Here is a 288358-nt window from a genome sequence, read left to right on the forward strand (position 1 = left end):
TCCAGATAACACTTCTACATTTTCATACCACCTTCAGGCCAATATACCTTTTCCTCTAAGGAATTTTTCTGTATTTCAAATGACGTACCTGAGATAACTTTGGGAGGCTTTAATGGTCCCTACCAAGGTCATGGCATTTTTTAATAGAGATGGTCTACTTTTCTTAATTTTATGTAAAGCGTTATCTTTAAGCAGCTTCAGGACAGCCTCCAGTCCCCAGTGCCCTCTGCCAGCTAGATTGTCTCCTATAAATACGTGTAGAAGTTCTAACAGGTTCCCAGAGATGAATGAATCTCTCCTTCCCTTATTTATATTCTTTAACAATCTACCTTATTGAAATTATTTATAAATTTCTGCTCTGGTAAAGACATTTTTTATTCATTTGTCTATCTCCCCAAATGCCTTTTATACCTATAATGTGTACATTTTTCTGCATTTAAGGAGCAGGAGTGAAGTGTAAGCATTATAGGGAAGATTCTGGGCTTCATTGGAAAACTACATTGTCTAGAACACAGCCTTCCATTGTTATCTTCCTCTGATTCCATGGGAGCTACAATTCTGTAGGCTGCAAATAATTGATAGCAATGTAAAACATTTTTGTCTATAGATGCGCAAATTCTATCCATTGGAGATCCAACAGACTTCTGCCCCTTCCCCACTGTGGAAGAGTCCAGGTTTGCCTCACTTCACATTCATTTCAACATCCCTGATACATACATGTCTTCTGTTGTTTAACACATCTCTAATTTCCTTATTGAGTTGATAAAATCTCTGACCCATGTTCATACTCATACCTATATGAAGTCATGATTTTACCTGTTTTTCAAAGTTATATTTTAACAAGGTTGGATTACATTAAATTGCTCAGAGCATCAAGGTGCAAGGAAATTCTTGATAGGCATGGCTTCAGGGGAAATAGAGTGTAATAGTTAAGAATATCAGATTTGCAGTAGACTCTGAGTTCAAGTTCTACCCAGATCTAGTTTTTTCTTCCCTAAGATCTATGACCTTGAGCATGCTACTTATCCTCTCTGTGCCTCAGTGGAGACAATAGTACTTGTTTTATAGAGTTGTTATAAGGACTTCATGAGCTCGTCAAACAATGTGTGGCATCTGGTAAGATCCCAATAAATACCAGCTTTTATTATTATTAATTAACTAGAGGCCCGGTGCACAAAAATTTGTGCACTCGGGGGGAAGGGGGCGTCCCTTAGCCTGGCCTGTGCCCTCTTGCAGTCTGGGACCCCTCGGGAGATAACGACCTGCTGGCTTAGGCCTGCTCCCGGGTGGCAGAAGGCAGGTCCAATCCCTAGGTGCAGCCCCTGGTTGGGCTCAGAGCAGGGCCGATTGAGGAGTTGGGGCGCTGCCCCCTGTCATGCATAGAGCAGGGCAGATTGGGAGGTTGCGATGCCACCCTCAGTCACGCTCAGGGTAGGGCCGATTGGGGGGTTGGGGCACCGCCCCCTGTCACACTCAAGGCAGGGTTGATGGGGAGGTTGCGGCGCCACCACCTGTCACACACAGAGCAGGGCCAATCCAGGGGTTGGGGCACTGCCCCCTGTCACTCACAGAACAGGGCCCATCAGGGGGTTGGGGAGCTCCCCCCGTCACTCACAGAGTAGGGCCGATAGGGGAGTTTGGGCACCGCCCCCTGTCACACACAGAGCAGGGCCGATCAGGGGGTTGGGGTGACGCCACTGTCACACTCAGGGCAGGGCCGATGGGGAGGTTATGGCTCTACCCCATCACACACAGAGAAGGGCCCATGGCGGCGAGGGAGCGGGGGGTTGGGGTGCTGCCCTCTATCACCCACAGAGCAGGACCGATCAGGGGGTTGGGGCGCCACCACTCTCACACTCAGGGCAGGGCCGATCAGGGTGTTGGGGTGCCGCACGCTGTCACACACAGAGCCGCAGGGCGATCAGGGGGTTGGGGAGCTCCCCCCTATCAGGCACAGAGCAGGGCTGATCAGGAGGTTGTGGCCCCGCCCCCTATCACACACAGAGCCTCAGGGCGATCAGGGGTTTGGGCAATGCCCCCTGTCACACTGATCCCGGTGCCGGGAGGCCTCTCGGCTCTGCGGATCCCGGTGCTGGGAGGCCTCACGGCTCCGCTGATCCCGGTGCTGGGAGGCATATTACCCTTTTACTATATAGGATAGAGGCCTGGTGCATGGGTGGGGCTGGCTGGTTTGCCCTGAAGGGTGTCCTGGATCAGGGTGGGGGTCCCCACTGGGGTGCCTGGCCAGCCTGGGTGAGGGGATGATGGCTGTTTGCAGCTGGTCACAACCCTTCAGGGTGGGGGTCCCCACTGGAGTGCCTGGCCAGTCTGGGTGAGGGGCTGAGGGCTGAAGCTCCCAACTGCTCCTTTTTTTCTTTTTCTTTTTTTATTCTGGGCCAGCTTTAGCTCTGGCTCCAGCTCTGAGGCCTCTGCTGCTGAAAGCAGGTGTCTGGTTTGTTTGGGTTCTATAATCGAAACAATGTATAACTCTAGCTCTGAGATCCCGGCTCACTGAAAGCAGGTTTCTGGGGTTTTGTTTAGCTTCTGTATTTGTTACAATGTTTCAAACTGCAGGCTCGGAACGTTGGTTTCCTCCGTCACTGAAGCAAGCAAGCCTCATGTTAGTTTCAAGCTGCCTGGCTGTCGGCCGCCATCTTGGCTGGCAGTTAATTTGCATATCGCACTGATTAGCCAATGGGAAGGGTAGCGGTCGTACGCTAATTACCATGTTTCTCTTTTATTAGATAGGATAAGGAAATATGTACATAAATTCTGTGTCCCATTAAATCTTAGCAGGTTAGAGACAGAAAGCAAACTTTTCCCAATCACATGTCTCAAGGATTCACAGCCACAGTTCCATTTATAGAAGGACAAGTGGAGATGACAGAAAGAGGTAGAACCAAGTTCACTTGAGGTATTATTCTGCAGTCTTGTTCTACTTTGCAAATAAAGCATTTAAATGTTAGCCCTGGGATTTTCAAACCAAGGCCTCTAATTGGCAGACAAGGGTCCTTCCTGTTTCTCTGTCACTGTTAGACACCACCCCCCATGCCCACTTTCCCAGGATTTCTTACAAATCTCCCCTCTGACTCAAAATAGAAAATGGGCTAAGGCACAGCTATCGGGGTCATTTCTATCAGAGGGGACCCATTTTCGAGGTATCAATTTAGAATCCCATTCTAGCCAATTCCTGCTGGAGTGTTTTCTGAGACATTTTGGGGCCCTTTATGACCTTACGTTATTCCATCTCTCTTTGTGGCCAGATGATAGCAAAGCTCCTTTCGGGGTATCTGCGATTGACTGTCTGGAAGATAACAATAAAAAAGAGGATAAAAAGGACAGAAATGTTAGCAGTAGAAAAAGGCAGTGTCAGACTGACCCAGGAAGCCGGGTTGAGAGAAGCAATCTTTGCACACACATGGCGATTTGTGAACTCTTCAGGAGAAGAGTTACATCTCAGGGAAGCAGTCACGGTGCTTGGGGTGTTTTGTTGCTGTTTTACTGTCATATTATTTTGTTTTGAGGGAAAGGGTTTTTTTTTTGCTTTGTTTTGTCTATATCAGAACAAAATTTTAAAAAGATCTTCATACATAATTTAGCTTTGAATTGGTTTTCTACCAATTTCTTTTTTTCTTAAACATATTTTTATTGATTTCAGAGAGGAAGGAAGAGAGAGATAGAAACATCAATGATAAGAGAGAATCATTGTTTGGCTGCCTTCTGCACGGCCCCATTGGGGATCAAGCCCACAACCCAAGCATGTGCCCCTGACCAGAATCGAACCCGGGACCCTTCAGTCCACAGGCTGACGCTCTAACCACTAAGCCAGATCAGCTAGGGCATCTACCAATTTCTTTGAATTCACTTTGAATCTGGTTTTCTCCATAGCTAAACCATATTTGCCCATAGTATCAAGTTTCTTAATTATGAATTCGTGGAACCTTTTAGACGTCAAGATGGGTAAATATTTAAAGCATATATGTCTTTTTTTAAATTGACTTTCAATTAATTAATTAATTTTTATCCTCACCCCAGGGGATATATTTATTGATTTTATTTTTTATTTCATTTATTTATTTTTTAAAATCTTTATTGTTGAAAGTATTACATATGTCCCCTTTCTCTCCCATTGACCCCTTACAGCCCACCCCCCACCCCCACCCCAGGCCTCCACCGCCCTATTGTCTGTGACCATGGGTTATGCATCTATGACACATAATCAATTCTTCTGGGAACCTTACTTTTGTTAGTTACTTAAAAGGATCAAGAGGAACCCAAATTTAAGACTCATTGCTCTGGAGGATTTTAAAAAGTGGAATAAGTTTATCGTTTCTTCCACTCATCAGGCAATAGGAACATGCAAGTGAAGCAGAGCTTTGACTCAGCCTTTGTTCCATCTTTGCTCCACAGCCAGCTCGTGACGTGAATGAATGTGTCATTCAGGGAGGAAGAGAGTGATTGCAAGACAACACAGAGTGTGTGACCATTGCAATTTCACAGAATAACACAAGACCACTTTTCAAAATTCTTGCCTCTTTAGTAAGCCATTAAAAAAAAAGAGAGAGAGAGAAGGCGGGAGAAATGGGTTCATCTTTTCTTTGGAGAAGTAAGCCTTCAAGGTCAACTGGTTAAGAGATGTAGACCAAGTTCATTCAAGTGTTAGATAATATTCTGATTATTTAGAATGTTTGGAGGGATTTGTTCTCTGATGAGGCTGGAAAGTCACCACTTTAAGGCTGTCAATGACTCATCACAAAGGTCAAGAGGGAAAATCTATTCTCCCCAGTACAGCATAAATGGTTGGATTCATTCTCCCAGCTTTCAAACCTGCTTTTGAGATGTAAAATGCATAAAGCAGAGTGGGGCGGGGGAGGAGTGTCCATTTATTGTCCAGTTTGACTCCTCTGTGACAGCACCATATTTAAACTTTTTTTAAATCATGTATTTAGCAAACCTCGAAAAAGATGAGTGCTTTTGACCAATGAATTTCATACTTAAGAATTGTTTACCTCAAACACTTCTATAAAATTGCTAAGGGTAGGCCATGGCCGTTGAGAGTTCAAAGAAGTTCTCCAAACTATTATAATATGCAGCCAGAACTGAGAATCGCTGGTTAGTCAGAAAAATCTGGACTTTAAACACCATTTTCCTATAAATCACTTTAGTCTCAAAGCCTATTTCCTTATCTGTAAGGTGGGAGCATGCAGCAAATGTTATATTAGGCTTCAATAAATATGGAAAAAGAAAGAAAGGGCACAGTTGAAATTATATGTAAATCTTTTTCCATTGTACAACAGACACTCTGCCCCACAAAGAGTTATAAAAGTGACAAATGTCTAATCACCATATTCAAATGCACTGACTTTAAAATAACTGTTTTTTTAAAGATGATTAATTCTGACCAAGCAGTTTCCCTCTTTGAGTGAATAATAATAATTAATTTACAGTAAGTAGGCAATTCACATTCTCCTCACACTCAGAGATTTCCTGGCTCCAACCAATGCGGAGGATCAAGCCATCTTGGCTGGCTGCCTATTCATCCGGCAGATTCTTCTTCTTTACAAACAGACCCGGCCACAGCAAGACCAATTCATGCCCAGCTGCGACAATTGTCCTTATCACCATACATCTTCTGGGGATGTTCCTCAATTTCTGCCACATGTCCTGTGTCTCCTTTTGTAGTGGTTCAAGAAATCCTTTTTAAAAAATTTATTTTTACATATATTTTTATTGATTTCAGAGAGGAAGGGAGAGAGCAATAGAAACATCAATAATGAGAGAGAATCATTGATCGGCTGCCTCCTGCATGCCCAACACTGGGGATCGAGCCCACAACCTGGGCATGTGCCCTGACCAGCAATCAAACTGTGACCTCCTGGTTCATAGATCAAGCCACACCAAGCTGGGCTAAGAAACCATTTGTTTAAGTGCTTTTTCTGTGCCACTCCATTTGTACTATATTTTACATATATTATTGTACTCTACCCTCATAATAGTTTTATGAATCAAGTGTACTATCGCCATTTTACAGATGAGGCAATGGGCTTAGAGAGGTTTCAAACTTGCCTATGGGCACAAAGCTGATATTTAGCATCTGGATTTGAATTCCAGTCTGTCTGGCTCTTAACCATTACACTAAATTCCTTCTTGACCCACCCAACTTCTGTCCTTTGTTCTTGCTCAAATCAGAGAATAACTAAAGTATCCATCTCAGAAAATCTAAACCTAGGATTTCTCTTACTATAAGAGCTAACATTGATTGAGAGCTTAGCAGGCACCGGATAGATATATTATGTGCCTTCTTCTTTCCTTTGAACTACCTCTTCTAGATTCTCCACATACATATTTTTATTTAACTAATGAAATGTGTTACATGTAGAAAATGATGTATATGTACTTACAAACATATATAATGCCTACTTGATTTCTCACAATCTTTGTTTTTCCCCTGTGCTCATAGGAAACTATTTACAGTTCTAGGAACCAGCGAAACCATCTCTTGCCTGTGGTCTTTTGTATATCATCTCCTTTACACTGTGCTCCTTCAACACCACTTTGCTTCTCGGTTTCTCTTACCCTTCAAAGATGGCTTTATGAGGCCCATGCCTGAGCTGATCCTATTTGATAGGGTATATATTTAGGACATATTTTCATTTGCTATTAATTTGTTTGTCTTCTCCATAAAGTTGGGAATACATATACCATGATGACTGAGTCATCAGCTATGCACAGCAAAGTGCTTACATACGGAAGACCCATGGGAATTTTTTTAATAGGGGAATTAACTGCTATTTCTGTAACCCACACTAAACCACCTAGGGCCTAGGCCCCTCATCTCATATTTGCAATCCCTACCTTGCCAACGTCTGAGAAGTGGAACTAAAAGCTGTTTGGTACAAAATGACAGGAACATGTAGAACTATTTGACTTAGTCAATGACTTTCTCTTTTTCTTTTTCAAGTATGAACTTTTCCTGGCCATCCTCAACCCTTACCTTTCACAGACATAGAAGCATTCGCTAAAATATCACTTTGCTTCAGATTTAGAAACAGGAATAGGGAGCAGTTGGATTTGTTAATTTGCTTACCAGAATCCAGAGTTTTAGTCCTTCTTGACATATGGCACAAAATTTCAGCTCGTTGTAATTAATGTTAAAATTTAAAGCAGAGTGTTTTGGTTTAAAAAACTATGAAGTCAAAATAGGATGATATGCCATAGGAACTATGTGCAGAATCTTTCTCTTGACCGCAAAACTGTAATTTTTTTGTTTCCCTAAAGAATCAAAGCTTACTCTTCATAGAAAGAAAAAAAAAAGCCTAGAACCAGTTTAACCCTTAGAGTGCTGGGGAGCACCATTGTGCTCCTCCTGTCTTTCGCCAAAAGTGCCGGGATCGCGATCGCACTCCTCCTGCAGTGTCACTATTAGATGTTAGTAGTTCACTCTTTATTGACAGATGGCGCCTAAGTGCAGATTCCTTGTGATGCCGAATGTTTGTAGTTCTGAAATTGACCACTGGCATTTATCTGCCTAATTTTTTACAGGTACTACGATTTTATGAAGTTTACTCAGATTTTGTAGCCCTAAAGCTTCGAAATGGCGTCCAGTTCTAAGTCTGCTTTCATTCGTGATGATGATATTGCTAAATATGCCAATTCTTGCTGTGAAGATGACGATTTTGTGGAAGATATTGGAGAAGGGTGTCCCTCTATTTTAACATTATATGTTTTGTTCAAATTATTTTTCTACTAGTATTTTATAATACAATCAGCAAACAATATATGTCAAAGATGAAAACAAATGTAGTAAAGGTTTCCTTAAGTTTTTGAATATGTAACTTCATGTACTTGCGATTCATAATTTTTTTTCTAAACTGCTGTAAAATCAGCAAAAATGCCTTGGCAATTTTAGCATAGTTCCTCGGATATTGGTTAGCACTCAAAGGGTTAAGCATTCTAGTGTGTTAGAAAAACCCCCAAATTATGTGACTTGCAATCAGTTGTTCAAGCCATCTTGTTCAAACCTGCTTTGTTCCCATTGCCTTCAGGTTACTAGCTTCTGCTTAGTCTTGCATATATTAAACTGATAAGAACAGATACTACACTTGATCTTAGCCAAAAGGCCGAGAAGTGAAGTCTTGCATATAGATATGGTAATCATTAGGGAAATTCTGCTTGCAGCTTGAGAAGATAAGGGAAGTGTGTATTGTTTACCAAAAATTGGCATGAACCTCATAACCAGACTCACATCAACTAGCACAATCTTCCTTGGACCCCTGCTGGTGCTCAGATGTTTGTAGTTGTCAATCACCTCTTGCTCCTCCCATTTTGCCTTCCCTTGGCATAAAAGAAGCCTGAATTCTATACTTCCATAGGATGGATTTGAGGTACCTCTAGGGCTCCTATATTATTGGTTGACACCTTCTTTTTTTAAAAAATTATTTATTGCTTAAAGTATTACAAAGAGTATATGTCTCCTTTTTTCCCCCCACCCTTGACAATCCCCTGGCCTCCCCTACCTTCCAGTGTCTTATGTCCATTGGTTATGCTTATATGCATGCATACAAGTCCTTCGGTTGATCTCTTACCTTCCCCCACACCTGCCCCCCAACCCTCCCGGCCTTCCCGCTGTAGTTTGACAGTCTGTTCGAGGCAGCTCTGCCTCTGTGTATATTTTTGTTCATAAGTTTATAATGGTCCTTATTATCCATAAATGAGTGAGATCATGTGGTATTTTTCCTTCATTGCCTGGCTTATTTCAGTTAGCATAATGCTCTCCAGTTCCATCCATGCTGTTGCAAATGGTAAGAATTCCTTCTTTTTTACAGCAGCATAGTATTCCATCGTGTAGATGTACCACAGTTTTCTAATCCATTCATCTACTGATGGGCACTTAGGCTGTTTCCAGATCTTAGTTATGGTGAATTGTGCTGCTATGAGCATAGGGGTGCATATATCCTCTCTGATTTGGTGTTTCTGTTTTCTTGGGATATATTCGTAGAAGTGAGATCACAGGGTCAAATGGAAGTTCCATTTTTAGTTTTTTGAGGAAACTCCATTCTGTCTTCCATAGTGGCTGCACCAGTCTGCATTCCCACCAGCAGTGCACAAGTGTTCCTTTTTCTCCACATCCTCTCCAGCACTTGTCGTTTGTGGATTTATTGATGATAGCCATTCTGACAGGTGTGAGATGGTACCTCATTTATGTTTTGATTTGCATCTCTCGGATGATTAGTGACTTTGAGCACGTTTTCATATGTCTCTTGGCTTTCTGAATGTCCTCTTTTGAAAGGTGTCTATTTAGGTCCTTTGCCCATTTTTTGAATTGATTATCTTCCTTTTGTTAAGTTGTATGAGTTCCCTATAAATTTTGGAGATTAAACCTTTATCGGTGATAACATTGGCAAATATGTTCTCCCATGCAGTGGGCTTTCTTGTTGTTTTGTTGATGGTTTCTTTTGCTGTGCAGAAGCTTTTTTTTTTGCTGTAGTCCCATTTGTTTATTTTCTCTTTAGTTTCCAGCCCTAGGAGCTGTATCAGTGAAGAAATTGGTTCTGCATATGTCTGAGATTTTGTTGCCTTTGGATTCTTCTAGTATTTTTATGGTTTCCCGTCGTACATTTAAGTCCTTTATCCATTTTGAGTTTATTTTTGTGTATGGTGTAAGTTGGTGGTCTAGTTTCATTTTTTTTGCATGTATCTGTCCAATTTTCCCAACACCATTTATTGAAGAGACTATCTTGACTACATTGTATGTTCTTGCCTCCTTTGTCAAATATTAATTGAGTATATTGGTTGGGGCGGTTGACACCTTCTTGATCAATAAAGTTTTCCTTACTCCAAAACCTGACATTTTTAGTTTTGTTTGAGCTTTTGAAGCACCAGGCACACAGACTTTAGACTAGTAACATTGCTATTTAAAGCAGGGATTTCTGAGAGTTGTAAGAATTTGCTCTTTGAAGGATCCATCAGTAACAGTCTGCATTCAGGTGTGTAAACTTCATTTGAGAAGACGGGTGGGTTATGGTGCTGAAAGAACAGTTCCTACAGAAGCTCCTTTACCTACACCAGGAGAGACCTGGAAATCCTCTCTAAGTCAAGAAACATCAGCGACGCATCACAGAAAAAGAGTTTCAATAGAGATGGTCTCAGAGACACCAGAGAACGCTATTTCTGAGAATATGCCCTGGCTGAGAACCACTTGCTGCCGAAATACTTGACAGGGGCATCTTAACAGGCAGATTTCTTAAATATGTCCAGACTCTTGATATCTATTGTCCAACTGCCCCCTGAAAATGCTGCACTTCCATTTTTAATTTTTTGAGGAAGATCCATTCTGTTTTCCATAGTGACTGCACCAGTCTGCATTCCCATCAACAGTGTACTTGGGTTTCCATTTGTTTATTTGTTGATAGTAGCCATTCTGGCAGGTGAGGTGATAGTAGCCATTCTGGCAGGTGTGATTTTAATTTGCACCTCTCTGATGATTAGTGACTTTGAGCTTTTTTTTCATATATCTCTTGGCCATCTATATGTTCTCTTTGAAGAAGTGTCTATTTAGGTCCTTTGCACATTTTTAAATTGGATGAAGTTGTATGAGTTCTTTATATACTTTGGAAGTTAACCCCTTACAGATGTATCATTGGAAAATATGTTTTCTCATACAGTGAACTCTCTTTTCATTTTGTTGATGGGTTTTTGCGTGTGTGTTTTTTCTCTGCAGAAGCTTTTTATTTTGATGTAATCCCATTTGTTTATATTTTCCTTTGTTTCATTTGCCCTAGGACTGTGGTCGGCAAACTGCAGCCCGTGAGCCACATGCGGCTCTTTGGCCCTTTGAGTGTGGCTCTTCCTAAGCCTTAGAGGAGTACCCTAATTAAGTTAATAACAATGTACCTACCTATATAGTTTAAGTTTAAAAAATTTGGCTCTCAAAAGAAATTTCAATCGTTGTACTGTTGATATTTGGTTCTGTTGACTAATGAGTTTGCCGACCACTGCCCTAGGAGATGTGCTGCAAACATATTTCTACAAGATATGTCTGAGATTTTGCTGACTATGGTGTCTTCTAGGATTTTTATGGTTTTATGACTTACATTTAAGTCTTTTATCCATTTTGAGTTAATTCTTATGTATGGTGTAAGTTGGTGGTCTCGGAATATATCCTAAAAATTCTGCAACACCAGTCAGAAGGAATATATGCACGCTTATGTTCATAGCAGCACAATTTACAATAGCTAAGATCTGGAAACAGCCCAAGTGCCCCTCAGCAGATGAGTGGACAAAAAATATGTGGTACACTTATATAATGAAATACTATGAAGCTGTAAAAAAGAAGTATCTCTTACTCTTTGAGGAAGCATGGAGGAAACTGGAGAGTATTATGCTAAGTGAAATAAACCAGTCAGAGAAAGACAAGTATCACATTATCTCACTCATATGTGGAATCTAATGAACAAAATAAACGGATGAACAAAATAGATCCAGAGACACTGGAGCATGTAACAGACTAATCAATTTTGGGGGGTGGGGGTGAGAAGAGATTAACCAAAGAATTTATATGCGTATATGCATAACCAATGGACAGACAATAGTGTGGTAAAAGCCTGGAGGGCGGGTGGAAGCAGGGTGTCAGGGGTCAATGGGGGAATAAAAGGAGATATCTGCAGTACTTTTGTTGTAATGTACCCCGTGAATTACACAAGGACACCTCAAGAAGTCGAATTAAGGAGTCACATTTATTTCAAATCCGGGACTACGAGGGGGGATTTTGCTCTCCAAATCTCGTAGTGATAAGATGGCTGCAACACCAGATTTATATAGGCAAAAATCACAAAGGTATTGATTATATCTTGGGGTTTGGAATGAGTAACCTGGTTTGCAATAAAGCGGTTTGTTACAGAAGCTAAATTGAGCCGATTAGTTACCTACAAAGATTAATTATAGTTTTAGGTCTTGGGACCACTGAGTTGACAGAAACACATTATCTGGAGCCATCGGGTCTTGGGACCACTGAGTCAACGGAAACACATTATCTGGAGCCACTGGGGCAATTTAGAGTATTTGTGCTGTCCTGGCCTCCAGGTACAGAGGAATGTGTTGTCTAAAACCAGTATGACCACAACCAATGGGGTATTCAAATTACAATCGATAGGGTAGTCAATCGAATGGGATGATTTATATAATTCAGAAAATCAAAATAACTTTTCTATTATTTTAGCAAGCAAATAATGACAGAAGCCAAGTCAGCAGGGTTAAAATATTAAACAGCAATTCCCACCAAGCATGGTTGCCACCATGCTTCATTTTCAACAATAAAGATAAGTTTTTTTTAAAATGCTGCACTTTATAAAACATCCCCAGAAGTGACAGGAACCTATCTTTCTATACATTCACCACCCTGTGCACACTATGGATCAAGGATTGGCAAAGTTTTGCTATAAAGGACCAGATAGCCAATATTTTCAGTTTTTTGGAATTTGCAGTCTCCGTTGCAATTACTCAGCTCTGCTGTTGGCATATGAACACAGCCATAGGCAATACTTGAGCAAATGAGTGGGACTCTCATCCAATAAAACTTTCTTCTGGACATGGAAAATTGAGTCCTATAATTTTCACATCATGAAATATTTTCTGATTTTTTTCAACATTTATAAACATAAAAAAATTCTAGCTTGAGTGCCACAGAAAAATAGGCTGGTCACTAAGCCTGATGCCCCTGAGTCAGTCATAGTGTAATCACAGAAATCACTTGTGTACGAGCGCGTGACTTGCACAGCATGTATACAAGGTAAAACTCCTGTATGTTCCCCTGGCCCACTTTGCAACATCATTCCCTTTTAAAAAGATATAGGAAGATGCCCTTTGGTTCAGTGGATAGAGCATCGGCCTGTGGACTAAAAGGTCCCAGGTTCCATTCTGGTTGGGGGTGGGGCACATGCCCGGGTTGTGGGCTCGATCCTCGGTGGGGGGTGTGCAGGAGGCAGCCAATCAGTGATTCTCTCTCATCATTGATGTTTCTATCTCTCTCTCTCTCCCTCTCCCTTCCTCTCTGAAATCAATAAAAATATGCACGTTAAAAAAAAGATATAGGAAGAGAAGAAACTTTTATTTCCTCAATGGAAAATGCCCTGCAAGGGTATCTTTTGCAGAGCAGCCGGGAGAAGCCATGTACACAGATCAAGCCCTCAGGTCTCCAACTCTGGACCACTGCTGAGCCTCATTATGAGACCTTCTGAGGCCCCGTTAAGGAAGGTTGCATAGCTGGGAGAATCATCTGTCTGTGGCCATAGGAGGCAAGAGCCTGCCACTGTCCTGGCTCACAATTCTTGGCTTCTCTGGCTTCGATATTTGGGAGGTCTTGCCCAACTAAAAACTCATCAAGATGTGGCCTAAGAATGTCTCCCTCAATTTTATATAAATTCCCATATTATATACATTTCTAAAACTGTTATCATTTGATCCTTACAGCCATCTTGCTTGGTCCTTATAGCAACTTTGCAAAATAGATAAGTCTGTTAAGTTTATTGTCCATGGCGCAACTTGTCAGATGCAGAGGGCTGGAGTGGCCTGCCGGGGAGCCCCTGCTACTAACTGATGCTTCCTGAACTAGAATCTTGATCCCCTGTGTACTCTTCCCCCTGCTCCACAAGGACTCTCAAAAAGTCACACTTAAGAAAAAGAGCATTTTTTAAAAAATTCAATATAGATTTTATTCTATATTACCAGGCACTGTCTCATTGTTTTGTGAATTTGTGCTGACAACCTAAACATTATGTAACAAAATTTTAGTGATAAAATATAATTTGAATCATATGATCATATCTACATACCCATCTACATAGATATTTTGGTCCTTAGTAAATCCTTAAGCTCTAAGTGGTGAGAGTTGTTCAGTCATATAAGAAATGGCAAGGCTGGACCACTTTTCAACAACTTTCCCTTGGAATAAAAACATCCTCACCTATTAAAGATTCTGGCCTATGTCCCTCTGGGACAAACGAAATTCGAATATGCCCCTAATAGTCCCACTACTTTGGTTGCATACACCACCTCCCAGTTAGTCAAACAAATATTAATCTATGTGCTGCTCTGAAATGATTTTGCAGGAGTAATTAAGGCCCTTCATCAATTGATTTTTAGGAGAGTAGCACGGTGGGCCTTACCCAATCAGATGGGACTTGGCAAGACCACAAAGACTAAAAGCAACAGAGATCCTCCTGCTGATCTTGAAGTGGCACATGGCCATGTGATAAACTGCTGATGAAGGGGGTCGCATAGCAAGGACACGAAGGTGGCCTCTGGGGGCTGATGCCGCCCCTGGCTAACAGGCAGCACGAAAACAGCTGGCAGCTTTGCTACTGGAAATAACAGCTCTGCCACCAACCAATGAGCTTGGAAAAAGACCCCAAGACTGAGGTAAGATCTCAGCCTTGTTTGATGCGAGACCTGAACAAAGGACCCAGCTAACCTGTACCCAAATTCCTGCTTTGTGGAAACTGAGATAATGCATTTGTGTTAAGCTGCTGCTAGATTTGTAGGAATTTGTTGTGAAAGAACAGAAAAGTAATCCACTCTCAGAGAGAGAATGAAAACCGTTCTTCATGTGCCTGCATGTATTATTTGATCTTGTATTTCTCAGCCCACCCCACCCTCCGTGTGACAGAAGCTTGTTCATCTCCTCAGTCACAGCTCTAAGCTTTCTGCTCTGCTGTTGAATCGCTGGTTTTCTAACAACTATTTTCCACCTGCCACCCTTGACGAAAAGAAAGCACTTTTCATGGTGAAAATTTGCCTCCTGATTCTAAACCTTTCTCCAAACACTCCTTGCCTGTCCATACCTTGAGATTTAACCTACTCAGCAAGGGATGGGCAGTCTATCTACTAATAGCTGGAGGTGTTCTCACTGTCAAGAGAATCTGTATCTATGAAAGCATCGAAGTCTTAAGGAATAGAACAGAGGTCCTAAACATGATCTCAGACAGCAATATGAAGACAGGAGAAGTTTGGGCTGAGGGCAGATGCAGAAGCGATTGATACATCTGAGATCAAACCCGGGCACGCATGGTTGTAGGTAAAGTTAGTATTACAAAGCAGGTGTGACCCAGGGTACGCTTATTTTCCTAATCAAAAAGCTTCTCCTCTGCCATTCATGCTCCCCCCTATGCAAGCCCTGTCCAGTCTTCCTGGCCTCGTCCATTACTGCCCTGCTCGCCTTGTGCTCTCCAGCAAGCGGGATTGCTCACTGCTCTCCCCTGGTCCTCATGCTGCCAGGAATGACCTCACCCAACTTCCCCTTTAAGACGTGTGGTTTGCTTTTTCAGAAGCCTGCACTGATCTGTACTTTTCTTTTCCTTAGTGACCCTATTACAGGCCGGGCAGCATTATATTTGAATAATTTGTCTTATCTCCTGTATTATAAACTCTCACAAAACCTTGGATATTCTCTGACATAAAATAAGTACTCAGTAAACATGTAATGACTTACATTGATTAAACAGGCTTTTCCTTTTGTTACCTCAGCAGCGTTGCCCTCTCCCTCCGCCCAGGGAGAGTGTACTAGTACTTGGCTCAGGGAGATTGTCTCTCCTGTGTTTGAACTATTTTAGGATAAGAAACAAAACTGGTCTTTGAATACAGAAAAGACAAGAATGAATAGGATAATCCAAAATTTCATTTTAAAAAAAAAACTAGAACAAATTTCAAAGTGGTTTCTTAGACATTATTCAGTGTCTTCAAAGATAAAAAAAGAAAATCGAGCACATTTGATTTTCATATCATCAGATATACTAGAATTTTGGAAAGAATACTTTAAGATCTACAGAAATGTTATATTTCTTATAAAATTGGGACTGCCTTCCCTATGGGAAGTTTTTATGTACATCTTGTCTTGTATGAATTAAGGATTTCTCAGGATCCAGATGTAAAAAGCACTAGTAATAATCCAAATAGTGAAATTAATCATCATTATATTTTAAGATTACATTTTAATCACAGATTATTGAATTTTTAAATAAGTAATTATGGCTTGCCAGCCACTGTCAAAAATTATATCCATAACAATGAATAATCCAGCTAACAATATTATACCCTTATTGTGTTTTGTTACATGGGTAATTCCCAAGTTCTACATGCACCAGACTTACCACAATGCTATAGATGTATGGTAAATCTTATCCAGGTTTAACTCACTCAAATTTTTTAGTTTGATAATTAATTTTTAGTTAAAATTCAACCATAAAATAAATTATTATATTAAAAATAAAATACCAGATAATTAATCTATAATTTTTGCCTGGTATATAACCTTAGATCTTCTTTTGAAAACCTTCCTAATTTACGTATTTAATAAATTATGATTTTGAGAATGTTAGAGTAGTTCATATTGATATTCTCTAGTTATTCCTAGAACTGATCAATTTTATTGCCAAAGACTGTAATATGTCATTTTTAGATATAAATTTTATAGCCAAAAATTCCTTTCTGATGCAACTAATGATTTTGTAGTATATTATTTGAGCATATACTAATATTTATATATATGAACATATATATATTTTTATTGATTTTTAGAGAGAGAGAGAAAGTGAGAGGGAGAGATAGAGAGAGAAACATCAACGTGAGAGAGAAACATCTATTAGCTGTCTCCTGCACCCACCCCAACTGGGAATCAAACCTGCAACCTGAGTATGTGCCCTGAACTGGGAATTGAATTGGTGACCTTCATCACACAGGACAACACGTAACTGAGCCACTCCACCCAGGGCAGCGCATATACTAATACTGACTATTTTTTAAAACCTATACATATAAAAGCCTAAGTGACCGGAACAACCGGTCGCGATGATGTGCACTGACCACCAGGGGGTCAGACGCTCAATGTAGGAGCTGCCCCCTGGTGGTCAGTGCGCTCCCACAGCTAACCTCCCCTGGCCAGCCAACCTCCTGCAGTCCCTCCCCCTGGCTGGCCAACCTCCCCTGGTCCCTCCCCCCAGGCCTGCAGGCCCCAATCAGCCCACCACCTGCCTACTGTGGTGGCGCACAGTGGCAAGGGAAGGAGGAGGGGATTGGGTGGGGAACTGCGCAGTGGTGGAGTGCCAACGATGGTGTCGTCGGCATCCAGCATCCGTTCCTTCTGCGTCCAGCCCAACGACTGTCGCCTTCTCTCCAACCAGGACCTGATCAGCCTGGCCCTGATCAGCCCTGATCGCAGGCCAGGCTTAGGGATCCCACCTGTGCATAAATTTCGTGCACTGGGCCTCTAGTAAGAAATAAACACTTTAGCAAGTTAACATTGTACTTCTAATGTTATAATTCCTAATGACAACCAACATGAAAAATTATTCAACAAGTTGTTAGATATTATATAGTCAACACTGAGAAAATTGTAATATGGATCTGCTTTAAAATACCAATCTTTAAAAACATTCATCTGTATCAAAATATTTTAGTGTATTTTTATATGTTCTCTTTTATTGTCTAAAGTTTTACATATGTCTCCTTTTCCCCCAATTGACATTCCCTCCCCATAATAAGTTTTACATACACATATGACTGTACCTTTGATCTAGGATACCTCTAGGAAACATCTGAGAGTTTCAGGATTGGATGCAGGTGATCTGACTTGGTTTCCCAAAATATGTCTTCATTTTGGCCATGCCTAAGACTGATTAGTAATCATTGGTGATATACTGCATACAGTTCTATCTACCACTGAACAACAAAAATCCTGGGTAGCATTAATTCAAAATGTAGTTTTTTTTGTTTACCTATTGGGTCAGAGAAATTGGGGTGAGGATCTGAAGATAATAAAAAAACATTTCTAGAGAACAGTTACAACATGGTGTGCAACATCTCGCTTTTATTTTTTCCAACACCACAGCTTTTTATCCCCATTTTGTTGATGAGGAACAGAAAGAGAGCTCATGCAATCCCTCTGAATTCACTCAGCCAGGGGGGCACCCACAGTTGTAGTCCAGATTTTCTTACTTCAAACCCCATGTCTTTCTCAAACTTATCACACTCCACATAAATACTCTGATATTTCTTAGTAAGAAATGTAAATCGGGCCCTGGCTGGTGTGGCTCAATTGGTTGGAGCATCATTCCATACACCAAAAGGTGTCCGGTCAGGACAATTCCGGTCAGCACACATACCCAGGTTGTGGATTCCATCCCCAGGATCCACAATCGGGGCACCTGCAGAGGCAACTGATAGATATTTCCCTCTCACACCTCCCTCCCTCTCTCTCTCTCCCACTCCCTGCCCCCTCTCTTCCTCTCTCCTCCCTCCTTTCCTCTTTATAAAATAAAAAAGAAAGAAAGAAATGGAAATTAGGGCTATGTGATTAAACTAATTGTCTGTCTACTCTATACATATATATTTTCCTGTTTCCAATATAAATCACTGTAAGAGCTTAAAACATTGAATGGATCCTGTTCCTATCCATTTGTCTTAATTATGCAAGATCTGAAGGAATAAGGCATGACAGGGAGCTGCCTAAACAAGGAGTTATTTATTAACAGAAAAAGGAAATCAGACAAAAACACTGGGATAAGAAGGCATTACCAATGCATTTATGTTTTCTGAATCTATGCATAACTATAAAATTCTCAATGAAAGTATTATTCACCATGTTTCCATTCCCCCCGCTCCCGTATCTCTTATTATCTGCAGACTTTCATGCTCTTGCCTGTTAGCTATTGATGTTGGAGCCAGGATGTGCCCTAGTCTGGTGGAGCCAGCAAATTTCTGTCTGGAATGAAAGGAGTTTCTCTTTTCAGAGTGGCATTTTGTTTGACTACCTTTCTTTGGGCATTACTTAACTTATGCTGAAGGGAATACTAAAATAAAAGTTACCTTTTTAAATGTTCAGTGTAAGTTTTATGTCCAGGTTCATTGAGCCACTTCAGGTATAATAACAACAAAAGTATCTCCCATACCAGCAAAATGATTGGGTTTTGAACTTTTTTTCTGACAGAAATGGTATCATTTGAGGCAGAAACCCAGAGTTCTGAAGACACACACTTTCTCTGAGAGTTCGAGTGGAACATTTTCTGCCCTGATACATACGTCATCATGTTAGTGCTGCAGGCCTTAGCTTTCTAGGAGAGAGGGGCTTCTATATGTCAAACATATGATGGCTATTTTTAAAAGCAAATCAAAACGAGGCTAGTAATTTATATGGTAAGAGAAAAGCATTCAAAAATCCCAACTAAAGGACCAGGTTTCAACAGATAGCAGGTCGCCAGGAGACTGTGAGAGATTAATATAGACTATTGGTTCTTTTTCAGAGGGAGGAAGAGAGGGCAGAACAGGTAAGGGGCACTTTAACTTTATTATATTTTATTGCCTAAAACATGAATAAAATGTGATGAAAAGTTAGCATTTATAAACTTGAGAGAGAGAGAGTACATGGGAGTTTGTTAAATAACCCTCTGCTTTTCTGTCATTTTGCAATTTCCATTGAAAAGGAAGGAAGGGAGGGAGAAATAAACACAGGATTCATTACAGGGCTGTTATTTTTACTTTGGATGGCAAAGAGTAAGAGAATTGTTTTTTTTAAATAATCAAAATGAGACATAAAAATAACAAATAAGCACTTTTTTTTTTGAAATTTTGGGAACATACTCTGAGCCATTGTGGCTGGGAAAGAGGTTGGGCAGGTTATAGTTTTCTTTGGTTTGTTTGTTCATTTGCTTTTTATTTTTTTTATTTTTCATGTAACCTGTAACTTGACTGTCTATCTCTTACTCAGGGATTTTCATGTAGGAGATTAAATTGCACCTGTGCACCTGCACCTTAGAGCACTGGCAGTGAATTATCTGCTTTATCATATTGGTCAGCAATTACTTAGCATTTGTCTCCTTCTCACTTAAGGCAAAAGGAAATTCTGTGATTGACATTGGCCTTGGAACATTTGAGAACAGTAACATCAAAGAGAGATGCTCGGTGGATGAAACTGGGAAGGAAACCCCAACAACTCCCGACTCGGAAGGCGATTATGTCGAGTCTTATTAAGCAGTCCTTTGGTGGGAAGGATTTGCCTCAAGGACATTTCTAAGCCCTCATTCTGCACCCTCATCATCATGATCATTTTCCCTGTCAGCTGTCCACTGCTGGGGTCCTTTGCATGAGGTGACAACTTGACTCTGATGAGGGGTCTAATGTCCTCTTATTTTTATTTTTCACTTTAGAAAATAGATCTTATTAATGGAGGGGAGCTAACATCTTGGCTCACTCATTCTCCACCAGAGATTTTTGACATGCCCCTTTAAACATTCTGGACAGCCCTTTAAAAAAATAACATGCTTTTTTAAAATTATAAAAGTAACTCACACTTATTATAAAGATTTTGGAAAATATAGAAATGCATGGAAGAAGAAACAAAAAGTTACTAATAATCCTACAACTCATCTTTTATTAATTTTTTATATATGTTCTTATTTTTTTTCTCCCTACATGTATATATTTATGAAATAGCAGGGATTTTTTCTGCATGCACAATTGGGGTTATTAAAAATATTTTATAATCTGATTTTAACATTGTGCATAGATTTGAAAAATGACCTATTTCCAGGTTTCTAATGAACACTTTGTTTACCAATACTGAGCTGTAACTCAGTAGTAGCCTGTCAAGAGAATTCTTAGGGTGTGGTGGAGGTATATTGAAAATAGCAGATATTTTTAAACATATATTCCAAACATTATTATAGCGTCAATTTGCTCCATAAACCCTGCAAAGCTGAAGTCATAGGACAAGTTCATTATTACAAACTCTGTTTTATTGTAATGATATGTCTGAAATAGTCTGAGGAAATGAAGGACTGATATTTATTAAGCACCTACTAAGTATCAGGCAGAAAGCTGAATCTTTTGCAAAGATTGCCTTATATATACCATAAGTAGGGTAAAAAAATGAAGTCTCTAATTTCTGTTCCTATACAATAGGAAAGAGATAATTCTGCAGTTCAAGGAAGAAAAAGACAGAGGGTGGGTTTTGATCAGAAATATGTTTCCATTCACTGTTGAGTCAAGGTAAACTGCATAACTCCTCCATTTTCTCCTTATTGTGAGCATGGAGCACAGACTTAGTATTAAAATTTTGTCTCCTATTGGGTAGAATTTTGCTTCATAAGAATGCGGTGCAATTCATTTTGAATGAAAGGTATTCCATGGGCAGCTATCTCGGGATTGCTGGATTGCTTTGTGCATGCCACTGCTGCCTAACACTGTCTGCCTTCTGCTGATCTATAGGTAATAGAGACGCCTCCAGAATACATTTCCTTAAAGTTATAATTGGATCTGCTAGGGGCTCACATCACAAGTCATCTCAATGCAAAGTGGCAAGTCATTTACTGCAGAGTTACAGGAAATGCAAATTTGAGCTGGTATGTGAAAAGTGGGAAGCTCTATTTTGTTGCCCATGTAATAGAAATAGCTTGCTGTTTGTACACTGTTTTGAATAGCCCCTTCTCTGGGAAGTCTGACTTAAGGTGGCATAGACACAATGCTATTCTCATGTTTGTAACTATCATGAGAAATGCATCCTCTATCTTACTAGGGAGAGACATGACAGACTTCCTGGGCTAATGGTTGGTGATTTCTTTTTTGTCTTAAATATGATGTATTTTTATTGATTTTATAAAGAGAGAGAGAAAGGGAGAGGGAGAAAGAGAGAGAAACATCAATGAGAGAGAAACATCGATTGGCTACCCCCTGCACATTCCCTATTGGGGCTTGACTCCTCAACCCAGGCATATGCCCTGACTGGGATTGAACTGGCAACTTCTCAGTGCACGGGTGCATGGGACAACACTCAACCAACTGAGCCACACCAGCCAGGGCTATTTCTTTTTTGTCTTAATTAAAGTTAACTTTTTCCCAAGAACAGGTGAGCCACTTAGAATTATTTCCTATGTTAACACCATACGTCTGGTCTTCCATTTATTATCTCTTTGGATCCTTACAACAGAATTTTATTGTGGGGTGGTTTTTAAGAGCACAGGCTCTGGAACTAGCCAGTAGAGTGTTTGAATTCCAGCTTGAAGTGCTAGCTGTGATACTTCGGGCAAGGAGCTTAACTTTTCTAGGCCTCGTATTCTCCGTTGGTAAAATGAGAATAACAATCACCCTAAATGTATGGGGTTGATATGAAAATTAAGGCAATGGACGTGAAGTTCTTAGCACAATGCCTTACTAAAGGAATGAAGTCCATAATAATCCTATTAGGTGGCTGAGGCAAATATGGAGCAGAAAGATAGCAAGAGGTTAAGTAAGACACCTGGCCTGAAGCCCCATAATTACAGAACTGAAGTCAGATCAGCCTTTTCCATTTCAGTCTTCTTTTTTAATTAAACGCAGATGTGTATACAGAGCTGTGGACTCTAAATCTGTTTCATTAACAAATGTAATTAATGAGCATGTACAATGCAGCATATTGGTGAGGCAATGTAGCTGTAACAAAGGGGCTGATCTCCCCCCACCCCCGTGCCCATATGTACGAGCTAAGCACCCACATTCAGAATGGGCCCCTCTTAAAGGAAACAGACTCTGCACATATCTCGCATCCCATTATGATTCTGTCATAAATTGGGCATTTACTCAGATCCTCAACTTCCTCGCTAGTAAAAGAAGAATTTATAGTACCTGACTTGCAGTGTTATTAAGAATAATCAAGATACTGCATGGTGAGTCAACAGCACTGAGCCTGCCGCAGAATAGATTCCTAATAGATGTTCGCTAATATCCTTATTGTCCTTGCTGACGGTGTTGGTGGCAGTGGTGCTTATAGAGTCAGGGGGCGAAGAGTTTGTATTTCCTGACCAGCCGATCTAAAATTTGGCTATCTTATTTTCTTCATAGCTCTTGTGACTATCTGTCCTGATTATTCTTATTTATTGTCTGTTTCCCTCCACTAGAATTATGTTCCAAAGAAGACACATAGCAAGTGTACCCCTAAAAGTCTGTAAATGAATTGAGTGGAGAAGAGGTAGACAGCAATGGGAAAGAAGATGGAAATAACCTACATGAGCAAGCAAGAGGGAATGCCCTGCATTACTGATTTCTCACATGAAATTCTGGGTTCATAATCAATCAGCATCTCTCAAAAAGGAGCAGCTAGCTGCCCAGAGGAAGTCAGCTTAAGAACTCCTGAATAATTTTGATAGAGCACAGGTAAGCAAATGCCTTTCTCCTCACTAGGAATAAGTATAACTTATGTCAACATCCCTGTCTTTGACATGAGTTCAGGTCCACTTCTATCTCCCAAACCTTCAAGGCTGTCATAGGCTTGTCACCGAGATCCCATTTTCCAGTATCCCAATTACCCTCCCAAACTGAAGTCCAGAGTTTCAGGTCATCAGATTCAGTGCAGATGCCTTCCAAGATTGTGGCCATGTACACAAAGAAGCCTGCCATATGCTTATGAGCATTACATGAGTCAACATATGGGAAACAATTACAATAGTGATGGGCACATAGCAACAGCTCCATAAATGCTCCTTGTTGTTGCTATCATCATCATCATCATCATCATCATCATCATCATCATCATCATCGTTATCCATGTATTAAAAAAGGATTTATAGACCACCTATTATGTGCCTGTAGATGTTCTAGGCTCAAGATATTCAGAGGTAAACTAGACAGATCAGATCTCTGCCTGAATGGAGCTTATCATGTAGTTGGGGTGAGGGATGTTCAGAAAAGAAAGTTTAGTGCATTGAGCAGAATGGTGAATGCCCCACGCAGATGGCTGGCTGGGGACTACCCTTTTGGTGAGGACAGGTCCCCACCCACCTTGTTTCACACAGTCATTCCAGTATCTTGTGAAGAGCATAGGAAGCACTTAATTCATGTTGGATGAATACGTGAATGAGTGAGTAAATTTCGGAGGGGTCCAGTTTAACGTGGGCACCACAGGTTTTGGGTTTCGGCTGTGTGTGCAGACACCACCCAAACTCCTCCGTTTATGGACCCTGTTTATGTGGCAAAGTCTGGGTTAGAATATAGGTAGGCGGACAAAGGGAGGAGGAGGAGGAGGCTGTGAGAGCGTGCATACTAGTACTATTATATGCAAATAAAATCCTCATGTACCTGAGGTAACATGGAAGGCAAAATCTTTGGTTGTGCATTTTTTGAGGTAAATCTGAGTTTATGTGTGAGCCCAAATGTAGGCTTCTGACTGAGCTTGAGTCAGCTTGTGAGGTATTAGACTGCGGTTTTATGAGGACAGGGAATTAAGAGTATTTTGCTGGGGAAAATATGCCAATCACTGTTATAATTGTTTCACATATATTGACTCATTATGCATGCCTGTGATCTGTAATGTAATTGTCTGAGGGGCTAATTCAGGGTGGATAAAAACAAAAGCTGGGGTGCTATATATGCAGAAAGTGTAGATTTGTCTGTGAATCCATGATAGGCTTTTGTGATTGTTAATGAATTAAGAGGTCTCTCTCCCCCACCCCTCTTGCCCCCCTCCCCTCCCCCCAATTCAGGAGCTCTTTATTTGAGGGTGCAATTGTAAGACAGTCCTAAAATCAGGATGAGACCAGTCTGGAATTATAGGACACCAAAGTCTGGGACTGAGTCTGATAAAACTCAGTTGTGTGGGTGTAAATCAGGATTTGGCTTTGACCCCTGAGCCAACTAGGTTCAAGTGCACTAGCCAGATAGAAAGACTGGTGTTTGCGGGGCAAGCTCGGAGTTGGGGTGGGCGAGGGAGCCTGTGCGTGTGCCTGTGTGAGCGAGGCAAGTTCTTGAGTGTGAATCTGGGGCTCGCTGGATGAGCGGGGAGTGCGCGCGCGCTCGTGTGTGTGTGTGTGTGGGTGTGTGTGTGTGTGTGTGTGTGTGCACGCGCGCCGCAAGTTGGGATTGCTACTTCCCATGGGCGGCAAGGACGCGGAGGACAAGGACGCGAGGCCACATTAAGGTCGGAGCGGTGACCCGAGCGGAGCGCGCCGGCGGGCTGGCGGGGGACTGAAGCCGCGGGCGCAGCACTGCCGCCTCTGGCGCGAAGGCTCAGGCGCCTCCTCCCGCCCCATCCCTGAGGCTCGGCGCACGCGGCCGGGGGCTGCCCTTTCCGCCCCGGGGAAGAGAAGCCGCTGGGCTCCTGTGGCGCTGGAACCATGGCCTCCGGCCGGAGAGGCTGGGACAGCTCCCATGAAGACGATCTGCCCGTGTACCTGGCCAGGCCGGGCACCACGGACCAGGTCCCGCGGCAGAAGTACGGCGGCATGTTCTGCAACGTGGAGGGCGCCTTCGAGAGCAAGACGCTGGATTTCGATGCCCTGAGCGTGGGGCAGCGGGGAGCGAAGACCCCCCGGAGCAGCCAGGGCAGCGGCCGCGGCGCGGGGAGCCGACCCGGGCTCGAAGGCGACTCCCCGCGCAGGAGCCAAGGCCGGGAGGAGAGCCGGGAGCCCACGCCCGCGCCGCCCGCGCCCACCGGGGTGGAGATCCGCAGCGCCACCGGCAAGGAAGTTTTGCAGAACCTCGGCCCCAAGGACCAGGTAAGGGGCCTGGGTCTCCCTTCCGTCCGCCCTCCTTCCCGGAGCAGCCAGGGGCGCCATGGCCCCGGGCGCAACTTTCTTTTGCTCACTTTGCACAGGAATCGGGGACTGGGAGGAGGACAAGGGCATCCTCCGCTGAGCCTGCCGTGACCTCCTCGCCCGGACCTGGATTAGCGCATGACCCCAATTTCAGCATCTAAATGCGCGCGGGTCCCCCTGCCTCCCAGCCGCACCCCAGGGCCATTGGTTCTGAGTGGGTGTGTCAGCCCGGCCAGTCCGGGAAGGCTTAGTGATTTCTCTCGTCTGACTAACCAGACACAATTGTCTGGGCTCCCACTCTGGCCCTTCAGTCTCAGCTCAGGTCATCAGGGCAGAGGGCAGACTGGTGCTGGGAAAATGGGGTCATCGCCATAGCGCCCGGATGAAAATACAGGATGGGCCCTCTCCCCTCTCACTCTTCGAACATCGGTTCTCTTCCTGAAACTTTTAGGTGTAGAGCCACCAGACTAAACAATCGAATCTCCACGCCTCGCTCATGTCCTAGAATGGACATTTCACATCTGTGTTTGTGAAGTGTGTATTTGTATAGAGAGCTTGGCACAAGCCTGGGTACCACAGGGATCCAGCTGTCCCTGGAAGAATATCATTGTATTTTTTAAAAATAGGCGAGTGTGTTAAGGATGCACATTAGACTAGCACGAGCTGCAAGTTTTCCCGGCTCCTCTTCCACGCGCCAAAGCCAATTTCTTCTGTCTGTAATTTTGAGAAACTTAGGTCCCGCTGAACTGACTGGAGGCATGGCATTGACATCCAGCTTGCCCTGATTGATTTATTTCATAGGCAAATCAGAACTGTAGTTCAGAACATTTAGGGCCTGAGCAGGGCTGGAGTATTCAAAGTCCAAACTGATGCTTTTCCGTTGAGGGACAATAGGAATCAGATACGTCACCCTTGTCCAGAATCTAGACTCTAGATAATGGCTGCAAAATCCAGCCGCATATATTATTCTGCACTAATACTGTTGTGAATAATAACCTGAAATGGAAATGTCTGCCTCAGAGCAATTACAGTGAATGCTGACCCAAGTTTTAGATGTTTTTCCATGAAAAGGCAGAGAGCCGGGGAAAGGCCAGCACATCTCTCTCCACTGTTTGATTTTTGGAAGTTTAAGAAAAACAAACAAAACTTTAACTATTGATACCAGCAGGGAAAAGCAAGCCCTGTTGGAAAGGGCCATTGGGGAAATAAGGTCAGTGTCCCTTGGATCACTGTTTGTGATTTTCACCTCATCCTTAGAATATGGGATTTCTCTAGGCCCTACTCAAATACTCTTTTAGGGAAAACTTCAGATCTTCTGGAAGGGTGTCAGCTGATTGGTCAACTGAAGGATGGCCCAATAGGATGGTCATTGCTTGTCTTCAAGTCTGAGTTAGTGAGCGTTGAAATGATCCCTTCCTGACTCTTAGGGGTGGGAGAAAGGCTGGAAAAGGTCAGTGACAATTGTTGTGAGTCAGTGCTGTTCCCTCTGCTGGAACACCCCTGATGTAAGTCAGAGAATATGCCTGGTTTGCAAGATGTAAGAATGGCAACTAGAGAAAGGAAAAATGTTCCTCCTTTAAAACCAGCAATTCTCTCGTTTTCCTTCCTTTTGTCAACCCTATACTTTGGGCTCCTAATTGAAAAATAATAATACAATCCAAGTTTCAGCAGGATTTCTAGTGCCACATGGTTATTTGTAAGTTCGGGCTTGCTGTCAGCTTCACCCAGCACATGTTATTACCTCTAATTTGGTTGAATCACAGTGTTAGAGAAGATGGCATAGGTTATCTACTTCTATACTTGACGGTCACTTCCTTGAAGAAAGGGGTTATGTGTTTGGATTTACCTTGGCGACTAAAATACCTGGTATACTGGAGGTGCTCCATAAATGTTTGATACATTCAACCTCCTTCATTAAGCCATATATTTGCTACCTAAAAGCCAGATGATCATCTGGTCTCAGTTTAAACACTGCCATTTTCAGGGTGCTCTCTCCCTCATGAAGCAACTTTTGGATAACTTTATTTAAGAAACTTGAGCCCAAATCTGCCTACTTGTAGTTTCTACAAACGACTCATAGTTCTGACTTTTGGAAAGAGAAGAATAAATATGGTTCCTTATTCTGAAATATTTTAATGATTTTAAGCATCTGGGCTCATGTATCTGTCAGAAAAGGCTGGGTAATGCAACAGTAACAAGCGATCCCCAACTCTCCATGCCTTAACTAAACAATAGCAGTTTATTTCTTGCTCCTGCTACGGGGCCAGCACGGGTTATCAGAGCAGCTCTGCTCATCATTGCCCCTCAGAGACCTAGACTGACGGAGGCTCCATGCCCACACAATCATGGTGGGAAGAGCATGTGGCAAATTGTTCACAGACTTTTAAACTCCCACTCTGAGGTCACAAACATGGCTTCTGCTCAGATTTCATTGGCCAGAGCAAATCATTACTGCACTGGCTGGCCAGCGGCAGGGTTAGATAGAGAAACAACTGGAGGATGCACCGAGGGAAAACGTGCTCTACCCCCCAACCAGCAGCTCCAGCACGTCCTCCTCCTTATGCTGAGCATCTGTCATTTTTGAGGACTTGCCTTTTTTTTTACTCTTTGCTGGCCATTGTGTGTGTGCAAAATGTTTTTATGGTGTTGTGGTGGGAAAGGCTAGAGCAGTGGTCGGCAAACTGCGGCTCGCGAGCCACATGCGGCTCTTTGACCCCTTGAGTGTGGCTCTTCCACAAAATACCGACTTCTGAGCATGGGGCACAAAGTTTCAATCGCACTGTGTGCGCGCGCCCACACGTGGCATTTTGTGGAAGAGCCACACTCAAGGGGCCAAAGAGCCACATGTGGCTCGCGAGCCGCAGTTTGCCAACCGCTGGCCTAGAGAAACAAAGGGAACTCTCTGCACTCCTATGTAGATGAGTTTATTTCTGTATTTGACACCTAATAAAGTCCATATTCTCTTTAAAAAATATTCAATGGTCCTGGCTGCTGTGCGTGCTCCTGACACATTACTAGAATGCAGGGCAAGGACAGACCTTCCCGCCACACCCGTGGAAACCTCCCTCCATCCTGCCACCAGCCCATAATCAGGGCACTTGGAGATCAGTTGCTCACCCTTGAAACGGTTGCTGCCAAGCCCTTATTCTTCCAAGCTGATTGCAAAGTTGTCAAAATAGATTTTTTTTAAAAGTCTCCATGAACTCAAAATTGGCTTTGTCTCTCTCAAGCATACCTACCTAGTCATTACTCCCACCAAAGGAAAATGAGTTTAATGAATGAATAAATTATGAAGGAATTAAATAATAAAAGTGTTTGGCAGAATAAAAGTATAAAAATGTTTCTGAGTTATACTCCGAATGCCAAGTTCCAGGTTTGGGATATGACTGGGTTTATGTTGTGGTTCTGGACCTACCAGTAAACACCTTATTAAATCTTATAGTTAGAGTTTTCTCATGATAGACATTCATGTTGCCAAAATCCTCCGTGGGTGGCTCACACAACTTTTTGTTTATAATTTTTTAAAACATTTTTATTGATTTCAGAAAGGAAGGGAGAGGGAGAGAGAGATAGAAACATCAATGATTAGAGAGAATCATCGATTGGCTGCCTCCTGCACGCCCCCTACTGGGGATTAATCCCACAACCCGGGCATGTGCCCTTGACCAGATTCGAACCTGGGACCTTTCAGTCCGTAGGCTCACGCTCTATCCACTGAGCCAAACTGGCCAGGGCTGTTTATAATTTTTTTTAAAATTGGATTTATTGAGGTATAATTTACATACGTAAAATGTTACCCTTTAAAGCATACAGTTTTCTGAGTTTTAACAAATGATTTTGTGTGTGTGTGTATGTGTGTGTTTATATATTTTAATCTTCTGGGAATATATCCTAAGAATACCCAAACATGAATTTGAAAGAATATTTGCATCCCTATGTTTATTGCAGAGTTATTTACAATCGCAAGATCTGGAAACTTTTTGTTTACTTTTTTTGACAATAAGTGCAGAAAAAGCAATTCCATGTGAAAAGTACATATTTTCTACCACTTCTCAGGATGGTTTCCAGAATTGTTCTTGCAGTGAAGGAATTACTAAAGGGAATGTAATTATGATACATGGTTGGCCAAGAGCAAATGATACTGCAAAGGCTCTGTCATCCAATGAAAACAGAGTAATGACATTATGATTACATGTGTGTATTGATAACTCCCTTTCAGGAGTCGTGGGTCATTTCTAGTTCCCTGCTTCCCACAGGGGCCACTTTGGGGCAAGATGTTTCTTTTCTGAAGTCAGCAGGGGTTTAGGATGTTGGAGGAGAGAATTTACACAAATGAGATGTGGCTCTTAACTTTTGACTGTTTGTCATGTGCCTTCTGGTCCTGGGCAATACGTTTTCAAAAGGACCCCGCGACACTGAGTTCTCTTCCTTCCCCTACACAAGGAAAGACAGATGCACATAGAAGTGTAGGTTTATAGAGGCCTGGCTAGTCCTCAGAATCCAAATCCTGGATGTAAATTATTTTTACAAGGCTGCTCTGACTCATGGGAGTGTGCACTTAGGGAAAGAGGCGCTTGCTTACCTGAATCTAGAAGTATGTTTACTTCCCCTGACTCGGAAGTGTTTGAAACCTTTCAGAACTTTGGTTTAGTTTGACAGTAGGCATTTGAGGTTCATAAAAAGCATGTCTTCCTAGTAATGCTGGGATTGGCAGGGTTCCCTCAAAGTAATGGTCCCTGGAGACAGGGTTTTGCTGACAGCTCTTGTAAGTAAAGTTTAAGACGGCCAGGGGCTGTCTGTGATGCTTTCCTGTCAGCGATCCTCTAGCTGATTTTCCTTGTGATTTATGTCCACTGGGCATTATCCCTCTAGTAGTGTTTCAGGGAGAGAGAGGATACAGCTGATGAGGAACAGGAGCTCTGGCTGTGGAGAATGCCATCTTGGCTGGGAAGCTCAGCCCTTCGGTTTGGGGAGGAGGCAGAAGGCCCATATAGGTGTGTAAGCCTTGTTTAAAATTAAGTCTCTAGGAAAATGTGATGTTAAAATTTATCTGTACTCTTAGATGAACTCATAGGCATTCAAAAAACAGCTCTACTCCACCAAGAGACAATTAGATGCGTCAGAAACAAACAAACAAACAAACCACACAAAACTTAACTGGATAAAGCATTAGCAGTCTCAGCTTGGAGATCCTAGCTTTAACCAGCTGTACTTCTTGGGCAAGTTAGCTCTCTTCTCTCTAAGCTTCAGTTCCCTCCTTTCTAAAACAAAAGGGCTGGGCCAGTTGGTCACTGTGGCAATGGTCTAGACATTTTTTTTTATTTTTCTCCTCTATGCAAATTACATATACCTATCCTATATAATAAAAGCCTAATATGCAAATCGACCGAACAGCAGAATGACCAGTCACTATGATGCTCACTCACCACCAGGGGGAAGACACTCAACACAGGAACTTCCCCCAGCCCACAGGCCCTAGGCCAGCCAAGGCGGGTGCCAGCAGGAGCCCCCAATCGCCCCGCCAGTTGCCCCGCAAATGAAGGGAACTGGCGGCGGCGGCGGGGGTTGGGGCTGGCAAGCGGGCAAAGCCAGGCCAGCCAAGGTGGATGCCAGGAGGGGCCCCCCGACTGCCCCGCCGGCTGCCCCACAGATGGGCCCTGATCGCTGCCCAGGCCTAGGGACCCTACCTGTGCACGAATTTCGTGCACCGGACCTCTAGTACATCTATATAAATTACATACACAAATAATCTGTTGATATCTTTTGACCATTAGACAGTACAAATAAAAAAGTACAAAGTAAAAAGGAAAAGATAGCATAATAAGTACAAATAGAAATCCTGATTTTTTTCCTGGTACCCCAGTAGCTCGTCTTGCCTACCCAATAAAATAGTGCTTGTAAGTCCGCAACCTTTAAGACAAAAGCCATAATAGTCAGTGGTTCTAATATCATAGTCATTAATAGCCCTTTTATATTGCCTTTTTTCACTCAGCAATACACATGTAAGTTTCCTCCATGTCTTTTCATAGCTTGAGAGCTCATTTCTTTTTAACACTGAATGTACTACAGTTTATGTATCCTCTCACCTACTGAAGGACATTTTGCTTGCTTCCAAGTTCTGACAATTAGGACTAAAGATAGTGTGAACATCCACATACAGCTTTCTGTGTGGACATAAATTTTCAGTTCATTTGAGTAAATGCCAAGGAGTGTGATTACTGGATCATATGGTAAGAGTATGTTTAGTTTTGTAAGAAATCTCAAAACTGACTTCCAAAGTGGCTGCATCATTTTACATCCCTACCAGCAATGCATGAGAGTTCCTGTTGCTCCCCATTGCCACCAGCATTTGGTATCCTCAGTGTTTGGGATTTTGGTTGTTCTAATAGATGTGTAGTGGTATCTCGTTGTTGTTCTAATTTGTAATTCCCTAACGACATCCAAGGTGAAGCATTTTTTTGTATGCTTACTTGACATCTGTAGATCTTCTTTGATCAGATGTCTATTCAGGTCTTTTGACCCTTTTAAAATTGGGTTGTTCCCGTATTTCTTTCATGCATTGTGCTTTTGGTGCTGTATCTAAAATGTCATTGCCATACCCAAGTTTATCTAGCTTTTCTCCTGTGTTATCTTCTAGGAGTTTTGTAGTTTTGCATTTAAGTCTGTGATATATTTTGAGATCATTTTTGTTAGGGGTATACAACCTGTGTCTAGATTGTTCTGGATGTTCAGTTGTTTCAGTACCATTTGTTGAAAAGGACTATCTTGGCTACATTGTATTTCCTGTACTTCTTTATCAAAGTTCAGTTTACTATATTTATATGGGTCTATTTCTAGGCTCTATATTATTTTCCGTTAATCTATTTGTCTGTTCTTTTGCCAATACCACATTGTCTTAATTATTGTTGTAGCATTATAGTAAGTCTTGAAGTTGGGTAAGTGTCAGTTTCTTTGAGTTTATAAGTATGATGTTAGCTGCAGGTTTTTTATAGATGTTCTTTATCAGGTTGAGGAAGTTCCCATCTATTTTTTGTTTGCTGAGGATTTTTATCATGAATGGGTGCTGCATTTTGTCAAATGCTTTTTCTGCATCTATTGATATGATCCTGTGATTTTTCTTCTTTCGTCTGTTGATGTGATGGATTACACTAATTTTATAATATTGAACCAGTCTTGCGTACTTTAGGTAAATCCCACTTGGTTGTGGTATTTAATTTTTGTTATACATTGCTGGATTTGATTGCTAATATTTTGTTGATAATTTTTGAATCTATGTTCATGAGAGATATTGGTCTCTACTTTTCTTTGTAATATATGTCTGGTTTTGGTATTAAGATAATGCTGGCTTCATAGAATGTGTTAAGTAGTATTCCCTTCGTTTCTATCTTCTGGAAGTGATTGTAGGGAATTTGTATAATTTCTTCCTTAAATATTTGGTAGAGTTCACCAGTGAACCCATCTGGGCCTGGTGCTGTCTGTTTTGGAAGATTATTAATTATTGATTAAATTTACTTAATAAATTATAGGTATATTCTGATAGTCTATTTCTTCTTGTGTGAGTTTCGGCAGGTTGCATCTTTTAAGGATTTAGTCCATTTCTTCTAGGTTATCAAATTTGTGGGCATAGAGTTGTTCATAATATTGTTCTATAATCCTTTTAATATCCATGGGAACTATAGTGATGTTGCCTCTTTCGTTTCTGATATAAATAATTTGTGTTTTCTCTCTTTTTTCCCCCCTTAGTTATCCTCGCTGGAAGCTTATTAATTATTGATCTTTTCAAAGAGCCAGCTTATGGTTTTGTTAATTTTCTTTGTTGATTTCTTATTTTCAATTTTATTGATTTATGTTCTAATTTTTATTCTCTCTTTTATTCTGCTTACTTTGGGTTTAATTTATATTTGTTTTCTAGTTTCTTAAGATGGAAGCTTACACTATTGATTTTAGGTCTTTCTTTTTTCCTAATATATGTATTCCATGTTATAAATTTCCCTCTAAGTACTGTTTTAATTGCATCCCAGGAATTTTTATATGTTGTATTTTCACTTTTATTTAGCTCAAAGTATTTTATAATTTATTTTGCTGTTATTCATATGATTTATACATCACTATACACATGTACATATGTACATATATAAGTGAATACATTGTTGCTAATATTATTTTGAATAAAGTGTTTTGTTAGATCAATTAAGGATAAGAAAAATATTTTATCTTCAATTATTCTTTCTTCAGTGCTCTTCCTTTCTTTGTATAGATCCAAGTTTCTGACCTATAACATTTTTCTTCTCTATGAAGAACATTTAACATTTCTTCTGAGGCAGATCTGCTGCCAACAATTCCCTCATTTGTGGCTTATCTAAGAAATTCTTTATTTCTTCTTCAGGTTTTAAGGATATTTCACAAGGTTAGAATTCTAGGTTGGTGTTTTTTTCTCTCTCACCACATTAATATTTAACCCTATTGTCTTCTTGTTGGTATGATTTCTGAGGATATTTGGATGTAATTTTGATGTTTGCTTCTCTATTGGTAAGGTGTCTTTCCCCCCTACCCCCCCCCCCCGCCCCCCATAGGTTCTTTTAATTTTTTTTTATTTTCAATTTTCTGAAATTTGAATATAATATGTATAAGCATCTTTTTCTTTCTTTCTTTCTTTTTTCTTTTGCCTTTTCTCGGAGCTTCTTCCATCTGTGGTTTGGTGTCTGTCATTAATTTTGGGGAAATTTTCAGTCATTATTGCTTTGAATAATGCTTCTGGGTTTTTTTCTTTCTTCTCCTCTGGTAATACCATTATGTGTATGTCCCACCTTTTGTAGTTGTCTCACAGTTCCTGGATATTCTGTTCTGTTTTGTTTAGTTAAACTTTCCCCTTTTTGCTTAGCTTTAGAAGATTCTATTGTTCCATCCTCCAATTCAGAGATTCTTCCCTCAGCTGGGTCTATTTTACTAAAGAGCCCATCAAAGGCATTCTTCTTCTATTATATTGTTTTTCATTTCTAGCATTTTCTTTTTAAGATTTCCATCTCTCTGTCTACATTATGTTTGTTATTGCATGTTGTCTCTTTTTCCCATGGAAGCATATTAACCATAGTTTTTCTAAATTACTGGTCTGATAATCCCAACATCCCTGCCATGTCAGGCTCTGGTTCTGATGTTTGTTCACGCTCTTCACACTGTGTTTTTTGCCTTTTAGTGTGCCTTGCATTTTTTTGTTGTTGTTGAAATGTGGACACAATGTACTAGGTACGATGAACTCCAATAAATAGACCTTTAGTAATGTAGTGGTAAGACGAGGGATGGGAAGCATTCTGCAGCCCTATGCTTAGGACTTTTGACGAGCTCATGGCCCTTGACTGTAGATTTCCCGATGCTTCTCAGCCCCCCTCCAGAGGCAGGAGGAGATCTTTCTCTGAGAGTCACCGTGAGGACAAGCAGAGCTCTTGGCGGTAATGATCATAAAACTGTGAGAGCCCTCTGATAACTGAGTCCCTCTGGAGCTTTTGACTCTCAGAGTTGTCCACACTGAGTTTCCAGCAGTTTTTCCACTACAGTTCAGGTTTTCCTACCCCAGATGGTTTCCATGAAAGTGTTTGCTTATGGGGTTCTGCTCAGGAAAATTGTGATTTTCTGTATCCACTTGTCTCTCTAATTTTTGGTGCAGCAGTTTTCCCTGTGAATTCACCTTTCTGCTGGACCCACTAGTAAGAAGAGCTATTGATTTGTTAGTTTGCTTAGATTTTTACTTGTTCAGATGGAGTGGCAACTTCTAAGCTCATTAATGCCAGACTGGAAACCCTAAATGACCTTTTTAAACTTGTGTTATTATGGCATTTTTACAGAGAATCAGTGCTTTTCTAAAGCCTAATTTACAATGGCTTTATAGTACTCCACTGTGAGGTATCACTTATTTAATTACTAATTCCTTTTAATTGGTTACTTATGGGTGTGTTTTTTCAGTTTTAATTTCACTTTTGCTATTGTGAGTAAGGAGGTGATTGACCTCCTTCTAGCTAAATGTTTGTACATATTCATTTCATTACCATTGACAATGAATAATTCCTAGACATGACTGCATGTGGTGTGGTCCTTTCCATCCTGCACGAACACAAGCATGGGATGGTTGCTTCCTACAGGAAACTTCACAAGCAGGACACCAGGGCATTTAAAGGCAGGGAAGCCTTTTGTATAAACTCTATAAGAACGAGGGATGCATCCTGGGCCACATTGCTTAACTGTGGATGAAATTAAGGGGCCACAAGAGCCAGGTGACACAAAGTAAAAGACATAGGAAGAAGAAGATTTTAAATCTTAGCTGCAGATAGAAAATTAAAGTTATGAAAAGGAGACCTACTAAAAGAACAAAATTTACTGTAACAAAGTAGTTCACATTATAAGCCCTTACAATTTTATGGGCTTGGGAGCACACATATGAGGTTGAAGGAGTATTCTAATGAAAAGTTTCATTTGTGGAGTACTTATTTATTCAAAGCACTCCTGTCTCCAATTCTCACCATAACGCCACAAAATAAGTATATATCTACATAGTCTGGAAGAAAAACTGAATCTCGGAGAGGTTGACTTCCTATAATCATACAACTGGAAAAAGTCAGGATTTAAGCTCTGGGACTTGTCTGATTGCTTCTGCTACACCACGTTGCTATGGTGGCAGCTAAGCATCGATTGGTACCGAATGAGGTCCGGCACCTAACACTGATGTGGCTAAGAGGATTATTCAAAATAAAGTATCTACTCATGGGACTTTCTGGAGAGTGAGAGGATGGGGTTCACAGAATCAACATAGGAAAGCAGAATTTGGTTAAGTCCAAAAGGTGAACACAGCAGCTAAAGCAGAAAACATCAGAAGCTAGGAGGCCCTAGAAAGCCGCCAGGACACAGAGAAAGGGAGGGAAGAAATAGGAGGGACTAGGACAGCCGTGGGCAAACTACGGCCCTCGGGCTGAATCTGGCCCGTTTGAAATGAATAAAACAAACAAAAAAAAGACCGTACCCTTTTATGTTATGATGTTTACTTTGAATTTATATTAGTTCACACAAACACTCCATCCATGCTTTTGTTCCGGCCCTCCGGTCCAGTTTAAGAACCCATTGTGGTCCTCGAGTCAAAAATTTTGCCCACCCCTGGACTAGGACAATTGTCATGATAAGCACCAAGAGCTAATGATAATTTTTGTTGGGTGCTATGATTTGCTGGGGGGTCAGCCTGATTTAAAGGCGCCTACCAAGGGCAGATAGTATTCAAAGGATGGTGGCAGAGATTGGGTTCAATTCTCAGTTTACAAGACCCTGGAGCTCACACACAGCGCATTTTGGACAGTCTATCAAAGGCGGAACCAATTGTTTTATTTCAAGCAGATAAACTGTGTCCAAAGAGAAAAGATGCAATGCTTACTTTGAGTTGGAAGTGGGCTGGGGAGAGACTGTTGTCTTGTAATATTCCTACATCCTGTCAATTAGAAATAAATAAAACTAACGAAATGGAAAGCTGTGTGATAAATGGATATTGAGTGAGAAGGAAAAAAAATACACTTGATGAATGATGACACCTCACACAATTAGTAGGGAGGGACTACATTTCCAGGGACACAGTTTTTTCCTATACACCACCAGGGGAGAGACGGGAAGCCAGCCAGTGGTACACTTAGGGAACTTTTCAGTGAGATTACCGGGTGGGGAGCAGGGAGTTTGAAATGGGGAGAGGGATTTGAAATGAAGGCAGTATCTGGCAATGCATGCTGACAGCTAAGAAACTGTGCACAAGTAGAGTCTGTATACTTTTCTTATAAAGATCCAAATAGTGAATATTTTAGGCTTTATGTGCTATAAGCTGTGTGTCCCAACTAGTAAACTCTGTATAGCAGGAGCATGAATAGACAATATGTAAATGAACGGGTGGCTATGTGCCAATTAAACTTTATTTACAAATCAGGTGGAGGGCTGGATTTGGCCCAAGGGCAGTTGTTTGCGGACCCTGGTCTTGAATACAAGAAAAGGGGCACGTGTGTGTGTGTGTGTGTGTGTGTGTGTGTGTGTGTGTGTCAGAGTGGCAGAGTGAGTCCTAGCAACTTTTCTAGATGAAAAGATTCAGACATTTGAAGTAGATATAGTAACTATCCAAAACAATCTAAAAGATTCAACAAGGAGCACTGGTTCCCCTTTTCAGGATGTCTGAGATTAGAGGAAGAAATTAAAAATAAAAACATATCTGATATTGCGGAGAACAATGCAAGGTATTTGAGAATGGCAATCTATGAAGTGTAGGCAAGGCTTTGTGAAGAACAAAGACAGGAGAGAGGGGGAGGTTGAAGAGGATAACCTGGAAATAACAGCGGGAGAGAAATAAACAAAGGAAGTCCCAGTGATGAGGAAGAAGGAGGCCAAACTTAAAACAAGGCTTTGCGGGAGTGCTAGGAAGAGGGGAGGTGCGCAGGCAGCAAACAGCTTGGAGCTTCAAGAAGAGGCAAGAGAGGCAAAGGTGGGAAAGAGACTTTTCGGAGTGCTGGCAGAATGTGACAGGATTAAATGAACAGGGAGGATTACTCTTAAGACATGTCAATAGATTACAAATGTAGAGCTTTGGGAGCTGAGATAAAAGTCCAATAAAAGTGTGATTAGGCGTTCGCAGGGAAAGGGTGGATGCAGTTGGGCATGTGTCTGTTACCTTCTGGAAGATGTGTGCTCACTGCAGGAAATCTGATTTAGGAGTCAGCCATTCAGCTGGGGCATGAGGCATGCAGTGAGAATCATTGGCTACACATTCACTCTCTCATTAATTTTTTATTTTATTTTTTAAACTAGAGGCCTGGTGCATGAATTCATGCATGGGTGGGGTCCCTTGGGGTGGCCTGCGGAGACTGGGCCCCAGCTCATGCCCCAGCCTTGCAGCCCCAGCTTGTGCCCCCAGCCTCATAGCCCCATAGCACCACAGCCCCGCCTGGCACCCCACCTTGGCCTGGTGCCGCTTCCTCACCTGCTCCACCATCCCACCACGATCCCGCTCTCGTTGGGGCGCATCAGGGCCTGCAGCGCCTCCACTGCCGCCTGCTGCCAGCACTGTGTCACCGACGCCTGCCATGTTCTGTGCCATCCCCTGGTGGTCAGTGCACATAATAGCGAGCGGTCGAACTCCCGGTCTCCCGGTTGAACTCCTGGTCAAATGGCCACCTGAGGGAACAATTTGCATATTGGACTTTTATTATATAGGATTCTTTTTTTAATATTTATTTTTTTAAATTGAATTTATTGGGGTGACATTGGTTAATAAAATTATATAGATTTCAGGTGTACAGTTCTATAATACATCATCTGTATATTGTATTTTGTGTTCACCACCCTGAGTCAAGTCTCCTTCCATCACCATTTATCCCCCCTGTACCCTCTGCTTCCTCCCCCAACCTCCATTTCCCTGTAGTAATCACCATACTGTTGTCTGCATCTATGAGTTGTGTGGGTTATTTTTGCTTAATCCCTTCACCTTTTTCATCCCTCTCCCCAACTCCCTTCCCCTCTGACAGCTCAGTCTGTCCTCTGTATCTATGAGTGTGTTTCTATTTTGTTTGTCAGTTTATTTTGTTCATTAGATTCTACATATAAGTGAAATTATATGGTGCTTGTCTTTCTTTGGCTAGTTTATTTCACTTAGCATAATATTCTCCAGGCCCATCCATGCCTTCTCAAAGGGTAAGATTTCCTTCTCTTTTACAGCCAACTAGTAACCCATGGTGTAAATGGACCTCAGCGTTTTTTATCCACTCATCTACTGATGGGCACTTGGGCTGCTTCCAAATCTTGGTATTTGTAAATAAAGCTTCAATGAATATATAGAGGTGCATATGTTCTTTCTAATTAGTGTTTTGGGTTTCTTTGGATATATTCAATTTTCCTTCCATCCATTCATGGGTCCAATAGATATTTACGGAGAGTCCCCCATGAGCTTCTTCAGGGTCCCAGCACTCAGAGAGCATCAGGTACTTGAAGAAATCATGTTAAAGAGGTGATGGCAGCTTCAAAATGAATGCTCAGGAGAAGGGCACTGGGCCTCCATCAGGCCAGAGGAGGGAGACGGCAGGACGTGGATAGTCACGGAAAGATTTCTCCAGCACAAGGCAGATGCATCCAACGACACTGTGGAATCTCAGAGCTAGAAGCAATTTCAACGCTATTTTCTCACCTTCACTTTATAAATGGGAAAACGGAGACCTTCAGAGGGCAATAAGGGTGAAAAATGGAAATTGTTGAGTGCTTATTATATGGTAGGCACTCTTTTATTTCTTGTTGTTATTCTTTTACTATGCTAAAATATGTATAACAAAAAACTTATAAATTTCAAGTTCAATTCAGTGGCATTAAATACATTTACAGTGCTATGCTGTTATCACTATCTTGTTCCAGAACTTTTCCATTTCCCAAAAGGAAACTGTAACCATGAAGCAGTCACTCTCCATTCCCCACTCCCTCCTGCCCTGAGTAACTGCTAATCTGCTTTCTGTCCCCATTGATTTGCCTATTTTTGGACATTCCATATCAGTGGGATCATATAATATGTGACATTTTGGGGGGAGTCTGGCTTATGTCAGTTAGCGTAATGTTCCAAGGTTCATCCATGCTGTGGCATGTATCAGTCCTTCATTCCTTTTTTGTGGCTGTATAATATCCCATTGTATAGATACACCACACTTAGTTTATCCAGTCACCAGATGGTGGACATTTGGGTTGTTTGTATTTGTTGGCTGCTGTGAATAGTGCTGTGCCAGACACTCTTTAAAGCACTTTACATTTATTAAGTTAATCTGTTCACACACACACACACACACACACACACACACACACACACAAAACATTGGAGGGAGGAATTATAATGACATCTATGTTACAACGAGAAAAGAGAAGGTTAGATAGCAAGTTTCACAGTTAGTAGACGGGGTTGAGAGGTTGGAACTAAGACCCCAATTTTTTATTTTCCAGCCCAGGGCTCCTTTCACTCTCCCCAGTAGCTCTGCTCCGTAAGGGCACTCGCCGCTCGCTCCTGACTGCCCTTCCTCAGTGTCCACCCAGCCACATGTGCTCAGTATATTTGGGTAAACTAGTTGACTTACTAGTAAACCCTTTTGCTGAGTAATATATAGGGGGGAACAAAAGGAAGGACTAGAAATCATAAAAAGTCACTCTATGTATTATAATAGTTAATTTATAAAACAACTGATCCAGTAACAGGGATTATAAATAATTTATGGTGTATTCATATAAAATATTATAGAGACATTAAAAGTGATATTGGCTCGGTTGATTGGGCATCATCCCATAAAATCAAAAGGTCACAGGTTCAATTCCCCATCAGGGCACATACTTTGGTTGTGGGTTCAATCTCCAGTCCGGTCAGGTATGGGAGGCAATGGGCAATGGGCCAATGTTTCTCACATTGATATTTCTCTCTCTCTCTCTCTCCCCCTCTTCCTCTCCCTCTAAAAATCAATAAACATATCCTCTGGTGAGGATTTTTAAAAAGGCTACCGTAGGAGAGTAGTGGCATGAGAATGTGTTCTTGGGTTATTCAGTCTCTCTGCCCTCTGAAGGAAGGCGTGATCGACTCCTTGGGTAGCAACGCGGAGGCTTAGAGAAGGTAAATAACCTTCAGGAGCCCAAGCCAGGATTCTGTCTACCTCCCAAACCCATGCTTTCAGCCACAATAAAAAAATTCAATCGAAATTGAGCAAAATCTTCGCAGTGGCATATTTCTGAGCAGTGAGATAATGGGGAACTTGTGTTTTCTTTTATTCCTTCAGCACCATTTCAACATTTTCCACAAGGCCTTGCATTTGCTTTTGAAATTGAAGAAAGGCATTACATTTGCTGTTACAACAAAAGAGAATCCTGCTCAAGTTAACTTCAAAACATAGTTGATTAAAAAAAGAGATGAAATTCTCATGGAGGAAAACGGGTCACAGCAAAAGTCAGGAACAGTGCTGGAGAGAAGCCCTCAGTGGAGGTCCATCCAGTTCCGCGGGCACTTTCGTTGCCGTCTCAACATTTGGGAACGATTAATGGATGCTGACCACTCCTTCTCCCGAAATAAGCATTTCTATTTCCCAATTCCTTACAAAGTTCTTGTGATGATTTGAGAAAATAGTTGACAAACCATGCCAAATTGTATGCAGTTGTAGCCTGGTCTGTGTGACGTGGTAGAAATTTGAAGCATTCAGTTGGTTAAGATATACCCCTCGATTCTCTAACCTCCACCTAAAAATTTACCTTGCTCTTTTAAATTAAATTAAATTATTTTACCTTGTTTTGTTTTATATATTGTCAAGGTATAAGAAGTGACATATAACATCATATTCATTTCAGGTGTACAACCTAATCCTTCAGTATTTACATGCATATTGCAAAATGATCACCACAATAAGTGTAGTAAACATTTGTCACCATACATAGTTACAGATTTTTTTTTCTTGTGATGAGAACTTTTACAATCTATAATCTTAGCAACTTTCAAATACATAATACGGTATTATTAACTACAGTCTCCATGCTGTACAGTACACCCCCGGGATTTATTTAATGACTGGAAATTTGTATGCTTTGACCCCCATCACCCATTTCACCCCTTTCCCCCTCCCTCTGGCAACCCCCAACCTGCTTTCTGTATAGATGAGCTTGTTTGTTCATTTTGTAATCCCGCCGATGAGTGAGATTCTCATGTCTGAATATTGCCCGGGAGCCCTTGCTTGAGGCCTGTCCTGTAGTCTCCACAGAGGATCTGAGAAATAACCCGTCTTCCTATTGTTAACATAAGAACAATAGTACTTTGTGATTGTTTTTACTGTTGATAGGAACAACATTAAGAAAACAAGTCATTGTCTCTAAGGACTTAGGTTGTTGATATTTAATTCCAAATTTCCCCTTTCAAGTCCTGTCTGTCTCCGCCTTCAATCAGCAAGGATGCGGCTCCACAGTGGCTGTAATATTGTCATGATTTCCATAGAAACCTCTGCAAAGCTGCAAACAGAGGATTACACCCTCCCTGCAGGCTGAGGCAGGAAGGCCAGATGGGCTATGAAGGGGAAAGGCCCTCAATGAGACATAAATTACTTGGTGCTGGGGGTGGGGGTGGGGGGTAGACAGTAGGAGAGGGGGAGGGGAGGAGACTACTTTAGGAGGAGAATTGGGGAAATTCCCAAATGCAGTGGCCAGCAGTGCAGGCTCCTTTCCAAGGCCAGAGTCTGGGCCTGGTTACTTGCTTAGACCCTGATGCTAATGAGGCTGGAGACAAAGATTTCTTCTTATGTGAGTTGCTGCCCACAGACAGACAAAGTCCGAGTGGGCTCCTGTGTGTATGAAGACAGAGACAGAAAGTTAACACGTAACACCATCTCTGTGTGCCAGGCTGGACACATGGATACAGTGCCCGCCCACCCCTGCCCCCATCCACAGTTTCAATTTCCACAGTTTCAGTTCAGGTTAACTGTGGTCTGAAAGTATTAAATGGAAAATTTCAGAAATCAACCACTGATACATTTAAAGTGTGTGCTATTCAGAGTAGAGTGATGACGGGAGAATCCCTTTGTCCAGTGTGTCCACACTGTGTCCACTACCCACTCATAGTCACGTGGTAGCAGTGTGGGATATCAGATCAGTTATTAGAGAGTGAGAGACCACATACACATAACCTTTATTACAGTTACTACAGCATATTGTTTCATTTATTATTAGTTACTGTTTTTAATCTCTTACTGTGCCCAATTTATAAATTAAACTTTATCACAGGTAAGTATGGATAGGAAAAAACATAGTATACATAGGGTTCTGTCCTATCTGCAGTTTCAGGCATCCACTGGGGGGCTTGGAATATTGCCCCACAGATACTGGGGCACTACTGTCTCTTGGGACCTTCATAGGATCCCGGAGATAAGAGTCTTCTCATTTTCTAGCTGAGGTAACTGGGCTCCTCTCACTCTCTCTGTCTCTCAGGTCTCAGCTTCATCCTGAGTGTTTCCAGGGACCTTTCCCTGCGTCTCAAAGCCGAGTGAGGTCATCTCTCTTCTTCCGAATGACCTCTGATTGACATTTAATCATTCTGTAGTACAGATTCTTGTTCACCTCTTTTCCACTAGCCTGGGAGCCTTTTGGGCGCATCTGTTAGTGCCTAACACAGGGATTGACATATAGTGGGTGTTCAATATATATTTTTGAATGAATAAATGAATAAATAAGGAAGTTTTAGTAACTTATTCAAAATTCTGTCTTTTTTCACAGTGTATCCCTGGATATTGGGACAGTCCCTGGCATATAATAGACCCTCAATGGATACTGGAATGAAATAGTGAATGAATGAGCATCAGTTAGCTCATCACCCACGGTACAAGGGAGTCATACCAAGCTTTCCTGACTTCCGGCGCTGTATTGCATTAGCTGGTAGGAAAGATCATTGTCATGTCTAGCCATCAATTCAAAGTGCGTAGCTTCCTGATAGGGGCTTGGTGCTGTCTGCTCTGCGAAGTCCATCTCATTATATAACAGCTCTTGTACTTATCTGAGGCCACCCCCAGCCTGGTGGAAAGAACATTTGTCTGACAGCCAGGAGAACAAAAGTGAGGCCTGGTTCTTTTACTTGTATAAATTGGGCCAAATCCCTTCATCTTGGCTTCTTCACCTTGAATACAAAGATTCCGTTGAGATAAGCCTGAGATTTTCTAGGAGCAAACTTTCTTTTTTTAAAAAAAATCCAAAGCAATCTTATGCATAACCCCAGTAAGAGTGACAGAGGCCTTCCCCACCCTTTCCGTCTTGGGCCCCACCCCCACCCCCACCCATGCTAGCCTCGGAGGAAGCTCAGTGGCCCACAAGGTCCCTGGGAAACACATTTTGGAACCCTCTAGAACAGAGGATATTTAGGCCCCTTTGGTTCGAAAGTTCAAGAATTCTAGAAATATGGACACTGAGCCCCTCAAGCTGTGCAGCCAGTCCTGGGCTAATGGTATGCGCCCCTTATCCTGACAAACAGGCATCTTGATGGAGAGGAATGGGCATGGGGTTTGGGCCCATGATTTCTGGTTTAGGAACCCAGAACCACCGCTTCCCCAAAGGGCATAACCATTGAGCGAGTCATTTCACTTCTCTGAGCCAGTTCCCTCATCTATAAACCGGGGCAAGTATTCTTTAGTGACTGGGTTTTATGAGGCTCATAATAACTATCATTTGCCAAGTCATTTTGTTGGGAGAGGCAGTCCACCCTGGCCTTTGAGTATTTCTGCATGTTCTTGCTGGTTATCCCCAACATGCAAGGCCCTGGCTCCTTTGTACCTGGATCGCTTCTCATGGTTATGTTTTCGGTGAGCAAGCTTGACAGATGAGGTAACATTTTCCCCAGACACAGGGTTGTCTTACTTCAGAGCACTATAAAAATAGTGAATCCCCCAAGCACAGGGTTCTCCTATAACAACTCACGATGTGCAGGCATCCATGCCGGGCGGGCCCTTTGCGTCATGCCCGTGAGACGTGGGAAACATGAGCAATGTATGAAAACCAACATGAAACTCTGGCTAATGCTTTTGTCATGAGAAATGAAGTCATTTGTCTCTGACCCAGGAGTCTCCTGTGTTCTGTCAGCATCCATGAAACAGTAACAAGCTAACTGGTTAGGTTGTAAGTAAGATAAAATCTCAGAGCCCACACAGTTTTTGACATGTTATATGTATTGAATTACATGAGGTAAATGAGCACCATAGCTATATCAGGTAGATACGGTATTTCTAGTAACCAGATCTCATGGATGACAAAACTTAGTTTCATCAAGGCTCAGTAACGTGCCAGAGATCACACAGCTATTTATGGCAGACCCAAGATTTAACTAATGTCTATCTTACGCCAAAGGTTATACCCTTCACTATAATATATTTCCTTTCCGAATCATAGGAACTAATGGCTATGAATCATATGAAGTAATGGCTATGAATATCCACATATGTTATTATTAATGACAATATAATTATGATGTGAGCCTTAAGAAATTGGTTAATCTTAAACCCATGTGTATCAATTATCTACTGTGGCCCTAGCTCCCTGCCCCACCCCCAGCAAATAAAGCTGCCTGTTTAAGTGTCTGTGGAAAGACTAGGTTTAGTCATTGCCATGCTGTTTACTCGCTGTGTGACATTGGACACGATATTTAACACCTTTGTATCAGTTCATATTCAGTCATAAAAAAAAACACCTTCCGAGGTACTTCAGATAGAGGGATTAATACAGAGGATCGAGAATACACTGAAAGAGCAAGAAGGAGCATAGCGGTAAATCTAGAGAGAGTGACGAGAGGAAGCAGCAGCCATCCAAGGCTGGATGAACAAAGGCCGAGGGCTGCTAGAATGGAGGTGCCCGGAGGGAGGGCTGCCCTGCAGTGTTGGCGCTCAGATTTCTGAAGAGAGATCTCTCCCTGGCTGCTCCTGATGCTCTTGTGAAGATGTGGCAAAACTGGGAGTGGAAGTGCCCAAAGAGGCTGCAGTCTGGAGGCGATAGGAGTGATGCTGCAGGGACAGGGAAGCAGGAAGGAAGTTCTGCTGCCCTATATCTGGCTCTCTCTTCTGCTTTTTCTGCCTTCTCTCTGCAGAACTTATTAGGAAACTAGGCAGTTAAGGGCCCTGGCTCATGTAGTTAGCACAGTTCCAGCCGAATAGAGGTTAGAGAGGCTAGAATATAGTAGGCAAGTAACAAGCACAATTGCTATCCCTGGGCCCCATGTCTGTAATGTGAGGATAATGTCTATCGCATTATATTCTTTCGGAGGATTAAAGGAAATAACCAATCAGTTGCTTGAGACTGATTGCAAGTGCCCAATAAATGTAAGCTCTCATTATTCGTATTATGCTAAGCTTGCTTTCTCTCTAATCTGCTGCCTTTGCCTGTTTTCCAGTGGGACATGGGTGTTAATGCTTGCTTCAGGGATTAGCAGGCCATCTGGGAAGCTGGTTTTGCTGAACCCCATGTGGAGAAAGGGCTTCAGAACCCTGCCCTGGCCCTTTTGCATCAAGAATGGAGCCCTCTCCCCAGAGATGTTTCATTAGCCGGCTGTCAGAATGACGCTGATAGATGAAATGCCTGTCTTAGATGGGGTCTGTGGTTGCTCTGATGCGGATTCTCAGTTTATTTCATTTGTCATCCTGCTTCCTCTCTTTCCCCAAAGAAAGACCCCTCGACCCCCCCCCCCCCCCAAGCCTTTCACTTTTCTCTCTTTTCATGCTCCCTTCAGACAAGATAAAATGTCCTTCACTGAGTCAGCAAGATTTGTCCTACCTAACAGCTGTTCCGGGGCCTGGAGCTTCATGCTGCTGCGCCCTCTCAGAACACACAGCCAACATGAGTTTCAGCAACATCGCCTGGTAATTAAGGATTTAGATTGTGGAGTAGAAACAGCCAGGGTTCAAGTCCCTGATCAATGTTTTATATGCCCTCAGGCAGTAGCCCATTTGAGCTTCAGCTTTCTCAGTTGTGAAATGAGCATGGTAATGGTATGCATGTTGTTGGAAAAATAAAAGAAGATAATTCACGTAAAGCCCTAAATCCAGCATGCTTCACATTTCATAAACACTCAATTTGCAATAACTGTTATTACTGCCTGTCGGCACTATCCTTTCCCTCTTATGAACTCCTGAAATACTCCGAGTTGAATTTATTTATTCCACAAATGTTTATTGGTTACTCATTAGGTGCCAGCTACTGTGCAAATAATTGACCAACCAGAAATGAGCAAAAATGCAAACCTGACCTGGTGAAAATAGAATAGAGTTTCTGCCTTTAAGGCGCTAACAGTTTGAGAAGTGGGGGAGAAGGAGGTTGGCCAGGTTCACAAACACACAGTACAGTGTGATAGGTGCTGCAGTAGGGTTACAAAGGGCCACAGGGCTAAGAGCCAGATAGGGAGCTGAATCCGGACTTGGGGGTAGGGATGGTGTCCCATGGCCTCAATGCACAGTTGAATTAGGCTGGCAAAATAGGCATGCATGGTATGGTGATGAAAATATATGTTGGTGTGTGTGCATGCATATGTGTGGTGGGATGATTGGGTTTGTGGTGGTGTTGGTGGGGGAGGGGGTGGGGGGGCAGTTTCCAGGCAGAGGATCTATAAAAGAGAAAGCGTGGCATGCTTAAGAACATGAACTCCTGTAGATAATGAGGGCATTAGTTGGGCAAAAGTTAAAGCCAGAGAGATCAGCCAGGGCCAAATTGCGGAGAGGGCTTATAGAGTGTGTGCAGGATCACAGACCCTGGGAGCCTTTTTCGTTCTATTGGCTGTCACTTTCTTTTGAAAGGGGCCATCTGCTTCTCAGACCACAGTTCTTATCGTATTATGGTACCTGTCTAACCAATAATCAATTGTCTTCCTTTTCAGTTAAGACAACCCTAATTTTTTTTTTGAGGGTGACAGTATGCCCAGCTTGAAAAACTCCATTTTCTAGACTCTCTTACAGATACAGTTAAGCATGGCTGAATGATCATCCTAACGGACACTGATGTGTACAAACTGGAGGTTCAATGAAAATAAGAAGGCAGAGTGTGTGTTATGATCCCTGGGCCCTCCTCTAACAGACCAATAAATACTAACGGAATGTTAGAAGCTTTGAGAGAAGTGTGTCTCATGAAGTCGATAACCCAGGATAAATTCTTTATTGAAAAGCATTTTTATAAGAGAAATAATTAGAAAGAGAGAGAAAAAATGGTAGGACACAAGAGACATGAATTCTGGTCCTAGCTCTAAAAAGTCTAGTTGTGATTCTGCATGAGCCATTAACTATGAAATAATAAAATTCCCTGGGAAAATGGAAACAAAGCCTCAAATGCAGTGTTATTATGAAGATCAATTGGAACATGATGAAAATAATAGCACGGGCTATTGTTCATTGAGAGATTCCAGGCACTGTTTTAAACAATTTACATATGTCATTTCACTTAAAACACCAAGCATTATGATAATCTATGAGTGCTACCATTTTATAAGTAAGTGAAATGAGAGAGAGAGAGATTGAATAACTTGCCCAAAGTCAGGAAGTTTCTAGTAGGAGGCCTCAGGGTTAGAATCTCTTTCAACTGACTCCAGAGTGAGACTCATCATGTGGTAGCGATTTTGAAAAATTGTATATTACAGACATAGGGAAGATTATTATCATGTCCACATGTGACTTGCATGGATTACTGAGAATTAGAATAAATAAAATAGCCCAGCCAGTGTGGTTCAGCGGTTGAGCATTGACCTATGAACCAGGAGGTCATGGTTCGACTGCCGGTCAGAGCACATGTCAGGTTGCAGGCTGGATACCCAGTGTGGGGCAGGCAGGAGGCAGCCGATCAGTGATTCTCTTTCATCATTGATGTTTCTATCTCTCTTTCCCTTCCTCTCAGAAATCAATACAAAAACATATATTTTAAAAATAATAATAAAATATATTAAACATTATCCCTGTATTGGAAAGTTTTCAAAATCTTAATCAAAATTCCTCTGCAGATAATCTTTCTTTCTCTCTGCTTACCTTTAACATCTTTTTGTTGTCTATGAGTTCTGCAATTTTAGTAAAGATTTGGGTATTTTTATTTTTCCTTCTCTGAACTCAACATACTTTTTGAATCTGAGGAGCCACATCTTTTAATAATTCTGGAAATGTCTTAAGCCCTTATCACTGTGTATATTGTCTCTTTCCGTCCCCTCCCTTTTCCTATCTGCAATCCCTGTTAACTTAATGGTGAACCATCTCACTAATGCCCTGGTCTCTTTCCTCTCCATTGTGTTTTCCATTTCTTTTCTTTTCTTTTTTGCCACAATTAGAGTTATTTAATCATCTTTACATTCCAGCTTACAAATTCTCTCTTCAGATGTATTTAATCTGCTGTTTGTCCATGAAGTGTTTAATTACATTGTCTATTTCTTTGTAATTTCCGGGACACATATGCCCTTCACCTTTTAAAAAAAATCTACATTTTTCTGTTTGGATGGTGTATCATTCTGTTCTTGTACTTAAATCTTATTTGTACTATGAATTTTGTCATTGTAAACATACTGATTTTATTTATCTGATTCTTTTATTATATGAAGTTTGGGAGGGGACTTAGTTTACTTATTATGTCTGCTAAATCTTGCTGATGATAAATTATTTCCTTATGTGTTTTGCAACTTCTAACTAACTAGCTCATCTTAGTGCTGTTTTTTTTGAAAGAATCTAATGAGCCTGAGTGTCTGAGCAGTGGTTCTCAACCTTCTGGCCCTTTAAATACAATTCCTCATGTTGTGACCCAACCATAAAATTATTTTCGTTGCTACTTCATAACTGTAATGTTGCTACTGTTATGAATCGTAATGTAAGTATCTGATATGCAGGATGGTCTTAGGCGACTCCTGTGAAAGGGTCGTTTGACCGCCAAAGGGGTCGCGACCACAGGTTGAGAACCGCTGGTCTAGAGTGTCTTGTGAGTGGTTTTGCTTTTGCCTGATACCTCAAGGTATCTTTGTGGTGACCATTTTTAATGTTAATACCTCAATTTAGGAATTCTTCGTGGTTTAAAATAAAATCCAAGCCTGTGCGAGGGTCCTCCCATTATTACAAATTCTGAAGAGACCCACCTTTCAGTGCCCCATCAAGAGCATGGCACAAGGCCAACAAGTTCCATGTCTTTACCCTTTATTAAAAAGATGTTCCTACTTGCTTTTCTTCCAGAAGGACAAACATTTATATAGGGAAGGGGGTGTCTCTGTTCCAACCCCACTGCTTTCTTGTCCTCTCTGAAGCTTTAAAACCCAAACCCCTGGTTACCAAGATGGACAGATTTCCCTAAGGCAGCCCAAGTGTCAGCTCTCCTGCTTATGTCTATGTTCAGCCCTCCCCCCCTCCCCGCCCCTCTGTTGCCTCTAATTGTGTGTTTATATATTTTGTGTTGGAAAAGCTAAGTTATCTAACCTACCATATTGCCTTACTCATCATTATGGATGTTAATTATTTTATAGTTAAAAATTGTCCTCTGAGAGGACCCTGGATAACTAAAAGTTCATGCTAATATAAATAAAATCAGTTTGTGTCTCCATTGACTAGGTGATTGAAGGACTAATTGACATTAGGGTTTAATTTCCCATGCTAAAATTAGAGATTAATTCATATCCTTTCTTTAATTTTGAATTTTGAAATGGGGCTCATGACCATTTGTAGTTCTATGAATTAACTAGCTCTACAACTTGCTTGCTATGTGAGCTTGATCAAGTAACTTAAAAACATTGTGGCTCAGTTTTCTCACTCAATAAAGGGCCATAGTAATGGTATCAATCATGCCAGGTTATTATGAGAATTAAATAATGCATGTAAAACAGAGAAAAGTTCTGGGGCAGATAGAACTTAATAATTTTACTCTTGTTTTTATTATTATTGCTTCTAGGGGCCCAGTGCACGAATTCGTGCACCTTGAAAGGAACTGTGGGCTGCAAGGCTGTGATGGACACAGGGGCAGGTCTTGGCCCTCCGGCCCCTCCCACCACAGCCCCCAGTCTCCTCTCTGCTGGTAGCCCTGCTCCTGCCGCTGCCACTCCCATGCGCTGATGGCCCTGGCCCTGCTTGTACCCTCCTGATGGTGCGGAGCTATTGGGGCCGATGCTGTCAGCTGGTGCAAGTGGCAGCTGCTGCCCCGATCACCCCTCAGGAGTAGGTGGAGGTGGAGAGTCCTCAGGGGCGATCGGGGCCGGCAGCCGCTGCTCACACTTGCTGACAGTGCTGAGTAATTGGGACTGGCACCGGGCACGAGCAGCAGGTGTGAGCGGCAGCTCTGGTGCTGGCTGCGGGTGCAAGTGGGGCTGGCGCCGTCAGTGGGTGCAAGCAGCAGCTGCTGCCCCGATCGTCCCTCAGGAGCAGGGGGAGGTGGAGAAGCCCTGAGGGGCGATCAGGGACTGCAGCTGCCACTTGCACCCACTGATGGTGCCGAGCAATCAGGGCCATCACCGGGTGCCAGCAGCAGGTGCAAGCGCCTGGTGGGACCGCAACGCATGGGAGCAAAGAATTTTCAGTAACCAGCAGAGGCTTGACCCAATGACAGCAACCGGCGCTCCGCCATGGTCTGGCGCCCTCGTTCACCTCTTCACCATCCCACTGCGGCTGATGCCCGCATGTTCTGTGCTCTGCCACCTGCTGCTGATGCCCACCATGTTCTGTGCATGCCCCCTGGTGGTCAGCACACGTCATAGCAACCGACTGTTTGGTTGTTCTGCCGTTTGGTCTTTTTGCGTATTAGGGTTCATATATATATAATCTATAAAAGCAATATAATAATCATACATTTATTTCTAAGGATGTGTTTATTGGTGTTACTTTGAGTTCATGTTCTTAATCCAAATAAATTAACTTCAGCATAGCTGGAGTGTCTCAGTTGGTTGAATGTCATCTCTTGAACTGAAAGGTTACTGGTTCGATTCCCAGTCAGGGCACATACCTGAGTTGTGGGTTTGATCCCTGGTCAGGGCACTACAAAAGGACAATTGATGTTTCTTTCTCATATCAATGTTGCTCTCTCTCTCTCTTTCTCCCCCACCTCCCCTTCCTCTCTATAAGCATGTCCTTGGGTGAGGATTAAATTAAACAATTAACTTCATATTTTTTTCACTGTAATTACCCCTCTAAAACTTTTAAGAGTGTTTTCAAGAGTTTGAGTCATCTTCCTCATTATGATAACATGTTAAGACAGTCCATTAAATGGGATTACTCCTGTAATTTCTAATTACTTCAATCTTTCCACCTTTTATAAGGCATCTTTATTTATTCTTTAATTTATCTTATGTTTATTAGCATCTTTGAAGCTTTGCTTTTATCTGTCCTTTTGAGGTGTTCTTTCCATTCCCTTGAATAATTTTCCATTTTGAGTAATTTGTTTTGTAATTTCATCTTTCTGTCAAGTCTTTAGCAATGATGATCATGTTGTGTCAATCTTAAAAAAATCATAATGCCAGCTTTCATGTCTGGGCATCCTCTTTAAAACTCCTCTTGGCTTTCCTTTAGAAATGCCATTACTTTAACTTTTTATTTTGAAATGATTATAGACTCACAGGAATTTTCAAAAATGGTACATAGAGTTCTTTGAACATTTTACTCAGCTTTTACCAATGATCACATCTTATGTAGCAGTAGCACAATGTCAAAACCAGGAAGCTATCACTGGTATAATAATGTTACCTAGATGGCAGGCTCTTATTCATATTTCACCAATTTTTACATTCTGTGTGTGTGTGTGTGTGTGTGTGTGTGTGTGGTTCTATGCAATTTCACCCCACACATATTCACATAAGCACCATTACAACCAAAATACAGAATTGTTTCATCACTAAAGGAAGTCCTTCATGCTACCTAAAGTTTTGTCATTTTGAGGACATTATATAAATGGGATCATACAGTATATCACTCTGTGAAATTATTTTTGTTCTTTAAGCATAATACCCTTAAGATCCATCCTTTCCTCCTACTTTTTCATCTATCAATAGTTTGACCCTTTTTATTGCTGAGTAGTATTGTATTATGTGGGTGTACCAGACTCTACTGACCCATTCACCTACTGGAGAACATTTGGCTTGTTTTCACTTTGGGGCTATTACCAATAGAAATGCTATGAACATTCTTGTCCATGTTTTTGTAGGAATGTAAGTTTTATTTCTTTGGGATAAATGCCCAAGAGTGTAACTGTGAGGTCAAATGGTGTATGTTTAGTCTTGTAGGAAACTGCCAAATTGTTTCCTGGAGTGGCTCTACCATTCCAACCAACAATGTATGAAAGCAGTGACATTTTTGATACAATTTCTTCTTTAAGAAACCTATCAAAATTCAGAGTTTAAAAAATAAAGGACTTTTAGGGTGATAAAAATATTCTACACCTAGATCGTGGTGATCTTTGTGAAACTCTGTGAATATACTAAGAAACAATGAATTGGAATTTTATGGTATATGATTTATATCTCAATAAAGATGGTAACAATAAATAAAAGGATATGACAACTAGGGATCTAATTGTATTACAAAAATCTTATTTCTTCACTAACTTTCTAATTTATTAAGAATTTACATGTGGCAGGCATTACATAAAATGCTTTATATACATTAATTCTTGACCCATCTGTAACCATTTGCAACTTCCTCATCCTTTTCTGTAAATGGGAATAGTAAAATGACCTTCCTTTGTGAGGACTGAATGGAATAATTCATATAAAGCATTTAGAATGATGCCTGCCTAGTATCATTATCCTTATTAAATTCATGAAAAGACATTTTCCTCTTAGCAGTTGAAAACTGCCTGGTAATAGTGTTATGAGAAAGGGAGCCACATGTATTAATAAAAGATGACAGATTTTGTCCTTGTATTTAAGGGAGGACAAGGGAAGCAGCTGGCAGTGATCACCTGCTATGCAGCAGACACTGTATTTATTAGCCCCCATTTTGCTCATTTAATCTAAAAAATTTTCCACAGTGGCTATAGTATCATTTCCATTACATAGAATAAGAAACAAACTCAAAAAGGTTGAGAAAATTTCCCAGTTTCCTAAAGCAAGCATTTGATAGAGCCCCGATAGAAAACCAGGTCTGTGTCCCTGTGCTTTTCTACTTTCACGGATGAAAGGAATTGATACAAATTAGACTTTTCTTCAAACACTGCAATTAACTAGGGCAGTCATTTGCAAATGGTATGGGACAAGAATTTTTAAGACATGCAATACCTGGCTCTTTTGTCAAGGGCGCTGATCTCTTTAAGAAATTTTTTCTAATCCTCACCCGAGGATATGTTCATTGATTTTATTAGAGAGAGGAAGGGAGAGAGAGAAAGAGAAACATCAATGTGAGAAACATTGATCGGCTGCTTCCTGTACGTGGCCCCACTGGGGACTGAACCTGAAACCCAGGTATATGCCTTGACTAGGAATCGAACATGCAACCTTTTGGTGTACAGGACAATGTTCCATACAACTGATCCACCTGGCCAGGGTGGACACTCATCTCTTTTGCTTAGATTGTCAAATAAAACAATGACAACAGCCAACACAACAATAGCTGTCTGGTGTGAATGAATCAAAATTATACCTATTTTTTGTCAAATCAGCAAAAATAGATATATTTTGGTGTGCCGAAGAACTTACAAATTAGTTTACATGTGCCATGAGATGAAAAAGGTTGCAAATTGTTCACTTCGGTTATCAAGATAACTTTCAGTTTTTCTCTCTTCTTTATTCAGAAACTAAAATTCAGCATTTCTAAGTTTGTTGTATGTAAATGTTTTGACTATATTTTTAAAAGAAATTGAGAGATACCTATGGTAGCTCTGAGTGAGGTTTTAATCAACCTGAATTTCCAACTGTTTAGAGCTTGAGCTGCAAAAGGCAAAAATCTCTGGTGAGAAGCCCATTGGCAGAAATGCTCAATAAGTGAACAGACATCTTCCAGAGATTAGAAGAAGCCGGAGCACCCCATGCTGAACTCGATTTAAAACCAAACAAAAACTAATTCTAAGCTAAGAAGAAAAGAAAATTGTTTGCAATAACATGTCATCAAAACGGTTTCTCAAGTCTGTTCATCCATGGATTAGTCTTTGTGTTTTTTCTCCTTCAAACCCTTTTCTCTTTAGAAACTGCCAAGTGTTGTAATGGAAGCAAAGAAGGGACTCTAATGTCAGCCAAATTATTGTGAAAAACAAGGAAAAGTTTTCTCTGTGTGAGCCTCACAGATTATGCACCCTATTGCTCCAGTTTATGGAGGAACTTGGCAGGTTTTCACTGGAAAGAAACACAAAGATCTGGAGTTCCACTTGGAAACGTAGGTCCTCCTGATTTCTGGACCCGCACAGAGACAGAATCAGAGCGAGCACCCTCACGTTGACGCGGGACAGGAGAAATTTGGAAAGGAACCCACTGATTTATTCTGATGTGTTGGCATGTTATAACTTATTTCATTTTACTTTATTTTATTATGATCAGGAGAAACAAGGTCTGCTTCCCATATGACTAAAACCAAACAAACCGAACAGTCTTGGGCTGGGTTAGGACAGTGATGGCGAACCCATGACACGTGTGTCAGAGGTGACACATGAACTCATTTTTTTGGTTGAATTTTCTTTGTTAAATGGCATTTAAATATATAAAATAAATATCAAAAATATAAGTCTTTGTTTTCCTATGGTTGCAAATATCAAAAAATTTCTATATGTGACACGGCACCAGAGTTAAGTTAGGGTTTTGCAAAATGCTGACACGCCGAGCTCAAAAGGTTCGCCATCACTGGGTTAGGAGGTTCTCTGAATCGTGAGAAATGACCCTCAAAACTGGCTGAAAAACCCAACAAGAGTGACCAACGGCAGGCTGCAAGTCCCAGGAAGATGCGGCAGCAAGCAGCTTCAGGCACATTTCATTTTGCTTTGTTATTAATGGCTTGGAAAGAGGCTATAAACCTATTATGGTAATTGCATCTGCAGATGAGGGTAAATGGCATGGTGCTATAGACACTAGTGAGCAAGAGACATAGTGCAGAGCAACCTTAGATTAGAAATATGGACAGGAAATGAACAAATGAGGTCAGCCTGGAAAAGTAGAAACGTGCATCTGGAGAAATACATAATTCGAAAAACAGAGAGGTACTTACAGGGAGGGTCATACTTGGAAACAATGATGGTAATTAGACCTTTGAGCAGATATCAGTCCTGGATATGTTTGTAACATGATGGAAAAAATAATACTAAGACCTGGTGTTCAAATAGCCTTTCTGGATGCATTTTTTTCCCCCAAATGGGGGCATTTCCATGATCTCATTTGATCATCAGCCCAATGGAGAATAAATAATTTGCTTCCAAATTGGAAGGAAATTCCATATTCTCCATTGAAGATCTGAGGAGAAGTTAAATGAATTGCTTATGGTCAAATAATATGTAATAAAACAGACATGGCTAAAACGTGGGACCCTTGACTCTATTCTTTTTCTCTCTTTAAAAAAATATATTTTTATTGATTTCAGAAAGGAAGAGAAAGAGATAGAAACATCAATAATGAGAGAATCATTTGGTCAGCTACCACCTGCAAGCCCCCTACTGGGGATGGAGCCAGCAACCAGGCATGTGCCTTGACTGGGAATCGAACCAGTGATCTCCTCATTCATAGGTCAATGCTCAACCACTGAGGCACAGCGATGGGCTCTTTTTCTCTTTTCACAACACCACCTTTGTGTCTGATTCAGCATTTACTTGTCTCTTTCCGATATTGCACAGAATTTTATTTTATTTGAGGCTTTGTATTACTGTAGGTTTGAACAGGGCATGAACCTGCCTCGCCCCCCACACCTCTATATATTTAGGATGAAGCGAGGCAGTATGTCATGGATGGTGGGTGGTCTCTGGAGTAGGAGTCAGAACCTACACTAATCATGTCACTGACTATGGGGTTAGGGGTTGGCAAACCATGTCTTCTGTAATCTCGCATGCTTCCACTATAGGATCAAGTGGGTTGATCACAATGGTCTCATGGACTTGATTTCTTTGAAGATCTAAAATACTAATGAAGCTAGAGCAAAAAGACAATCAGAGACAGAAACCGAGGGTCGCCTTTGCAAAATTTATCTCACCTACTCTCTCCTGAACTTGTTAGAGAATTTCGATCTTAAACTTGACAATTTTTCTTTCCCTTGTTCATGATGTATGGCTTTCTGTGAACCCTCCTCTGCCCGTTTGTGTGGACAGCAGATAAGAATCAGGGCACCAGTCGTCTTTTCGTCTTTTGGGGTTCTGCCAAGATCATAATGGCTCCTTTTCCTCTATTTCCACGTGGGTGGGCTCCTTGCAGTCAGGTTTATGTTGTGATTACTCCACCCCTCCTCCATAGGTGATTAGATTGTAGGTTTATAACTGACTCGAGCAGAGCCAATCAGATTCTTTCCAATTGAGAACTGGAACCAAGAGACTTATTTTATTCTCTTATTTCCTTAATGCACAGAAATATGGGCCAGTCAAATGTTTAGAGAAAAAATGTAGCTAGTGTAAATACAGTCGAGTGAATGACCATGAGGCCTCAGGAGGTAAAAGAGACTGGCTGACAGGTCCTAATTCCAGCCTGGCTGGGTACTTACACTTGCATCTTTTAAATAAATACAGTCCCTCTTTTTTAAAAATTGTTTTACTGATATTGTTATCTTTAACTTTTTAACAAGGCATTTTCACTAATAGTCTACCTACATGATATCCTGTTAACATGCAAATGAGTCCATCCAGAACTTTCTGCGACCCCAGCCAACCCTCCAGGATTCTGCTCTCCAGGAGGGTTTACATTTGGTTTGAGTTTGTTTATGAGTGTACGGATGTGTGCATGCACATCTGTAGAGTATATGTATGTTGGCATGAGTTCATCCAAGGCATTCAATACACATCTCATGCCTGCCTTCGCCAGTACTCAATACTCTGCTGGCACTGGGCATACAGTGAGGAATACACACAGCACCGCCCTCAAGGACCCTGAGGACAATGCCCAACAAAAGGATAGTTACAGCATCCTCGGTAAGGGCAGTGCTGGAAGTTGGCAGCGACTTGAGGAAGCACCAGGGGGCAGTGAGTAGGTGTCAGGGAAAGCTTTCTGGAAGAGATCATGCCTGGAGTTTCCCAAGTCCATAGGGCAACCGTCGTCGGAGGCGGAAAGTGTGACATAGGCAAGCAGTTGGATGCGAGAGAGGAACTAGTCGTTCCTAGGGTGACTGGACCAGAAAGTACAATCAGGAGTGAAGAGAAATGAAGCCACAGAGATGAGCAGAGGCCCTGTATGGGGAGTTTTGTATCATATTAAGAATCTGAGAGTTTAAGCTTAGAGTACTGGGAAGTGATTGGAGACTCACAGACAAGCAATGGAGGCAGTAATAATTAAGTTATGACCTAAGGACCAGTTTCCATTCCCTGGCTCCTTTGGGAATTTGCTTAGAGAAACTGTGACCACTAGACCCTCAGGCATATGTATCTGCCATTCCTACTTCTCTGAAAAGATAGGGAGCCAGGAGGCCCTATGGCCTTGGAGCATTTGCTACAGCTCAGTACAGGAAACCAGAGGAAATAACACAAAGGACATACAGCCAAAGTCCCTTCCTGGAGACGGATGGGAAACCTGGAAAATATAAACTGGGGTTGCAGCTTTGTACTTGGGGTTGGCTTGCTATTCTGAGCTTCCATCCAAGAGTGAAGCTCACATCCCTCATCTGGAGTGAGCTGTTGTGCTGTACAGGCAGCGATCTGAATCCAAGCACACGTGTTTCCGTTCAGCCCAAGGGTGAAACTGACTGCACTTAGCCTTAGATCCAGCAGCTCCAGTGCGTGTTCTCAAGCAGGCTTTTAACAGGAGGCCTGGTGGTTCCCGGATTCAGTCTTGTGATTTAGGGCCCATTGGGAGTGAAGTGGGGTGGGCTGGGGTGGAGGTAGCTCCTTGGAGAGCTCATTGCTCTCTCAGTTCTGAACAGGCACTGGACCTTGGAAAAGAACAACCCAAACCTCTGAGACATAGAGTCCCTATTTTTCATTTTTATTGATTGATTTTAGAGATAAACAGGAAGGAGGGGGAAAGAGGGGGGTGGGGGAGAAAGAGGAAGAGAGAGAGAGAGAGAGAGAGAGAGAGAGAGAGAGAGAGAGAGAGAGAGAGAGATCAAATTGTTATTCCACTTATTGGTTGATTCTTGTATGTGCCCTGACAGGGGATTGAACCTCAACCGTGGCCTATCAGGATAACACTCTAACCAACTGAGTCAGAGCCAGAGTCCCTATTCTTTATGGCCTAAATAACTAAAGAGTCTCAGATGGTCTGATGTCAGAACTCAAATGATGATAACCAGGCAGGTGGCATAAATACATGGAAGCACGTATACTAATATATACAGGCTTCTGTGGAAAGGAAGAGAAAGCAGCAGGCATTGTGACTAGGAGAATGCATTCTGTTCAAAACTCAGCCAGTATTCAGTTCCAGCTGATGGACACCGATGTGTACCTATGAGCCTAGAATTGCAAAGTTTCTCATTTTTAAAGAAATCCAAATTTGAGTGCAAAATTTATGCATTTTAAGATATTGGCTAAATAAAAACGTTGCATTAGGTAGATGTTCATTTAATAGCAGCCTCACGGTTACAGGTAGGGTTTCCTGGGAAGCAGATTCTGAGAGGGAGAGTAGAATGCAGGAAGTTTATTAGGGAGTGTCCCTAGAATCAACAATTGTGAAAGGGGAGGGGAGGAAAGGGGAGGTTTGGGCCCAGGGTGAAGTCTATCTGTGATGTGGTCTTTAACAAAGACATAAGCTGACCTACAGTCCTGAAGTTGGGATCACCCTTATAGTTGTTGCTCTTTTGTGGCGAGGAGGCCAGGCCTTTAAATGCTCTGGTTAACCAATGACTGGATCAGGCTGCCCTTGCAGGGGTGGGTATCTTAGACAAGGGCAGCTTCTAGGAAGGGCTGACCACTGAGTGTTGGAATGAATCCTTCAGTCCTGAACCGGGAGCTGGGTGGAGCTTCACTGTGTCTCCTGCAGGCCCCTCCTTGCGCTGCTGCTACTGCTCAATTTCACTTCTTTGTGTAAGTGCTCGGTGCAACAACTCCAGGATCAGCAGGTACCTCTTCTGTTGGGGGTCTGAGGACCTCTTTTCTCATAGCTGGTCTTAAGGCCACAATAATACTCATCATGGCCTTTTACTATTCTAGATTCTCTGCCGGGGTCCAACCCCAGCAGGTCCAGGGGTCCCCAAAGGTGTGGACGGAGTCGGCGAAGAAGGAATGACACGGAGACAGCGTTCAGTTGATCAGCACCCTAGCCAGGATCTCTAGCCAAGTTCTGGTCAGGATCTCCAGAGAGGTTCTGGTTAGGATCTCCAGCTATGTTCTGTGTCCATGTTCTCTTGCTAGGTTCTCCAGGTTCTCCAGCCAGGTTCTGTAGCCATGTTCCCTCGCTAGGTTCTCCAGCCAGGTTCAGTCACCAGGTTCTAGTCAGGTTCTCTTGCCAATTTCTGTAGTCAGGTTCAGTCCAGGATCTTTTGCCATGTTCTCTCCAGGGAAGTTCTTCTGTCTGTAGGTTCTGTGTAGGTCCTGTCTTCTTAGTTCTGTGTTCTAAGCTCTGTATTCTAAGTTCTGACTCTTGCTGTCTTATTACATCTGTATTTATACCAGTTGATTCAATCCTATCAATCTCTATTACAAAGGTTAGGGCGTTTCTTATCTCCATTCCAGGGAGTAAAGATTATGTAGCTTAAGCATGATTGTTCATAGTTAAAGTGATTAATTACCCACCTGGCACTTAGTTAAGAGGTTTTATTCCCTCCCTAACTTCAGGGGAAAATCCCTACCTGGGGAAACACCCTTTCTCAGAGACCTTGGTTAAAACACATAGTGCCAAGAAGGTGAGCAAACATATTAAGAACAGTATGCCATATATGCCAGGTCCCTTGAAACAGCAAGCATGGACCGGCTCCCGGCAATTCTCCTCATCCTTAACTACCTCCTTTACTGGGCCAGGTGATTTACTTGGTGTTGAAACACAGACCCTCATCTCTGAGGGCTCTGAGCCCCTGGTCACCATGCCCTTCTCAGGGCACAGCTGATGTTCTTGTCCAAGACTGGGCAAGGTAGTACCTAAAAGAACCCCTGTGTCTCTCAAGGGTGCATTCATCTCCCCATCCTCATGTATACCAGCAACCTTGCCTCCTCCTGATCAGGGACTTACATAGATGCCAACTTACCCTCTAGTCTTTTGAGTCCCTGGGCACAAAGAGCTCAGAGTGCCCTGTAGCAGCTGTAAGTTAGAGTTTAGTTGGACTCTTACTATGCTCCCTGGTGGAAGTATTTCCCTTTGGGGGAAAAGACTAAACAGCCCAGAGCTGCAGGGATGTGAAGCACATATTTCCCATTGTGTCCCTGGGAGTAAAGGCAAAAGAGGGTCACTTTTGCTTCTTTTCCCCTTGGTTCTTGGATCCATGTATCCTTTCTTTCTGGACACAGCACCATATACTAGTAGAGGGCGTTGATTTAAAATGTCCAGTGCAACTTGGAGGATGGTGCTTTATCCTTGCGAAGAATCATCTCTGAATTGGTGCTTCAGTTGTGCCTTCAGTAGGCCATTCTTCCATTCTCAGGATGGCAGCTTCAGGGTTATGTGGCAGTTGATATAACTGGTGGATCCCACAATCATGAGGCCATTCTTGCATCTCATTTGCTTTTAAACAGGACTCTTGATCTGATGTGATGTTATGTGGGATCCCATTTTAGTGCATTAAACACTTCTTAACCCCTTAAATAGTAGTGTTGCCTGAGGTCCTAGCAGCAGAAAATTACATACCTAGCATGTGTTCATTTCTGTAAAAATGAATCACTGTGCCTCCTCGTGTGAAAAGGGTCCAAATGTAGTCAACTTTTCACCAAGTGGTCCTGTGTATCTTTGAGGGATGGTGCCATGTTGGTGAGGTAGTATTGCTCTCTGCTGCTGGCAGGATGGATGATTGACAGCACCAATAGCTGGATCAGCATTGGTGAGTGATGTTGGTTCCCTGCATAGCCTCCTCTCTGTCACTGTGTCTACTCCATCCGTGAGCCCATTGTGCCAATATTGGGGTGGTTAATGATGGATCCTGGCTGATGTCAACTGAATGAGTCATTTTGTCTTCCTCATTCTGTGTATCTGCTGTGATGGATGCTCTCTGGGGAGGGCATTGATATGTAATTTCTATAACTTTAGTCTTCATGCCCACTTCCATAGGTCCATCATATGCTTCTACCCATAACCTCACTTTCCTTGATCTTTCCATCTTTCCCCTTTCTGCCTAGGAATCCTTCAACACTGATAGTATGTGAAAATGATCACTAGATGGATCTGTGAACCCAAAGAACCAAATGTAAGCCAGATTTAGACCAGGGGTCCATTTATACCTGGCCTCAACATGCCTCCTCTCTAACAGAAAAGCTATGATGATGCTTCTAGTCTCTGTGTATCAGTGCCAACTGGGAAGTTGTATCCATTGGTCCTTAGGTGTTTAGTTATTCCCTTTCCCAGTTGATAGTGGCATTAGTATATGGCCCTTGAGGAGAGAGGAGAAGACTCATTATCATATACACTAGACATGGTATTGCAGGCTCCTTCCTCTTGATGACCCAACTTCTCCTCCAGTTAACATTTTTTTAAGCCTGAAAACTAGGTCACATCCAGAAATTGGGCAAGGGAAATTAGTCATTCCATTAGTGGAGTGACTAATCTTAGCTCCCTGATCATGAATCCTTGATTCACTTTGATTTCTATCTATTGTGGTTTCTTATTGCTGCTGAAACAGATTACCATACACCTATGGGCTTAAAACAATACCGAGTTATTCTCTTTCAGTTCTGGAAGTGAGAAGTCTAAAATGGGTCCTATAGGGCTAAAATCAAGGGATCAGGAGGGCTGCAATCCTTCCGGAAGCTCTGTTTCTTGCCTTTTTCAGATTCTAGAGGTGGACTACTTTCCCTGGCTCATGGCCACATCATTTTGACCTTTGCTTCCAACATCACATCTCCCTTTCTTTCTCTGACCCATTGCCTCCCTCTTATAAGGACCTTTGTGATTACACTGGGCTCAACTGGATAATCCTGCCTGTGGCTTTAAAATGAGTTGCCATGAAAGCTAATGGAGAAGACCAGGGGCTGTCAGAATCATTCTGTACTAAAGAAGTGAATGAGAAGCTCCGTCCGGGGAGAAGGAGGTGTGCACACTAGCTCTCACTGGTGGAAGTGTGATTTGTGGATAAGCCCATGAGAATACTACTCTGTGGCTATAATCTTTTTTTTTCTCTTTTATGGCTTATGTATAACAAGGGTAGGCTTATTTGTCAGGTTATTTCTGTATATTTAATATGTAAACATCTAATAATAGCAGGTGAATCACCACTTTGATTTTCATTCTGTGACACTGGAATTACACAACTAAGATTTCCTTTGAATTGTAGGTGAAATTAATAGACCCAAATACTTAACGGGCAGTTCTGAGATTAACTGTCTATTTATTCACACTAAAATTGCCTACATATTTCACAAAGGTCTGCTATGTGGTTTTGCCCCTTCAAAACTCTTCTATATTTGTTTTGGGACTATTTTTTTCTCCACCCTTAAAATTAGAACTAGGGGAAATTAATATAGGAAAACATAAATTTGTTTTTTAAAAGTAGAAAATATTTTTAAGAGTAAAAACTGTGTACATGGCTAAGCACTCATTTTAGATATTGTAGAGATTAAAAGGAAGACAGAATATTCTTGACGTTTCCCTCTATTCAATTAAATACCTCCCACCCTGCATTAAAGGTAGAAATAGCTGCCCTCTAATTAACTTACTTTGTACTAAGAGCTTTACATGAATAATTATATTTAATCTTCAAATGTTCACTGTCCTTTACTCGTCTATACATCTGTGCCCTCTCTTGTCTTCTGACCGGCATAGATCCCAGGCCTCGTCCTCAATTCCCTTGAGTTTCTCTCTGCCTTGTCAGCACTCACCTAGGAAAGCCCTTGTTAAATTGCACACCCTCCCTACCCCGTGCCTGCATACTCTGCGCACATACAGCTGTACACGGCAGAAGGAATATCAACAAACATGCTTATGAGTCTTTCTTCAAATTCATGGCCACTAACTGAAGGAACTCCTTAGTGCTGCCAGATAACCACACATTTCCTATTTCCCTAGTCCCTTTACTCTCCTGGAAAAGTAATTCATACCAACTCTTCTCCCTTCTAACTTCTATCACCTTCCCCCCAGACTGTCTTAGCTGATGACAGAGAAAAAAGACACAATCACAAGAGAACTTTCATAAACTCCCTCTGTGAAATTTACCTAGCCACCTGTCTCTGTGCCACTCTGCTCTTCCCTTCAGTTATTGGGAAGAAACATCCCTGCTCCTTGCTAAGCGGCAAGCCCTCCTTCTGAACACTAGGTGTCACCTGTGTTGTCCCTTCAAGATGATAGAGCATTTATTGCATTTCTTTCCTGCTCCTCTCCTTACTGAATGAGGCCCACTGGCACACACCGTGATATACTTCCCTCATATTAGATTCCACTTTCTCTGCTAGTTACCCTCCATTTCCCTGTCCCTGTTTGCAATACAATTCCTTGAAAGAGTTGCCTGTCTTAGATGTCTCTAATTTCCACCCCCACAACTTCATTGAGACCGCTCTGACACAGGTACGCACATAGTAGGTGCTCAGTAAATACCCCTGAATAATTTCATACATGCCCACAAAAAAACAAACAAACAAAAAACCACTGTGATATGGGCATTTAGAGACTCATTTTATAGGTGCTCTGTTTAAGGTGCTCAGTGACCTCGACAGTGTTCTCATGTACCGATTAATTCTCAGTTCTCCTCCTCCTCAATCTTTCAGGGGCCATTAGGGAAGTGAACACATTCTCTTCTTTGAAATAATTTTGTTTCTTGGCCTTCAGAGCACAATACTTGCATGCTGTCCCCTCTGTCTCATTGACCACTCTCTCTGCTTCTTTTCCTGGTTTCTCATTTCCATTAGGGATGCTACTTACCTCAGATTTCTTCTCTAGCTGCACTCCCTTCCTTGGTCATCTCCTCCAGCATTGATACTTTAAGTAAAACCTAATGGCTGTCAACTCCCAAACTCGTATTTCTCTCCTAGCTCTTCCCTTAGGTTCTAACCTCAGATATGCACCTGCCTGCTCAGCCTGCTCAACATTCCACTTGGATGTTTAATAGGAATGTCCACAAACATATGCCTGACCTTTCTTCCCAATCCCATTCCTCCTACACTTGTTCCTATCTCACCTTCATCTTTTGAATTGCTCAGGGCAACAAATTTAGTGTAATCTTTGATTCTTCTCTCTCTCATACCCCAGTCAAATACTCAGCAACTACTGTTGGCATTACTTTGAAATAGATCCAACATCTAATCATTTCTCACTGCTTCCACTGTTACCATTTGGTCTAAGCTACCATCCTATCACCTTGCCTTCTGTGACCCCTGTATGTAAATTTCCAGCCCATCCTCAAAACTCTGGAATGACTTTCACCTTGCCATCCCTGCTTTATTTATCCTTAATACACTTGCTCCTAAAATGGAAGCTTAAAGAGGGCTTTTGTCTGTTGTGTCCAAATACTTGTATACCTAATGCCTAGGTGCCCATAGTAGGTACTCAATAAATATTAGTTGAATGGATTAGTAAATCATCACAAAACACTGTAAAGGTAGGTAATGAGATGCTCATTTTAGAGAGGATGAAACCAAGGCTCAAAAAGCTGAGGAAATCTGCTGAAGGTCATGGAAATAGGAAGTGTATGAATTGCAATATGGAACAAGGTTCTTCTGCTCCTAAACCCAGATTCTTAGACAGTGCACCATTTTGGGTTTAAGTCCATAGTTTTCCCTCTGAACTCATAAGAAAGAAATTTTTTAAAGAAATTCTTTAGGGGGGGAGGTTGGGGGTTAATGGGGGGGATGTGGACACATTTGTAATACCTTAACTAATAATAAAAAAAAAAAGAAAAAAAAAAAAAAAAAAAATTCTTTAAATGACCCACAGCCTTTTTTTTTTTTAACCTCCTCATACACTTTGATGGCAGTTCCCTTCAAAGCTGCAGCTTTATAATTTCTCTATATAAAAGCCTAGGTGACCCTTACGACAGAATGACCGGAACGTCCGGTTGACCAGTCGCTATGACGCACACTGACCACCAGGGGACAGATGCTCAATGCAGGAGCTGCCCCCAGGTGGTCAGTGAGCTCCCAGAGCCAACCTCCTGCAGCCCCTCCCCCCAGCCAGTCAGCCCTCCTGACTGGCCGGCCAACCTCCTTGGGTTCCCTCCTCCTCCCCTATCGCCTGCCCTCCCCCCCCCACCACCACCACCATAGGCCTCCATCACCGGCCAAGCCGAGGGACCCACCCGTGCATGAATTCGTGCACCAGGTCTCGAGTTAGTGCATAAATACCTAACCTATTCTACTGAGCCATTCTGTGACACATGTGTTGCCTTGGAATTTGTGACTGTATCATATTAGCAAAGTGATTCCTCACCATCTTGAATTTATCTGCTCTGAAATATAGAATCAGGAAACACTAAGAAGCCCAAGAGATGCAAAAGTATTCTTAAATCTAGATTCTAACCACATGCCCTTTAATTACAGGAACGTTCTTACTCCATCTACTTTTTCTTCAGATAGAATTTAAATCATTCTTGCATTCACTCACCTAATTATTGAGCAATTTCTTTGGGCAAGGCCCTATTTCATACACTGAGGACATAGCAGTGAATAGAACAGACACATTCCCTGCTCTTAAGGAGCTCACATTCTAGTGATGGGAAAGAGGATAATACTCAATAATAAATTAATATGTCATGTGGGGTAAAGTACCACCAACATAAATAGAATACAGAAGAGGTCTAACAAAGGACCCTCTGTTGATAAGGAATAAAGTCAACTACCAGTATGTGAGATCTGGGACATTATTATTATTCTTATTCGCCCCTGGAACACTGGTACCTAGAAAAATAATAGCATATCGTAAGCACAAGGTAAATATCATGTGAAATTGTGAGAATGAATGAATGATGCTGAAGAAGAGAGCCCAGTTTGGGTACTGCAGGAGTCCAGGTAACAGCAGATGGTGGCTAGACACAGACAGCAGGTTTGTCGATGGAAAGAAGAGGTTGCATCCTGGTTGTATTCAGAAGACAGGAGCAACAGCATTTCTTGACAGATTGGATAGGCAATGCAAATTGGATTGGGTTGGACTGGATTGAATTGGCCTGAGTTACTAGAAAAACTTAGCCTTGATTGAAATGTGGAAGTCTATGGGTGCGGTAGTTTTGATGGCCAAAATTAAGTTTCTTTGGGACCATAAATTAAGTCCCTCTGTGTCTCCCTCCCTCTCTCATAGTTTCCTGAGATGCCTAAAGCCAAGTACTGCTGTGTATCCAAGGAAAACCATTCAGAGTCATTCTACTGTGGAAAACATCCATGCTGCTTGCACTCCTCACCCTCTTGGCCAGACACAGAGGCATCTTGTGTTGATCGCTGCCTTTCTTCTTACCCCTTGAATAAGAAAGGCAAAGCCAAAGAGGGGTTTTCCTTCAAACTCATCTCAGACACTTGATTTTGATTTTAAAAGAGAGAGAGATGATTGAAGGGGATGAAAGAGGGATAAAATGGTGTTTGTTTTACATTTCTGATGAGGAGAACAGCTTGGATCGATTAGCTGGTGATTATGCATTCCTGTGCCTGGCTTGTCACAGCACTCTCATCGGGAGAAACACATCACAGGTCCTATTCTGCATGGCCTTTTGCAGGCAAACCTGACCTCAAAGAGTTTAACCAAGTCTTGTAACTTGAAACAACACACACACACACACACACACACACACACACACACACATACACCCACACACACGACCAAGTAACCAAAAAATATGGTATCAATTTCATTAGTACAGTGTTCTGGTTCATAATGACCATAACAGAGGAGATAATTAGGATGCAAGACAGGCAAAGAAACCCAGGAATTAAAAAAAAAAAAAAAGGTAGTAATATTTCTTTAGGACTATAAATGTCCCCTATATATTTTTGCTTTTTTAAAAGAAGAACTTGCAAAATCCCCTCAAAAGACTTGGTGGCAGTAAACTATGGAAAAGATTCAGAGAGACCTCTGCAGGGTTTCACAGTGTGTAGTTTAATTCTTTTACTCTGTTCTAAATATAATCCTGCTTATTTGCATGTCAATCCCCAGAATGCTTTGTAATTTCACAACTCTTGGCTAGTGGTCTCAGCACTTAAGCTTTAAGAACAAAGCAAAATGTTTAGGGCGTGCCTTTGGTTTCCGTCTCTCACCTCCTCCCCCCTGTGCTTTGCTGAAGAGTTCTGGGAGGTGACCTTTGCCTGGCATTCATTGTCCTGGGCAGAGTATCACAGTGGAGTGGACTTTTCCTGTGAAGCCTGCATTCAGTCTAGTTACGCATGATTACACTGGAAGCTTGGATTAACTCAAGAAGGGAGTGTTTCTCCCTTTCGCCTTAGTCTCCCCTTTGATTATGTCAGGTTCATGTCAGGTTTCTGGAAAGCCCCAGCTGAAGTATTCTGTCCTCTTTCTGTAGATTTTTTTTTTTTTATATATAGCATCTCCATTGCAAAGTAAGCCTTCAACTTAATGAAAAGATATCCTGAAGTGTGGTCAGTGTTCTGCCTAACAGAAACGCGAATTCAAGATTCCTCACGCAGACCTAGTCATGCTTCGTGAGATGTAAAGAATTTCTATTTAGTAGGGCGTTAGGATCCACAGTTGAGGAGTGGGGATGTAGGAGACTTATCTTGAGAGGGATTTCTAATTTTTGCACAGCAAGCCGTAGCTGTTTCTAAATGCTATGATTGATATTTTTTTTTTTCAGGGGAGCTGGAAGCTCCCTAGTCAAGCACCACTCACCTCCCACCCACAGTGGCTTCTCCAAATTTGCCTCCCTTGGCAGTTAACTCTAAGCAGGTAGTAAAGGAGCAATATATTCCAGCGCTGAAGGGCATGCTTTTGCTTCTGCTAACGGTGACTTTCGACTATCAGCCCTGCTGCCTAAAGTAAACTCAGGAATGTGAACAGGTTGACTCACAAAATCCCTGGCTGCCCAGCAGTAACGTGCCTTCCCTTAAAGGTGTCATCTACTTTTTACTCAACAGAGCAACATCAATACTCTTTCTTCGATACTAAGAATCAGGTAGCGGCATTCCTTTAAAACATATTATTTTGATAATATTTTTAAATTCAGAAAAACAGTTGGTATTAGCTGACACGGTACCTACCCCTCGCAGCCCTCTGTGAGTGGGTTGCTTAACATTTTCTGATTCCTATTCTCTTGGTCTCAGGATAACAGTGGCCCCGACAGGCTGCACCAAGTCTGGCCAGTCCTGGGCTTTTTAAGGGTTTGTACCGGCTGTTTACACACCCAGCGACCAGCAGAGGCGGCGCCCAGCGCTTGGCTGTAACAAAGGCGGCGGCCACCCCCTCCAGCCCGCGAGGTGGATGGAGGGGGAGGGCAGGTTCTGGCAGGGACACCAGAGCTGTCACCTTTCAGAAATGAGGGTGGCGACGGGGAGAAATCCGACGGCGAGCTGGTGGGAGGCGCTGGCGCTTTCCCGAGCTGGGCCCTCGAGGCTAGGAGGGCGACAGCAGAGCTCCCTTCCTACCCCGGGACTGCAGCATCCCGGCCCGGAAAAGTCCCTCGCGCCCCCTGGTGGCCGTGGAGCGGCCTGGCTCCGCCGCACAAGCAAGTCACCAAAAAAAAAAAAAAAAAAGGAAGAAAAAGAAAAAGTGGGTGAGGCAGATGCAAAGAGGAAAATCAATAGGGATAAGAGAGAAGAGGGAGGAGTCGCGGATCAGCCATTCCCATTCTTGTCTTACGGGGTCCCAGCTGGCACCGCAAAAGAAAAAGAAAAAAAACGCCCGGGCGTGAACGCGAGTGGAGGAGGTTGTGTGCGGGGGGGCCGAGGGTGAAAGGGGGACCAGGGAGATTTACTTTTGTCTCTGGCAGCCGCCGCGGGAGCCCGGGAGGGGGGCGGAGGCGAGGGGAGGCGGCGGCGCGGCCAGCGCACCACTCGCGCCACCTGGTCTCGGGGCGCTGTGCGCGGAGGAAGGCGCGGGCGAGCCGGAGCCGAAGCAGGAGGGAGGGACGCCGCTGCTCAGCCACCGCCGCCACCATGTCCTACCAAGGCAAGAAGAACATCCCGAGGATCACGGTGAGTCCGGGCGCCGCCGCCTCCCTCCCTCTCTCGCCGGGTCCGCTGCGCTGCGGGCGGGGCGGCTGGGATCCCCGGTCCGGTCCCCGGGGAGGGACGGAGACCCGGGTCTGGGGGTGGAGAGCGGCGGTCAGTCCAGCCGGCGCGGCGGGCGCCACCCAGACGGAGCGACCCTGGGGCTTGGGGAAAACAAAACAAAGAGGAAACCCAAACACTGGCGCGGAGAATTTAGGACTATGTAGCCTCCTTTCCCACCGCCCGTAGTTCCCCAAGAACGCTGGGCTCACGGCTCTCCCCGGATCCCCGTTTCTCCCGGGGTGTCGGTGTGCGCCGCCCCAGGCCAGGGGTGCTTTTTGTCTAAGGTTGCTTTTGGCGGGGCGGGGTGTGGGGAGATGACACCTTTCCCCAGGGCACTGGGCGGCCCGACCGCGCCCCTCTCCCCGCTCCAGCCCCGTGGCGCTGCCCGCCGTGCCGCTAGGGTGATGGGGTGCCTGGACCGTCCGTCCGCATGCTGTCCCCTTCTTGCCTGCATTCACCCGATTCATATTTCAGTGCGTCATATTCGGGACCGGACAGCTAACGTGGCTGTAATGGGCATGACAACTGTTGTTGGTCTTTTTTGTTTTTTTTCCCCTCGATGCATTTTACATTTTTCGTGCCATTTCTCCTCCCCAGCCCACAAAAAGGCTGAGTTTTTAGAGCAAATTTTAGTTTGCAATCGCAGGCGCACGCTGTGTGCATGCGGTGTCCGACTGCCATTGTGTGCGAGACAGAGCCACCCTGGGCCTGCGGGTGTCAGATGCGCTGGGCGAGCCCTAGGCGGGGTGGAGAGGGGAGGTGCCATGATCAGGTACAGAAGCACACTTATACCAGGGACCAGCAAGATGCTTTCACGGCAGAATACCGCACCCTGGGCTGGGATGCCTCCCTGAAATGATGCCCCCCCGACCCCCAATGGAAGGGACATACCACAAGCTAGGATGGGCATTAAAAAAAATAAAATAAAAGCAAAACAAAAAAAGAAACCCCACTGACATTCGGTAGTTTAGCGTGGAGCAGGGCAGTTGTGCTTTGTCTATAGTGAATGAGGTGTGTGTGTAGTGCGTGTGGTGTGTAGTAAGGGAATGGGTGGCTACTCCATCTTTGCAGGGCAAACAAAGGAAGTGATCAGCTGGCCCCTGGGAGGCTCTGCAGCTGCCCGAGGGCAGAGCTGTACCTGCTGCTGCACTTAATTGGCCTCAATTCATTAGGTTTTGCTGTGGGCATGGGTCTGTTTGCACTTGTTCTCTTAGGCTTGGAACATCCTGTGCGTTTGTGATTGCCATGCAGGACCTTCCCCTCTGTCTGCAGCAGGAGGCTGTTCTTGCCTTGCGTGCACTTGGCTAGGTGCTTTATTTCTGTTGCAGCATCCTACATTTTTCATGCCCTTGGGCTTCATGCCACGCAAGTGTGCCCCACCCCTACCTGCTGTTTACCTGGTCCCAGGGAAGAAACACCCCCCCCAGGGGAAGCGTTGGGATGGGTAGGGATCCTTTTGTCAGGTAGAGGGGATGGGTTGAAACCCATCCTTCTTTACCACTCATTACCTGATACCATGAACTTCACATTATCGAAGAAACATTGTAGATCATTTACAATGCACAGTATTTTCTCAGTGCCAGTTGCTTTTGCAAAGAGCTGTGGAGGGTATAGTAAAAAAGAAAAGGCTGATTAGGACAAAAGCTCACTGTTTATACTTATTTCCCTAACTCAGAAGAGGTGCACCCAGCGATATGCAGGAGGTATGGTGCATATATGCCACTTGCTTTACATCCAGTATGCATTTGCCAGTTCTCCTGTTTGGGATAAGCAGAGAACAGATTTTTTTCCCCCCAGTCTGAAGATTGCAATGGTTCTTATGGACTTAGCCTGTGATATGGCATTGAGGGCCACGCCCATTCTTCTAGGCATCATTTAAGCCACCCTTAAGGAAAGATGCAGAAATTTAGCCCTGATAACTTACCTGCCTTAGAAGCCACCGTGGGTGTGGCTGTGTCCTAATCTCAGGGCCAGGTTTGCAAGGGGTTCCCTTTTGTTCCTGTTTGGATGCTCTTCCCTGGGGTGCATCCTTCATTTTCAGTGCGGCTTCCATCCTTTCTCTCTGCGCGTGGGGCGTGGTGCTGCATAGCAGCCTCTGCTTGAAGCTGGGGCTGTGTCTCCAGCAGCTGTGACAGGAATGTACAATGGCTATGGATTTCTTCAACCCAGGCTGCCTGATATTCATTGTTGAAAGGGGAGAGGGGCAAGAGGGATAAGGCAGGAGTGAGGGGGATGCTGGTCTTTGGGAGCAAGAAATCCATTTGTAGATTTTTTTTTTATGCTTTGTGTTGTATGTCCATGAACAAGGATTCTATTTTAGAATAAAATAGTTTTCTAATTTTGCATGTCCAGAGATAATTATGGTTATCCACATATACAAGGGTTGAGATATTTATCTCCACAGTTAACATAAAAGCATGGATATTATATATATATATATATATATATATATATATATATATGAAATATGATCGAAGACTTAAATATAACATATATCTCCTACTGTCAATTCTAGTACTTTTTAATGGTAAGATTGTGGGATTTGAATTAAGTTTATTATCCTCTCCATATTCTTCCTGTGAAGGCTGCCCCACCCAGTAGCTGAAATGTCACTTTAATCTGAGGATAGGTGGGGACAATCTTTCTTGGCCCTGCACCCTCTATCTTCCCAGGCACCACCCGCTGCCACAGTCTGGGGGGCCTCAGTAAGGTTTTGTTGGTTGTCTTTCCTCCCACCTATTTGTGCTGCCCTCCTGAGATTTAAGCCTTCTCCCTACCCTGTGTTTATGGGTTTCCTGGAGGGGGTGGGGGTTTCTCCGTGAGTATCTCAGGCCTCAGCTGTCATGGTGCCTTCCTAGGTCATCTGTCTACGTGCATGACCTGAACAGCCTTCCTCAATACTAGACCTTGTTTCTAGAGGTCAGACCCTGGCATTTTGGAGCAGGGCCCTTGCATTGGCATTCACCTCTGTCTCCACTAACTAGCACAGGGCCTAATACATGGACACCCATTGATGATCTGGTAAATCAAGGAATGAATTAAAACGTGTTCCTAATGAGAATAGCTCACGCCCATTGAGTGTTTATTACATGCATTGTCTCACTTCATCCCTGAATCGACACTGAGAGGTATTACAGTTATCCTGATTGTGCAGATTTAAACAAACTACCTGAAAATCCAAAGCATTTGGCCTAGGTCAGAGCTGCAGCATTAGAGGCAGGACGCACACCTACACACCTAGCTGAAATCAAAGTACATGTCTCTGCTTCGGCCATCACTCTTGCTTGGGGTTGGGGGGGCAGATGGTTTAGAAGAAAGACTCAGACAGTCTCTACTCCTGGTAGGACTTGTGAAGCATAGTTTCCTGCCATTGTCAACCAATTGTGTAACATGGTCCCTCTTTCTTTTTATAGTCACTAAATATAAATGCCAATTTTAGGGATGGTAGCTACCATATCAATGCTGCAGGCAGAATATTTGGATAATCACAGTCATTGTTCTCCTCTGATATAAGCTACAACTTGAAGCTGGCCACAGGAGTGGGTAGGGAGCTAATGCATAGGTTCCAGTGCTTTCCATGTATTCTCTTAGCAGAGTTTCCACACAAAAAACCATTTCACGGTTAAAGAAGTTGAAACATAGATAACTAGGTGAAGTCCCTTATCCAGTGTTTCACAGTGAGACTTTGGGGCAAAGCTGGAAATGAAATCCATGTCCTGTCTGACTGTGCAACCTCAGCTGCCCTGGTACAGCCATAGCCTCCCATAGGCACCTGAAAGGTGTAGCTAGAACTCCTGAATTCCCTCTGGGAGACCAATCCCAGAGAGCTGGCTTTTTGCGAATACTAATTGGATTTCTGTAAATACATTCTGGCAGATAATTAATGCATTTCCCCTGCCTTGGAGGTTGGGCCATTCGTGTGTGATGTTTGGGAATTGCCGGATCACATCCTCAGTTGGAACAAGACCTGGAGAGTTCTGTCTAGGGCACCTAGTCTGAGCGCTGGGGGTGTTGTGAGCGCTATGGGGGCCATGAGAATTGTTTTGGAGGGGAAGTGAGGGGGGATGCTTAGGGACTTGGGGGAATACCCAGGTCTCTGTAACAGTGGAGCAGGGGAAAGTACAGCCCTGCCCCTGGATCTATGTCTTCCTCTCCCTCCCACTTCGGATTGGGAGCAGATATAAGGAGATGGAGGACTAGCATTTGGGAGACCGAAGGAAGAGAGGTCATCCAAAGTCAGCTCTGTCATGTCAGGCATCTTGGAAGGCCAATTGCAGCGTAAAAGACAGAGGAAAACGATCAAAGATGTAGGAATGGAAAGCATCTTAGGTATCTGATCATGGAAATCTCAGCCCAGGCCCTGCCTGGGGTGCTCATTGTACTTTATATTTTGAGCAGGTATGGGAGCAGGTCTGATTCTCAGCCAGGTTATTTCTCTTTCTCGAATAGCAGCAAAACACCTCAGGTGAATAAAGAGCTATTAGTAACTGAGGGAGCCAGCTGGGCACTTGGGGGAATTCTAAGGAAATAGGTTTCCTGAGAATATTCAAGTCTCTGTGGTAGGACTGTCAGTTTATAAATAAAAATCCATCTTGCTTATCTCACTGGGCTGTTGAAAGGCTCAAATGAGGAGTGCCCATGAAAGTGGTCTGTGAGCCCCGGATGTAGTCAGGAGAGTAAACACTGATTTATTTATACAATCTCAACCACTCTGGAATGTGGAAATGAATAAAGGAAGACTTGACAACGTCTAGAGTAGAAAGAGACTACTTAGGAAACTTTTAAAAAACACAACTTTCAAGAACAGACAAAAATGAGCACAATGTTATATAAAAACCATGATTTTTTTCCTGTTCTGGGTTGTGTTACAATGTTCCTCAGAATTATGCTTGGCATTCATTTGTGACGATCTAAGAGAGGTCATTAGACCGCCTTTGGACTTGGAGACAGAGACTCTCCCTCAACCCAAATAAAGGGCACTTTCTTAGTGGAACTGGATTGTTTTCCGTCCCAATTAGCTTCTAGCCTGGAGCGACACAGGTTACAAATCCCCTTTCTAGCAATTTCTTCACAACTTCCTGTCCAGTGGCTTTTTCTCTGCCCTTTCTCCTCAGTTGGAAAAAAAATAAAATTGAGTTTGAAAAAGAACAAAAATCTCTTCAGATCCTAACAGGCTCTCTGTTCTTTATGTATTGACATCTTTCATAGAACTATTTATGTCTGCTTATTGCATTTGAAAAAATGACAATATGTTTACAGTCGTAGGACTGTCTCCCTGGGATGGAATTGTGCACATCTTTGATTAAATCAGCGCTTCTAATCATAAGGGGGCTGGAGGTTTGAATATGTCATCACCTCTGGGGACAGACGTTAACAGGAGGCCTGGACTGCTCCCTGGCTACTCCCTCCTCAAATCAGTGCTCCTCTCTGCCTTTTCTCCCATTTTCTGTAGGCTAGTGCGAAACAAATGGGAAAGACTCCGGACAGCCCAGGCAAACAGGCTCCTCTATCTTCCAACTCTTCTACTGTGAAACCCTTCTCTCATCAGACTCAATATGTGTCTATCTCAGAATGTGAAATAGACCAAAAAATAGTTTAGTGGGATAGGAAGATTCTCCACCTGACCTCTTCTGTTGGCCCTGGTCTAGATTGTGGGGAACTCGGTGGTTAGAAAGACGGGACAAAGCATAGTGGAGTTATTATTAAATACCGACTGTTTATTCAGTGCCTTAGACACACTACATGGGTTATCTCACTTAACTCATGACAACTCCTGTAGCTACAATTATTCACCATCATTTTGTGGTCTGGGTAGAGGCTCAGAGAGATTGAGTAACCTGACTCAAGGCACACAGCTGGAAAAGCAAGATCTTGGGATGGATCCCTCCAGAGGTGAGTTAGTTTCACAGGCAAGAAAGCAGTAACTCCGTACCCACAGGTGACTATCCCCGCCTCCCGTCACCTCCAGCTGTCCACACCTGTTGGCTCACAAATGTCGGGCAGCGCTCATAGGATAGAAGGAGTGGGGATGGCCCGGCCAGGCCTATCACATCACCATTGGAACAACAACTGAGTGCACGGCTTCCTGACAGTGGTCCATGCGTTGCTCTGCCAGCTGTCTGAGTTCGCTTCTGGCTGTTGCCCAGGAGCATGCATGAGTGGAAAAGGATGGAAAAACAGATGCTGTTTTTCTCCCTTGCCTAAGTGAAGATCTGGGCCCAAGGCCCCTTTTCACTCCATGTCCTGTCCTCTTCCTGGACATAGATAGAGCCAGGCTCCCTGTTCCCATCCAGCCTGGCAGAGCGACAGACCCTGGACACACCCAGATCGGGAAGCTCCGCTCTCTGGTGGCCCAGGAACCTAACCGGGACATCTGGAATTCAAAGACACATTTCTTATGGCTTCATCAATCTCTTTTTCTTTCCTATGGAAGCACTGAACAGTGAGATTTGAAGGATAAAGTGAGATTTTATCTTTTAACAGAGGAGTTCCTTTGGCTAGTAGAGCAAAGGAGTCCTCTTGTTTTGGGATGCAGGGGAAGGAAGAGAACCCCGGATGGAGTGTCAGCACCTTGTGGTTCAGCCTGTCCTTGCCTCTCATTGGCCTGTGAATTTGGGCCAACTTTTATTATCCTTCTCAGATTCTGTACCAGTCAAGCGAGGGCACTGAACTAGATGATCCCTTAAGTCCCTGGCAGTGCAAATGACTCCATGAGCTTTTATTTTGTCTTCTATTTTCTCATGAGATCATGGCCAGCCCCTCTCCACTTAGTTCCAGATTCACAGAGAGGAGTTCTAAGCCCTCCCCACCAGGGAAGGGAGAGCAGTGAGAAAATGGATGAGAGAACAGTTGTTGGCTTAAACTCAGCAAGACCAGCCAACATCTGTGTTGGATATAAGGGTCTTTGGTTGCTTTTTTACCCTTAAAATCCCAGCCCTTTTCTCATTCAGACAGAGGACTTGGTTAACAGACTCTGTGCAGGAGAGAAATAGAATAATGATGATTGGTAGGTTCTTTCCTTAGCAGAGTGTTAGAATTAATTCAAATGAGTGTTATAAAGTGATACCATGATCTACTTGCTGGCACATATAGTCTCTCTTGTGGATAAGGCTACCATTGATAAGGGCACAAAGCCAACAATTGCCCCAAATCTAGATTGGTCAAACAAACAAGCATAACCAACAGAAAACAACTTCCGGTCTGTATATACTCACCAAGCTCTGTTCAGTTGCCCTGGCCAATATTTTAAATGTGATGGCTGACATCCAATAGAAAGAGCCCTCCCCAAGGCCAAGTAATGCCATGGATGCTCCATGATGGATGGTTTCTGTTTTGTTACCACTGCATCTCCGGTATTTAGTTTTTGGCACATATTAAGCCTTCTGTACATATTTGTTGAATGAATGGATACATTTAACACTTACTTTGAGGGAATAATTTCAAGGGAGAAAATGATCAGCATGTGCATGCGTTTGCGCTTGTACACCATCCTCCCTGTCACTGAAAACTTTAGAATAAGATCACTGGCCAAGAGAAGCGTGACATTCCTTTAGTAGAAAACGCAGAGCTCACTGTAGCCGGGGACCTGACAGGCAAATGTGCCAGGGAGGCCATCCGTCAGTGGTACTTCATTTTTCTGGCCTCTATCCGTTCTTCTCCTTCTCCCAAATTCTGCATCGGGTCTCATTCTCAGCCTGTTTCAGGGGCCTGCCTGGGTACTTCTTGCTTGCATCCTTTCTCTTACTGCAAATGATTTAAAATAATTAATAGGGACCTTTAGGTCTTTGTCCAAATGGATAAAATTGTCACCGTGACTTTTTGAAACAGGATCTGACACAGATTTTAACTTAAGCTGCTTCTGCCTTGGCGCAGAAAGCACAGTCATTAGAGTGATCAGCTGCGATTCCATAGGCCAGTCTGCATGTGCACAGCCCACTCTGCCATTCACAAAGCTCGGTCAAGGAGCGGCCCATAGTTCTTTTGTGTTTTCCTGTCAGGGCTGGCCATTTCAATGGAATGCTTGTTTGCTTGTGTGTTTGTTTTCTTAAAGATTTTTAGTCCCTCACCTTACCACATCTATCAGCTTTCTCTGGGCTTCTATTTGGAGCTTTTCCTGTTACTGGCTTTTATTCTAACATCCATTCTTTGTTTTGAGGGGAGGGGACAGTGGAATACATTTTAGCAAGCTCATCTCTGTTTGTAAAATTGTACAGTTCATGGACTCAACAATCTATGTTCACTAATAATTACTGGACCCTTTTAAAAGGAGTATCTATGATGGATGGCAAAATGAAGACTTAAAGTATATTCATGGAACCTAAACCGTTTGATCAGAAAGCATTTGAAGTACTATATGTATTAGAGTGTATCATCTATAATAATAATAATAATAATAATAATAATAATAATAAAAGGGTAGTATGCTAATTAGACCAGACATCTTCTGGACATCATTCTGGACGTCCTTCCTGATGAAGCCTGGCCAGAGGGAAGGCAGCCCGGGTCCCGGAGGGAAGTCGGTGCCAGCCGCTGGGGGAAGGAGGGACTACTCTTACACAAATTTTCTTGTATCGGGCCTCTAGTATATAATGTAATCAGCTGTCATAACAATATTTTGCTATATTTTGATTGAATGAATAGTTATTGAACGTCAGCTCTGGGCCTAGCCATGTAATGCTTTTCACAGGAGCATCTAATCTAGAATGTAACAATAAGAATCAGCATTTGTTGTATCCTGTAGTAAGTGCTTCCCATCCATTATCTCATGCACAACTCAGTTTGGTCGATGGATTTCCAAATAGGCTTCCCATTTTATCGATGAGAAAACGTAGAACATCAGGAAGTTTGCCTAAGATCACACAAGCCTTAACTGGTGGAACCAAAATTCCAACTGATTCAGAGCCCACATTTTTAACTCCACTATATGGTGCTACCTTACATTCTAACTTCTCTTATCTTCTCCCACCTCCGGGGTCAGGAGATGTTGGTTCAAACAGGACTTCTCCTACTGCAAGTCCAGGGTTAAGTCCTTGTCTGTCCCTATTTTCCCTGAGGCATGAGTGAGGAGTTCTGGCTATGGGAGTCACAAAGAACAGCCAGGGGGTGCCCTCCTCTGCATGGGGTTCCACACAGGAGCACTGGCTGGTGCTGGAAGCTCTTCAGCCTTCCCATGAGGAACAGCCTTGCTTCTGGGCAGCTCCACACTGTTGCATTACCCAATCAACTTGCCAGGGATGTGCCCCCACTCTCAGCACTGAAAGCTCTTTTGCTTGAATTGGCAAAATGACCAATGAGGGATTCTTCTTAACATGGATTTGAATGCCACTTTCACATCCCACACCCCATGCTGCACTCCTCAGCTTATTTTTTAAAAATATATTCTTATTGACTTCAGAGAGGAAAAGAGGGAGGGAGAGAGACATAGAAATATCAATGATGAGAGAGAGAGAGAATCATTGATAGGCTGCCTCCTTCACAGCCCTTACTGGGGATCGAGCCCGCAACCTGGTCAGGTGCCCTGACTGGGAATCGAACTGTGACTTCCTGGTTAATAGGTCGATGCTCAACCACTGAGCCACGCCAGTTGGGCCTCCCCAGCTTCTTGGTAAATCCTAAGCAAGATTCCATGGAGGTTTAGACTTAACCTGGCTCTGTGAAATTCATCCTCAGAGCCTCTTTAGAGATTATTTTAATTCAGCTTTCCCTTTCAGATGAGGAAACCAAGACCCAAATAGGGCTGAATGAATTAGGGCTTTTTCTGGTATCTGGTTTACTGTGGGGCACTGAGATTTTACAATTGAGTAGAAAAAAACTTTTTTCAATTACAAAAAAAAGTATGAGTAGTTATAGAAATATGTACAAAAAAACCCACAAGAAAACAAAATGAGGACAATAAAAATAAGCTAACATGAAATGAATCAGAGCTAGACATTGTAAACTTTATGAACATACCCATCTAGGATTTTTTTCTTATGACTATACATGCCATTTATTAAAATGGTACCGTATATTATTCATGTTGTTTTACATCCTGCTTTTCATTCCACAATATGTTATGACATTTTTCTGTGTTTTAAATGGTCTCCCTTAACATAATTTTAAATACCTACATATTATCCCTGTGTTTGGGTTTCTGGTTAAATTAATCCCATTTTGTTTAGGTGTTTTTTTTGGTTTTGTTTTTTGGTGGTGGTTTCCAAGGTCTTGGCATTAACAACAACAATGAAATGCTGGATTCATTTTCAGATGCTGTTCTTTAGTTGAAGTTAAATTCAAAGCTACCCTGGGATGAGAGGTTGAATAACTTGCCCAAAGTTGCTCAGCTCATGGGTATCAGACTATAGATCTGAATCCCAGTATCTTTAGACTTAGTCTTATCCTCTTGTTATCGCTCGATTGCTTCAGCAGTTGTGCCATTTTCCAAGGAAATCTGTGTTCCCTCTCAAATGAGCATATTTGTTTCCTCGCCACCACCCATGCTTGCCTCCCCGTCCTGTTGAGGCTGATGATGTTGTAGAAGTACGCAGTGTCTTAGGACCTGAAGCTACACAGCTGGAAGGAAAACGTGCCCAGTCCTTTCCCCCGTCTCCCTAATGGCTTAACCTATACGCTGGGAAGCTGGTTTTAATTTGACATTTACTGTGTGTGTGTTTGTTTTTAACCCCACCCCTTAATTCTTTCAAGGTGACCTTTGTTTGAAATCATACACCCTTGCCCCTCAAAGCCAATCCGTGCCCCAAAGCCTGATGAGATTACTTTGTTTGGGGATATTGATAAACTCAGAGTGGGGTTTCTGGCTTATCCAACTAAATTGCTTTAAATTATGGCCTTGGAGTAAGGGCTTTAAACAACTTAGAAGGTTTGAAAGCCATTGAATAGAATCCTCTGCTTCCAGAGGCCTCATCCTGAGTTTATTCCACAAAGAAGGTATGTTTTCGTTTTGTTTAGTTTTATTTCAATTACTTCATTGCCTGCTCTTTCTCAGACCCCTTTTTGCTGGGAAAAATGGTGGGAAACGCTTAGCCTTGCTCGGTTAAGGGCAGGAAGAGAAATAAGGAATCCGTTATTCTAAACCCTCTCATTTTAATGATTAAGAAAATATGGGCCAAAGAGGGAAAATAATTTGCCAAAGGTCACACAGCAAAATAGTTCTATTAAAAAAAAAGGGGGGGGGGGAATGAAACAAAAAAACAACAACAAAGCTTAGGATTCATTTCTCTTGCTTTGATTCAGTGCTTTTCTTACACTCTTTTTGATGGGGATGGGGAATGTGAGAGGCTGCTGTGTGAGGGGCTGTTGTGATCTGAATTTGTCCCCTCAAGATTCATGTGTTGAAGTCTTAATCCCTAGTATCTCAGAATGCGACTGCGTTGGAGATAGGGTCTTCAAAGAGGTAATTAAGTTAAATGAGGTCATCGGGGTGGGCCCTGATCCAGTAGGACTGGTGTCCTTATGAGGAGAGGTTAGCACACAGGCACACACAGGACAAGACCCTGTGAAGACGGAAAGGAGAAGAGGGCCCTTTATAAGCCAAGGAGAGAGGCCTCAGAAGAAACCAGCTGCCCACACATACCTGGATCTTGGTCTTCTAGCCTCCAGAATTGCGAGAAAATAAATCTCTGGTGTTTACATTTAAGGCACTCAGCCTCTGATACTTTGTATGGCAGCCTTGGCAAACAGGGGGGAAGTTAAGAACAAAGACAGATAAAAACTCAAAACTTCAGCCCAGACAGGTGGCTCAGTTGGTTGGAGCATCATCCCATACATCAAAGGGTTTGATCCCAGGTTAGGGCGAATATGGAGGCAACCAACCTGCCTTCCTCTCTATAAAATCCTTGGGTGAGAATAAACAAAAACAGCCTGGCCCGTGTTGCTCAGTGATTGAGCATCGACCTATGAACCAGGAGGTCATGGTTCGATTCCCAGTTGGGGCACATGCCCAGGTTGCAGACTCGATCCCCAGTAAGGGGCATGCAGGAGGCAGCCAATCAGTGATTCTCTCTCATCATTGATGTTTCTATCTCTGTCTCCCTCTCCCTTTTTCTCTGAAAATAATAAAAATTATTAAGAAACACAAAACTAACATCAAAGGTGGGAAGTTCTCAATGAACAGGAAAGGGAAACCCAGATAATTAATACTTATAAGGAATTATGCCATACCAGAGCCCATGCTAACTGATTTTCAGGCATGATTTTATATATGGCGTCTCATTCCATCCATATAACATGCCTGGGTTATAGTTATCAGACTCACTTTACAGATGCAGAAACTGAGGCTCAGAAAGTTAGATGGTTATTAACTAACTGGTGGAATTAGCTCCAAATTCACCCCATTGACTGACTTTAAAATCTTCACTTAGAACACTCTGCTCCTTCCCAATGAGGAAGCTAATCCAAGCTGTTTAGTAAACATCGATATTAAGTTTTTTAAAGTTAATAATTTTTTCTTATTGTTAACTTTAAAAAATGACCTGTAATCCACTTACTTGATTGGACAGGAAATTTCGGGTCCCTGCTTTTAGAATGAAAACAGGGATTGGGGAAACTTAAAAAGATAACCAAAGTATTTGAGTTTCACAACCAAGTCTTCCCAGTGGCTTACACCTTTGCATGTTAAAACAGACAGCTACACATAATAAAGAATTAATGTTGATAGTGATGGACCCTAGCCCCCGAAGACATCTAACCCAGCAAAGGAATATCTATTACCAGCATTGGGTCATATTTGCTAAAGCAGGAAACCAGATCCATACATCTGTAATATGAGCAGATGTGGAAACTGTCTATGCCAGAATTTTACAGTGACATCTTTTAGAAGTATTTTTAAGAATAAGACCTGAGAAATATGCACTTTACCAAAGAAACAAATTCCAATGAACTTGAGCTGCTGGTAAACCCAGTTATGATAGGAGAAATATGGGCTGCTTTAAATATTGAATGTAGATGGCTCTCTCACAACTGTGTCCTCCTTGGTTCAAAGTTGTGTGGCCTGTCAATGCTTAAATGTATAGGTTTAAACACACTTGGACTTTATTAGTAAGAAGACACAATCAAGTTAAGAGTTCATTGGGCTTTGTTTTCAGCATATCCTGGGGTTAAGCCCCAGTTAAGCCGGTCTTAGACTAGCTGTGCAGTTTTGTTGCCTCTACCTTTAGATTAGAATATTAATTCAACCAGTTCCCACCATTTTCATCACCCTAGCTTAAGCCTTTGTCATCTGATTGCAAGGCCCCCTAATTAAATCACCCCATGTGATCCTTTAAAAATATAAATCAGATCCAATCACACCTCTGCTAATATATCTATTGCGCTTGGAATGGCTCTCAGGGTTCCACGTGGGCTGGCTCTGACTCCATCTCTCCGGACTTCAGTCCTGCCAGTGCCCCTCAGTGACTTGGCAGCAGCTATCCTCCCCTCTCACTGCCCCTTGGACCTGTATGTCCATCTCCAGCTCAGAGCTTCTGTACTGGCCGCTCCCGCTAACTGGGGAGCAGTTCATTACTTGACTTCTTCAGATCATTCAGAGCTCTGTCCAGCGGACAGCTTCTCAGACATGCCTTTGAAACCTCATTAGAGGCAGACCCAGATTCTCTTCCAAGCCTCCATCATCCCCTTACCCTCTTTCTGAATTTCACTTGAGACTGTTGAAATTACACTCATTTCCTAGCTTATGTGTTCTTTGCCCTTTCAACCATACAGTACAATGGCAGGGAATTTCTTTTGCTCATTGTTGTATTCCTAGTCCTGTGAATAGGAGGCATTTACAATCATTAAAGGAAGGAATGAATGGATAAAGAAAGAAAGAAAGAAAGAAAGGAATGAAAGGCACACTACTCCTTTATTGTAAACTAACATGGTTTCTTTGGGTTAAGTGGTTTGGGGAGGATGCTGTCAAGGAAACAGTATTATCAGAAGCTACGATACTGCTCCCTGGTGATAGGGACCATGTCTGTGTTGTTCTTCACTCTATCGCCGAGGCCTAGCTCAGGCTAACCTTGAATGAATGGAGTGATGAATGAAAGATGAAAAGAGGGACAAAAGTGATAAAACACATGAACACCGCTGTGTCTGAGATGACTTGGAGGGACTTGCACGAGTTGTGACTTGTTTGCTGTTTTTTAGACAGTTTAATACATGCCACATCTTGCTTTGATATGCACAGGACAACGGCAGCTGTACACTTCAGTAATCACAACACTTTTTGGAACAGTTCTGAGCAGAGACACAAAAAGAGCACACATTTTGGAACTTCTGCAAAAGAAGGTTATTCTGCTGGTGTTAGAATCATACAGTGTTAAATGGTGATTACTGGAAAGAGCATAGCTTCGTGGCTTTGCAGGTAGGGATGAAGGCTGCAGGCCTCCGGGTGCAGGGCACATAGTCCTGTAATGTCAGTGTGATATTTGCAAATAAAAGCAGTCTTGAGTACATTCCAGGAGGTGCCTGTTGTGTACAGTCTTCGATCTTTGCTGAAGGTGAAGAAACATCTCCCTATAGGAGTAACTGCTGACTCTGATCATTTCTAAGTGGAGCCTCAATTGTATTTATCTTAAGGGTTCATATCCTTCAAAGCTGGCCTGACCTCTTGAAGTCCTTGTTCTCAGAGCATCTGTAGTTTTCTCTGTCACTATAACTTGGAGAAGTTTGGGGCACAAGAGTAAAATAACCACCTATCTATCTAGCAAATGAAAGTGGAGCTGTGGGTATGCAGGTTTCTAGGCAGATAGATGGCTGTGACCAAGAGAATCAGTCATCACCATCATCTGCTTCTTGTGTCAAGAAAGAGCCAGAAAGCCCTGGCCGGTGTTGCTAAGTGGTTAGAGCATCGGCCTGCGCACGGAAGGGTCACGGGTTCAATTCCAGGTCAAGGGCACGTACTTGGGTTTTGGGTTTGCTTCCTGGCCCCAGTAGGGGTGTGTGCAGGAGACAACCAATTAATGTGTCTCCCTCACATCGAGGTCCCTTTTCTCTCCCCTCCTCTTCCCTTCCCTCCACTCCCCTCTCTTCCCCTCCATTACCCTCCCCTCCCTTCTCATCCCCTCCCCCCTCTCTCAATGGAAAAAATATCCTCAGGTGAGGATTAACAGCAACAGAAAGAGCCAGAAAAAAGAGTCATCTCCTTCACTCCCTCTTCTCCCCAAACTCCATCTTAGGAAGTGTGCTAGGCTCTTAGCAGAAGGTAGTTAAAGCATATGTAAAAACTAAAAAAAAAAAGGCAAAGCCAAGTTACTTTGGGGGGATGGAGAAGAGAGAGTAGGGTAGACATCCAGGTGAATCTTAGAAGATTTGGGTCCAATTTTTTTTTTTTTTTTTGCATGTGAAAATTTATTACTATGTTTTTGCCACCAGAACTTAGGATCTTGGCCTTTCCTCCTCGCCTTTGTCTAAGGCCAAAAAGAGAGACAGCGGCTACTTTGACAGCCTTAAAGCAGACTCCAGGAATGCCACCAACAGCATGACCTTTGTGACCAAATTTAGCAACCAGAACTTCATCATTTGCCTCAATAAAACTCGAACAACCGTCACTGGGTACAAAGGCTGTGATTTTTGGGGGGAGGTGATTCGTGATCAGCCGGATGCTGACACACTTCCTGATGGCAGAATTTGGCTGTTTGTCTTCAACCCCCTACTTTTTCCCTTTGCATGGGAGGCGCCTCAAAAAGCATTGGCCTTCAGGGCTGTGCCCAAATGGGCCTTTCTGTACTGTTTATCATGCCACTTCAGACCTCGTCAGTGGCTCTGGAGCTTCCTGGCAGCACAGAGACCAAGTCACTTGCCCATCCGGCCGGTGTCACGGGCCTGAAAAAAAGAAATGTGCAACTATTGAACACTTACTATGCACCAGAACCTAGGCTTAATACTCACCTCAGGCCTCTGAGGCAGATCAAAGTTTTCTCATTTTGCAGCCAAAGCCCACTGTTGTCACCATTGCATCAGGCTGCTCTGTCACTTGGGATCGTTAGCTGCAAAGTGAGTGCTGAGGCCTGGATAGACCGACCCCTTCTCCTGTACAGACCCAGTCTCTGTGATGTCCGGACTCCAGAGCAGAGCAAACTGGGGAACATCTCTGGCCTTTGAAACAGTACCTTCCTCCCACATTGTGCTCTTTCCACCGCAGCGTGGTGTGAGTTGCAACATTGCAGCTGTATGTTCTCTTAAATGCACCCACCACGGGACAGTTTTAGGAAGTTGCATAAGCCAGTGGTTTGTGTGCCCATAACCACAATCCCCAGGCAGCCCCCGCCAATTTTAAAAGTATAAGGTCAGACTTGGAGAAGAATCCCCATGGCCACCACAACTAGATGGGGAGTAATTGCCTGTCATTTGAAGGTGCCGCTCACACATTCCAAGCCTGGAGCCCGCATTTCTCCTCTGGGAATTGCATTTTGGCTGGCTTTCAGATTTAGTGAAAGAGTTCCTTGTTTCTGAGAAGCAGTCGGGTGGGAATTCACTAGACTTCCCTGTCATTCTAAAGGCTCAGTCAAAGCCAGCTGCCAGTCAGAAGTGATCAAAGCGGAGAAACGCTTCTAAAAGAGGGAAGTGGGTACCATGCATTGGCCAGCAGCCCAGAAAGGCTAAGTGCCTTGCTCGGGGTCGCAGAGTTATGACCAGAATCCAGGGCTCTTGACTTCCATTCCAGAGTCCTTTCTTCTACCCTTCGCTGCCTTTCAGTTGATGTAGTCATTTTCAGTGTGACATTAACTCAGATCCGTCCATGAACACCTGACCATCCTTCCAAATCACAGGCCCCCATTCTAGCTATCTGCTGCATGGCTGTTGGGTTGGCCAGCACGTCTAAAGTAGTATTCATAGTCTTGTGCCGCCACTTTGTTACTCTCCCTTCTGTTCTCCATTTTTATTATTGGGTCCTTCCTACTGTCCTGACTTGAAACTTCAATTTTTTTAATGTGTGTGAAGTTTTTTGTGTGTGTGTTGTTGTTTTTTTTTTTCAGAGGGAAGAAGGACAAAGGAGAGAGAGAGAAACATCAGTGATGAGAGAGAATCATTGGCCGGCTGCCTCCTGCATGTCACCTACTGGGGATCTAGCCCACAACCCAGGTGTGTACCCTGATGGGAATCGATCCCGTGACCTCCTGGTTCATAGGTTGACCAGCCAGGCCCAGTCGATTTTGACACATCACTTTCCATTCCCTTTCAGTTGCTAAGTGGATCACTGCTTTTTCTGCAGTATGCCATGCATTTTCTGACCCATAGTCTTGCTGTCACAGTAGACCATAGCAATCAACTTAGTCTATTTTCTTTTTATGATTTTCTTTATTAAACCTCTTTGAAAAGTAATAAAATGTCATACACATTGTGCAACTGGTGAAATTATATAAATTAATAAATAGAGGAGAAAGGCGGGGAAATTAAGTTCCGAGTACCCCCTCCCTCTGCTTTCCTTCTCCTTACCATACCCAGTGTTAATAACTTGGTGGACATCCTTCAAGACCTTTCTCTTGCTCACACAAAAACATAAACATATTTACCTAGAGTATTTTTTTGTTTGCTTTTGCAAGAACAGAATCCTATTTTGCACTTATTTTAGATCTCCAGTTCAAGATGCCCGTTTAACCTGTTTTTACAAAATAGCTGCGTAATAATCCATAGTGTGGCTGTGTTGCAGTTTATGAAATCATGTTCCATGGCTGGATGCTCAGAGCCTGGGCTGGATAGTTCCTGCTTGCCTCTGGATATTCTCTGCACCTTTCTCTGCCCTGCCCCATGCCCTGGACCTGCCTTTGCCCTTGGGTGCCTGGGGGGATTCAGGTCACGTAGTACCACTGGGAGATGGAGAAAGGTTACTTCCCTGAGTCGCTCCTGCTGGGTCACTGGAGCGGCTGCATGCCTCCACTGAAGGGCACAGACCGCTCCGCACAACTGCCCTCTTCACTGCCCATAACCAGGCCTGCCCGCACCTCCTTCAGGCCTGGGATGGTGATGACTCCCTACTGTTGGTCCTGGGATGCTGCACATCCCTAAGCTCTGTCCACACTTTGTTAAATGATCCCTTTGCTAACCTCTCTTTTGTATTCCATATGTTTGAATTCCTTATGTTTCCTGGCAACCTAAGTGATAAAGGCTCTTTTTTTTCTGCCACTTGCTATTACTTTCTAACTAGTTCCTTTCTTAATCTCCATCTTGGCCATTCTGGTAGCTTAATTTTTCCTTTCACTCATATTATCAAAATCCTTCCGGAGCTCCCCAGGATTCACAAAAAAGGGCAAACTCCCAGCCAGCCATCTCTTGCATCACCTACCCCTCATTCCAGGATCTTAAGCATTAGGGACCCTGCACAACTCCACAGTCCCCTCCCCACCCCACTCCTCACCCCACTCCCCACTTCTAGACATGCATTTCTCGCATTGGTACAGTTGGTCTCCCAGTGACTGGTTATGTGATGTTGGGCCATGAGCTGAACTCCCTGACCTTCCGTGTCTTCATCAATTCAATGCGGGTAATAGCAACACAGAATTTATAGCATTTGATTGAGGGTTAATGGAACAAAATGTACACGCTTCTGAGAGTTTCTGTCACATAAGTTTTCAGTAAGTGCTAGTTAGGAATTATTGTTCCCCCACTCTGCATGTCCTGATCAGTCATTTTCCCAAGACTCAGACCTTCTTTTACATCTACCCAACCAAGGGTCTTTCTCTCAATAGACTTTGCTTTTTAGGGCAGTTTTAGGTTTATAGGAACATTGAGTAGAAGGTACAGAGAGCTCCCATATACTCTTCTCCACTCCCCCACCCCAGAGTTTCCTGTTATTAACATATTATATTGGCGTGGTACATGTGTTTTGATTGATGAACCAATATTGATGCATTATTAACAGCAGCCCATAGTTTTATATTAAAGGTCACTCTCTTTGTTGTACAGTCCTGTGGGTTTTGACAAATCCATGCTGTCATGCATCCTCCGTTGAAGTGTCTTAGGGAATAGTTTCACTGCCCTGAAAATCCTCAGTGCTCCAGCTGTTCCCCTCACCACCCTCCCACCTCTCTCCTCACCTCCCCAAACCACTGATCATTTTACTGTGCCTATCGTCTCACCCTTTCTCTTCTGATTTCACATTATTACTTCTGTTCATGGCTTCCTTTTCCTACTGTTTCATCTTTGCTTCTCCATAAACCTAACGTGCAGCTTCACAGCCAGTAGTCACACCAGTGTGTGTTTCAAGGATGAATGATTAAACCTGGTTATCCCTGGGATCAAGGGTTGAAATTTCAGGCCCTCCTGCCTGACGTCGCAGGCATTTGGCTTTGGCACAGGCTCTGGGACTCATGGACTTAGGATCCTGTTGGAACGAAGCTGGAGCCCAGTTTTCTCATCTGCAGAGAGAGGTCTCACCCATCGCACGTGGATTGGAGGCCTAACAAGGAGCAGCGCAAGACAAAACAAGAGAGAAATGAAACACAAAAGTATCAGATAAACCCAGACCAAAGATGGCCATGGATTCGTTCTCCAAAGCACTGACTTTTCTTTAGTCTGTGTTCTACTTTGCACTCAGGTCCTGAGCCACACGTTTCTCAGGCAGTTTATTAGTAATGACTCACTTCTATTTGTACTGCAATTTGGATTTGCCTTTAATTGTGCATCCATACAATAAGAGCAATAAAATAGAAATGGTAGCATGGTGGTAGGGTTATTATATTAATACTTAAAATGCTTGTCAGCCTGCGGACTCAAGGGTCCCAGGTTCCATTCCGGTCAAGGGCATGTATCTTGGTTGCGGGCACATCCCTGGTAGGGAGTGTGCAGGAGGCAGCTGATCGATGTTTCTCTCATCGATGTTTCTAACTCTGTGTCCCTCTTCCTTCCTCTCTGTAAAAAATCAATAAAATATATTTTAAAAAAATAAATAAATAAAATGCTTACCACTTATGGCCCAACCCTGCAGCGTGACATTTAATTCTCACAGTAACTCCTTGAGGTCGGCGTAATGATCTGTACCTTATAAATGCATAAACGGGCCTTTTTGGAGAACTACACCTTCACTCAGCAGAGGAAACTGAGGCCCAGAGACAGATCAACTCACTTGCCTAAAAAAAATCACACAAATAAGTAGGTGGCAGAGACGCCAATGTAGCTCTAGCTTCCACTCTCCCGAAGAGCTCTGCAAAATGGTTTTCATCCTAAGCAGTATCCTTTCTATTCCCCCCCCCCAAAAGCTCAGCTAAAAATGTGCCACATTTCTTATTTGACTCGCATCTGATACATACATACTCTTTTCTGATAAGGCATGTTTGTTCCCACATTCGACCTTCCCCACCCTGCCTTTCCCTCTTCACCCCAACCTTATGATCCAGGGGTCCTTAATGATCCCCATAATCTCCTCCCTCTGCTGCACTGCCTGGGGCCTGGCAGGTCCCTGTGATTCTGCTTTGGGCCCTGCTTTTGCTTCTGACAGGCCCAGGTCCATGTCCAACCGGTGACCTTTCGGTGCGCAGAACAACCCTCAACCTACTGAGCCACTCTGGCCTTGCGGTAACCTTCCTTTTTAACAACGGTAGCAGATCTGAGCTCAGCCTTTAGAACCTTTCTGGAGGCAGCAAAATGTAGCCAAAACTTAGCAATGTTTTTATTCCTACTTTTAACGTCTATTTTTGGTAAGTGATACTGGCTTAGAATTTATGGGAGGTAGAGAGTGTTTCCTGTAATAACACATTTATTTGAGCATGATACTAAGTCAATAATAACAGCACAGTTTGTACCAGGATATGTCAAATATCATGAAAACAGTGTATAAGTGACCAAGGTTTGGACTTCCCAGGTCCAGGAGACCTTCCTGCTTGAGACTGGAATGGCTTGTGGCTCCTCCTGTGCAGGGCTGGTTGCCCCTCCCCTCCCCATCCTCTCGTTCCTGGCCTGGTTACCCACTTGTGCTTATCCGTGTCTGGAAACCTGCTGAAGATGGAGAGACTGTTATCAGGGGGCTGGGATGAAGGAGCCGTCACGGCCATCCCCCCCCCCCCCCCCCCCCGGACTCTGACCGAGGGCTGGCCACATCACTTGCCTGGCCCTTTGAGAGATGCATCTTTAGAACGATTCACGTGACGTTCTGGGGAGGGGAGAATGCCCGTAGCTGACTTTGATGTTCTGGTCGAGAAGACTGAACAACCTCCTGTCCTGGTTAATATTGCCCCCGGCTACTGCTTCCTCTGCTGGCTGCTTCGCCTACCCTGAAATCTGTCCCTGCAGGACCCAGCCAAGCGTGATCCTGTGCACACAGTGCTTCTCCCTTGGTATGCATTTGGCTTGGTGGGCTGTGCTTTGAAGGGGGTGCCCCAGGTTAACCTCCATCTAGCACACCTTTGATGGTCATAGTGTGTTGGGACGATGAGAGGAAGGAGGAATGTTTTTGAGATTCCTCTGGAGCAGTTCAGAAGTTTGGAAGAGCCAACCTTGCCAAACGATGCCAGTTTCAATGAAGACTCAGAGCCAGGGCACTGCATTGCTCTTCAAGACGTGTGTTTTCTCCCGATGTTTTCTGTCTGTCTCAATGGCACGTTTGTCATTGGGGGTCCTAGAAACAGACCCATGCCTGGGGCGGGGAGTGTGGGTTTGGGGGCAGGTTGAAGACCTTTCCACCCACTCTCCATTCCTCCCAGAAGAGAGCAAGCAGATTGTTATCTCCTCATGGAGGCTTATTTCCAAAGGAGGAATGACCTGGAGGGGCATGGGAACTTGCCCTTGATGGAGGAGGGGGGTGAAGAGGGGTGACCTTGGCTGCTGGTGGCAGGAGCTGAGAACCGTTGCTGAGGGCTGGCTAGGGACTGGCATCTCTTTGTGGCAAGGTCTGTAGATTTCGATGAACAAAATGTAGTTCAGTTCTGCGTGAGCATTTGTGAGAGGGGGGGTTTATAGTGGCCAGTTGTAACGATAAGGAATAATAATAATGGTGGTAGCTCACATGTCTGAAGCATTTGTAGCATGCCAAGCAGAGTTCAGCCCTTCACATGTAGCATCCCCATAATCCTAGCCAGCACTCTGAGAGAGAGTATCATTGCCCCGTTTCCCAGGCGATGCCACTGAAACCCAGAGAGGTGGAGTCACTTGTCCAAACACAGGTAGTGTTAGTGTTAGAATTTAAACTCACGTCTGTGTGTCTCGTCCAAGGTGCGTATTTAACAGCAGAGCCAGGATGAGAAGCTTGGTCTCCTACGAGCCCACGGGTGCCTTGTTCTGAACACCATTTTGAGTCAACTGGACTGTCTCAGAGAGCCTTTTCTCTTTCTTCTTTGAGATACAGTAAGCGCCATGTCAGTCCGTGGTAACTGAACTGGAAAGGAAGACAAAACAGGCTTGGCACTTCACATATTAATGGATGCTGCTTCAGGGAAGAAAAACAAAATTTCATCCATGTAGTTTGTCCATCCTGCTGTATTCTTAGGAGCAGAAGTGTTTTTAGAGAGTCAAATCTAATTACCCAGAAGGGAATGTGTTTTACATAGCCACCGGCGCCTTGCCCTGGAATTCTAAAGGATCTCGAGTCCCACTTAAGGATGGGAGTCAGGTTCTGTGATTTGAGCAGAGGTAACACCATATGTGATTTTGGAAGACTCATCTCTATTCTGTACCCTCTTATTCTCTTCTGAGGATTCTAGGTTTTACTCTGAGCTGCTGGAATGTCCACCACACATACAACTGAGGTGCTTTAAGTACTGTTATCAGGCTGGCTTTATTGATGCGAAAAATCCATGGGGGTGGGGGGGGGGGGGCTTTGGGAGGCATATTCTCATGACCTCAGGTAGACGGAGGTGATAATTCAAGTTCTTGAAGTTGAAGACTAGATGAGGAAAATGAAAACGGGAACCAACATCTCCAATAGGCTTGAGTTCAAGGTTCTGTTCTTTCATTCTCTATTCTCATTGGAACCCCAGCCTTTCCTGTTACAACTGTTTCCTCCTGCCTTCCCTCCTCTCCACTCTCCCTCCATTCCTGCCTCCTTCGTTCTCTCTCTCTCTCCCCCCTCCCTCATTCTCACAAACTCCTAATTGTTAAAAAATATATTTTTATTGATTTCAGAGAGGAAGGGAGAGAAAGAGCAAGATAGAAACATCAATGATGAGAGGCAATCATTGATCAGCTGCCTCCTGCACACCCCCTACTGGGGATCAAGCTTGCAACTGGGGCATATGCCCTTGACTGTAATCGAACCCAGGACCCTTCAGTCTGCAGGTTGTCGCTCTATCCATTGAGCCAAACTGGCTGGGGTGCAAATTCCTAATTTTTTGTATTGGTTTGTCTTAGTTATCTGTATATACTAGTGAAGGAAAGAAGATTTGATTTCATCACTTTCTCAGACTTCAGGGACCTGTGCTACCCTGGATTGTGAATCAGGTCCCTTTATGAACTGCATTGACACATAAGGGGCAGGTTTACTGCCCTGACTCTTTGTAAGTGGCAAAGAGTTACTGGGAAAGTTACTGGATTCCTAAGGTTACCTCCCGCAGAGCACTGGTCAGCAGTTTCAGCACTGGACAGTCAGAGTCAGTATTAAACAGAGAAGAGAGCCCTGTCAGGAAGAGCCACTTGGCATACGGGTTAAGACACTTGGTACAGTGGCTTCCGACGGAAACGGGTGTAGCGCCGTGAGGTAGAGACCTGGATTTTCTTCCAACTGGAACTAATCGACTCTGTCACTCAGAGGAAGCCACTCACCTCTCTTTGATAAATGGGAAGTCACCCCTTTTCAACATACTCCTTAAGGCTTTAAAATATTAGGGTACTGTAAGTAATATGGATGGAATCAATGTAACTAATATTTAGAGGTGTTTACTTGTGTGCTAGATAGTTTATATATGTGTACACACACACACACACACACACACACACACACACACACCCTTTATTCCTGGCAGCCACCCTATGTGACAAGCTAGCTATTATATCCACTTTTAGCTAATAAAAAAACACCTGAGGTTCTGAGAGGTTAAGTCCCAACTCAAGATCACACACCTAGTTAAATGGGCTGCCCAGTTCTCCCAGCAGCGGGAGAACCCAGCTGGTCTCACACTTACTAGCTGGTATGCCTGGCACTCCTATGGGCTCTCAGAGCTCGCCACACTCAGCCCTGGGTGACTGTGCAGGGTCTAAGGCAGAGGGAGTCCTGGGCTGGTTGCTTCGGGCTCTGAAGAGCTTCATTATTCCAGATACCCTCCAGATTATCCCAGTGTGCTCTAGCAATACCCTCATCCTTTATATCCCTCATTCCAGGAGAAACATTGGTAGGCTCCTAACGAGACCATTTTACCTCCTTGGGCATCAGCTCATGGATGCTAGACAACTTCAGCTGCCGGGAACAGAAAGCCCACAAAGCCACAATCACCCATCCTTTCTAACGGCATCCTTCTAATCCTAGAAGTCAGATGTGTTCGTCTTGTTGGTTTTTGACCCCAGCATGTGTTAGTTACTCTCTAAAGCTGATCCTGGAATTCACGAACGAGCATGTTCTGTAACAAGTGGGGTTTGTTTTTATGTGGCTTGGGAGTGGTCAGCAGGTATGTCATCCTTCAATGACAAGCCCAAGGCTGGCTTTTCAGACTTTTCTGTGTCTAGTAACAGTTTGCCTGGGCTGCCCTTTGTCGTGGATCCCATCCCACATGCATGGAAAGAGTTAACGTGAATAAAGCAGTTTTATTAACCACTTTCATAAAAGTTAGGGGGACAAGCTGAGGATCCTAGGGCAGCATCCCTGGGAGTTCTGTGAATTGAGGTTTTGGTGGCTCTGTTTAGATTCCTGATTATTGAGCCAGAGGAGGTTTATTTAATTATCATGTGAAGGGTTTCCAATGGTGTTCACTCCACTTAGATCAGCTCTTACTAATCCCCCAGTGTACATGGGGCCTGAGATAGCTTCTGCCCCTGGCTGACATTTGATAGGTGTTGAAGGAAGTGATGAGCAGGCCAGTGGCTCAGGGATGGATGTCCCCAGGCAGGAGGATGGTCATATTTCATAGCTGGTCTCCGTTCAGGCAGTAACTGGCTCCTTTCCAAAACCCAGCTTACCTCACCTCTTTGTAGAAAGATAAAAGAATATCAGAAAAGCACTGAGCTACAAGAGGGGACTCTTACTAGTATAGTTACCAAGATTGTTATTATTACAAAGCTCCTACTGGAGGTGCTCCTGTCGCCCTCATAAGCACGCAGAACCGTGCCTGGGGCAGTGGTTTCTGCTACTGGTGTGTGACTGGGTCCTGGGCTGGCTGATGACACCAGAGCTGTGTATGGCGCTTATAAAGTATAGATGTGACCAGAGCAGGGCATGGGAATCTGTGTTCTCTAGTGTAGGAAGCACAGTCCTAGGACTGACTGCCTCATATAAATTTTCAGTTGCTGTTAAACCAGTAGATTAGAATTGCCTTCCAGGTTTTTTTCTTAAAAGTCCAATTTTTTGGCCCCTTCACATAATTTTCTGACTCAGATGGCCTTTCCATCATACCGATATAATACAACTTCCTGTTTCCCACCCTTCACTCATTCATTTGGCCATGACCTCACAGCTGTCAAGAATGGGCTGCAGGAACTAAGGTAAAATGATCAAAAGACACATGGTTCCAAGAGTAAGAGAGTCTTTGTCTGGTCAGGAGACAGTTGAACAATAAGCCAGCTATTATGGAGCAATATAATTGTGTGAACTAAATTGCAATGGCAGCAGGTGGAATTTGCTGGAAAGTCAGGTAACGTGTCCTAAGGGAGAAACCCTTTGACTATAGGCTGAACAAAGGAGAGGACGGTTGTTGGGTGCCAGGTAAACAAATGAGAAAGCAGAACATCTTTGCAAAGGCTCAGCCTGATATGAGATAAGAACTTCATGCTTCATCAAGTTTTGCTGTTGTATAAAATATGAAGCAATACATGATGTAAAGCAGGGTAGACATACTGACCACGCCCAGATCACGAGGGGCTTGTAGATCATGGGTGCTGGGAGTTTGTATTTGACCTTATTCCTGCATCTCCTCGCCACATATATAGGTTCTTTCTAAGCGCCTCATTGATCAGTATCTATTTAAAATCCTCTCCCCTGACAATATGGCATGATGAAATTTCTTATTCTCATGCAATACCTTGGAAGCAGGAGAAACTAAGTGGTAATTTGCTTTATTGCTCATGGATCCCTCATTTCAATTCTCATTTTCTGGCCCTGTCCACTTTAATTTTTGAAGCCAGAGGTCAGCTCGTATGTAGGGCTTCCTTCCCCATAAAACCTATGTTCTCAGACTGAGGAATCTCAGAGGGAAGGAGGCTTCGAGAAGAGATTAATCAAAGAACATATGCATATGTACGTTACCTATGGATACAAACAATAGGGTGGTGAAGGCCTGGGGCGGGCAGGAACCAGGTGGAAGGAGGTAATGGGGGGAAAGGGGACATAGGTAACACTCTCAACAATAAAGATTTAAAAACCAAAATAAAACCTACGTTCTCTTTGAAAGCCAATGTCTGCCTCACCAACTTCATTTCATGCCACTTTCCTCTTTGATCCCCAAGCTCCCCCCACACTGATCTTTTTCAGGTTTTCAAAGAAACCAAACGTACCCCTACCTCAGGGCTCTGCACACGCTGTTCCCTCTGCCTGTAATTCTCCATCTCCACCCCATCTAAATTGATCTTCCCAAAAAGGCCTTTTCCAGCCTCTAGTTAAATAGACAAGCTCCACTCCCCTAGATTTTGGGGGCATTTAATACATTTTTACATTTTATTTGTTTTATTGACTTTCTTTATTGCCAATTGCCCCATAAGTTCCATAAATGCTGTGACCTGCGTGACTCATTCACAAGGGAACCATCCCCACCTATTGAATAATACATATTAAATAATGATTTGCTGAATGAGTGGGTGGATGAAGTCCTTAAGTTTAAACCTTAACAAAACCCAACCTACTATTCTTTTTCATGCTCTGGCGCACTCAACCTAAGATTTCTCTTCTCCCCTATGAACCTAAGGAAGCTTCATCCATCCCTCATGCTGCAGTCTAAGCTCCATTCATTTAATGACATTTTCAATCTCTAAAGCTGACACTGATTTGTGTATCTCCTGACTTACATGTAAAACACATATTTGTATTTTGTGAATAATCTTGGAATCTACATGCGTTGTTTCCAGTTGGATCACTCGCCAAACTTCATTTAAGTTGTAATTTGTAAAGACTTTTCTCATCAAGAAAAGCAATTTTTAATAATAAAAGCAATAAAGAAATATATTTCAGATGTGAGAGAGATACTGAATATAATGAAGCAAATATGAATCCTGCATAATTGTTTTCACCTTGAGTTAAGTACTGTAGATGTTTTGTCTTCTTTTCCATCAAGTAGTTTTCTTACACATTCCACATCTTCGTGTGCATGTGTGCATACCTGTGTAAGTATCCTGAATTTTAAATGTAACATGACTACCATGTCATTGTAAAGACTTTTAAAGGCTGTTTCATGGTATGCTGGATCCTACGTGATTTTGAGAATCACGTGGAGCATCAGCAAAAATACCAAACTGGGTGGTAGGCACCGAAGTATATGTATTACCACTTTAAATATTGAATGCTCAATGAAGCAGAAACATAATAAAAAGAGTGTCTTCCCTCAAGTAGCTATGCTTCTGATTTGTTATGGTAGGTTGCAGAAGCAAGAGGTGAAACTCCAGAATAATTTGTATTAGAAGCAAAGGCGAAAGACTGGGTCCCCAGGAAATACCCCTATTCAAAGGCTGAGTGCATTGAGCGCATAGATGCCATCAGTGTGTTCTCACTGGACTTCCAAAGCAAGGAGTTGGGCAAAGCTTGGCAGACCACTCTTCTCTGAAGTCTTGACTGCGAGAATGACTGCTGTTCTCTTTTTCTTCTAGAGTGACCGTCTTCTTATCAAGGGAGGCAGAATCGTCAACGATGATCAGTCCTTTTATGCTGATATTTACATGGAAGATGGCCTAATCAAGTATGTATTTGGAACCCTTCTCTTTATCTCTTTGGTTTCATGTCTTCTTCTCCTTAAAAATGAATCTTTATTTTCACCCCTCAGTCTGGATGCACATGATTCTTCAAAAGTGGGAGCTAGCCCTCGTTCACTTGGATCACATGAATAAAGTGAAAAACCTGAGTTTGATCAACCCACTGAGGTGGAGGGCACTTTGGGCCAGCTGCGTTGATGGGCATCCTATGTGTCTTGGAGAAGTGGAAGATGTGACCACTGTCCTTAAGGATACTGAAAAGTGTGCGCAACTTATAGCACCCTAAAATAGGTCCCCAAGGAGCTCAGCTGAGGATAAGTCTTTTAGAAGTGTCCAGAGGAAGGTTTTGGGGTGGAAAGGCCATTTAAACTGAACTTTGACTTAGGTAAGAGCACAGATAGGACATATATTCCAGGCAAATTTCCAAATAGATACTTTAGGAATGTGTAATTACTTAGCAAAATGGTTTGCTATTGGAATCCTGAAAGCAGCACAGCCAGGTAACCTTTAAGTGCAGGTTCCTTACCTAATGACCTTTAAGGGAAAGGTTTGATAGACACATAGCCTTTCATCACAGAAGGCACGGTACATCCCCACAGGGATACGATATTGTGTAAAACTAGTGCATTCAACTCATCCTACTAGCCATTCCTGACCTTGTTCAGCTTTATACTTAAGTTGTTCAACTTTACTGGCTAGTTTAATATTCTGGTTATGGGAGACCTCTTCCTTATCTTTGAAAACTTGGCTTAGATATACTAGTAAATTTTTGCGGGTGGACATTCCTTATCAGCCCCCCAATCTGAGCTAGCTTCCCCTTCAGTATAAAACACCGTGTGTTTTTATCAATCATAGAAATCCTCCTGTTAGGCCCCCTTGAGAGCAAGGACCATATCTTGTTCATTTTCATATTCCCTGCACTGAACCTAGTATTTAGTACATTGAGCTCTTTTATAAGAGATACCTTCTATTGAGTATGTAGTATGTCAGGCACTGTTAAATGTTTTTACACCTTACCTCATCTGATCTGCCAGAAATCTTATGAAGTAAGTACTTTTATTGCCCTCTTCTCAGATGAGAAAAAAGAACATAGAAAGTAAATAATTTGCTAAAGATCAACATATAAATCAGATACATTGAATGAATGAATGAACAATGCAAGATTTGGTATTTAGTTGCCTTGCCAATTTCCATAAATAATTTTTCATAGTAGAAGTAGGAAAAAATGGAAATAATAGGCAAGCTAACAAATATAAAACAATTTTGTCAAAATATCAGTCCAATTGATTTTATATTTTTTATTGCTAAATATTATTTTATATAGTCGGCTCTCTTTGGAGGTAGCAAATTCCCTCACTTAGAGATTCAGAAATAGAAAAAAATTATTACTTAATGCTTCTTTCTTATTTCAGAGTTTACGCTAGGCATCAGTAATTGATCCCAGAACTTTTCACAGTTGAGTCTTAAATGCAAGTTCAATCCATCTTCACACACTTATTCAGGCATCTACTACCAGAGTTGAATGTGCAAAATGAATTCCTTTTGGCATCTTTATTAGATTGGACTAGGGACCACTTAACAAGGAATTTAACCAACAGATGTGTGGGTTGGTAGTGGAGACAAGGTTGGATAAACATGATCTCCATCCAATCCTGACATTTTGTGTGTCTCTAACAACATTCTTAACAGAGTATAAAAACAGAAATACAGGGGGTCCTCAAAGATGGTTTGACTTATGATTTTTTTCATATTATAATGGTTTGAAAGTGATACTCCTTCAGTAGAAATCATAATTCAAGCTTTGAATTTTGATCTTTTCCTGGGCTAGTGAAAGGGCGTACAATACTCTCTTACAATGCTAGGCAGCTACAGCGAGGTGATTTTGCCCAACTTTAGGCTAATCCAAATGTTCTCAGCTGACTAAGCTATAATGTTTGGTTAAGTTAGGTATACTACGTGCATTTTCAACTTACGATATTTTCAGTGTATGAGTGGTTTATTGGGACATATAATCCCACTGTAAGTCTAGGAGCATCTATTATTTCCTCCAACTTTTCCACATAGTTGTTTGCCTGTGAATTTTTATGGAGTGCTTGCTATGTGCAAGGCAGTTGTCTTAGTCACTGGACACATGCTATGTTAGATGCCTTTGGGATCCAAGTCATCTCTTCCCCTGGGAACCTTACATAATTTCAGGGGAACTGAATAATGTGTGTGCTTGTGTGTGTGTGTGTGCACGCGCGTGTGTGCACACAAATGACAGATTTAACATTACCAGATAATATCAACATCAAATATTAAATTAGTAGAATGATGAGATTCAGAGGGAGAGGACTGGTTAATAAATGGGAGTAGGATGGTTATTAATCATAGTAGCTGATATCTATTGAATTCTTATGTACCTAACATTGTCCTTTAAGCTTAACACAATAACATCTAATCTCCACAACAACCCTATGGAGTAGGCATTTTTATGACATTCTACAGTTGAAAAAATTGAGACCTGGTGAGGTTGAGTAACTTGGCCAAGGTCATAACGCTAGTAACTGGCAAAGCCAAGATTGTGCCTCTAGCTACCCCAATTCCAGAGCTGATCTACACTTAATTACTAGACCTGGCTGTCAGTAGAAACTTGACCAAGGAGGGGAGATGGAAGCCCAGCCTTCAGGAATTAATATAACCTTGGTTAGTTCAGTGGAGGAAAAGAGGAAGGCACATCTGTTTGGGGCTTGGTATTATACTAATTGTCATAGTGGTGCAAGCACACGTGCATCCACACAGAGAGACCAGACAGCTCTTCATGCCCTGGGCTCTCATTTTCCCTCAGAGGAAAACCAGCAAGATAAGAAAAATGGGAACATGGCTGGCCAGTATCTGGACTAGAATAGGGTTCCAATCAGAGCTGCATTTTTTCCACAGTGTGTTTTGAATTGTGGTGGCTCTGGAATGGCCCCATGGTGATGTGGTGAAGTTGAACTCTTAGAGATGTCAGAAATACTTGACTTCAGTTGCAGAACTAAGATTTTGGCAGGCCAGTAGTGGACTTCTGGTGCCCCAAGGGAGTTTCCTTCTCGGCTGGCTATGAACAAAGGGGGAACATTCATGATACTGGCAGTGGGGCTCCTGGATCCCCCAAAGTAGGAGGCATTTAATGACAATGTAGGAGTTTATAAATCAGGGTCCTACCTGCAAACTACATTGGACGGGTTGAACTGGCCATTTAAGTCAAGGGTGTGAAGTCACAAATAGTTCGAGCAACATGAGATGGTGTGTGAGGTGACATTGTTCCAGGACTAGTTGTGTTTGTTCCTTGCCTGGTGGAAGGTGCCTTGGCCTACTCACCAGCTTCTTCCCCACCCAAGTCCCCCTCTCCCTGAGAGGCTCTGAAGCTTCCTGGGGGAAGGTGTTTGGTTGAGGTTGGCATAATCATCTTCCTTGGCTGGAAGCTTCCATTGAGGTGCTGACCCTGCCAAAGCAGCTGAGAATAGATGCCTACAGCTTTGACTTCCTCCCTTGCCTTTGTGTGTGATTGATGGGTACATCATCAAGGAAAGGTGGGCTGGGGAGCGAAGACTGGGGTGCCAAAGGACCTCTTTTGTTAGGAGCCCAGGTGAAGTAGCTAAATTCACATTTCTGTTTTTTAAATGATTCATCGTCCCATGCAATTTCTCCTAAAAAAAATATTTATTTCACACCCTATGTGCTAGACACTCTCAAACCCCTGGGGTTATAGTACTAAACCAGGACACATGTTTTCCCCAAAAAGCACATTGGATTGTGTTGTGTCTGTAAAAATGATTTTCTGTATGTATGTCTATTTTTATTTGTTTCTAGGCCGCTAAACTTGTGAATCTACTTTGATAAATGTGTTCCTATGTTTAAAACTTATAATATTACTAGGAGCCCAGCGCGCGATTCGAAATCGCTTGGTGCCGCCCACCCTCAAGTCGCCGGTCCAGCCCTGCCTTCCTCTCCGGCCTTTGAAGCAGCCACGGCCGCTGCTGATCAGGCCCTCCCCCAGTTAATTAGCATATTTCTCTATTATATAGAGAGATGTCTGTCTTTGAAACCACTCTTATAAATTGCCAGCTGTTTCACTGTCTTGCCAGGCAAATTGGAGACAATCTGATTGTCCCTGGAGGAGTGAAGACCATCGAGGCCAATGGGAAGATGGTGATCCCCGGAGGCATCGATGTCCACACTCACTTCCAGATGCCCTACAAGGGGATGACCACCGTGGATGACTTCTTCCAAGGGACCAAGGCTGCCTTAGCTGGCGGCACCACCATGATTAGTAAGTTCCCCCAAATCACCCACTCCTGGTCCCCAGTGTTAGGAGTGTGTTAACCACCGTGCTCTCCGATGATAACTTGTACACGTCCCTTAAGACAGTTGGTAGACTTTCTGCCTGATGGGTCCTGAAAGGCAGGTTGGAGTGAGGACACTGGCAGCTCACCACAGCTGCATGAAGGAGATGCATGAGGTTCATGACAATGAGCTCAGCCATCCCTCCTGTCTTCCTTAGCATTAGGGGCGGGCGTGCAGGTGATGGAGAATCAGAAGTGACCACCTCTGGGCCCATCACTGGGAAAAGCGGACTGAAAAAGTTGTGGATAGTGGGGCAAAAAGTTATTTCAGAACTTCCCCTTTGGGTCTCAGGCAGGAGGGGCAGAGAGCATAGCAGAGAGTTTGGTGTTATCTGGTCTGAGCTATTTGTTGACCAGTTCATATTTTTAAGATTGGGCAAGCTATGTCTGTGGTTTCCTTTTTTCTTTCTTTCTTTCTTTCTTTTCTGGTAACTATTCCAATTCCAAGGAAACCTAGGGAGTTGCATGCCATTGGATTACTGAACAGAAAGTGGTCCAGGGCAGTCCTTCTTGTCCCAAGCAAATCCCAGTGACCTGGGTCCCCTCCCAGGCCCCATTCCAAACTTGGTCATCAAGGGTGCTGTTTATTTTAACACCTTATACATCCACCCACGAGCACAGAACAGCCTAAGCCGTAGAATCATTCACTTTCGACAGGAGCCCTAGCAGGCTTCAGCTTCAACTTCAGCTTCAGCTTCAGCTAGCTGGGTGTGGAAGCCCAGGACAATTGCATCGAGGCCATAAAAGGTGCAATTCCAGCCAAAGTGGGGAAGCCAGCTGACTTCTCAGCAGCCGCCTGCCCACGGAGGCCCTGGTGTGTGTCCAGACATCAGTAATGTAGCTGCACGCATTTGCTTTCCGATAAGTGCACTTAGGCTGCTTGCGATAGAGGGCTGAGGAAATGAGGGATCTTGGCTTGGCTTTCTGCCATCTGGGCAAGGAGTTGAGCGTGTCAGCATTCTGCAGATGTGTGTTTTGCTCAGTCTTCTGCATGAGGGAAGGAGCAGGAGGAAAGTCAGAGTTCCAGGTGGCAAGGGAGAAAAGTATACAAAGAACCAAACAAGTGTACATGTCCTTCGTAGACAAAGAACCCCGATATGAAAAAGAAAATAAGGAAAGAAAACCCATAAATCCCACATCGCTATTTCAGTTTGGCTATATATTTTTTTTCCTATTTAACAAAAATAGGATCATAATAGACACACTGTGTTTTCGCCTCCCATTTTCACAAAATGAAATGGCATGGATGTCTTTCCCTTCATTTATTTTTATTCTACCACAACATGTAGAACGGATGCCAAACCCTCTGTTTTATGAAGGTATCACAATTTATGTATTTACCCAGACTTCCCTATTGTTAGATATTCTGATTGTTTCCAGTTTTTTCACTTATGTAAATATGTAATAATTTAGACTGACAGACATCTTTAGAACCCAGATTGTGCATGCAGCATTGTTTATTCCCGTGGGAATAATTCTTAGGCACAGAAATAACCCTGAGTTAAGGTATGAAAAAATTGCCAAGGTTTTTGACATCTATTTTATAATTGTTTAAAGGCAAGTTGTGCTGATTCTCACTTTTCCTCTACTGCCCAGGCGAACTCTGAGGGTGTCACTTTTGCCTTATCCTCACCAACTGTGAATGTTATTATTTTAAAAAATATCGTTTAGGTTGTAGGTACTGCATGAGTAGATTTGGGCCTCAGGGAAACTGGATTCTTGATGAAGAATTTGCATAGAAATGAGATCTGTGGGCCTAGCGTCAGGCTCCTTCAGCAGACAGTGGCTCTCCTCTGACAGTAAGCGTGAGGCTGTCACTCTTCTGGGCCCTGATATAACTCTAAAACCCTTCCTCCACCTTAGGAGGGAGTTGGACTTTTATCTGTTCTAATGACTCCCTACAGTACTGCTATTAATGGCACATAGTAGGCACACATTGATAGTTAACGTTAGTTGAGCGCTTACTATGTGCCAGGCATCAGGCAGAGCACTTTGGTGCATTTTCCCTCTTCATCTTATAACAAACTTAGAAGGAAGGCACGATGACATCCTGTCTCCCACCGTACTTGGGATCCATTTCAAGGATGAGATAAATGAGGTCTAGAGAAGCTAATAATTTGTACAAGGTCCTGTAGTTATGTGACAGTTGAGTCATCAGGAACACTTTCCAAGGTTAATTCCGTGCTCAGGAAATGGAAATCCTGCAGCCATGGCTCAGCAAGCAGGAGCAGGCCTGTGCAAAGGGGAACAGAGGCTGTGTCAGTGAGTCACCCATCTGGGGTCTCTGTCCTTCAGTCGACCACGTGGTGCCCGAACCCGAGTCCAGCCTGACGGAGGCCTATGAGAAGTGGCGGGAGTGGGCCGATGGGAAGAGCTGCTGTGACTATGCCTTGCACGTGGACATCACCCACTGGAACGACAGTGTGAAGCAGGAAGTGCAGAGCCTCATCAAAGACAAAGGTGAGCCCGAGCGCGCCTTCCTCCCTTCCCCCTCGCCCCTCCTCCACACAACATCCACTCATTTGAGTCCCTTCTCCTAGCTTGGAGCCTGGAACCTCAAGCATGCGTGCTGGAAGAAAGGGGCACCACTGCGTTCCAGGCGCTTATTTAGTCCATCATTCTTACTCCTTGCAGGGTCTCCACGAGATGGGAATTATTATCCTCACTTGGCAGATGGAGAACCTGAGGCTAGAATGAGTAGCAAGCAGTAGATCTCCCCACAGTCTAGGCTCTTCACCTTCATGCAATGCTGCCCATTTGACAGGGGAAGAAACTGCGGCCAGGAGAGGTTAACTTCATATAAAGGTCACACACCTACTGGATATGAGATGAGGAATTTTTAAGCTTCATTATTTTTATTCCAAAGGTCAAACTCATTACTAGTATATATCAACAGGATCCTCAGATAAGCTAAGATATTTCTGGGAGCAAAGATGTGTTTGTACTCAGGCTAGGAGCTTAGGGCATGAAACATGTCCTCGTGTGTATGGGGGTGGTGGTGAGGTAGGGGGTGAGGGGGGTCCTCTCAGTGAGTATATGGTTTAGGTTCCCATGGTCTTCTTAGACTCCTCTATTCTCCACTTCTTCCTACATTTTGATGGCCAGATATTTCACACACATGCACCACCCCCCATTCAGACACGCGATGTGCTCTGCATCTAAGGCTGCCTGGGGGACGTAGGGAAGTATAAGGAATGGCCTCTGCTGAGCCACCGAGGCAGAAGGGAGCAGGCCAGTGAAGAGCATCAGAATAGATGCCACGAGCTGGAGGGCTGGCCGGACGCACAGTCTTGATGCAAAGGCCAGGAGCGCGATGGAAGAGAGTGTGCTCTGGGATGGAGGGGCGAGGATGCCCTGTCAGAAGACGAGCTTTCCTTTCCATTCCCCTCCTCACCCCGCAAGCTCTGCTCCTGTCCTTCCTGGTTCAGAATGTGAGATGAACCCTCTCCCTTTTTCCTTGTGTCTCCTTTCACACTGGACTTCAGAACGGCTTTAACACCCATTTCCTTCCAAAGGGCCCGGTCATTCCACAGATGACACAGAGGCTGTGGGCAGGGTGGTGTTGGGAAAAGCTGCCCTCAGTTGAACCACTCTGGGTAGGGAAGGTCTCAAATTGCAGCCACTTTTGGCCTGGAACCCTGTGGGCTGAGGCGGCCCTGATGGTTGGAGATCAAAATTATCCTCCTTTTTTCAAAATGACTCTCTGCTCCCCAGTCCCACCTATTTCTGTACATCACTATATTAGTAGTTTATTTGAGGTGAAAAACTAAATGGATCATTTCTCAATATCCTTACGACTTAGATATTTAAGCTCAAGGTGACACTTGACTTCCGCCTGTAGCTCTGTTGGTTCTCCAAGGACACCGTGTTCTCAGATTCAACCCTGCAGTGGTCACGTGCAGGGCAGGCACTCCTTAAGATCTGTTCATGGAGACCAAGTATGTGTCAGGGTTAGTGAGTGCTAAGAGCTCGGCATGCATCTCGTTAATGTTTCCCACACTTATAAAGCAGGGTATTGTTATTTTTCCATTTTACAGATGAGGAAACTGAGGCTCAAGAAGTTAGATATTCCAAGTGCACTGAACTAGTATGTGGTGCAACCTCCAGAGTGTGAATACAACCAGTGTGCTACCAGCCCTTGCAGCCTTGGCTTCATCTGGAAGGTCATCCAGATGGTCATTCTGCTGTTCAATCTAATTAGCATATTAGCTCTTTATTACATAGGATACTGCCTCAAGCAAAAACAAAGCTTATTGACCCGTGAGCTGGGAAGTGCTGGTTGCAGGCAAGAAAGAGATGCAGAAGAAGAGACAGTTCTCTATGACATTACGTAGGAATCGTTGCTTTTCCAGGGCGAGGAGGGAATAGAAAAATGTTCTTGGAGAATGGGAAGCATCACTTTGCATTGGACCGGAGCCTGTAATGTACTCGGGCCCCATGGGCCATAGAAGTGGGAATAAAGGATGGAGAGTGGTTGTGATAATGCTGTCTTCTTCCTGTTCCCCTCCCCTCCCTCTCTTACAGGGGTTAACTCCTTCATGGTTTACATGGCCTACAAGGATTTGTACCAGGTGTCCAACACAGAGGTAATGATCCATTGCTGTGTGGCTTGGGGTATCTGGATGGGTTTCCTGTTGTTGCTGATGACCTTGACTCCTTCAACATGAGTCAGTGTGGGCGCTGTGGGAGACAGCTGGGCCAGAGTGCTTCTCGCAGTCCACGCTCCCTTTTAAATCAGGTAACGGGCAGGGTGCCGCTGGCAAGGCAGACAGGGAGCTAGAAGTTCCAGCTTTCTCAAGAGGACTAGAGGAAGGGCCTGCCTCAGTCTACATCTACCAAGCAAACGCAAACTCCTTACGAGCTTGGAAGAGGCAAGATGCTCAGCCTTGTAGCATAAGGAGGGCCGTCTGCTGTTTGGGGAAATTGTCCCAGCTTGTCTCTGACTTTCCTTAAGAAATTTGTGAGATGTGCTTTAGACAAATCTAAAGTTTTAATTCCCACCTTCCCTGATTAGAAGGTGAAGGGAAGTCTGTTTTGAGAGGTTGAGAGATAGGGGTTTCAGCTCTCGAGTTAGCTTCTGGCCGGGCTGTGGTGGTCTTTGGGAGCACGGGTTGAGAAGGATTCTGAAGCTCAATGGGAAATAATTCCCTAAAAATGTGTGCTGAGGGGGAGTAGAGTGGCTGGTAGCATTGTTATGTGTCCACCCTGTCTGCTTAGGCAATACAGTAGGTTCTGTATATAGACAGTTTTCTGGAATTTCTTCGGACTCGCGCCCCTCTTGGCCCGGGCGTGTTTTAGTCTGTATTTCTGCTCTAGGCACTTACTTCCTCTGGTTTATCCCCTCTGGCTCTCGTAATTGGGCCTGTGTGAGGTTGCCGAAAGCACCGGTGGCCTGTGAAGGTGACAGAGACTCATTTTCCATTTCAGCTCTACGAGATCTTCACCTGCCTGGGAGAGCTGGGAGCCATTGCTCAGGTCCATGCTGAGAATGGGGACATCATTGCCCAGGTAACGGCGTGCAGCTCCCTGGAGGGCACTTTCGGCATGGGCTTCGCTCTGCATCCCCTCTGTTTCCTCTTTGCTTCCCCGTTGCTTGAGCTCTCACTGTGTGGAAGGCACCATCATCAGTGCTCCATTAAAATCCTGCCCTAAAGGACCTCATGTCCGGGAGGAGGAAAAAAGGAAATGTGGACAAGTGAGGGAGCAGGTGTCAGCTGTTGGAAACCAAAGAGAGATCTGGCCGCTCTGGAGAATCCAGAAAGGCTTCCTGTAAGAGGAGGTTTCAAATCGGGTCATTTGCTGGGAGAGTATTGCTGCTTCTCTTTTGAAAATGAGTCCAAGCTACGTGGCATTCTGTGTCCTAAAGAAAAACCCTAAGGCAGCACTTCTCAGAAGCCAGAAATCCGATCCAGGGCTGCGGTACTCCTGGCCATAGATAATAAAGAATTTAAGTCTTGTGGGGCCTACGCGTCCCATTGGTTTCCTAGAAATCATGCTGAAAAACCTGCGGAGTGATGAAAGTGAGGGTCCCAAGGCCCAAATGGATCATTGGTGAGGAAGCAGAAAGCACTTCTCTCCCCAACTCCACGGCTGCTTAATGGGCTAGATGCACAGATGTGCCTTCGCCACGGCTTTGTTTATCCCAAGATTGGCCTCTGCTGGATGGAGGCTGCCAGGAAAGCGTGTGAGCTCGCTTAGTCCTTGCGATACGGTTAATAGCAAGAAGCCATTATTCATTCTTTCAGAGAGTATTTCCTGAGCGCTCTGTGCCAGGCATCAGGCTACACCGAGGTGAGCCAAAACAGATGTCCTCCACGGCTCGGAAGCGCTTGGGCTCTGCCTTCATTTCAGAAGTTGTCCAGGACTTGGTGAATGTGATGGGCAGGGGTGTGGGAGCAATGCTGCGGCCCAGTCTAGCTTAGATCTGTCGGCTCCCAATAGCCGGAACCACTTGGTGAGCACTTCCTACCGGGTGCCAGGCTCCTGTAAGTGGTCTCCTACGTTCTCATTGAATCTTCACCCAACCCTTTAAAGTTGACTGCCATCCTCCCCATTTTGTGGATGAGAACATTGAGGCCCAGAAGGATTACGTCACTGGCCCAAAGATCACCGCAAATAACTGGGAGGACAGAATCTCAGTCCCTTAGGGGATGAGCCTCAGTGGGCATCTCACCCAGAGATGGTACATCGGGCCCCTTGCCCCACCGGTCCAGCTGTAGGGCTCCAGCGGTTGGAGTGTTGTCTCCCTAGCGGAGGAGGTGAGCTAAGTGTGCACTTTTCTCTTTCTTAGGACCAAGAGGTTAATTAGTCAGGCCCCTGACAGCCTTCTCCTACGTCCTCCACACACTCAGAGCTAATGAAATCATTCTCCAAGGAAGGTCCAAATGCCTTGCTCCCAGGGGAGGTATCTGGTGGTATTAGAGCCATCACTCCTCCCCCTTCTCCAAGTTTTCAGTGCAGCAGCCAGAGGTCCCAGCCCTCCCTCCAGATACCCTAGAAAACAAACTCCTGGCTTCTTCATTCAGGAGCCTGAGCAGGCAAAGTCACTCCGACTCAAAGCCCCTTTTCCCACTTCCTCTGTGGCTCCGTGGCAAGAAAGTGTCTCTGCTCCGCCCCCCTTCCTCCCGCCCCCTACCTTGGGAAGATCTGTTCTGAGTTAAGAAGAGAATAAGGGCATTCTTCCATTTGGATGAGTTTCTCGTGCGTGTTTATGAAATTCAGCTTGAGCTGAAAGATTTGATCACATTATCTAAATGAAGCAGCTGCTGTCCTCAGTCTCTGGCTGCACTTCATGCCAAAGTGACTAAGGAAGAAGAAATCATTCCCTACGGGTCCCAACCAGGGATATTTTCCAAAGGACAGTCTGAGAGTGCAGCATCCTTAGCCACTCATCCAACAAATATTTATTGGGCACCTATTATGGTAAAGCACTGGAGAGGGAAGATGAAAAAGACAGGGTCTCTTTCCTCCTGGAGCAAACCAAACTGCCCTGACCCACACTGTGTGCTTACCCCAGTGATCAGCGCCTCAAGGTGCCCCTGCTCCCCACCCATGCCAGGCGGCACCAGTGGCTTTTCACATGCCATTCTTTTTTTTATTAATTGATTTTTTAAAGAAAGAGAGAAGAAGAAACATTGATTTATTGTTTCACTTATTTATGCATTGATTTATATGTACTTGTATGTTGATTCTGGTATGTGCTCTGACCGGGGATCAAACCTGCAACCTTGGTGTACTGGGACGACGCTCTAACCACTGAGTACCCATCCAGGGCCTTTTACATGCCATTCTTTATATATATATTTCAGAGAGGGAGGGAGAGAGAGATAGAAACATCAATGATGAGACAGAATCATTGATGGGCTACTTTCTGCATACCCCCTACTAGGGATCCAGCCCACCACCTTGGCATGTACCCTGACCAGGAATCGAATTGTGCCTCCTGGTTCCTGGGTTGATGCTCCATTACTGAGCCATACCGGCGAGGCTTACATGCCATTCTTAATCTTCCAGCTGTAGGGGCAACCTGGCTTTTGGCACAGGACTTTCCAGCATTTCTAAGATTTCTAGGATTCTCCCAGGTCTCTAGACTGAGATTCAGGAGGTCAGGAGTAGTGTTCAGACAAGCGTGTTTGAAAGAGTTCCCCTGGTGACCTTCACCTGGGCGTTGTCCCAGAACTCTTAAACAAGATAACAGCGAGAGTGTCCTAACAGATAGAAGATGCTTTCATTGGAGACCTTAACCCTTGTGTGAGTTCACAAGGCAATTAAGTGGAAACTCACCAGAATTTGGAAGAAGTTTTGTTCAGTCCAAGTTTGGGGTTTTTTTTGTTTTGTTTTTTTTAAAAATATATTTTATTGATTTTTTACAGAGAGGAAGGGAGAGAGATAGAGAGTTAGAAACATCGATGGGAGAGAAACATTGATCAGCCGCCCCCTGCACATCTCCCACTGGGGATGTGCCCACAACCCAGGTACATGCCCTTGACCGGAATCGAACCTGGGACCTTTCAGTCCGCAGGCCGACGCTCTATCCACTGAGCCAAACCGGTTTCGGCTGTTCAGTCCAAGTTTTGATCAAGTCAATAGTAAGAATGAAAGGGAGGTACATTGCTGGAACAATCAGCCTCTGACCTTTTTTCAAATACCGGAAAGCTGGGCACAGTGGCCATTTTACTTGTCATGGTTGCTTGTAGTAGCATCTTCCTTTCTACTCTAATTTTAAAAATTATTATTAGAAACAAACAAACATCAACAACAAAATAGTTCTTTTCCAGGTAGAAGGAATTCCTTCTTCCCAACACCTCATGGTTTCAGTTCACTCTCTTCACATCTCTCACCACACCAGTGCACAGGCTCATAGGAAGTGGCCTTCATACTTGGAGAGTGAATGCCAGCAAAAACTGCAGAGATGGTGGCTTAGGATTTGTGCCAGTGCCAGTTAGCCATGCGTGTGCTCACTGTCCAGCCACCTGCTTCTTCCAGAGAGCTGGCCAGAAGTCCAAGGAATTTAGCCATTAGCCACCACGGGTAGGCAGTTCTGCCTCATCCAAGACCTAATTAATTAGAGTTTGACCAATAGATAAACTCAGGTAATGGTGGTTAGAGGCAGTAGTTTGGTTAAATTCTAATCCATTCATTTAAGTCATAAAAGTAAAGCATTAAAGAGCCTGATGGGCTTACTAAAATGCAGGTTCCTAGAATTTAACCTCAGGTATTCAGATCTGGTAGACCGGAATAGGGCCAGACTTCCGCATCTCCACAAACAACCCAGTTGTTTCCGATGTGGGTGGTGGGTTGACTAGACTCTGGGTAATGGCAGGACCACACTGTAAGTCTTTTCAAGTCAGGGGCCTCATTACCTTCATTCAAGTAAGTACCTAACCTAGAGCCTAGCATAAAGCAGATACTCAATACTTTTGTTGAACGAATAGGTTTTAAATGCATGAATAAATTAAAAAACGAGTTAAGGCAGTGTGCTGAAAGAAATGAAGTGTAAGTGATTGTGTGAGTTTTGAAGCACAATGTAGAAAAAAATGGTACTTTTTAACAGACTATCTTTCTTTTAATAAAAGCAGGCTACTCAAATGTTTTTTTCTCCTTTTAATTCAGACTCTATCCTATTTTGCAATTCCTCTAGAGAGTTGATGAATTTGTTCAACATACATATTTTATTCTTTCCCCCCTTGATCACGTCTTCAGCATAACTTCTCCAAATCTCAGTTGAGCTCATCTAAAAACTGCCCTCTATGTCTTAGGAAATAGAGTTAGGAGTTAGTTTATAGCATCTTATGAGCTTTAAAGTTTTAGTGTAAGTATTGATGCATTACAAGCAATTGCAGTAGTACCATTTTTTTGGTTGGTCTGAATGATTTTGAAATAAATCTTGACTAAGTGATGCCATAAGTTTTAAAAAATAAAAACTCTCCTCTATTTTTTTCTCATTCTAGGAGCAAGCCCGGATGTTGGAAATGGGGATAACTGGCCCAGAAGGCCATGTGCTGAGCAGACCAGAGGAGGTAAGTTGCAGGGGGGTAGGGGAGGAAGGAGGGAGGAAGAGAGAGAAGCAATAGCAGGAGGGGCTTTCTTCTTTTGCCAGCATCTTCCCAGAGATGCCCGTCATCACAGTGCCAATCCCAGCAGCCTCCTGGATGGCCTGTCAGTCATTTTACATTGGCAGTGCTAGTGCTCAGCCTGCCTCCCCTAGGCACAGGCACACACAGTGTCTGAGCAAACATGGTGAGAGGCAGGGAGGCTCTATCAGTACCAGACAGAAGATTGGAACATTGCTTCCAAAGACCACTTCGACTGAGCCAACTCAAGGGCCCCTGAGAAAATGAGAAAGGAATGCTTGCTTCTGACCCCTAATCTCTAAAGATAACACCAGTTGGAGGTATTCCGCAGTTATTCAGTAGGAGTGGAAAATTTCTAAATCCTTTCTTAATCAATGTGACTTCCAGAGACATTTCTACTTATTCCCACGTCCCACATTACAGTTTGAGACCTGCACAATATTGGCCTTATGGATAGGAGGCAGAGTAGGTTTTAACAGGTAATACATCTGTCGATTTGTGTAAGGGGTGGATTACGTCTAGGTGTGGAAGTTTTCCGCATGTAAAATGAATGCTGATTAGCGACTGTGCTTAGCAGCTGAAGAGCAGATGAAAGGTAAGTGGGGGCTGATTCCATGCCTCTGGGATGTCAGCAAACCCAGCTGCCGGCATAGGGCACAGCTGGAAATTGGCTGCCCACATGGCTGAGAGCATATTGGCTTTGAAGGACTACCCTGGGTCTGGCACCTGGAGCAAATTCAAGGTCCTCCATGTCAGTGAAGTGAACCATGTTCCTGATCTGTCATTCAAGCCCCGCACTCTAAATAGGTAGAAGAAGGAGTCAGAACCAGAAATGATTGCATGCCCGTTGCCCATCTCCTCCAGAATCTTTTAAAAAATTAAATCCTAACATACATAGAGAAGAGTGTTCCTGTCATAACAGTGCAAGGAATGTTCGCAAACTGAATACACTTATGTAAGTAGCACCCCTTTGGAGAAACAGAACATCATCAGCACCCCAGAAACTCCTTTGTCTAATGATACTTTTGTTACCAGTTGAAATAATTTATAATTTTGTCTGTTGGGAGTGTAAATTGGTCCCTCAAAACAGAGCTATCAACAATTCCTCTTCTGGGTATTTATCTGAAGAAAAGGAAAACACTAATTCAAAAAGATATCTGCACCCCATGTTTATTGGAGTATTATTTACAATAGCCAAGATATGAAAAGAACCTCAGTGCTCATCGATGGATGAATGGATGAATAAAATGTGATACACACACACACACAGAGGAATATTTAGCTATAAAAAGAATGAAATTCTGCCATTTTTAATAACATGGATGGGCCTTGAGGGAATTATGCTACATGAAATTAGTTAGATAAAAAAGGATAAATACCATAGGATCTCACTTAGTGTGTAATCTAAGAAACAAAACAACAATCACTCCCCCAACACCCACCCCCCAAATAAACAACAACAAGTTCATAGATACAAAGAACAGATTGGCAGTTGCCAGAGGCAAGGGGTAGGGAAATTGAATGAAGATGGTTAAAAGATACAGCCTTCCAGATATAAAATACATAAATCATGGGGATGTACTGTACAGCATAGTGTGTAGTTAATAATACTGTATTGCATATTTGAAAATTGCTAAGAAAGTACATCTGGACAGTTCTCATCACAAAAAAATGTAACTGTGTGTGACGGATGTTAACAAGACTTACAGTGATCATTTCGCAATAGGTACAAATATGGAATTACCATGTGGTACACCTGCAACTAACATAGTATTCTATGTCAATTAAACCTCAATTTAAAAAACCGTGATGAGGTTACAGTCACAGCATCCCTGTGAAAGACTGTGTCCTCAGTGCCAGGCCCCCTGGGGAACAGTTGCTTTTGCCCAGGACTGTGCTGACTGCATTGTCACAGTTGTCCTTGCTGCTGCTCTGGGTGGTCGGGGTGATTGTGCACAAGGAAGCTGAAGAGCAGAGCCCTCAAGGCCCATCGTGTCTGAAGGGCCTGGAAGTTTGCACAGTGCAGGTGGGCCAGGGTGAGTGGCGCTGTTTGTGCCACTTTTCTTAAATGCTGGTCACTGTTGAGATGTGCTGGCGAGATGGATCCTTCAGCAGCAGCCAGGGGATTTCTGAGCAAAGTCTATTTTTGTCCCTTGGTTTGTTTGTTCAACCCCCCCACACCCCGTTCCTCCCTGTTCCCGTCTCCTTTTTAGTAGAAAGCCTCTCAGAGGCAGATCTCGACAACCCTGGAAGTCCTTTTGAGTGAAGCTGGAGAGTGATGTAACCTTCCAAAGATAGTCATGTTGTCAAGGTGCTGAAAAACCTGCAGTGCTGGGAGGGAGTGAGATCAAAGGGGCCCGGGCAGAGGTCACAGAGGTCACAGGGCGGCTGGAGATGTCAGCAGAGGTGTGAAGAGGGAGGACTGGGCATGGGAGGAGCCAGCCCCTCTTAGGTTCAGAGCATACCCAGGTACCAGCTGAGTGAGCTGCTCAGAGAGCTGAGCCCCAGGCTCAGAGATGCTGCTCTGGGAGCTTCAGGAAGGTGGCCGAGTTTCCCTGGGGTTGGTGGCCTCCAGGGTCTCATCCACGTGGAACCAAGTGCAGCTTGGGGGATGCCAGCTGGACCAGCTGAGTTCTTAAGAGTCTGCTGAGCCACGCTCACCACAGGCAGAAACTGGTTTGCAGCGGGCATCTGCAAGCTATTTTTGGTCTGTTTGAAAGGGTTGGGCTGCATAGGCTAACCAGAATGTCATAGCCATCCAAAATGTTGCCGATTGAATGGAAAACGCCAGTGTCTCTGCTTTGGGCTGAATTGGACTAACTTGGGTGGTAACTTTGGGTATAGCACAGGCTCTCGCACACCAGTCGGAAGCTGCCATCAGCATGAACACCAACAGCCACTCTTCAAGGAACACTGGCCTCGTCCCAGGAGTGGGCTAGTCGCCTTGCATGGGTGAACTCTTTTAGTGCTTGAAACAGCCCTATGTGTCAGGTCCTATTATCCCCACTTTATGGACCAGGAAACTGAGGCTTTAGGAGGTTGTTTGAGGTACCTGAGGTCACCCCACTTCTAAGTGACAAAACCAGAACTCAGATCCAGGCCGTTTGAGGAAGCCTGCGCCCTCAGACCCTGCTTTGTTAGCAAAATAAGGGGAACGCACTCTTTCTTACTTAATAAATGCAACTGGGCTGGTTAGCATCTTTGCAAACATGCATTCCACATTGGGGTGGGATGGAGGAGATTGATAACAAAAGAAGCCTTTGTGTGGAGAAGCCTGGGAATTATCAGTACAGGGCGTGCCTGCTGGAATTAACCCCTTACTGACCACCGGCTGGTGCAGGCGAGGATTGGAAGACACATGGCGCCTCATCGCCTGGACTGGTTATTTCATTCCATTGGTTTTGGGATGTGTTTTGCTGGAGAATCTGTCCTGGGAAGATTGGGGAGCAAAGGCTTCCATCACATGTAGCCTTTGTGATCATCACAGGGAGGGGAGAGAATAGGCTAAGGAAAAACCAGCTGCGTTGAGGCAGTGTTTGCTCTGTGCCAGGCCCCGCGCTGTCCTCTCCTGATCTCCACGCCACAGGTGAGGGGCCGAGGCCCTGGGAAGCTCCGTGAAGCACACAGCCAGGAAGAGCTCTATGAGATTTAGACCCAGGGCGTGCAGCGCTAGGCTTTTCGCCTCTGCCGTGTTCTCAGTATGTGGAGGTGGGAGTGGTGGCTTTGAGAGGCTCCCATTCCTGTTGACTTCAGGGGCCTTTTCTCTTTTTTTCAGCTGGAAGCTGAGGCTGTGTTCCGTGCCATCACTATCGCCAGCCAAACCAACTGCCCTCTCTATGTCACGAAGGTCATGAGCAAGAGTGCGGCCGACCTCATCTCCCAAGCCAGGAAAAAAGGTGACTCGTGCTCCCAAAGGTCTCGGGGCCCTGACACTGCACGTCTCCTTTCCTCCCTGGGTATCCTGTGTAAATGGTGCCTGTTTTGCTCATGGCCTCGCTCTCTGGGAAGCCCTCATCCCTGGCAGCGCGTTTATCTTCTCTACGTTCCCGTGGAAAACAGGACCCCAGGATTAATCCCAACGGGCAGAGGAGTAAACAGGCTCAGGAAGGGTTAGTGGTTTCCCCCAGATGACACAGCTTGAATCGGTTCTTTGGAGACTTGCTTCATTTTCCTCCCTTTCATCTTTTATTGTCAGTTCACATTACCTGAGCTTTATAAATGGACATATTAATCAAGATTATATTGGGTGCGGAAGTCAAAGACCCGGCTCAAACTGACTTACGGAAACAGAAGTAAATTATTGGTTGAAGGTGTTTCAGGCGTGGCCACAGCAAGGGGGTTAAACAATGGGATTAGGGTTCTGTCACTCTCCTATCTTGGGTCTGCTGGCCTTTCGGTGGCCTTATTTTCAGTATGAATAGTGACAAGAATAAACGCCTGTTGTCTTCCAACAGCTCACGCCCAAGTCCTCAGGACTGTGATGGCCTCATCCCTGATCCAGTATCTGCTCTGGATGGTGTCATTGATTGGCAGGGCTGAGGGCAGGGTCCTACCCCTGATCCCCACAGGGCAACACAAGTTATTGTCGAAAAGGGATTGAATGGGTGGCATGACCTTCGTGACCCAGGGCTCCGTCCCCACTGCCGTTGGCCGCTTTCCTCCATTGCTGTTAACTTGGACATCATTCGCTCACCTTGTGCTAAGCTAAAGTTTACTCTCATTTCAAAGCTTTCTTTTCTGCTTTCCATTCTTGTCCTTAATGGGAGACTGATGGGCTCACTTGGGAACAGTGGTTGAGGAACTGGAGGTGTGGGGCCCTGTGTTTGGCTGGGAGCAAGGATTTACTAGGCCCAGCTGGATGATTGTGACCACGGTGTGTCGTGGCTGCTCTGGAAGCGCAGAGACCCACAGCGAGTGACTCATCTACCAAACTCAGAACCGGTCTGTGAAAGTCCAGCTGTGAGTGGCCAGGGTGGTCACTGAAAATAGTCCAGCTGCTGACGGCTGTGTTCGGCTGCGTGGCCTCTGGCAAAGGGAAGGGAATCGTCCTAATTGTCTATGGTCTTTCTCGCTGGCAGATTCCGGGCACCTCCTGCCTTGGGCTGCTCCCAGTAAGCCGGCTGTTTCCTCTCTCAGCTTCTTGGTGTCTCCACATGACATGGTGTGGTTGCTACACTGGGGATGAGTCATCGGTGGAGAACCAGGAAAGCAGACCATGTTCCTTATCCATTCTTGGAGAAAGGCAGAAAAAGAAAGAAAAGAGCACTGGGGACACCCCCCACACCTCTTCCCATAACTCACTACCATAGCCATCCTTGTACCGGTACCTTCTGCCGATGGCTATGTCCTGCCTGGCACCCCTTCTCAGGATGACCTGGGGGGCCCAGGACAGAGTGTGTCAGTGATATCCTGGGTCTTAATTTAAACCGCATGTGGAAAAATTCCTCACCCTTGGCCTTTTGGGTCAAGATTCACCGGCAAGGACAAGGACAGTGTGTCTCTAGGGTGGAAGGGTTACATCATTTCAGTGACAAAAAAATGGCTGCTGAGATTGAAGCCAGTAAGCCTCGCATGAACTGTCATTCCCTGGGAGAGAGTCAAGGGCATTCAGACAGGAAGACGGAGGGTAGCAGTGTCCCCTCCTCCCTGCTGAGCAGGTTACTCTATAAGCTGCCGTGTGTTTCATCGCCAAGTGCTCGTTAGCAGCTCAGCATTGCTGCTCAGAATTAATATTAGGGATCTACAGTTTGTGAAGGCCAACTGTATATCTTGCACTGAGATAAATACAGGCATATCTCGGAGAGATGTTGCGGATTTGGTTCCCAACCACCGCAATAAAGTAAATACCGCAATAAAGCAGATTAAACATGAATTTTCGGTTTCCCAGTGTACATATAAAAGTTATGTTTACACTACACTGTAGCCTATTAAGTGTGCAATAGCATTATGTCTAAAAAGCAATGTACATGCCCTAATTTAAAATACTTTATTGCTAAAAATTGCTAACCATTCTCTGAGACTTCAGGTCATAATCGTTTTTGCTAGTGGAGGCTCTTGCCTTCATTTTGTAAAAAACACAGTATTTGCACAAAGTACAATAAAACGAGGTATGCTTGCACTTTAAATTTATTGTGATGTAAAATTCTCAGAGAACTCTGAGAAATAGGCATTATTACGCCCAGTTTCAGAAAAGGGAATTGAAGCTCGCCTTGTCCAGCTCTCTCCCAGCTTGGAGAGCTAGCATTCAAGCCCAGGTATAATGCCAGTCTTTGCTGTCCTACTCTTCCATCTATAAATAGCCCAAAGGGAGGGTTCTTCCACTTTTAAAGTTGTCATTTCTCTTATTGGTGCTTGAGTGCTTGCCTTGGCTTTCATGTCTTCATTTCTTTGTGGCCCTGTATGCTTTAGTTTGGCAAATATTTTTGGAGAGCCCTTGAAATTCTCATTAGTCATGTGCGGATCCTTTTTTACTGTCATCCCAAAGAGCTGGGGTGTCATATACAGAGGTTGGCAAAAGTAGGTTTACAGTTTCTCCTATGGAAAAAGACATGCAGGTTATGATGACCATAGTAGCTTTATTAACTTAAAAGCATGTCACTCATGACTGTAAACCTACTTTTGCCCACTCCTGTATGAATCCTTGCCATCGCTTCCTCCTTTTGCCCAAGGCAGACATCACTAATCGATCCTGAGTCTTTTCTAGTGAAGCCAGAGGCATTAGAATTCTTCCTTATGCAGAATTTCAGTCAAACAAAATCAATTGATAACAGTTGGAGCAAGGCAAACACCTATTTCTAATCCTGGCCATTGAACCTTGCTAAACTTCAACATTGTGGGGAACTTGAATGTAGAAGATGAAGAACTGAAGCTGAAGAAGCCCAGGGCAATGCAGGCCATCTCTACCCCAGGATCCTGGCTCAGAGAATCTTGGTACCAACCCACCTTCTGTATTTGCCTTCTGCATTTGCCTTCTGTATCACTATTCCTTCTTTAAGAAGTCGGACAGAAGCTTAGATCAGTGTATTTCCCAATATCCTTCTTCTCCTTGATTTGTATTTAAGTCCCTAATTCCAGACATAGGGACCATGAAGCGAGCCTCGTCTTTGATGTGCCCAGGTTATTGGGTATCCTTGAGCAAATCATTCCTTGCCTTGGGTTAGGGAGTAATAGACATGATGGGAAATATCATGAGAGCCTCTAAGCCATGGAGTGGGTTTTACTTTGTGGAACCAATGCATGTCCTTGGAGCAGCAGGATCTAGCATTTCCCAATGACATGGGCACATTTGATGCTTTGGAGCCCTACAGTGGGAAGGAGGAGGAGGTATAAAGAAATTAGATTTATTGGGCATATCCTTTGTGGCAGACATTTTGTACTTGCCAGATCCTTTTATTTTCACAAGCCTGGTAAGTAGATATTATTTTGTTTCATCAATTCCAAGATGGACCTATTCTACATTTTAATATTTCTTTATATATATTTTTATTGATCTCAGAGAGGAAGGGAGAGAGAGATAGAAATATCAATGATGAGAGAGAATCATTGATTGGCTGCCTCCTGCATGCCCCACACAGGGGATTGAGCCCCCAACCTGGGCATGTGCCCTGACTGGGAGTCGGACCATGACCTCCTGGTTCATAGATTGTTGCTCAACCACTGAACCACGCCAGCCGGGCTACATTTTAATATTTCTGAAATGAGGGTGAATGTAATAATCAATGTCTATATATTTTTCTTTTGCTTTCCATTTTAATTTGCCTCAAAATTTGACAATTAATACTGTATCTTGCAAGCAGTGGCTTCTTGTAATCTGAGGAATGCTCCCCCGCCGGCCCCCCCACCCCCCCGACTTAGCAGCTAGAAAAGCAGAGGCTTAGAAAAGGTGGGAATGTGGACTTGAACCCAGGCCTGTCTGATTCCAGAGCCACAGCCTTGAGTAGGCAAGGAGGCTGATTATCTAAGACGTGCCCAGGGTAGCCGTGCCTTATGCAAACTCTTTGCCCGTTTTCTACCCCTTGTAGGAAACGTGGTGTTTGGAGAGCCCATCACTGCCAGCCTTGGCACAGATGGAACCCATTACTGGAGCAAGAACTGGGCCAAGGCAGCTGCATTTGTGACATCCCCACCTCTGAGTCCTGACCCGACCACTCCTGACTACATCAACTCCTTGCTGGCCAGGTTGGTGCAGAATGACAAGCAGCTGGCATTGCGTGGAAACGTCCTAGGGCTGGTGAGATGAGGACAAGGCAGCCCATCCATCAGCTGGACTTGGGTCTGCAGTGAGGAACGACGCTGAGAATTCCCCTGCAATCTGGAGGGCAGACAACAGGCTCTTCCCCGTTGTGTTTTTAAAAATACTACAGTAATTACATTTATAATGGTAACAGCAGTTAATGTGTGTTGTGTGCCAAGCACTAGGGTGAGACCACACACATGATCTCATTGTCCCTTAGAACTTGATAAGTGAGGGACTTTCATAACCATTTTACAGATGAAGCAGCTGAGGGTCAGAGGGACTAAATTATTTGCCAAAATTTGAACAGCTGGTCATGATGACCAAAATTATAGGGGCCTTGCTGGCTGCTTCTCTCTGCAGATCAGTCCCATCACTCATTTGGGTCCCCTTTGTTTTGTTACACAAGGGATGATCGAATCCTACCCCCTCCTTTTCCAGATGGGGTAACCAAGTCCCAGAGCGGGGAAGACATTCACACAAGTCCACATAGTTGGCAAGAGGTAGAGGGAGGATTCCAAACTCGGGTCATGGCACTCCAAACGCTGACACTAGACACTGGGGCCTGGGCCCCTGAGGTGCCTCTGGCCACCTGTCCATTCACATGGAGCTTTTCTCCTTTGCCAGTGGGGACCTGCAGCTCTCAGGCAGTGCCCACTGCACCTTCAGCACCGCCCAGAAAGCGATCGGGAAGGACAACTTCACGGCCATTCCTGAAGGCACCAATGGGGTGGAGGAGCGGATGTCTGTCATCTGGGACAAGGCGGTGGTAAGGATCAGGTCATGGGAGGGTAGCCAGAGTGTGCATCGGTGTCTTCTGGCAAAAGGGCCTGGTTTTATTTTCCTTGTTAACATTATCTACGCTGCCAGAAGAATAGCCATGCAAATGAGAGTGCTCTTAAAGTTTTCAGCAAAATTACTGGTTAATATTTTAAATTGATCATGTCCCTCTGTTCTACTTTAAAAACTCTAGAGACACTCATTACAGAGCCCAATAGGATGTGTATGATCTAATGCCTCCTTTATCTATACAGTGTAATCCGCCAAGTTTCCCTTTTCTTTTTGGCTACCAGGAAACTAGATTTTAAGCTAAACTCTTTTTTTTTCTTACCTGGGCCTTTTGTTTTGACAAGAGAGAAAGGATAAATATTTTTGTCTCTTCTCTTATATACTTAGATTTTGTTTTTTTACATTGTTATGTATTTGTGAGTGTATTTATCTTGGCACTATCTAGAATTGTTTAAAAATTATATATATATAAATACACACACACACACACACACACACACACACACATATATACATTAGCAACATAGTACATTCTTTTTTTTTTAAATATATTTTATTGATTTTTTACAGAGAGGAAGGGAGAGAGATAGAGAGTTAGAAACATCGATGAGAGAGAGAAACATCGATCAGCTGCCTCCTGCACATCTCCTACTGGGGATGTGCCCGCAACCCAGGTACATGCCCTTGACCGGAATCGAACCTGGGACCTTTCAGTCCGCAGGCCGACGCTCTATCCACTGAGCCAAACCGGTTTCGGCAACATAGTACATTCTTGATAAAGAACACTGGGAATCCACTGAAAAAAACACATTCACGAAAGAAAGCAAAAATTACTCATCAGTTCCACTCCCCAGGAATAACCACTGTTATCATTTGGGCGAGGTTCTTCCATAGTTATCCTATGTGTGTGCAAATACAAGCACATATTTAAAAATGGGCTCATCACCACTTTGTTTTTAGTGTGAACTCTCTATAATCCCGTTGGAATTAGAAGGGCTAAAAGTAAGTAAATGTGTGCACATAACAGAGAAAAAGAAAAGCCTACTTCAGGAGCAGTGACTTCCCTCTTAAGCCTTGTGTTTAATCGTTTTGCCTGGGCGACCATGACAGCCCAGCTGGTTCTGAAAGCTTGCTGGGTGTGGTTCTGTGCTCACAACCTCAAAGGCTCCTGTTTGTATTTGGGGGCCTTTGTGGTCACCCTGCTCTGAGCTTAGAAGCCCTGCATGGACAATAAAAAAAAATTATATTTCCATAGGCCACAGGGAAAATGGATGAAAACCAGTTTGTGGCTGTGACGAGCACAAATGCTGCAAAGATCTTCAACCTGTACCCCCGCAAGGGAAGAATATCTGTGGGTTCCGACAGCGACCTGGTGATCTGGGATCCAGATGCTGTAAAGATCGTCTCTGCCAAGAACCACCAGTCGGTGAGGCTGGAGCCAGAGGCGTGGACCGGGGCGGGGAACGCGTTTAGGGAACTTGGTCGGGAGAGAGGTGTGTATGTGGTGTGCCAGGGTAGTTAGGCTAGGATGTGTTCCAATAACAAACCAACCTGAATTCTCAGTGACTTCCAACCTCTACAGTTTAGTTCTCACTCCTGCCTTCCAAAGTTAGTCAGCAGAAGGGCTCTGCCTACTATAGTCACTGCGGGACGGAGGCCGATAGAGATGTCATCTCTACATGTGTCTCCGAAAGCTTTCCCAACATGTCACTTCCTGTCATGCTGCATTGGCCACAGCCCTCCAGGAGGGCAGGAAATGCAATGGTGCCTTGTGCCTAGAAGGAAAAAGAATGGGGGAGGGGGGAGGTGTGACCAGCACTGATGACGTCATCGGGAAGAGTTTCAGGTGGAAGGTAACTCCCAGTACGTTGCAGACAGGGGCTTAATACTTGTTAATAAAATAAAAATAGCTCATATTTTTTTAAGCACCTATGTTTCAGGCACTGTGCTTGTCATCCATTCAATCTCCCCAGCAGTCTTCCAGGGGCAGGCACTATCATTATCCTCATTTTGTAGATAAGGAAATGGAGGTGCAGAGGGATTAAATAATTTAGACCTCAAGGAAATGAAGCTAGGCTTCAAACCCAGACAACCTGACTCTGAACTGATGCCCGTAACCATTTGCAATGACGCCTTGCACTGGCTGAATAAATGAAGGAGGTGGGGAGAAATCCCGTTTGTTGGTGGCAATGGCCTTTGCTCAGACATTGTGTCACATCACATTATTTCATTTCAAGCTAGCAGGGGCCTAAGGGTCATGTGACCCACCTACCCACCCACCACTTCAAGGCCGCCAAGTACAGCATCGCTGATACTTATCCGGCTTCTCCTTGGGCACTGACAGTGACAAAATTTACTTCTATCATGGGGACCTTAATAAGGACTGGGTGCTTCTCTTTGCTAGGAGTTCCAGCCTATACTTGGGGAGCTTCTATCTCCAGGGCCTCTACCCACTGAGACCTTGTAGATGCATTTGTAGGCATTTCCTGGCTTACCTGGCCAGTCAGTTCTAGCCACGCTGAAGGCAGGATCGCAAGCACATGAGAACCACATTGACTTTCTCCCCTTTCCACGCCCATACCCATGGCTGTGTCCCCCGCCCTGTCCCTAGGCCGCGGAGTATAACATCTTTGAAGGCATGGAGCTACGCGGGGCTCCCCTGGTGGTCATCTGCCAGGGCAAGATCATGCTGGAGGATGGCAGCCTGCACGTGACCCAGGGGGCCGGCCGCTTCACCCCCTGCAGCCCCTTCTCCGACTATGTGTACAAGCGCATTAAAGCCCGGAGGAAGGTGAGGAGGCCGGAGCCCCGGGTGGGAGGGCTGGGAGGGGCTGTGTCCTGTTCAGGCACAGGGACTGTAACCCTGGATCGGGAGGGGTCGCTGCGCTCCAGACCCACCAAAGAGATGCACAGCGCTTGTCTCTTCCGGGGACACGCGCTCCGATTTAGTGCACACAGGAAGGGTCTTCAAATGTTTTGGTCAAAAAGAGGTTTTTTCAAATGATTTCTCCCCATTTTATAGTGCTTTTCTTTAAAATAATTTAAAATTGTAATAATTCAAAATAATATATATATTTAACTCTTTAAGGCTTACGAGAACCAGGAGTCCACACCCTCCCGGTCCCATTCTGTCCAGGCAGGGCTGGTCCACGGGGGCACATGTTTATAATTCTTCTAGCGCAGGGGTGGGCAAACTTTTTGACTTGAGGGCCACAATGGGTTCTTAAACTGGACCAGAGGGCCGGAACAAAAGCATGGATGGAGTGTTTGTGTGAACTAATATAAATTCAAAGTAAACATCATTACATAAAAGGGTACGGTCTTTTTGTTTGTTTGTTTTATTCATTTCAAACGGGCCGGATCCGGCCCGCGGGCCGTAGTTTGCCCATGGCTGTTCTAGCTGGTTCTGTGCATCAAATAAAATCTTATATTTCTGATTTAATAGCTAGATGGACAGACATATACACATGTATATCTATCCATCTACCTACCTACCTACCTACGCGTTACAAGCAGAGCATCCCTGGTGGATCTAGGGGTAAGGCTGAGAACTCTGTCTTTTCAGCTCCCCATCCTACCCCCTACAGTCTCAGGTCACTTTTAGGTAAGTGAGGGCTCCACACAGCAGGGCTAGACTAGCCCTGGGAGCCTGGAGTTTGAACTACCCTTCCCACCTGCTCTGCTCTGGCCGTACAGGTGGTTCTTCCATCTCATGTTTCCGCATTGGTTTCCTCTGCTGGGAACGCTGCCCTCCACAACACACCTCTGCACCCCCAGCCTCCTCCCTCCCTTAACTCCAGCCCCATACAAGCTTCTTGGATCCTTAAGATCAAAGGTCACCCTTAGAGAACCCTTCACCTACCTCCATCAGCATTCTATCACACACCCCCCCCCCTTTATTTTATACTCTTCCTCTCCTTCAAATAACATTTTTTTTTCCTGGTTCTCACTGCACACACTTAATGCACTGATATATTTGTGCTACCTAGAACCGACCCTTAGCTTTTAAAGGAATAGAAGGTGATGTGCTTTCTCTGCCGCAGATGGCAGACCTACACGCTGTCCCGAGGGGCATGTATGATGGCCCAGTGTTTGACCTGACCACCACGCCCAAGGGGGGTACCCCCGCAGGCTCCACCCGGGGCTCCCCAACTCGGCCGACCCCACCTGTGAGGAACCTCCATCAGTCGGGATTTAGTCTGTCGGGTGAGTCGGAAAAGCTGATGGTGACCCTTAATGAGAAAGGGAGGAGAGAAGGGGGAAGGGGACTCAGTGCTCCAAGCTAACGGTGGTCCTTGGAGCGAACCCAGACCGCCTTTTAGGGGACAGGTTACTGGGCAAGAAGGATGGTTTGTGCTGAATCAATAAATAAGTCCTGCTGAGAAAGCTAGATGAGGCTCAGTCAGGCTCAAGGTCAGGCTTAAATGACACCAGTTCTGCTCAGAGCTCCCATCTGGTGGGGGAGGATGGGGGGTGAATTTATAGCGATTTTCTGCATTAGACTGAGAGCTGTGCAATGTGCCCAGGTGAAAAGAGAGCTCAGATTCTTTTTATGCTCAAATTGCAATAGCTTCTTCCAGCCCAGGATTTTTATTCTGCCCTTCCTCTTACTAGTAATCAAGCTAACAGCAGCCGCTGCTGATTGGACATTTACCCTGGGGCAGCCATATCACGAATCTTACCTATTCTTTAAGAACTGCCTGATATAAATACGAAATAATGATTCAGTTCCTCCACAACCAGTAGTCTTAAATTGCGAAAAAATAAATGTAGGTTAGGGTCTCTATGATGAACAATTTAAATGTGAGGGAAGCAGGGCGGAGATGTGTAAAGAGAAAACTGGCAGCAGGAAGGGGGTAAGGAGGGGAGCAGCAGGATATGGGGAGGAACAGCGATGAGGGGGACCTAGGTCGAGGAGGAAGACAAAAGAAAAGGGCTGAAAGGTTGTCGGGGTCCAACCCCAGCAGGTCCAGGGGTCCCCAAAGGTGTGGATGGAGTCGGTGAAGAAGTTCTGCTTAGGATCTCCAGCCAGGTTCTGTGTCCATTTCTCTTGCTAGGTTCTCCAGCCAGGTTCTGTCCAGGTTCTCCAGCTAGGTTCAGTCACCAGGTTCTAGTCAGGTTCTCTTGCCAAATTCTGTAGTCAGGTTCAGTCCAGGATCTTTTGCCATGTTCTCTCCAGCGAAGTTCTTCTGTCTCTAGAGAACGTTCTGTGTAGGTTCTGTGCCTAGGTTCTGTCTCTCTTGGTTCCGTATTCTAAGTTCTGTGTTCTAAGTTCTGTGTCTTGCTGTCTTGTTGCATCTGTATTTATACCAGTTGATTCAATCCTATCAATCTCTATTACAAAGGTTAGGGCGTTTCTTATCTTCATTCCAGGGAGTAAAGATTATGTAGCTTAAGCATGATTGTTCGTAGTTAAAGTGATTAATTACCTGCCTGGCACTTAGTTAAGAGGTTTTATTCCCTCCCTAACTTCAGGGGAAAATCCCTACCTGGGGAAACAACCTTTCTCAGAGAGGAGACCTTGGTTAAAACGCATAGTGCCAAGAAGGTGAGCAAGCATATTAAGAACAGTTTGCCATATATGCCAGGTCCCTTGAAACAGCAAGCATGGACCGGCTCCCGGCAAAAGGTCTCAGGTGACATGGCCAGAGGCCACAGCACGCTCTCTGCTGAAGTCTTTGCCCGTGTTCTGCCCTTTTCTGTTGCTCCCTGGCTCCCCTCAGCCCTAAGCTTCTCCGGCTCCTTCTGAACGGACAGAGGGACTCACTGGTGTTTCCTGGTGTGCTGTGGCTGCAGGGGCCTGGCCGTCACCACTGCCAGTTGTGACCGGCGTGGTCGGCAAACCGCAGCTCTCGAGCCACATGTGGCTCTTTGGCCCCTTCAGTGTGGCTCTTCCACAAAATACCACGTGGGGCGCGCACGTACAGTGCGATTGAAACTTCGTGGCCCATGCGCAGAAGTTGGTATTTTGTGGAAGAGCCACACTCAAGGGGCCAAAGAGCCGCATGTGGCTCTTGAGCCACGGTTTGCTGAGCCGCAGTTTGCCGACCACTGCCCTAGCCCCTCACAGCCTCAGTCACCTCCTCTTTCAATGGGATAATAACAGTCCATTTCTGGAAAGATAGTGGGGAGAGTTGAGTAAGACAAACGGAGAAACATTTAAACCGTTGCTTGAAACGTGAATGGAGCAGCTATTTCTCATAACACTCCCGTCGTTGCTTTTATTATCATTGTTATGATGTGGAGGGTTGGATGAAGTCGAGATATAAACCTGGCTTTCCCTGACAGAGGGTGAGTTTCAGGAGGGTGGGTGTGAAAAATCTGGAAGACCTCCCAAACGAGAATGGAAGTTTCTTGGGCGAGGAAGCCAGAAGGCACATAATAGCTTAAACTCTTAAAATTAATCCAGTTTCTCTCTTGTCCACACCCCACCCCCTTCCGATTTTTCTCCCTGGGAATGCAGGCACCCAAGTGGATGAAGGGGTCCGCTCCGCCAGCAAGCGCATCGTGGCGCCCCCTGGAGGCCGTTCTAACATCACATCCCTGAGTTAAACACCCCCTCCCCAGAGGGGCAGAAGCAAGAAGAGATTGATTTGAAGCCAACGTGGTACACCGATATTTAAGGAGGAGAGCGAATCCAAACAGTTACGACCTAAAGAATCAATAAGCCTCAAGCCTTATGTTTCTCCAATGTTACGCTCGCTTGCCTAGCTTTACGAATATTGCTTTGTTTATGCCTAGCCTTGATTTGGTTGACCCCCCTCCCCCATTTACATGCATGCAATCAGACAGGCCACTAAGGTAAGGAGTCTGCTATCTAGTGTTGAGAGCGTGTGTAGTGCTGCATCTTAAAACAAGGGGACAGACAAAGCTGGATGTCAGGAGACTGAACAGAAGGGACACAGTTATTTGGGGTGAGTGGGTGGTGGGAGCCTGAGCAAGGCTGGGAGCTCAGAGGGCTGGGGTGGGGTGAGCACGGGGAGGGGGGTGGGTGGGTGAATATAAGGGGTCTTGTGTATTGTGTTAATGAAGTACATTTATTTCCTTGGAAGATGGCCCCTGGGGGTCCGGGGGCAGCAGAGAAGGCAGGTGGGGTCTTCAGGTTCCGGACTTTATCACGTCCTCTCTTAGTAGATTTCATGTCTTTGAGCATTTTATTAAAACACCAAAACCCAGCCATGGCTTCCTCTTGGTCGTGCCAGTGCTTGGCAGGGCCTCTTTCTCAGAGCTGCTTTCAAATGCTTCTCTTTTCCTGGCTGGGAAGGAGGAGAGGAGGGAGAAGGGACACTTCTCGGGTCTTGGTGCTGTTCAGAGGCAACACCTGGGAGCGGCCTCGCTTACATAGCACCTCCCTGTAAACAGGGGGCAGAGGTCACCTTCTCGCTGGTCTTTTCAAACTGAGGAGGGCAGCCTGCCCTGCCATCTTGTGTGAGGGCTGCTCCTGCCAGTGGTGAGTGTTTGATTCTCTTGGTCTCTCGAGATCCCCGCACAGCCATGAGCAAATCGGATTTCTGCTGTTGCTGAAAGCTGATTTTCTTAGGGGTTCCTTAACTTCCATCTGAGCTTGTGTGGGAGTCAGGCAGGGCTTTGGGAAAGCCAGCCTGGAGCAGCAAAAGCATGTCCTGTGACCGTGGTTCTGGTGCTCAGTCCCAGGCCGTCCGTCTCCCCGGCCATCAGCACAGCCTTGGGGGGAGCTTTCGTTTGGTACCACGTCTCCCCAGGTGGGAGGCGGTGACAAGTGGCCCACAAATACAGGAAGCTAACAGGGAGCGCTGGCACCTTCCTTGTCTGCCGGAGCTGAACGTCCTTTACCATCCAAACTCAACTTCAGAACAAGTTCTCTGAACTGGATGAGGTTGTAGAACTAAGGGGGCCCTGTGCAGGAAAAAAATGTATTTCACCTGCGATCTGACTTCTGTGCTGGGATCCAGCTGGTAGAACTCGTAACCCTGTGTACTAGGTACTTTGAAGAGAGGCCGCAAACACCTTCCAGGCGTTTGGGAGAAACCTAACTGCAGGTTTTAAGGGGAAGGCCAGAGGGAGAGAATACGTGGCTAGGGAGGCATGTGGAAATAGCCAAGGAAGAGGATTCCCCCTATCTAAGCTAATTTCTCGTCCAATTATGAAAAAGAGGATTTCCTCTTAAAAGAAGGAACCTTGCTACCTTTAAAGCTTTTTCATGGTGCCTTTATTTTAAGGAAACGTAAGTGAAGGGGAGGGTGCGGCTCGTGGTTTATAACTCAAAGATGTGGGAGCCTGTTTCAAACTGGGAGCGGCAGTTTTGCAGACCGGCAGCTAGCTTGTTATATCAAAAGCATATTCTATATACCTCATTGGCTGGGCTGGGATTTAGGATATGTTGCAGTACCAGCCACAACCACCAGATGGAGGAAAAGACACGTTAATAACCAGTGGGAACATCCACTTCTGTACCATCGGCTGCTGTTACCAGCCCCCGAGTCCAGCTCATCCTTCCTGACCTCTCTATGCCATGAAAACCAATATTTCACGGCCCAGGTGGCTGCACTTGGGACTTCTGAATGAAACATTCAACCAGGACTTAACATTCTCCACGAGCTTCCCCTGCTGGGGGAGCAGCCCGTTCATGCCTCAATGCTGGGCAACACGATCTGAGAAAAGCCCCCCTTTCTTCGTGCCTGTTAGTGACTTCCCAAGCACAGAAATTCCTGGGAATTCCAAGAACACTCCCACTGTCGACTTTGATTTCTGGTTCCTTGTTACTTAAGTTAAATTCTATATTCCAATCTGTCCTGTTCCTTAAGACACATCAAAGAGCCCCATACACACGGGTTTAGGAAGAGATCCCCACAGTGAGTCAGGCCCTCTCAGAAGTCACTGGCACCTCCAACTGCGGGAGGGCTTGCTGGGTCTTCTGTCTTCCTCCCAGGCGTTCTTTTGCTGTCTCCTGTCTTGGCCTGGGCCCTCTCTAAGGATACCCCGCCTGCTCCCCTCCCCCCAACCCCCCCACGTTGTCCCTAAACCCAGATGGCCATCAGCTAGGGTTCTGTGTGGGAGAGCGACGATCTTGGGTGCTTGAAAGGTATTTGAGGAACTGTTAATTCCGTCACCCCAGCAGAGATACTTCTAAGTTTTCTGAAATTGGCAGGGCTGTAGCCATCTCGAAAATGGGTTTTCTTCCAAGTCCCCTCATCCTTTGGCCTTTATCTTTGTACCGACACCCAGAGAGTCACCGTCTGCTCTGAAGGCCTCCATCCTAAGCCTGGACTTTTATTCACCCTGAGTAGCCCTTCCCAACAGGGTGACGTGTTACCCAAGCACCCCAGGCCTTCTCTCCCGGAAAAGTCCAGCTGGAGCCCCAGACATACACCGGGCTGTCCCGGCAGCCAGCATCCGTGGTCGGTCCCCTCTTTGGAAAGTCGTGTGCGGGTGTTCAGTTCTGTGTCTGGTGACCGTGGACGGACAGTGACCTCCCTGTGACCTGTGGTAGCTGTGAGGCGGCTCTGGAATGTGAAGAGCTGTTTGGTTTGAACCGTGAAGAAAACTGTGTTTTGAGTTTAGCTGAGATTAAGAAGAAGAAAAAAATTTCATCAAGTGACTGTTCATGTAAACCTGGTTATTAAAATAACTATAAAACCACAATGTCGTTCTGTCTTTTCTGTGTGTGACATGACATTGACCCAAATTGTTAAAATCAGTAAAACTGAAATGGTTGGTAAGGGGGGCAGATCTGATGAAAACAGAGTTACCCAGAGAAAATGTGGGGAGTTCCTATCTTTTCAGTTGAGGTTGAGCTTTTATTTGGCTAAAGAGTTTGATCACTATTGTTAAAACTTGGGGGAATTACTATATATATATATATATATAATCAAATTTGGTATTAGTGTAAATGCCTTTTATTTCTTTGTTCTTTTTTTAAAAAATATTTTATTGATTTTTTTACAGAGAGGAAGGGAGAGAGATAGAGAGTCAGAAACATCGATGAGAGAGAAACATCGATCAGCTGCCTCCTGCACATCTCCTACTGGGGATGTGCCTGCAATTCAGGTACATGCCCTTGACCGGAATCGAACCTGGGACCTTTCAATCCGCAGGCCAACGCTCTATCCACTGAGCCAAACCGGTTTCAGCTCTTTGTTTGTTCTTTGTTGTGTCATTCCCTTAAAGCATTGCTTCTTCATAAAGGCCTGCAATTTGAGAAAATGCAAACTAAGCATGTTGCAAAGTATATTCTTTAGCAAGCTGGTCCCAAGGAATCTCATGAGTGTTAGGATTATTAACTATGTTCACTCCTTTGAGAGACTTATGTGTATGTCATCAAATTCAAAGCTCTTAGAAATCTTGTCTTTCAAAATCTGTCCAATTCGAGGCTCTCAAACTTTTTTTTAAATCTATTTATCCTCTTCTAAAATTCCACCAAACCCTTTTGGGGAAACACTTCTGGACCTAATTACAATTTACATAGGACATTTTTTCATTGTAAATGTTAGATTCGTGTATGCAAAGAATTTTTTTTTTTTGAAAAGTGTATAAATGAAAACATGGGTAGATTTGGGTAGACTTAAGCAAAGCTGGATCTAGCATGTTGTTTCTTTTCTTTTAAGAACATATGGGTTGCTTCACCAATTTGCATGTCATCCTGGCACGGGGGCCATGCTAAACTCTGTGTGGTTCTAATTTGAGTATATGTGGTGCCCAAACGAGCACAAGTATTTTGTTTGTTTTGTTTTTGTCTCTTCGTCCTTCTTGCCTTCTTAGGAAAGCAAGTGGGAGCGAACTTGGCCATCAGCATTTCTAGGTTTTCTTGTTACCTGCCTAGTAATTTCAGGGGAAGGATAGAGATTCCCGGGATAGTTGGTCTGGCCAAAGAGACTGACTCTAATTGGTCTGGCTCAAGTCATGTGTTTTCACCAGGAAACTAGTCACTGTGGCCGGGAGACTGGCAATGATGGGTCACACTTGGTCACATGGCCGGTCCTGAGCCACCTGAACCACGTGGACTCTCACGAACTCAAGGAATATTAATGTGATATCAGAAGACAAGGGGATGGCTGCTGGGCAGGCAAAAGCAGCAGATGGTCCCATCACTAGTCTAAAGCCTGAAGGGCATGGATGCTCTCCTCAGCAAAGTGTCTGTGACTAGGATGGGACCGGGTGGAGGGAGGGGGGGAGAGAAGGAGATCTGGGTGCTAATTTCTGGTGAATTGCTTTTCTGTATGAGGAGCCCCTCTTGGTTTGATAGACCAATGCTGTCAGTACAGGAGCATAGAAGCTCAGAAACCATACTAAAAGCTACTCTGAACACAGAGAGTTATTTCAGCTTGAGGTTCAAGGTCTGATGATTAATAAGCTTTGACCCAGCCCTTGCCAGTTGGAGCATCATACCATGCACGGAAAGGTAACCAGTTCAATTCTGGTCAGGGCACATACCTAGGCTGTGGGTTTGATCCCCAGTGGGGGCATGTACAGGATGCAACTGATCAACGTTTCTCTCATCTCTATCTCTCCTCCTATCTCCCCTCCTCTCTCTCTCTCTCTCTCTCTCTCTCTCTCTCTCTCTCTCTCTCTCTCTCTTCTCTCCCCTTCCTCTCTCTAAAATCAGAAAAACAAACCTTTGAATGAGGATTAAAATAAATAATAATAAGCTTTAGGCCATAGTCCCATTTTCTGGCTCAAACTCAGGATTGGGGACACACCGCTCCCTCTCCTGACCAGGCGGCAGCTGAGCTCTGTTTAGGACTAGCATGGGTTAAAGGGCACGGTCAGTGCTCACAGTGGACTCAAATTACAGGGCTCCAAAAGGGATGGAGCAATTTTTTAAAAAATGTCCTTGCAATTCGCACATTGACTAACTTACACACGCCTGCGGGCTGGAGGAATCCTAGGCGGAGTCACATTGACCAGGTGGGGAATGAGAACACTGAATAGGACTTACAGGACCCCTCTGGTTTCAAAGAACTGTCGGGAATCAGCTCTGGGACCCTCAAGCCATCACAAAGGGAATACTAACCATGGACAGGAAGTGGGGGATGAAAGGCCAAAGCAACCTGCAAAAACGACGTCCCTGAAGGCTGGCACCCTTCAGAACGGAAGAGGCCCAGATCCTGCTCTGCGCTCCAATGGCAGCTGAGAACAGGACAGAGGATTGAATGTGGCCTGGGCAGCAGGGCACTCAGCGCGCAGGATTTCAGAGCCCACATGGCTTACAGGAGCCTCTCTACTTCAGGACAACCCCAGGGAACCAGCTGGCCTGGCTGCTAAGATGTGGCTCTGAGAGGTAGTGAAGGTCCCTCTATTGTCTCCTAAGGCAGACGTTGCTTCTAGCTGCAGGAGTTCAGAGTGGCTACTCCCTTCCCGTCCCAGAGTCCGGGTCTTGAGACACCCACCCGTTGCTTTGGTGGACGGAATGGAGTAGGAAAAAGATATTGAGGGGAAGGCAGATAGCGTGCTGGCGAAGGGTGCTCAGGCTATTATTCATGGGTTATGGTCCTGGTGAAAGGCAACATCTGGAATTCTGGCTTGTGTTCCCTAAGGTGTGAATGCAGGAGCGGCCAAGTCTTTAGGTTTCATATATGGGGATTAAATTGTGTTACATCCGGTAGTTTATAGAATCTCATCTCTGTCACCAGTTTGCCTGGGAAAGGACTTTCCTCGTAGCAGGAAATGGAAGTAAGAACAGGTGATGTTGGACACCACAACCCTTCCTCTAGAGAAAACCATCACCACACACACACAGACACGCACACACACAGAGACACACACAGACACACACACAGACACGCACACACAGACACACACAGACAGGCATACACAGACACACACACAGACACAGAGACACACAGACACACAGAGACAGACACGCACACAGACACACACACAGACACACACAGACACACACAGACAGGCATACACAGACACACACACAGACACAGAGACACACACAGACACACACAGACAGACACGCACACAGACACACACACAGACAGACACAGACACAGACACACACAGACAGAGACACACACAGACACACACACAGACAGACATACACAGAGACACACACAGACACAGAGACACACACACAGAGACACACACAGACAGACATACACAGACACACACAGACACAGAGACACACACACAGACACACACACAGACAGACACGCACACAGACACACACACAGACAGACATACACAGACACACACAGACACAGAGACACACACACAGACACACACAGAGACACACATAGACACACACACAGACACACAGACAGACATACACAGACACACACACAGACACACACACACACACAGACATACACAGACACACACAGACACAGAGATACACAGACACACAGACACACACACAGACATACACAGACACACAGACACACACACACAGACACACACACACACACACACACAGACACACACAGACACAGACAGACAGACACAGACACAGAGACACACAGAGACACACAGACACACACACAGAGACACAGACACACACACAGACATACACAGACACACACACAGACACACACACACACATACACACACAGACACACACAGACACAGAGACAGACACAGACAGACACACAGAGACATACACAGACACACACAGGCACACAGACACACACACACACACACACACACACACACACCTGACAAAGAAGGGCCAGTGGCTGGCTGTACACAGAAGACATGTCAATCACCAGGCACAGTTACGTTATGGAGGCTACAGCTGAACAGAACCGTGTGCTTCCCATCCAAGGACCGCCTGTTCACAACAGCAGACAACTGACGTGTGGAGGTTCCACAGCCGTATTTACCATCAGACACAGACACGCGGAGCTTGTCAGAAGCCGTGATCACAGGCAGGAGGAGTGGGAAACAGGATTCTGTGTAGACACTATGCAAGGATAACTGGGTGCTGAAACAAACCCGCTGTGCTTCTCATGCCTTTTCATTCAGCTTCGGAAGAATTGAAGCTTTAGCGTTACTGCGTCAGCCCGAAGCAGCAACACTGGCCCCGCCAGCTGTAGTACCGTTCTTTCTCGGTAGTTATTTATCAGTCCATTCAATCTAGACAACCTACGATGGTCTAATGCAGTGGTTCTCAACCTTCCTAAGGCCGCGACCCTTTAATACAGTCCCTCATGTTGTGGTGACCCCCAACCATAAAATTATTTTCGTTGCTACTTCGTAACTGTAATTTTGCTACTGTTATGAATCGTAATGTAAATATCTGATATGCAGGATGTATTTAGGCGACCCCTGTGAAAGGGTCGTTCGACCCCCAAAGGGGTCGCGACCCACAGGTTGAGAACCGCTGGTCTAACGTCTAGTCACTTCCGGTTAAAATTTTCCTATCAGAAGAAGCCTAACCACTAATTAATTATCCAAATGAATTTAACCATGCTCTGTGCTGCTCGACATTTATTCCTTCCCTAGCGTTGCTCTCAGCCCAAGCTAGTGCTGCCATGGAGGTGTGTTAGCCATTAGCAGAGTATTCACTGCCAGTTAGGGCTGTGGCCTGGGACACAGAGCTCAATGCCCCGCCCATCCACTAGAGGTCACTGTGCATGCACCGGGATGGTGGCCAGCTGCAGTGCTAGAGTGTTATAAGCAGGAGGTTCTGGTCTTCAAATCCTGCTCAGACTCGATGCTCCACACAGATAAGGGAGGAAGCTGTTAGGAGGAAAGGATTCCAGGAATATGAGACAGAAAAATGCAATAGTGACTGTTTTCTAAAATTCTTAGCCCTGAGCCCTGGTTGCTACAAATCCAAATGAGACATGTTCCACAATGTAGGATAGTTAACTTTCAGTAACTTTTTTATAATGGCAAAAAGCAAAAGATCTGATTTTAATAAGTAGCAATCTGGTAAGGACTTAGGCATCCTTTAATTTTTAGAAAACCGGTTTGTCCTAATATAAAACAATGGAAGGTATTTATAATTAGTCGTTATCTACACTGATGGATGCAAAGGTCTTTCTTTTCTAGCTGGAAACACATTGCGGGGCTATAACCTGATTAAAACTGGAAATCCATGCCACCTCTCTGAGGTGGTGTTCTCTGCACAGCGGATCCTTGGTTCCTGAACGCCCATCAAGGTGCTTTAGGCACAGGCTTGGCGATTGCATTGGGTTCCTATCCCATTTTCCATTGTGCAGACGTGAAATGGTACAAATGATGAGCTCTCATCCCAGTGGAGATCCTACCAACCCCATTGCCCTTTGCTATGTGTTTCCCAAAGCCTCCCCTTTGGGTTGATGCATACAGGGTCATAGCAAGAGGAGGAAGCAGTGACTGGGAGGTAAGTCCAAGCCCATCAGGGCTTGAATCAGGACAAATGAAAAGATGGAAGTTGGTAAACGTGCGGGTGGCCCCTGACCTCCTGGAGCAGAATCTGTTCATCTTGTCAACCCATCCCTCTCCTTGTGAAATTGAGTCAGGGCAAGCACTTAGAATTTATAGTGTTTGGAGGAAAACAAAATAGCATAGGCACGGTGTGGAGAATGTAGAGAAAAGGAATCCAACACACAGAACAAAGGAGCTGGTTTTAATTCTTAACAAAAGGATGGTCGCTGTTAAAGAAGGTAGGCACTGTTCCACAGCTCCGCCAGAAATGCTGGGCCTATCAGCGTAGTGAGAAGACTACTATACACGCTGAGTTAAAATTCAGCACTGGCTTCTACCCATGCCGAGAAGCCCTAGTGCAAACCCCTCCTGGAAAAGTCTGGTGTAGCAGGTGGCCGCAGCTGTGACTTCTGCCGATGTCCACATGTCTGGTTTCTCAAATGGACCCGTCTGGTCTCCCCTATTGCCAGCTTAACACCACCTTGGTGAGGCCCACACTCTCCATAAAGAAGGACAAGGGTGGCAGAGAGGTTAAAACAGTCCCCTGTCAAGACTATTCACTTCTGGACTCCCTAGGCAGTGGCCTCTGTAGGTGGCCCAAAATAGTTCCTCTGCAGAGATCTTCAGGAGAGTGGAGATACATTACATGCACATCTCATGTAGGTGAATTAACTTGGCGATTTACAAATACATAAAGAAAATATAAAGGAAAACAGTGAGACATCAATCAGACTTTAAGTAATTAGGTGATCCTACTTGCCATTCTTCAGTGAGCACAAGGCATTCCCTTAGTTCCATGACCCCTAACCTCACAGACATGTACACATCCACGGTGCTTAGTGTAATTCTACTCTATAAATGCATGTGTAATTTGCTCAATGTTTTGATTCATCTGATATCAGCCAAAAATAAAGGTAAACAGCAAAATCAAAACGAACCAAAAACGGGGACTTGTTTCATTGTTGACCCGCAGCTCACTGTCCTTAGCTTCACAAAGACAAGATACCCACATTATGGGTAATTTCAGGGAATTTTCAAGGGTAAATTTTACTGTTCAAATTCACTGCACATTCTAACTGAGCTGTAACTCCCAAGTAAGACACGCCACTGTACTGCAAGGTGGACATGCTATCAATGTGACAAGTCTTTCCTGATCCCCTCCAGATGTAGGAGATGGTCCTCTTAAGATTATCCATCTGATAATCTTAAGAGGACCAAGAGCTCTCAAGGATTGTGATTACTGGAAGAAGACAAGTGGTGTGCTAATAAAATATCTAACAGTGGCTTGCTGGGTGGGTGGGTGGGGAAAATGCCTTGATTTGTAGCATTGGCCAATTTCTTTAAAAAATATATATATTTTATTGATCCTTCTACAGAGAAGAAGGGAGAGGGATAGAGAGTCAGAAACATTGACGACAGAGAAACATCGATCAGCTGCCTCCTGCACACCCCCTACTGGGTATGTGCCCGCAACCAAGGTACATGCCCTTGGCCGGAATCGAACCTGGGACCCTTGAGTCTGCAGGCCAACACTCTCTCCACTGAGCCAAACCGGTTAGGACAACATTGGCCAATTTCCATGGTGTAAATGCCTCATCATCACCAATTTCAACTCCCCAACTTCATGTCACTGTACAGGGTGTTGGGACAGATGTGCACAGCAGGCTCTTGCTAGCTGGGATAAGCTGATGTGGTGTGTGACTTTGGCATAGCACTGGGAGGCCCAGGTAAGTCTGTTTCACTTTAATTCAGTCCCACTCATTTCTTCCTGATTGGATTCCTTATTCCTATTCAATCAGGCTGGGGGATTGCGACCTCTTTATGAAGTTTCCTAGCTCTGAAGAGCCTCACTCAGTCAGCCCCCAAACACCTCACTCAATCACCCACCTATGTTCATTTGCCCATCTGTCACAGTGTAACTAGGAGTGGAAAAATAAATCTACATCCAAATAGTCCTTTAGAAATAAGAATAAAAGCTGTGTAGGACAACAGTGGTTTCAATAAAAAGGCAGGGGAGAGCTCATCTAGTAGAGCCCTCTCATTTTAGAAGAATAAACTGAAGCAGAGGAAGTGGTTAAGTGACTTGCTCATGGTCACATGGTTTGTTAGTGGTGTAACCAGTTCCCAGGAGCCCAGGGAGCTCTTCATTGTCTCGTGCTGCCTCCCTCAAAAGTAGGCATTCACGTTTTCTAAGGTGTGTGAGGTGTGCGGAGGGAACTACGTCGGCTCATCCTGCTGTGGAAGTCAGAACTTGCTGGCCCGAGTGGCAGGAAATGTCCCAAGAAGAAGATGTTGACGACTCACAGGTTGTTATTCTGGCTGTTCTCTTCTTGTGGGTCTTTGGTCTGTTCGAAGGCTAGATTTGCTTGCCTTTTATTAAAGTCCCTTTTTACTCTTAAAAGGGGGAAAAAAGAAAGAGGGTTTATTCACTGAAAATAAAGAGAGTTAAGCCTTTGAAATAATACCATTAAGCCCAACAATTTATAAAGGGAAACCTTAAAAACATCATAGATTTGAAATATTTAAGTCCCGATTTCTCTGCTCTTCCCATCAACAGAAACTTGAAGCTCATTTACCTACTACAATATTTGAAAGTTCTTACAAAAAAATAAAAAAGTTCCATAAATTCCCAAATGTTCTATTATCATTTTTTGTAATTAGAAAGAATAAAAAAATGTTAAAAATATATTAAGGTTTTGCAAGTAAAGTCTGGCTTGAAGCACTATCATTTGCTGGGCTACTGTTCTTACAGGAGCTACTGACTTACTTTTCCCTGTTGAAAATGATGAATTCCTTTTGCACAGATTCAAGGTGCTCTTGCAGAAGGCACATCTTCCAGGTGAACATTGAAAAAAGAGTAGAGATATAGTTAGTAGATCAATGAGGGTCCTCAAGCAGCCAACACCTATTGAGTGTCTGTTCACTGAATGGCCCAATCAAAGAATGCATCCTTAAAACAGATGCTATCTCAAAGTTTGTAGCAGGAGTGAGACCCCAACCAGAAAAATAGGGCAGCGAATAGGGAAGAAACAACGAGAGGATAAAATACATCAACACACTGCTCCCCACAATGAGCCAGCAGGGAAGACTTGGGTTATGGTTCATGACCTTGATGTCTTTCAGCCAAGCAGCCCTAGAAGAAACCATGGCTGGAAGGAGGGTGGGGACAAGGGCTTATTGAGCTAGTTACCTGCTCACCTCTAGTCTCCTGGCCTTCATGTGAAAGGTTTGGAGGTTCTACTTGAATTTAATGAACAGCCTCGAAACATCACTTCACACTGAATTCCTATCAAATGTTCCCCTCAGTGACTGTGCTGAGGTTCATGAACTAGACCTCAGGGGCAGCAAACAGAGCTGTCGATCTTTGTGGCTTCTCACAGACGTGCAAACCATTTGCTTTGCTGTTTCACTGTCTAGTTTTCAACACCAAACAATGACTTGGCCATCATCATGAGAAAACTGAACCTCAAAAAAATGATACTCATTGGGCCCAGGACAGTGTCAGCCCCAGATCCAATATTTTAAAAGTCTGCAACAAAGTACTTCCAAATTACTTCTGATGAAAAATATTATTCTCCAAGAAAGAAATGCCATTCATTCATATTTTTAAAAATCTAGGAATTAGAAAATGCTATATATTCAAGTACAATTTTAACACTAAAATATTGCATAAATATATAAACAAAATATTACATACTATTTTAAAATATATTTACATAAAATTTTGTTTATTTTATATATGTATATGTTTATATATTTATATACATATATATGTATGTACTTACACATTAAGTACATATATAAAAATATGTGTATATGTAAACAAAACACATTTATATAAACATATATCCTATATAATAAAGAGGTAATATGCAAATTGACTGCCACACCCTCACACAAGATGGCCACTCCCATGTGAGCACAAGATGGCCAGCAGGGGAGGGCAGTTGGTAGTGACCAGGCCTGCAGGGGGCTGGCAGGGAAGGGCAGTTGGGGGGGGGGACCAGGCCTGCAGGGGAGGATAGTTGGGGGCAACCAGGCTGGCAGGGGAGCAGTTAGGTGTCAATCAGGCCAGCAGGGGAGCAGTTAGGGGGTGATCAGGCTGGCAGGCAGAAGCAGTTAGGGGCAATCAAGCAGGCAGGCAGGTGAGCGGTTGGGAGCCAGCAGTCCTGGATTGTGAGAGGAATGTCTGACTGCTGGCAGTTGGACATCCCCCGAGGGGTCCCAGATTGGAGAGGGTGCAGGCTGGGCTGAGGGACACCCCTCCAACTCCCAGTGCACGAATTTTGTGCACCAGGCCTCTAGTGTATCATAAAGATGATATCTTGTATTTGCTACATTTGAGGCCTCTATCCAGCTTGAGTCAAACTATATAGGGACATAGAGAGGGGTAATTCTGGAGAAGCCAGTTAGCGATGAAGTGAAGAACAGATCATTAGGAGGAAAATGGTCAAAATGCAGAGCAATAAGCAAGATGGGTGGTGGCACAGCTAAGCGTTCTTTGCAGGGCCCTAGAAAACACTTAAGGCTGGGGATCTGGCAAGAGGCCAGCCTGTGAACAAACAGGATGTGGACTTCAGTTGGCCTTTAAGGGTCTAGTGGTTCCTGAGGACTAGAGAAATGAAAGACATTGAGTATTCTAATTTGTTTGCAGAGCTAACAAGACTATATAATCTTTGAGAATAGAAATGTCATTGAATGCAGGAATGATACTCATAACTACCTCTGGTATTTAACATAGGACCTGGCAGGTAATAGGTTCTCAATAAAAGTTGCCTAAATAAATGGATGGAGGGATAGATGACCATTAGTTGAGTGGGTAAGTGGGTGGATGGAAGGATGGGTGAATGACTAGATGAATGGCTAATCATTAGAGGCAAATTGAATGTTTATTTCTTCACCACTGTTATAAAGCATAGAACCACGTGTATAAAATCCTACTGAGTCCCTATAACAGTGATGGAGAACCTTTTGAGCTCGGCATGTCAGCATTTTGAAAAACCCTAACTTAACTCTGGTGCCGTGTCACATATAGAAATTTTTTGATATTTGCAAGCATAGTAAAACAAAGATTTATATTTTTGATATTTATTTTATATATTTAAATGACATTTAGCAAAGAAAAATCAACCAAAAAAATGAGTTCACGTGTCACCTCTGACATGCGTGTCATAGGTTCGCCATCACTGCCCTATAAGTTGTTGTATTGAGATCTGAGCTCTAACTCTGACAGAATAATATGTTTAAAAAATCAACTCAGCCTAAAATCCAAAAGTAGTACTTGACCATATAAGAATTCCGTCATTTCTGCTCTCTATTCTGCTCGCTCTGGTAGCATGAAATTTTGCTTATAGCAAAGAACAGATACCACCTCTAGGGTCGGCCGCTCCCAACAGGAGTGAGACCCCAAACAGCCACGTGTATACAGACATACTAGTACCTCAGAGATATTGTGGGTTCAGTTTCAGATCACCACAATGAAGTGAGTATTGCAACAAAGCAAGTCGTAATTTTTTTGCTGGTGGAGAGTCTTGCATTCAATTTGTAAAAAACACAACATCAAAGCAAGGGCAAATAAAATGAGGCATGCCTGTGCTTTCAAACCTAGTCACCTGGCCTGGGCTTGGCCCACTAGAGTCTCTCCCAGAAAATCGACAATGTTGAATTGAGAGCTGGGAGAAGGTACTAACTGAATCAAGTTCATGACTGAGCTAGAACATCCACAGGTAAATGTTGCTGCTAGGATGCCCAGGGCTGCCTAGCTGTTCAGCTGCTCCGTGTATTCACCAGGCAGCAAAAGCCAGGCGCTGAGCTGACCTCCCAGCAGAAGCTCTCAGAGGAACTGCAGCCATCCTGAAGGTTCCCACGGGTTGGGCAGGGACCTGCTCACCTGAGAGGAATCACATTTCCTCATCTCCTTCTCCTTCTTTGCCAGACGCTTCTTTTTCTTATGAAGAGGTTTGGACTCCAAAATCATTTCTTCAAGTTCAAAGGTGGGGTCGCAATTCAGCCTGCCTTTCTGCAAGGAACACAGGTTGGCTCACTCCCTAGATCCCTGTATCATTCCAAACTACACCTGAGCGAATGTGGGGACAGACACAGGGGCCTAAAGGAGCATTCCAAGGGTAAAGAGCTAGGATTCCCACGCTAATTTTGGACAATGTTTTGCCAGCATTGTTTTTCAAATTTGTTAGTTTTATATTTTGTTTATTTTTCTAAACTACCAATGAGGCCCCCCTTCCACCCCCCCGGTGGGTTGACTTGAGAGGAAATCAATGATAATTATTTTCCTAAAGTTTGACCTTTTGGGTTCTGCGTCTCAAATTTATGCTCTAACGATCATGTAGACCAGTGGTTCTCAACCTTGGCTGCACATTAGAATCACCTGGGAATCTTTTTAAAATCCTGATTTCTGGGCCTCACCCTCCAGAAATTCTGTTTCTTTGTTATGGGGTGACGCCACAACATTAGTAACAAAGAAACAGAGTTTCCGGAGGATGAGGCCCAGAAATCAGGATTTTAAAAAGATTCCCAGGTGATTCTAATGTGCAGCCGAGGTTGAGACCACTGATGCAGACCATTAGAATCACTTGAGTTGTTTGCTCAGCTTCCCAGTTCCCCAACTGCACGCGAGAAAATTGCACGTTTCACAAGCTCCCCACGTGATTCTGATCCACAATAAAGTCAGAGCTGTGTGTGGAGGGCCTCTTGGTGCAGAACTGATGGTTACTTGTCGGGGTGCGGGTTGTGGAAGCAGCAGGAGGATCCCGTGTCACCTGACAGCCTGGTACCAGCCACCCCTACTGGACTCGGCAAAGCGGCCAGGTAAGCCCTTGACCCCACCCTCTGGCCTCTCCATAAGGTCGTGATTCTCCACCCCCAGAATTCCAGCACAGGCCGTCTCACTGAGCACTCTGACCTGGATTCCGGCTCTTACCAGCGGTCTGCAGTCGGCCACAGATGTCCCCTGGCCAGGGACTCATCCAGTGGGAAAGATTTCCCTTTGGCTCTTAGTCATTACGGATATAGGAGGGATGAATGGTAAAAAGAAATGCCTCACCCCAACCCTGCCAGGTTTCAACACTTTGACTCACAGAACCCCAGGCACACAAATTCCTACATCTTTGGAATCAGAGAAAGCATCATTTTTTCAATTGGCAGATTCCTGGAAAGGACAACAGCAGGTCTTTGAGGTTTTGTTTCCATATAACGTTGAGGAGACGTGTAGGAACTTAAGCCTTGTTTATATCAGCCAGCCAATGGTAAAACTGTTTTCATTCTATGCCACTTCTCTTAAAGTCACAGAGCCTATTTATGACGTTAAGTGAGGACTGTGTATTAGGAGGATTAGATCTTCTTTGGAAAAAAAAAAAGCATGCCACAACAAGTGGTTAGAGCTGGAACTCCAGACACAGATAGAGCTGGATTGGAATTCCCACTCGGCTACTTGGTAGCCACGGGACACTTCGGTGGCCAAGTTACCTGGGTGTGCCTCAGTGTTCTCATCTGTAAAGTGGGAATGTGGGCTGTCTCACAGCACTGCTGTGGTTATCTAACCAGACCAGGCGCGTCTCTGGCACACAGGGCGACATGCACTGCATGTGCGTTATTATGGGATTGTTAGGATTGACTCACGTTAGGAATGAAACCTGGAATGAGCCTCTTCTGTAAAACCGCATCCCAGTTCACATCACTCATATATGGGAAGTTCTGAAGGTCAGACAAGTGAGAAAACCGTTGGTCTGGATTAGGTTCAAGTAGCTGCCAAAGGAACAGAAACATTAAGATCACGAGGAAGGTCAAAATGGGGCCAAAAAACCCCACACAAATTCCCTCTAAATGTTTTCAAGTGTAGGATTGAAGGAAATAAGGCATCATCCCCCTTCCCCGACCCCATAAACAAATAATACAGATAAGGCCCAGTTAGAATGAATTGTAGGTTGTTATTGGGTTTTTTTTGCAAGGTGGAGTGTAAAAACAGCTTCAACTGTGGAGTCAAATGTGTCTTTGATGGTTGATTCCCCTATTTTATTAACTATGGGCAAGTTTATCCTCTAAATCTCAGTTTACCCATCTATTAAAAGGGGATAGTAACCTATTTCATAAGGTTGAAGCTAGGATGAAATGAGGCCATGTATATACAGTGCTTAAGAGAAGGTCTGTTCTCATTAGTGTAGTTTACCTTATACCTCTCATTAGTGGAGGAATGTGCGCACATTTTCACAAATGAAACTCATTTCCCACTAAAAATTTTAGCTGTTTTTACAACTAACCAAAATATATTGGGGGTGACACAGAGAAGATGTAACTAAGGTAACTGTTATAGTTCTGGGTTTTATAAACTGGGGTTAAAGATTTTTCCCCCCTTAACCACTCCAGAGCCAACAACGCCACATCAACCCTGTGGTTCTAATGGAAAGTGGCAATTCCACCTGAGAATTGTTCTGGAGGGGATAACCTGGGATCGCCAGGGGAGAAATCTGGGGTGAAGAGGCTGTCTTGAAACTGGAGAAAATTTGCTTATGGGAAATGACTTCCCTGTTCATCTTTACCATAACCAATGGCAATGTCCCTATTCCAAAACAAATGGACTGACCCCAAAGGCAAGAGACACAGGTTTGACTCTTAGGCCCTTTTCCTTGACCTGCCATCACCTGTGCAATTTTCTTTCCTGAATGAAGCCCACCCATCCTCTTGGGGTCCATATTCTTCACACACTATCATTGGACACATACTATTGAGCTCCTGCTACAAATGAGATGAACCCACTGGCCATGTGCTGAGAGGCAGTAGCAATATCAAATTGCTACAAATATTTCTGAATGTTTCTTTCAATTTCTGTACTTGTCATGAACCTGAAGAAACAATTCATGGACTTGAACTAATCAGTGAATCACACTGAATGGTCCTGGTCTAAGGGAGGGAGCTGGAAGAGTTGGGGAGGGGACAGTGGGACTCTAGCATGTGCAAAGGGCCTGTGGTGAGAGACGGATATGTGAGAGTGAGATGGGGGCGGGGAAACAGAAGAGAAAAAGACTAAAGCGGTTTATGTGTAATGGGGGCAAAAGTCCAAAATAAGGCTTGAGAGGTAGTTAGAACTTTTACATCATACAAATTATTTTGATCTTCATTCTAAGAACAATGGGAAGACAACAAAATGTGCTTTGAACAGATCATTATGGGACAGAATGGAGAACAGAATGGAGTGTGTAGAAGTGCACAGGGCAAACCAATGATAAGACTTGACGGCCGTAGGGTTGGGAAGACAGTCATGGAGATGAAGGGAAACGACAGATTCAAAGAATACTTAAAAGGTCAAATTATAGAACTTGGTGATGGATTGGATATGGGGGTGATGAATGATTTCCGGTTTCTGGCTTGCAGAAGTGATTGGATGGAGAGGCCAGTCACTGAGTTGGGAAGCTTGGAGAAAGTCCAGGAAATACAGAGAGACCGAGACCCCATTTCGGGCACGCTGAGTGTGGGGTGGCTTTGGCACATACAGGAGGACATGTGCATTGCCTCATGAAGCCATGCGTCTGAAAGCTGTTGGCTGCAACGCCCACGCTGGAAATGCATGCTGTGTACTAACTCTAACCAGAGCGCCTGCTGCTGTTTTAGTGTTTCTTTTTGTCATGCAATCCTCCTCCTTCTTACCTTTCTAAGAAGTGACACCATTTCCGGTGACCAGGCAGAAGGGTAAGGCACAATAGCCGTCTCAAACATGTGTGCAATTTCCTTGCTGGACGTACTGGAGCGAATATGATACGGTCTCTTAAGGGAGAGAGGAAGGAAACGTCTTCATGTGTACAGGGTAAAAGTGTGAAAAATCACACTTTCAACCAGGAAAATCTCAGTATCATTTTCTTATCCCCTCTAGCTGTTGCCCTGTTGGCATATACACATATGGTCCATCCTGTGTTGCGGTTTTGAAATCTCAGAATTTTTAAAAGTTGGTAATCATTCTGGGTCAAACAAAACATTTCTGTGGGCTAAATCCACCTCTGAGATACTAATTTGGGATAGTTTTATAAGGTAACTTAGAGAGGAATTTTTATAAAACACTGTACATCTTTCATAAAACTCAGTAAGTTGAAATTTTAAACTCTTGTTATTTAGTTTGATTCTAGAGATCCAGAGTTTACCGTACACCTCTCTTCAATTGTTTGAATCATAATGAATACGTTCAGAATAGAAAGTTATCCAGAAGACTTCAACCCTGTCCCAAAAGTCATGCGTCCCTGGTTCTATGAAGTGGGGTGGCAGGTTTTATGATGAGGCAAAAATACTTTTACTCCTGAGAAAACCAGGTTCTTCTATAGTTTTAACTTCGGTGGGGTAAAAAAAAAAAAAAAAGTGGTTTTATTACAGTTTTCATAAATGTCCACACGAGGGCAGCCTTTACCTATAGTAATTCTATTTCATAAAGGAATCCATGCTGGCATTTTCTCTTTTATGTGAACCGGGAGCTACTAAACCCCAGGGGTTTATACTATACTCACATTTTCCCCAGGGGTCCTAGCACCCTAGTAGGTGCTTATTACATGCCTGTTGAATGCTCAAAATTTCCATGTTGGTCTATCCATTAGCAGGACAGCTAAAATGGATATGCACATGTATCAAGGGTCTGCCCTTTCGAGATACTTAGTAAGTACTTGTGGACTGATGAACCAAATTGGAAGAAATGGAGGAGTTTATTTTTCCCTGTTGTAGCTCAGTATTAAAAGGTAATATAATAAGTGTTTGAGCTCTGAAGGCAAAAGAAAGTGAGGACTAAATGGAGCCACTCAATTTGGATTTCAATTCTTTCATCTGTAAAAGGAACCACCTCATGAGATTGTTGGGGAAATTGAATGGCATAATGCATGTAAAGTTCTCAATAGAGTGGCTAGTATATATTAGACACGATATAGGAGAAATATTTTGTGATTACTGACGTGGGGTCAAAAGGTGGATATAATGTGAACAGTGACTCATCCTACAGATGGAGAAAGGCTTAACGCACACGGCATGCCGATGTCCATTCTCAGGGAACCACGAAGTGCTAGGAGTTGACCTCCCAAAAAGATGACTGGCCCACCGTTATTTTTATAGGCAAGGTCTAAACACACCTGTCCCATGTTTTCTTCCCTCAAGATGCAATAAAGGACCAATGCTAATTTTGGTCTCAATAACCATATAATGGAAATAACCCATGCAACCCAATATCAGAAGATGAATACTAGGCACCTTATCACTATTATCAATGTTTACTGACTGCTGACTAGGTGAAGGGCACTGTGGGTCTCTACTGGGATTTATTCTGTGTATACCATTAAGAGTCAGGGCATGTTTGGCATGGTAGGGTCCAGGGTTACATATGTGTGCAGCATCAATATTTTTTCTAATTTCCTTCTTTGACTCATTGCTGCTTCTCAACCTACTGTTTCTTAGCCATCTAAAATTACAAATGATTTGATAAGTGAATAATTAACTGATGAATGCCCCAAGCAACTGGCTTAAGAGTGTTTTCATTTATTGGAAGGCCGTACAACTGATTTTTAATAGTTTTTAAAAAAATCCTCATGGCCTATCAACTTGTTAAAAATAATCAAACTGCCTTTCTCTTCTATGACATTTTTCTAGTTCTAAATTTAAAAATCCATGTTAATTCATTAACTACTAGAATTATATATTTCCTCATTTACCAAATATTTATTGAATGCCTAGTATATTCCAGCACCTCTATTGGGCATTGTGGATGAAGAATAACAATGAGACAGATATAATTTCTATGTTGGTGGAGCTTAACATCTCCCTAGCGAAACCACAAATAGTTATACAGACTGTACACACATGCTTCAGTAAATGTAATTCATGCTATAAAGAAAAATTACAGTGTACATGATAAGATGCATCAAACAATTCTAAGGCAGCATATTAAGAGTGAGAATATAAAGAATGGACGAAAGTGGAAAAGGTAAAAATGTAAATGGGAGAAAGTGATGTTTTATGATTATATAATATTTCCAGAGTACACAGCAAGAATTGTAACTAGGAATGTACACTTAGTGCAAAACTCCGTACGTCCCTATGAAGCTAATGCTTAGGGAAAATACAAAACTGGGAAAGCTATGGGCTTTGCCTTGGCAATGACAGCTGGGAGACAATGCAGGTCAGTAGCTGTGGGACCCGTTCATCAAAGCTGTGATCAAGCTCAGAAACCATGGGGATGTTTTCAAGTACATTTGTAAATGTGGAGACATGATTGTTTGGCACACTCTCTCTGTGGGTGAGTCGTGTTGATAGTCATTATTAAATGCGGTGTTTCATTGCTTCTGATTAGCTCTATTTGGAAACATAATTCCATGCAGCCTGCTTGGTGATCCTTCCCGGGAATGTATGAATTGATCTGTGGAGACTCGTTCCCCCAGCCATTCACTACACACATAGGTACTGAGTTAGAGTTACCACTAAAGTATGTAGGATGCATGCTTCATCTTTAATGAATTTACCATCTCATAATATAGAAGAGAGACAAACATCAACATAGACATACCTGGAAAAATTTATAAGGGCAACATATTTACAAAATGGATTTAATCCTAAAAAATAAAGTGGATTTATATGTTTCGATGTAGAAAGTGCTACATTTTATCTTAAGTGGAAAAAAGTCTCAACAGAAAGACAAATCATATTTTACTTTTGTTAAAACAACAACAATCATGTATCTATGTGTATGTGAAAACAGATTAACCTTATAAAAACAGAAAAGGTTTGGAATTGAGTACGGTGACTGTTAATTCTGAAAGGTGGGACTGGAAGGTCAAAGGAGGGTTGAATTTTTAATTGGGAATATTCTTTGCCTTAGTGGATATGGTTGATTTTACCTTTACTTTTCTGCTTCTCTATATTTTCCAATAATTTTAAATTCAGGTTATAAGAGAAGTGAAGTGCATAAATATTTGGGAGAGACACAGATCACTTCAGCTGGAGACCAGAGAATGCTTCTCTGGAGAAGGGGCCGAGAATGGGTAGGATTTGAATAAGAAAGACCTGGAGGAAGGCCTTCCCCACAGAGACATGTGGGACAGTCTAATGACATGGCTTTCTCAGAAACAACCAATATACATTGAATACAAAGATGCTGAATGGTCCTGCAATTAAGACACATCCTTCACTTTATTCAAATTCAATTTAGCAATTCCCAGTACTGTGAGAGTGATTCTTTAAGAAGGCCAGGGTTTACCTTGGCAAATATCTTTATAGGCAAAGGAACATGAGGTGAAGGAAGGAAGGAAGGAAGGAAGGAAGGAAGGAAGGAAGGAAGGAAGGAAGGAAGGAAGGAAAGGAAGGAAAGGAAGGAAGGAGGGAGGGAGGGAGGGAGGAAAGGAAGGAAGGAAGAAAGGAAGGAATAAAAAAGCCCAAGATGCCTCAGAGAGGAGGACATCCAAAGAGGCCAAAGTGAATTTATCAAGAGCTGGGGTCTTTCAAGTTGAAGCAAAATCTGAAAAGTTAACCTGGTTCCATGGGGCAGAGAATGCCAAGCCAGGAGAAGACATCTGAAGGTTGTTTGTGTTTGTTGGGTGGGGTAAGTCCTGTGAAGGGTGTGTGTGGGTGTATGTGTGTGTGAGTGTGTGTGTGAGTGTGAATGTGTGTGTGAGTGTGTGCATGTGTGTGTGTGAGTGTGAATGTGTGTGACTATGTGAAGCTTTGGAAGCAGCAGCGTTTTTTCTCGTTGAAGGTCACACCTGTGCTTAGAAAAAATAAACTGCACCCCTGCGTTCACTGCAGCATATTCACAAAAGCCAAGATATGGAAACTACCTAAGTGTCTATCAACAGAAGAATGGATGCAGGTGTGTATAGACATACAGGGTTGGGCAAAAGTAGGTTTACAGTTGTTCTTATGGAAAATAATACAATAATAAAATACAAGAATACACTGTACATTGTATAACATTGAAATATGCTTAGAGAGTAGAACTTAAACGTCTCTTTCTCATATATATGTGTGTATATATATATATACAGCAACCTAATAATAACTTTTCTTCACCTTTCTAAAGCAGAAAAAAGAACCTGACAATACTGATACATCAGATAGATAACAGGGAACTACCATTGAGGTAAAAAATAACATATGGGAGGAAGAAAAAAATATTTTCTTAGAAAAATTCTTCATAGGCCTTTTCTTAGTTTAAGAAATATTTCTTTTAGAAGGAAGCTACTGTAATTTGCCACTGAACCCAGAACCTAGGAACTGAATGACAGACAGGAATCCAACAAGACAGGGCATGAATCGTGTTGAATTAATAATTCACACTCACCTTGGGGAAGTGTGTCTGCATTAGACTTTTGTACCGTGACTGCAAAATGCTTTTCTTTAAACAAAACAAACATATTTGTACAAGACATTTAGTGGGTCATATGGATTTCTCCTCCCTGGGAGTTTATAATCTCAACATTGTTCATTGATTTCTTTATTTTCATGTTTTTATTTATTAAACAGATGGGGTGACATTGGTCTATGTTACAAGATCTGTATATTGCACCGTGTGCCCACCACCCATGCTTTGAGGTGAACCCCCATGCTCGGTCCCCATAGACGGGAGAATGAATGAATACAGAAACCCCAAGGGTTGCTGACAGCTTCACATGGCATAGCCATTTTCACCTCTCAAACAAACTGCTGGGTTTTTATCGCACACAAAAATCCATCTTTTCCATCTAAAAATGGAAATAGCTGGAAGAGGGCAAAGAAATGCAGTTCTACTGTACCCGGCCTCTCAGAAGCTCGTAGGCTGTCACTCCCAGGGACCACCAGTCCACAGCAAAGGAATAGCCGGCTTCTCTCCTCGAGCTGAACATCTCGGGTGCTGAAAACACAGGAAAGTTAGGTCTGTTCTACTCCCCGAGACACTCACAAATCCACTTTCCCAACGGGGCCCCCCAAAGGTGAGACACCAGGGTAGAAGGGAGATGAGCTTGTACAGATGTCTCTCATCCATGGCTTGATTGCTCACAGCAGGCAGCATTTCTAATTTTCTGGTCTCTCTCAGGAGCCTCATTCATCAACCAACACAACAGGGAGCCTCAGGCCTTCGTGGACACATTCTTCTCTTATTTAGAACATGCAAGTAAGAAAAATTAGATCCCATCAGGCCTCAAATGTGTGGCTGCCCCTGAAACCAAGAAGGCGGAGATGACGTGTGTTGTCTTGACTTGGCAGGTTTGGACTAAAGGGCTGCAATGTGTTGGCTCTCCATCTCCGTCATCTTGAAGAGGCAAGGGCAGCATTTGCACCTTGCTCTTGGGGGTGAAGGAGGGAGGGAAGAGGGAGTGGACAGTCTGAGAGATATAATGTTTTATATAAAATGTGAGCCACTTACACTTTGTAACATCGCTCTGTGAATGGACTGCAGTGCAAGGCAGAGCTACAGTTTATTCTAAGGCCCCAGTGCCCATTCTCTAAGCACTTTGACACAAGGTGAACCTTCTACATTCTACATACTGTTCCAAGAATAGCTCTAACTCCTAAGGGGTGGAGTAGAGAGAATGGAACACAAAGCAAAGGAAGGTATCTCATCTGCTTGCTCACCACTACATTCCTAGTGCCCAGTATTGAGCCTGGCATTTAAAGTCACTCAAGACACATTGAATGAGTGAATGCTGCTGGATCAATTAATCAAGCAATGGTTGCAATTATTAGCCCTGGAGTTGTGCTGAGTTCAAAACTTGCCTTCATTGCTTATTGTCTGTTGGCTGAGCTTGAGAATCCTCACCAGCCAAGTCAGAATAAGAGGGCAATCTTTCTGGAGGTGAGAAATTAAACGATGTAGTGCATGCCCAAATCTCAGCTCAGTGTTTGGCACCTAGAAAGTGCTCACAAAATTAAGTGCTCTTCTTGCCCTGGCCGGGTGGCTCAATTGCTTGGAGCATCATCTCATACACCAAAAGGCTGTGGGTTTGATTACCAGTCAGGGCACACACCTAGGTTGTGGGTTTGATCCCAAGTTAGGCTCATAAGGGAAGCGACAGATTGATGTTTCTCTCTCATATCCATGTTTCTCTCTTCTCTCTCTCTCTCCCCCTCCCTCCAAAAACCTCCCCTCTCATCCCTTCCCTCTCTCTAAAATCAATAAACATATCCTACAGTGAGGATTTTTAAAAAAATTAGGCACTCTTTTAGAGAGGCAAACATTTTATAATACTGGGAATTTTACCTAACCAAGAGCTACACACACTGGACCCTTCTCTGTAGTGAGCTGCTGAGTCTGGACAAAAAATATTGTTGGGTTGTGGGCCTGACTTGCCCTGCCCAGTGCCCGCAGTTCTGAGTACAATCTTATGGGCAGCATGCACTTAGAGGTAGAATGCTGACCTCCCAGGACTGAGCCTGACTGCACGAGCCCGCCATAGCAGGACTGCGCAGGCCTCCTTCCCACGGGATTCACGGTTCATGCATCACTGCATCCTTTCTATAAGTCACAGTCCCTGTGCGATTTGGGAGGTAATGGCCCTGACCCCATGGTACCCCCCAGACTGGATGGAATGGCCTATAGTTCTGCTTTCCTTTCTCAGTATCTCACAACAAGTCATCTCAGATAGTCCCCAGGGTGACTGACATCTCCCTTAGAGAAGCTGCAGAGGACTTTGAGGGATAAATAGACCATCGTGCTAAGAAAATACCCATCAGAATGGCATTACTCGATAAAAGCTGTGAATCCTGTCATCTTGGATCATCCTTGGAGTTTATATGAGCATTTTTTTTTCTGCTTATTCTGTTTTCCAGCATGAGGACATTTGGATATGTGTTCATTTATTCAACAAATATTCACGGTGTGCTAGGCATTGAAGAATTTTGGTAGAACATGAAGAAAAACACATCAGGCCAACATGTAAAAGCACAATGGATGGGCAAGGCTTTGAGCCCTCAAAGAGCTGAAAAGCCAGACAAAGAGATAACGAGGGGCTCTTGTCAACCCTGCCAGAGGATCCCCTGTCCCCGAGAGGGTACACACAGAGGTGGAGAGGGACACAACTTCCCTCAAACAGGCACTGGGTGCTTTGTTTGGTTTTTAAAGTATTTCAACCTACATTCAGAAAAGGAATTAAAACATAAAAGAGCAACTTAACAAGTAGTTAAAAGAAAATAGCCAGGGGACCATTACACAGGTCACAAAATAGAATATTGACCCCACCTTCATTCCTGTCCTGTTGGCAACCCTGGAAGTAACCACTTTCTTGGATTTATGTTAGTAATTTTGATCCCTTTTTACATAGATTTACTACCTTTACATGCATTTCTAAGCAATACTTCAGTTTTGACTATATGTTACATACACACACACACACACACACACATACAAGTGTGGGCAAAAGTAGGTCTACAGTTGCGAGTACACTAAACACAAGAGCTTATTCTTGTATTATTACTTATTAATTATTGCATTATTTATTTGTATTATAACTATAAACATACTTTTGCCCTCCCCTGTCTATATAACATAAGTATATGTGTGTGTATATATAGCATGTATGTGTACATAACATATATGTAGGTGTGTATATACATCTCATATATGTTAAATCCCACTCCTTGCTTTCTTTGGTGTCTTGCTTTACTTGCTCAAGATTACATGTTATCAAAATTGCTGCACATGGCTTCAGTTTGCTCACAGTTTGCTCGCATACAGTAATTTACCTGCCTATTCTATAGTTGATAACTATTTGGATTATTTTCAATTTGGGAGCATTGTGAACAACCCTTTCATGACTCTCCTGCACATGGAAGATTTCTGTAAGTACATTCCATTCCTGCAAGGAGAGCTGCTGGGCACGGAGTGTGTGTCTTCACATGCACCACATCACATGGAACTCCTTACCAAAGTGGTTGTGCCAATTAACACGATGACCCGCAAGGCATAAGGCTTCCTTTAGTCAAGCTCCTTATCCACACTTGGTATTAACTAAGCTTTTGAGTTTTGCCGATCTTGTGAGTGCCTAATTATCTTTCATTGTGGTTGAGATGGACATTCTCCTGATTACTAATGAGCTTGGCCATATTTTAATGTGTTCATTAGCTATTTGGATTTCCATCCTTTGTTTTTCAGATTTTAAACCAACCGGAGAGTAGATTCTGATGTCAGACCCTGAGGGCTGTAGCTATACCTCCTCTTGGGCAGAGCTTAACTTCTCAGTCTGCAAGTCTCAAGTGGGAACAACAGCAGTACCTGCCTCATTTAGTTTAAATGACATGATACACATACTTAGAGCAATGTTGGTCATGTAGGAAGAGCTCAGTAACTGTGAGCCATTACACCTCCATTGCCATCAATGTTCGAGACGTATTTAGACTTGGGTTTAACCTGGTGCTCCACCAGTCCTTGCTGTGTGATTATGACCAGGTCAGTTTCTCTCTAGGCCTGATTTTTTTTTTTTTTTTTTGTAAATCTGTGAAATCAGAATAATGGTGAAACCTATTCTATAGGGTTGCTTTGAGAATTTAATGACACAAAATGTTAAAAACTTAGCAAACTGCATGGGCCATAATAAATGCTCAGTTTATGATGCCTGTTATTATTGTGATTACATTATACAGTGAAAATTTAGGCTACAGAAATTCAGTATAATCCGACTGTAAAAAGGGATGTCTTTGCGTGCACATAGACAGAAGATCTGGAAGGAAACCATACGTGTCTGTAAGCAGAGGGATTAATGTCCACTCTGCTTATCTGCAAGGTACAGGGTTTCCATAGTGAATTTGTCTGTTTGTTTTTGGAGGGGAGAATGTTTTAATTTAAGCTCTAAGTGACCTGGATTATAGTTGCCCAGACCTAGGAGTAGGGAGAAGGAAAGATTGGAGTGATGGGAGAAAGCATGGACTTAGAAGATTATGAGTGAAAAGTGGTTAAGAACTGGCAGACTGCTTATCTTCTCATTTCCAGAGCCAAGGAATTGCTTCATTATATGCTCTGCATCTCATATTAATAGCTGTTGTATACTCCTATAATCTTCATTCAGTATTGAATCCAAGTTTTTTTTCTTTTCAGATATATTTTTTCTGGTTAATTGCTAATTAGTATCCTATAGGAGTGCTACAAAATGAGTGCTGGTGAGGGTTAGAGGTAGATTTTGCCAAGTTTTGGTAACAAGTTATTTTTGTAAAGAAAGATGATTTCCACCCATAATACTTCTTAAGAGAGACTCCCATCCAAAAATCAAAGCCAAGGGCAACTTCTGGACAGAGAAACAAGAAGCCATTCTAACAGTTTGGCCTACTTAAATTGGCTTACAACCATTTAAGAACCACAAATAACATTAACAATTTTTCTCTTTCAGGAAGAAACTTGATTGTCTAAAGTCAGACAGAGCTTGATTTAATCTAGGCCATTTTCAATTACTAGCCACGTGATCTTGGGCAAATCACTTAGCTTCTTGTTTTCCTCATTGTAAAATGCGGATAATTATAACCTGTCGTATACGATTGTTGAGGAAAAAAAGTGAATGAGTAAATGAATGCAAAACATTTAGCACATCATCTGGCCCACAGAAGGCTTTCCGTAAATATTAGTAATTGTTAATTACGAGTGTGAAGATGGAGAGGCACAGAGAACCTTGTCCAGATTCCAATTTCTAAGCTCCATGTGGTGAAAAGACTAGACATGCCAATTTTAAGGAGAATTAAATTATATGGATCTTGTATTGAAAATTACTGGGGAGAGAAAATAAAGGTGGCCTCCCTTTCCTCCTCTCACCATGGCAACTAGGCCTAGAAACCCCAGATGCACATTGTCTGGTTTGGCTCCAAGAAAATAGTCCTTGATATGGAAGGAAACCCAGGTAACCTGCAGAATTAAACTCATCAGACCAGCAGGCATGGATAGTCCTTTAAATCATTTGAGTACCATGGGTTTTAGGCAGAAAATAGGCTGAATTATATGTGTCCATGACTTCAGAAATGACAAAATAGATTTATTCCCTCCACTGATAATTGGAAGCCAGAACATTTGCGGTTGTTCAAATATCGGGTAAAATGAAGCTCATTTCCCGCCATAGATTTCTTTCTCTTAGAAAGTGATGCAGTCCTGCACGTGGGGGTTCTCTCTCCCTTTCTCTCTTCAGTTGCATGAGGAAAAGAATGAAATATGAAAAGAAAGTGGCATTGTCCTTGCCCTTGATTTCACATACAGATATCTGGCCTGTGAATTCCTCCGACCACCTCTAGCCAGTACAATTCATTCCACCCCCGACTTAATTTAATGCCACCAGTTTAACCAGTGACATCATCCACTGTAATCATCACAACTAATTAGGGTAAAAGCATGTTGTTTTAATTTTTTTCTCATCTGTTCACTCTGGGTAAATTTTAAATATTCAGGTAAAACCAAGTTCTTCATCTTTTAAAAAGGAGAACTCATGGTATTGTGATAAAGTAAAAATAAAAATTATAACTGTAAGGCACTCTAAACTTTACAGCCCCCTGCATGTAATGCTGTATCATGTAAATAGTGGTTATAATAACACTCATCACTTATTAGCATCCTACTTATGTCTGCGTCTGCTTCTCTGATTGCTTCTATGTTTAAACTCCTCCCACCAGAAAGTAAGCTCCATGGGCTGGAGACTTGGTCTGTGTTGCTCACTCCAGGGTCCCCAGCTCCTGATACAGCACCACGCACCCAGAGCAGTGGTTCTCAACCTTCCGAATGCCGCGACCCTTTAATACAGTTCCTCGTGTTGTGGTGACCCCCCATTTCATGGTTACAAATGGAACATAATGAAAGCTTAGTGATTAATCACAAAAACAATATGTAATTATATATGTGTTTTCCGATGGTCTTAGGCGACCCCTGTGAAAGGGTCATTCGACCCCCAAAGGGGTTGCGACCCACAGGTTGAGAACCGCTGACCCAGAGGCAATTAGTAGGCATTTACTGAATTGATATTCTTCATTAGGGAGTGGGCAGATGCCATCCTAAATAACTCTGTAAAATAGTGTTTTCCAAAGGTGATAAGTGGCCCTCCTGAATCAACCTCCGATGGGGTGCTTCCTAAATGGAGAACCCCGAGGCTCACCCGAGACCCATGAAATCAGAAGCTCCCCAGGTAGTCGGGAGGGGGGCTTGTCATTTCCAGCTGCAAGTCCCTACAGGTGATGGGGGCGTAATAAATGGTCTCTACAGGAATGGAAAACAAATGCCTTGCTCTGAGTCCAGACAGCTGCCCCCGAAGCCCATACCCATGTAAGGCTTGGTGCCAGCCATGGTGGTGATCTGCGACTCCCTGGGCAGCATGGCGGCGATGTTGAAGTCCGTGATGTGCACGTGCCCTGGAGGGAGAGAAGGACCACAGAGAACGTTAGGTCCATTCAACCCAGTGGCACACCCATGCTTCTAACTGGAAGCTTCATCTGTAAATTCTTCTGTGCTTTGGGTACCAGCAGTAAAAGCTCAATCATTCTGTCCTCAAATCAGTATGTTCTTCAATCAGCAAACCCTCTAGCAAACTGGGAGCCAGAACATGGTCCCCAAAGATGAGTATCTGACTGTAAGTCTGCAGTTCAGCTTCAGAAAGTGTTAACTTGGGGGAAGAAGGGGAGGGTACGAGCGCATGCTCTCATAATTCTACTTGGGCAATTTGTGTTCACAACATTTTAAGTTGGTTTAACCTGTGAGTATCAACAGGGAACCAAGAGCTATGCAAAATATCAAATTGCCAATGGTCTCTTATGGGATCTTTTTTAAGAGAGAAACATTGTTACTATAAAGCACATATGAATGGAAATCCAGCAGGTCTTTGAATAGGGCTGCTTTGTTCAAGGTTGTTTTGTTATAAGATTGATTCCCAGTGTGGAGTTTGCATGCTCTCCCCATGTCTGCATCCCAAAGATGTGCACATGAGGTGAATTGGTATGTCTACATTGTCCCAGCATGAGAGTGTGTGTGTGTGTGAGAGTGGCCCTGTGATGGAGGGGCGTCCTGTACAGGGTTGGTCCCCACCTTGTCCTTGAGCTGCCTGGACAGGTTCTGGCCACTCAGGTCCCTAAACTGAAATAAGTGTGTTGAAAAGTCATTCTCTTATTTTTATTCATCTTTTATATATATATATAGCTCACCTTTACTTCAGTGTTTAATATTACAAGTGTTTGGGTCTTTATTTAAAAATTTGGTGATGCTTTTAAAAAAATATATATTTTATTGATTTTTTTACAGGGAGGAAGGGAGAGGGGGAGGGATAGAGAGTTAGAAAAATCAACGAGAGAGAAACATTGATCAGCTGCGTCCTGCACACCTCCTACTGGGATGTGCCCACAACCAAGGTACATGCCCTTGACCGGAATTGAACTTGGGACCTTTCAGTCCCCAGGCTGATGCTCTGTCCACTGAGCCAAACCGGTTAGGCTTGGTGATGCTTTTGTGGCCAGAACTTGCTATAGGAACTTAACTCTTCTTGATGTCAATTAGCCGATGGGAAAACTGGGTTCCTTATACATCATTTTGCTTAAAGTCACAGTTTCCAAGAATCTCCTGATGACATAGGACTTAGTATATCTATTTCTTTGCTAGGAAAGAACCCCTTTTCATCCTTGTTTTTTTTTTTTTTTTTTAAACAACATTAGTAGTTGTTGTTGTTGTTTTTTTTTTCTTTTTGTCTGTTAAGTCAGAATGCCCCCTAATGGTGTTCAACAAAATAACTCACCACGGGGAAGCAGGGGAAACAGTTAAGCTTTATTTACAAAGAGGTTGTAGAAAGACTTTTAGACTGGGACCCAGGAGACTTGCGTCCTACCTTGACCTCTGCCCCTAACACATTGTGACTTTAAGTCCCATTCCTGTATTGAACCTGAGTTTCCCTTCATAAAGAATGGAGTGGGTGGACTAGCTGATCGCCTGGGTCTCTCTCAGCTCTCACATTCGTGCCGTTGCTGTGAGGGTCTAACACTTAAATCCAGCAGGGAGCACATCTGTGAAGTGCATTGGAGTCTTTGCACTGACAGTGAGAAGGAAGAAAGGGGCAGCCCCAGGAGCTCGGGCAGATAAGCTCGTTATGTTAGCTGTTGGCATGAAAGTCATAGGCTGTCAGAGGATCTGGAGGTGTTGGCATTTCCATTTCCGTGCTTCCATGGTTCCAATGAGCTGTGGCTGTAATTGGAGGGGATGCCATCTGACTCTTCATCCAGGTCTCTCAGTCCATACGCCTCCTGTCAAACTTGACTATCTACTCTTTGATGGCATCCAGCCTGCTGCTAAAGATAAATGTCACTGCCTTTATGGCCAAGGTTTGTTTTATGCCCACAGTGTTTGCGTTTGCTTATGTGATTCCATTGTAAGACAAAGTAGCACTCATCCAGCTACAAGTAAGGTTTTCTGGCATGAGCGGTACTAGTGGTGACTTCGACAGCTCACCCTGTCATAGTGTAGGTGGTCTCAGTTTGTTCTCTCTGTTTCCCTAGGGGCCATGCTCAGGGCACCGCATCAGTGGTTCACAAGGTTTGAGACGCTGTGGCTGAGAGCCTGTTCTCTGGGGTCAGACTATTTGGCTTTAAGTCCAGGTTCTATCACTAACAGGCTGTGTTATCTTAGCAAGGTGGCTGATCTCTCTGTGAAGGTGGGATGGTAATAATAGTCTTCCCATGAGGTTGTTGGGAAGATCAAATGAAATCATGACTGTGGGAGACAGCTCAGCATTTGGTAGGAAGTGTTCAACTGTTGTTGTTTGTCATGATCGGAAACTCCAGAGTTACATAAAGTACTGTGTGTGTGTGTGTGTGGTGTGTGTGGTGTGTGTGTGTGTGGTGTGTGGTGTGTGTGTGGTGTGTGGTGTGTGTGTGGTGTGTGGTGTGTGTGTGTGTGTGGTGTGTGTGTGGTGTGTGGTGTGTGGTGTGTGTGTGGTGTGTGGTGTGTGTGTGGTGTGTGGTGTGTGGTGTGTGTGTGTGGTGTGTAGTGTGTGTGTGGTGTGTGTGTGGTGTGTGTGTGTGGTGTGTGGTGTGTGTGTGGTGTGTGTGTGTGTGTGGTGTGTGTGGTGTGTGTGTGTGTGTGGTGTGTGGTGTGTGTGTGTGGTGTGTGTGTGGTGTGTGGTGTGTGTGTGGTGTGTGTGTGGTGTGTGTGTGTGTGTGTGGTGTGTGTGTGTGTGTGTGTGTGTGTGTGTGGTGTGTGGTGTGTGTGTGTGTGTGTGTGTGTGTGTGTGTGTGTGGGTGTGTGTGTGTGGGTGTGTGTGTGTGGTGTGTGTGTGTGTGGTGTGTGTGTGTGTGTGTGTGTGGGGTGTGTGGTGTGTGTGTGGGGTGTGTGTGTGTGGTGTGTGTGTGTGGTGTGTGGTGTGTGTGTGGTGTGGTGTGGTGTGTGTGTGTGGTGTGTGTGTGTGGGGGGGTGTGGTGTGTGGTGTGTGTGTGTGTGGTGTGTGGTGTGTGTGTGTGGGGGTGTGGTGTGTGGTGTGTGTGTGTGGTGTGTGTGTGTGTGGTGTGTGTGTGGTGTGTGTGTGGTGTGTGTGTGTGGTGTGTGTGTGTGTGTGGTGTGTGGTGTGTGTGTGGTGTGTGTGTGGTGTGTGTGTGTGGTGTGTGGTGTGTGTGTGGTGTGTGTGTGTGGTGTGTGTGTGTGGTGTGTGTGTGGTGTGTGTGTGTGTGTGTGTGTGTGTGGTGTGTGTGTGGTGTGGTGTGGTGTGTGTGTGTGGTGTGTGTGTGTGGTGTGTGTGTGTGGGGGTGTGGTGTGGTGTGTGGTGTGTGTGTGTGGGGGGGTGTGGTGTGTGGTGTGTGTGTGTGTGGTGTGTGTGTGTGGTGTGTGGTGTGTGTGTGGTGTGGTGTGTGTGTGTGGTGTGTGTGTGTGTGGGGGTGTGGTGTGTGGTGTGTGTGTGTGTGGTGTGTGGTGTGTGTGTGTGGGGGTGTGGTGTGTGGTGTGTGTGTGTGTGTGTGTGTATGTGGTGTGTGTGTGTGTGTGTGTGTGTGTGTGTGTGTGTGTGTATGATGTCCACTTGATTTTAAGCACATTTGGGGGATCTTCAAGGGAGGAGCTATTAAGATAGCAAGCCTAGTTCTTTTTCACACCCACAGACTAAGTTTTTGCCTTTCACTGTTGCCCAGGACTAGGATGATATTAAGAAACCTACATTATAGATGATGCCATAATTTTATTTTGTCGGATATACCAGGCAGACAGTATTGTTCTTCCCGACACAGCATTTATTTCCCAAATAACTTAAAAGCACAAGAATTGTAGACACTAGGAAATTGATGAAATTGGATGGGGTGCTTAAATTGGCAGGATATGAAAAAATATATATCAGGACAACTGGTTAGAGGCCATCCAATGTCTAATGCCCTCTCGGGCTCTGAACCAGTGAGTGAGACATTGGGGAAGAACAGCAGCTGGTATCCTCTAAATTAAAACATATTTAAAGGCAAATTCTGATGTGCAGGGAATGTTTATTCACACCATGGAAAGATTTTCCACTTTATGAAAGGATTTTGCTCCTTTAAATATCAATCTTTTCTGATGATTATAAACCAAGATGAATCAGTGAGAATAAAATAACGTTTCTGCTTGGTGCTGAATGAATATATATAAGCGATGCGGTATCATACACAGCTCACTTAGAGGAAGGGGCATAGGAGGCAGATCAGAAATAGGCAATTTCCTTCCCAGTTGCTAAAATCCCCGGGTAAGAGGTGCATGTGATGGCCTGTCTGGGGAAAAATGTACATGTGGACAGACAGGATAAATGAAACATGGAAAATCATACCAGAAGACCCTCCAAAAGGCAGACATTGATTTGTAGTTCAGTTGGTTCTCCCAAGAGCAACTCTACATGCTGAGTGAAGGGTGGGGGATTACTAGGAATTGGTTTATTTAAAAGTGGTTAATTATAGTCCCTGGGAAATGCCTGAAAGCCTTAGTTTTTCAGAATCTGAATAAATACAATGTAAATAACCTTAAAAATATTCCCCAGAAAGGGATCCCAAAACAATGTTTAGAGAAGAGCACTCAATATTGTTTGCTTTTATCCATTTACATATCTAATCCTTAAGCAATATTTCTGTTATTAACTGCAAAGATTCTCAAATGGAGTTCAGAATGAAATATAATACAGAAATCCCTATATTAATTTATTATCCAAACCCAAAACCTTGAAAGAGAAAAGGGGTCATTGTAAATATATACTAGATAACAGGTGTAGTTGGGACCGTCCCCGAGGCTGACTGGGATGACTGGGATGTCCCTAAGCAACTGAACGCTGCCCTGCCAAGAATACGATGCCCTGGGGAAGGAAATTTACTTCATCTTTTTTATGTTGCTATGTCTCTGTATCGGATAGTCAGTGAACACTGAATACTTACCTGAAAAGTGGGTTTAGCTCCCTGCATACACGAAGGAAAGCAGGATGGGCCATTGACAGTGTAGTTACCTGAGAATTAGGGTTCAACAGTATTGTTTAAATATAAGATCTAGCCTCAGCTGGTTTGGCTCAATGGATAGAGCATCAGCCTGCAGACTGAAGGGTCCCAGGTTTGATTCCAGTCAAGGACACATGCCCATGTTGAGAGCTCGATCCCCAGTGCGGGTGTGCAGGGTCAATGATTCTCTCTCATCATTGATGTTTCTATCTCTCTCTCCCTCTCCCTTCCCCTCTGAAATTAATTTTTAAAAAAGTAGACCCCCCCCACCCCCGCACAAGACCTAACAAATAGACACATGGCCTCTTGGGTATATCCCTTCTGGAATAAAAATAATTCTTTAGTAAAGACAGGTAAGTGCCCAGTGTTCACTGACCATCTGACAGAGATACAGCAACATAAAATAAGATGAAGTAGTCGACATTTCCTTCCTAGGGGAGAAAGCCCCTGCTACCTCATGGAGTCATACTAACATTTAACCTTTATCGAGTGATTTCCTTCTGGTAGATATTGCAATCAAGCACTTTATAAATGGTATGTCAGTCTGTTTTTACAATGAGCCTAAGAAATAAATATATATCTTTTTATCCCTGGAGAAACTAAGGTAGCAAAGAAAGTTTAGGCAACCTGTTGACCCTCTCTGTGCAAGTGAGTGGGTGAATTGTTGTTATTTTATTAAATTTATCAGGGTGACATCGATGAATAAAATGATATAGGTTTCAAGTGTACAATGCTATAATACATCATCTATATATTTCATTGTGTGTTAACCACCCAAAGTCAAGTCTCCTTCCGTCACCATATATTTGGCCCTCTTTACCCTCTTCTACCCCCCCCCCCCCCAACTACCCTCCCTTTCCCTCTGGTAACCAACATATGGTTGTCTGTGTCTATGAATTTGTGTGTGTTTTTTGTCTTGTTTGTTTGTTGCTTTCAGTTTTATATCCCACATATGAGTGAAATCATACGGTTCTTGACTTTTCCCATCTGACTTATTTTGCTTAGCATGATATTCTCAAGATCCATCCATGTTGGCACAAGTGACAGTATTTCATCTTTCCTTAGGACTCAGTAGTATTCCATTGTATATATGTATCACATCTTCTTTGGTTTGGAACTTCAGCAATCTGGTTCCAGAATCCACAATTAATCTTTCATAAAGATAGTCTCTAAGGGTGCTTAAACTTAGAGATTCATTTATTTCTGGACCTTTCTCCCAACCTACAACCACCAAGTTGGCAAGAAACCATGAGGGGGTGAAAGGTGTTGAATGCGAGAGGACAGAACGACCTCATGGTAAAATTAGGATGAAACCATGTTTGAGATCTCATATTAAAACACTGTTCTCTGAAATGGAAGGTAAATCTTGAACAAGTTTTGGTTGACAGCACCTGTATGTCTCCATTCAGAGCCTCAACGAATGGTAGAGCAATATATTGTAAACAAGGACAACCGGGACAGGTGGGAACAGAACCCCAACCTGGGTTCTGCTTGACCAGCCAGCCATGCACTTTCATGAGACTGTGGTGGGCAGATGAAGCACCTTTTTCTAAATTGTGCAAAGGTGGCCTCTATAGGTTAGGGGAGGCCCTCTCCATAACCGTGAACTCCGTAGAGTTTATGTGCACCAGGGAGAGCTGGTGTGTTAACACAAGTCACCTTCATGCTAAGTCTCCCCATTGCTCACATTTCTGAAATCCAGAGAATCTGTTCCCAAATGTCAGAAGCAGTGAAGGGAAGGAAGAAATAAGGCGTTGGAAGTGGAAAATCTTTTCAGACAGTCTGTAAATAAATAATGACCCCGAGCCTGGAAATTTGAGGTCATAGCACAAGTGTTTCTTAGCTCTCTGAGAACAGGTGGGGTCTGGCAAATCAGGTTCAGATGCAACTAGGTAAATAAATAATGAGCACTCTTTGTAATACTTTAAGCAATAAAACAAAATGTAAAAAAAGAAATAAATAAATAGTGAGCAATGGATGGTACTTGGAGTTTCAGTCCCACTTGCAAGTCCTTTCTGTTAAAGTCACATGAGTAAGGAGCTTTGCAGATTCATGACTCATCTAGCAGCTTTGTGAAAAGAACCAGGATCTTATTGCCACTGTAACATTGATAACTTATAGTCTGCTCTGATGGACCAATAAATCCAAATGTGCATTCAAATAAATATTAGAAAGAGAATAGACACATTTAATCATTGTCGGCAAAAGCTTGTTCTACAGGGTACCTTTAATCAGTGTTTTTTGAACTTCTGGCATTCATTTTTTCATCTTCATGGTTCTTCCCATATCTCTATATCATGTTTCTCTCTGGGTACCACATATACTGTCATCTACTTTATATTTCTCTTTAAAGTGACTGATTTTTTTTTTCCGAGAGGGGGAAGGACGGGAAGAGAGAGAGAGAGAGAGAGAGAGAGAGAGAGAGAGAGAGAGAGAGAGAGAGAGAGAGAGAAACATCTATTTTTATTGTTCCACTTATTTATGCACTCATTGGTTGATTCTTGTATGTACGCTCACCAGGGATTGAACCTGCAACCTTGGTGTATTGGGATGAGGCTCTAACTGACTGAGATACCTGGCCAGAACCCTGGTTGATTTTTGAACAGAAAACTTGATATCTCCTCTGCAAATGTAAAACCAATTTGCCCTTCTAAGAAGGAAAGCATAAAAGTGGGTGCCATGCCAACAAAATAGTGTTCCAGATTTATAGGGAAATACCATTGCCTGCCTAATGCTCTAAGTTTGAGGCCTGTTCATCTTTATTAAAAAAAGGGGATGATGGTCATAAAGACAGTAAGGCAAACCAGCAGCAAATACTGTAATGGTTTCCTTGAAGAAATGAGTTGGAGTGGAAGGACATGGAATAGAGAGTTACTTTCTCATTATGTGAATTCAGTGTTATGTAGGGTATATTGGGGTACTACCCCACTGCTGGAAATACTAAAGTTTCTTCAGGTTATCCCTCCCACTTACAAAATGGAGTGTGTACCCAGGACAGTGCGGCTCAGTTGGTTGAAGCGTCATCCTGTGCACCAAAGACTCGCAGGTTCCATTCCTACTGGGGGCATGTATGTGTGTGAGGCAACCGATAGATATTTCCCTCTCACATCAATGCCTGTCTGTCTGTCTCTCTCTCTCTCTCTCTCTCTCTCTCTCTCTCTCTCTCTCTCTCTCTCTCCCTCCCTCCCTCTCTCCCTCTCTCTCCCTCTCTCCCTCTCCCTCTCTCCCTCTCTCTAATAGCATTAAAAAATATATCCTTGGGTGAGGATTAAAAAGAAATAAAATAAAATGGAGTTTGTACATGTAATTCAAGTCAATCAAGCAAGACACCTTTTCTACGTGTAATACTCCTTAGCTGAGGATAATCATTATTGTTCTATATACAAGTCTAGTTGGTTGCAAACAAATCATTCACTTACCATGTTCATCAAGCAAAATATTGTCAGGCTTCATATCCCTAGGGGAGTAAAAAGAAAAGAGAAAGTTGCTTACAATAAAACAAACATAACTAAAGGAGAAAGTGCTCAAGAATGCTAAGTAGGGTTGAAATTATGTACTGGTCCCTCATTACTCACAATCTTATTAAATTCTCACAGTGAATCTATGAGACAATGACCATGAACACCCCCAATTTCTAGATCAGAAAGCCAAGGCTTAAAGAAGTTAAGTAATTTAGCCCAGGGTCAGAGATAGGAAATGGAGGAACTGGGCTCTGAGCCTGGGTCTCTCTCATTCCAAAGCTCAGACTCTTAATTTCTATAGCATATGATATCTAAGCATGTAAGTATTGCTCCATAGGGTCATACGGGGCATTAAAATTGTCAGAAGGTAGTAGTACTAATTATCATTTACACTAATTTTCATCTGTGTAAATCTGGGATGAATGTAAAGACTCTATATAATAAGAAACAAAAAAGGTCTATAATGCGAGTTTATTTTAAACACGCAGAGATTAGAATTTACCTTAGGATGATGCTATAATTCTCTAGTTACTTAATAAATATTATTCCAGGGGTGAAGGTGGTTGATTAAAAGATCTGGACCAGTCTTCTGTGCTTTGGTGAGATCCTTAAATCCCTAGAAGGGAACAAAACCCACCCTCTTCCAGTAAAGGAAGTAGTTTCATGATAACTACTTAGAGCAGTGGTTCTCAACCTTCTGGCCCTTTAAATACAGTTCCTCATGCTGTGACCCAACCATAAAATTTTTTTCGTTGCTACTTCATAACTGTAATGTTGCTACTGTTATGAATCATAATGTCAATATCGGATATGCAGGATGGTCTTAGGCAACACCTGTGAAAGGGTCTTTCGACCGCCAAAGGGGTCACGACCCACAGGTTGAGAACCACTGACTTAGAGGAATAGCGTATAGAGTTTTCAAAATTCTGCTGAAACAAATATTGTAAGCAGTGCCCCTCAATCAGAGAACAGCAATGCTGTGCCTACTACCCTGGTCCTCCACTCTCAGATTTTACGGCCCTTCCCTAATGTACCATTAGAGCACTTCAGCCTAAATTCACAGAAGCCATTAGGGAAGAAACTCTGAAATCGGTTTTGGGAAAACACTTTCAGCCCAGTCAAGTGGCTTTTATGTCACTTGAATAAGGTGACCTTGGTCTTTGACAGACCAAGATTGTCAGGGTCCTCTTTTCGTAAAAATATTATTGAATAACAAGCCCCTTACCTATGAACACAACCAAGTTTATGCCACCCCCAACATGCAGATGCATGGATAGTTTCATGAACTTTGAGTATCTTCTCATTTAGCTTGTTAGGGTCTTAACATTCATTCTGGATTCATAAGTGATCATCTGTAGCTATGGCAAGTTTTTCTCTGGTGCCGGGTGCAATTTGCTAAAAAGATAGAGTGTAGGGGATTTCCAACTGCATGCTTCTTTGGCTAATCTCTCAATATTGCATATTCTGCCCCAAAGTCTTTGATGGATCCCATCATTTCAAGAATTATCTAGTTCAAACTCACTTATATGGAATAAAGGCTCTTTTCTCATCTGGCTCCTGTCCTCCAACCACATGGAAGCACACGCAGTCCCCGAAATGCTCCCTGCCTCCCCCCACCTTCTGCTGTTCCTTCACCAGAATCAGGGCCCGCTCACCACTGCAGCCAGACAGTGCAGATTCACCCTTCACCTCATAGCTCAGATGCCACTTCCTGCAGGAAGCCTTTCCTGATTCTCAGTTCTTAGTCAATGGCTCCTTCTATGTGCTCTGCAGAGTACACTTCTTCCATCATAACATTTATCATCTATATTTATTTTGTTCTCCAACTGGATCATGAACATTTTGATGTCAGGGATGGTTTCTAAATTAATGCCATACTCCATCACATAGGCTCACAGTGTCTGGTGGCCAGTAAATGAATGACGCTATGGTACTAGGAAGATGTCTAGTGCACTCAAGGTTAATCCTGACAGTATCTACCAGAGCACCACAGGGCACCTCCAAACACTCTACAGTTGAAAGCTTGGGGTAGACCAGGTGCTAGGCTCTTACTACCTCTTTCAGACCTGCATCCAGTGAGCGAGAGTTAGTGTTTGCCAAGCGAGGAGGAGGCCCCAGGAGCCCAGCTGGGAAGGAAGAGACCTGGATGTGGCAAGATCAGCATACTGATTCCGTGGCCTGGATTTATGGGGAATTGTTGGGAAAAAAATGAATTGCTCTGGATTTGACACTTTATGAGCTTCTATAAATCTCAGAGCATCATTTTATTTTTTAATAATGCTACATATCATTATACTCACTATTTGCCCGAGAAATGAAAGATGATGCTTAAAGAATAATAGAGAGATCAGAGAGGTAACAATTAGTTTAATGTGTCACTTCTAACTTCAATCTCATATTCATTTATTCATCAAATATTTATTTTAATAAGTTACTGTGCTAGGACTTCAGAAATATAAAGACAACTGAGATATAGTTCCACTAGGGATGAAGAGAATAAGACAGATTCATAAGGAACCATGCAAAGAAGGCTTAATATGGCAAAGGCATGTATTTACTACTAAGTTCAGAAAAAGAATATATGACTATTTAAAAAGAAAAAGTGGACTTTCTACCTAAAAATAGATAGGCATAGATTCTACATACATAGTTTTCCCAAAATGTGATGAGGTGACTTCTAAGTCACTACAGGGCCAGCTGCAGAATGGTAACATTCTTTATTCAGACACCAGGAGAAAGAAAATGAAAAGAAACCCAGTATGCTGTATAAAAATTCCTGCTAGAACAAGTTGAGATTTCTCTAATTCTGAAATTTAGCACCACTTTGTTATCTTTTCTTTTTTTAAATTTTAATTAAATCTTTATTGTTCAGATTATTACATTTGTTCCTCTTCCCCCCCCCCCATAACTCCTCTCCTCCCAGTTCCCGCCCCACCCTCCGCCCTCACTCCCCACCCACTGTCCTCATCCATAGGTGCACGATTTTTGTCCAGTCTATTCCCGCATCTCCCACACCCCTTTCCCCCCGCCAAGAATAGTCAGTCCACTCCCTTTCTATGTCCCTGATTCTATTATGATCACCAGATTATTTGTTCACTTGATTCTTAGATTCACTTGTTGATAGATGCATGTTTGTTGTTCATAATTTGTATCTTTACCTTTTTCTTCTTCTTCCTCTTCTTAAAGGATGTCTTTCAGCATTTCATATAATCCTGGTTTGGTGGTGATGAACTCCTTTAGCTTTTCCTTATCTGTGAAGCTCTTTATCTGACCTTCAGTTCTGAATGATAGCTTTGCTGGATAAAGTAATCTTGGTTGTAGGTTCTTGGTATTCATCACTTTGAATATTTCTTGCCATTCCCTTCTGGCCTGCAAAGTTTCTGTTGAGAAATCAGCTGACAGTCGTATGGGTATTCCCTTGTAGGTAACTGAGTTTCTTTCTCTTGCTGCTTTTAGGATTTTCTCTTTGTCTTTTGCTCTTGGCATTTTAATAATGATGTGTCTTGATGTCGTCCTCTTTGGATTCCTTTTGTTTGGGGTTCTCTGCGCTTCCTGGACCTGTAAGTCTATTTCTTTCACCAGGTGGGGGAAGTTTTCTGTCATTATTTCTTCAAATAGGTTTTCAATATCTTGCCCTCTCTCATCTTCTGGTACCCCTATAATTCTGATGTTGGTACGCTTGAAGCTGTCCCAGAGGCTCCTTACACTATCTTCGTATTTTTGGATTCTTTTTTCATTTTGCTTTTCCGGTTGGGTGTTTTTTGCTTCTTTGCATTTCAAATCTTTGACTTGATTCTTGCGCTCCTCTGGTCTGCTGTTGGGAGTCTGTATAGTATTCTTTATTTCAGTCAGTGTATGCTTAATTTCTAGTTGGTTCTTTATCATAACATCGAGGGTCTCATTAGATTTCTTGTAGATCTCATTAAGTTTATCGGCAGCTTCTAGACAGTTCTTGAGAGACCTTAAAAGTGTGGTTCTGAACTCTATATCTTCCATTGACAATTTTGTCCTGTTTCTTTGTCTCCGCATTTTTTTTATGCTTTCTTGGTGCACCCCCTAGTGGTCTTTGTGCGAAGTCTTGTTGTAGTTAAGCCTTGATTGTTGTAGTTAATACTGGGGGGATTTGACCTCCAGACCAACTGGCTGTGAGAGTCAGCTGTGTCTGCAGTGGGAAAACTTCTGTCCTCTGGGGAGGTGCTAATCTAGCCTTTGCCTGAGGCTATCTGGCAAATGGCTCTGTGCAGGGCTTGGGCGGGGCAGGTCGCACAGGATCAAACAGGGCGAGCTGAGCGAGCAGTTATGGCTGCTCTCAGTTCCGTCCCTAGGGGCTCTGCCTCACAGAGTCCCAGCAACCGCTGCAAACCTCGGAGAGAAAGCTGCCTTCGAGTTCCGACCAAAGCCAGACAGTCCCACTTCTCCCGTTTGAGTCTGGGTCCCTAGAGACTCGCCCGGATCTGGAGCTCAAAGTCTGAAACTCCCTCCCGATTGAAAACAACTGCCAGCCCGCTCGCGCGCACTCCGCACCTGAGTATTTCACTTCAGCACTGCGCCTCCTCTGAGTCTGGGTATGATATTCTCTTTCCTCCTAGTTGTAGAATTTCCACTCAGCCAGCCTTCCTGTGGTTCTGGATGATGTCCGTTCAGTCTTTTAGGTGTAATTTGAATTGGTTGTTTGAGGCAGCAATCTCCAACATTAACCTATGCCGCCATCTTGGTTCCTCTATCTTTTCAAATAATCCTAAATATGAAATAACTTACGCTAAAATGTTTCTTTCATTTAAGGCAATCTGTAATATAGTTTCACTTAAGGGACTTATAATATGGTTTCACTTAAAGCTCTATGATATGATTTAACTTGGTGGCTACAAAACCTGGTTATGTTCAGAATCACCAGACAGGCGCGCTTTAAGAAACGTGGATTCTGTGACCTACCTAGCTCAGTCCTGTAGCAATTGGACTCTCTGTGGCTAGGCCCAGGCATCTGTCCAAAACAGACTCCTCCAGACCTTCTTATGTACAGTCATGTTCAGAAATACCATCCAGGCATGGTTCAAGTCCAAAAAATAGCAATCTGATTTTAAAACGCGAACGTCTTACAAGCTTATCTATGAATGCAAAAGTGTGAGAAAAGTACAACACCTACCACTCTGGACAAATTCTTTGGTTAAAACGTACATGGAGTTCTCTTACAACCTCCATACCATTATCAGGGAGCTAATGATGACAATGTCTGTGTGGGCATTCCATCTCATACCTTAGCCTCTCATTTCCCCGACTTTCCTCCAATCTTTCCATCTATCCCACCCAATTGTTTCCTTATCCCCATTTCCTTCATCATTCCTCTTCCTTATTCCAGCCTACCCACTGCCCAGCAGGACCTCCCCTCCAACACAATTCCCAAACTGGCACGTCTGATGCACTGAGACCATCAGCTTCTCAGAGAAAGGACACCTTTTCTGCATTGTTCAAAGCCGAAGCGCCCAGGCTCCCCAAAGTGCCAGAACAAAGGAAGTGCTTAAGTAAATATCGATCATAAAAATGGGTGAATCTGGTTCCTTGGTTTCTCAGACTTCTGGGAAAATAAGCCATGTGTTCTTTTTTCCCCCGTAAGAAAAAAAAAGAAAAAAACAAAAAAGAAAATAAAAGAACAACTCCCTCTATCCCTCCTCCCCGCAAAAAAAAACAAAAACAAAACACACACACACAAAACAACAAACAACTCTCTATGCCAGATGCACTATATTTACTGTTAGTCAACTAAACAACTGATCATTTTAGTACCTGGATGAGTATATACTAGAGTAAGAGTGATAAAGCCGTGATTTCTGCAGTCTGAGTCCCCGAATGCAGAGGGGAAGCGCGAGTCTAGAATGTGGGGAGTGGTAAAGTGCAATCCTAGGCACACGCACCCTAGAAACACTTCATGGAGTCTTGATTGGAAGAAACAGAGCAGGCCACGCCCTGCTTTCTCAGCTGACTCCTGCGGTGGGAACCAGAAACAGCATGTGCAAATGTAATGCTCCCCGTGGAGGCAGGGTCCAAGGTGGGAACTGATATACCTGACGTTCTCACCTGAATGACTTTCCAGGACATTAGCAGAACTTAATAGGCTAATTACATCCCTTCACTGCACCTACCCCGGGATCAAGTCACTCACTGGGCAATCCGATACGAGGTGTTGTGAGAACAGGGAACAAGAAAATCAGTGTATCTGAACCAAAATCAGCTCCCTCCCTGTCCCCCAGCTTTCCGATAGGTCTACAGTTTGGGTTTAACTCTCTGTTACATAATGGTCTCCTAGGTTGGGTCTTCTTCAAGTTCTTGAGAGGGGAAAATATCATACATGTAGTTCTATAGTACATTCTTTAGGGTGTCACCCAAAGGCTATTGGTCACATAAACAGATCTATGTTAAGGAAAGAGTTGTTTGAAGTGGGAGAGTGTGAGGAGACATTGTAAGCAGAAACACATAGTTTGGAACCGGAGGTAGAGGTGAAAATTGCCAGGATTGGATTATTACAGACCAGGTCTCATCTCCCATAGTTATTACAAAATTATTAACTATATTCCCTGTGCTGTATTTTACATCCCCCTGACTATTTTGTAACTACCAATTGGCACATCTCAATTCCTTCCCCCTTTTCACCAATTCCTCCATTCCCCCTCCTCTCCACCAACCATGAAATTGTTCTCTATATTTCTAAGTTTGTTTGTTTTTTTGTTTGTTTTTCAGATTCCACACATAAGTGAAATCCACATACTTATTCAACTACAGTCCCACCACTGTGCCTCCTTCTCCGGCCTTAGAGCCAGGGTCTGGATTCACACAGTCTACACTCTTATCCTGGGGCCACCAGGCAGGAGCTCTGCACATGACTTAGAATTTATTAAAACCTCAGCACAGGCTAGTTAAATGTTAACCTGGAAGTGAGCAGTCCTTTGCCTTTCTCACATGGGTTTTTACGAATGGGTGGCCTTGTGTGAAAAGCACAATTCCAAAATTCCTTTCAAAACTGCCTGATCAATGATACAAAGAAGGCAGATTCTCCTGTTTTTGCAATGCGTAATTCATGCTCATTCATTATTCCGTAGCTTGGGAGCAGGTGCTCAATAGAACACCTAATACCCTCATCAACCTAATACCCTCATTACTGCACGGCCGTTTTGTTCTTGAGGCTCAGTTGCCTTTCTGCTCTGGGAGTTAGAAACAGAACCTGGGCAAAGGCTTGCGAGCTACTGAAGCGAAGACTTATCAAACCAGAAAGAAAGGGCATTTTCTTAACCACCGCATAGAAAATAGTAGCCTGAACCCAAAACCTATCACCCCACTTCGGTAACAGAAAACATGATCAGTATATGGAAAGAAGAAAGCCAGCATCACGTGAAACAGGCACAGTATAAGTAGTCAGATAATCTCTCACGCTTTGGGGGCTTTTAACTTTCTCATGCTGGAATTGCTGATTTGATCATTTGGAAAAGACTGAACTTCCCTTCAAGATATTGAAATGCAAAACAAAATGTTATTTCAAAAAACACACAAATAGCTGAAATATCTCACCAAATCTGAAATACAGAAGTAAGCAAAGATAGTTTCCGGGCAACATAAAATAGGTTACCATATCCTAAAGCTAATGGATTGGACTACCATAATTTCACCAGCAATTCTAACAGGTTTTGTTATCTGGTCTCCCATCTCATACTATATTTGAAAGACAGAAGCTGATCTGAGTAACACCAGCTAAAGAAGCAAAGATTAAAGTCTTAGCAGCCAAGACAACGATTAAAACGCACTGTATTAGTTTGCTGGGGCTGCTGCAACCAAGTACCACACACTTAGTGGCTTTAAAAATAAGCCAGGGATTTATTGTCTGGGAATTGTGGAGGCTACAAGTCCCAAATCAAGGTGTCAGCGGGCCCTGCTCCCTCTGTCACCTGCAGGGGAGGGTCCTTCCTTGCTTCCTCCTAGCTTTGGTTGGTTTGCTGACAATCTTTGACCTTCTTCCCAACCCTCCATTTTCACGTGGAGTTTTTCCTGTGACTCTTCATTTCACCCACCTCTGAATATGTCTCTCCCTGTGTCCAAATTTCCTGCTTTGATAAGGACACCAGTTACACTGGATTAGGGCCCTCCCTAATGAACTAATTTTTACTTGATTACCTCTATCAAGACCCTATTTTCTATTAAAGCCACATTCTGAGATACTGGGGGTTAGGACTTCAATATATCTCTTTTTTTTTGGGGGGGGAGACACACAATTTAACCTAAAACACCAACTAAAAATGTCTATAAACTAATGGTCATTGTTATTGGGTAAATAGCACTAAAGAGCTCATTTGACCTTGAGGATGTCTATTACTTCATAAGAGTGAAACTAAAGGAGCCTAATATGAAGAGCAGGTCTTTAAATCAGATAATCCTACTCTTGAATCTGGCCTTAGTATACTAACTGTATGATATTGAGCAAGTGACTGAACCCCATCATGGTATTGTTGACTATTAAAATAGGTAGTGTGTGCAAAATGCTTATGAGCATGGTGCCTAATTCTTGATATATGCATAAGTGATAGCTCTTCTTCAGTCATTAAGAAAATGATGCATGTACTTTGTAGTATAAATTAAATGGTTAAATGTGGGTGAGCAGAAAGGAGTAAACACCTTCTGGAATTAGCAAAACATCTCTCCAGATGACTCATTCCCACGGGCTTCAGAGAGCTGGGGTGTTACTGTGTTGGCAAGTTCATTTCTCAGGAGCTCATCTGTCACTTAATGATCATTGACAAAAATGATTAGCTGCAGAAATATCTTATTTTTTTCCTCCCAATTACCACCTCAGGAAAATAAAAATGTGACTTCCAGGCTACTACAGTGTGTGTGTGCGAGTCAGACAAAAAGGTGAAACTCAGCCTAGAAGATCTCTGCCTGTAAAAGACCTGGGTTCAAACAAATACTGTTGGTTCACAACTGAATTGCAAATAATACCTTGATTAGTAAATGTGCTGGAAGCTGTTTATCACACCTCACTGTCACCTGCTCTGTAGACTGTCCATTTCCCTCATGCAGCCTTCTTGGGGACAAGTGGGAGTGTGGTAGAGAATAGAAGGACAATGAGACCATACTTTGAAGAGCATCCTACCAGTGCAGAGAAGAAATCACCCTAGACTCTTTAGTATGAAAGAAGCATTCTTGATCATTTGACCCTTTTTAACAGAGAAGTTCAAAGCTATGTTTAAGCTCACAGAGACAACTGGTGTCAGACTCTGGTTTAGTACAACCTCTTTAGAGGATATATGGTGGACAGACTTTATGGTGACCCCATGATCCCACCTCCTGGTGTTCAGGTCTTGTATAATCCCAAGCCCCTGAGTGTAGGCTGGTTGTATGGCTTACTTCTAACCAACATTATATGGCAAAAGTTGATAGGAGGTCACTCTTGTAATGGTGATATATTATGTCATGTTATTCAATGATACATACTCTGTCTGGCTCACAGACTCACTTCAGAGTCTTGCCCTCCTCCCTGAATTTGAAAAAACAAGCTGCCATGAGTCCTATAGCCCCAGAGAAATGAATTCTGCCAACTTGCTGATTGAACATGGAAGTGCACTATTGCCCAGTCCAGCCTCCAGAAAAGAGCCCAGGTCTGGCCAATGCCTTGCTTGCAGCTTTGCAGAGAACCCAGCTCAGATGTGCCAAGACTCCTGATGCAAGGAAACTATGAGATAATCGATGTGTAGTAAGTCATTACATTTGTGGTCATTTGTCACCCAGCATAGAAAACTAATAACTAAAACTAATGGGGGAAAGCCACACACACCAGGGATATGCAACAGGAACGTGTGGAATAAATTAAAAATTGCTGAAAACAATGTTTCCCAGCAACCTTTACTATCTATGTTCACCCAAGGATTATTGTATATACTGCCCTCATTCATTGGTTCAGGTGTTGATTTATTCAGCAACCACTCTAGATTAGGTTACAAACATGAGTGAGGTGTAATCTCCACCCATAGGCCTTAAGTTCAGGAGGAAGAGAAAGCTTTTTATATATATAAAACAACAACAACAACAACAACAACAAAAAAACAGTGTGTTCCAGGGGCAACAATTAGAACTATGATCATGACCATTGTGAAGATGCAACCGTATGAGGGATGTGTGTGGTAAATGAAGATTTTAAAATATGGACAAAGTGATTATTTGCGTGTTTTTTTTAAAAAAAGTCAGCATAATAAAAGTCATTACAATGCTTCCTATGGGATAATACTATTTAATTCGTTGGTTACCACAGTCTCTTAGATATAGAATAATGGGATGAAAAGTAATTATTACAGTCCAAAGATAAATGTGTATTCACTCCCTTGTCAGGTGTCAAAGAAGACCCAATTAGGAATTTAAGCTAAATTCACAATTTAGCTTAAATTCAGGACATACACATACATCTCTGCTTGTTTTCTTTATAGTATGTACCACCGAATTATAAACCTTTCTGATGTCAGTATTGAAGTGTTTGCTTGACTCCTTTTCACTCTGTAATATTATCAATCCTGGACGACAGGGCAGCTGTCTGTCCTTTGAGCATAGGAGGTCAGCACTGAGAACACTGCCTGGCAAAGGAGCTCAGGCATCAGTTTTTGAATGAATATTTATGACAGAAGCATTATTCCTAAGTTTTTTCTTTCACTATCAAGATGATGATTTCTAGAAAAATGATAGAAACTTCTCACAAGTAGCTACTGCAATCCAAGAGGGGATGTGCATCTTACAGAAGCTCTGAGATGAACCCGGGTGTCTGTTAATGGTTCCCATGATTACAAGCAAAGAAGACAAAGGTGATGAATAAAAATTTCATCTGTCTGTTTTTTGACAATCATCAATTTTCTTATTCCTACTTCAACATATCTGTAATCAATTAGAAAGGAAATTTTTGCAACTCTCTCAGCTGTACTGTCATTATTTATACAAATTTCCTAATTATATTTTTATCCCACTCCTTTAGGAATTTAGAAATTAGTGAGTTATATTTTCATTAGAGTGGGGGTAATTCCAAGAAAGAGGAAGAGACAATCACCCATCCACTCAACTGGTATTCTGATCCAAGATGATTTACTGTTTAAGTGTCCTACACAATTAATCTCATTAGCTTAAATTCATAATTGGGTTTTCTTTGACACCTGACAAGGAAGTGAATACACATTCATCTTTGGACTGTAATAATTACTTTTCACCCCATTATTCTATATCTAAGAGACTCTGGTATGCAACGAATTAAATAGTATTATCCCATAGGAAGCAGTGTAATGACTTATTTTCCTGACTTAAAAAAAAAAACACAAAAAAACAAATGCAAATAATCACTTTGTCCATATTTTAAAATCTTCATTCACCAATTTAATGTAAGTAAAGAGGAACAGTGAATTAGAAACTGGCCATAATTTGGAAACTAAGGCTGACTTTTAAAGCTGTCCTCATAGAAAAACATTTGACTTCTTGACTAAAAAGAAAACTGCCTAATTGTACAGTTGCAAATTCATGATTATTATGCAATCCATGTCTTTCACAACAAGCATAGAAAAGAACAATTCTAAAATTGAGGGAAATTAGCTAAATATTCTACAAACTTAGGAAAGTACAGAAAAAATTTCAAGTCTGTGGATTTTTAGAAAATCCACAAACAAAATAAAACTCCATGTCTCACTTGGAAATCATGTCAAAAACAGGACCTATTGTATTTTTTAGAAATAAACTAGGCTAGACGTTGCTGGCAAGAAAGTCAATACAGACAAAAAATTAAAACAGCCCATCCAAGGTTACCACCCAGAGACAAATAAGCATTTTTACTCATTTAGCTTCCTTTACAAGGACTAGATTCTTCTTCCCGCTTTGGCTATTAAAATCCTTTGTAAACCCCCTGAGCTCTCAAGAAACTTTATTTTGTTACCCCAACCATTTTCTTCTCTGAAATACTTTGGTCTTTCTTGCACAATTCAGCTTCTAGTTTTATGCTGTTCTGTCTTCTCTTGGTTCCACACGTATCATCTTCACTGTACAGCCAGACCGTGGGAGCCTCAGGCAGGTGGTCATGAGCCTTACAAACTATATCCTTGACTGTGCTCAACATCTGTAGGGCAGAGAGTAGCCAAGACCTCTGCATTTCCATCAAGTGATGCCTCACCTACTTGCTAGCTGAGTTATTTTCTGAGCCAGAGTTTCATCAACTGTAATATAGGGACAATCACACCATCTACCTCCTGGGTTGCGGGCAGATTGGGCGAAATGCTTCACTATTGCTTAGCAGAGTGCCTGGTACCCAGGAAGCCCTTAGGAAATGGCCGTCTTCTGCTCCACACATATTTGCTGACTGTTACGGATAATCATGAATCATGTCCAGAGACAAAATGTTTCTCATCTGAAAGTAGGAAGTCACATATTTTACAGCTGCAGGTTTACACAGATGGTCTTGTCTGTAGATTCTTACTGTATTTCGGCGATTCTTTTTCCCCCACTCACACTTTAGGATCTTGGAACTCAGGAGGTGTCTTACGATCCAGTCTTCCAAGCAGCTGAGAGATGTTTTGTTTTGTTAGAGTCAATGAAATCCAGCACAAACTGATTGATTCTTTTGAAGAAAGAGATTTTAGAGAATTATATTCCGAAGCTTCTATCTCTCCTTCTATGTTGCTCTTCATGCTTTTAACTCTGCCCCATCAGCCCCACTCTCAGAGTGCCACCATCCCTGTCCTTTAAATGTCATAGACAAAGAGACACTGCCCATTTTTACCATGGCCATGTTTTCTAAGCCATGTGACAGCATTTCAAATGGATACCACTTCAAACTGACCTCTGGTACTCTGAGCGCAGAAAGTTATGGTTATTAGAGCTCTCTCACAATTAAAAAGCCTATTTGGTCATGACTGTCTTGGAAAGTCTTCATGATATTGATATATGTCCTGATTTTCCCAGAATATTTTTTAGTTTTGCCTATTGTCCCAGCATAATTATTAACAGCAATTCCTTTCATCCTCAGGCGTACTCTGGTTCGGATGATGGATGATAAGATTACCCAAGGTGAAAACCAAGGTAGGTCCAAAATTTCTAGTTTTCATGTCCTATATTTTAATTTTGTCTTTGTTATTTGTAACCTTGTGATTCTAGTCAACTAGTTATTCGTGTGGTTCAGGAAGTGTTCATTCCTTCATATTTTACTGCACACTGATTATACAATGAAAAGCAAAACATACATGGCCCTCCCACCTGGAGTTTACAACCTAGAAGAGCAAATGGACATTAGTTAATTACACATCCTAAATTTCACAACTCCTCGAGAGAGGTGCAAGATGCTCTGTGACATGAGGAGGTGGGCGGGCCTTGTGGACAATAGAAATGCCCCTGCATTGTTTGTTTTACCCCAGGAGCATGTCATCTCATGTTAACACAGTGTTCAAAATGTCACTGAGTTTGCCTTCCATTCATTTGCCGTGATGCAGAGACATTTCAATACAAAGAGGCCTTTCTGAAGTCACACACAAAGTCATAACCATGGGTGTGTAAAGGGCAGCGAACAGAAAGTTAATCTTGGTTTCTTACTAAAGTGGCAAAATGATGATGGGAGCAATAAACAAGGAGAGGACAGAACAATGATATTTGGGATTAGGGTACCAATGGCATCAAGTTTTCTGTTTTGTTTTGGGTTGGGTTTTCCGCTCCAGAATTCCTTTAGGAGCACAGTTCTAAGCATATAGCAAAAGTGCTCAGAGCGTCTTGACTCATGATGACAGGGAAAATGAAGCTCAGAGAAAGAAGGTATGGAACCCACATTCACACAGAGAAAGGAGAAGGCTAAAAGGCTTGGTTTCCCACAGTTACTGTCTCCTTTCTGAGATCTATAATGTCAACAACCAAAACAAACAGTGGTTGGCCATTGGTGGGGTGGATGAGTGAGCATGGAGGCTCTGAGAGGGACTCCATAGGCTACGAATAAGCAACATTCTCCTGAGAAAGCACTATGGGAGAGCAGAAACGAATGTGGGAGCCGGTGTGAGAGAAAGACCGCTGGGAACAGGATTCTAGTTATTGACAAAGCACCAGGTGTGTAAATTTACTTCCCACATCATGATTCACTGGTCTGCTTCCCACATATCTGTTTTTCCGAAGAGCACATTTACAGTATAAATAGGCCCTTCCAAAGACAGGAAATTAAATAATAACTATGTAAGTGTACAGGCCAAGGCCAAAAGAAAAAAAAAAACTGGTTCATGGTGCCTGCACAGAGAATCTATAAATTATTATGCTGCCTCTTCACTAATCCAGATAAGTTCCACATAAATGTTAACTAACCACTGTTGGGAAAATATTTTATCTAGCCAAATGTTTACTAAATGAGACATGATTATACTTAAAAACTCAGCAAAGTCTTCAAGGATTAGAGATGACAGTGGCGGTCACATGTGTTGATTTTTCATTTAATGGTGTGTAATGAATGCAAGTTGAGGTAGCAGACAGAACTCTACCTCTGGGATCAATAAGCCTAAGTTTAAATCCTAGCAATGCCATTTGTCATCTGTTTGTCCTTGGCAAATCTTTGCGCCATGGTTTTCTCATCTGTGTAATGGGGATATTATAATGACACTAGAGGCCCGATGTATGAAGATCCGTGCACGAATGGATCTTACTTCCCCTGGCTGCCAGCACTGCCTTTGCTCTGGCAAGAGCAGCCTTTCTGCCTTCACTCTGGCCCAGAGCCGCCTTTCTGCCTACCCACGCTGCCCAGATGCCTGGAGCAGTTGGGGCGGTGTGGAACACCTGTGCCTGCATATGCAAATTAACCCACCATCTTTGTTGGGTTAATTTGCATACTCCTGATTGACTGGTGGGCATCACGAAGGTATGGTCAATTTGCATCTTTCTCTTTTATTAGTGTAGATGAGGATTCTGCCTTTAGTTCTGACAATTTAATAAGATACCACATGAAAGTACTTAGCAGTGCCTGTGATATCATCAGGAAATAGTAGCTGCTTTGATAGTGATTGAGTTCAAAATTCTCACCAGTAACCTAGGTAAAAAGTTAATGTCTCCTAATCATGGTTTTCTCGTATTTAGACTGATCTAACTGTATCTGCTCTGTTCACTTATCACAAATTATTATAGCGATCGGGTGATATGTCACATAGGAAACCATCATTAAAACTACCAATTTCTTTATAAATGTAAAGTATTATCTTTCCCCTCTATTGTCTCCTTGGGCTTATAGCTGCCTTGTTACAGTTCACCCTTAAACAACACAGGTTTGAACTGTATGGGTCCATTTATATGTTGATTCCCCCCATAAATACACAGTCAGCTGCAGGGTCTGGCATCTGTAGGTTTAACCAACCATGGATCAAAAACAGTATTTTCTATCTACAGTTGGGAATTCTCAGATGCAGAGAACAGGCCATTTTATTTAAGGGACTTGAGCATCTGTGAATTTTGGTATCTGAGGATGGTCCTGGAAACAACCCTCCCCCTGCCCCCCCAGGATACTGAGGATACTGAAGGACCACTATTGTTAACTTTTGGGGGAATCAAAAGTGATATGCAGGTTTTTATTGATGGGGGTCAGCATCCCTAAACCTTCCCCCTCTTGTTCAAGGCTCAACTGTATTTGTCTTTATTTAACACAAATGTACCAAGTGAGTGAAACAAGTAGTTTCACTGCTGACAGGTAGTTAGGACTCAAATGCTCTCCCCAGAGACTTTCCTTCCTATGAACTTCTTTATTACTATTTCAATTAATTCATTTATTATTTAGTAAGTTCCTGTATGTCATCTTTCTCCTCTTCTTCTAAGCTTAGTTAGAAGATAGCACCAATATTCATTGGTTCTGGCCTTGGGCACAATGTGCTTAGTTGTCTTGTTTTTTAATCTTCAAAATAAGGCCAAAAGCCTACCTCAAGGAGTGGATGTAAGAATTAGGTGAGGGTTGAATGTCATGTTCAACAAGGACATGTTGAACGCAGCAGGTACTGAATTCTCTCCTGTGCACTCAGTCCAAGGCTGTCCCCTTGGATTGACTGACCTGTGAATGATGCGCTGGCTCTGCAGGTAGTCCAGGGCCATGGCCAGCTCACAGATGAAGAGCTTCACAGTGTCTTCCTGAAAACGGACGTTCTGCTGTAGGTGATACCGTAGGTCCCCACCCAGCAGGAGGTCTACCACCATGAACATGTCTTCCTCATCTTGGAAGGAGTACCTGGGATCGAGTTGGAAAGGAAAACGTGTCTGATATAGTTACACACGAAAGAGTCCCAGAGGTGAAGACACCCTACAGATTTGAGCAGAGTGTGGTTGAGCTAAGAGGTCAGGCTTTGGGAGGAGATGATTTATCACTCGCTCTATGGCTTTGGGCCCCCAGTTTCCACTTGTATAAGATGGGAATAATAAGAATATTTACCACATTTGAACATAGTAAAAACTAAAGGATAATAGCTGAGTCATGCCTGGAATATAGTAAGCATTCATTAACTGTTAGCTTACAAAGCTATAAAGCCAAGGAAATAACGAAAACCCCATTTATTCGCTTATCATTGATGATCATATCCTAACCACACTGTTTAAGAGGTCCATAAAATGTGGATTAGAAGGCCTCCTTGAAGCATTCTGGTGCCCATTTTCCCACGCCCACAACTTCATTGCCCAGCAACACTATGAAAAAGCATGTACCAACACTAATGACAGGAAAAGAATTTAAAAGGGGTAATAAAGGAGAAAGTGCCCAGTACGAGGAAGTTATTTACCTAGGGCTTGGGAAGAGGAGGTGAGGGAAAGCTTCTGACCAGAGGTAAAACCTGAGCTAAATTCTAAAGGATGGTGACAAGAAACATAACTAACGAATAAAGCTAATATCGCTGACATTTCTTCTGAGCAACTTCTCCACTGGGGTAGACTCAGAAACATCCAACAGTTTTACACCTATCAGTCCCAGAATGCTGCTTTTATGCTCCCATTTTACAAATGAAGAAATCAAGGCTCACTGAAGTTGAAGTAATGCAAAAAATCAAGCACCCAATAAATGGTTGATCTGAAGAGTTCTCCAGGTCCAAAAGTCCTATTCGAAAGAGAAAAGTAGCACATACTAAGCACAGACCTGGGAGAAAACAGAGTGTGTGTGTGGGGAAAGGAAACAGTTTGGGTTTTCTGGAATCACAGGGAGGATGGGGAAGCTTGAGCCTGGAGAGGAAGGCAGAGGGCAGATCCCAGGATGGGAGCTCTTTCAGAATCAATAGATGCTGGGGAGACACTGAAGGGTTTTAGGCAGGATGAATGCTCAGATGCAGGCTTCACAGTTGGTGGAGCAGGACGGGTAGTTGGATGGGAAGAGGAAATGAGCCACAGGAGAGTACATCTGGCTTCTGCTGTTTGCAAAGAACTCCCTGTTTTGTTTTGTTTTAAAAAAATACTTTCCTGCTGCTTTGATTGGTTTTGTTTCCCTCAAAGACTTCGCATCACCACAGAGCTCTTTGTATCAACACTGTTTTGACATGTTTCTTTTGACATGATGTCACTGAAATCACACGTTCAAGTTTTATTTGAATCCAAGAATTAAGTGCCTGCAAGCAGTGTCCGGGGATGCAAACCAATTCCTTGTGACCAATTCTCTGCTTAGGAAGCAAATGTAGAATATCAATGATGGGTGAACTGTACTTAGTACATTTTGTTCTTTATAATGATCGTTGTTCTAAAGGATAAGGAAGGGACTTGAAAACAAAAGAAAAAAGAGAAATTCCATGAAGCATTAATCTGAGGCATTACGATTCTAATAAGGAGTAACTGCCCTGATGTTTACTTGTTCAATAGATAAAATCGTGTTTACCACGGAAGACTGAGTCACACAGAAGATGTTGGAAATTAAGCTCACGGGGGCAATTTAGACAGAAACACAGGAAGTGCTTCGTAAAAATCTGAGAAACACATCTTTGGTATTGCCTGTTAGGAAATGACATTCTTCACCTCGGTGCAATGACTGGTTGGTCATCCCTGCCATAGGTTTTATGGGCACCAGGAAAGGTGCCTGTACCTGAGCTCTTTGGTTCACAATCTTTCCAACTGCACCACTAAAAATTATGTTTGTTGTGTTTTCCAGTTCTTTCAGGAAGGAACGGTAATTAGTATGCAACCATGCCTGGGACCTGTTGTACCTTAGGCTCCTCTCGGCTAACATAACAGAAACAATGACTGCTCAGCGTGTGAGAAAGCCTTTTGGGATGGCCAATGAATGGGGTAGAGAGGGTGAGGTGGGTGAGAACTGAGTACCAAAAGAAGGGAGAAAGAGTGTCAACTACAAACAGATCTAGATGCCAATGGAAACAACCTATGCAGACAGGGGTGGGATTCAGAGCAGCTGTGACTGCCTTCAGCTCGCCACTGGAGGGCAAGCAGGTGGAGAAATTAGTGACAGACAGAGGACTCTCTCATGACTCCACTCAACTCGAATGGGGGACAGTGGTTTTATTAAACTGACCCTGAAGGAGCAAACTATTTTTATAGGGACTTGGGTTAAGCTATTTTTTATTCTAAGAACACACTGAAAAAGGTGCCCATCATGGCAAGATAACAACAATGTTCAGCCATGCAGGGAATTATTAATCAAAGAAAAAAGAAGTCAAGGCAAGAGGCAACATGCTTCCTTTGCCTGAATATAAATTTACTTAATCATGGAGCCAGGTCTGGCTGTTAAAAATCATCTTTCTCCTTCAGCACATCAGATCTGAAGCTCTCTATCTCAGATCTTAAACTCTCAGAGGGAGTTTAAGTATTTCATTTTCTAGAACTGTACCTAGTAAAATAGTACAGTTTGGTGATAACTGGAATATGCAAGTTCAGATCATTATCTTTTTCTTTTTTTTTTTTTTTTTTTTTTTTTTAAGAAAAGAGTAAGAGTTTTTTTGTATTTTGGCCACTTAGCACCTGGACTCACTGTTGCATTTCCACAACTTTTTTTTTTTTATGCTACATCGCGGCTTATTTATTTCTTAGTTGACAGCTCCAAAATTAACAAGTCTGGCCCCAGTGCACCTGAAAGGCATTGCAAAACATGCTCAGTAAGAGGAAATAAGTAATAAAAGACCACAACCCTAACGCACCCTAGTCTACCATGTTTGACTCAGACCATTGTGCTAGTCTATTTGGAGCTCTCTCTGCATAACCTCAAACATCTCCAATCCATTCTACACAGCACAGTTACATGTTAAAAATGTGAGTCTTATGTTATCCAGGCTTGTAAAAGCCATTCATCTCTTTCCATGGTCTACAGGACCCTGTACGACAAAGCATGTCAAACTCGTGGCCCACGGGCCACATGCCTCGTTTATTTGGCCCGTGTTAGCCTTTGAGTTTGACATGCTTGCTGTACAGTCTGGCCCTGTTTACTTTTTTAGACTTATCTTTAAGATCTTTTCCTCTCATTCCTCCACTAGGAGTCCATGTCTTCCTCTAGTCCTAGAAGCTTGTGACATGGTGTGATCCATGCTTTCCACTGCCTGCTTGTTTTCTATTTGCTCTCCAGTCTCAGCCCCAATGCCACTTCCCACAGAGACTTTTCCCATGGTCCATGTTAAATCCTGTCTCCCTGTTTTATGTGATGCTGGATTCTTGTTCACAGAACTTACGGTGATTTGAAAATATTTTTCTGTGTGCGATTAGGCGAACTGTTTTCATTCTCACTGTGCTATCAGAATGCATGCCTGCTTTTACTCATCCTCAGCTTCTCAGTGCTTGTACACTGTCGGAAGTGTATCTTTACAAATAGCTGTAGAAAAGTAATAAATGAATAAATAAAGAAGGGAAAGAGAAAAGTAAGGTTAACACAAAAGTGTCAGGTGAGTCTGTGACACATTCCCTCGGCTCTATTTTTAGAAATTAGCATGGTTACCAAATAAGTTCAGATAAATCACATCTTGAGGTTAACCTAAGTCTAAGCACTGAAAGAGGCCTAGAATATTCTCCAATGCAATGATTTTCAAATTGATGCTCACCACCCATTAATGGGTTGTGAAGTCAGTTTGGCTGGGTTGTTTTTTTTTTTTTTTTTTTTGAAGAAATAAAATAGGTTGAATAACATAGAATAAATGCTATTAACATGCAAGGCTACACATTATTTATGAAATTTTGGTTCTTGTGAATACAATATGTGTCACTCTCTGTGTAGCTACCAGCTTGTGATGAAAAATATCTTTCTTTCTATGAGTGGCAGTCAAGAAAATTGATGAGCCCTGGCTGGTTTGGCTCAGTGGATAGAGGGTAAGCCTGCAGACTGAAGGGTCCCGGGTTCGATTCTGGTCAAGGGCACATGCCCGGGTTGCAGTCTCGATCCCCAGTAGGGGGCATGTAGTAGGAAGCTGATCAATGATTCTCTCTCATCATTTATGTTTCCCTCTTTCTCTCTCTCTCTCCCTCCCTCCCTCCCTTTCTCTCTCTCTCTCTCCCTTCCTCCCTGAAATCAATAAAAATATATTTTAAAAAATAAAAGAAAAATGATGACACAGGGGGAAGCTACTGCCTACTGCAGAACTATTGTGACCAATCCTCATTTAGACTCTATGTAGGCAAGGGTCAGTTCTTATATATCCTAGCAAAGCAAGGGAGACACATGACTGGTATTAGTTATTGCTTCTAAAAGCTATTCGATTTTGGAGGAAAGACATTGATTGATTTCAAAGATATCACACTGAAGGAAAATAAAAGTGAGAAATGCACAGGCTTCAGGCAGGCCTGGGGTAAATATCACGTGAATTTAGAGAAAGTCTCTTAAAGGAAATTCAGAAAGGATATCTGTACATTAGGAATGATTTTATGTATCACAGGCAAAAAGTAAATTAGATAGAATGTTTGTAAAGTTATTAGCACAAAGCATGGCACATAGCATAATTGTGAAAATCTTGGCCCTGAAGCCAGACTGTTTTCATTCAAATCTCAGGTCTGCCCTTTAACATCTTTGTAATAATTGGAATAAGCCCTAAACCTCCCCATTTATAATAGTACATACGTCATAGGGCTGTTGGGAAGATTGAGTTCAAACATATAAATGGCTTACAACAGTGTCTGGAAGATAGCAAGTAACAGATGTTAGCTATTATTATAATTGCCTTCCTTTTTCCACCCATAAATGTAATATAATTCTTGTAGTAGGCAGATAAATTTGTTTTATGTCAGTGTATCTTATTCTTGTATGTGAGGTAATTATATGTAGACTAGAGGCCCAGTGCACGAATTCATGCACCAGTGGGGTCCCTCGGCCTGGCCTGTGGGATCAGGCTGAAACCAGCTCTCCAACATCCCCCAAGGGGTCCCAGATTGTGAGAGGGTGCAGGCCAGGCCAAGGGACCTGCCGGTGCACGATCAGGCCGGAGAGGGATGTGGGAGTTTGGCCAGCAGGGAAGGGATCGTGGGAGGGTTCCAGGGCATGTCTGGCCCGTCTCACTCAGTCCCGATTGACCGGACCCCAGCAGCAAGCTAACTTACTGATTGGAGCGTCTGCCCCCTGGTGGTCAGTGCACGTCATAGCGAGCTGTTGAGCGGCCTTAGCACATCATTAGCATATTACGCTTTGATTGAACAGCCGACCAGACAACCGGACACTTAGTATATTAGGCTTTTATTATATAGGATAGTTATGGTCAGTGGTATAATCAGCATGGTTCCCATTAATTGAGCTTACTAGTCTCAGACACGACATTAGGTACTTTATGTGTATTTATTGCATTTGATTGTTACTACAAACCTGTGAGGTAAGTAATATCATTATCCCCACTTTTTCCTGATTCAGGATAAGAATTCAGGTTTGATCCTCAAAAAATTAGCAAATCAAATCCATCAACATATTAAAAAATTATATACCATGACCAAAAGGTATCTGGAATCAATCAATATAATATATTGTGTATTAATAGAGTGAAGGGCAAAACATATGATCATCTCAGTAGGACAGGAAAAGCACTCATTCGTGATTGGGGAAAAAAAACAGCTCTTAACAAATATGGAATAAAATGAAGCTTTCTGAATCTGATAATAGGAATCCACAATAACACCTATAGTGAACATCACACTTAATGGGGAAAGGTTGAATGCTTTACCCCTAAAATCTGAAACAAGGCAAAAATATCTGTTCTCACCTCTATTCAATATAGTACTGGAGGTTCTAGCCAGTATAATTAGTGGGGAAGGAAGGAAGGAAGGAAGGAAGGAAGGAAGGAAGGAAGGAAGGAAAGAGAGAGAGAGAGAGAGACAGAGAGAGAGAGAGAGAGAGAGAGAGAGAGAGAAGAAAGAAGTAAAAGTGCCTTTAATCACAGACAAGATAATTCTGTATACAAAAAAAATCATAAGGAAACCACATACACACACACACACACACACACACACAAAACACAAAAACAACCCTATTAGAACTAACAAAAAGAATAGCAAGTTTGCAGCATATTAGGTCAATATGCAAAAATCAATTGTCTTTATCTATATAAACAGTGAGCAATACAACAATGAAATTAAGAATGCAATTACATTCACAAAAGTATCAAAAAGAATAAAATACTTGGGATTAAATTTAACAAAGAATTGCAAAGACTTGTACACAGAAAATTGCAAATCTTTGCTTAGGTAAGATTGAAATAATGGGAGAAACATTCCATGGTCATGGATTGGAAGACTCAAATATTGTTAATATGTCATTTCTGTCCAAATTGATCTATAGAGTCAGTGCAATCCCTATCAAATCCCAGCAGGCTTTTTTTTTTTTTGTATAAATTGACAAGAAGTTCTTAAAATTTATAAGAAAATTACAAATACCTGGAATAGCCAAAATAATTTTGAAGAAGAAAAAATTTGAGAGACCAAGAAGTGTGGCATTGACATAAGAATAGACATATATGTCATTGGAACAGAATTTAGACTTTAGAAACAAATCTTTGCATTTATAGTCAACTGACTTTTGACAAATATGCAGGAAAGGACAATCAGTTTAACAAATGGCGCTGGAACAATTAGATACCCACATTCAAAAAGAATGAACTTAGATTTCCACACCATGCACAACAATTAACTCAAGTAGATTACAGATGTAAATGTAAGTACAAAAATAATAAAACGTTCAGAATAAAATGTAAGATAAAAATCTTTGAGACCTCAGAATAGGCAAAATCAAAGTCCATTAACAATGTTATAAATTAGACTTTATCAAAATTCAAAACTTTTGCACTTCAAAAGATACCATTAAAGGAAATGAAAAAGCAAGAAACAGACAAGGAGAAAATGTTTATAAAATGTATAACCTATAAAGGATTATGTCCAGAACATACATAGGACTATTACACCCCAAAAGTCAAACAACTCAATAAAAGATGAGTAAAGATACAAACATAGATTTCACTAAAGAAGAGATACATGAAAAGATGCTCAATATCATTAGTCAGTAGAGAAATAAAAGTTAAAACCATAAATTTCACACCCATCAGAATGACTATAAGAAATAAGATAATAACAAATATTGCCCCCAGGATGTAGGGAAAGGGAAACACTCATGTATTATTGGTGGGAATGTAAATGGTACAGTCACTTTGGAAAATAGTTTGTCAGACTTTCAAAAAGTTAAACATAAACCTATTACATCACCCTTCAATCCCACTCCTAAATATCTACTCAAAAGAAATACACGTATAGCCCTGGCCAGTGTGGCTCAGTTGGTTGGAACATCACCCTATACACCAAAAGGTAGAGGATTCAATTCCCAGTCAGAGCACATAGCTAGGTTGCAACATTGAGAGGCAACCACTTGATGTTTCTCCCTCACGTCAACGTTTCTTTTCCTCTCTCTAAAATCAATAAACATGTCCTCAGGCGAGGATTTAAAAAAAGTAATACAAATATACCTTCATTCAAAGATTTGTGCATGTATGCCTAATGGCAAAAGAATTGGAGATAAGCTAAATAAATGTCAAATGGTGAATTGACAGACAAGATGTGGTATCTACACAGTATTGCCTATCCCTGGAATACCATGCAGCACTACAAGGGAACAAGCTAGCAACACATACTACAACATTGATGAATCCCATAAACATGTTAAAAGTAAAAGAAGGCAGCACAAAAGAGTACATGTTGATAAGTCCATTGAGATGAAATTGCCAGAAAAGGCACATTTACAGATACAGAAAATAGATTAGCAGTTGCCTGGGGCTCAGGTTGGGAATGGGGATTAAGTCTAAATGGGCACAGGGGATCTTAGAGGAAGGAAGAAAAGGTTCTAAGATTGATTTATGGTGATGGTTGCACCACTCAGAAAATTACTCAAGATCATTGGGATTGGGTAAATTTCATGACATGTAAATATACCTCAATAAAGTTGTTATAAAAAAGAGGATGTTGAGTAGGAAAAAAAGATTAGTGTGTAGAGAGAGGTTAAATAGTATTTGCTCTAGAATCACGTGGTAGGAAATTGTGGAGGCAGGACTGCATCTAACCCTAAGCAGTTAACACACATGTTCTGCACACAATGCCCGATAAAGTTCATGGGAGAAAAAAACATCTGAAATTTATAATAAAATTCTGCCAGGATAATTATTAAAATGTCCTTTCAAGTCAACTCCCAAAATTCAATTTGGGTGCTTCCTAGAACGTCTCATTCCAATGCTGGGGCACATGTATCTTCAGCCAGGGACCCTCATAGAAGTTTTTAAGAACCAATACTGTCCTGTGCACTAAAGCAATAGAACAAGTATCTGTGTTTTTCAGACTCTGAACAGGGGTGCTCACAGCAGGCTTTTCAGTTTAGGAAAAGCACTAGCCTTGTAAGAAGAGATCCCTGAGGAATGGGCAAAGACGAGGTTAGGGTACAATGTTCCATTCTTTAATTACAAATTTGAATTTTAAAACCTGTCTTTGGCGCAATGGCCCATCGTATTTCTCCTCCTGTGGCTCTGGAATAATTTTCCAAAGCGTATCTAGTATGAAATTAATAAAGAAGTAAAACCAAACTAGTATTATTTCACCCAGTTAATTTACCATGACAACATTTAAAAACCAAGGTTTGTAAAAGTCAGATTTCAACAGTTTATCGAAACTACATCCAATTGTTGTGTGTGTGTGTGTGTGTGTGTGTGTGTGTAACTGATATGCCACAGCATCCATTGCAAGCTGAAGTAAAAGAAGAGTTAATGACTTGGATAACATTGGAACCAAGTTGAGACAACAACTCTTTCTGCTGTAAATTTAGAGGGAATTTACAATCTAAACAAGCATGTCATGACTTCTCATTAAAGTCGCACATTTCCAGTGAGGCTTGATGAGAGCCACTGTCGGTGAGGATGTGGAGCTGTGGGCCTCTCCTATGCTCTGGATGGAGGCTAATCTGGAGAAACCTTTGAAGACAAGTTGGAAATATCTCTTTAAAATGCAGGATTTTGAGCCTGTAATTTCACTGCTAGGAACTTTCACTATTGATACACTTGAAAAATTATACCAAGATGTACTTATAAGGAAATTCATTTACTTCATATAAAATAAAAAACAATTTGCATGTCCATCAATAGAACTTGCAAATAAATTATGGTAAATTCATGTTATAGATTGTGCCACATTTTAAAAATGAGGCAGATCTATATTCTGATGTGAAAAGATTTTATGATATTATATTATAAAGACAAAGTGAGGGAAAGAGCAATGTTCATACTATAATATGCATTAGAGTATGTAATTTACATTATAATATATAGATGCAATGTTTATACCATAACTAGCATAATAGTATATTGATACTTAGAATATATTTTAAAAAGGATATACACACAAGCATGAAAGAAAAATAAATATATTACATATAGATGTCCCCAAAATGTATACACATACTTTAAATAATTATAAAGGCAGTGTTTATAAAAATACATTTCATTTTCAAAATTGAGCTACTAGCTATTAAAGTGTGTGTGTGTGTCACTATATATATGTCACTATAGGCATAAAATTTTTCTTGGAAATAAGATAGCCAGTTATCTAAATGGTAAGATTATAAATATTTGTATTCATATTTTTATATTTTAAAAGCCTAAAAAATATAACAAAAATATTTTTTCTACTCTGATATATTTATGTCATTTCCTTGCCATGAAACATACACAGTAGGGTGAATGTAGACCACAATATTTTGTTATAATCATCAAACTTGCTAAGAGACTAGAGTTTAATGATTCTAAGCACTAAAAAGAAAGGATTATTATATAACATGATAGAGGTGCTCATTATCACTACAATGTCAATCATATTACAATATATAAATATATCAAATTAACATGTTGTACACCTTATCTTTGCCCAATGTTATGTGTCAAATGTATTTATTAAAAAAGGAATAATAGTAATATATGTTGTCTCAACAGGAAAGGAACTAACACAAATATATCAGCTTCTAATCTACATACATTATTTAGTACTTTTCATCAAATACTGAATGTTCACATTTCCATGATTGTTCTTTAAATGTTCCTTTAAAAAAATTATAGACTATTTGGGTCTTCTAAATGAAGTCAAATAAGATTCACATATTACCTTTGGTGTATGTGCCTTTAAAATCTTTTTTTTTTTTTAATTCTATAGCTTACCTGACAACTCTTCTTTTAATCCTAGTAATTTTTTGTTGAAGAAACCAAATCACTTTTTCTGTAGCATTTCCGCAATCTGAATTTTGCTGATTGCATTCACATCACATCTTTCTAAGTGTTCCACAGCTCTGTATTTTGTGAAAATTGGTTAGATCTGGAGGCTTGCTTGGATTCAGATTTGATTTTTTGATGGAAAGACTATTTCACAGATGGGGTGTGTAATCTTTGATCAGGAGGCATATAATTAATAAGAGTATCTTTTCATGGTGTTATCAGCCATTAATCATCTGAATGTCTAGATCCAAAAATTCCTTAGGGGATGTGATATTTCAGTTCTCTCATTTCTCCTTTATATTTTAGCTAGAGGACTTTTATAAAGAAAAATTTTGGCTTTCATCAATTGAAAACTAATAGGTCATTAGTTTCCTATTAGGAAAAGTAAAGTAGGTAAAACAAGTGCTTACATTTTTAAATTGAATTTATAGGGGTGACATTGGTTTGAAAAATCATACAGCTTTTAAGTGTGCAACTCAATAAAACATCATCTGCTCCCTGCATCATGCACCCATCACCCCAAGCAAAGTCTCTTTCCATCCCCATTTTTCTCCCTTTGCCCAACTCCACCTACTTCCCACCACCCTTTCCGTGTGGCTATCACTGCACGGTTCTCTGTGTCTATGTATATCGACATCAAACTAAAAAGCTTTTGCACAGTAACCATCAACAAAATGAAAAGGGAACCCACTGAATGGGAGAACATATTTGCTAATGATACATCTGATAAGGAGCTAATCTCAAAAATACATAAAGAACTTATACAACTCAGCACCAGGAAGACAAACAATCCAATGAAAAAATGGGTAAAGGGCCTGAATAGATACTTCTCCAAAGAGGATATACAGATGGCCAATAAACATATGAAAAAAACGCTCAAAGTCACTAATCATCAGAGAGATGCAAATTAAAACCACAATGAGCACTTGGGCTGTTTCCAGATCTTAGCTATTATAAATACAGCCCAAGTGCCCATCAGTAGATGAGTGGATAAAAAAGATGTGTGATACATTTACATAATGGAATACTATGCAGCTATAAAAAGAAGGGTCTCTTACTCTTTGAGACAGCATTGGAGGGACCTGGAGAGTATTATGCTAAGTGAAATAAGCCAGTCAGAGAAAACAAGTATCACATCATCTCACTCACATGTGGAATCTAATGAACAAAATAAACTGATGAACAAAATAGATCCAAAAACATAGAAGCATGAAACAGGCTAAGGAATCTCAGAGGGAAGGCAGGAGGTTGGGGTTGGGGAGAGATTAACCAAAGAACTTATATGCACTTATGCATAACTCATGGACACAGACAACAGTGTGGTGAAGACTTGGAAGGGGGGTGGGAGCAGGGTGGAGGGGGCCAATGGGGGTCAAAAGGGGACATCTGTAATACTTTCAACAATAAATATTTAAAAAAAACACACAATGAGAAATCACTTCACACCTGCCAAAATGGCTATCATCAATAATCTAACAAACAAGTGCTGGCCAGGATGTGGAGAAAAGGGAACCCTAGTGCACTGTTGGTAGGAATGCAGACTAGTACAGCCACTATGGAAAACAATATGGAGTGTCCTCAGAACATTAAAAGTGGAACTGCCTTGTGCCCCAGTGATCCTACTTCTGGGAATATATCCTAAGGATCCCAAAACACTAATTTGAAAGATTATATGCACCCCTATGTTTATAGCAGCATTGTTTACAATAGCCAAGATCTGGAAACAACCCGTGTCCATCAATAGATGAGTGGATAAAAGAGCCGTGGTACATTTACACAATGGAATACTGTGCAACTATAAAAAAGAGGGGGATCTTACCTTTTGCGGCATCATGGATGGACCTGGAGATTATTATGCTAGGTGATATAAACCAGACAGGGAAAGACAAATACAATATGATCTTACTAACATGTGGAATCTCATGAACAAAATGAACTGGCAAACAAAATAGAAACAGAAGCATGGAAACATGGAGCAGACTGACAGTTTAAGTCTTTATTTGTCACTTTCAAAATGATGTGTTGGTTTCCTAGGAGCCTCCCCCCCAAAATCAGTAAGTTTATTTACACTAATGAATTCACGGGTTTGATGCTCAGTTCATGGCTGTTCTTCGACCAGCAGAAAAATAGTTAAGTTGAATCATGTGTTATTTTGAAATGACCCTAGGAGGTTTTGATAACTTTATGACTTTCTGATGTGAAAAGATATTCCTGGCTACCTTGCACATGTCCTCTTCCAGACTATCTGGGAGGTAGATGTGTTTGCTGTAATCTGGTTGTTACTGTTACTAGGATTTCTCACTGGGCAGAGATAGAAATAAATAAAGATATTTGATACGGGTAAAGGTCTAGTGTACATATGCATACACAAATGTAAGCTAAGATAAATACATCCTAAGTTCATAATGACACTCTGCCTGTTCCCTATGAAGGGCGTTCAGGTTGTTCCTAGTCTTCTGCTGTTACTGACAGTGTAACAGTGAAAGCCTTTATGCCGATGTCTTTTTGTATTCTGGCCAGTCTGACTTTGGTGTAGATTTCTAGAAGTCGGTTCCCTAAGATAAAGACTTGTTAAAACAAAAGGTAAAGAACAATTCTTGCTAAATAGTGTCCAATTAATCTCCATAGAGGATGTATGATTTTGGATTCCCAACAGCAATATATGGGAGTTCCCATTTCCCCATATCCTCTCTCTAGAGTATGTTGCCAAATTTCCAGAAGTTTTTAACTTCAGAAAAACCCACCAGTGGAGCAAGAACATTTGAAATGTATATAGTACTTTTTCTCTGTCTCATAAGTAGCCTTATAAAGTTCTCCGAGGAAAAAGCACACCTTAAATGCCTCCATGAGAACACACTAATGATCTCACTCACTCTTCTGTATCATGTGTATGTATAGGTGAAACACCCATATAGCTAAAATTCATAAACATAGATCATTTAGGGTTTACATAGATCCGTTGGACAGTGAGTAGAATGGATTTGAGGGCACTACCATGTAAGAGTTATAAGAAATGTCAAGTAAAATAGAGACCGACTCATAGATAGAAAGCAGGCAGACAGCTCTGGTGGGGAGGGTGTTGAGGGGTGGGAGGATTGAGCAAAAAGGAGAGAACTCATGGACATGAACACCAGTATGGTGATTGCAGGGGGAAGGGAGTGAGAAGATGGAAGAGGGCATAGAGGGGATAAATGGTGATGGGAAAAATAAAATACATTTTAAAAATGTTTTTAGAAATCCCTTTTTTGGCAGAATAAACTTTTGGGTACATTTCAAGCAAAAGAAACTTTTTGTACATTAACACCCTTGATCAAAGTTCATCTCTCCTCTACTTTAGTCTTTCCTAACCTATTCTTGCCAAACACAAATTACATGTTACCTCTCTCTGTTTCTCTCTGTGCACTTCCTCAGCACCCAGCCATTTCTCTGGTATAGAACACTCCAGAAACCTATCTATATAGATGGTTATATTATATTATAATAGAGGCCCGGTGCATGAAATTCGTGCACGAGGCTGGGGGTGTCCCTCAGCCCAGCCTGCACCCTCTCCAATCTGGGACCCCTAAAGGGATGTCCGACTGCCCGTTTAGGCCCAATCCCAGTGGAATTGGGCCTAAATGGGCAGTCAGACATCCCTCTCACAATCCAGGACTGCTGGCTCCCAACCGCTTGCCTGCCTGCCTGCCTGATCAGCCCCTAACCACTCCCCTGCCAGCCTGGTCACCCCTAACTGCCCTCCCCTGCCAGCCTGGTCAACCCTAACTGCCCTCCCTTGCTGGTCCGGTCACCCCTAACTTCCCTCCTTTGCCAGCCCGGTTGCCCCTAACTGCCCCCCCCGCTGGCCCAGTCACCCCTAACTGTCCTCCCCTGTTGGCCTGGTCGCCCCCAACTACCCTCCCCTGCAGGGTGATCCCCCTCAACTGCCCTCCCCTGCAGGGCTGGTGCCCCCAATGTCCTCCCCTGCAGACCTGGGTCCCACCCCAACTATCCTCCCCTGCAGGCCTGGTCACCCACAACTGCCCACCCCTGCAGGCCTGGTCTCCCCAACTGCCCTCCCCTGCAGGCCATCTTGTGGTGGCCATCTTGTGTCCACATGGGGGCGACCATCTTGTGTGTTGGAGTGATGGTCAGTTTGCATATTACTCTTTTATTAGATAGGATTGTACCAGGAAAATTAATATGTTTTACCTAAATTCCTCATTTGACTGAACAATGTGATTAATTTGTGCTTTGCTCACCTCACATCCATCAGCAGCCGCTCCCATTCCCCCCGCCACCCCCTGACAGCTTGGTCTGTAATGAGCATTTGTTTATTCAATGGCCATTTTATAAATATTTATTGTATATTTATTTACTTGTATAGTTACTGGAGATAAAGGAGTCAACCAAGGAACATGGTTCCCCCTTCTTGAAGCTAATCATTTATAACAGATAAACAAATATTTACATGAGCAAATATGTGGTTGTAGTGTGTGCTAAGGGCTGTGAGAGAGAAGTGCAGGAAACCATGATAAAGACTAACAGAAAAGCCTGGCTGGTGTTGCTCAGTGGTTGAACACTGACCTATGAACCTGGAGGTCATGGTTACTATATATTCTCAGTCAGGGCACATGCCCGGGTTGTAGGCTCAATCCCCAATAGAGGGTGTGCAGGAGGCAGCTGATCAATGAGTTTCTCTCATCATTGATGTTCCTATCTCTTTTGTCCCTCTCCCTTCCTCTCTGAAATTAATAAAAACATTAAAAAAAAAAAGACCAACAGAAGAACCTAATAATTTTTTTTGTTCATTTTTATTATTTTTCGGAAGGACCTAAGTTTGATTGTAGGGGGTCATGAAATCCTCACTAAAGTAATACACATACTTGCCTGATTCAAACCATAAACTATAGCCTTAAATAAAGTGAGAAAAATCCATGATTTCCACAATGAAAAAATTTGTGGGTGATTTTTAAAAAATCACACATAACAGGTTGCCAATTATTGTCCTGACGTTCTGATGTAGTCGTTGGTTTTCCTTCAGCCCTGACCTTTCTCTGGACAGAGCTCTGAGTGATATTTTGAGATCTGTCGGCTCATCTACACTGGCTCCGGAGATGTTATTTATGAAGCCTGTCTGGGGAAAATTTGACTGATTATTTTCTACAGAATCTCTGGAGACCATTACCTCAGAGACTAGGACAGCCAGTCAACAGGCCAAGGGGAATAAAAGATGTTGCTAACCATATAAAATGAAAACCCAAGACACAAGCTCAGATGATAAGAAGGAACAATTAAATCAGACTCTTACGCATGGTGTTTATCAGGGATTCAGAAAAGTACATTTTGAAGTTGATGTTTTTTGCTTCATGAGACTCATAGACTGGTTGCAGAGAGACAATCTAAGGGGGATGAGTTTGGGTCATTGATGGGTTGGCAAATGGCCACTGGTGATGCTGAGAGTGACTGGGCAGCTCTGACCTGGTTAAGAGAGGTCCAGAACGTGCTGAGTCACACTTTAAAAAAAATTTTTTTATTGATTTTTAGAGAGAGAGGCAGGGAGAGGGATTGAGAGATAGAAACATCAATGATGAGAGAGAGACAGTGGTTGGCTGCTTTCTGCATACCCCCTATTGGGGATCGAGCCCACAACCCAGGCATATGCCCTGACTGGGAATTGAACTGGTGACCTCCTGGTTCATAGGTCGATGCTCAATCACTGCACCACACCACCTGGCTGAGTCACACTTTGATTGGCTATTTCTCCAGTGTAGATGAAGTGGAGAGACAAAATGTTCATCTGGCTCAGGGTGTTGTCTAGCCTCTCTCTCTGTAGCCAGAGAGGCAATTTACTTCCTGGCTGACCAAGCTGCCAGCCCAGTCTCAGAATTTTAGGGCAGAGAGAGGATTTCCCAGAACTACTACCAATTACAGAACCTCCTCCCCCCCACACACACCTACACTGCTCACCCCCACCCCCACTCCGCACACACACATATCTCCACTGAGTTACTAGTTCCTCATGACAGTAAGGGCCAAGATTCTGAGGTTGGGTCTGGGCTCAATGAAAAGCATGCCAAGATTGATTAATAATGTCTGCCCAGGGATGGGAAGAGGGCAATCGTGCTTTCTTTTTCTTGTTCTCTTTCTTTTTTATTGATTTGAGAGAGACATGCACATCAATTTGTTGTTCCAGTTATTTATGCACTCATTGGTTGATTCTTGTGTGCCCTGACTGGGGATCAAACCTGCAACCTTGGTGTATTGGGATGATACTCTAACCAACTGAGCTACCCAGTCAGGGCAACAGAAATTCTTATTTTGCCTTTCATGCCCTCCTCCTAGCCTCTCCATTTGTAATGCACCCCACTTCCCTTCCCCTGCCTGGTGTTTATAGTCAAACCAGACCAAGTGCATCTTCAGAAAGGTTGGGATCTTTCCTGCCTTTGCTCTCATCTCATGTGGTCCTCCTATCCATCTCTCTTTTTGATGTCCAGTGGTTGGAATTCTACCAGGGAAGGTAGAATAGGTATAATTTTTCTCAAACTGGAGTGTAGTAAGTTACACGTGGTGATTTTGTTTCACTAAAACATTAGCATTTCTCAGCCATTTACTTTAAATGGCTCTTTAAACTTTTTCTTACTGATTTTGCAATTGAATTTAATTTTTAAAAATTTGGATTTAGAGATTTGGAAGCAATGATACATATTTAAATTAATGAACGAAAACATAAGTTAACACTGAGGAGCTTAGAGAATTTGGAGGGTGGGATTTGGAACCCAGAGTTGCTACCACTTTCTGGGTTTGTGATTTGGGCAAGGAATCAAACCTCTCATCTTTGGCTTACTCATCTTTGTAAGGGGACATAGGATAAACCCACAGGTTGAGAAACGCTGCCTTAGAACCTCCAGAGGAACACAGCCCTGCTGACAGTTTGATTTCAGCCCCGTGTGATTTTACACTTCTGACCCTCAGAATTGTACGATAATAAATGTGTGGGTTTAAATTTTTTTTCATATTCTTTTAATGAGGTACAATTCACTTACAGTAAAGTGCACAGGTATTAAGTGTACCACATACTGAATTTTTACAAATATATACCTTCATGTAATTGGCATCACAGTGAAGGCAACAGTATTTCAGCCACTCCAAAAGTTTGCCACATACCTTTTAGTTAAGCTCTCCAACCCATAAGGAATCGTTTAGTTGGAGATTAGTTATATATTAGTTATATATATATAACTAATTAGTTATATATTAGTTTTATATATATATATAACTAATTAGTTATATATTAGTTATATATATATATAACTAATTAGTTATATATATATATATATAAAACTCTGATTAGTTATATATTCATTGGTTGACTGCATGATGTCTGTCTGTGAACATTAGTGCAAATAACAATGCAGGGCAGAAGGGAAATAATGTCTTAAGCATATTATGAAAATAGCTTTGCCCTAGCTGGATTGGCTCAGTGGACGGAGCCTGGACCCGCAGACTGAAGGGCCCCGAGTTCGGTTCCAGTCAAGGCATGTACCTTGGTTGTAGGCTCAATCCTTGGCCCTGGCAGGGCGCATGCAGGAAGCCACCAATTTGATGTGGCTCTCTCACATCAATGTTTCTCTCTATCTCCCCCCTTCCCTTCCACTCTCTCTAAAAATCAATGGAAAAATATCCTCAGGTGAAGATTAACAAAAATAAAAAATAAGAAAACAGCTTTAATCTCAAGTACTCCAGTTTGTGTTAAGTCACTGAATTTGTGATCATTTATTACAGCAGCAATAGAAAAGTAATATAGTTATTTCTGAGTGATAAAATTTCTATTTTCATTAGGACTCCCTGCATTTACATATTTTATATATGTGTTATTTACATTCAAAAGAATGATTTGTATTTTTAATAGTTGAGAGCAAAACAAAAGACTTTCTAATGCCCAAGCCAGCTCTCGATCAAGTGAACTGGCTCACTTAAGAATCTTCTCTGGCTATGGGGATTTCCATTCTGGAAGGGGCTTCACTGAGTTGTTTGTTTAAAGCCATTTATTAAGCACCTACTATGTGTGAGCTGCTTTAAGTACATATTCATAGCAGTACCTTCTGCCACGGGTATTGCTCTTATTCCAAATGATAAATGAGGAAACCAAGCAGAAGACATAAGGTATCTTGTTCAATTCACATAGATACCAAGTGGTGACTCAGGGATTCAAATGTGGGTCTCTCTGACATCAGGGCCTGCAAAGACCGGGAGTGGGTGTGATTCAATGAAGGGATGTTTGTGAGTGTGCAAGAGGTGGCAGTGGTATGATGGGGAAAGAGCAAACAAGCAGGAGCCAGAAACCTGGTCCCACCACTAACTCACTTCATCCATTCGACAGATATGTACTGAACATTACTCTGTGCTAAGCACTAGTATAAGAGCTGGGGAAGGAGGCAGTGAACAAATCGTGCAAACATACCTGCTTCAGGGAGTTTGTATTCTTGCGGGATGTGAAAGACAATAAACAAAATAAAGTCGGTTTCCTTCCACAAGATCATGTAAAGGAGTCACAAGATGTCTATAGAGGATGGTACAGTATAGCCAGGAGGGCACACACAGGCTTTGACGTCAGGATTCCTAGGTTTAAGTCCTGGCTCTGCCGCTTCCTAGCTGTGCGACTCTGGGAAAATTACTCAACCTCTCTGAGCTTCCATTTCTTGAAGTGTAAAACAGGAATAATAATCCCTATAAACCTAGTTTGTTAGGATGAATACATGAGATAATCTATGTAAAACCCAAAAAGTAGTAGAACGCCATGGATAGGAACACTTTTACTATTGCGATATTGTTATTATTATTATTAATTATTATTATTGATGTTGATGCCCTGCGTCTACCCTGAGTTCTCATAGTCTGTGATTCCCTGAAGAAACACTGGTTTCTGAGTCACAGATGACGGGGGTGTCTTCCAGGGAACCCTTCTACTCAGCTCCGTTCAGCCATCCGGCAGGACCCCCTTTTCACACGCCCAGTACAAGTGGTCCCTTCCGCTGGAAACAGGCCATCTCATCTCCTAATTTGCTGAAATGACACGTGGACCCTTTCCGCTCACAGGAGCAAGAGAAGCGAGTCAGGAGGGAGCTGGGTTGAGGAGAAAGTGGAGCCGGAGGAGCTGTGTGCAGCTGCAGATTCAATCACAATTAACTAAAGCCACCTGGGGAACCGGCTGTGCTGGGCATGGCTGGGGCCCATTTGTTTGCAGGCTGTGGGTTGCCAGGGCTTTGTTAGCAGCCCTCAGCGCGGGCCCCGCAGGAAGACTTTATTTGCTTTTCCTGTATGCCAGCCCTGTCGGCAGCCTTCTCTGTATAACCTGGCCTACATCTGATGACTGTGTTCAGAGAGGGGCCAGGTTCGTGGAGCCTGGGAAGATTTGAATTTTAATCAGAATGTTCTTTCACTCTTTACACTGCTGCTCTCAGGCTAGCGAATTTCCTTCCCCGAAACCCTTCAACACACACATACACACACACTCCCTTTTATACTTCTCATGTCCTTTTCACAGTTCATATATTTATGTGACATTTTCTTTAAATATGGTTTTATAGATATGAGAGAGAAAGAGAGATGGAGAGAGAGAGAGAGAAACATTGATGTGAGAGAGAAACATTAATCAGCTGTCTCCTGCACATACCCCGATTCCCAGTCAGGGCACATGCCCCGGTTGTGGACAACCTGGGCATGTGCCCTGACTGGGAATCGAATCTGTGACCTTTCGTTGCATGGAAGGGCACTCAACCAACCGGGCCACACTGGCCCGGGCCATGTGCCATTTGACCACGTCGGCCTCTCCTGGGTATTGGAAATGTCAGGCAGGTCAGGCGCTCTGTTCACTCCTGCTGACATGGCTTCCCCGCAGTGTGGGTCCCTCTTACAATTAGGTCATTGGATTTAGCAAATAAAACCACAAGATGCCCACTTAAGTTAGAACTATGAATAATGAATGATTTCCAGTTAAAATATGTTCTGTGCAATCCTTGGGACATATACTATGAATTGTTGGTTATTTATCTGAAGTTCAGATGTAACTGTACATCCTGTATTCTACCTGGCAACCCTAATTACAGCTTGTCTGTGATGCTCAGTAAACACATACATGAATGAAGAAGTGAACAAAGCTAATGCATGATCAAAAACAGAAAACCGAATGCAGATATTTTACTGGGAAGTACACAGGAACGCCTTAGGGGTGATTATTTCAAGCTGATAGGATTATTGCAAAATTTCTGTTTTTCGATGTGATTTTGTATGCTTTCCAATTTGACTGACATGAGCAGAAAAGTTTTCAAATACCATATAGGTACGTACTATCTTAAACAAAATAAACCTGCTTACAAAGGAAACAATTTGTGTTTTCCCTCAGCCTGAAACCCAGAATTTTCTGAACACATCCCTGTGGTAAGGGACATTTTGGGAATACATGAGAAGATTATTGAAAGCAATATTGAGAAGCATATTCTGCATATCAATAAACTAGAGTAAACTAGAATACACAAAGGGGTACAAGGAGTTCAAAAAAATATTGCTGCTATTTTACTCACCGTACAGTACTTAAGAAAATTGGCTCCTGAAGCTTTGGGAATGTAAAAGTAGTCCAGTTAAACCCAAGACACAAATCTTGATTCAATTGTACATAATATACTGGGGATGCTTTGATTTTTTTTGTTTGATTTGCAGAATGAGGGTGGAAAACCAAGTAAGACAAACAAGCTCTTATAGAGAATAAGTTGAAGACTCCTCCTTCCCACCCCCCACCCTCGACAACTTCCCATGATGCCTTGTTCCAAGCATCATTTAAATGTACTTTGGGTGTTTAATAATGAGCATGTTCAGAATGCTTCACCTTAATGGGGCAAGGGAAGGAACTAGAATTTTTTTTTCTTTGTGATTTCTTTTTTTTATATTGTTTTATTGCTTAAAGTATTACAAAGGGTATTACATATATGTCCTTTTTTTTCCCCCCCTCCCTTGAACTAGAATTTGTAAGATGCTTACTACGTGCTGGGCACTAAGCATAGCACTTTGTCTCATTTCATTCACAAAAACAACCCAAGTCATATCCATTAACCCTACCTTAGAACAATGTGACTTAATGATAAAGATTGCTCACAATCACACCGCCAGAAGTATTGCAAGGTGCTGAAGAGTCGTGGAAAGAGTGACTTACGTTTACTGTGCTGTACTTACTAAGGCAGACAGCATTTTTTTAAAAATATATTTTTATTGATTTAAGAGAAGAAGGGAGAGGAAGAGAGAGATAGAAACATCAATGATGAGAGGGAATCATTGATTGGCTGCCTTCCGTGTGCCCCACACTGTGTACCCGCAACCCAGGCATGTGCCCTTGACCGATATCAAACCTGGGACCCTTCGGCCAGCAGGCTGACACTCTGTCCATTGAGACAAACTGGCTAGGGCCAGACAGCATTTATTAGAAGATCTTTAGCTCAGGGTTTGAAAGACAAAGGTTTTCTGCTGTACTTTGAGGAATGGTACCCCTCCAGCTTTCAGTTCTGAACGTGGGGCTAGAATCATGGGATGAGGGGTGGGGTGTCTCTTCTCTCTCCTCTCTCAATGTTAATGGTGCCCAATGTTCCACTGTGAGACTCAGTGTGAGAAGATGGAAGGACAGGGTAGACGTTATGTTGTCACCAAGTCAGCGCCCATAGAGAACAGAAAGTCATCTGGAATGATACCATGTCAGCAGATTGCAAATTCTGAAAACTGTGGCTAGCTTAAAGTCTCATAACACCCACCCATGTGGTAGGAAAAAAACAGGATTAGAATGAAACCAGCCTTACCTACTCAGTGATGAGAGACAAGCAGGGAAGGGTAAAAGGCTAAGTCTGTCTTTATGAAGGGCTCCTGGTCTTAAAAAGAGAAAATTAGTTGAGTGAACTTTGAAAGAAGGAAAATGCGACTTTGGACAAAAAGAGCCTGTGAGGTGAGAGCACTTCCTCATTTTCAGGGTGGAGAGAGATGGAAAAAAGGCAATTTGATGATGATTGCTAAGGATGGAGAAGAAAGAGCTGCCTGTTTAACTCTTTCCATGGCAGCGTGTTCAATGGGCCACTCTAAAATACTGCCTGAACACAGGAACCTGAGCCAAAATTAGACTCTCCCATGTCTCAGTCGTGCAGAAGCTATAATAGACCTGTTTCCAAGCCACACGGAACCGTCTTCTATTCAATGGCAGTGGATAGCATTTGAGCAAAGTGCATAGTAAGTGAAGTGTGTTCATTAAAGATGGAGAGAGACAGGTTTCATGCACTCGTTCCTCCAGAGGAATGTCCCTAAATGCACAGTGACATGTCAATTATTTTTCCATTAGTATTCGCTGGATAAAGACCTTTTTCTTGCCTTTGCTGGCAAGTAAGCACTGCTTGGTATGCATATTTAAATGACAGTCCTACGGAATTAGCTTTAAGAATTGGCTCTGAGCATAATGGCTGCCTTCAAACGTAGAGCAAAATGAGACGGCCACAGAAAGACCTCCACACACAAGAAAAGAGCAGGAAGTCATAGATAAGGCAAGCCTTGCCATTTTCTAAGCGTGGGGTTGTAATAATGGCTTTGAAAACAGATCACTTAAGGTAGCTCCAGCTCTGTTAAAACCTATATGGAGAGAAAGGCAGCATCTATCCTCACTTCAAGGAAATCAGCTTTATTGCCAATCATTTGAAAGTATGTTTTTGTTGATTTTAGAGAGAGCGGAAGGGTGAGGGAGAGGGAGATAGAAACATCTATCTATGAGAGAGAAACATCGATCAGCTGCCTCCTGCCCGCCCCCTCCTGGGGATTGAGCCTGCAACTGGGCATGTGCCTTGACTGGGGATCAAACCAGAGACCTCTCTCTAATTGCCAATCATTTAAAGGAGAAAGCCCTTAGTACAAGTTCTATAGATCAACCTCATGTCAGCCAGTGATGTCATACTTTGTACCTAAAGTCTCTGCCCCACGGTTAATGGGGGAAAGTATCTAATGAGTGAGGAGACATCTGAACTCATTCCTTCAACCTATTTAATTACAATGCTCTTAAAAAATAAAACTTGATCTCAAGGGCAAGAGAAACTGTGACAACTAGACCAAGAAGTACTTATTGGTGACAATAAAACAGCTATTTTGTTTCATTATCAAGTCAAAGACACCAAGGAGAACAAGAGTCCTTGGGGGAAGATCCTAAGAAGGACTTTGCAATTGCACACCTAGAAATCAAGGTACGCTCATACCACAGTATTGGGGTGAAGACGGGGTATCTCCATTCAGAGGTGCAATAAAACCACTCACCACAGCCCTGGCCCGTGTGGCTCAGTTGGTTGGACATCATCCTGTCCACCCAAAGGTTGCTAGCTGGATCCCCTATCAGGGCATATGCCTGAGTTTCAGGCTCGATCCCCCTGCCGGGGTAGGGGGTGTGCAGGAGGCGGCAGATCGACGCTTCACTCTCACATCAATGTTTGTTTTTTCCTCTCTCTCTCTCTCTTCCTTTCTCTCTAAGAAATCAATTAAAATTTATATTTAAAAAACCACTTACCACAAATTAACTAGGAAAGGGTGCTCCAGACCCTGCATGATCTGCAGTTCCTTGAAGACATTTCTCACTTCGTTGCGCTCGACACACTTCTGTTTGTTCATGTACTTCATTGCATACATCTTCTTGGTATCGTTCTTCTGAACGATGCAGACCTATTGGGGCAAACCAGAGTGAGAAAGTGATTAGGGAGATGACGGATCATAGTGATGAGCGACAGAACCAGATGCGTTCTTCAGCATGTCTTGGAGGCCTTATCACTTGCAAATTCTCTGACGCTAAAATTGCCACTTAGTTCTGATTTCAGAGTAAAAAAACTTCATTTTCTTCCCATGTGCAAGATAAATTCCTAAATCTTTGCTTTCTCAAACGAATTTGCCTGTTTTTGCTTTGGGAACTTTTTTAAAACAGCATTTTGGAGAAAATAGCTGCCTCCTTGTCCGGAAACTTCCCGTAGCAAATGCCATCCTCATTCTGCTTGAGTGACTTAAATGAATGGGCAAAGCTGTCAGGCTGAATGATATTGTGCAAAGAATCTCTGTTTGTACCCATAAGTGATATAACGAACCAAAAAAGACTTTTCAGAAAGGGATAACATGAAACACAATGTCCATATTTTTTATGTATTTTTAGAGTTTCATATAAAGCCTGATAATGTAGACAGCAATACTTTTAAAATGCAAGTTCAATATGAAATATTCTCAAGATACATCTCCACTAGGAAGCAAATAATCAGGGTTTGAATCTAGAAGTTTCTTCCAAAAAATTAGACTGTGTATGTATATTTGTCATGGTAGGATTTAAAAAAAAATAAAAACATGGTACGACTTGGGAAGAACAGAAATTAGGTGGCATCTATCCCACATGAAAGGGTTTAATGCTTACATTGACATCTCTGAATTATTCCTGGTGGTCCCAGTAACTCGGTAATCTGAATGAACATCCTGGGCTCTGTTCCCTGAATTGTATAGCCCTATTAATCATTTGGATTCTCACCTTCCCAAAACTGCCTTTCCCAATGGCTCGCAGAATTTCAAAGTGGTCAAAGTTGACTGTAAGACAAACAGAAGAACATTGTAAGTGATTATCAGTTGTCTTTTAGTAGCTAATAAATAATAAATAAAGATTGGGCTAAACCGAAGTACCTTGTTTAAAACAAGATTCCAGACTAGCTTAAAATGCCCATTCATTTAGTCAATGAATATCTCTTGAACATTGCATTATATGATGCCATAATCACAGTGCTTAGTACTGGAGGATACAGTAATAACAGAGTAGAAATCTAACCTCTACCCAAATAGAGCCTGTGGTCCTGTGAAGGCTCCACACAGAAAGAAACCCTTAAGGATTAAACAGTCACAAAAATAAGTGGTCAATTAAAACTGCTACTGAATGTTAGGAAGGATAAACTTGTGGGGCTCTAAGAGCGTGTACTGGGATTTCACACAGGAGACAAAGTCAGGGGGAGCATCTCTGAACACAGATGTTTATGGAGAGATCTAGCCCCCTGTGGATCTGGTCCTACTAAGGATCAGCACCTCTAATATCTTCTCCCTGCCTATTCCCCCAACCAACCACTCTTTTGTATCTTAATAATTTTCATTTTCCTAAGTAGAAAACTATTACACTCATAAGTTCATAGAATGAGCCGATCCCCAAAGGACATCTCTATGAGATTAGCATGAACATGTGGACAGAGTCTACTGAATGGGGCTATGAAATGCAGATTATCTTTTACACCTGCCATTTTAACACTTCAGCACCGAGAAGTCAAAAGCAGTAGCTGTGTATAGGTGGCGTGGTCTCTTGGGTCAGTGCTCATGAAATGCTTGGTGATGAGAAGAGCCAAGTATAGATTCTCTTAGGTGACAATTTTTGGTTTCTTGCCTTGATGATTTTGAGGAAACATTCCACTTGTTTCCTGGTTTTTGAAATAAGGATTTAGATGAGTAAAATTCCAAATGAGGAATTATAAGAGCTTATTCGGAAAGGGTTGGGAAACACTAAAAGGTACCACTCTTCTTTTTAAAAGATGTATTTTCTCTCTCTCTCTCTCTCTCTCTCTCTCTCTCTCTCTCTCTCTCTCTCAAAATAATTATATTATCTCTTTCTGAAGGAAAGAGAAATAAGTAAGGGGACATCTAAAGGTTTTTCCAAGCTTTCTGAGGGTCAAAACATGTCTATAATATAACTTATGGATGAAAAAGGGGCCACATACTAGACCTGACAGGCTCAGGGGGGCCTGTATGGTGGATCTTACAAACTCAGAGACCTAAAGTAACCACATAGGATGGTCTGAAATGAAAACTGCCTAGCCCAGCTGATGTAGCTCAATGGTTGAATGTCAACCTGTGAACCAGGAGGTCATGGTTTGATTCCTGGTTAGGGCACATGCCTGGGTTTCAGGCTCAATCTCCCAATCCCTGGTAGGGGGAATGCAGGAGGCAGCTAATGGATGATTCTCTCTCATCATTGATGTTTCTATCTCTCTCCCCCTCTTCCTTCCTTTCTGAAATCAATAACAATATATTCAAAGAAACAAACAAAAAACTTCCTAACTAAAAGCAAGTCATTGTGGGAAATAATATCCTAGGCAGGTATTTTCTTTGACAAAGGATGATCATTACCTTATGTGAGCCTGTCTATTGTCATTTTTGCATCTATAATAACATAACTTTGGAATGTCAGAGTGATCCCATTTTTCCAGATCACTCTACAGCCTCACACCAGAGCACAGATCCCAGAACCCCTCGTGGTTATCTTCTCCTGCATACTCTCTCTATATGCTATAAATGTTAATTGTTAATTATCCTATACCACCAATGTAAAAGAAGTATGTGTCTATCTGTTTTACTTTTTATCCAATCTCAGAGATTTCCCTACTTTGCTTTCTCCCTAATCTACCACCAAATAGATTTCATGTAACCTCTTTACATCTTCCCTTTTGATTCTGATGTACAAAATAACTGGTAAAACTGCCATTTTCTGGAGCATTTTGTCCGTCCATTGAGATTTTGCTTCCTAGCAATTGTCGTCAGTTTGGCTCAAGTAAACTCATAAACATTCACTACAGATTTGAATGTTCCTTACATCAATAGACTTGATCATTACTTTCTCCTCTAAACTCCCAAATCAATTCATTTCTACCACTAAAGCCATTTAATCATGTGAGGCAGCATGTACATTGCAAATAATCCTGGTTTTAGACTCAAAAGAAGTGACTTGACCTAGCCAATGTGGCTCAGTTGGTTGGAGCATCATCCTGTGCACCTAAAGGTTATGGGTTCAACTCTTGGTCAGGGCACATACCTAGGTTGGGGGTTTGATCCCCAGTCAGGGTTTGTATGGAGGCAACTGATCAATGTTTCTCTCTCACTTTGTTGTTTTCCCTCCCCTGTCCCTGTTGCAAAACCACACTTAATACTTCAGTGGAAAAGTGGGCAGAATCAACCCACCTGAGTCTGCTCAGTAGCATTCATGTAAATTCAATATACACCTTTTTGACCCTGGACCCAGGCTCTTAACCACTATTTTTATGGTTGTCTTAGTGTTGTTATCGCACATCTACCTACCCCAGAGGCAGAATCAGGGGAACAAGGGGGGATTTCTTCATCTCTCCTTTTAGAATCAGATGAGCCAGGTCAGGTTTTCTGAGTCTTTCTCTAACACAAACATGCTGATTGTGGAATCCAAGGCTGATGTTTTGATTTCCTTTGCTTTACTTTTCATACCATTTCCCCATTCTCAACATTCTGCGCAATAAACAGTGTTGAAGGAAAGAAAAGGGGAAACCCTCTTTACAGTTTATTGTAACACTCAGACACTTGAAATTTTGAAAAAGAGCATTCTAGAAGATAAAGAAGGTACAATATGGTGGTTAAGAGCATGATGCTCTGGGTTTGGGTTCTGGCCGGACTACTTACTAGCTATGAACTTGAAGTAAATTATTTAAGCTTTCTGAGTTTTAGTTTCTCCCTATGAAAAAAATTGGTCATATACAGTATCCCTTCTAAGGTTATTATGAGGACTAGGTGAAATAAGATGTATCAAAGGTTCTTATTTGGGTATTTTGGGAAGAGAATAAGAACTCAATAAATGTACCACTATTATTGCTGGAATTTTTTGTAATTGTTACTGTGTGAGTCATCTTAATATCAGCCCAGAATATCATTTGCCAAAACGTTAGGCTAAATGATGTTGTGACTTCACACAGGACAAATTGCCAAGAATGTCACTTCCCTGAAGACAGACACTGGCCTGCCCTGTTTATCTCTATATCTACATTGCCTGGAACCCCTTGGGCAAGTAGCAGGTGGCAAACCCTTGTTACGTGGAAGAAGGAGGCAATAAAGCACCGTCAGCAAAGTTTCCCAGAATATAAAGCTATATTTGGAGAAAAAATTTAAAGATAGTTTTTTCCACGTCGACTTCCTAGCATATCATCATTTATAACAGGTACTTCCTAAGAAATGTCGTACCAACAACTTTCTATCAAACGGCTTGTTAATGTGCTGGGCAATAAAGTGGGCTTCCATTGGAATGTTATTATAATATTACAACTTCAGATTCATCTGGAGAAAATGGATTTATACCTTAAAAGCCTCAAGGACTGACTGACTTTCTGAGCTCAGAAGCATGGAGAGCTGCCATTCTCCACCCCACCAACTTCACAGTGACCAGCTATCCTAAGTGAGGCCATGGATGCAAAGCCCAGGAAAAGGCAGGTGATTAACAGCGGGAGTCAGAGGGCATTTGCTTTGTCAGCACTGCACCGTCTTTGAACGGAAATCACTGTATCATCCTATGCAACACAAAGGAGCCAACATTAAGTGACAGTCTCCCATACACCTTGTCCAAATGAAGAGGGAATCAGTGCCTCTTTTACATCCTGTCACTTTGCCCATTTTTAAGAAAAAGGACAGAAATAAATTAAGGCTTTCCTTACAAATATAATTCTTCCAGTGGACGTCACAGTTTTCCATTAATTAGATGAATGAATGTTTGGTCATCGTGCTACATTCCCAATGGAGGCCTTTGCAAGGAAAGGCTCGCTTATACCCTTTTAAGGTAGTCACAGTAAGAGGGGGAAAAGCTAGCCACTTCTCCAGAAGCCACAGCTTTGCTAGTGAGTCAAATCAACAAATATTCATTCAACATCTGTGTGCCCAGGACTCTGCTAGGCACTGATGATAAAACAAAAGGAGTTCTGGCTGGTGTGGCTCAGTTGGTTGGGCGTCGTCCCATGCACTGAAAGGTTGCCAGTTCAATTCCCAGTCAGGGCATATGCTCAGGTTGTGGGTTTGATTCCCCGGAAGGGGGCATGCAGGAAGCAACCAACTGATGCTTTGCTTTCACATAGATATTTCTCTCTCTCTCTCTTTTCCTCTCTCTCTCTCTCTCGTGCGCGCTCTCAAAATTAAATAAATAAATACAAATAAATAAGGAAACAAAAGGAGCTTGGGACTAAGTCACATCCTCAGAAAACTGTGACTCATTCAGCAGTATTTGTGAGAACATTAAATTAGCTAATCAAATACACCATACCTCATTTTAACTTATTTTATTTTGCTATAGTGTGTAGTGTATGTATCTTTGGAATCCAATCTTTCCTCTTTCTGGAAGTAGAGACTTAAATAAGTATAAATAGGTACATGGGCAAATACAGCAGACAAAAAACAGCCGCAGACTGTTACTATTTGGCATAGAAAGAGGCTCTCTGGACCTGCAGAGATGGGAAAGAATATTGCGCCATGAAAAGTTTGCTTCTTGGTTTTTGATGATGATTGAAAGCGTTGATGAAAGATAAATATTATTTGGGTCAGACAGAATTGCATTAGAATCCTAGCTCTGCTGTTTACAAGAGAAATAAAATTAGAAATTTACCTGACCTCTCTGAGCTTCAATTTCTTGTTCTCAATAAAGATTATTTTTATATAAAACTAATATACTTTTGGTATACAAAAAATACAGAAAAATAAAAAGAAGAAAAACAAAATCATTGAAAGATAATAGTTAATATTTTGATTAAATTTTGTCTTTTTAATGTTCTTATTTTTACCAAAGGTATATATCTATATCTATATTTATATACAGCTTAGAATCAAATAGTTTTTAAAAGTCTATTATAAAACACTGATATTAGTTCTATGACCCATTTGTCTCACTTTCCAATCTCTCCAAGCCAAGAAATAAACACCTTTACTTCTTTTGGTAATAAATTTGGTAGTTTCCACCATATCTTCTAAATAATATAATTTTACTGTTATTTCTTTTCAGCTTTAGTTATTACTTATTGAATTTCCAAGATAGCAGGCAAGGATTTAGCTCACTTTCCTGGTCATTTGGGCTTATCCCAACATGCTCCTATCTTTCCAAAATATCAGTATCTGATGTAATAGTTTCAATTAGATCAATATTCTAATTATTATGAGTATGGAAATGGTATGTGCAGCTAAGTCGTTCAGCATGATTAGTTCCCTCTTCTTGTACAATGTTTCAGTTTCCCTGGAGTCAATAATTGTCCTGTTTATACATAAGCTTATTTTTCTATATGCTTTTTCCTAATTCAAAATATAGTCTCTATCTGGCCACCCAACAGACAAACTCCAGCCTGGTGGGTGGCCATCTGAGGATGTCATGGGGGTGCTCATCCCCAGCCATCCCTGCACTGGCACCCAGGCTCATGCCATAGACAGAGGGTGGGATGGGCCAGGGTGGCACCAGGAACAACCAACTTAGACCCCTTCCTGGGGAGGCAGCAGTGTGTGAGCCCAGCTCCAGCCTCTGGGGCATGAGCCATTGTCCCATCAGACCTCACACTCAAATTCAAAGAGAAAATTAGTAAGAATTTAGAGACAGTACCTGCAGGTCATAAAGCAAAATGTAGGGCCCTTCTGAATGCACTGTCCTGCCTGCCTGCATTGGCCCCACAGGGAGGAAGCCAGTCCTGGTTCCTGGCTACATGAATTATTAGTTTCTTCCCTTTATATAGATTAATTCCACTTGCTCTAGTATCTGCTATTTAATAGAAAAATTCCTCCCTTAGTATCATATTCAGCTTTAGCTTTTGGCTCACATCTCTGCTTCTCTTTAGTTTAAACGTTTTGAAAGAGTTGACTATACCTGCTGTGTCTACGTCCTCAGCTCCCAAACATTACTAACTCCCCAAAATCTGGCTCATGCTTTCACCTCCCTGAGCTGCTTTTGTCAATATTACCAACATCCTGTAGTTGCCTAAACCCATAGACAGGCCTCACCTTATGCAACCACACAGGAGCACTCAATGTAAGGGACTGCCCTCTCGTACTTAAAACACCCTTCACTTTTAAATTTCAGGACAGATGTTTTTCCTTCCTCACAGGCTGTTCCTTCTCAATTTCCTTAGATGAATTGCTCTCCTCTGCTTGACTTCTAAATACTAGGGTTCCTCCCCTCTTTTGTTTCCACATTCTCTCCCAAGGAAGACTCACCAATCCCCATGCCTTTATATCAGAGAGTGATATAAAATCATCTCTGGCCACTCAACCCCAGACCCCGACTTGACATCACCATTTAGATGCTGCACAATCATTTTATGCATCCAAACTAGGACTCTTGACTAAACCCAAACATGTCCCAGCCCTTCAGCACCCCCTATTCTCCATCTCAGAAAATATTACAGCCATCTATCTACCTGACTACTCAAGCAAAAATCTGATTCATTCTTGATTTTGTTCTTTTCCTCTTACCCCATAATCAAACCATTAGTAACTTCTAATTATTGTATATTAAAAATAAATGTTGAATAAACTCTCCATCCACATTGCTATTCTGTTGGCCCAAGCATCATTCACATAAATGAATGATTGTCCTCATTAAAACAGATCACCTTTGTGTCCCGCCCTCCCCAATTTCAGCTACTTAAGTTATCTACATAGCACTTGTAATTATAGACCTAAATTTCACCAATCAGAAAATCCCACCCCCAAAAAAGTAAAGCAGGGAGAGAAAAGGAAAACCAACATTGGTTAGCTTTTATTTTTTTATTTGCCATGTAAGGATATTAAAAACTATGATTATGATAATGGTAGTAATAACAGCTAACATTTATTGAGCAACGCCTATGTGCCAAGTGTATGCCAAACATTTTTCATGGATAATCTTTTTATTCCCGCAAAAACATATCTGAGACAGATACTATTATGAGCCCCCGTGTTACAGATGAGGAAACTGGGAATCAGAGAGGCAAATCACATGTCTAAGTTCTCACTATGAAAAAAAAAATTCTATTTCCATAAACCTTAAATACGAAACACTCACACCAAGAAAGGACATAATCTTTAGCTTTATGAGAAGCTTATTACCTGGTACATTGTCTGCCTTTTTCTCTTTTCACCACAGACTAAGTGAAATAGCCATTGTTTGGTATTTGTCTACAGAGGGTACCATTGATTTAATCTCTGTGATACTACGGTACTAGTTAAGGTTGGAGGTCAGCTATATCACTCATGATCTACTGGTGAAAAATTATTTAGCTGGATCATGAGCCCTTTATTATCCCAGTGGTTGGCAGCAAATGGTTGCCCGTAATGCATGTGGACTTGGCAGGTCTTTTAAGAATATATTTGGAATTTCTCCAGAAAAGCAGCTTCCAGAGCCAGTTGGTGGCATCAGTTTGCATAGCCTCCGCTTCCCTTTTATGAAACACGGTGCCCCAGGGAGTCTGGGATTTACTGACACCCGTTACTGGTGCCAAGACCAAGCGATGGGCACCAACAGCTTCTCTTCCTGCTGCCTGGACCCCAATTCATGAATTTGCCCAGAAGTCAGAAATACACTGGCTATTTCTTTAGAACAAGTTGCAAAGTAGAACAGTAGGGCAGGATGAGGGGATCAACACCCCCAGTTGGTGGATGCCCCTCAGTTGAATAAATGCTCCTAGTAGGAAATGAATTCTACCTGCTGATATTGCAAATGAATTGCAGGCTGTACCCGCTTAATGAAACCCAGTCTGTAGGGCTATCAAATAATATATTTTGTCCTCTACTACATTTGATTGATTGGTCCAAGTATTTCCACTGGCTCACAGTGATCAACCAAAAGATGGTCAGTGAGGAGTGAATTTGTAGTATTGTCATAGGTGTGTATGGTGCCGGGTGGGTGCTGGAATGCTCGGGGTGAGGGTGGGGAATCGCTTCCTCGATTGTATAGATGTCTGGCCACTACGCTGCACACCTGAAACTGAGGTAGAATGGTGTTGAATGTCACTTGAAAATTTTTATAGAAGATCAGATTAGGAAAAGATTTGAATACAAAAATAAAAAAGAGTGAATTTGTTAAGAATCTACAGCAAAGAGTCCGTCTCCTTGCCCAGTCTCTGAGTTAAGGCTAGAGGGTTATGAATGGGATGGGTACCAGTCGGCCCCAGCCCGTGGAAATAAATGTCAGCAGGATACTTTACAGCAGGAGTCAGCACAATACGTCCCGTAGGCCAAGTCCAACCTCCATTTATTTTTACATGGCGTATAAGCTAAGAATGGCTTTTATACTTTTTAAATGCTTGGAAAGAAATAAAAATAATATTTTGGGACAAGTGAAAATGATGTGAAATTCAAATTTCAGTGTCTACAAATAAAATGATATTGACACATAGCCACATTCATCTCTCTGATTCTTCATTATCTGACTGCTTTCAGCTTACAATGGCAGAGTTGACTAGTTGTGACAGAAACTGTATGAATGGCTAAGCATAAAATATTTACTATTTGGGCCAGTACAGAAAAAGTGTTCCAACTCCACTTTAAATCATTCTCAGAAATCACAAAAAATATAGGCTACTCAAGCATAAAACAAGGTTAATATTACTCTTTTACTGTAAAAATGCCTCCAGAAATGAAAGAAGAAATCATTCAGAAGGAAAAAATATAGCCTGTGACACTATTTAATTTTCAAAAATCAATAACCATCAGTTGTGCATGTTTTTTGCCACGTAAACTGGCTCAGTGTCCTAGTTTGACAAGAATATTATGGCATGACTGGCTTTCTGTGTGTGTTTCCAAGTGAAATTCCCATTGGTTGTCACATAGCAAGGCATAGCTGAAATCACTGTGTATTTATATTTCATACGACTTGAATTGGAGAAATGATGGTGAACAGGAGTTACTGTAATTAAGTTTGCCAGGGAAAGGCCATACAAGAGAAGTTGGATCCCCTGAAGGCCTTCGCCCCCATTCTCACTTAAATCAGTAGGCTTGGCCCTGGCCAGTGACTCAGATAGTTGGAGCATGTCCTATACACTAAAAGGTAGCAGGTTCAATTCCAGACCAGAGCACATACCTAGGTTGTGGGATTGATCCTCAGTCAGGGCTGTACAGGAGGCAACCAAAGGATGTTTCTCTCTCACATCTATGTTTCTCTTTTTCTCTCTCTCTCTCTCAAATCAATAAACAAACAGACAAAACAAACATATCCTCGGATGAGGATTCAAAACAAAAAAGGCAGCCCTGGCCAGTTTTTCTCAGTGGTTAGAGCAGATCTAAGGGTTTGGGGTATGGGCATGTACTTGTCAAGGGCATGTACCTCAGTTGCAGGTTCGATCCCCGCCCTGGACAGGTCACATGTCACCCCCTTTCACTCTCTCTAAAAATCAATGGAAAAAATATCCTCAGGTAAGGATGAAAAAAAAACAAAACAATAAAAGACAGTAGGCTGAAGGTGAAACTGGCTTATAGATTTAGTTTCTTAACCTAGAGTATTTTCCCAAATTGAGATCCACAGAATATTACGTGTCACCAGGTATTAAAATGTTTTCCATAAAAAATGGTTACGTTGTGAAATAAGTTTGGAAAACATCAGGATTCTGAGATTTTAATACTGTAGGACATTCCAGAGCCTTTAATATGCTCAGGGGCTCTGGGAATCTCCAAAGGCAGGATGTAAATTCTTAATACACTTGAGCAGCTTCTCCTACGCACGTGCTCCTAACTCACTGCTCGGGGAACGTGCAGGTCGGAAGCACTAGTTCCATCTCCCAGGTTGTTTCTTAGCTGCCTAGTTTGCCTCTTTCTGAGTCTTCCAACCCCTTGGGCTGGAGCAACTAAAGCCCTCACAAACTGTTGCGATAAACTGTTGGACCTGAAGTTATTTATGACAAATGTCATACCTAAAGGTTAGACATTTCAAGATGACTTAATTTTTTAAGAAGCTAATTCTTGCTAGAGACGTTTTGCTTTTATTTTCTTAGCCACTTTAATGCAAGACAGTGAATAACATAAGACATCATTACTCAAGTTTGAGAGGGGAACGTGGGTACAAATATGCAATGCACAGACATTAAACTAACCAAGGAGGTTCTCAAAGTCCTTCCTTGCTGGAATCAATTCAGTAACCTCCTGTTTCTTTTGGATTGCAAATCTGTGACCAATTTTTTTGGCCCAACATTTTGAAGGACCCATTGCCTCTGTCACTGAAGATGGAGGAAAACTGGAAACAGTCACATATCCTAGGAGACCAGCGTTGCCAAATGAAAGAAGAACATTGAGTTTTCAGCAAGTCCAAAGAATAATGCAATGATTGAGTTCTCTCTGCAAACTCAGGACATGGATGAACTCTTTGTAGCAGCTTTTTAACCTAAGGCCAACTTTTCTTAGCTACAACCCTCCAGAAGAAAGTTGTCTCTTGGTTGAACCAAACCCACTCACCTCTATATTTTTTGTATACATACTTGGAAACACAAGCAGCTTATAATGATTGCAAGACCCTCTTCTTGGGTCTTACCTAGACCCTGAATTACTAACAGGTCTACTTTCTCCTGTTATTAAATAACTTTTTCTAAATTAGCACAAAGACCTCAATAATTGAACTTTTTAAATGTTGATTTTTTAAAAAAATAAAACAAGCCAGAAGAAAAAGATGATGGAGGAGGAGGAGGAGGAAAAGGAGGAGGAAGAAGAGGAAGCCCAAACTACACAGAACAAACAAAACCGCTGCATTCAGAAAGAGGAAAGAAAACAGATTAAAGGAAAAGAGTTATAAACATTAAAAACAAGTATCACTTGCACTCCTTTTCTTTCAGAAAACTTAAAATGTCTCTGTATCATTCATTCGTTTCTCAGAGTAGCCAGATGGTAGTTGGGGAGTGGGGAAAGGGAGGGAGTGCAATTGTCACTGTGTCTGTTGATCCAGTGGGATTACTTAAATAGGCAGCTTTAGGTTGAAGTCAGAAAAAGTTTATTGAGCCCTAGCCAGTTTTGCTCAGTGGATAGAGCATCGGCCTGAGGACTGAAGGGTCCTGAGTTCAATTCTGGTTAAGGGCACATGTCCGGGTTGCGGGCTCAATCTCCAGTGAGGGGCATGAAGGAGGCAGTGGGTCTAAGGTTCTCTCTCATCATTGATGTTTCTGTCTCTCTCTCCCTCTTCCTTCCTCTCTGTAATAAAAAGAAACATATTTAAAAAAAAGAAAAGAAAAAGTGTGTTGATTTGCAGCTCAATGAGTTCTCAATTTTGCCTTAAATAAAATCACAATCAACTCAGGGGATAAAAAGAGAAACCAGATGAGGCTGTTTTGTACAGTCAATAACATAGCCTCTATTTAGAGGGCTTTTATATAGGTTTTCTGACCCAGTTCCACTGATAGAACTGTGAATAGGTCATGTTGACTATGGCATCAACAGAGTTGCATTGAATCAATTTTGTTTCTTTCCAAAGTTGAAGTAGTTCAAAGAGTTCATGCTAAGAGACTCTGGTGCTAATAAATAACACTATCGTTGGCATTAATTGGGTGATCACTTTAGGTAAGACAGCTTGCTAAGTGTTTTACTGGCATTATTTTACTTAATCCTCACAATGGCCCAATGAAGTATACCCATTGCTTACATATATAAGTTGTTGTTGTTTTTTTCCAAATGACTTCACTAGTAGTTGTTTAGGCTGGGACTTTGTTCATGATATTGCAAGTCCCTCTAGAACACTTTGTAATTAGTCCAATTGACTTCAGTGTTTCCTGATGCCGGATCAAGCTATGTCCCCTTTAGTTTTCACATTGCTAGTCTGTGGCCCAGCTGAGATTTGAACCTGTGCATGTCCTTCCAATACCAGAGCCCATGCTTTTAGCCCATTATGCCGGTGGTTTCCCATTACTAAAACACTAAACATAATTAGGTGGAAGATTGTCTGGTAGTTCCTCAAAAAATTAAAGAATTACCATAGGATCTAAAAGTTCCACTTCCAAGTACATATAACTAAAATAATTGAGAACAGGGACTCAAGTATTTGCTCACCAATGTTCATAGCAGTCAAATTCACAGTAGTCAAAAGATGGGAACCATCAAATGTCCACCAGTGGATGAAAGAATAAACAAAATGTTGTATACATACACAGTGGAATATTATTCAGCCTTAAAAAGGAATAAAATTCTGATACATGCCACAACATGAATAAACCTTGAAAACATTGGATAAGTGAAATAAGCCGGACAAATATTATGAGGGACCTAGAATAGTCAAATTCATAGGGACAGAAAGTTGAATGGCTTGCCCTAACCGGTTTGGCTCAGTGGAAAGAGTGTCGGCCTGCGGACTCAAGGGTCCCAGGTTTGATTCCGGTCAAGGGCATGTACCTTGGTTACGGGCACATCCCCAGGAGGGAGTGTGCAGGAGGCAGCTGATCAGTGTTTCTCTCTCATCGATGTTTCTAACTCTCTATCCCTCTCCCTTCCTCTCTGTAATTTGGGGAAAAGAGGGAATGGGGTGTTATTGTTTAGTGGGGACGCAGTTTTAGTTTGGAAAGGTGAAAAAGTTCTAGATGGTGGTGATGGTTGCCCAAATGGGAATATACTCAATGCCACTGAACTGTGCACTTAAAAATGGTTAAAATGGCACAGTGTGTTATATATATTTTATCATAATAAAATAAGTAATTAGGACTTAGGTTTGTGCTAAAATATAAAAGTGAGAGCCCCAGAACAGAACAATAGTATAATTTGAGATCTACTTTGTAAAAGTTGACTTAACATTAACCAAATAAGCAAACCTTATTGTGTCTAACAGTACTATAAGCTTACACTTTGTTTTCATTAAATAAAGACCTATATAAGTAGCGAAGAGAAAAATTCTTTCAGGATCACTATCAGATGGAACAACACAAAAATCAAAGTGTCAGGATGAATTCTAGTGAGAACAGCTTATCTCAAGGGACATCCAATAACATCTTATCTTATTCCTTAATTACCTTCCATGTGAACCAAAACACTTTCCATGAGAAACAAATATTGAAATATTACCGGGGAAAATCGGTTTGAATATTCTTCAAAGCAATGTTGGGAATAGTAAACACTTTGAAGGAAATATTGCATACTTTTTCATCATCACATATTGGGATTCTCTTCAGCAATATTTTTAAAATAATTAAATTGGCTCATTTGGTGCCCTAGATTCTGGCCCGATTTGATTATTTACATTAAAAAATGGACATCAAAATAATATAAGCATTAATGTGAATTGATTAGCCAGTGCTTTTTTCTTTGTTGTTTTTGTTTCTTGGTTGGAAGCTTCACAGCAATCAAATAAAATTTACCTTGTGCTCCATCCAGAGCTATAAAAGGAGCCAAATCAACTTTATGAGATGCATTGATTTAAAAATTAGCTTTATATATGCAAACTCATGGTCATCAGATAGCCAACTATTCAATCCCAATTTTGTCATTGATTGGACTTTGGATTTGCTTTTTTCCTGTACTTGAACTATTCTTCTTGTCATTGCCTGAGTGGCTCCTCTTCACCTTTTCCAACTCAAATGTCACCTTCTCAGAGACGCCACACCGACCATACCCTATCTATCATGGTCTCCACCATCAGCCTGTCACTCTTCATAAGATCACTCTGACTTATTTCCTTGGAGTGAGCACTTTAACGTTCTCTGAAGTTATCTGGATTTTTTATTTGTCTATTGTTTGTCTTCTCCACAAGGGCAGGGCGTGGCCATCTCGTTTTCTATTCTATTCCTCATCCGAACAGAGTGACAGGCTCATAGTAGCTGGAGTTGCCCTTCAGTTTCTGCCTTGCAGCTGTGTATATGAGTGGACTCACAGCCTTGTCCCCTGGGAAGCACAGACTGTTCTGCTCAGCTCTTCTTTTTACGGGTGCTGCCGTGGGATCGTCTCATTGGGCTGGGGAGGTTGGACAACAAAAAAGTGGCAGCCTAGAGGGTTTTGAGAAAGAACTGCTTGCTCCTTAAACCTGACTCCACCCTAACCCTAACTCTCCAGAGTTCCTTGCAGGTATTTATGAAGTGTTGCCTTATTTCCCATTGGTCACACTTTCTTACTCTTAACTTCCTTGGGCACCCCATGAGAAGAAGGGCTGGCTGAATTAAAGAGGATTTAGTCATTTCTATGTTTGCTCTTTCTAATGCCATCCTAATACCTTAATACAGCTGTTCTCAACCTGTGGGTTGCGACCCCTTTGGCGGTCGAATGACCCTTTCACAGGGTTCGCCTAAGACCATCCTGCATATCAGATATTTACATTACGATTCATAACAGTAGCAAAATGACAGTTATGAAGTAGCAACAAAAATAATTTTATGGTTGGATCACAACATGAGGAACTGTTTTAAAGGGCCAGAAGGTTGAGAACCACTGCCTTAATATGACACATATCCTTAGCAACTTATAAGCATGAAGCTGGCCTCTCTTTCCTATTCTGTTCTCTGAGGACCAGCCCCATGCACAGCATTAGCTCTGAATCCATAGGGAGGATAGTTAACCAAATGAATAAAATCCAAGGCAACTTGTCTTCCCATTTTAGAGATGGAAAAATCAAGTACCATCACTGGTCTCTAGATCCTTGCCTTTGCTACTTGAGAAAGCAAAGCAAAGCAATAGAAATTAAGAGTGGAAAAAATTTCTTAAGACCATTTCTAACTCTATAATTTCAGGGTTCCAATACAATATTTTGTGCCTCTAAATTACTAGTGAATAGCTGGGATCAAATATTTTGTTTTTAAAAGGGTCAATCCAAAGTCTCAAAAACTTAGATTGTAGCAGGCTTCTGGTATGCCCCACAACCATGGCAAACTGCTAATTCTTCCTGGGGAACTAAACAACACCTTATTTTGAGAAGGTTCATGGCCATACAAGATAAATAAATTTCCATGTCCCTGGTAACTAGGTATGTGCATGTGAATGAAAGTGACCAGCTATAGCCAGATCATGTGCTTCAAAGGAGTGGGCACAGCCTTCCCCTCCCCCTTCTACTGCTGGCATTTGGAAGTGGTGGTGAGCCATCCAGAGGCACCAGGAGAGAGTAAGACTCTAGGGATGGAAAGAGAATGAGAGAAATCAGCTTTTCAGAGTCACAATTCCTAACCTTCTAGAGCCACATATCACCTATTACTTATGCCTAGATTGTTACATAATAAAGAAAGCATGTCCGTCTTGTCTAAGCCACTGATATTCAGTTTCCCTTCCAGCAGTCAAATGTCCATTTTAACACAACTTTCCTTAATGATTTTGATACTGCATCATCATGTTTGCAAATTGGTTTGAGGATCTCAAAATGGTAAACTTTTTGAGTTAAAAAAAAGACCTTAAAAAAGACCTTCACGATCAGCCTATCCTTCACTTAACTGATGATGAAACTGAAGAGGGAATAATTCTCGAGCCACACAGGTGGCTTGTAATAGGCCTGGTGCTCAGATTTTCTGAATTTCATTCATTCTTCTTTTCCTTTAAGGCCCATTAGCAGAACTCCCTGGAAATGACTCTGGGGGCTCCCTCTGGGAAGCCTGGACAACTTACTAGCAGGGGATTTCTTTTTCCCAGACAACACATAAACAGCTGCTACCCTGCATGCACTGATGAGGCTGCTCTGACTCCCACTATGGGAAGGAAGAATCACCAGGCCCTTGCCTGGTTTTGGCACGACTCATGGTGGGGTGACGGGAGAATCAGGATCCATGCTTCTTACTGCTTTTCTTGCTGAGTCTGGCCTTGAAAGTTTTCCACCAATTCTTTTTCCTGTGACCTAGCATTGTGGAATTGGTCTAGGACCCCAGATTTTGGCAGTTAGAGGCTCAGAGAACACCTACGTAATGACTTCATTCTATACTATGAGTATGCGTTATCGTTCACATGTAATTTGATAATATAAGAAATGTTCTATAATAACTAGCAGTAGGTAGTAGTAATTTCAACTGTCAAGGGAACAGCATAGAGAACAAACAAATCATTTCACTTCAAGGTCTTCTACTGACCAAGTGCCCAACAGCCCCCTTTGGACATAGGGCATTGGTACAGTCACGATTAAGACAGCTGCCTGAAGTCCCATGGAAAGTGGTAAAATCTAACTGTGAGCGTACAAGGTTCTTGGGCTCACCCTTGCAGTACATTAAAATATACTTAAGAAACTAAGAGCTTATTTGGAATTGTGCAAAAGTCTACCTATTATGCACAACCACCACACATTGCTTACCATCCTCATTTTCATCAAAAACTGGGGGTTTGCTTGAAGTATTGGCTCCCATGGTTGTCTGCTCAGACCTGGATCCTCCAGTTACATAATCCTGGCAGAAACATTCATCTCCGCTCAAAAGAGGTCTGGATGCCTTAGCTAGATATCAAGGAGAGAACAAGAAATGATGGCCTTGTAATACCGTACAAATGGCATACTCTAGTACCCTGAGTGCAGACTGTGGCTGAAATGTTCATTTGTACCACTCTGGTGAAATTTTTTGTACTTGAAAATAATTTCAGCAGTAACAGAGAACATTAAGCATCTGGGAGAAGCCACTTCACAGACTCATTAGTAGTGGACCTAGACTTACAAAGAAGGAGCAAAGCGAAATATGTTTGAAGTATGAAGACAAGTTTAAAATGAGGTCAGCAGTGCTTTAACAACTATAAAATAAAAATAAGATTTTATTGTGACTCTCCATATGTTTGAGAAAAATATGCTGATTTAAAAAATTTTTTTGATGTGTGATCAACAACTTTAATTTCTTTTTTAATTGTAAATAATACATTCCCTCTCTCTTTTCTCTGACCCTGGAAGGTACTACAATATAAAAGGAACAAGGGCTGAGTTTGGGCTTTGCCACCCCAGGAAGTTGCTAACTTTTACTCAACATGTTTCTTTTTTCCCTTCCCCTGAACTTGATCATGGTCCTTACTGCCAAGGGAGATTAAATGTTTAATGAGATAATATGTAAAGTATTTTCACAGCGTAAGTGCTCAATAATTATTAGTTACTCTAAAGCTCAAATTAAGTAATGTATGTGAGAGCTAAAAAGCCCTGGAAAACATATGCACTATGGCTTTTTTTGTTTCATTCCTAAACCCAGTCGTAAAGAATTTTACTCTCCTGCCCTGACCAGGTGACTCAGTTGGTTGGAGCATTGTCCTGAACACCAAGTTTATGGGCTCGATTCCTGGTTAGGGCATGTACCTAGGTTGCGGGTTCCATCCCCGCTCAGGGTGTGTACAGGAGGCAATCGATGGATATTTTTATCTCATATAGGTGTTTCTCTCTGTCTTCCTCTCTCTCTCTAAAATCAGTAACCATATCCTCAGGTGACGAAAAAGAGAATTTTACTTTCCCTGAAATTGGTAAAAAGAGGCAGCATCCAGAGTTCTGGTTCTAAAACTGACGCGGAGAATGGCTCTGAGCCGGTGACTTCACCCCTCACCTGTAACATGGGGAAAATGACAGTGCCTTCCTCAGGAATCACAGGCTCAGATGCCTACCAGAGCCAGGCAGAAATGCAAATGAGCTCACCAACCCAGGCAGAAGACAGTGTGACCGGTGGGAACACTGGCAACCTGGAGGATCCAGGCTCCACCAAAAAGAGGCTACTGCCCTCAAATCTAAGAGAGTGCTGCCATGTGGAAACATGGGTCCAGAGCTAGCCTTTCAGATCTACCACAAATGGGTGAAGCTAGTGATTTTATACAAATTATTTCCAATATTCATTTTTAGCTATATGGCTTGAGCTACTCACAAGCAGGGGACACAAAGGGCCCATGCACAGAATAAATGTTAGCTACTGATATTTTTAATAGTAGCAGGATTTCCTTATCATGTATGATTTTTTAATTGATTTTTAGAGAAGGAAAGGGAGAGCGAGAGAAAAAAACATGGGTGTGTTGTTCCATATATTTATGCATTCATTTAATTTGACTCCTGCGGACTGATTTCCTCTTGGACGTTTTCTGAGATGAAGGAAATACAGAGTAGAGACATCATTGAGGAAAGTCTCCCAAGGGAACCTGCCCTAAGGATGTTATTGAAAAAGAACTTGAGAAACCCCTAAACAAGCCTAGAAGAAAAGCTTATTTTCCTGTGAGGAAAATGTAAGTCAAGCCCTCATGTGGAAGGCAGACTCATTAAAGAAATTCTACTTTTCATACTAAAAGCCAGCTGCTGGCAAAGCGCCTTCTGAACTTTAAAAAGAATCTTTAAACAAAGAGCAAAGAAAGAGTCAGCAATTAGGAAGCAACCCATTAAATGGCCTGGGAGAGGGGCTGGAAGGGCTGGAGGGGCAGGTGGTAACAGGTGGCCGGAGGAAGCCCGGGGGATTATTGAGCTCAGGGAGATAGAAAGAACTCAACTGTCTCTCCAGGCTGAAAAAAACAAAGAGCTTTTAATTCCCTCGGGAAAGGGAGTAGGAAGAAGCCTTAGTGTTTCCTTGTGGGCTAGGAAGAAGGATGGGGGTGCCCTGTGCATTCTATTATTGCATCCAGAGTCCCGAATAAGTGGGGACTAGTGTCAGGGCTGAACCACAGATGACATTTGAGAAGATTGATCCTAAAGAGAACATTGATTTTAAGGAATTGCGATTGTTAACACAGCGGGGGTTGCGGGGGGGGGAGGGGCTATACTCTCTTTTATTTTTTTATGTGAGGCCTCAAGTTTTCCCACCACACCCCACCCTGTCATTCTTACATAGGCTCTTCACACCTCAGGCTTCTCTCGAGTAGCCTATCTTCTGCAGCCAAGCATTGACCTTGCAAGTTGTCAAATCAGAAAGCAAAAGAGAGAGGAATATTACCGCAACTTGCCACATTTCAGAAGTTCATTTTGATGTGCAATTTTGTTCACCGAAGATGCGGTGATTTTTAGCAGGAAGAAACTATGTAGACAGGGAAGGGAAAGGCGGATGGAATGATTAGGTGGTGGCTTCTCCGTTGCACTTAACATACCCAATCCAATTTAGAATTGGCTTTCTCTTCTTCTCCCCATGTGGATAATCAAATTAGGCAACTTTCCCTCGCATCCAGAAAGAAATCAACCTTTCTCTGCTAGGAAAATAGGGACACATTTCCCCCCCATTCTACTGAAGTACGGCCCAGAAGAGCTATAGGGCTCTCTTCTACCAAACCTAACACCCTCCTCACCTCCTGGTACTAAGTCTGCAGTGTCAAATAAGTTTCATTTCAAAATGTCAAGAGGGCAGTCACCACCCATGGAAATGAACCTCCTCAACACAGGAAATACAAGAGAGAGAACAATGCGGTTTATAAGAATACAGAAAACTTGCAGATTCTACCTTGACCTGTTACCAGACTATTAATTGCAGCCTCCTTCTCTGATGCCAGCATTTGACCTTGGGCTTATATTTTGGGGGCTGTCAATAGGGGAGCTTTTGTAAGGGCTCCCTCGGTGCAGAGGTGTCATCTTCAGGAATTGAGGAACCTAAGTTGTAATGCAAGAAAGTTGCAACTTCTGACAAAACTGTACGTCTCATTGCCAAGGCATCGCATAGACATAATGTATTGTGTTTGCACTTGAAAAACAGAACGTCTTAAACTGGGAATTATGTAGAACCAGAGGGAAGAAAGAAAATATTAAAAAAACACCCAAGTTAACGGTGCCCTCCGTTATATTGTTTCCGTTTCATCATCTTTGCTTCGTCATCTGTATGTATTCAGAATTCTAGGTAAAACATTACCTCCACCTTCACCCTCATGCCAAATCCATTCCCCTTGTATGCTGCCCAGACAGCCACAATCATGGATCTGGGACACATTTTACAGTCCACTTTCTATGATTTTACAATATGACATGTGTTTTAAAGTAAGTCACCTAAATGACATCCTAAAGTAGGTATATTTTTGCACCTGATGCTCATTTACTTTTATCCCTCTGCCATCTAGGCATGCTGACCCCCACAGCCCTGACTTCTGCTTGTGAAGTGCTGCATAGCAGGCCATGGTGTGAAACATACCACATTTTTAATTGTCTGTGTTCAAATCCTTCCGCTCTGGGGGGAGGAATCCTGGTGGAGATGAAGCCAACCATCAAAGGCAGTTTCTGCTTGATTAGAGGCTGAGTGAGAGAAACAAGCAGAAATGCTCCCAGCGCTTGTCTCCACCCAGCAAATACTCGCTGAAGTCGGTGTGTGTCTGGACCCGGGTCAGTGGGAGGCTGGGGGACCTGTGGGGTGCAGAGTAGCCAGGGAGCGAGGACTGGTCCCAGCCCTATCTGGTTGTGGTGGGTTGTCTGGACCGCCTGCCTTTGTCTTATTTCTCTTCCCTTTTAACTTCCTAGCTTCCCAACAGTGCGTGCCCTTAGCATGTAAGTTAGTAACAAGAAAAGGAAAAATCGAGGCCACCACTCACCTAGATCTGGCTTCTCCCTTCTCGCCTTCCAAGAAGCTGGGACTGGTGCTTCCGCCCGGGGAGCAGGGGTAACACGGGAACCCCCAGAAACGCGGAGAGAGCAGCGCGCAGGGGTGGCCACGGGGACGGGGCTGGGCTGGGCGGGAGCGCGGCACCTGCTGGCTGCCGAGGGGTCCAAGTGCCGCCAAGTGCGCAGCTCCCCGTAGAGGGGCGGTTCCGGGCTGACCCAGGGGGAGGGTTGGAGAGTGGGGTGCGGAGGGGAGCAGGGAGCAGCCAGCCAGCGGACGCCCCGATCGGATCGGAGCCTGTTCCCAGAAACGGAGCGCAGTCGCCCGGGTCCGTGCGGGAAGACCGCTGCGGGCGGGGCTGGGAGCTGGCAGCTGGGGACGCCGCTGGGATGCAGAGCGCGCCCCAACTTCCCGGGCCGAGGCCCAGTTCCCCTGAAGTGACCCCCTTCCCGTCCAAGAGACCTGGGCGATGCCACAGCGGGTGGGTGGATGCCGGGGGTGGCGGGTAATGAGCCTGCAGATCCGAGGTGAAGAAAGGCAAGCTTCCCTTTTAGACGTCCGTCCTCAGGGTATGACTGGGAGGAGGGGGGATCCGAGACAGGACTGAGAATTATGTAGGTCCCGGCAAGAAGGATCTCTTAACAGTTAGAATCTAGCAGACTTCCTCGGGCTACTGCTGGGGAAACTGAGGCACACAGGAGGAAACTACTTGCCCCGTGTGGCGTAACAATTCATAGAGAGGATCTTTTGTGGACCCAGGTCTCCTGGCTCCTCCTCGGTGGGTAGAGGGGCGGGCAGGGTCAGAGGCTCAGAGGTGAAGGCAGCTCCCTGGAAGTGTGTACGTTCTGTCCCATGAGTGCCTTGTGCCTCCCTTTGTACAAACCAACACGATTGAAGTAGCTTCTTTCAGTTTTCCCTCTATCACACAGCGTAGTCACCGGAGAGCGAGCCCTGGGTGGCTTACTGAGACGGCTGAAGTGTGGGGTGGGCAGTGGTGAGGGTGGGGTGGTCCGGCTTCTGTTCGGTTCCAGCATTTCCCTGCCATGTGCAAATGCCAGCCCAGCGTTGCCAACTATTCCTGTTTTAAAAGAGTAGCTGGAAAAGAGACGGTCTGTGCGAAATCTCCCATTATATTTAAACACTGGCAAGTTTCACAAACGTTGGAAACCGTGTGCGTGTCGGAGGAGATGCGTCTGTGGTTGGAAGTCTTTTTCAGGCTCCAACGTTTTGATCTGTTGATGTAGAAGTTCCACAGGGGGCAGGAGCCAGACGGGCTTTGTTCACGTTTTCAGGACCAGCCCCTAGAATGGTGTCTGCTGCACCCCAAATACCAGTGACCACCCGAGGGTCAAGAGCCCCGTAATTCACTCATTAAATATTGCGGAGTCATTCCCTTGTTATGTTATGACCTAGCCCTTTTCCTCAGCCATGGGCAGCATTCCACCCTAGTACTTTACAATAGGAATAACCTTGAACTTCAATGAACCCACTCTCTCATTTTGCATTTGGGGTTCTGAGAGAGGGATTTGCCCAAAGCCACAGGGTGAGTTAGTGGCAGAGCTCAGTAGAAATTTACCTATGTTGCCAACTCCTGTCTGAGAGAGGATCAGATGACAGAAATGAACATTTCATGTGGAATTTGGGTCAAGTTGCAAGAGAGGGCAACCAAGTTCAGAAAACAGAAAAGAATTTTTAAGGAATTCATTTTGGGGACAGGGTGTTCTTTTGAAAGCAAACATCAGTCACCTAGCTGAAAATACTTTGTTTTTGTGTGACCTCTGGTAGCTTACAACACATTTTGATTACCTTTCTGGCACTAGGGATGCTATGCTCTGCAAATGTGTTGTACCTGTGTTGTCTCCCACCTCCCCTCAGGCAACAATGATATGCATTTTATCACTGAGAAAACTAAAATGGCAAGAAAGTGGGCTGAGACTAGAATGGAAGTCTCTGGAATTCTCTTTCTTTTAGTGTCCTGGTTAGCACGAAGGGCTTTGGAGTCAGAAGTCTTTTGTGCAAATGCCAGCTCCACCACTGAATACATCTGAGATGTTTGGCCAAGTCACTTTGAGGCCCTGAGCAGCCTCAGTTTTCCAGCTTCGGTAGAGGGGATCATGGTCATTCCTACCAGCTGTGAGTGATGGAGGACTGAATGAGATGATGTAAATAATAATGCACTTAGCATGGCGTTAGCACAGAGTAAACACTCAGAAACTGTCAACAGTTAAGGTTGTCACTAATTGGCAGGTTTGCAGGGTCTGCCCTAGTAATTTTCAGATTGGTTCTATAAATCTTTCTGCTGTTTGTACAATCACTTCCACTTAAAATAAAAACTATTCATCAGTCCTAGTGAATTTAGCCATGTGAAGGCTTGGCATCCCATAGGTTTTATGGAGAAATAGTGATTCTTATTACTGTATCTTATGCAGTCCATCAAAGGCGGACCTGTGTCAAAGAGCTGATTGTGTTTTAATCCTTTATCTCTTTGGTTGCTCATACTCTCTTGTCAGTATTGCTTATCTTAAACATAGCTTTTGGAGGGACTCTAAGGAGACCATCCCAGAGACGTTGCTCAGGTGACTAACCAGGCTAGATACTTATTACAAACTCTGGAGCCCCCCAGTGGAGAGGAGAGGGAAGTGAAAAGTAAAGCAGTGAGAAAGTCTTGCCCAGACAGATTGCCAGAATTAAACAAAAAAAAAGTTCATATTGTTGCCTGTTTCTATGACTTTTTTCTTAATCCCTTCACCCTTCTCACCCAGCCCCCACCCCCCTCCCCTCTGACAGCTGTCAGTCTGTTCTCTGTATCCGTGAGTCTGTCTCCACTTTGTGTATATGGTGATTGCCAGAGGAAGGAGGCATGGGGGAGGTAGAAGAGGGTAAAGATGAATAAATGGTGATGAAAGGAGACTTGACCTGGGGTGGTGAACACACAGGACAGTATACAGATGACGTATTGTAGAATTATATACCTGAAACCTATATAATTTTATTAACCAATGTCCACCACAATAAATTCAATTAAGAAAAGAAATATTATGAAAAGTAAATTGTTATGCAAAGAATAAATAATTCTATGTTAAGTCCAGGAGTAATAAATATGTGAAGGAATATTTGCCAGGAAACATCGTTTCCAGTGCAACATAAAAAAAGCTTAACTAGAAAAGAATCATGTCTTATAACATAAACATTAATGCCACACCAATCCAACCATGCCCACTCGTGGCTTGAAGATGTCCACTGGTTCCAATGGGTTTAGAACTAAGTGACTCCCCACTCCAGCTTACAAGGCCTTCTTCGTCTATCCCAAGCCAGTGTGTCCAACTCCATCTACAATCAGTGTTCCTGGGTTCACTGCCCTCTAGCCACACGGCTCTCTGCTCTTTGCAGATCATGCTGGCCTTGTCCCCACCCCAGGACATTTGAATGTCTCTTCTTTATGGATGGACACAGTTCTGGAGTCTTCATCACTCAGCTGTCAGCTCACATTTCTCCAGCTCTAAGAGACCTTCCCTCAACTCGTTATCTGAAGTTACTTCCCCAACACTTCCTCCATTCTCAGTTACACACTCTCTCATCTCCCATCTTCCCACTCATCATAAACTGTCATTAATTGGCTTATGTCACTTCTTTACTGTTTCCTACCATTGAATGCAGATCTCATGAGAGCAGGAATGACACCCCTATATATCCAGTGCTTAACCAGTGTTTGGAACATAGACAATACTTAATTAGATAACTAAATATTTGCTACTTCTATCATTCTTCTCATTTCTTTTTTTTCAATCTTTATTGTTGAGATTATTACAGATGCCCCTCTTTTTTATCCCCATTACCTACCTCCACCCAGTTCCCACCCCACTCCAGACCTTAGCCACGCTATTGTCTGTGTCCATAGGTACTAGTATATGTATATAAGACCTTTGTTTAATCTCTTACTGCCCCCCTACCCCTCTTCCCTCTGACAATTGTCAGTTTGTTCCATTTCCATGTCTCTGATTCTATTTTATTCACCAGTTTATTCTGTTCATTAGAATTCTCTTTGCTCCTCTCAAAGCACACCCCATCTAATGCTCATCCAAGAAAGGATACAGGTGGTTCTCAGGAACACCTGTCCTGGTTTTCTCAAATTCTATCAAATCCATCATTTTCTACATTCCTGGGTATGGGCTGGCATTTTAACAGATTACAATACTGAACAATGAAAAAGGAATCAAAGAAAGAGAAAATGTGCATTTCGTGTTCTTGTATCCCAAAGTAGGCCAAACCTGCTGAATGCTAAATGCATGAAGCTAACTTCTGAATCAAAATTCTGTTCTGTAAACCCTGTTGTTGTATTATTGGGTTTGAAGTCATTTAAAATATATTCATTTTAGGATGCCCATCTTTTGGTGAGTGCTTCTATAGAAATTGTTAATAAATTGGCTTCTATAGAAAATGGCTCAGGACCTACAGAATGGTGATAAAGATCCAGCATTTTGAAAGGAGCCTTTTAGAAAAACCAGATGGAATAACTTGAAGTGAATCACTAAAGCAATTTGAGTGTACCTGTCGTAGTCAAAGAAGTGTGTTTTCAAAAAGTGTCTGTAAATTGTTCAGATCATCATGACACAGTTCACAATAACTTATTTGAAGAAATTTCCAAATGTGAAACACTGTCCTTTGGTGTACTTAAAGTCCACATGATTTTAGTGACAACCCAAGAAAGGGTCTTATTATCCTTGGTGGTGTCTGTCTTGCTCTAAGTAGCAATCATCATCATCATCATCATCATCATCATCATCATCATCATCTACACTAATAAAAGACAAACATGCAAATTGACCATACCTTCACTACTCCTTAAGCCACGCCCACCAGCCAATCAGAGCGACTATATGCAAATTAACCCAACCAAGATGGCAGCCGGCAGCCATGGAGCTGGAGCTAGCAGGAGGCTTGGTTACCCCAATGATGGAGGAAGCCAAGCTTCCTGCCTGCTGGCCGGCTCTGAGCTCCACTCAAAGCAACAAAGTTTCAATTATAGAAGGTAAATAAATCCCAGAATAAAAAGAAAAAGAAAAAAAGGAGAGGCTGGGAGCTTCCGTCACCAGGGGGCTTGGCCAGCCTGCCAGGCACCCCAGTGGGGACCCCCCACCCTAAAGGGGGGTGTGGCCAGCCTGAAAACAGCCATCAACCCCTCACCCAGGCTGGCCAAACCTCCATGGGGTGAGGGTCCCCACTTTTGGGGGGGGGACTTGACCAGCCTGCAAACAGCCATCAGCCCCTCACCCAGGCTGGCCAGGCACCCCAGCGGGACCCCCACCCTGATCTGGGACACCCTTCAGTGCAAACCAGCCGGCCCCCACCAATGCACCAGGCCTCTATCCTATATAATAAAAGGGTAATATGCAAACTGACTCTAACAGCAGAACGACTGGGAATGACTGGTCACTATGACACACACTGACCACCAGGGGTCAGATGCTCAATGCAGGAGCTGCCCCCAGGTGGTCAGTGTGCTCCCACAGGGGGAGCTCTGCTCAGCCACAAGCCAGGCTGATGGCTGTCAGTATAGCGGTGGTGGTGGGAGCCTCTCCTGCCTCCTCAGCAGCTCTAAGGATGTCTGACTGCAGCTTAGGTCTGCTCCCCGCTGGCAAGTGGACATCCCCCGAGGGCTACCAGGCTTCCAGAGGGATGTCTGATTGCCATCTTAGGCCCCCGGAGAGCAGGCCTAAGCCAGCAGGTGGACATCCCCCAAGGGGTCCCAGACTGCGAGAGGGCACAGTCCGGGCTGAGGGACCCCCCCCCCCCCCGCGAAGTGCACAAATTTTTGTGCACCAGGCCTCTAGTAATAATATAAAGAAGAGAAATTGATGAAAACTCCCCAAAATAATAAAAGCCATTTCGTGTTTTTTATATGCCAGGCACTCAGCCCAATACTTTATTGGCACTGTCTGGTTCAATGCTAAAAATATCAATTTTCAGTCAAAAGTACTGGGGCTTAAAGAGGTCAGATGCAGGATAGAAGCCCAAAAAGTCTGGGATCAAAGTCTAGCCCTTCACCATAGCAGAATTTTTTCTCCCGTAATGACATTCACAAATCTGGAATTAGAATAGTGGAGTTCACTTGTCATTTAAACACTCCTTGGGGTTAGCTGTGGCCCTGTGGAGATGTCATTAGCCATACCCGTGATATGACTTTCCATCTGTTAAACAAAGAGGTTGGACTGGGTGGTTTCTGTGGTCCCTTCTAGTGCTGCTGCTCTATGACGGTGGACATACCCTATGCCCTAAGTTTAAGGTGACCAACCATCTCCGTTTGCCTGCGTGAGGGACTTTCAGGGATCAACCTCAGCCTGTGTCTGGTGATCAGCCCATGAGCATCGCGATCGCAACTTATGTGATCATGAATTACACCTGCCACGTTTCTATGTTCAGCACTGCTTCTGTCCTAATGAAGTTGGTTACCAGCAGAGACTGAACATATACAAAGGCAGATTAAGAATTCTAAAGAGCACCCCTTCTCTTTGTTCCCAATTTTAGATATTTCTGTAAAGCCTTTGAAAAGTACAGAAGTGGCATATCCAAGTGAAAACGAGTTTTAATCAGAGATTTGAGATACCTGGTTTTAGAGTCATAGAAGCATTGAACAGACTGTCCAACCTATGAGGGAAGATGGGGGGTTAGGAGGTAAGAGATCAACCAAAGGACTTGTTTGCATGCATATGAGCATAACCAATGGGCACAGACAGTAAGGGGGTGAGGGCATGTGCTGGGGGTGGGGGCTGCTGGGGAGAGGTCAATGGGGGGAAAGGGAGACTTATGTAATACTTTAAACAATAAAGAATTGAAAAAAAAGATACTTTGTTTTTATTCTGGCTCTACCTTGTGTGCTGTTATAGTCAACACCTTTTCTTATCTGTGGCATAAAGTATTATATCTACCTCTTTGGGCACCAGAGGGCTTCAAGAAGAAACGTACTGTGTGCTTCACTATAATTCCTCAGTTAATAGCAATAGTATATAAAATTATGATAATAAACATTGGTCCATCATGATTCTTACTTGCGGTTTATGGCAAAGAGGCTTATTTCCCCCAGTTACTTCTAATTTACAACAGACACTTCTTCCTACAGCCCATAATTATCTGCTAATTACATTCTTCCAAATTATTGGTTGGGTAAGAACAAAATATCCTTTGCCCTTTCTCTATATTAACTTAATAATATGGCACAAATAACCTTTGTGTTATAAATAGTTCCCTTTCATCCCAGATGCAACCAGAAAGTCAAAGAAAATGATGTTATAAACGAAGAGAGGCATTCCATTTGCTGGAGTGAATACAGTACTGCCAGTGTGCACTTCTTTTTTCCCTTCCAAGACTCCCACTGACACTGCCGAATTGTGCAGGGCTGATCATTTTCCACAGAGGCTTGGGGACACGTGATAGGTTTTATTTTTCTGGTGCTAAAGAGACATAACAGCTCTCTTTATAAACCTAAAAATTCAATAACTCCTGATTTTGCTTTTTAGAAAGTTAATACTGTACACCAAGGTAAATGTCTTTTTGAAATCTTAGTTTTAAGTTTATTTTGTTTGTTCCTTTTGGGTTTTTTTGTGCTTGTTTTTTTTTTTTTTTTTTTTTTTTTTTTTTAAAAAAAAAGGAACACGAACTCCATCCTCAACAGACTTTAAAATGTGCAGTATAGCATTGATGGCTGCGCACACAATGTTGTACATCAGAACTCTAGTACTTTTTCATCTTGCATGACTGAAGCATTGAAAAGTAACTCCCCATTTTTTCCTCTCTCAACACATCATTTTACTTCCTGCTTCTAGGAGTTTAACTAGCTTAGATACCTTATATAAGTGAAATCATGCAAAATTTGTTCTTCTATGTCCTTATTTCATTTAGCATAATGTCCTCAAAGTTCACCCAGGATGTAGCATATGACAGGATTTCCTTGTTATGGCTGAATAGTATTTGACTGTATGTTTATACCACATTTTCTTCATTCATACATCTGTTGATGGACATTTAGATTGTATTCATGTCTTGCCTATTGTGAATAATGCTGCAGTGAACACAGTGCATATCTCTTTAAGATCCTGATTTCAATTATTTTGGATAAATACTCAGAATTGGAATTGTTGAGTCATATGGTGGTTCTATATTAAATTTTTTTTGAGAAAAGCCATACTGTTTTCCATAGTGGCAGCCTATTTTACATTCCCACCAACAGTGTACAATAATTTCAATTTTTTCATATCCTCACCAATACTTGTTATGTTCTGGGGTAGTTGTTTGTTGTTTTGATAATGGCCATTCTAGCAAGTGTGAGGTAGTATTTCATTGTGGTTTCAATTTTCATTTTCCTGATAATTAGTGATGTTGAGAATATTTTGCTATACCTGTTGGCCATTTGTATGTCTTTGGAGAAATGTCTACTCAAGTCCTTTACCATTTTTAAGAATCAGGTTATTTTTTTTCCCACTATTAAGTTGTAGAAACTTCTTATATATTTTACATACGAATCCTTTATCAGGTAAATTATCTATATATATAAAAGGCTAAGCAACTGTCTGACCGGTAGCTATGACATGCAATGACTACCAGGGGGCAGACGTTCAACACAGAAGCTGCCGAGCTGTGGTGACTTGACAGCAGCAGTTCTCTGGTGATGCACCCCAGAACCAGAGAGGAGGGAGCCCGACTCTGGGGTGTGTCACCCGAGAACCTCCCTCTCGCAATCCCGGACATTTCGAGGGATGTTGGAGAGCCGGTTTCGGCTCGATCCCTGCAGGTCAGGCCGAAAGACCCCACCTGCTGGGGGGACCCCACTCACTCCACAGATGCCCTTTGAGCCTCAGCACTGCCCCAGGTGTGGCAGGCTGGGGAGGGACTACGGGAGGTTGGCTCCAAGGCATGTCCGGCCTGTCTGGCCCAGTCCTGCCCTGCCCCGCCAGCCACCTTCTAATTAATTTCCTTTCAATGTGCATGAATCCGTGCACCGGGGAACTAGTTTGTAAATGTTTGCTCCCATTTTATCGGTGGAATTTTCACTCTGTTTCCGTTGCTGTATAGAAATCTTGAAATTTGATGCAGTCCCTAATTTAAGTCTATTTTTGCTTTTATGGCCTGTTCTTTGGTGTCATTAAACAAGAAATCATTGCCAAGACCAATGTTATGAAGATTTTCCCCAGTTTACTTCTAGGGGTTTTATAGTTTCAAGTCTCACATTGAAGATTTTAATCTATTTTGCTTTGATTTTTGTTTATTATGTAAGATAGTGATCCAGTTTCATATCCACTTTCCCCCGCACCAATTTTTGAAAAGACTCTTCTTTCCCCCATTATGTAGTCTTGGCACCATTGTTGAAGATCATGTGCAAGGGTTTATTTCTGGGCTATTTTTCCCCAGTAAGCTATGTGTCTGTCTTTATGCCAGTACCATATGGTTTAGATTAGTGTAGCTTTGTAATATGTTTTGAACCAGGAAGTGTAAAGCCTACAGCTCTGCTCTTACAGAAGATGTTTTGGCTATTCAGGGTACTTTGGGGTTTAATATGACTTTCAGGATTGTTTTTTCTATTTCTGTAAAAAACAGCATTGAGATTTTGATAGGGATTATATTGAATTTATAGGTCACTTTGGGTAGTGTGGCTGCTTTAACAATATTAAGTTTTCCAATAGCTAAACATGAGATATATTTCCATTTGTGTCTTTTTAATTTCTTTTAGCATTGTTTTATAGTTTTCAGTATATAAATCTTTTGCCATGTTGGTTAAGTTTATTCCTATTTTATTCTTTCTGATGCTACTATAAATGGGATCATTTTCCTTAATTTCCTTTTCAAATTGTTTGCTGTGTTTAGGAATGCAACGGATTTTTGTATATTGATTTTATGTTTTACAACTCTGCTGCATTCATTTTATCAGTTTTAACAGGTTGTTTTGTGTGTAAACTTTAGTTTTTTTAAATTTATAAGATCATGTCTTCTGTGAGCAGAAATAATTTTACTTCTTTCTTTCTAGTTTGGATGTCTTTATTTCCTCTTTTTCTTGCGTAATTGCTCTAATTAGTACTGTTAGTACTACACTGAATAGAAGTGGTAAATATGGGAATTCTTGTGTTATTCTAGGTCTTAAAGGAAAAGCTTTTCATTTTTCATTATTGAATATGATATTAGCTATGTGCACATAGATTCATTCATTCATTCACTCAATACGTAATTGTTATTAAGTACCTTTTATGTTCAAAGTGTTGTAGTAGGCACTATTGTCTGTGTACATAGGTACTGCATATATGCATATAAGATCTTTGTATAATCTCTTCCCACTCCCCCTTCCCTCTGAGAATCATCAGTCTGTTTCATTTCCATTGCTCTGATTCTATTTTATTCAGTTTATTCTGTTCATTAGATTTCTTATTTATTTTTATTTTTAGATTCAATTGTTGATAGGTGTGTATTTGTTGCCATTTTGTTGTTCATATTTTTTTACCTTTTTCTTTTCCTTCTTTTTTTTTAATATATTTTATTGATTTTTTACAGAGAGGAAGGGAGAGAGATAGAGAGTTATAAACATCAATGAGAGAGAAACATCAATCAGCTGCCTCCTGCGCATCTCCTACTGGGGATGTGCCCACAACCAAGGTATATGCCCTTGACCGGAATCAAACCTGGGACCTTTCAGTCTGCAGGCCGACGCTCTATCCACTGAGCCAAACCGGTTTCGGCTCCTTCTTTTTTTTTAAAGAATACCCTTCCACATTTCATATAATACTGGTTTGGTGGTGATGAACTCCTTTAGTTTTTTCTTGTCTGTGAAGCTCTTTATCTGACCTTTAATTCTAAATGATAGCTTTGCTGGGTAGAGTAATCTTGGTTGTAGGTCCTTACTATTCATCACTTTAAATATTTCTTGCCACTCCCTCCTGGCCTGCATAGTTTCTGTTGAGAAATCAGCTGACAGTCATATGGGCATTTCCCGTAGGTAACTAACTGCTTTTCTCTTGCTGCTTTTAAGATTCTTTATTTGTCTTTATTCCTTGGCATTTTAATGGTGATATGTCTTGATGTGGTCCCCTTTGGGTTCCCCTTTTTTGGGACTCTCTGTGCTTCCTAGACTTGTAAGTGTATTTCTTTCACCAGGTAGGGGAAGTTTTTTTGTCATTATTTCTCCAAATAGGTTTTTAATATCTTGCTCTCTCTCTTCTTCTGGCACCCCCATAATGCAAATGTTGGTATGTTTGAAGTTGTCCCAGAGGCTCCTTATACTGTCTTCATATTTTTGGATTCTTTTTTCTTTTTTGCTCTTCTGGTTGGGAGTTTTTTGCTTCCTCATATTTCAAATCATTGATTTGATTCTCAAAATCCTTTATTCTACTGTTGAATCCCTGTATATTATTCTTTATTTCAGTCAGTATATGCTTAATTTATGACTAGTCCTTTTCCATTTTTTCTTTTTTGGAGTTTTCTAGAAGATTCTTGAGTAACCTTATAACCATAGTTTTGAACTCTATATCCAGTAGTTTGCTTTCTTCCATTTGTGACATGTTTTTTGTCTCTGCATTTATGCTGTTTCCCTGTGTTTGTTTCTGTGTATTGGGTAGAGTTGCTATGTCTCCTGGAGTTGGTTAGAGTGGCCTTGTGTAGTAGGTGTCCTATAGCACCCAGTGGTTCAGCCTCCCCACTCACCTGAGCTTGGAACTCTTGGAGCCCTTTGTGGGCTGTGAGCACAGCCTTGTTGTAGTTGAGACTTGAATGCTATTGGAGTCACTGGGAGGAATTGACCTCCAGGCCAATTGGCTGTGAAGAACAGCTGTGACTACAGTTGGAGAGCTGCTGTGCAGGAAACACCTATGGAGCAGGACTTCCTTTAGTGCGACTTTGGTGCTCACTGTGTCTGTCCCTTAAGTGTGTCACTTATGGATGTGTAGAGTTGTAATCTGGTATGGTCTGACATTGACCACTGGTACACTGCCTCTTGGGTCTCCATGGAGATGCAAAGTCAGCCACTGCCTGGGGCCACACAGCAGAAGTTACAGAGAGATATGCAGATTCCTCCTCTTTGTTTGGGGTTGAAAGTGCCCATATGAGGCCCAGCTGTGAAGCAAATCAGGCTGCTGGTGGTGTTGGGTCTTGGTCTTTGGCCCTTTATTGATAGGTTTGGGAGTCCCTGACCCAACTGCAGCTTGTTTGAGAGATTTTAGCCTGAACAAGGACTGGCCATTCATATGCAAAAGTCACTGCATGCAGCTTGGGAGGGGCTGTAAATCAGATGAGGCAGGGTCTTAGGGAATCACCAGGATGGAGCAAACAGAAATGGCTGCCAGTCAGCCCTGCAACCAGGGGGGTCCCAGCATAGGAACAATGATCCCTGCAAGCACTTCCATCTGGGAGAAAGGCATCTCCAAGTTCCTGCCCCAATGCCAGACAATCCAGTTCCTCCTTGTATGTCTGTGTTCCCCAGAGCCTCACTCTGGAGCTGGAGTTCAGAGGAAGCAGGACCTTGTAAGTTCAGTTCTTGGTGCTGGCCTTTTAAGAGGAAGCACTGGGTCTCCAGCAGCCTCTGTGTTACTGGGCCCCAATCTGCACTGGTTTTTACAGCCTGTAGTTGTCACTGCCCATAGGGACTTCTTTTCCAAGCTGTGGGACCCTGGGCTGGGGTCTGGTGTGGAACTGGGACCCCTTGCTCCTCTGGGAGGCCTCCCAGCAACGATCTCCCTCCAGATTAAAAAAGCGGCCCATGTGGGTGCCAGACCAGCCTGTTCTACGCCTCTGCACCTCCTACCAGTCTCAGTGCACTTTCTTCTTTACTCCTCTAGTTGTAGGACTTCCATTCAGCCAGATTCCTGGCAATTCTGGATGATGGTTGTTACGTATTTTAGTTGTAATTTTGATGTGGTTGTGGGAGGCAGAGAGTACAGGTGTTTAAGTATGCTGCCATCTTCAAATTTTTGAAGTCTGTGTCTACATTTTTTCAATTACAGTTTACATTCAATATTATTTTGTATTAGTTTCAGGTATACAGCCTAGTGGTTAGACAATCACATACTTTACAAAGTGTTCCCCCTGATATATCCAGTACCCACCTGGCACCATATATACTTATTACAATGTTATTGACAATATTCCCTGTGCTGTACTTTACATCCCCGTGACTATTCTGTACTTGATTCTTGAGTCCAAGCTCCTTTATCCCTCACAGCTTTCATATTTGCAGTCCTCTGCCGAGGACCTCTCTGCTCAGGTTTCACACAGTGACCTGCTTCTCATTCTTCAGCTCTTGACTCCTCTGATTCGAAGGGACTTCCATGGGCATCCTGAATAAAGTGTCTGTCCAGCACAGGCCACATTCCTATCCACGAACTTGCTTTATTCCATCATAGCACCATGATTAGCACTCATTTAAATGTGAAACTGTCCTGCTAAATTATTTGTTTCCGTATTCATTTCCAAACCTTTTCAATGAAAGATAAACTCCCTGAGAGCAGGCAACTTGTCTCCTTTTATTTTTTTTCTTTACCACTGAGTCACCAGTAGCTATTAGGGTACATGGCAAATAGTAGTCCCTCAATAATTATTTGCTGAATGAAGGAATAAACAAATGAATTAACTGTGCCATACCAAACTCTGAAATAGTTATGACAAGTTATTGGGTCAGATGATCCTTCTGGAAAAGTAGAAAGAAAAGGAGTCAAACTTCTGAAATTCATGCATTCAAAATGATAACTCTTTGTCAATTGGAAGAAGAGACTATCAAGAGTAAAGAAGGTTAAGCTAGAATTCAAATGTAAACTGGCTGATTCTAAAATGCATGGTCTTTTTACTGTACAGCACTGGCCATAAAGTGGCCAGGTTTCTTTCACTTAAGACATTGTCTAAGGCACAGTGGTTAACATTATCACATAATTACTTAAAGTGTCATCACGCTTCAATTGAATATTCATGGTGTTTGAAAACCACATTATTTCTCATAAATATTACCTTTCTTCCTCTGAAATTATTCCAAGTGACTTGCTACAACATGGGTCAGCAGGATGCTTACTCCCTAATGAAATAAAGCAATGTCTGCAGTAAATTTCCTACACTCCAGACCACAAAGACATGCAAGGAGAATAAAAAAATGCATATGGTTGGAAATAAGAAACTAATTCTGGGAAACCAATCTAATTGCTTCATTGGAAGTGATCCCAGAGTTTTGAAAGTTACTCTTTAAAATAAAGGAAGATGCTCTAAGAAATTAAATGGCTGCAAAGAAACCACAGCCGTTTCACCTCTCATCTCAAGAATGACAGGCTCCCTTGTATAAGAGGTAAATTCCCTCCCTCCATCTACTAAATTCTTAGTTCAGAATCATAGCAGGCAAGCCATGCATCAAAGTCCACAAATGGATCCATTTACTCACTGGGCAGGAATTGTCTGCATATATCCTATTGTTCATATTATCCAGTCTAGTCAGTTGAGTTGTGCCAGATACAATTACTGCTTATATTATCTAATTTTGTTCTCACAACAACCATACTACTCCTGTTTAATTAATTCTGAAAGTGAATCTTAGAAGAAGTGACTTGCCCAGGTCATACAGCTAATAGGTGTTAGAGCTGAGACTCAGTCCCATATGGTGGAACTTTAGAAACCAAACTAAACCATTGCATTCCATTCCCTACTCTTAAGGAGCACTGTAGAATAATGCTGTGTTCTCACAGTTGAGAAATGTGCTGACTCTTTTCAAATGAAAAAAAAATCTTACAGTCATCTAGTTTACTTAATGTATTTTTTATTATAATGTGGCTTAGTATAAGTAAGGACATAAATCTAGGTATATATTTCTTTTGCTTACAGTTCATATAAAACTATAAAACCAAAATATATTTCTAAATTAAATATAAGCAAAGAACAAGCCAACCAAATTCAAATTAACACAATTTAATGAGGGAAATGAATCTTGCTTTACTGAAACTAAACTGCCACTCCCAACAGGGACATAGTAGTGACACTGGTAGCAATTCTTTTTGATTCCTCATGCCTCTAGTACTGCAGGCCACGATAACTCAATTCTACCACCCCTTTCTCCATTAAAAACACCACGACACCATTGTTTGTGAGGATCATTTGGCCTTTACATGGCTTGTGCATGACATTGGCCTATTGGCTATTCCTCTGTTCTTTTCTCATTAGCCTGTGACAATTAAAACAATGCCGCCAAGTGCCAATGTGAGCATAAGTACAGATGTGAATACAGGTGCTGAAATCACGCAGCAGTACTTGCTAACCTAAAAAGAAAAAGGCCTTTCAAAGTGAGAGGCAACCAGCATTTATTTGATGTTAAATAACAACTATTCGGGAATCACGAATTCAGGCAGAAGCCCAGGTAATCTTCCAATAAAGTGACAAGGGCAATGGGTACTTGTGTGAAAGGGAAGGGGGACAATGGCATCCGTAGAAGGAATGAATTTCTATCGGTGCAGATAATAGCATAGTGATGTTCACTCTAAATAATGTTTTCACTCTTCAGTCCAATAGTCACAATAACTGCTTTCTTGTTATTTTTTGGGGAAACAGGGTTGCTTAGGGCCAGTCCAAAGGTTAGTTTGCCCTGTTTTTAACATCCCGAGGATTGAGAAATAAGAGATGCAAGGCAGCTCTTCTGAGAAGGCAGCTCCAGCTCTGTTTAAAATGGCTCTGTTTATTATTGTTGTTTATAAAGGTCATACAGATTTTTTTTAATGTTGATAGTATTTAGGGTATCAAAATAAATGCAAAATTAAAAAAAAAAATTAGAGAACTCAGACCTCAAAAGTATGTCCCTGGACACCCCAAGGATCTGCAGATCCCAGTTGAGTAACCTTGTCTACAGATCAATCTATTTGAGGTCAAATGATGACACTTACCAATTTATTAATTGGCCTCTGTTTCTCCATCTATATAACAGGAATAAAATGAATGCTGTTCACCTAGAGTTGCTATAGTGTTAAGTGATACAGGGCCTTTAAATGGCTAACCTCATAGAAAAAGGGTAAGATAAAATCTCTATAAATATTTTCTAGTATTGGCAATATTAGTAGGTGATCTGATGTGTTGAGGAAAGCAGATATGCATACAATTAATATAACCCAGAGAGAATGGCCTTGCATCTTGATACACAAAGTGCTTGGAGGAGGCAGTGACAATGGCAAATTCACACAGCTGACAAAGGGCAAAGATGAAATCCTAACCTGGGCAGTATGTGCTTTTGAGTTCTTGAAAGAGAATTAATGCTAACAGGTAAACGAGAGAGCAAAGTTGGTAATCAGCAGAGCTGGTCCATCTGACCCTGAAACCCACACATGAGCCCCATTCACACTTGGGACGCTTTCCTCCTCTTCGCAGCAAATGCGGCTGTTGCTCTGGGGTTCCTCCCACTTTGTGCATCAGACATTGAAAAAGGAAGACAGTGCTCCCAAGTCCATGCTGCTGTGCACCATGAGTTCCAGCTCCAGTGAGCTCGAGGACTCAGACTCCTCCACTGTCCCCAAGAAGGGTCTGCTTGCTCCTGCACAGTTTAAGTAATTAAATTAGTTGTCAGCACTAAACTGCCAGGAGAGTTTATATAACAATCCAGTGTTCTGTCATCAGAAAATCAGAATATCTAGAATCATTTGAGTCTGTATTCCCGGTGATGGCAACTGAGTGGAGCCTAGCAGCGAAATGGGCGTGTGAGCTACATTTTCCCACAGTCCGCTCTCAAATTATCTCTTGCCCTCAGTGGTAGTCTGGTTCCCACAGGGCTTTGAAGGGTGACAGAAAGCACCCAATATATGTCAGCTACTGTCATTAAGGCTGTCCGGTTGTTGTTGACTGGCTTAGCTTCTCCAGAACATTTTGGAGACTCAGGAGGTAGTATAGATGGCAAAAAAAAATAAGTAAAAAATAGCCACTAACTTCCTGCATGCTAGTGTGCACATCCTTTTGTGGTATGAGTTTGCCATTCCTCTGAACAGGACCAGGAGCTCTGTTAGCTGGGCGTGGCCATGGGGCTTGCTTTGGCTAATGGGCCTTGGGGAGAATGTGTCAAAACCAGAGGCTTGGAAAGTGCTTGTGCATTGGGGTTCCTCCCCTCTTGCTGCTGGAAACCCTCAGCCACCATGTAACTGTAGCCCATTGGAGGATGAGTGACCTTGTGGAGGGGGATGCCCAGACATGGGAGCAAAGATGGTGGATCAGATGAACAGCTTGCTCCCATGACCTCCAAATCAGAAGTAAGTTATTATTTAAGCCACTAAAGTATAGTCTGGCTTTTAGACACAATAGCAAACTAAGAGGGAGGCAAAGGCTTAGAATGCCCCCCACACAACAGATCCTGCAGTGATTCTCCTGGGGAGGAGGGAGGGTGTTTAAACTAGGCATTCTCTCTCCACAAATAAGAACTGAAGCAAGTGACTCTTCTGCTTTAGTTTTTATTCAACTGTCACTGAAGCAAAATGGACAGAACTGAAAATCAATAGTGAGAGCACATTATGGGTGTTTTTTTAAAGTGTGGGATAGACATTAAGGGAAATAGGCAGAAGCCAAGGTAAAGGCCATTTAACCAGCTTACAGAAGTCACAGAGCATATTTAAAAACGCACTTGGTGTGCATTTTTCCTAATTGTCAAGATTTTATTGATGTGCTTATGAGTTTATTTTTTCAGAGTTATCAAGGTGGTAATAATAAAAGTAACAAGAAGAAAAATATGAATAGCTTCTAAACAGGATGGGGCAAAAGTAGGTTTACAGTTGCGAGTGCATGAATCAGTTTATTCTGTATTATTATTTATTAACTAGAAGCACAGTGCATGAAATTTGTGCACAGGTAGGGTCCCTAGGGCTGGCCAGAAACCAGGGCCAATCTGTGGGGTGACTGGCAGGGTGATTGGGGCGGGGAGGGCCCCGCTGCCTTTGCTGGCCTGGTGCCACTTGCTCACCGACCCTGCCCCCCACCACCACTTGTTGCCTCCCCCTGCAGGGTGATATGGGGGCCCCTGCTGGCACCCACCCTGGTGGTCAGTGCAGGTCATAGCGACCGGTCGTTCTGCCGTTCAGTTGATTTGCATATTAGGCTTTTATTATATAGGATTATTCTATTATTTTCCACACAAACAACTGTAACCTACTTTTGCCCCATCCTGTACTGAGCTCTTACACATTCATCACTAGTCTACAGATTGCTATGTAGATTTTCTTCTTTAATATTCACAACACTTTATAGGGGACTTACTACTATATCCACTTTACAGGTAAGCAAAACGCGTCACAGAGAGCCTGAGCAGTCCCTCCTGAGTTCCAAAGCTGGTACTTAACCTTCAGTTTTGCTTTATGCACGTTTAATGTCTACACTTTACTATTTTTTCTCAGGCAATAGCCATAGTAATCAAAGGATTTATAACTATAGAGCTGCCCTGGTATGACCCGATTTTGAACAGGAGGCTTTTTCCCCTCATTTTTAAAAGTCAGTTTCATGTTCACTTTAAACTGAACAGAGACTTTTTTTTAATTTCAAACCACTAGAGGGCAGTGTGAGGCAGAGTTTGTTTCTGGAGTCCACTTTGCCGGGTCTCCACCTTCGTGTCTAATTTTAAAATGCTTAAAGATGTCCCAGATTCTCAGAGGATTATTCTTTTCCAACGAAGCAGGGTAAATGCTGTGGATAAAATGCCGGGGTTCTTGTTTCCCTGCGGTCCTGTATTTGTGACTCAATGATCTTTGGAAATCACGTGGGTCCACTAGATCAGATTCATTTACATAACGGGATGATGAGGTTGGACCAGTTTTAGAGATCATTCTAACGCCCACATTCTACTATTTCTAATGTAGAAAGTGATACAAGTCTTAACACTTCACGAACAAGGATATGTAAGAAATATCACATTTGCTTTTGTTACTGTTATTAATAAATAGAATTAAATATGATTGAGTCTCCGCCCTGCCCGACGAATGAGAAATGTTCTCTGTCATTATTGGGGTTCCTCCCACCAATGTCCTCACCCCCCAACTGCCTAACAGTCCCAGGCGTCTTACAGAGTGCCCAAGGGTCAAGGGGGTGCCAACTCTTGGGAGATCTGGCAAATACTGCTGTGTTTCTTGCTTGGAGGACCCTTGGGAACCAGGCACACCACTCCTCTGGCTGGTCTCAAGAAAGGCTTTGACCAAAGACAGAAGAGCTGGTTAGAGACTGAAGCCTTTCTCTGGCTGCCACAAGGTATTCTCCTTGCTCCTCTCTCCCTATCATGATGGCTTTCATGAGCTCACATTTTCGCTCACCGGAGAGAAGAGAAAGGGAGAGTGAGAAGGGATGGGGAAGAGGACAGCTGCCTACCATTGACCTCTACTTTACCCCTGCAACAAGTCCTAGGAAGAGGAAATACAAAGGTCCTGGCTGTCTCCAAGGAACGGGGGCAGGACCTCACATGTTAATGTTTCAATAGTGTCCTGCCAGCCTTGAGGGTAGGAGGGGACAGTGCCTTGAGCTAGATTGTATTCTCCATGGTGTCAGAACTGAGAAGTAGCTCAATCAATACTGCGAGGTCAGTTTTCTTCTTCAGTCTGAAAGAGGAAAGGAAAAATGGGCAAGATTCGTTTTTGAAGCAAAAACAATGAATATTTAAGCCACGAGCGAGGCATGGCTGTGAATCCTGGCCCCACCACCACCTGGCTGTGGGACCTTGGGGAACATTGACTTTCCTTCTCCCACATGAAGGGTATAAATTCTGGATCCAGTCTAAAGGAATTTTCTGATTCCTTGAAATTGGCTTACTGTCCCCCACCCTGGGGAGAGGCTGCAGACACTTCTATGAAGTCCTATAGCCACGCTGGAGAGAGCCTTGGGAATTCCCTCCTCCTTTGGGAACCTTTGGCTCTGTCCCTCTGATCACCTGTCCAGACCTCTCTTGGCCTATTCCTGGTCCGCAGCCCTCTGCGGAGCCCTGTGGATTGATGACCTTCTCAACACTCTTTCTCTAGGGCCCACTCTGGATACAGCCGTTTCCATCTCACATGTTGCTCACTTTGTAAACTGGGATCTTGCTACGGAAGCAAAAACCCCAAACCAGGTTCGCAGCCCCAGAAATGATCCATTCGTACAATGGAGGTATTCTGTACCACATTCCGAGCAGCAGGACATAAGGGTTACCATTGCCCTGCCCTTACCAATGTTTCAGTTGGTATCCACAGACTTATTTGTCACTGTGGTGGGTGTGATGCTGCTTTTCATTTTGTTGTTGTTAATTTTGGTAACAAAACAAAACACATAAGATGAAATCTACCCTCTTAACATTTTTTAAATGTACAGTAAATTTTATTGTGTTTTTATCATGGATATTCTGATTCCTAAGAAAATTTGGCATTTTTAAACAGGTTTATTAAGTTTCCTCTTCTGTGGGTGGCCTATTTAAAAACTTTTAGCCACATTTCTGGTTTTTTTCCTCTCTTTTTATTGATTTATGAGCTCTTTATATGTCCTAGATATTATATGTGTGCAAATGTATACTTCCAGTCTATGGCTGATCTTTTCATTTTGTTTATGGGACCAATTAATGAAGTTTAATGTGTAAATCTATAATTTTTTAAATTGTGCTCTTTGTATCTTGTTTAAGAATTTTTTTTCTACACTGAAAAATTGGTGGAGTCAAATTTTAAAGAGATTTTGCATGTTTCCCCACAAAAAAACGTTTCTGAGATCTCTTAGTTATAAAATTCCAAAAATTGGCGACACCCACCTTAAGGCTATTAACACATTGCAGATGGATCAGGAGAATCCTTGCTCCGTATTACGTAGTGTTTTACAAAGTATCATACTTTAAAAAGATATGAGCTTGTAAGAACATGTAATAAATAACTTCAAAATGCAATGGGTATTTAATTTTAAAGCGTGCCTTTAACATTTATGGAAAACGTTTTTTTGTACTCATTCAATAGAAACTTATCTGGCCACTGGGTAAAGCTAGCAATAAAACTACTGGTCCGCAATGTGTTGATTGGTTTATATGCCATCGGGACAACTACTTTCTCATATGAACAACAATAAAGTCAAAGATCAATGCTAGGGATTTTTAAAAAGAACATGTGAAAAGAAAAACTGCTTGAAAAAATATATAGGAAAAGTAACTTATTTTATGGAAAAGTTTTTCGTTTAAAATTTGGTCCCACTCTAGTTTGTCAGAGCTGCAATATTATGACTACAATGAATGAGTATAGTAAAGCAGAGATACGTGACAGGAGTGGCCAGATATGGCTGTCCATGGGCCAGGGCCAGATCATAATGGGTCTTAAACACTAGGTAGTGAAGTTGAAGTTTTATAATGAGGATAAATGGACTGCCTTTGAGAGACTTTACATAGGAGAGTGATGTGATTATCAGCGTTGCTTTTTAGAAGGAGAGCCCTGGCAGCAAACAAGACTAGAAACTGGCAGAAGGAGAAATAGGGCAGAGGGGGGAAATGGTGAGAAGGCTGTTGAAGTAATCTAGGTGAGAGGGGTGGGGCCTTGAACTGGACCTGGAGCTGCTGTGATGAGTAAAGATTACATTCCCTAGGCCCTGTGCCATATTTTACATCCCTGCGACTGTTTTCATAACTGACAATTTGCACATGTTAATCCCTTCCCCTTTTTCAGGAGTGGATTTGAGAGCATTTAAGGACACACATTTGCTGGGAGCTAGTTATGCAAATTAGTTTTTTCCTGGTTACAAGAAATTGGCCACCTGGAAATACAAAATTGAGTGGGGGGTTGGGTGGGGGGGGGAAGCGCACATGGAGAAACCCAATGTTCCTGTGTGAGATGGAATAAACCATTCTCAGTTATCCATTCTCCATCTCATAACTCCTCTTTAAGAAGAGTGAAGAAAGGCCTTTCTGTTGTGGGTGTCGGCACACAATTCTTTGACAACAGCATTTTAATACAAAAAAGCAAGTTGTTTGATTTTGACAACATTTCTTATTTTACATGGAAAACAGAGGCTTAAAAAGTCAGTGGCACTCCCAGTGAAGGAAAAGGTACTTGGGATTTACAAAGTCAGATGAAACTTAGAAGAAGACAGTTTCAGGGAAGATGCTTAGCAGATGGTAGCTGGTGAAATGAACCTTAGTTCACCTGCAGCTGGAGTGACTTTTCCAAGAGAACAAAGAACTAGGTGCTCATTACCTGTGCCAGGAAATCACCCTCCCCCCCCACTGCCTGTAATAGACATAAAGGGTTCGTGCCTGAGAAAATGAAACCATAATAGGGTCAAGAAAGTAAAGAGGAGATTGCCTATACATACAAATGAGTTGGATGAAGAAATATTGGTGACTTCTATGGCAGGGATGAATGTGGAGACTGAGTATGCAAATTTAAATAAAGATCTCCTAAAAATAATTACCTATGAGAAGGGTATAGACCAGGGGTGGGCAAACTTTTTGACTCGAGGGCCACAATGGGTTCTTAAACTGGACCGGAGGGCCGGAACAAAAGCATGGATGGAGTGTTTGTGTGAACTAATATAAATTCAAAGTAAACATCATTACGTAAAAGGGTACGGTCTGTTTTTTTTTTTTTTTAGTTTTATTCATTTCAAACGGGCTGGATCCGGCCCGCGCGCCATAGTTTGCCCACGGCTGGTATAGACCCATCAAACTTTTGAAAGAAACTGTCAAGAAGTTTAGGGCAATAACAGAAGTAGCATTTATGAAATTCTTGCCACTTTTATTGGTGTCAGTATTGTCCAGTAACCAACCTCCCTTATGATGGGCAGTGGCTGCCATGGCTTTCAGCTTCACATCTGTACTGTATCATCAGTACACACCTCACCGGCCCAAACTTAGTCAAACCTCATAGTCAGGGGAATGCCTGTGCCGCTTGTCTGAAGTCAAAGTTACCTGAAGGAAATGAGATGTTCAGGGGACTGAGATTATTTTGGTTTAGGCCTAACAGAGTCTACCTTTGACCTGGAGATGAAGTCAGTTTAGCTTCAAAATACAGGTCTCCCTGGAAAAAGGTTGTAACGATCTATGACTATAAAGTAGGGGATATGATTTGTTTTTATTTTGTTAATCCTAACCCAAGGGTATTTTTTCCATTGATTTTTAGAGAGAGTGAAAGGGAGGGGGAGAGACAGAGAGAGAGAAACATCCATGTGAGAGAGACACAGCGTTTGGTTGCTTCCCACACATGCCCCGACCAGGGCGAGGGATCAAGCCTGCAACTGAGGTAAGTGCCCTTGACCAGAATTGAATCTGAGACCCTTCGGTTTGAGGGCCGGCACTCTAACCACTGAGAAAAACTGGCTGGTGCTAGAATGTGATTTTTTAAAAATAATTTACTATTTATCAATTACAGTTCACATTCAATATTCTATTAGTTTTGTAGGTACAACATATGATTAGACATTTATATAACTTATGAAGTGATAACCCCAATAAGTCTAGTACCCATCTGAACCATACAGAATTATTACAGTATTATTGACTACATTCCCTATGCTACACTTCACATCCCTGTGACTATTTTTATAACTGACAATTTGCACATGTTAATCTCTTCCCCCTTTTCACTCATCCCCTACCCTTCCAACTTCCCTCCTACCTGGAAGCCATCAAAATCGTCTCTGTATCTATGAGTTTATTTCTGTTTTGTTTGTCTATTTTGTTTTTTACTAGTAGATTCCACATATAAGTGAAATCATACGGTATTTGTCTTTCTCTGTCTGACTTATTTCACTTAGCATAATACTCTCTAGGTCCATCCATGTTGTTCCAAGTGGCAAGATCTCATTTTTTTTTTATTGCTGACTAATATCCATAGTATATACACTCCCGGTCCATGTCTCCACACTTCCTATGAATCTCAATGTGTCTTCTTTATATCCTTAGTTGTAGGACTTCTGTTCGGCGATTTCAGGTGGTTCTGAATGATGGCGGTTATAATTTTGATGTGGTCATGGTAGGAGGCAAGAACAGTATTTACCTACTCTGCCACCTGGGGGATGTGTTATTTCTCATAGCATTATAAACACAAATGGGAGAGAGTTGGCCTTTTCTAATAGTTGGTACCTGATAAGGAAAGTTAGCTGAAATAGAGGTGGAGATTTGAATTCTTCATGTCTATACTTTTCAAAGTTCTTTTACAATGAATCTCATTTGATGCCATAAAACCTTTGATATTTTCAAGGGAAGTAATATGACTCCCCCACCTTTTTCTTTTTCTTTTCTTTCTTTTTCTTTTTTTTTTTTTTTTTTTTGCAGATGGAGAAATAGATGCAGGTAGAGAAATTGGGTCAAGGAACTGTGCCTTGGTTGTGGATCTATGAAAAAGAACATGGCCTAGTGTTCAATGCCTAGATGTTGAAGTTAGATAGCTCTGGTTGTTTGGGCAAGTTATTTGATCTCTCAATTACATCATCAGTGAGTGGGATTAAAATATCCACAGCTAACGGCTATTGGAGAAGAACTAAAATGGACACTGACTCATTGAATGATTCAGAAGACAGATGTATAGAGGTTAAGGGTTGGGGCACCTGACAGGCTACCTGGGTTCAAATCCCAGCTCCATCATCTACTGGTTTCATGGCCTTGGCAAGCCATTAACTCCTTTCTGAGTTTTGGTTTCTCATCTGTAACATGGGGCTTATAAGAGAGAATCAACCTGATAGAGTTGTCCAGGTGAACACCAAATAAGATTTAGGTGTTGGATTTTGATCGTGTGTTAACAAGGTCCCTCAGTATTGGTGGTGTAGATTGTGTGATGGTCAATGCTTCCTAATATTTGTAAAATGAGCAACCAGACCAACACTGTTCCCATATTTCTAGAACCTTTTCCTTTACATATGGTGAAATGCCCTTAAAATATTTTTTTTTTGTTAGGAGTTAAATCCTGCAGGAAAACGTGCAACATATTCTTTATTTCTGTTTTATCACAGGCTGGGCAGGATGGCAATTTACGGAAGCTCTGCACACCCACACGGAGCCAGCTGCTCTGAGGAGAGCAGGCAGCTTCCCCAAGGAGGTGAGTTAAAAACAAAACCCCAACACAAATCATGCTTCAATTATATCCAATTCCCGTAGCCGGGAGAAGGTTGTGGTGGTAGCCTTTCCTTGTCTGAGAAAGAAAGTAGAACATTTGGTGTGACAAAGGCAGTGGTGAAAAAGACATGTTTGACAGCTATTTCCCACTCTGTCAAAGGCATTAGCTCTTCTCCAGAACCAAATTGCAGAGTGGAGACCATCCATATGTCTAAAAGGTCAACGGGCACTGAAAGTCAAATGCAGTATTTTTATGCTCAACTTGTAGGCCTGTTTCACATTTTTGTCATCTGGTTTTAATTGATAAACTCACAAAGAACTGAAGTATTGTCCTGTTTTAAAGTTCTTTTCTCAACTAGGTAAAATAAAATACTATTTGTGTAAGTGCAGCTCTGAAATATTTTTCTGATTACTTTGCTTCTTAAAGATATATCTGACATATCAGTGTGCTGATTGTCACTATTTATTCCAACTGTGACATTAAAAACTGTTTATTAATTCAACAGATGGGTTAAGCGCTAGTTATGTTTACTAGAAACAAGCAAGCAGAAAACACAAACTAAAAACAATCATAATTCTAACACCAACTGCTAACTACTGTTAACATTATAGTGTAGATCTTTCCGCTCTTACTTTCTATGAGCATTGTTTTTTTAAATAGATTGTGGATATATGTAGATGTTTTTGTATATTTGCTGTCTACTTATGAAATATTCTAAATATCTCTCTATGATTATGTGAGATTTTTTCTCCTTAAAAATTATAATTATAATCTATTTTGTATATACAAAAAAAAGCATAAGGAATAGTGTAACAAACACTGAGTATCTACTACCACTTAAAAGAATGTCATAACCACACAGCTCAGTGGTTGAGCATGACCTATGAATCGGAGGTCACAGTTCGATTCCCAGACAGGGTACATGCCCCGATTGGGGGCTCGATCCCCAGTGTGGGCCGTACAGGAGGCAGCCGATCAATGGTTTTCTCTCATTATTGATGTTTCTGTCTGTCTCTCTCTCTCTTTCTCCCTTCCTACCTAAAATCAATAAAGACATATTTTTAAAAAATGTCATAACCAAACTGGTTGAATGTCCTCTACTACCTGCAAAATAACTAGAAATTTAATTTTGGGATTTATTATTTTCATTTCTTTACTTCTTATGGCCTTTCAGTGGTTTTTGGTTTGAACTAGACTGACTTAGCATCTGCATTGAAAAGAGTTTCTTTTTTTCAAATTTTCTGGGAATCATAGGATTATTAATATGATTGAACCAGGTGCAACTACTTGGTCATCCATAAAGCAACCAGGGACGTGTGCCTAGTCCTGCATTGTTGAATATGGACAGGGCTAATGGGTTCTAACTAGTCAGACCAAAGTCACATGCTCACAAATGGAGTGAAGCAGGGGAGGTGTGGTCCCCAAGAAAGAAGGAAAGAGAAGGGGTCTCTTACCAGTAAAAATGGCAAAGTACCTGGGTAGGCAAAAGTAACCACTGTCCACAAAAGGAACTTCTGCATATGCCCTCATTGCTGATCTTCCCAGCAACTTTCTATAATGGGCAGAAATATCATGTATTCTTGCTTAACAGATAAAGATCTGTGAATAAATCGTTCCCCAAATCCCAGGTGGTAAAAGGCAGAGCTTGGACTAGATTTTATATTCTAAGCAGCTAATTCCACTTGGCTTAGATAAATGGCTGCATTATTATTATTATTATTATTATTTTTTTACATTTCTCAATTTTTCCACAATTGTTTCCTGACCTCTTTTGGTAACTAGCTTTCCAGTTAGTCAGAGATTTCCAGACATTGATGACTCTAACCAAGGCAGTTTCCACAGCTTTGTCAGCGAGAAGCTCCAGAAACCTACCATTTTCTGTCTCATGAAACTGTTGATCTCCCACACATTTGCTATTTCCTATCTCCAACCTTAGCCCGGGATATTCTCTCTCATTAGGATGCTGCCTGCTTATTTGTTTAGTCACTATTCATTTTTGTAGGTGGGTTGCTATTCCCTCTTGCACACTCTTTCTTATCCGCCCGGGACAGGATTAGGTACCCACCCCGTCCTCCTCTCTGCAGGCCTCTGTCTTAGCATTTATCACATTCTGTTGACATTTTCTTTCTCCAGCAGGCATTGAGTTTCTTGTTAATAACAAGGGACTGTCACTTGCTTTTCACTGAATCTCCGGGGTCCATGCAATGCCTGGCCCATAGGGGGTCCTCAGATCCTCAGAAAACATTTATTGAGTAAATAAAAGACTAAAGATAATAAGTAGTGTGCCAGAAAAATGAGATGACCAATAAATTAGGAAAAGAAAAACTTTAAAGGAGGTAGAGAAGGATTGGCCTGATAAAACAGGTTCATGAAAAGGTGACTCACTGATAAAATCTGGGGAACAGTGATCTAAATACCAGATAAAGTGTAAAGGACAAACAGGTAGTTGTCACTAGCTAGAGAAAGAAAAAGAAAGAGAAAGAAAAGAAAAGAGAAGAAATACTCATATAATGTTTTAAATTTTTTAACAATCAAATGGGTTACCCATTTAGAATTTGTCAGGCAAAAAGCTATCATTAGAAGCTTTTACATTTTCCTCAGTAAAAGGCTCACTTATCTTGCAAATAATGACAGCCTCTGTTTCAATAGCACTCTAACATTTGAAAAGCTCTTTGGCTATATAGTCTAATTCTGTCATTTAGCAAACATATGCTGAGGGCCTATGAGAGACAATATATGAAGTATAGAGGCAAATAAGACTGTCCCTGCCTTCAGAAAGCTCATGGCCTTGTAATACAGACAGAGGTAACGTGTAACATCAGGAAAAAACGTTATTGAAGTGGCTATGTACTCAGAATGTGGCCCAAAGGAAGTGACCAACACAGTTTGCAGAGGAGAGCAGAAGCCTTGCAGTGGGGGTTGGCGGGCATGGGGATGTTGTAGGGATTGCAGAGCTTGGTAGATAAAGAAGAGAAAAAAGTATATTCTAGGCAAAGAAATGCATCCATAAGGGCAAAAATTGTTGAAATGATGGGAATGTGTTCACAGAACAATAGGAAACAATTGTGGCTATAAATTTAATACTCCCCTTCTCCAGAGGTGCTGTCTTGTCCTCTCCTCTTTTAAAAAAATATATTTTTATTGATTTCAGAGAGAGAGAAAGAGAGAAACATCAATGATGAGAGCGAATCATTAATTGGCTGCCTCCTGCACACCCCACAGTGGGGATCGAGCCTGCAACCTGGGTATGTCCTTGACCAGGAATTGAACAGTGACCTCCTGGTTCATAGGTTGAAGCTCAACTACTGAGCCACACTGGCTGGGTGTTGTCCTCTCCTCTTGATCCTGGAAGCCTTCTAATCAATTGAATGCAGAAATGTGACACTGCGTGACTTCCGAGGCTAGGTCAGGAAAGTGAATGTGGCTTCTCCCTCTTTGCTGCATGGAGCCCTGAGCTCTAAAGAATCAGTCTCCTTGTATATTCTCATGCCGAGGAAGCCATATATAGGCATTTAGTTGACAGCCATGCTGAGCCTCCTCCAGACAGCCATCTCGTCAGGGAGCCTTCTGGGATACCCAGCCCAGTGGAGCCTGTAGATGTCTACAGCCCCAGCCGACATCTCACTGCAACCACATGAGGGACCCCCAAGCAAGAGCCGCCCAGCTGAGCTCCCCTGGATTCCTGACCTCCACTAGAGCACAACCAAAATATGAGTGCAGTTTTACATCATTAAATTTTTGAGCCTGGAGTAGGAGAGATGTTCTGGAGGGTAGGGGTTATAAAATGGTTGTCATTCATAACAACCTGGCATTTCTTTCCTCTTATTTTGATGCTAACAGTCTGATTTTGTGTTGGTAACACTATTCTTAAGTCGTGTAGTTCAGGTGGCGTCCGTCCTACTCCCCAACCCCTGGAAATAGGAAATGATTGCAGCTATAAATTTGATACTCCTCCTCACGGTATTCCTTCTAGCTACAGTGTTTAGTAAAGGGTGGGGCAGAGGACCCAAAGCTGACCATTGTGGTTTTGCCTTGTGACTTTTGTTGAAATTAGTGAGAAAAAGATACTCTCTTAGGGAGTTGTTCATAAGCACTAGGTAACCCTGAAACAAATTTGTTATTGAGGGGGGAGAGCCTTATCCAGAATAAAGGCACTAGAGAGGAAAGCAAAGCGAGGATGGAGAGAGAGCTTCCTACCGAACCTGTTGGAGCCTTTGGACTCCTGTGACTTGGTCTGCTCCAGGCTTTTTTAGTTTCACAAGCCGGACATTCTCCTTTTCAATTAAGCTTCTAGGAAAGGTGCTTCTGTCAAAGCAGATTAGATCAAAGTCTTGGAGAACTTAGGACCCTAGACTGGCAAATACGTACTCATATAATACTTTTAATCAGAATCAAGATGATGAGAAGTACACTTTAGTAAGATAACCATGCCTGGTGTGCGTGGCTCGGTATTTGAGCATTGACCTATAAACCATAAGGTCACAGTTCGATTCCCAGTCAGAGCACATGCCCGGGTTGCAACTCGATCCCCAGTGGGGGACGTGCAGGAGGCAGCCAATCGATGATTCTCTCTCATTATTGATTTTCTATCCCTCTGTCACTCTCCCTTCCTCTCTGAAATAAATAAAAATATATATATTTTTAAAAAGACAACCAGCTGCCATGAGAAGAAAGGATTGATGATGGTGCTAGACTAGGAAGGGACATGGGTTAGGGACTTAGCATTAGCATAGGGAGAAGATTGATGCCTGAATTAACACAGTTGGCGGGAGTGGAGACAAGGAGGTTGGAGAGACAGATTGACTGTTGGGGATAAAGAAAAGAGAAAAACCAAGGATGGCTTTTAGATTTCTGGCTGATATACAGTCTGGATGATGTACCATTAAGGAACGAATATTATCTCAATTTTTTAAAAGATTTTAACTCATGGACATAGACAATAGAGTGGTGGAGGCCTGGGGTGAGAGGTGGAGGTGGGCTATAAAGGTCAATGGGGGGGGAAGGAGACATATGTAATACTTACAACAATATATTTTTAAAGATGTTTTTATTGATTTTTAGAGAGAGAGGAAAGGAGAGGTGGAGAGAGGGAGAAACATCAATGTGAGAGTGGAACATCGACCGGCTGCCTCCTGCTCGCCCCCTACCTGGGATCAAGCCTGCTACCCAGGCATGTGCCCTGACTGGGAATCGAACCAGCAACCTTTCAGTGCATGGGATGAAGCTCCAACCAGCTGAGCCACATGGGCCAGGGCTATTAGCTCCATTTTATGTCTGAGGACACTAAGGCTCTGAGAAGTGAAATGACCTGCCTGAGGTTGTATGCCTGGCAAGAGACAGAGCCAACCAGGCCTTCAGGCTTCAAGGTTGCTGCTGTGTCTGTTGGACCAAGCCACTTCCTTTGTTCAGGTGCCATGGCCATTGCATTCCTAGGAAATAAACGAAGCACCCGCGGTTGCTGGTTTTAATGATTTATTCTGCGCCCCTTGCTGGGTCTGTGCTGCTATGAAACAAAACTTCTGCAGCAGGGCCCTCCTAGCACGCAGGCTGCCGTGGCTGACTTTTCTGTTTGTGAAAGGTACAGAGGATTCTGGTTCCAGCCTTTCTGCATTCCAAAGTCTGAAGCTCATTACAGACACAGAAGCGTGAAGGGAGAGAAAAATCATTCCCCAAGATGGACTATTGATTTGTACCAAAGACCAAAAGAGTGTGACTTTGCAATAGGCTCAGTGTCGGAGGAGCAAGGCAAGTAGTAAGGGGGAGTTTGAGTGAGAGTAAAGGGCTCGTGAAGAATAGAAAATTAGAAAAAGATTTGGTTTAAAGACAGGTATGAAGAGAAGGTTTTGAAGTTTATGAAGAGGGCTTCAGAGAAAGAGAGGAAGCAAGCTGGTTCTAACACTTTTCTTTTCTGCTACTGGGGGCGGAGCTCAGGCCCACCTGCCTGGAGCTGGCTTCACACCTGAGTGGAAAGCTGGGTGTATGGAGGTTAGAGATCAGACTCTAGACTTGAACTTGACATTAATTCACATTTGGATCTAACCTAGAAAAATAACACGCTACTTTTATGTATATGTCTAGTGTAACGTTTGATTCTTAACTTTTTGGAGGAATTTATGAATTTGAGATCGTAAGTTGATTTACAATTTATGAATTTGAGATCGTGAGTTGATGATCAATTAGTAAAGATGTGTTTTTACAGTTGAAGCGGCTACATCCTGAATTGTCTGGAAGGCTCTACATTAAGAAACACGCATTGACAGTAAGGGGAAAACTGGACACCCATCATTCTAACCTCACTGAATGTTATGTCTAGCTCTTGGGTGTGCAGGACGGAGAGGACATTTCCAGAATTCCATTCTTATTGGGTTCTGGGCATAGAACAGCTCAGGTTCAAGTTTGCCACAATTAGTGTGTGACCTTGCAAAAGTCACATAAATAATCGGTGCCTCAATTTTCTCACCTGTAAAATGGGGATACTGATAGTAACTTGTTTGTAGTCTGTGTGTGAGAATTCAGTGCAGTCGTTTTGTGACACGCTGAGACTAGCGTTTGGAGTTGATACCTATGTGCTCAGTAAGTATTAGGTCACCTTAGAATTACTGTCTCAGAAAGAGAATTGAGCTTGATCTTAAGCCTGTGTGAAATCCCCTGCTGATTGCATTGATTACCTGCTTTCTGCTTCCCTGCCCAACATTTGAAATGAAAAGATGTGAGTTACGGAGGGCTCTTGTCTTCAAAGCAGCAAAGAGGGCAAAGCTGACATCAGAGGGTGACCTTTAGGGAGTGAAACCCCACAGCAGAGGGGGTAGGATGGCAACCATTGAGAACATAGAGGTGGGTCATAGAGGTGGGCCTTTTCCAGTGGAAAAGTGACCCCAGGCGAGTTAAATGTCAGTCTCAGAGGCAGTAGTCTCCTCTCTGCCCCTTTCACTTCTGATTTGTAGAGAGCCACTTGCAATATTTCTTGAACTAGTAGCATTTCAGTCTCTTTTGTTTATTTCTTTAAATAAACTTTGTTTCCCTGGCCTGTGTGGCTCAGTGGGTTGGCCGTCATCCTGTGACCAAAAAGGTTGCCCCTTCAATTCCCTGTCAGGGCACATGCCCAGATTGTGGGCTCAGTCCCCCTTAGGGGACATGCAGGAGGCAGCCGATTGATGTTTCACTCTCACATCGGTATTTTTTTTTCTCTCTCTCTCCCTTCCTTCCTCTCTCTCTAAAAATCAATTTAGAAATCTTAAAAATCAACTTTGTTGTAGAGGAAGTGTTTTACAGAAATGTTGCCAAGATAGTAGAGAGACTTTCTGTTCACCTTGCCCTCGGCTTCCCCTGTGCTAACATTTTCCTTTAGCACGGCCCCTTGGTCACAGCTAATGCACCAATATTGATATGTTATTATTACTAATTTAATGTCACACTTTATTTGGGTTTCATTAGTTTCTCTCTAATGATCATCTTTGCACCAGGATCCCATTCAGGACAGGACGTTCCACTTAGTTGCCCTGTCTCTGTAGGTTCCTCTGGTCTGTGACTGTTTCTCAGACCGTCCTTGTTTGTGATGACTTGACAGTTTGGGGGAATATTAGTTTGGTATTTTGTGCAATGTCCCTCTTATTGAAATTAGTCTGATGATTCACTCCTGGTTAGACTGGAGGGGTTTGGGGAGGAATGCCACAGAGGAAAGAGCCATTTTCATCACATCATCTTGAAGGTACATGCTATCAACATCACTTACCACACTGTTGATGTCGACCTTGATCACCTGGCTGAGACAGTGTCAAGTTCTCATTGTAAGGTTGCTCTTTCCCCCACCCCCTTGCATATAGTCTTCTTTGCAAGGGAGTCACTGAGTGTAGCCTACACATAAGAAGGGGGGGAAACAGCTTTTGAAATAAGACAGCAATAATATCAACAATAACAATACAGACAATCCCCGGGTTATGTCGGACTCAACGTATGTCGTTTCGTGGTTACGTCGCCATCTCCCATTTATTTATAAAAAAAAAAAAGTTCCGTCATTTCGACATCTGTACATATGTGCTTTATGTTTTTTATTATTTACTATAATTACCACAAGTAAAGGTCAGGAATTGTTATCTTTCCTTTAAATTTTTTTTACTGTTTCACTTCACTACTGCTGTGTATGTGCTCCATGTGAGTGACGTAGGTGCTTATGTAGGTGGGTTCCGACTTACGGGGAAAATGGGAAAATCAGAAAATCGCATTACGTTGCGCCGTGGGAATGGATCACAGACGTAACCCGAGGACCTACTGTAATAGTAATATCTGTAAACATGAATTTGGGGCGCATTATATGCTAATGGTTATGTTAAACCCTTCTTACATATTAACTCATTTCATCCTTACAACAGGCGTGAGGAGAAGCCAAGGCTGAGAGAAGTGACCTGGCCCATGTCTCCCAGTGTCACCCAGCTCGTTATTGCAAGAGCTTATTCTAAAATGCGGGTTTCCTTGACTGGCTCCCTGTTGTGCATCAGTAAGATTTCTAGTTGAGTTACTTTGATCCATACAGTCTGGTGTTTTTTTACCCGATGAATCAGGGTCTAATACAGTGTCAGTAACTAGGTCTCATTCTTACTAGGTTTCTGTGTGAGTTTGGTGTGTGTCCCTGTCTACTCTCCAGGCCTAGGGTGTTCATGATGAGGCCTCTCAGATATGAAAGGGTGAGCCTTGCTCCTTCCCTCCTCCCTGCTCCAGGGGCCCTTCAACATAACTTGGAATGACCTTGACCTTGTCTTTCAGTCAGGCTGTTTACAAAGGCCCATCCCACCCTTCCATCAGCATACAATTTGTAGCACTGTCTTTTGTCAGCTTTTATCTTTCTGATATCTCTGGTGTCCTTTTTTGTTGTTTTGTTTTGACTATGAGGGAACGTCTACTAAAGCTGGAGAGAGTAAAACAAGAAAGGGCTTAGTATAGAGGAAGTAATAGGTGAGCCTAGGCTGAGCTCTCTGGGGAGTCAGAGGAAGGGGGGGCCTTGGGAAGAGGTTCAGGGGGCTAACCTTGGATGAGCTGCCACTGTCCATTGCACCCCAGTTTGCAAGTCTCATGGGGTCCGTTAGAGTTTAGGAGATGCATGCCTGTGGGGGAAAAGCGGGAGAAGAGGGGAACAGATGGCAGGGGCTGTTCCTCAGAGGGAGAGCATGTGCAGGGTCCTTTGTCTCCAGGCTTTATCTTTGGTGTCCTTTTGCAGAAAAGAATATTTGGCAGCTCTCCTTAAAAAAATAAAATAAACAAACAAACAAAACCCAACTAGCTGCCTTTCATCAAGAATGTCTATTCTATTTAGTTCTGGAATCCCTTGAGGGAAAAGAAATCAGTTTTTTCCCTGTGAAAACGCTTCAGTGACTTCCTTGGAGACAAATCTTTGGGCACTATTAATGACCCTGATTACCTTGCGTTTTAATTTTCTGTCCCCCTAATTTGCATGGGTAACTGAGAAGCTACAGTGGCCCTCACTGGAGAACAATGATCCCGCCTGTCCCAGGTCGCCTACGGCGGGTTCATCATCTCTCGGGCCTCAAATGACACAGGGGCTGAAGTGCCCTCAGTGTGTTTTCGTTATAAAACCTAAATGGGTGATGATTGTGGAGACGGCCAGGCAAACAGCGAATAAAAAAATAGCTTGGACTCTGGGACTAGACAGCTACTAGTATTTTCTTGACGCAGCCCCTGGCTCACTCTGGGACTGCAGTGAAGCCACTGCGGTTTCTGGGCCCCTGAGGAGTGACTCCTGCCCCCTTCCTGGGAGAGTCGTGCCAGTAGGAATGGAACCACACATCTCAGGCACCCCTGGCCCTTTGGAGTATCAGCGCCACAGAGATGGGAGCATCGCTTGCTGCTGTGTTCCACACTTTCAGTTACCGTGCAGATGTTTAAAAAGCAAAAACACTTGGGGAGATAACGAGATGCCCTCCCTGGGAACAAAAAGGGGGAGCTTCATCAATAGCCGTAGCTTCCTCTTGACAATCACAGCTCATTTATTTACTAGAATTTTGTTTACAGGTCTGACCTGGGTTACAGCATTGGGGAAGGGTTCGTCTTGTGTTTCTCAGAAAAAAATAACAAGGCATGTAAATGAGCGAGGAAGCTCTGCGATGAGGAGAGGCCACAGTGGGAGCTCACAATCATGCTGGGAAGTCAGCGCTGCCCAGCCCAAACTGCCCTTAATTGCTGCAGCGACCAGAAGTCCAAGCTCCAGTTTCTAGGGGAAGTTAATGTTTAATGATAAGCAAAGTACTTGAAAGACTAACTCAGGATGCACGCAATACTTCATAGAGGCTCGTTTTTTCCTTTTGTTTCAGAGAGAGCCAGTGAGGCCTGATGAACTGTCCTCCCATCTCTCAAGGCCTCTTTCATTTTCAAATTTTGCAATCATTGATTGAAAGGAAGATCCAGTCTCTGAGTCCCTCTGTTGGCTATTCTGTGGTTTCAGTTTTGGCCAGCTCACGTATCCCGGGTGTGTGAATACGCGCCTACAGACCACTCATGTATACTAATCCTAGGTAATGCACTGATGACATCACACTGGGACAGCTCACTTGCTTCCCATGACTACATTGTTATTGTGTGAGCATCCCAAAAGCCTCGAGAGAAGATGCACAGAGTAAGGGAGCAGAGTTGGGGAAGTGAGGAGAGAAAGGGAAAGACAGGAAACACTGCTTTGTAACACAGGGATCAGGTTTTGAATCATAACCCCCTGAGGGTTTTTGAACACATACTTTGATTGTGTTGTTCTGCACAGCCTACTCTTTAGCCATTGAATAGCGCATCTCAAATGCCCATGCAAAGGCCACTTGTCATAGATGGGAAACTCAGCGGAAAAATGACTGGCACAAGGTCTAACAAGTCATCGGATCTCAGGGCAGATCATGGTTTTCAGGGTGAGTAGCGCTGAGTGAGGCGGCTCTTGAAGCAGTAGTGCAACCTCAGGCAAGGAGCTCGCCCTGGGACAAGGATGCCATCTACTGGGCATGCCCAGTGCACGGAGCATGGGCTTTTACAGTGAGGAGGATGTGCATTTGGACCCTGGCTTTGCCACTTCTTAGCAACAGCCCTGATAGGTTGCCAGAGTTCTCTGAACTTCTGATGGATAATAAGGCCAACCTTGCAGGGACACTGGAAGGGGTTACAATCAACGGTGACTTGCAAGGAAAATCATACATAGATTCTCTCTTGGGTTTTCATTGGTTGATGCAGTATGAAATCTAAGGGGCAGACTTGGGTTACTGCACATTTTAATGTACATTTTAGAGGCTAGCAAGCATGTCAAACTCGTGGCCTGCGGGCTCCGTGCCTTGTTTATTTGGCTCGTGTTAGCCTTTGAGTTTGACATGCTTGAGCTATAGGGAGAACATAAGAGGAGAGACCAGCAATAAGGCAGGCAAGTAGAGAAAATTGGATGAGAAGACTGAAATGTTTGATAGTGGACTTAATTTATATTTTGCTGTATGAAATAGGGAGTTAACACTCATCTCTGTTCTATAGAAAACCTTTCTAAAAACCCCATTATTTACCAATGCATTTGCAATTTGTGTGTGTGTGTGTGTGTGTGTGTAATAGTACGGGAGGCACAAAGATGTTCTGAGGCAGAACAGGACTCCAGGCAGTCACAAAGAGAGAGGAGTCAGGACAAGGGAAGCCTGTCCACAGTGTGTATAATATGTGTGATGGCTCTGACACAGAGCAGGTGCACAGGAAATATTAGCCAATATTACTATCCTATTCAATGTATGGGCCTGAATCGAGAACTGTTCAGTGACTGCAGAAATTCTATGGCCATCTTTTTAATAAATTTGGACTATATGTAGCAAGTTTACCATGTGCCTGGTACTGTGTTATGCACAATAGTGGAGACAAAGTCACATGTGCTTTATCATCTGTCTATCTCCATGGTCAAACTCTTATACACAAGCCTAAATTGACAGCCTGGGTATGGAGAGACTTATGCAGCAAAGGGAGGCAATGGGAACCCAGTGAGGGGTGTTAATAGCTATCGTGTCTCAGACAGAGAGGACTCCGTAGTGGCGATTATTCTCAGTCACGTTGGGCAGCCTCTCAAAGCTCCGCATCTCACCTGGTAAAGACAAAGTCCTTTCCATTCAACACAGCTCTATGTGGCCTGGCCCCTTTTTAAAAAAAAAAAAATATTCTTATTGATTTTAGAGAGGAAGGAAGAGGGGTAGAGAGATAGAAACATCAATGATGAGAGAATCATTGATCAGCTGCCTCCTGCACGCCCCCTACTGGGGATCGAGCCCGCAACCCAGGCATGTGCCCTTGGCCGAAATCGAACCTGGGACCCTTCAATCTGCAGGCCAACGCTCTATCCACTGAACCAAACCGGCTAAGGCTGGCCGGGCCCTTTAAGACTTCATCTCCTACCCATGTTCCACTGTTCTGTTTTCAGGGTAAAAACAGAGTAAACCCATATTACCTTTGCCTCAAGGACCTTTGCACTTGCTGCCCAGTGCATGGAACACCTTTCCCTCCATATCTGATCAACTCGCTCTCTCAGTGCCTCCGGAATCTGCTCAAATGTCATCTTATCAGAGAGCCCTTTCTTGACTACTATCTAAAACAGCAACCCTGAGCCTTATCACTCTACACCTTAACCTGCAATCTTCACAATGTGTATCCCTTCCCCGTATATTATTTGCTTGCTTGTGTTTTCTGTCTGCCCTCCTCACCAGAATGAAAGCCCTGTGTGAACAGAAAGTCTTCCTTTTACTGCTGAATTACTAGCTTCCAGAACAATGCCACTTAAATGTTTTGACCACATTCCGCAGCAACACCCTGAACCTGCAATCAAAGGCTTATATAAAACTGAGAAAGGTTTCATGAAACAATACTCTTACTACCTGTGGTGCACTGTGGTATTTTCTATTCTATTTAATTCCGTTTCTTCTTTTTAAAGTGTTGGCCATGACCCACTTATGTGTTACAAACCACAGACCTAAGACAATTCCTGGAATATATTAGGCACTCAAGCTGGAGGCTGAAGTTTTGTAAAAATGATTATACACTACTAGTTCCCAGTAGTGAGGCCATTCTTCAATGAAAAGAGGAAGGAGATGGCTGTGTTTGGCCAGGTTTGGGGATAATAGTTACCCCAAGTCTGGTTGGCACAAAGCAATCTTTTAGGGGAAACCCCAGATATATTGGAAACATGACTTGAACCCCCCTTGGTTAATATCAGACAGATAAAAAGAGCTCTTTTATCAACTCCCACATTAGTAACAGCGGGTTTCTGCATAAAGGCGTAAATTCACAGATATTGGAAGGGTTGACAGAGTTAATTTCTTATTTTCTCTTTATCAGCAGATCCAAAATAATGGTAGGAAGTCAGCTGCATAAAATAGTCTTTTATTAGAAGAAAGCTATTTTTGTTCCAGTTGCTAGAAAACAAAAGCACAAACAAACCAAGAAAACTCCTTCTAAAAGAAGGTACCTATTATAAGCTTAAATTAGTAAATTGACTAATTAATATGGAGTGCTTGTTAATTCCATAGCTTAATAATTCCATAGCTTAATATTAAATAAATTTTTAAATACTCTTTACTATAAATAAGGACAACTATTTAATAACGTCCTCTGAGAAAAAAAGGAAACACTATCACATTAATTGGCTACATAGATTGCAAACCTTTTATTCTAAATTCAGAGACATTTAAAATGTGAAAAAAGTATATCATCGTATAGAGGAAATGTGGTAACTAACATTTATTGAGCACATGCCAGGCAGTGTGCGAAGAGCTTTATATAGCTTAATCTTTCTACAATACTGTGGGACAAATAATTGATTAGAAATGTTTTGGCTGCAAATAGTAGGCTGAACCACATAAAATTGCTCATTTGATAACTTAAACATGCTTGACTAATGACAATTTCATATGGTTGCACATATTAACAGAACACTTGGCCTCAGTATCTTAAATATATTCTATTTTTCTTAGATAACTAGAAATTAAGAGATTAGTAGCTACTACTTTTGGGTCAAAAACTCACTATCAAGACAAACATCTCAGTGATTATCTTGTTCTGATTCTCATGTTAATTTCCTAATGGGCACAAGATGGCAGCTTCAGCTCCTGCCATTACATCCTCATTTAAAGCAAGAAGAACGAAGGGAAGAGGGCAGTCATCATTGTTTTGAGTGGGGGGTTTACTTGGAATTCCACAGAAGATTTCTACTTTTATCTCACAGGACAGAAATCTAACTTCATCTCCCATGGCTAGCCAACCCTAGCTGCAAAAGAAACTGGAAGACTAATTCACTTTTCTGCCTCAAATAGATATGAGCAAGGAACAAAAAGTTTGAGATAAAAAGTTTTATTAGACAGCCAACCTTTTTATCATGGTAAATACCCTTTTTATAATCCCCTTCGGAGATGAAGAAATGGAGGCCTTAGAACGGAAGTGCCATTTGTGTGCAGTCACATACACGGTGATGGCAGGGCTGGTGTTAGCTGGTGTGTTCTGCCTCTCGAGCCTGGCCTGTTCATTGCTGCAGGGCACTATATAATTTCACCAACAATTACCATTTACTCAAGTTTTTAAAGTCATAAAACCTTAATAGCAGCGTATTGTGTAGTCATTTCCATCTTAAAGGTAGCCCCTCAAGAAAAAAATGACATTGATTTGCTGAGCAAGTTTCCCTCGCCTGCCCATCCTTTCCTAATGGAGCTTAAAAGTAGGGAAATATTCAGAGGTGTATAGATGGTGAGAGAAACCAAATCATAATCAAAGATAGGGAGGGAATTGTTGCCTGACTAAAGGGTCCGTCTGCCTGCCCGCAGCAGAGCCCAGTAAGACAGGAACAGGAGCTTGCAGCAAAGAAAGTAAGGGCCCACCCCGGGAGACAGGTGAGCTAATGCTAAAGGCCTGGCTCCCCAATCGATTCCAGGGGAGGGTTATATAGGGAAAAGTCATTAATCATGCTGACTAAGGGAGTTAGGGTCTTATCAGGGTCATGGTCTCTATTGATTGGTCAGCGCTAGAGCAGGGGGTCATTGGTCATTGCATCTGGTCCTGAGGCCAGCCATGGTGTTGCTTCATCTGTTTTTGCCACTTTTGCTTCACCTGTTTTTGCCACTTTTCTGGGGTTGGAGCTGAAACACAGATGAGGCCTAGGTGTCATCTCTGGTTTGACGGGAACTCTGTCCCTGGGGTCCACAGACCCGAGACTTTGTTCCTAAGATTATTTGATACAGATCAGAACTTCATTGTCCTCAGGGCTTAATGATTAAGGGAGTGGAGGCAGGTGACTCAGCGTGTTGGATGGCCAGTGTGAATCAAAAGGAAAGAAAGGAGAAGAGGTCATATTAAAGCAGTGGTTCTCAACCTTCCTAATGCTGCCACCCTTTAATACAGTTCCTTATGTTGTGGTGACCCCAACCATAAAATTATTTTCATTGATACTTCATAACTGTAATTTTGCTACTGTAAACAATATGTAATTATATATGTGTTTTCCGATGGTCTTAGGCGACCCCTGTGAAAGGGTCATTGGACTCCCAAAGGGGTCTCGACCCACAGGTTGAGAACCGCTGTATTAAAGAAGTGAAGCTTCTGTGTGATTACGGAGGGGAGAAGAAAGGGAAGAAGACGAAAGAGGGAAAAGAGGCAGCCAGGCTTAAAAGCAGTTACTAATTGAATGAAAACCTGTGTTGATCCAGAATAATTTGCAAAATTATCAAGTCTATTTTAGAGATAACTTCTTCCCAGTTATATAATTGGGATCTGGGAGCAGTGTCTAATGTTCCTTTGAGCCATAGGCCTGTGTTCAATTCTTTGTGTAACATCAGGCAAGTAAGCATCGGATTGGCTTAGCCTGGACAGGACAAGGACCCGACATCCTCCAAAATTGTATAATTTGGAAAGCATTACAGCTATCTCCAAAATAGACTTGACAAGTAATTAGCAGAAGGAGGGCTAGCCACTGGGCCGATTGGCCACATGATCTGAATCTGGCTCCTGATTGGTCCATTTTGGTTCCTCAATAAGAACAAAAACTTCTATTTATTGAGCACCTACTATGTGGCAGAAATTTTCTGGGATACACTATGCCCATTTGCCTGTAATCTTCACAAATGAGATGTTCACTGTCCACATTTTCCAGAAGAGCCAAAGAGGTTAATTTACGTGAGAAGCCTATGAGGAATTCATCAGCAAGTCATTTCTTGGCAGCTCTGAACACGACTCTGTTTCCCGTGCTCCCATCCTTCCTCCTGGAAAGCCCTCTCTTAACTGTTTATGTGCTTTTCTTTGTTGGTGTTGTGCAATTAGACCATCAGGGTAGCATTTCTTGGGAAAATTTATGACATTATTTCCTCAAGGAGTAAAGTCATTGACACAAACTCTAATGCCTCTTTGTTCCTCCATCTATCTCTAAAAACCTGCAGTGTCTGTACTTGCACAGACATATTACCATTCCAATTTCCACACCATGTAATTCAATAAAAGCCAACAGTAATAGCAGCTCTGTGAGGCAGGGGATAAGTAGAAATTTTATTATTTAGTCCTGGAGTAAAGATCTATTAACACTAAAATCCAGTCAAATTGACATTCAAATGCAATAACTTAACACAGCATTTTAATAATTCACACCAAGTTCTCAGGTGCTTTGTCCACGAGAGTAATTAACATCCTCTGCATCTGTGCACTTGGCAATCCTCTCCCACCGCCTTCTGATATGAATTGTGAAAATGCGTTCCCTGCAGCTCCTTGCCAACACAGGGCTGTAAAACGCATCAGTAGAATTTTAAGCCTTGGGCTAATATTAGCATCAGCCTCTCTGGATGCTACTTACCTCTCGGGCTCATCACAAAGGTATTGCTCTATGTTGTTTCCATGGGTCTTAAGAAAAAAACTCATTGCTTTATCCCAAGGCTGTCCTGTTCTATGACTTTCCACTTTCCTATAGAATATGGAAGGACTAAAAAAGAATGTTATGGAATTTTAACCTCGTCAATTAACTTGGCTCAATGGTCTGGCCCAGCCAAAGAGAAGCTCCTACCAAACTGAATGGCTTAATATTCCTAAGTACCATTGCCTCCTTCAGTCTTGGTGTTTGCTCAGCCCTTTCTCTGCCTTTCATGACTCTCTGTTTTCAGGAGAGAGCTTGTTAAAACACAGATTCCTGGGTCCCCGCCTGAGACATTCTGCCTGATACAGCAGATCTGGGATGGGGCTCAAGAATCTGCATTGCGAACAAGCTGTCAGGTGGTGCTGATGCTCCTGGCCCCAGATGCTAAATTTGAGTGGCCTTGCCCTTGCAGACATTATGTTAAGAATAATTAAGGTGCTCGTGGAAGTCAATTCTGGATTATACTTTTAAGATGAGGAGTCTTTAAATGCCATCTAACCATTCTGGAGGTGTGAATAAAAACGAATGCACATGCAAATATGCCCTACATCCCTTCTTTTGCTGGAGTAACTGCAAGTGAACTACAGACAACGGGACAGGAGGAAACTGTAGCCAGGAGAAATGAAGGCAAGCAAGAACAACCCCAGGAGGGAACTTCCATTTTGAAGGTTACACAAGGGACAGGGGGAGACCTACAACCCTCCCACCGTTGGGAATTTAATATGAGATCTCCACTCCTGGGATCCCCAAAAGCCTTAGCTTCAAACTAAGAGAAATAAATCAACTTCTCAGGATGGAACAGCACTAAATGAAGCGGGAAAACAGAATACGCAAACATTACCTGAGGTTTCATAACGCCAAGTTGGTCCTTAGGTGGGTTTGCAGACAGCTTCGCATTACCTGTAGGCTACAAAATACCTCAAAATTTTTGGAGACTTTGATTAAAGAAGTCTCAGATTGTTAGTGTCCCCAGGTGATCACAAGAAGAAATACAGTTTATTTCTGAAGGAATGCAACCTCAAGTTAATCCCTCCCCCAGTCCCTTTAGATGAATTTCCAAGGAACAGGAATTCACAGTCAAACACACACACACATGCACACATGTATACATATGAAATACACAAGAAATAGAGCAACATGAAAAAGAACCAGAAGAAATAGCAGGCAACAAAATAATACTTGTAAAGTCTTGGATGATTTTGGAATTTTTAATTTGGCAAGTAAAACAAGAACTCTTTCTAGTATGTTTAAAGTGGTTGCATAAATAATTTTTTAAAATTTTCCAAGTACTTTTATATAGTAATTACACAAGCAATATTAGTTGATTGAATGAAAAAAAAAAACAGATAGCTTCTCTAATAGAGATCAACAAAATTAAAGGTGTAAGGAATGTTAGAAGACTGTGGTCAATTACATTCTCCCAGCAACAATCAGTTGGTATCAAGGAGTACCTTACCCCTAGAAGTTACTAGGTTAGTAATCCTATACTTTGTCTGGGACTGCTAGAGTAGCTCTTCTCACTGAAAGGGTTATCCCTTCACAGAGTTAAATAATTAAGGGAAGTTCTGAAGGATATAGGCTCTTCGTTGGTCTTGGGTGCACATCTATTAATCCTAAAGACTTCTTCTGGAACTTTGGCATAAGCTGCTAAATCATATGGCAATTGAATAGCATGAATAGATGGCTGCCTAGGCATATAAGAAATTGAACTTAGAGATAAATTAGACTAAAGTCTTTGAACGTGGGATCCATAATCATATGGGGACCCATTACTGCGTTTCCCTGAAATGGATGACCCATTACTGGATATGTAAATTTATGTACCATAAAATTTGCATATTATTGGGGAGGGATACGAGAAATATCATTAGATTTTTCTGAAGGGCTTGTGAACCCAAAACAGTTATAAAAAGATTTCTTTCTACATATTTCTCTTTTTTTTAAATGGGGAAACAAAGTTACAACTTCAGATACATGTCTGCGTTCTGAGTGCCAGCCATATCCCAGGGGACGAGTTTATCCATTCAAAAATTCCATCCAAAAAATGTGTTATGCGTATTTTCCAATAATGATATATCTCTTGACAGATGAGAACATCTCTGAAGTTTTGCAAGTTCCCTTCATAATTTGTCATTCTGAAACCTACTCATATAGAGCATCTTGATTTTCTTCTTTGCAAGGACATTACGGTACCGATAATAGTTTTCTCCATTGTACTTGGATTTTTCTACTTCAGGCACCCAAAACTGAACCCCAGACACACCCTAAACCTCCAGCCTCTAGCAAACACACCAAGCACACTTCTTTTGTCCATGTTTACACAGGAACCAAAAAAAAGGGTTTGGCTCTGGCAGTTTTTCAGAGTTGGTCAGACAACAGTGAAACACATATTGAAACTGTTGAGAAACCAGAGAGTCATAACTGGTCGGTTTGCTATTAGCAGTGTAGATCCCTCAGAAGACAAGCAGCTTTCCCACAGGCCTGTTTGCAAAAAGTGTGGTTTATTAGAAAGAGCTCAGTCCTCGCCACGTGCTAGCAATGGGACCTAGGCAGGTCACATAAGCTCTTTGTCATTTGCACAGTAAAATGCAATCACCTCTAAAGTGGACTGGGGAAGGTTTTATGAAAGCCTAGGCATTGGAAAAGGCCCCTGTTTCATTGAATATGTGATGAAAATCACTTTGCCACTAGAGGTCATGATCTGTGAAAAAATGTGTTTCACATGTGGTTTGCCCACTCAGTACTGAGAGTTGAAATTGCAGAAACTAAACCTGTATGATCCACTATGGAATAATACTACTTACCTCTCATGGGATGATTGCAAGGGGTGAACAAGGTACAGTAACTGAGCCTTCCCTAATGTTGGGGCTGAGCCTGAGGTATCTTCATAGCTAGGCGTTCCCAGTTACCATGTGGGTGATTTGGCCTGATTCATTAAAGCTCTATGGCATCACTTTCATGACCTATAAAGTAGGAATAGTAATAGTACCGATCTCGTAGAGCTGTGGGGATTAAGAGTTACTAAATGTAATGTGCTTATATTAGTGGTGAGTTCTCAATAAATATTCATTTTATCACGACCATTATGATTCATGCTCATAATGCCTATCATAGACCCTGATATTTATAGATGATCAATGGTGCTTTAAAATGAATTAATATTGAAAAACCAGGTTGGCAGCTGGCACAGAATAGGGACTCAATAAATGCACCTGGATTGAGTGAGTGAGCTGATGCAGGGTTTGGCACATGGTGGGCACTTGAAAGCTTTAGGTGGGTCTGAATCTGGCTGAGGTTCTGAGGGCCCTGCCTCCCTCCTTGCCCACCCTTCGCTGTCTAATCCTTCCTCAGAGGAACTGGTGACAGAGGGGACTCGTGAAAACTACCAGGGCAACTCTGCTCTCAGCCCTGCCTTCGTCATCGAGAAACCTTTTGGCAAAATGAAAGGGCCCAGCTGCTGGAAATAGAGAAGAGGAACCCGATCCCTGGTCCCAAAAGGGAAAGGGAAAAGATCCCTTTGGTGGAGACAGCCACAAACGCGGGATGACAGGTGCTGGCAGATTTCCATCCCCAGCCACAGGCAGCCATCTCGGGGCTCTGCAGGCTCATTCAAGGCAGAGGAGCCCTTTCTCAACTACAGTCTCCCCCAAATTCTCAACCTGGGGGAAGAGGAGGACTTAACCTGACCATCTACAGGTTCCCTCAGTAGCTGTGTAAACTTGGGGAAGTTAGTTTCCAATCTGTGTGCCTCACTCACCTCTAAAGTGGGAGTAAAACTAGTACTTGCCTCCCAAGCATTGTTGGGACAATTGAATGTGTCAACACATATAAACCAGTCCCAATAAATACTGGTTATTACTAACTTGAGGCCCAGCGTGTGATTGAAATTTCGTGAAGAAGCACCCTGTGGACCGCTGCGGGAGTCAGGCCTGACTGGCGCCTTGGGCAGCCAGGACCTGTGCCTAACTTCTGCCCCGGCCTCCCCCGGCCCCCCTGCCTATGTCCGCTCTGGGCCGCCGGAGCCACGGCGCTGGTTCGGGAAGGCCCCCCTGTGTCTGTCTCCATCTCCACTCCAGGCCTCACCTGTGCACACAACCTCCTCCTGTCTGGTCGTGACCTGTTACGGCATCTCAGCCTAATTTGCACATTACCTCTTTATCTGTATAGATACTCTGCTTAGGACAAAGGACCTTTGGGCATTGTTTGGGAACAGATGGGGATTGTACAATCTTTTACTACAGAATGGTTTTAATCACTTGGAATTTAGAGTTAAAAGACCCAGGTTCAGTTCCTGGCTGTTCCACTTTTTCTTTTTTATAATATTTATTTATTGAATTGACTGGGATGACATTGGTCAGCATGAACATATAGGTTTCAGGTGTGGCTTTCTATGTTACAAGATTTGTATATTGCACCTTGTGCCCACCACCCGAAGTCAGATCTTCTCCTGTCACTTCATGTTAGAACCCCCTTCTACCCTCTTCTCTGGCAATCACCACACTGCTCTTTGTGTTCACAAGTTTCAGTTTTATATCCCACATATGAGTGAAATAATACAGTTCTTAGCTTTTCCTGACTGATTTATTTCATTTAGCATAATGTTCTTCTCAAGGTCCATCCATGTTATTGCAAATTACATTATTTCATCCTTTCTTATGTCAGAGTAGTATTCCATTATGTATATATATCACATTTTCTTTAGCAAGTTCTCTATAGTGGGACATTTTGGTTGTTTCCTTGCCTTGGCCACCGTAAATAATGCGGCAGTGAAATAGAGGTGCCTTTTCAGGTCCTCTACCCACTTTTTGATTGGGTAGTTTGTTTCGTGTTGATTTTTATGAGATCTCTATATATTTTGGAAATTAAACCTTTGCCAGAGCTACAGTTTATAAATATCATCTCCCATCTGGTGGGCGGCCTCTTTGTTTTGTGGTCAGTGTGCAGCTTTTTAGTTTGATATAGTCCCATTCATTTATTTTTGCCTTTACTTCCCTTGCCTTTGGGGTCAACTTCATAAAATGTTCTCTATGACCAAGGTCCAAGACCTAAATATAAGATCCCAAACAGTAAGTCACATAGAAGAAAACAAATGTTCCACTTAACAATGAATTAACTTTGATCAAGTGGATGCCTTGTCTGAGTTCCAGTCTCACCATCCTACATTGGCAAAGCCAGACACTCCCCTTCCCGCAGGGCTGCTGTGAGTTCCAAATAAGACAGCGGGTGACAGGTGCTTTCTAAACGGCAGAGGGCTAGGCTATGGTATTGCTGTTTCCCAGATAGTCGCCTTCCTCTAAACATCCCTGCTTTGTCATTCAGGGGAGATGCTGGGATGTGATTCAGAGAAGGAAGCCCTCAATTATCCCTCAGAGCCCTGCGATTCTGAGAAGGATTCCCTCGAGCTCTGGGCTGGGCGTCGTTCCCCGGGTGAAGTCAGCATGCACTATGAGCCTGGCTTTGGAGAGAGAGAGCCTTATTTCCTTTGAAGAGAGTCACTGTCTGGTCTTAGAATCAGAGCTCCTTGGACAGGCTCTTAGGATGGAGTCTCTTTCATAAAGTAAAAGAGCTGATTAACTCTTCTAATTCAACAGCAAGAGTATGTGTGTGTCAGGCACTGCTCTGGGTACTAAGGATTCAGCAGTTTCTGACTTCAGGGGGCTCTTCTTCCCTTTAGAACTCCTTCCTTTCAAAGGTGAAGAAACTGCCCGGCCAGTGTGGCTCAATGGTTGAGCGTCAACCTATGACCCGGAGGTCACAGTTGGATTCCCAGTCAGGGCACATGCTGGGTTTCAGGCTTGATCCCCAGTAGGGGGCATGCAGGAAGCAGCTAATCAATGATTCTCTTTCATCATTGATGTTTTTCTCTCTGTTGCCCTTCCTCTCTGAAATCAATAAAAAAAAAATATTTTTTTAAAAGGTGAAGAAAATGCGGCCGGGGGTTCAGCGGTGATGAAACTTGTACACATGACATTTTCATTTTGCAGCTGAGCTGGCTCCACAGCCCAGCTTCTCACACGGGGTCCAGGCTTATTTCCCTATGTACAGCCTCACAGGCTGAGCAAATTATTTTCTTGTCCTCCCTCTGAAGTTACCTGTCAACTCCCACCCTCAAAAGAAGGTGGTATACAATGACTGCAAAGGATCACGCGCCTTTAGGAGAACAGAATCATTATTTTGCATCGGGTTTGCTTCCCTCCACATGTGCTGACAGCATTATTTTTGCCAGACAGCTTATTAACAAGAGAAGTGATGCTAGGGCCCAGCAGATAAAATTACTGAAGACTTGCTCAGTATTAGGTTGGACGCCACAGCCCCATGGGTCCCTGCTTTGCCAGATCCAGTTGTATCTCTTTTTCTGGTTTGTTGTCAGGCTTTGGAAAATTGCTAAGCATTCAGGGGCTTTGTGAGCCACCCTGTGCTGGTCTCCAAGGGGTGATCCTGGGCGTGGACATGCTCCCACCACTACTGGAGATGAGATTCCCCAATACAGATACCAACTTTCCCTGTTGCCCCTAATTAGGAATCTTCAGAGGCCTTCTGCAAAGCACAGAATATACAGAAAAGAAACTCACATTGGATATTTTACTTTTTCAGTTTTAATACTTAACTTTCAAGTGTGTCTTTTTAAACTAGGTATTTGTTTGTTCTCAGTTGAAACCATTCTTATGTGAAAGACATTTCTCTTGATAACGGCTACCACATGGAATGCTTTCTATGGTCCAGGCATGGTGCCCAGTGGTTTACCTGCATTAGATTATTAGGCCCGTTTTACAGATAAGAAAATAGAGGCCCCGAGAGGTTCAAGATTATATGCTCAATGTCAAGCCTGGGGCTGGAACTCAGATCTGCCCATCTCCAGAGCCTGTGTTCCTGATCGCTAAGTGGGCTGCCACTACACAGATTTCCGTTGGAGGAACTCAACCAAAGGAAGCAGTGTGACAATGAAAAAAGGCAGGCCCCTTCATGCTGTGTGTGCATTACAAGTCAACATTTTTACTGAGTTCCTATTCTGTTGTTTCTGGATTTGTTTTTCTAATATGAATGAATGTCTACTGTAATCAAACTTGATTCTTATTTCATGGGAAGTATAGGCTGTCTTAGCAAACTACAGTCTAAATCTGAGTCTATTATAAAAGGAATAATGATAATATCTCAGTGTTCAGTATTCCTTCCAATTTCTGGAGGATTGCTGCATATACGTATGTAATCTTCCTATATCTTCCTAAGAACCCACAGAGGTTGACAGGGGGAGAGTCAAAGTGGCTTTACTCTGAGTCAGTAGCTTAGAGGCTAAGGGACTGTACTTTTCAGGCAAGTTGGAGTGAATTCAAATCACAGCTTCCCCACAAACTGGTGTGGACCTTGAGCAGTTACTTAACTTCTCAGAGCTTCAGCTTCTTTGTCTATAGAATGGACATAATACTCTTTTGGAAGGTTATTTAAGGGATTAATGAGATAATGTAGACATTTTAGTATTATGCTTGTAGAGAGTAGGCACACAATAAACCTTGGCAATCATTCGCCTTTTAACCATCCATATCTCGTGCACATTTTTATATTGAATTAATACCAACCATTGAATTCTATGTATCCTCTCTCATCCCCAATGGTTGGTATAACCCTATATCATAATGATAATAACAATAATAATAACATAAAATCACTAGTTCTATGACTTGAATAACAACAACAATAAAAGATAACATTATTTTAGTATTTGCTAAAATCTAATCTCTGAACTAAATATATCATTCTAGGAGACAAATTGCTAACTCCAAAGTACAAGATAATCACCATAATAACTATCATTTACTAAGCTTCTGTTCTGTGGAAGGCATTTTATTATGAGTTTAAATATAGTAGCTCATCAATACTCATAATAAACTTACTAGCTAGTCACTATTTTCCTACTGATGGGAAAACTGAAGCTCATCAAGGTTACGTAACTTGCTTGACTCGCAGAGCCAAAATGTAGCCAAGCCAAACATGTCAGATGTCAAAGCTACTACACTGCTGATCACCCTAATGTAGCTCTTGTGATCTCTTAGAATAGAGATCACTTCTTTTTTTATCAATGGGAGGTAGCTTGAAATAGTAAGCTAAAGCAGGGGTGGGTAATGCTTAGTCACCAAAGTCACTAGTTACAATAGGTTGTGAAGTAAACTCCAAAAGAAAAGAAAGTTGTTGATCACTGTCTTCCCTCCTTATTTTTAAAAATCTCTTCCGTCTGTTCCTCTACCAGTGGTTCTCAACCTTCTGGCCCTTTAAATACAGTTCCTCATGTTGTGACCCAACCATAAAATTATTTTCGTTGCTACTTCATAACTGTAATGTTGCTACTGTTGTGAATCGTAATGTAAACATCTGATATGCAGGATGGTCTTAGGCGACCGCTGTGAAAGGACTGTTCGACCGCCAAAGGGGTCGCGACCCACAGGTTGAGAACCGCTCTACACACAATTCCCTTTTCATTTAGCTTCATTCCAATTAATCCCTCTTGTGTAGCAGACAAAGGCATTTCCAACGCTTTGCTCTGATTTATTTTTCAATTAGCTCTCAATGATGGAATATTAGTCCCATCTCCACAGCATCAAAAACATTTTTGCTTGCCTTCAATCATCTGGAACGTTGACAAGTGTGCCCATTATGCCTTTTTATCTCCATCTTCTCCAAGGAGAAAGACAGGCTGCTGGAGATGGTATTTGAGAGTTCAACCCAGTCCTGCTTTTCAGTGTGTGGGTGCCAAGCTTGTTTCTTCATAGGACCAGGGACAGGATTTACAAAGAGGAGGAGAAGAATCCAGGAACTCATATTAGGAGTGCATGGTCCAACCCTGAAGCACAAAGAGGCTGAGAAATAGCACTAGTTCCTCACTCAGAGCCATTTTTCTTATTAAAGAAGGCTCCAAACATTGACACATAAATCTACATATTTAGAAATCTGAAAAAATTGTTCTAGTTTTTGACTCTTTGTCTCTCTTGTATTTTCAAGAAACAAAACACATGCATTCTCTGCAACAGGATATAATCCCCCTGTATCCTACCTCATCTCTTCCTGATCATTTGGCTTTGACAGGTATTTAGCCATTAAGGTTGTTGTGAGGATTCAGAAAGAAAATGTTCAGAAAGTACTTGGATCACAGAAATACTTACGTTTTAACTGCTATCATCATCATCATCATCATTATTATAATTACGGAAAAATTTATCTGAAGCAGATCAAATTATTGCATGATACATGTCCTCCTTCCCTCTTTGTCTATATAGATGCAACCTAAGAGAATAAGGAAAATGAAAACCGCCGAAACCGGTTTGGCTCAGTGGATAGAGCGTCGGCCTGCGGACTGAAGGGTCCCAGGTTCGATTCCGGTCAAGGGCATGTACCTGGGTTGCGGGCATATCCCCAGTAGGAGATGTGCAGGAGGCAGCTGATCGATGTTTCTCTCTCATCGATGTTTCTAACTCTCTATCTCTCTCCCTTCCTCTCTGTAAAAATCAATAAAATATATTAAAAAAAATATGAAAACCATTCAAACGAGGCAAATGTCATTGTTTGGGTAGCTTTAAAGTTCTAAACCCATCGTGTGATTTCCCCCCCTTTCAGCTGTTAAATCCTTCTTGGCTGAGGCACTTTCATATTCATGTTTCGGCTCACTCAGACTAAATTTGTTTCCACTGTGAATAGAATTAAATGACATGTGAACATTCTCTCATCTCTAGTTTTCTTATTAGTTATATAACGTGACATTTTTAAAGAGTGAGGGCTGTTCTTTTTTTTTTTTACATTTCATTTTGTGCATTTCAAAATTACACAAACAGCATGAGAATTTATGCCTCAACTCTAAAAGCTCTAATGGCTCAGACTATGTAAGAAACATTGGGAGCATGTCATTTACTCAGCAACAGGATTTTAAGTTCCACAAGGAAAGGCCTGGAAATGTCTGTCTTCCCTTTGTCTACAGGCTGATGCAATTTCCTGCATTCAAAAGAGACTTGACAAACTTTTACATGCAGATTTTGCTGGCGAATAACTGAATAAATAGCTTATTTTAATACTTAATAATGGGCATCTTAACACCTAGTTAGATCTAAACAAAATTCCAGACTTACTGTGATTCTTTGTAGGGCTGGACAGTAAAGCATGTCAAACTTGTGGCTGGAGGGCCACATGGCCCACCGGCTGCGAGTTTGACATGCTTGGACCATGTTGGTTTACTATTGTTATTGTTGTTACTGCCAGCCAGGCATGTGCTAGGAGTGTTCTATGCATTATTTCAGTTAATCTTCGATGGGACTCTTCGAGGTTGTTGTTGTTGTATCCATTATACCGGTGAGAAAACTAAGGCTCAGACAGAAGTGACCACTATGGTCACATAGCTGGTAGGTGCTCAGGCTGGCATTCTAAACCAGACCTGCCTGACTTTGAAACCCAAGTTCTTTGCAGGAATATCACAGCCCGTCTGCCTGTGTCAGCTGGACCTTTTCTGCACCACGTTTCAGATCTGAAAGATCTCTTGGAATGCAGAAAGGCTAAAAATATCCAACTATTCTACTCTTTGACCTGCCTGGGGACTGGCTTCAGGAGTCTCAGCTCACAATATGTGCCAGAAAATATCATTAAAATCCCATCAGTCCCCTGGAACAATCAAGTCTGCAGACATATTTGATCTTTGAAAAAAGCTTCTTATGGGCTTGAATGGAAAGGCATTTAATTTGCAAGCCCAGGCCAAGCTCCATGAGATCAAAGAAAGAGGGAGTTCCCTGGTGGGTTTGAAGATGCATTGAATGCACGCAGCGCCAAGCCTTGCTCCCCCTTCCCTTTGTCTTGCTTTTTGGGTCAAGGATCAGTTTTGCATAGACACACTGTGGAAACTCCAATGGAAGGCATGGTCCATGCATGAGGCTGCTGAGCTGTATGTGTGACCCACGGCGCCTTCTGCATTTTAATTAGGAAGTTTGGAACTTCTGACCATTATTTCTTCCTCTGTACTCCCCTTGCTTAAAGTTAATTAGGTTTGCTGCTCTCCAGATGCTCAGCTCCCGGTGCAGTGCCCCGAGGAAGGGCAGCTGTCTGTGTGTGAAGGCCCCGGAGCTGACAGGAAGAGTCGCCAGGTTGTTTTTCAGCGGCAGGATGGCCTGGCCTCCTAAGACCTCACCACTGTCCCCACAACTTGCCACTAAGGGGCCTCTAACTGCCTGGACACAGAGGCAGGAATTCTGTACTCTGGCCTCCCTTAGAGCATGGCAGAGCTTTGAATGAGGTGTTCGCTCTACACTGTGCCACCAGGAGCCACACCAGCCTGGCATGTAATAAAGCCAACATGTGCTGAGCATTTCTTCCATGCCAGGCAGTATTTGGTCTGTGAAATGACTCATGAAATTAACTCACGGCATCCTCTCAACCCTCCTCTGCGGTAGATTTTATTATCATTCTCATTGCATACTTGAGCAAACGAGGCACAGAGGTTGGTACCTTTCCCCTGGCAACACAGCTAGTATGACATCTGTCCATTGACCCAATCAGCTATCCACTGGTATCCCAGACTACAGCACAAGCGCACACAGAAACCCAAACCAGGTCATCTTCCGCTTCTGCATGAGAAACTACCCCAAATTAATGCAAAAAAAAAAGAGAGCAAACCAAGAAATATGCTTCTGTGGTCCACCTGCAAATCATTTAATTATTTGCAAAGGTTTACTCACAGTTCTCTATGCGATAAGAAATATTCCGGGTGAGGGTTATGTGTTGCATGTTGATAGGATTTGGGGTTATGCAGGTGTATGATTTTGTCAAAACTCAGTAAGTGGAAAGTAAAGATTTTTGCACTTTTTGCTATGTACGTTTTACATCAAGAGAAAAAACTGAATATTAAAATGTAGTTAATGATGTACATACTGAAATATTTAGGGAGGAAGGTTCTAATGTTTGCAATGTACTTTAAAATGTATCAGAATGGAATGGTTTGATGTCTGGATAGAGGGATGGATAAGTTAAAGCAAATATAGCATTTAATGTTGATGGTCTATCAGTGGTCACATGGGTGTTAACTGTAAAATTCTTTCAACGTTTCTGTGTATTTGAAAATTGTTACAATACCAGGAAACAAAGCCCGTGATTTCTATTAGTAGATTTAAATGCAGGGGCAGTGTTACCTGATTCTGTCACCATTGTATTGACTTGCTGTTCTGTGCTGCAGCTGTCACAGCATATGACTGGAGAATATTGATTTGTAGTTGAGCAAGGAATATAAAGAAGCGACTATATGTGATACTCAACGACCTGCTGTAAACTCATAATAAATTTTGATTACTTAAAGCCAGTCAGTAAGTTTTTACTTAAAATAAGAGAATTATAGGCTGTGGTAAAATAATTATAGATTCTTCTAGTCACTTCACCTTCTTAGTTTGCGCTTCTGCCAGTTGGGCTGATGTCATATACACTATCTACATTTTAGGTTTCATAAAAGTCAAATGTTCCAGGGTAAAAAAAAAAAAAAGAAGAAGAAGAAGAAGAGAAGAAGAAAGAAAATGAAAAAGTAAAATGCCTCCTATTATCAGAATTATGTGAATTCAGATAAAGGAGAGATGGGAGAGACCAGTTTCCTTAAGTCTCTCCTGGAGACATTGATGTATATATACACACCAAAGGGCACCACCAAGTCTATCTGATGGTTAGTCTCTTTCGAAGGAGGAAAAGAGTTGGGATACCTAGAGTCAGAATTATGCAAAAGTATGCTAATCAGGAAAGCAAGGTTCTACATAAATCCTCTTTCCTAAGGTAGCTTGTGTCGTAACAAGGAGTTGTTGAGAAAGGAATAAGGTCCCTTTCCTGCATTTTCAGATGGAAAACATGCTGATCGATAGGGATCTCTAACAATCCTTAATTTAAGATCCCGGCTATCTGTTCCTCCGCAGGAAGGTCGGTGTGGCCCTGATAAGGAGGGCGAATGCAATCTCCTTCTCTCTTGATGACACTAAAATCCACAGTATCGCCAAGGAAAGCATTTGCTTAATGCAGATTAGGGTCCAGTCCTTTAAGTATATCCATTATTCAGCAGTCACATCCAGGGAGATTTTTCTTTATAAAAGATCTTTTGGGAGGCACACTTACTTGCAAGCTGTTGGTCAGTTCATCAGACTGGGTATAAGATATCATGGCATCAGGTACTCCAGTCCCAGGGTTTGCCAAGTGGAGAATTCCAACGTTTTCTAAGGCTCAAAGAGTTTCCTTCAAGGGTGGCCAACTTGACAAGTGAAGGAGAAGAAAAGCATCACATGTGCAAAAAGATAAACAATTCTGCTCCTCTAAGTCAGTGATTTTCAACTGGTGTGATGCACGACTTTTTAAAACATGCAATGCAATCCCTGAATTTTTAGTCAGGGGCACTGACCTCTCTTCCTTTTCAGCGGTTCTCAACCTGTGGGTCGCGACCCCTTTGGCGGTCGAACGACCCTTTCACAGGGGTCGCCTAAGACTATCCTGCATATCAGATATTTACATTACGATTCATAACAGTCGCAACATTACAGTTATGAAGTAGCAATGAAAATAATTTTATGGTTGGGTCACAACATGAGGAACTGTATTTAAAGGGCCAGAAGGTTGAGAACCACTGCTTTAGATGATCAAATTAAAAAAAAAAAAAATGACAACAGCAACACAACAATAGCTGTCCGATGTGAATGAATCAAAATTATACCTATTTTTTGTCAGATCAGCAAAAAATATATTTTGGTGGGCCGCAGATTGTTAGTAATTAGTTTGTGTGCCATGAGATGAAAACGGTTGAAAATCACTGCTCTAAGTGATACTGTCTTAAAGAATCAATTGTACTGAGTTACCTTTATAGGTGCTTATCTAATACATCCGTTTTAATTTCACTTTGGGTTTCTTAAAGCAACATTATTACTTTTAATCATAACAATTTAAAAAAACTGATTTTTTTTCTCTTATTCCCATTTCAAAGGCTGCAAATTAAAGATATGTATATAGTTTTTGGACAAAGCAGTCATTTTTCATTTAAAAATAGAATTAATGCCTGGCAGGTGTGGCTCAGTGGTTGAGCATTGAGCGTTGAGCCACAAACCAGGAGGTCAGGGTTCCATTTCTGGTTAGGGCACATGCCTGGGTTCCGGGCTGGACCCTTAGTAGGGGGCGCGCAGTAGGCAGCTGGTCAATGATTCTCTCTCATCATTGATTCTTTCCCTCTCTCCCTCTCCCTTCCTCTCTCTGAAATCAATAAAAATATATTTAAAAAAATAAAAAATTAGAACTAACATCTACACCTATGTACTCTTGGAACAAAAGTTGACTGACAGCTAGATACAGAGTGAGTCACCTAAGACACAAAGTCTGTTCGTATCTCAGGGATTCAGTGGATATGGCCCAATGCAACTCCTGGTGTAAATACTACCCCACTCTCTTTCAAATATGTTTTCAAAATGTATTTATTTGCTTCATGATAATAAACCTTATTTTAATTTCTGCTCTTAATCATTGTGGTGTTGGCAAGTCTTGTATTCATCTATCTATTTAGTTATTCATTTTGCAAGCATTTATTGATTGCTCAGTATGCTAAGCTCTGGGCCAAAAAAAATGGAGATTTCAAAATGCATCAAACATCTCCCCTGTCTCCAAGGAGCTCAGATTCTAATTTGGGAGATGACACATAAACAGTTATCTATAATAAAATATGAGATTTGTATATCTTGTGTGGCATTTTAAACTTTTCTAAATGTTTGAAGGCAGCCAAGGAAGCAATTTTTAGCCCAACTTTTATAAGTTTATAATACACTGAAGCCCAGGGGTATGACTTCCCCAAAGTCACACAGCTAGTTAGCTAAAACTGGAAGCAGAACTTGGGCCTTTTCTTTGCTAACCAAGGCCTTTTTCTGTCAAAGCCCACTGTCTATATTTAGTGATTATGCTTACTGCCTTAGTTAACTGTGAATATCTACTTTGTGCTTAAAAAAGAATCCAAATCACTTTTGCTTCAAGAAAACAGCTGACTTTCCTAATTGCAAGTTTAACCAAGTACTAGAGTATATATGCCTGTGTATAGATCAGTACCAATTAAAGTTTCTAGAAGCAGCTGATGTAGCTAATCTCACAGGAAATAATATGGCAACTTGAAGCTACCCTGCTTTGGCTACTCATATATTTGTGCCAAGTAAAGTAGCCGATTTGTCTTGAATAAGAAGAACCCACAAGGGCATCTGGAGTCCAGGATTTACTGGTTTCTCATTTTCTCAGCGCTCATGAAGACATCCCTGGGGTGCAAACACTCCGAGTGCAGTGTCTAGAACAGAGGTTGACGAGCTAAGCTCTGCAAACCAAATGCAGCCCACCTCAATTTTTTTAAAGAAAGTTTTATTGCAAATAGCCATGTCCATTGGTTTACAGATTGTCTGTGGCTGCTTTCACACCTCCACAGCAGAGCTGAGTAGCTGTGACAGAAATCACATGACGCACAAAACCTGAAATGTTTACTGTCTGGCCTCATCCAGACTAAGGTTGTCAAGCTCTGCTCTAGAATAAAAAGTTTGCTCAGCTTCCACACTATGCAAGTGAGTGTAAACTGGTGTATGCTTTCTGGAAAGCCATTCGGTCATTTTTATTAAGGTATATATACCAATAAGAAGACAGTTTTGCAGAGTTTAATTTCCCAAGGTCACATCCTTTGTAAATTACAGATTATTTTGTTATCCTAATTCTAAAGCCAAATGACCTTAAGCATCATGTGTCACCATCTAAGGGCAATAAAAGAGAGATGTAATGGTTATTTATTGCTGCGTAACACACAAACCTGCACTTAGTGGTATAACCAACTGTTGGGGGCCAGCTCCGGCAGGTCCAGGGGTTCCCAAAGGTGTGGATGGAGTCAGCAAAGAAGGAATGGCATGGAGATAGCGTTCAGTTGATCATCATAGCCAGGTTCTCTCTTTATTATCCTATTACATCTATATTTATACTATTTGATCCCATAAGCATGCCTCTATAATTACATCATGGTATGTTTTGGGTCACGTTCTACAATTCCTTGTTTCTTATTTGACCTTAGCCAAAAATCCTGTCTCTATCTAGTTCTGTTGATGTTAATCTTGTCTAGGTTAATCTCTGTGTTCCATTACAAGGGCTATTCCAAGGTCACTGCTCTACTGATAGGCTACAAGGAAGTGACTGAAGGAGTTTATCCTACCCAGTAAAGGTTATGTCCTCCCAGCCTTGTTGCTTGTCTTCCCTGGGACTGCCCTGTGTCAGTGGGTCTCCAGGGCTATAGGCTTTGGTGCTTTCCCTGATGGGCAGACCCCTGGGGATGCGGGCCCAACAAGTCCCAAATTTATTGCCAACAGTCTTAGTCCAAGTTCTTCATAAGTAGTACATGGTATTTCTGTAACATTAGGGGGATTTACTGATTTATTCTCTTCCTTAGTCCTGTAAACCCGTAGCCTGGGAAAACAACCTTTCTCGGGTAGGTGGTCCTGGTTAAAACACATAGCGCTAAGAGGGGGAGCAAACATATGCCATATGCGCCAGGTCCCTTGAAACATAAGCTGTGCAGATGTTTCTTCCCTGCAGCGACTGTATCAAGCAGCAAGGGTGGACTGGCTTCCGGCAAATTCCCCCATTTTTATTTTTTAAATGACAGCGCATGTAAATCAGCGGCCACCTCTTGGATTGCGTTGTTTAAGACTCAGAAGACCTGTTTGTGATTTTGCTAACAGGTCAGTCCAAGGCTTAACCCTATACTGGCTCCCCACAACCAACCACTGCAGTGTGCTCATGGTTTTATGTTTGGGAACTAGGGCAGAGTACAGTGGGGATGGCTCATCTCTGCTCCATAGTGACATCAGCTAGTTTTCTCAGATGGCTGGAGATGTCTGAGAAGGCTTTCTTATTACCATATATTTGTGTGTATGTGTGCGTGTGTGTGTGTGTGTGTGCGTGTGTGTGTCGGGGGCGGGGGGGGGTGTCTTCCTTCTTCCTTGGTTTTATTCCACTTGCTTCTGTTGGGGCTCCAATTTCCAAGATGGTGGTGTTCACAAGTCTGATGCCTGAGCTGGGATTGTTGAAATAGCTGGGGCTCTTCCAACTATCTCCCTCTTTTTACACAGCCTCACCACATGGCTAACGTGGGCTAACAGGGCAGTTGCAAGGTATTCAGACTTCTTACAAGGTTGATGGGTTCCCCCCAAAGGGAGTGTTTCAGGAGATAGGAAGTGGAACCGGACAGTTTCTTAAAGTTTGTGCAAGAAACTGGTCCAACATCATTTCCACTGTATTCTACTGAGCAAAGCAGTCATACAGCCCCCCCCCCCCCCCCCAGATTTAGGGAGTAGAGCGAAAGAATTGGCAATCATCTCTAATCCATCATGGGGTTTTCCAGAGAAAATACATTTTGGAAACATTGATTATATCCTCACCTCTGGGTGATTCACAAAGTAAACTGCAAGGATTCCCAGAATGAACAAAGACTGGCCAGAGATATTTAGCCATAGACTCTTGTTTTTATGTTACAACTATTAATACCCTATAGCACTCACTTTATGCAATATTTTTCTAAGGACATACTCTGAAATAGAACACTTCCATGCACAAAAACATCCTTGCACTATTATTTGTAACAGGTAAACATTGCACACAGCTCTAGGTTAAATATTCAATACTAGAGAAATGGTTAGATAAATGGTGCTTCTATAA

At 42.7% G+C, this 288358-nt stretch overlaps 2 protein-coding genes, 2 non-coding genes and 1 pseudogene across 7 annotated transcripts; 1 reads left to right on the forward strand and 4 right to left on the reverse strand.

Annotated features, from left to right (window-relative positions):
• Positions 1-7938: 7938 nt before the first annotated feature.
• On the reverse strand, positions 7939-8132 carry LOC118659537. Its single transcript, XR_004968631.1, has one exon. It is a non-coding gene; the product is annotated as a U2 spliceosomal RNA (small nuclear RNA).
• Positions 8133-25127: 16995 nt separating this feature from the next.
• On the forward strand, positions 25128-128763 carry DPYSL3 (dihydropyrimidinase like 3). 2 transcript variants are annotated; one of them, XM_036312915.1, is made up of 14 exons: positions 25128-25508; positions 98226-98314; positions 102437-102621; positions 104990-105154; positions 107219-107280; positions 108122-108202; positions 112645-112713; positions 116543-116663; positions 120789-120945; positions 121628-121769; positions 123045-123215; positions 124401-124580; positions 125833-125995; positions 128253-128763. In XM_036312915.1, exons 1-14 carry the CDS (start codon positions 25128-25130, stop codon positions 128339-128341), a joined length of 2055 nt encoding a protein of 684 aa, XP_036168808.1. In that variant the 3' UTR covers positions 128342-128763. The 2 variants fall into 2 exon arrangements, with proteins under 2 accessions (XP_036168808.1, XP_036168809.1); XM_036312916.1 differs by lacking the exon at positions 25128-25508 and adding an exon at positions 69877-70304 and having other exon boundaries at positions 128253-128341.
• On the reverse strand, positions 85734-86162 carry LOC118658041 (annotated as a pseudogene).
• A 3608-nt stretch (positions 128764-132371) lies between the features above and the next one.
• Positions 132372-132475, reverse strand: LOC118659423. The gene has a single exon (XR_004968551.1). It is a non-coding gene; the product is annotated as a U6 spliceosomal RNA (small nuclear RNA).
• A 6144-nt stretch (positions 132476-138619) lies between these two features.
• On the reverse strand, positions 138620-229218 carry STK32A (serine/threonine kinase 32A). 3 transcript variants are annotated; one of them, XM_036315304.1, is made up of 14 exons: positions 228768-229218; positions 224623-224760; positions 208171-208226; positions 207178-207329; positions 183008-183181; positions 166912-166949; positions 158348-158437; positions 151885-151982; positions 151434-151487; positions 146783-146899; positions 144761-144886; positions 143016-143144; positions 139893-139957; positions 138620-139519 (listed from the first exon to the last, which is right to left on the reverse strand). In XM_036315304.1, the coding sequence occupies exons 2-14, from the start codon at positions 224672-224674 to the stop codon at positions 139426-139428; spliced, it is 1245 nt and encodes a 414-aa protein (XP_036171197.1). In that variant the 5' UTR covers positions 224675-224760; positions 228768-229218; the 3' UTR covers positions 138620-139425. The 3 variants fall into 3 exon arrangements, with proteins under 3 accessions (XP_036171197.1, XP_036171194.1, XP_036171196.1); XM_036315301.1 differs by having other exon boundaries at positions 144761-144835; positions 228768-228875; XM_036315303.1 differs by lacking the exon at positions 151434-151487 and having other exon boundaries at positions 228768-228875.
• Positions 229219-288358: the final 59140 nt, after the last annotated feature.

This window comes from Myotis myotis, unplaced genomic scaffold (genome assembly GCF_014108235.1).
Source record: "Myotis myotis isolate mMyoMyo1 unplaced genomic scaffold, mMyoMyo1.p scaffold_m19_p_6, whole genome shotgun sequence".
Classification (NCBI taxonomy): domain Eukaryota; kingdom Metazoa; phylum Chordata; class Mammalia; order Chiroptera; family Vespertilionidae; genus Myotis; species Myotis myotis.

What these genes read in the sequence shown, in the direction of transcription:
- DPYSL3 (XM_036312915.1), top strand. Translation starts at nt 25,128, where the DNA reads ATGGCCTCCGGCCGGAGAGGCTGGGACAGCTCCCATGAAGACGATCTG. An exon ending in GAGCCTCATCAAAGACAAAG is followed by an intron (nt 105,155 to 107,218) that starts GTGAGCCCGAGC and finishes CCTCTCTTACAG; the next exon opens with GGGTTAACTCCTTCATGGTT. An exon ending in ATCAACTCCTTGCTGGCCAG is followed by an intron (nt 120,946 to 121,627) that starts GTTGGTGCAGAA and finishes CTCCTTTGCCAG; the next exon opens with TGGGGACCTGCAGCTCTCAG.
- STK32A (XM_036315304.1), bottom strand. Translation starts at nt 224,674, where the DNA reads ATGGGAGCCAATACTTCAAGCAAACCCCCAGTTTTTGATGAAAATGAG. An exon ending in TGGCACCAAGCCTTACATGG is followed by an intron (nt 151,983 to 158,347) that starts GTATGGGCTTCG and finishes CTGTGTTTTCAG; the next exon opens with CACCCGAGATGTTCAGCTCG. An exon ending in ATCATTTTCAACAGGGAAAA is followed by an intron (nt 139,520 to 139,892) that starts GTAAGTCAGTAG and finishes CCCCCTTTTAAG; the next exon opens with AGTAAAAAGGGACTTTAATA.